The sequence below is a fragment of the Peromyscus leucopus genome, chromosome 19 (assembly GCF_004664715.2).
Source record: "Peromyscus leucopus breed LL Stock chromosome 19, UCI_PerLeu_2.1, whole genome shotgun sequence".
Classification (NCBI taxonomy): Eukaryota; Metazoa; Chordata; class Mammalia; order Rodentia; family Cricetidae; genus Peromyscus; species Peromyscus leucopus.
Window position 1 is genome coordinate 57,578,715 of NC_051079.1, and position 288,358 is coordinate 57,867,072.

General features: G+C 38.4%; 3 protein-coding genes across 6 annotated transcripts in view; all 3 read right to left on the minus strand.

Moving 5' to 3' along the window:
- Positions 1-10,649: 10,649 nt before the first annotated feature.
- On the minus strand, positions 10,650-158,854 carry Rab27b (RAB27B, member RAS oncogene family). Of its 4 annotated transcripts, none has more exons than XM_028864704.2 (7): positions 158,745-158,854; positions 158,527-158,601; positions 23,143-23,314; positions 21,586-21,671; positions 16,724-16,827; positions 14,410-14,533; positions 10,650-11,983 (listed from the first exon to the last, which is right to left on the minus strand). In XM_028864704.2, the coding sequence occupies exons 3-7, from the start codon at positions 23,293-23,295 to the stop codon at positions 11,794-11,796; spliced, it is 657 nt and encodes a 218-aa protein (XP_028720537.1). In that variant the 5' UTR covers positions 23,296-23,314; positions 158,527-158,601; positions 158,745-158,854; the 3' UTR covers positions 10,650-11,793. The 4 variants fall into 4 exon arrangements, with proteins under 4 accessions (XP_028720537.1, XP_037053091.1, XP_028720538.1 ...); XM_037197196.1 differs by having other exon boundaries at positions 158,734-158,843; XM_028864705.2 differs by lacking the exons at positions 158,527-158,601; positions 158,745-158,854 and adding an exon at positions 66,176-67,291.
- An 88,005-nt stretch (positions 158,855-246,859) lies between these two features.
- LOC114690159 (dynactin-associated protein) lies at positions 246,860-251,641 on the minus strand. Its single transcript, XM_028864651.2, has 3 exons — positions 251,369-251,641; positions 249,070-249,150; positions 246,860-248,361 (listed from the first exon to the last, which is right to left on the minus strand). The coding sequence occupies exons 1-3, from the start codon at positions 251,423-251,425 to the stop codon at positions 248,020-248,022; spliced, it is 480 nt and encodes a 159-aa protein (XP_028720484.1). The 5' UTR covers positions 251,426-251,641; the 3' UTR covers positions 246,860-248,019.
- Positions 251,642-275,709: 24,068 nt separating this feature from the next.
- The window catches only part of LOC119086224 (A-agglutinin anchorage subunit-like), a 19,816-nt gene continuing 7,167 nt past the window's right edge, over positions 275,710-288,358 (minus strand). Inside the window, exons 2-4 of the mRNA XM_037196921.1 lie at positions 286,123-286,258; positions 281,520-281,684; positions 275,710-276,551 (exon numbers count right to left, since the gene is read on the minus strand). Of these exons, the coding sequence (XP_037052816.1) occupies positions 276,054-276,551; positions 281,520-281,684; positions 286,123-286,258 (799 nt within the window). The 3' untranslated portion in view covers positions 275,710-276,053. The remainder of the gene's footprint in view (positions 276,552-281,519; positions 281,685-286,122; positions 286,259-288,358) is intronic.

A 288,358-nucleotide genomic window follows, 5' to 3' on the forward strand; every position in this document is an offset into this window, starting at 1 on the left:
GGAAAGGCACAAAGCTACACAGAGAAACCCTGTCTCGAAAAACCAAAAAAAAAAAAAAAAAAAAAAAAAAAAAAAAAAAAAAAAAAAAAAAAAAAAAAAAAAAAAGATAAGGTCCATGGAATCATGTGTTTCTGAAGAACATAAAAACTTCCATGATTCCATGAGAAATCTGAAATCCTTTGCAAGAGAGGAGGTTCACTCCCTAGAACAGACCCTAGGGGCTTGTCTGCAAGCCCTGGAAGAAACTCTCAGGAAACATGACAAGGGACCTAATAAGCAGAAGGGTAAGACCATACAGGTTGTAACATCTCCAAATGGCTCTCATACAATGTCTTATCCTGTTATCATCCATGAGAAGCCAGTAGATGATACACACTCTGAGCCATATATGACATATACACTACAACCTATTTCAACAAGGGACTTTAAAAATATAAAGGAAACAGTAGTTATATATGAGATACACTCCACATATGTAAGACAGATGTTAAATTCGTGGTCTACCTCACATAGAATCATTCCAGATGACTAGTATCAGTTAACTTCAGCTGTTTTAGAATATAGCCAGCAGTTACAGTGGAAAAGCTGGTTGAGAGAAGAGGCAAGAAATTTAGAACAGCAAGGTAAACTCAGAGATTTGTGATCTCCCAAGATCAAATACTTAGTGAGGGATGTTTTGCTGACAGGAATGTACAAGCCAATTATGATGAGTATACAATATACCTATGCCATACAGCAGCTCTAAATGCTTGGGGAAAAATTCCAGAACCTGGAAAACCAACTAAGGTATATACAAAGATATTTCAGGGACTGCATGAGCCCTTCACTGATTTTTTACAAAGGCTGAACACAGCTATAACAAAAGCTGTTTCAGATAAAGAATTAAGAAAAGTATTAACTGAGTACTTGGCATTTGACAATGCTAATACGGAATGCAAAAGAATACTTACACCATTAAAGGTCAGATTAGCTCCTTAGGAAGAATGGATTCAGTAAACTAATGGTGTTGAATCTCTTAACTACAGTAATGAGGTTTGGATAGGAGAGACAAATCCCAGAGGTGAAAGAAGGCCCCATGGTACCAAATGTTTTAATGTGGTACACCAGGTCATATAAGTAAAAACTGTACATGGGGTGCTCCTAGAGGTAATACTACTTCTAAAAATAGTCCAAACAGGAGACCCCAACCTCCTGGATTATGTAGAAGATGTGGCAAAGGCCAACATTGGACCAGCGAGTACATATCAAAAATAGATCTATGAGGCAACCCTTTACTGGTGGGAAACACCTCAGGGGGCCTCTTGCAGGCCCCCAAACCAAATGTGATACAAACATTTCCACCCACTGTGGAAGAAATTCCTCTCCAGGACAACTGAATAAACCAATGCCTAATGTAAAAACCGATACTACAATGGATGATAAAACAGCTCTGATAGATGAATCACAATTTCCAAAGAATACAATAAAACAAATATTTTGACAGGCTTCCATAAATAAAGACCAAAACTTAAAATTCAAATTAATGGCCTGGTTCTGGAGGGTCTGGTAGACATAGGTGTGGATGTGATTATAATTACACCCAAATCATGGCATCCAAATTGGCCTCTTCAAGAGGTAGATGTCCACCTTCTAGGGATTGGCACCCTATTTTAGATAAAACAGAGTTTGAGATGGGTTGAATGCATAGGGCCAGAAGGACAGAGAGGAAGGCTGAAGCCATATGTAGCAAATGTAGCTGTAAATCTTTGGGGCCAAGATCTGTTACAACAGTGGAATACCCAGATTAAAATTCCTACACTCTCAGAAAAAGGAATACAGACCAATGCATGTTTCTAGGAATAATATCATAGCATGCTATGAAAAACAGTCACCAACCATTCAGGCTGTACACAAACAGAGCACAACTGCTGTTGAACTCTCAGAAGTACCAACTGCCTTACCTTTAAAATGGCTAACTAATAAACCTGTCTGGGTTGGACAATGGCCTTTGACAAAAGAGAAGCTACAAGCTTTAGAACAGCTGGTTTAAGAGCAGTTAAATGCTCAACATATTAAAGAATCTACCAACCCTTTGAATTCTTCTGTATTGTTATTAAAAAAAAAGTTTGGTAATTAAAAAATGCTGACAGATCTGAGAGTTATTAATAAAGTAATTCAGCTGATGGGCTCCCCACAGACTGGGATGCCTCTTGCCCTCTCTGCTACCCAAAGAATGGCCTATAATATTTATCAACTTGAAAGACTGTTTCTTTACCATACCCTTACAAGAAAATGATAGAAAAAAATTTGCCTTCACAGTACCTAATTATAACAATTCCCAGCCAGTCAAGAGATATCAACAGAAGGTCCTCCCACAGGGAATGTTAAACAGCCCTACCTTGTGACAATACTTTGTACAAAAACCATTGGAGATATTTCATATAAAGTTTCCACAATCCATAATTTATCACTATATGGATGATATCCTATTAGCTGGTCCAAAGTTAGACACATTAGAAAGCATATTTAAAAGAATAAAAAAAAAGTTTTGCCTCACTGAGGACTGCAAATTGCTCCTGAAAAAAAATACAAAGAGGAGATTCTATTAATTACTTAGGATATAAGATAGAGCTACAAAAAATTAGACCCCAAAAGGTAAAACTAAGGAAAGATCAATTGAAGACTCTTAATGATTTTCAAAAGTTGTTAGGAAGCATTTCCAACTTACTGGGTATCAGGGGAATACCCAAAGATGGACAAAATTTGGCTAATACTCTAGAATAGTGGAAATTAGAGAGCCTGCCAGTACTGAAGATTTGGAACTACTGAACTGATCCATGTACTCCTGACAGGACCAGAAAAGTGGTGAAACCACATTAGAAAACTGACAATTTCTTAAGCATACATTTGTCACACAATCTAGCCATTCAATTGCTTAGTTTTTGCTGAAGGGACACTGAAGCTCTTTGTACCCAGGAAGGTTTTTATGTTATTTTAAATCACATCTTTATAGGAGCCAAAAGCTAAAATCAAAACAAACAATGCCCACTGGCAGATGAGTAAATAAAATGTGGCATACCTACATACTGGGCTGTCACCTGTGAAAGATCCAAGCCACCAACAATCAATTACATACCCCTAATAAAACCTCAAATATTATGCTAAGTAAAAGGAAGCTAGAGTAAAATAAAAATATACCATATGATTTTCTAGTAATAAATTGGTGCCTGTAGAGAAACAAGAATAGAAAATGGACAGAGAAACATCAAGAGGTCACTATCTTCATGATGGTAAATTTTCACAGGTACCCTCCATAATAAGTTAGGCAAATGTACAACTTAAATATGTATAATACATTGTATACATAGTTACTCCAATAAGACATTACACATGGAAAAGGGGAAAAGTATAAAGAAACAAGAAGAAAAGAGGAATGAGTGAAGGAAGGAGGGAGGGAGGGAAGAGGAAGAGGAAGAAAGAACAAGGAGAAGAAGAAGAGGAGGAGGAGGAAGAAGAATTAGCTGTAGGTAATTCTACATTTCACCCACTTGTGTTCTCAAGAAAGACTTACACATTTATTTTTACAAGGAATATTGTTGAATGTCTCTCGGTTGTCAGACCCAGTTCTAAATGCCAGAGATACAAGAGAATGTGGTAATAGGCACAGGGAAGAAGGAAAGAGTCAGGAAGAAAAAAATATAAATGTCTCTATTTACATTCCTAAAGTATCTAACAGGGTGGAGGTGTGGCTCAGTGGTAAAGCATTTGCCTGACATGCTTGAGGCACTGGGGTCCATCCCCAGAACTATACAGAGCATACATTCTTTATAAAGGGAAGATAATAAAGTCAGAGATGTCTGATGGATTGCAAAGAAAATATGAAGCTGCCTACAGGGACAAGCAGTTGCCAGGATAGCTTTACCCCTTTTAGATGGGGTGATATAGTAGTAACTATTCATGAGTGTTTAAACAGGGCAGTCATTTAAAATAAGAATGCTTCTCTTTGGAAGTATATTTAAGTAGAAACAGGAAGAACAGAAAGTGAGGGAAGCAGGCACTATTACTGGACCAGAAAAAGGTTCATGCTGATTCTCAGGCAGGCCTAGTAGTCTCCAAGGAACAAAAGTCTGGGTATGTCCATGGCCTAGGGACCAAACAATTAGTTCTATCATCTTCGTACACAAATCCCCTTCCACATTTATAGTCTTTTATATATTTTTTTTTCATGGAAACCATCTCATTTGTGTGTTGGGGAAAACCAAGGATTAAGCTCATTTAGGACAAGCTTAGTAGCCTGTATGGTTCCTCTCTTTCTTCAGTTTTCTCTGGAAGGGGCCGTAGGGGTGGGGTAAACTATGCCTAAATGGCTCCTTTAAGTGTGGCTTTATACGGCTCCAGTGGCCTCATGATATACTTCACTCGGAAGAAGAAAAAAAAAAGGCCTATGTTTCTGGGTGGGAGTAGGGTGGTCTGCATCTGTGTCCAGTGTGTTAAATGACAGGGCTCTTGATCTCTCTGTCTGGGTCACTTCCCGGGGTGAGTGCATGCACTGTGGAGTTTCTCTAGTGAATTGAACACACCGAGGAGGTCTGTTGCAACTTTACAGCTGTTGCTGCTTTTTTTGTTTGTTTGTTTTGTTCGGTTGTTTTGTCTTCAGACACTTAGTATAAAGGAGTCCCTCGTCTTTCAGAGACTTATGAAAATGGTCCAAAGCAAAGATGATTGCAAAAATGAGATTAGCATAACAAAACCACTCCAGGAAGCAGACTGGCTTAGTGAAATCATAATCAGTGTATTGGCCTCTAAACCTCGGTGTGTGCTGCTTTTGTGCATTTCCAACAGAATAGCAATGTCCATGTTTTCCTTTTGGTTAATTCTTTCTGCAGAAGCAGCAACACATGAAAGTAAATTTTTCCTTAGGATAGAGAACTGTGAATAATACAACATATCACAAATGCAGTTTAAACACAGTAGTCCCATAATTACAGAAAACAAATGTCAGGATTTTCTGGTTTTTCTCTCATATGGCACATATTATGCCTTAAAAAGTTCTATAAAACATTTGGAAAGCAAGACCTTAGAGATTTGTATTGACTGATCTAGGATGAGGCCAGAAGCAAAAGATTCTGCCTGTGCACTACTGCAATGCTGGGCAGCAAAGTCAAAATGGAGAGGCCAGGGATTTCCTAGCTTACACAGGGAGCCTTGTTGATCTTTAAATTAAACCTTCATCATTATCTTGGCAAAGCCTGTCTAAGCAGCATATGGAAAGAGACTGACTCTGGGAACAAAGCAACTTTGGCAAATGAACGTTGAAAGGGAAGGTGTGGTTTAGAATGGGCCTTGAACTGCCAGGCTTTTACCAAGTCTGTTATCAAAATGGAGTCCATTATGGTGCAGTATTTTGTTATGGATAAGGAACTCGGAAGTGCTTATGGACTAGAGAACACCTCAGCATGAGAACTCATTTCAATGAATGTATCATTCAAAACTATTAGAGAATATCAATTGAAAAGCTCAGCTTTTAAATAATGAATTAGGACATTTAGAGAGATGAATAAAAGTCACTGGGATGAATTCAAGTAATGTTTACCCCACTCTAAATGGATTCCGTTTTTAATGTTGCAAACGTTTCGTGCTGATTTATCTGTATCTAGTTCTCCACTCTTTGCGCATTCAACATCAGTGTACACACAAAGTTGATTTTAATATACAGAGTACTTGATAAAAACATGTTTTTATTTTAAAAGTGTGCAGGAACAATCACTAGTTACAGTTCTCAACAAACCCAGACACCACAAAATCACAGGGTGCTATGATTTCTGAAGCCACTGGAACTTTGATAGAACAAATAATGACCTAACAGTGTTTGTCAGAAACCACTGCCTGCTTGGAAGCACATTGAATAAGTCACACTCAAAGTCTTAAGTTATATTGAAAGCATTAGACAAAACTGAGATCCATACAGAAAGCAAACAAAACAAACATGCTCAGGTTAAAGAGATGGATAATATTCCTGGAATGGAAATTGTTGAGCTACCGTGAAACATTCAGTGTCATCAGAAAATCTACTGTTAGCACATAAAGGGAAGCAAGGTAATTTATTTTTCTTAAGTTCAAATACAAGAATCTTTTAAACATAAAATTAAATTTGTACATGGGATTTTAACCAACTTGTAATATCCTACATTGAATCCAACTGGTCCCCTTGAAAGAAGTACAAGATGACACATTAGTTGAAACAGAGCTCATATTTTTTTCCCCAAGAGTAAAGTACATAACACATTTTCAATAAAATGCAGTGACCTCAAGGTGACTGCCAATCCATTTAGCACTCTATTATAGTTACTGTGATGGTCCTGCTATGTATCTTATCATGACAAGTGGCCCAAGTTAGGAGTGAATTTATTTTTCTTAGTTTATGATAATGGTGTCTGTTTATGAAAGAGAACAGTTTCTTTTGTACATTTCTTTTGAACCTAACTGGAACCTCATGAATTACTCAATGTTTGTAAAGTTCTGTATGAAAGAAGCCACATACTCCTGAAGTTGTCATTTCTGGCTGTTTTTCTCTCTACAACAGATCCTCCTCCAAAAAGCATCTGGGGACAAGAATCACATAGAACAAAACGATAAGGATATATGACTGAGTCCCTTACTATATAGTGTTTGACATGAGGACAACAGTTACAGGTTAAATAGGGGATCTATTGAAGGCATGATGAGCTGGCTCCTGTAGGGTTTGCTAAAGACTAAGTTAGCTAAGAGGTGCCAGCCACAGTGCAGATGACCTCTTAGAAAGGAAAGGAGGCAGCAAAGCAAACTTAAGCCAGAGGTGATCCCTAAAAAGGTGACATCCTTTTAAATAGTTCCACCATTTCAGTATTAATGTCTTACCTTAGTTCTTTCTTATTTTTTTGTTAATGAACTTTTCACACATGAAATTACATAACACCTCAGCCATAAACTGTTGGTTCAAAGAAAGTGTCAATAAAGCATCTTTAGATGTTATTGCTTGAAAATAAAAACATTAATTAAGAATTTCAGACTCATATGTAGTAAATAAAATACTTTTAAGTAACCTAAATATTTGGTAGTCATACACGTAAGCACATACTTTTTTCTTAGCTTCGTTCTAAGGGCATAAACTCCACAAAGCAGATAAAAATAACAAGGAAACATTTCCACAGATCTAGTTTAAAAATGTTAAAACTTTTCCTTTTCTACCTAAGTCAACCTATGACCTTCTTCATGATCTCCTATATTGAAAGACCTGACCTAGCTAGCTTGTCATTCTTATTTTTTCCAAAGTTCTTTATCAATGACGTCATTGTGGTTGGACACTACTCAAGAATTCAATGACAATAATTTTTTATAAAATCTTCTCTAAACCCAGCAGTGTTTATCATTTCTATACTATGAGACAGGCAGCTCCATGCATTGAGATAACTCTGTTACTACCCAGTACCCATTGTCAGGTCTCAGATCTCTGTAGGCACGCCAGAAATGAGCCAACCTCACTGTGGTTAAGTATTGGGAAGAAAATATAATGGAGTGAATTCTTAGGCAACCATAGTGAGTTTCTTGGCATCTTGAAAATTTATAAAGCTTTCTTTAAAATATTCACACTTATAGGTCACTTTCAGTGTTGTAAAGCTTGGTAGTAGAAAATGAAAACCAGATTTTCTTTCACTTTGGCTAAACTTTGCTCCCCTGTCTTCTCCCTGCCCTTCTGTTGCCTGAAGACCAAACCCAAGTCCCCAGACATACTACTCAGGTGTCCTACATCTGAGCTTGTAATTCTCCAGACCTTTAAGGAGTTACTACATATCTTAGCAAGCCATAGACTCGGAATGTTACTTCTTTATAGTTTGAGTGTTGAACATAACTCTAAAATCCTCCATGGATGACAATTCGTCATCACACTTTTAAGTGTGATATATAGCAAGGAAGGCAATTTTTTCCTTTATTAAGAGAAAAGAGGTACAGAAGAGTGAATGGTCTCCTTCATAGGCGCTTTGGGGTGTTCACTTTGTCTAGGCACACACTGCATCACCACACAGAGCTGCCTCTAACTGGTACCCTAGTATACTAATGAGGAGGTACCCCAGCCTCATCAAATCTGTTGAGTCCCAATAGACTCAATCCAGAGCTTTAAATGTCTTTGGAATGAGATTGTTATTACAGATCTTTAATGTCACACTACAGCGCTTTATAGTCAAGTTCATTCTTTCTTTTCTTTCTTTCTTTCTTTCTTTCTTTCTTTCTTTCTTTCTTTCTTTCTTTCTTTTCCTTTCTTTCTTTCTTCTTCTTGATACAAAGGACAACAAAACAGATTTATACTCTTAACCATTCACCTTATCTATACAGGTTGGCAAACAATAACTGTACATTAGAACAAAGCCACCCACTGATGTATAGAATGTCTCATCTGGTTAAAAATTAACAGATAAAATACTTTAGAAAATGCTGGTTTTGGTGTCTTTTTTTTTTTTTACAGTAAATTGATAGCAAATTGACTAAAGTAGTAAATTATGAATTTTGAAACTACTACAGAGAGATCCAAGTTCATCTCCCAACAGGCTGCATTTTTTCCACTTAGTTGCAACTTGTTACAATATTCAGAATAAGATCAACAGCATGTTCTCTTCACTATTTTGCATATTTTTCAAAAGATAATTCTTGTATTCGATTAAAAATCGAATTACACCAATTTATAGTTAACTCTCAAATGTCTAATCTGTGACAGGCTAGGAGAAGGTAGCAATAATCTCCAGATACCGATGATGTTCTTGAATCCTTTGCTATCAGCTGGCTTTGCACTATAGTATTGTCTCTGTGAGACCTTTTGGAGACCTAAGATTAGAGAAAATGAGTTATGTGGTTGGAGACAAAACTGGTCACAGAGGTATTTGAGGCACTGAGTTTGGGCAATGTAAACATCAACCAGTGTAAACACTCTAGACTCGGGCTCTGTGTCAGAAAGAAGTATCATGTACATTATATACCTCTCAAAAAAACACAAGCATTTGGGAGGTAATTATTAAGAGGAAACAACTGAACATACATGTTGTAGTGGGATAAAAAATATGGAGCTCTTTAAAGCAGAATATTCATGGCACCAGTTCAATTTGAAGTTATATAATGAAATATGGAACTAGGATCTGGAAATCATAGGAGAATGAATTTCTAACAATAGTCAAATAGATTTCAAAGTCAGACATCAAAATTTATAGACAGAAATATTTCTAGACTAAGTGTTTATAAGTAGAATATTTTCATTTTTGGCAGCTTGAAATGTCAACCCTCCCAAGTTTATTATCCAGTACTTAATACTTGTTACTCTTATAGGCACATTTCCATATTTATAGGTATCATTGCCCTCCACTTCATGCTACAGTTACCAATGATGCTCTTAAAGCAGGTCCTGAAAAATTCTCATCTGACAATGAAAAATCTTGGCATAAGCAAATTAATCATGTAACTAGAACACAATGAGAAAAAAAATGGAAAGGTAAAATTCCTTCACTATTATATGACTCAGCCATTCCCTGTTACGGAAATACTGGCACATTTTGAATCAAAATCAGAAATACATTTATTGACCTCAAGATATTCACCAGATTTTACCATAGCTGTGATCATTTCTTTCTACTTTCTGTCCAGAAGACATATTACAAACACTGACTCACAGCTTTCTCTACCCATGGCACAGACTGAATCTGTCAAATGTTAATGTACTAGATATCATTAATGTAATTTTTGGCTGTATATACTGTACATACTTATTGGATAGTTTTTCTTGTATTAGTTATAAGCTTTTTTAATTTTAGACAAAAAGAGAGGAAATGTGGTTGTATTGTGTTCCCCAAAATATTGTGTACTCTAATAAATTTATCAAGAAGAACATCCCAGACAGTGGGAATACTAACCTAGAATAAATCATAGAAGTTGGAGGTCTTGGGCTATTAGCACTGAGAATTATACTAAGGGCAAATCCCTTACAAGCTTCCATATTGTGTTGATTTGTTGGTTTGTGGTACAGTTCTGGATTCAACTTATCTTAAAAACATTTTATGTAGACATGTCCTCAGATCTGTGTATATTTCTGAAATTGACTGGACACCAGATGGAAGATAGAAGGAAAAGGTTTAAAATGGCACTGGGATTTTACTTTGCAATGTTTATAATTTTTAAAGGAGACAAAGTATGCAAAAGTTTGAGATTGAAAATATTTTAAAGGATGAGAAAGTATGCTATCACCAACTGTAGGCTCAAAGAAAACAGAAAACTCAAAGCAATTTGTTTTCTTATTGGTAAAATTGACTGACAAGTTTAAATACCACTTTGATAAGATTGGGTTATATATATGTCAAATTAAGAGAATAAAAACTAATACAATATGACTTTTCATAATGATAAGAGTAAGTCAATGTGAATTCTGTGGTTAATTCCAGAAAGAAAAGTCAGCCTCAAGGAAAAATAAAACCACTGGCTACAATTTTGGTGAGATAAAACACAGATCCAGCCTTGTTATTTTCTCAAGTACATCTCAACTATAGTTATTTTTCCTCATGACAAAATAAAAATATTATAATAAAGAATGAGGCATCACCAATTTTTGGTTATTGATGGTGTGAAAATTCAGGGTGACCATAGTTACTGGTCCATAATTATTTTGAAGTTATTGATCCATGAACATACCTTGTTGTAACTGCTTCAACACAGAGATAAGTGTGGTATAGAGGGAAAATACAACTTAGAATTTCTAGTGCTTTTCTAAAATGAAGCAAAACCCACAATTAACCATCACTCTTTGTTTTCTATCATCAACAAATTTTATATTTGGAAACTTTAAGACTAAATCTTAAGTTTCTTGACTACATTTATAGGGTATATTCAATAAATATGGTTTATTTTTTCTTGTGATTCTTTATAAGAATTTGATAAAAAAAAATAAAAATAAAATGTGAACTTGGGCACTACCAGAAGCAATGCTAAAAGATTGAATTGTTTGAATTGGAGCTTCTAAAGCATTCTCAGTCTCAACTGATAATGCCAGCTTCCAATCTGCTTCAGTGAAATTTGGCTAAGTGACTCTCTCAGACTTATCTCAAAGATCCATTTAATTTTACCTGTTCAACTGCCATATTCCCATGTTTTATTTTCCTCTAGGAAATGTACCTTATACTTTTTCATCCATGATCCTATTCTTGTCTCCATGCCATTTATAAAAAAATATAAAAATGGCATTATTACACAATTTCCTACAAGAAGTCTGACATTCACCCACTCACAACCTTATCAGTGTAGCTTATTGGGTAAATCTAGTCATCCTTAATAAGCCACACAGAATTCTTTGTTATATGTCTATTTTTAGGAATATGTTTTTCCCAGTGCAAATATAGACTATGACTCATACTTCACATAAGTAGATATGAACAGAAATAATCTTTTAATATTCTTTTTAGTTAGCCTATTCATTTCTCCAGACTGATAGTAATATGTGCTTTCATTTAAAAGTCACTGATACTTCTTCTCTTATACACAACTTCTTAATAAAAATACAACCAAGCATCCATGATGGTGAGACCACCTTAGGAGAACTTTGATTTTTGTTTGGAAGGGACCCAGGTTAACAGTACAATTCTTTTAACATTATTGACTATCCTGGTTTATTAAAATAGATTGGGGAGGGAAGAGAAAGACATGCCATTGCTCATGATCTACTCAACAACAACTTTGTGGTTTGCATTATTTCAGGATGTAGTATTTGGGTGGGCTCTTTATCACTGGTTCCTAGGAGGAGTGTCTCTAGCAGGCACATTTCTTTTCTGCTGGCTTTTCCCCATCCAGCTTTCCAGAATTTCCACCATTGACAGTGTCCGGAACCTGTGTCTTCTCTACACATTGTTCCATTCTCTTCATTATTAAGTCCAGAAGGGTTTCCACAGACTTCTCTACATTCTGTCCTGTTGCAGCACTTGTTTCAAAGTATGGTATGCTAACATAAAAAAACAAAAAACAGATTTTTCAAATTGACCTGTAAAATTATATCTATGACTCATATATAACACATTCTTTTGAAGTGCGTATTCATCATAGAAAGATTAACTCTAGCTAATTAACAAATTTATTACTTCATGAGGTTATCATGTCTTATTACTATCCAAACTCTTTCATTGTTCAAGAATGCAATGTTACCATTAATAAATATAGTCACCAAATTGTGACATTGAACTTACTACATTCTTGAACAATGAAGATAATAATATTCTCATACAAAATCATTTTAAAGCAGACTTAGGGCTTATTTTTTAAAAGATTTGATTTTCATTTATGGGTGTATACACATGTACATGTGTATGTGTGTATGTATGTATGCGAGTTTGTGTATATGTGTGTGTGCATGTTGGTGTGTGCACACATATGCTGAAGAAAGCCAGAAGGTGTCAAGTCCCCTGGGGCTGGAGCTACAAGTGTTTATAAGTCACCTGACATGGATGCTGGGAACCAAACTCGTTCTTTAAAATAATGCCAAGTGCTCTTAATGACTAAGTTGTCTTTCCAGTGCAAGAGCTGAGGTTAATTAAGGACCAGGGAGTCTGCTATAAGATCCTGTCTCTCCTAGAAATGACAGGGAAGTTACACCCACGATACTTCAATAATATGGCTACCTAAGTAGAAGCTGGGCAATGATAACACTATTTGAAATGCCAGTGTGGATAGGGAAATTGTATGGGGCTCCACCCCTAGTTGATTAAGGGCTGCCAAGGGAGGAAGAACTAGTCTTCCCCAGAGAGGAGCACCCTAAATGGTTACCCAGTCCCAAATGGTTAATCCCACTGCCCCCAGTATTCACATAAGCAACACTAAATGAACTCAGTGGGTTGCATTTATATACAGGGAAATGATGTAATTACATTTTAATTTTTAAACTTTGTTCTTTGAGAATAAAGATATTGGTATAAATTTAAGTTGAGCACATAGGTTAACACAAAGAGAGGGACCTAGGGACCAGAGAACCACACAGCTGTTGCCGGAGCCTTCTCAAGAGGAGGCAGTCTCACACAAAATCTTAATGAGAAATGTTGTTTGAAGAAAGAGATCAGAAGAGATACAAAACACAACAAAGTGAAGGCCACATAATACACGGCTGGCAAAGAGATCTTAGTGTCAGTTTTTTTGCCACCAAGTTGGAAACCTTGTTTTCTGTTTCTTGGTTTTGTTTTGTTTTTTCACTAAATCAAAATTAATGAGTTGTTCTTCCATGCTGTCATGACCCCAGTGTATGGGAAACCATTAGAGAAGGTAGTCAGAAAGCTGCAGCCAAGGCATCATCACCACTTTAACACAATGGAGTAAAGAAACCAGTAGGAGAAATGCCTAGACCAGTGGTCAGCAGCTCCACTAACATTTTATGGTCAGCAGCATCCCTAACAGTGTACTTCCCTCTGGCCAATCACCTAGAAAATTGCTTTCAAAATGCTGCTTACGTTGGATATAATACTCACAGGAGGATAAGCTACATGTATTTGGAATTAACCGCATCGAGAAGATCTAAACTTGAAAGATCCAAATGAGCTCTTTCTTTCTGGCAGATGATAAAACTGCTTTAAGTTTAAAAGTCACTGACAAATTCTGCCATGAAGGCTAATCTGCAATTACATGGGCTGATTTTGTTTGAGTTTGTTTTCAGCTGCCAGTCAAGTCTACCCAGGAAGACAGCTGCATTATCCAGGCCAAATCAGATACTGTTCTTTGCTCACCTAAGTAACTGTTAAGTGAGAGGCAGTAAAGCACAGAGTTTATGAATATGAGGCTTGATGTAGATTCCTTGAACTAAATTTAAGCTTGGTTCTTTAATAGCTATTTAGCCTTCTACCAAGCACTTAATTATTCTGTGACTCAGTCCTTCTTATACAAAAGGTGGTGACTCCAGTGTCTCCTGCATATGACTATGAGAAGCTCAATGAGCTGAAGGCTAGCAACAATGGCCAATGCATGATAAAGACTCAATAAATGTTAGATGCCATTATTAATATGCTTTTTGAAGGGAGGTGTGTGTGTGTGTGTGTGTGTGTGTGTGTGTGTGTGTGTGTTATATGTATGTATGTGCAGGCTTGCTTACTTATGAGTGTCAGTCACTAAATCTGGAGCTCATTGATTTAGCTACACCGGGTGGCTAATGAACCTCATCTCCTCTCCCAGCACTGGGGTTACAGACACATTCTACCATAGCCAGCTAGTACATGGGTGCTAGAGATCCAAACTGAGGTCTCCACTCTACCCAGTGAGCCATCTCCCCAGCTGGAAAGAGTTTTTAATTCACTGCTGTTTCTGATCCAAGGGGATTCCTTCAGCTGTCTCCCTCATGTCCCTGCTTCTTCTCTGGACAAGGTCAGATGGTTCCCAGTGAGAGTGACTCACCCATACTTTTCAGCCAGCTCCCGAGCCTGCCGTTCATTGACTTCCCTTTGGTCCGGCAGGTCCGCCTTGTTGCCGATTAGTACTATGTCTGGGTTTTCACAGTAAGCATTTGCTTGCAGTTGGCCTTGGTAAGGAAGCAGAGGGAAGCAGTGAGTTAGTCACAAGCAAATGATGTTAAAGGACTGCTCATGCTCTAGATTCTTAACCCAGCTGTTCATCTGCAGCTTTGTTGCCTACTAATGCTGATCAGCCTGGTCATCTCTCCTCACAGTTTCATCTATAAAATGGAGATGCTGCCTCACAAATTACAGATAGTAATGCTGAAAGATAGGTACACAGGAAGTACCTGAACCGATACCTAAATATGCTCACCTATACCCAGGAGCTTGCCCTCTGACCTATGTGGCTTCTTGCCATTGGTTCCTCAGATAAGAATATCAGGCTTGATCTAAGCCTTTCACTTGGAGATGATAGAACATGATTTTCATGTATGTTCATTTGCTCCATTAGATGGTGGCTCTGTTCCCCTCTCCTGACATCAAAGTGATGACCTATGGAATGGACAGGGCTTGAAAAACAGGAAATTCATGCAAAAGACAAGCTTAAGATAAAATCCTTTCTCTTTCTTTAGGCAAGTGTGTGTGTGTGTGTGTGTGTGTGTGAGAGAGAGAGAGAGAGAGAGAGAGAGAGATACAGAGACAGAGAGAGACAGAGTACAGAGAGACAGAGACAGAGAGACAGAGACAGGGACAGAGACAGAGAGAAACAGGGAGAGACAGAGAGAGAGAATAAACTAAGGAATGAAGGAATGAAAGAAGGAAGAAGTAAGGGAAGGAAAGGAAAGGAGAGACCACTCCACCTGTGCCTTCCACCTCATTAAGACCTGTTATGTGTCATGTAGCCAAGACTGGAGGAAGCACACAAAGATTTATCCTGTAATATCAATGATCTGAGTGTTAGAAACCCAGAGGTTATTAGACATGGCAATTAATTATCCTAAATCCCAATAATATCTTCCTGGAGACCTGAGGGAGAGGACCATCTGCCTTGAAAAACGACAAACAAACCATTCTCTGAAAGAATCTAATAATCTTATTATTTCCTTGTCTCAACAGAATCTAATCATAGTACCAGAATTTGGATAAGGACATACAACATTCAAAGGAAATAAAGACAGATCTTAGGGTAAACATTAATTTGGAGAGGGAATTAAGAAAGTCAGGCTTTGTTGATATTTTCCCTATTGGCTGCAACTGGTTACTGAATTCACATTCAAAATACATATAAAATCTTACCTATTGCTACATTTAGTGCATCATTAATTTGCCTAGCTATATTTAGTGCATTATTAATTTTGTGTAATGTGTTTTATACATAGAAATGTAGTGACAGAGACCTAGATAGACATAGCAAGAGTCTGAACATACACAAAGTACCAGGAAAAGTGCAGAATATTGCATTGGAATAAATGTGTGAACCCTACTCTTCCTCAGCACATGCATTCTATGCTAGAAATAGTATGAGACACAGGTAAAAGCAAAAAAAATCTGTAACAATGTTGGGGCGTGGTAGCAGTGTCCAAATGAAACACGCATTGTTGAGGGGACACAGAGGGGTGACACGCACTGTAGGAGGTAGAGTGGCAGATCAGGAGAGCTCTCTCTAGAGAGAAATAAAGTCTAGGCAACATCTTGGGAAGGAAGGAAGCAACACAGGGTTGTCAACTGAAGAAGAGAAATCCAGGCAGAGGGGACAGGAAGGGCAAAGATGGTTAGGAAGAAGAGCGTCGTCACTATTCTGGAGTGTGGCTGAGGGTTAGTGGTTAGAGACTCACAAGGGGGGATGAGTCGGGCTTCACAGTGGGCCTGAATGTAGCGGAAGGACTTCCGCTTTTATTCTGAGCTAAGTATGAAGTCGTAGACTCTGATGGGTGGAGAGAAAGGAGCTCGGGAGGGAGGCTGGAGATTCCTATAGTTAGATTGTCTTCATGTTTGAACAACTCATTCATTTATTCTTGTGTATGTGCACAGATGTGTATATAGGTGTATGTGTACACTGGATATGCCTGCATTTAGAGATCAAAATTCAATACCATTCTATTCTTCAGGTATCATTTGTCTGCTTGTTTCTTGAGATGCCTCTCAGACCTTGTGGATCCAGTGGCTAGCCACGAAGCTCCAGGGAATCTCCTGTCTCCACTTCTCTAGTGCTGGGAGCAGAACTGCAGCCTACCACTATTGCCACAAGGCAAACAAGCAAACAGAGCGGCCAAGTCCCAAAGAAACTGTCCACACGTATGACTCAGCCCACTTACTCATCCAGTTCCTGACATTCAAGAAGCTCTGTTGACTGGTGAGGTCAAACATTAACAAGAAGCCCATGGCGTCTCTGAAAAAGGCGGTGGTGAGGCTCCGGAACCTGCCGACGAAGCACAGTGACTGTTTCTCAGTCCACAAACTCACAATCACAGGCCAAACAACAATGTGGCCCACACATACATGCTGTCTCTATAGCACATACATATCTTTCTAGATGGACATGTGAGACTAGACCAGAAGATTAGTAGGGCAGGGAGAGAAGATCTGCTTGCAAATTATTTTTTAAAGATCACTCTCAGGCTCTATGGTGCCATGGTGCTGATATAGGGTTCCATATAATCACAACTTGGTCTCTCTCTCTCTCTCTCTCTCTCTCTCTCTCTCTCTCTCTCTCTCTCTCTCTCTCTCTCTCTCTCTCTCTCTCTCTCTCCTGGCCTATGGCTTCTTCTGGGCCACAATTAAAATCTTAGCCCATTGATAGTGGACTTTACCTTAGAATTTTCAATTTTTCTTGTCTGTGGCCAGAAGAAAAGCAGGCACATGATCAGCCTGAGAATGAGAACCTCTGTGAGCATGCAAAGCAGGCTGCAGTTCAGAACTAGAAGAGTTGATGAACTCTTTGTAAAGCACCCTTTGGGGTAAGAGTCTCCCTCAGGTGGGTGTGTGAATCATGAGGAAGAGGAAGATGACGGGGGACTGAAGGAAGGACAAAGGAGAAACTTGGGTCATGGGGAAAGAAAGTGAGAATATTTATTCACAGTGTAGGATTCTGGAAGTATACTATTATACAAATGCTAAGACGCACACTCACTGATCCCCTCCCTTGCTCCTGCCCTGACTTCTTTAGTGAAGGTAAAGATAGGCTGAGACCCACAATGACATCAGCATGGGGTAGAACTGGAGAATGCACACAGGGACCAGGGAAGGGCTGGAGTTAACAATGGAACGTCAGAAAGGCACCCAGCTTTGAAATAGAGAAGTGCCACATTGGCTCTCCTCCATGGTTTCCTAATTTTTTGGTCTCTCATTTTAGTCCACTTGGTAGCTATTTCATGTTGGTTTTCCCTGAGTTCTATTCTGGACCCTTCTCATTTTATGCACACACCCTGGAAGATGCCATTTACTCCCTGGGCTTCGCTGTAGCCTATATGTTGAACAACCCAAGATAGCTAGACAGCTTTTTGCTGTCCGTTGAATTCATGCTTTAGAGATTTTCTCACATAGACAAAACTCAGGCATTTCTAGAATCACCCATCCCAAACTCAACTGTTCTCCTTCCTGTCTTCTTTTTCTGGCAAGGGTGGTCTCAGGCTGTCGGTGGCACAGCCCTTTTCCTCTTTCCCTCCCCACTGTCTGTGCATCATCCACACCTGCTTCTTCACTGGCTCTCCTCATTACACTACCTCCTGCTCCACTAGCTTCACACCCATGACGGCTCACCCCCAATTACCATCTTAGTAAGCTTCCCATGTCCAGTTTGGGGGAGTTCTCATTTCTTCCTGTTGATTTTGTGATTCTTTCACTAACAACATTTTAATGATGATGCATGGCTCTTGGGATAGCACTAAAGCCATCATATCTTTGCAGGATCCTCACCGGTCTATCATTAGGCTTCATCTCTTGCCTACTACCCACAGGCATGCTAATCTTCTCTTGGTTCTGAGAAAGTTCACTGTCCCCCCTGGGCTCCCTCACACGCTGGTTGTTCCGTGGGTTGCCTCACATTAGTCTTTCCTCTTCCTCTGCCTGTCCTTTAGCTGGATTACACTCCCTCATGCATTGTGTATGAGTGCAAACGTAATGCACCAGTGGAAACACTGCTTCCTCCTGGAGCCTTCTGGGAATAGCCTCTTCCTAGAGGGCTCACTTACCACCTTCTGTCTCCTGACAGTTGTCCTGGGGCCATGCTGAGATTGATTGTTTGCCCAATGTCTACACTCATCTGTAAGCTCCAAGGGAAAAGGAGCTGTGTTTCCAATTGAGAACACAGTCTGTTTTCATTACCCAGAACATGCTATTTATTTACAAAGTGCATTTGGATATTAAAGAAAATAAGAAAAAGATAGAGTACAGAAAAGGTTCGCTATTCTTACAGATTTTAAACAACATCAAAAGAGAATGGTTATTTGAAGCATTAGGGAAGAGATAAATCAATCATTGCTTTTGCACAGCATTTCTGAAACACAAAGGTGTAGATTATAAAAACCAAAAGCATTACTCATTTTGTTTCCATGTGGGTCTGTTTCTGCCTCTTCCTGGCAGCTCTTAGAGATCACAGGCATTCTGTAATAGTTCCCTCTGCAGAAAAGCTGTGCCCACAAAGCTGTTTCTTAATCATTGTACTGATGTGGCTGAGAAAAGTGATGTGTGTGTGTGTGTGTGTGTGTGTGTGTGTGTGTGTGTGTGTGAAGGACAAGCCTGTGTGTTGTTTTCCTCATTGCCCACAGCAAATGATGAAGTAGTTACAAAGCATGTTTATTGTGTCATCTGACTGAAGCAAAATTTTCCTCACTAAACAGCAGCACAGACAGACAGGACACTTGCTATGGAGCTGGCTAACATCCTGGATCAGTTGTCCTTTGTCACCCTTCCTTCCGTTACTTTGTGGAAGAAATGCAACTGATACCCAGTTACACATACTCCTTTCCCATCTCACCCTAGTCAGTGGTTCAGGTGGGAAAAGCTAAGACCATAAAAAGCAACAGACCCCAGAATCAGGCTCCTTATTGTTGTGTATTCCTAGAGCAGGCTCAAGGGTTAGATTCTTGATGTTCACATAGGATCATGTATTTTCCTGCTTTCCCATCATTGACTTTTTAATCAATGACCATTACCCTTACGTGGATTATATTGCCAGAAGCCCCAAGGCATAGGGCTGAGGTTTGTGGTATTGTTTATCTTGTTGCCTAGCTACACCTTATATCCACAGCATGCAAAATTCTCAAGGGATGAATAAGCCAAGAGCTACTAAGACAGCTCATCCCATTCCCCTACAGTGCAGCTGTATTAAGGGGACAGATGAGAGAAGTCGGCCATCATGCAAGGCTGACATATCGTGTGCAAGGACATATGGGAACCACATTTTTTCCCCGTATTGCTTCTTCAAAAATGAATTAAATTGGTCTATAAAACATACATCTTTGTGACAACAAAACTGACACATGAAAAGAGACTCTCATGAGGAGTGACTTCAGAAGAACCAGCAGTGTTGAAGGGTGTGTGTAAATGGAATGCACAGTCAAAAAAGCTAACAGAGAGGGCCCGCCACCTCTCCTGGCGTTTACACTCACTGAAAGCGAGAACATTTTGGATGCATTTCAAAAATATGGGTGTTTACAAGCATCAGCATTCTAAGACATATGATGCAGAATCGGGGGCAAGATGTCTCCTACATATCTTCGCTGTCACTCTGTCGCCACTTTTATTCAATCTGATAGTAGACAGTTTTATTAGATGTGGGTCTTTAACACTTGGAAATTGGGTCCCAAGGAAACATGTTTTCATTGAATAATGGAATATCACTGAAAGCTCTAAGCAATCCATGCTGCGATGTACTGTTTGCTATCTTGCATATGACAGCAGAAATGAGGTGGAAAGACTAGGAAGAATTCTGCCCTTATGCAGCTCACAGCTCTGTTGGGATAAGATGGCCACGAGTGAGTCAATAAAGGGCAGTGAGAGGTTTAAAAATAATAGAAAAGTTATCTTATTAAATGGTGACATAGCATCTATTGAGTAGTGTTTTAGTGGCAGAATATAGGTGTCACTGGAGTTCAAAAGAAAGTGGGGATTTGTTACTGGCTTCACTGGGGAGGTAGAATTTGAGCCAAGGCTGGAGAAAGAAGGTTAGGAAGGTGGGGAAGAGGTTCTAGGGCTGAAGCGATAGCTCAGTGGGCAATGTGCTCCTAGCACAGGCAGATCATTATGGATCCCCAGAACCCATGCAAAGCCAGGCACAGTACTGTGCATCTGTAATCTAGGTGCTCCTACAATGAGGTGAGAAGGAGAGACAGGAGGATCCCAGGATGCTCATGGGCCAGCTGGCCTGGCATGTGCACCAGCGAATAACAAGGCATGAGCCCCTATCTCAACATGGTAGAAGATGAAGAAGACCTACACACTCCTATACCCAAGGCTGTTCTCTGACCTTCCCACGCATGTCATGGCCCATGCACGCCCGCAGTCACACGTGGCCATGTATACACACATGTAGATGCGTACATCATACATAATATGTCTGAAAATGCAGGCACATCATACACAGAGCTTAATTAAAAAATATTCTAGCTATCAAGTAATGGTGCGAGCCAACTCTGAGTGAGAAAAGGCAGTTACCAAGCGTATAACAAAGAATATGGGTGGGAGACCAGAAAGACAGGGAGGGTGAAACATCTTCTCTTCAACGCTGTCTGTGATCAGCTCTTGCAACAATGCTAATTCTCAATCTTCACTGGAGTGTATCTGAGAAATTTCTCCTCACTAGGAAGTATGAAGATAGATTTATTGCCCTCTGATTGTTCGGATATGTGCTAGTTCTACAGTTCTAGTGTGAATAATGAACTAGAAACCACAGACTTTTATTTCCTGATACAAATGCCCATTAGTTGTTTTATTTTGTTTGTTTGTTTAGTTTGAGAAAAAAATGCTCTCATTTTGTTGCCCAAACTTGAAGCAATCCTCCTGTCTCAGACTCCTAGGCACTAGGGTTATAGGAATGTACTACCACACTGCGCATAGCTATCTATTTTGAAACTGGTAGAAAAGTTGGATACCATTTTTTTTGAGGTTCATTTACAACGTTCATCCTTCAACATTTTCTAAGTTATAGGTAGCTAGAAATAAAGTAATTTCCTGTTACCGCTCTTGTCCAGCAGTGTCCCAAAGCTGCAGGTGTACCTTAAATGCTTTCCCTGGAGACCCATCGGCTCCTTGTGTGCTGTAAACCTGAAAAACACAATCCTCCCAAGTTAATAACGCCTTGGATTTCATCAACATTGTAGTTCTCTGGGTTCACCCAGAGTGTTTTCGTTGATTACGATAATCAAAGTTCATAGTGCAGAATAAATATTTGCTTTATTTTCCCCCCAAGTATCACATATATCTCACTTTGAAATGTCAAGTGCAGTATGATTTTCAACACAGTTTAAGCATACTGCAAGCTTAAATTAGACACCTTCTGTCATTTCCTCATGGAAGCAGCAGACACCAGATCAGGATGAAAGCCCAGGTTCAAAAACCAACTTTTCATTTAAACTACTGAGTCTATTTTCTTTTTTTTACTTCGACAAATTGAGTCCATAATCCTTTCATATTTTATAGCTGTAGTAAACTTAAATGAAATTACAAATGGGAAAACCATTTTAAACAAAATTTGCTTTATAAGTACCTGGCTATCTTTTAGCAGAGTATTGACTTTCAAGATGACTTAGGTTAGAAAATGAACACAGAATTTCTCAGGGGGTTGAGTTAGGACACTTTGAACTCTGTCTTTTAGCCTCTTCTTTAGAGGGTCTTTGCAGATAATGTTCATGGCTTAGTGGAAATGTTTTATAGGCACATTTTTGCAATATTGCTGCCTAGATTGGTAGGCATTGCTAAGGGGAGAAGTCAGAAGAATCTTGGAGTTGCTGGAAGCAGAGCTGTCCACAATCTATTGGCTCTCAGTTAAGGTATAGGAAGCGATTCAACTTTCATACAGTGGCTTTCCACCAAGCATTTCCCTGTGACATCAACTGGAAGGCATAGTGATCTTGGCAGTCAAGAATACCATGGGTGGCAGGAAATCTGGCTAAGCTTATGTGCCTATGCTACATGCCTCACATGTCACAATATCCTCCTTCCTGTCATTAGTGTCTAGCATGGGAGAAGGAAATGGTGTTGTGATTCTCACTTAAGCTCCCTTATCATGGAAAATAGCATGGATGGGTCTCACATTCTGTTCATAACAAGCCAGTGATTGATGGCTGAGGCTACACAGAAATAAAAATGCAGCAAGAACTTATAAATCTTGTGTTCCAGCTATTTGCCAATCATACTTTTTAACCTCTTTGTTAGGAGTAAGGAAGTAAATCCTTCAATTTTCTAAGAAATTTACCTTGGACCAATGAATTAATACTTCTAGTACTTTAATAAGTCAAAATTTGAAAGATTCCTTAATAATTCACAGAAAACACATTATCCACAAATTCAACAACTCATTTATTTTAGTGTGCTTTTGAAGACAGATAGTGTCACTCAATATTTTTCTATCAAAATGTTACTGGTAGTTGAAAATGTAATAAATAACATTCTGAAGTTTTGAGTTTCATGTGACAAAAAAACCCAGACACTTTGAAGTGCAATAAACACAATTTCTCAGTTCTTATTTGATACAAGAGAATAAGTAGAAAGGTTAAGAGTATAGTTAAAAACTTACCACACGTTTTTCCCGAAAATCTATTCCCACTGTAGTGATGAATTTGGGATTGAATTTGTTGTCTGTGTATCTGTAAAGAAATGTTGTCTTCCCTACTCCCGAGTCTCCAAGGGCCAGGAGTTTAATCAGATAATCATAATCTCCATCAGTCATAGTGATAGTCTTGGGGAGCCTGCACAGGAGAAGAACAAATATGATGAAGCTGAAGCTGATTTCCTCTGTCTGCTATCAGAATGCAACATACACTTAATTAATGACATTAACACCAAATGCCTCTATTGTGCAGAAATCCTGAAATAACTTGGTCAAAGCAGCTTCAAGTATGAGGGTACGCCTGCCGTTTTATCACTTTTCATCAGGGTATATAATAGCAAGCATTTGTATAATAGACATTGGCACCACAATAATAGACCTTAAAAAGTCAAGGACTTTTGTTTCCAAAACAAGTCTCTCGAGTATTAGCAGTGTGGTGCTCGGGAGAGGAGGGAGACACAAGAAGGGAAACCCTGCTGGAAATGAAACAGCAAAGGCAGAAAGTGATTGCAACTACGTGAGAAATGAAGAAATTGGAAAGGTTTGCATCTGATAATGAAGGAGAAGCTGTCTATTATATCCATACACAATATTCCCCTTTAGTCTTAAGAATTTAACAGCTAGCCTGATGCCCCTGAAAACACTGATCTGAAATCCTGCAGCAACAACTGTTAGAAATCTTCCTTCCCCAAACAAGGAAGCCTCTGTTCTGAATCAGTCTGTGTTGAGTAGTACAGCACTGATTTCCAAGCCTTGAGAGAGAGGCAGAGCAATTGCAAGGCATAGTTTGGCTATTCCGGTAATATGCCTCCTGTCTGGGTGAAAACATCTCTCATCTTTCTTCCAGTGCACAGGCCCCTCCTCCCCTGAAGCTGTGATGTCTGTGACTGCAGACCAGCCCTAAGCTAATGCAAATGCATCTCCAGAGGTTATTCTAAGGCGACTCATCTGAATGGCACCCTGCTCTATGGTTGTGAAGTTCCTACCATGACTCAAGATTTGCTACAACTTTCTGATTCATAGGTCACAGGTGCAGTTTGAAGGTTTCTTGAGTCCCGCCCCCATCCCCCATGGTCCAGACAAATCTCTCTCACCTGCAGTCCCACAGCAACTGGGACCCAAGTAAACACACAGAGGCTTATATTATTTACAAATTGTATGGCCTATGGCAGGTGTCTTCCTAGTTAGTTCTTATAACTTAACCCATTTCTATTTATCTATAAATTGCCATGTGTCCATGGCTTACTGGTACTTTCACATCTTGCTTCTCCTAGTGGTACTGGCTTCTCTCTAAACTCTGCCTTTCTCCTTCCTGTCACTCTCCTTGGATTTCCCACCTGCCTCTAAGCTGCCTTACCATAGGCCAAAACAGCTTATTTATTAACCAATGTGAACAACGTATACTCACAGTACAGAAAGACAGCCCCTAGCACACAGGAATGTGATTGTTGTATCCTACTACAAAGGGGGAGGCCTTTGAAGACTTTGCTAACATGGAAAACATTGCTCTATTATGAGAAAAAAAAAAAGAAGATATTCCTATTTATGCAAACCCAGGAGCCAATTTATTTTTTAAAACAGTCTATTCTGCAGTGATTAAAATTACAGTTCAAAATCAGCCTATTTGATGAGCTAAAGCATTCTAGTGATTTTCCAAAAATATAAAAATGGCCTGGGGGTGTAAGTCTGTAACTCCAGTTGTTTGGGAGGCTGAGGCAGGAGGATCACAACTTTAATTTCCTCCTGGGCAACTTCACCTGATTGTGTTACAAAATATGAAAAGGGATAGGGACATAGTTTAGTACACGTCACATATGAGCATGCATGTGTGAGAAACTGGATTCCATTCAAATCACCACTAAGCAACTGAATAGAAGCAGATTTTTGTGTACATAAACTTAATCCAAAATGCTTTTACTTTGCTATTTTTAAGTAGTAGTCCAAGATGAAAGATTTTATGTCCTTGGGTAAAACACTTGATGAAGATAATGAGCTATTTATCAAATAATTAATAATCATTAAGTTGCTTTAGAGATTTGCATCTTTTAAATATAACTAATTCCTTAAATCTGAACTACATTTCTTCTGCTAAATAGGACTGAATTGATTAGGAATGTGTGTTTCTTTCATAAAAGAATCTTTTTTTTGAGATAGGATAATTCATATCATGTTGTCCTTACATATGCCTCTCATGTAATTTGCCTTCATCACTGAATAGAACTTGCTGAGTCTTCTGACTATAAAGACTTTTGATTTCTTTTTAAACTATCTATACAAAGTATGATTGTGGCTTAGGAAGCATGTGCACCCATCAGCAGCTAGCCTTCCTTAGTGAAAGGGCACAGACAACCAAGGACACCAGACTCTTGTTGGAGACTTCTGCTGTAGGAGACTGCCTATACTTACCAACTCCCAAACTTGATGGCTCTAAATCAGAGCTTTGTAGTTGAATCTGCTTCGGCTCTCAGTCTTGGAGCCACATTGGTACCCAAACAGAATGATGCTCCCTACTGGAGGCTTGCATTACCATCTCTCTATCTTCTCTCTAAGTATCATTTTATTAACAGCCTGTTCATTTTTCCCCCCTGGGAAAAGGAAAACTTAAATTTATTCTAAGATACAGGTGATGACTGCCACCGTCTTTCCCAGGTCTAAGCCATAGAGGGACTGAATACCTAAATAGAAAGTAAAGTTGGAAGGTACCATGGCTCCCCAGAAAAATGAAAAGGATGGAGTTAAAAGAGTGTATCAGCATAATCTAAATTTTATTCACAATTCCTATATTATTTCACTTTATTGTTGACAGTCATAAGAGAGACTAAATCTCAAACAAAATCCATCAGCATATGAGTATTGAACATAAAGATGAAACCTTTTAAAAGGATATAGTTCACAATGGAGCTTCTGGCAGAGCTTGGGTGCACTTAATAGGTGAGAATGAATGCAAGGGGATCTGGGGATGTAGCTCAACTGGTCCAGTGTTTGCCTGAGATGAATGGGTTCACTCTCAAGCCCTGCACAAAATTGGCTGCAATTGTACATGCTTGTAATCCCAGCACTGGGAAGGATAGAGTAGGAAGGATCACAAGTTCAAGAACATCTTGGGCTATGGAGTGAGTTTGGGGCCAGCCTGGGATATAAAAGACCCTGTCTCTAAAAAATAAAATGAATTTAAAATAAAATCTCACAAAAACCAAACAAGAAAATTACAACATAGATTTCCAGACTAGAACATGATTGACGAATGAATGGAATCAACATTGTGCTTGTCATCCAAAGCAGTGGCCTTTATGGACTATGGTATTCAGTGGATCTTAGAGAAAGATTAACTAGCATGCAATCTTACAGCACAGCAAGGATCCAGACTAGGTGAGAACCAGGGAACCACTGCATGGGAGCTTACTGCCCATTTATACTACGAAGCTCTTAACCACTTGCCAACTACATGACGTAACATGTGTTCCTGACTGGTAGCCAATGTATTCTTTGTTCATTGTATACATCCTGCCTGGGGCAATACCAGGGCTGCCTCCAAATCAAGATCTAATCCAGCGTGAGCAGTGCTGGCCACCAGGGAAGAGTTTCTCTATGGCCCACATTGCCTTTGCTCTATAAATGAAGAGGGTTGGACACACTGTGGCACTGGACACAAATACCATATACAATGACTACAAAGCCTGGCACTGTGGAAAACATTTACTTAGTGCTTCCAATGTGCTCTTTGACCTATTAAAATAAGAATTCGAAGGTTCCTTTTTAAGGTTCTCTTGAAAATATTAAAATTCTGTTTCTCTCATGTTTATTTACATATACATTTATACTTGTACCTCTAAAATTTATTTGGTTTGCTTCTCTTTTTATTACCACACTACTTCCTGAGTCCTAAAATGATTGATGTAGATTTTTTTTCCTATCAGGTAAACACAGCAACACAAAGAAAAATAAAGCCTTGGTAAGATCTCCTTTTCCAAGAATTGGGATAGAAATTTATCTGGAAAGGATCAAAAGCTGACATGTTTTAACAACATTGTTTTTCTGTACGAAAATGGGTAATCTTGCCATTTCTTGGTTCTACTGGTCTAAAAAAGGACAAAAAGCCAGAATTTCCAGATCACGTCTGATTCTTGGTCTTTATCACAGTGTCACAGCTATGCCACAGAGCCAGGGGAACAGAGAGTGACAGAAGATGGGGTGCTGTGCTCAGAGCCCTTCAAGGGACAGCAAGGGGAAAGAAGAGGAGGGAAAAGATCTCAAATGCGTCCCTCCCACAGCTTCTGCAGTGTCTGAAGGCCAGCAAGAAAAGCAAATAATTACCTGGACCTCAGTGTTCGGTTGTAAAGACACACCGGAGAGGACGATAGACTTGCAGGACAGACTACTGATTTCCAGCTGAGCCAAATGCCAAGACTTTTCCTCATTTACTATAATTAGAAACGGAGTGCTGGTAGATAAGACAGTCATCCCCCCTTGTCAAGGAAACATCTTTCCAACAAACAGACCGCTACAGAAAACCAAACCAATCGAAATGCAGAGTTGTGGAGCCCAATCCTGTTGGATATATGTACAAAAGGCTCCTGTACCTAAGGCTCAGGGAACATTGTAGAGAAGCAACATTGCAGAGGAGAGGACAAAAAGAGTGTAAGAGCCAAGGATCAGGGAGTTTGATGTGAGCCTGTGTCTTGTGGTAACATCAGAAGCTACACCCACAAAGTCTCACCAACATGACTCCCCAAATGTGAGCTGAACAAGGATAACACCAATGAATACACCAAATGTGAATGGAAAAGCCCACGAGGCTTCAACCTCTTTCATAAATTTGTATTGCATTCATATATGCATTTGTATATACATATATCCCTAACTATAGCCCAAGGAGTCCATATAATGTTACTTAAACATATGTTTTCAAGGCTGTTGGCACTGACATTTGGTGTACTCTTCCCTAAAGGGGATCACTAATTGCTGGATCCAGAGCCCAGGACAATGGTGCAACAAAAGTACTCCAAGAATATTTGTTGAGTAAATGAATATATTTGCATTCCTCCTATCTAAAGCAAAAATTTCATGACTAATTTTGTGAGTAATTGATAAAAATGGGTTACTTCTAAAATTCATCACATGGATTCCTGTATCTCTGTGAGACAGGCATTTAGATTAATGGTCATTGTGGTACTTTCCAGTTAGAGACCTCTGCCTTTGCTTCTCAAGTGCAAGAGTTAAAGAAATCTGAAGCTGGATCTTAGGGGCAAAGAGCACTTACTGCTTCTATCAGAGGACCAGAGTTTAGATCCCAAAACCCACATCAACAAGTTAACCAATTCCTGTAATTCCAACCCCAAGAGAGCTGTCACTGTTTCTGGCCTCTGGGAACACACATGAGCATGTACACACATGTATGCACACACACACACACACACACACACACACACACACACACACACACACACACACACAAAATCTTCACTTAAAAATGAGTCTAAAATTCCCTTTGGCTCTTAAAATCTTTTCATCTCCTATTTTTCTGTAGGGTTTCCTGAGACTCTAGGGGAGATGTTTGATGGAGACACCCCATTTAGAACTGAGTGTTCTTAGGTCTCTTTGCACATTATCTGGCCATGGCTCTCAGTATTTGTTCTCAGCCACTCCAGGAGGAAGCTTCCTTGATGATAATTCTTCCCTCAATTGAATATTTTTATCTTAAAAGAACTATTTCGAGATCCTTGGAAGATAAATTCTCAAAGTACTATATGTTTTAAAAATAAGAGTTGTGCTCACACAGAACCTATGAATTTGGCCTAAAACAAGCCGGGGCTTGGAGAAGAGGGATCCTTCAGGGAAGCATTTCTTTGTTCATCTAAAAGACATTCTCTGGTACCTCTTGTCTGCATAGTTCTGAGGACAAATCATTTAGCACGTACTCACTGGCACCTCTTGTTTGCACAGTGCTGAGAATAGGGAGTTGCAGTGACCAGAATCAGGGGTAATATATGGGTAAAATTACTGGCCAGTCCACCAAATAACAATCTCAAGAATGCTCTGACAAGCTGTGACCTTATGACTTGAACTTATTCAGCTAATCAAGAACAATTGAATACTCTCAAGGTGCTTTGGAGATTTAAAAACAGTAAGCAAATAAAGCATGTGTGATATCATTTACACTCAGTGTAGATCATTTCAAAATACTCTTTCTTCAGCAATCTATATTTGATTGGCTGTGTGGGGCTCCAGCAGATCTATGTTAGCTTGTGAAACTTTCCTAGACCATGCTTCACTTCCTGGATGATAGTCAAAGTGGGGTTCCAACTATCTGATCTTGAAGCATTCATTTCCAGAGCTACTTTGTGTCCAGAATGTCAGAGTCAAATTATGGATGGCTAAAATACTTGGCATCTAGCCCATGAATGAATGGAACAGAAATATGCTTCGAAGGAGAAGTCCCTTCTAAAAGCTACTTTTTATTTAGTGGATTCGTCGGCATTATTTTAATGCTAGAAAGGTTTATCACAATTCATTTTCATTTCAGATGAAAAACTACTTAGCATTAATGAATGTGAGCTTATACCAAAGGTTCAGACTAAACTATATGTCTCTGTCAACTTAAATGAGCCTTATTCTAACAGGAGTGAATTTTTCTATTTGAAAAATGAAAACAGATGTATTTTTTTATCTGAGATCAAGAGTTATAATTTAATAAACTAATAATTTATTGAGCTCCAAAACTTGGCTTATGCTTGCAATAAAGGCTAGAAATTCCAACAGAGAGGCTTTACAAGTACACATTTATATTGACATGTTATTATTTGTACATATTAAATTCATTTGTAAGTCAATTTTTTTTTTACTCTGTAAATTATTTTTTCTAAAGTACCCCTTTAGTTTGGTTTAGTTTTATAGTATTGTGTTGGTTAGGTGCCAATTTAAAACAAACTGGGCTGGAGTCATTCAAGAAGAGAAAACTGATTACGGAATTGCCTTTATTAGACTGTGGGCACATCTGTGGAGCACTTTCTTGATTAATGATTAATATTGAATGGCCCAACCCATTGTGGAAGATGTTACCCCTGTTCAGATGGTCCTAGATAGTATGAGGATGCAAGGTGAGCAAGCCATGGAGAGCAAACCAGTAAGCAGTGTTCCTCCATGGTCTCTGCATAAGTTCCTGCCTCCAGGTTCCAGCCTTGATCTCCTGCCCTGACTTCCCTACATGATGAGCTGTTACTTGGAAGTCTATGATAAAATAAACCCTTTCCTGCTCAAGCTGATTTCAGACACAGTGTTTATCAAAACAATAGAAAGGAAATGCTTTGAAATCATATACACTTACTTAGTTAGGGTTACTATTGCTATGAAGAGACACCATGGCCACAGGAACTCTTATAAAGGGAAGCATTTTATTGGGGCTGGCTTACAGTTCAGTGGTTTAGTTCATTATCATCATGGTGGGAAGCATGGCAGTGTGCAGGCGGGAATGGTGCTGGAGAGGTAGCTGAGAGTTCTACATCCAGATCAGCAGGCAGCAGGAAGAGACAGTGGGACACTTGGCCTGGCTTGAGCATCTGAAACCTCAAAGCCAAACTTCCAAGAAGGCCATACCTGCTCCAACAAGGCTACTCCTCCCAATATTGCCACTCCCCATGAGCCTCAGGGGGCCATTTTCATCCAAACCACCACACTATACATTCCAAAAAAATTAAATATGTATTTATTGAGTTTATTATTTAAATTTAAGAGATTATAAAGATACTGAAATCATCAGTAAGGTAAAGATGAAGGCAAAGATCAATTTGTTCATTTCTCAATATTTCATTTTAATTACACTTGGATCATTTTTTTTATCTTGCATTTTCACTCATTTTAACTTATAAGTAAAAGAAAATTGCCATTATTAGGTAGTTTTTATCTGATGTAATTTCTTATTCTGGACTATGAACAGATCTAGTAATAAAAAGGAAACTTGGTAGGGACATACACAAATGTGCATAAAATAATTATTCTTGGTAATTCCAAACTGGAAGCAAACCAAATGGTCCCCTATTGGGTGTGTACATGCAATGTGGTATGTCCATGATGGAAGGTTATTTAGTTCAGAAGAAGGGAATGGGGTATGTATACATGCCATTATCACACAGAAAACTTGAAAATCTTTGGTGAATGAAGCCACAAGCAAAAGGCTACATAGTTTACAATTTTGTTTGTGTGAAAGTTTCTGAAAAGATAAATTCATCGAGACAGTTTATCAGGAACTAGGGAAAGGAAAAACTGTGAGTGACAGCTATTGGGTATGAACTTTGGTGAAAATTTCCTGGATTTAGAAATTGACATTGGAATAACTTCATGAATATACTACAACCATTGAAGTGAATGCTTCAGACGCCTTATTCTGTTGTATATATCTCAACAAAACCATTTATTAGAAGCCCAGTAGGGTAAATGCTATTTTATTTTTCAAGTAATTGTTGGCCTAGCTAAATTTATGGATCTTTGCTTACAATGCAATAACTTGCTAGTAATTTCCATGCATATTCAAAGAAAAATGCACACACCAAACCCAATGCAAATGGTCTGCATAATGTGCACTCTCTATATGATTATCACAAATAAAATGGTTTCTTATTCATAAAAATAGTTTTTTTTTAATTTGGCAGGAACTTCACAAGCAATCTTCTGTGCAAGTATATGCTGGAGATCAGGACACCAGGTGAGAGTCTGAGAGAGAGATGATGGGTGTCTCACCGTGATGGAGTAACCCTGGAAGGCAACTTGATCTTGTGTGTTCCTAGTGAGTCTGACCATCAGTATCCTCTGGGGAGTTCAGATTCCAACTTCTACACCTCTCTGGGCTGATTAGAACCTCTGTAAGCTGACCCTGGAACACAGAGGTTAATACTCTGCTAAGGCAAGATGGAGCCACAGCCAAGATGGACCCATCTTTCCTTATCAGTGTGGTTCACCTTGAGTCATGTGTAGAAGTGACAGAAAAAGTTGAAACCCCATGATTTCTTCTGGCAGTTGAAAACCCATGACTCCTTCAAGCCACCCAGCCAGTGTAGAAAAACCACGGGAAAGAAAAAAGGAGTCTGTTTATCTAACTTGATCCTGTTATGGTCTAAAGCAATTTCCTCTAGTTGATTGTGAGCCTCCAGTCTTGGCACACAAGCAATGACTGATGACTTCTTCTGATGGGAACTATTGCTGCCATTCCCTTGACATGGGGCCCTGCGACACAGCATTGTTCTCAGATAGTCTACGCTTTGTTTCCATGGAAAACAAGAGCCAGCTCCTGAGACATCATAACCACTCATTCACAATACATGTACAGCAGATGTCACATAAACGTCTCAAATTAACAAAGCAAGCCTCCAGGACTTTTGAAACATCTAGAATATTGGCCCAGGAAAGCTTTTTTGGCTTGCTTGGTTAGTGGGCTGCACGGCTCATTTATTCTAAAGGAATATTTTAAGGGAAAAAAAAAAGGAAGAAAAAACTTTACTGGGTTCTTTAACCTTGGACTTCTGGTTGAGACAAGAAAAAAATTAAAAAGGAGTAAATCTCTTGGCAATCTACACAAGATCTATCCCATATATTTCTTTCAAGACTGTAAAATGCTAGTGGTAGTGTGAGAGGATTAATCATTGCAGAAGCAATAGGATGTATGTACAGAGCCACAGCCTCCCCAAGTCAATCTCATACCAGAAAATGGGATTCCCAACTTAGTGGCTCGCAAATTTGTCTGCTTTAAGAAAATCCTTCTGCCTCAGGCATAACACCCACCCTCACCCCTGCTGTGCCAGTAGATCTGAATTCTGGTAAGGAAATGCCACCCACTATGAACCAGATGATCCAACTTTCTTTGCTGCTGAGTAATAGCATACATGAAAAGATATTAAATTTATATTGTAAAGTGGAGCTTCTAAGAATATCATTAATCAAAAAAAAAGATACAGCTTCAAATTAAAGTTATCTTTTTGTTTTGAAATAGTTATTCCTTGGTGCTGAGGACTGAACTCTGGCTTCATGAATGCTGAGCAAGTGTTCCACCAGGGTGTCCTAAAATCAGTCATACATGCTTTAATTGACAAAAAATTGCATGAAATTATTATGTGCAACATATTTTGAAATATGTGCACATTGTGAAATGGCTAAATGGAATTAATATATATGCATTGACTCATGTAATTATCTTTATGTTTGTAATGAGAATATTTTAAATTCACTTTTGGCAACATTAAAGGTATAATACATTGTGAGGCTAGAGTGACAGTACAGTGGATAAAATCACTGGCTGCTCTTCCAGCACACCCAGGTTTAGTTCCTAGCACCCACATGGCGGCTCACAACTGTGTGTAATTCCAGTCCAAGGGATCGTTTGCCCTTTTCTGACCTCCTTGCACACAAGGCAAGCACATAGTACACAGATACGCATGCAGACAAAACACTCACACACATAAAATAGACATTTTAAAAAATATATAAAATATGTCATTATTAACCATAGAAACCATGCTAAGCAATAGTTTTCTTAAGCTTCTCTCTTAAAATGTTGTATACTGTGACCAAAATCTTCCCAGTCCCCACCTTCTACATGTCTGTTTATTAAAAGCCTTTACTAACTCTTCAAATATTAATGTAATAATGTTGAAAATTAGGCTCGTTTGCTAGCAGGCTGCTGCACTGAGGAAGTCATATAGACTTCTGCTTTGCTTAGTTATCTGCAAAAAGGCATCATAATCAAAATATCTACCACGAGCTCTGCCTCTGCAACGTGACACAGCCTAATGAGATAGCTTCTCTGGATTCATGGCAGATAGTTATGAAAATAAGATGAATGTTATGTTATTAAAATTTTCACATTCAAAAAAATAATTTTAGATAGCTCATGTAACCATGGCATTGTAAGAATAAGAAAGATAAAAATTCCCAGAATTATTAGGGAAGATAATATTTGCTGGTTATTGTTGTAGCTGATATTTCATAAGCATCTTGTGAGTAGTGAGTACTGGGGTGGAGAGAATCCATCCACAGGGACTGAAGTCACAGCATAGAAAACGATGATCTCACAGTGACTCCATACAGTCCGTAGATCTTAGGTTAGAGGAAATTTCCGGGTCTGGATTTTTATTTTTGCAACACCTACAGTCTAACGGTGATGAGTGACGAAGATTACTGCACACTCCTCTTGATCCTAACTTGGTGAGGAGAATCTTTGTGTCAGAGATTCTATTTGGAATGTATTCTACTTCAGAAAATTTAGCGCTCTGAGACTGATCGGAATCCAAAGGAGAGGAACACTCCTATGGAGGTGGGGGAGGGGCAGAATGTATGCTTTTTTTCAAGTAGGTGAGAGGACAGCTGGGGTTTGAGGAGGGAAGGGGGGGGAAAGCAAGTTGGAATGAGTCTTGGGGTGGGACGTGGCTCCAGTGTGGGAGACTCGGTTTGGATGTACAAAGTGTTCTGGTGGCTGGGGTGGATGAAGTTGGCTATCCAGAATGAAGGGTTGACTGGATTGCTTTAGCATGAGGCAGGCATTAGAGTGTCTATCTCTGGGTTTAGAAGTATGATTGGAGACATTTCTACCCACACAGTGAATTACTTAGTCCTTTGTTCTAAAGCAGTTGTGGGTATATAAAATACCTGCCTGAATATTCAGGCACTCTGATTTTTTTTTTCCACTCCCGTCTTCCCAAGAAATTGAGAGCCATAAGAATTTTGGAGTATGAGCCTAATATAATTAAGGTAATAGACCCAGAAAATCAATAATCAGTGCAGATTTGATAATGTTTTTAAACTAAAATAAAGTCAGCAAATACCTCAGAATAAAGGTGATATGGATATCCCCAAGAAAAGACATAAGCTGTGTTTTAGACAGTTGCTTTGACTTCTGCGTAAGAAAGCACAAGATGATTTCAGCCATTCAGGGCCCTGCTGGAGCTCTGACTGGAGACAGTTGCCTACTAATTACTAAGAACCATGTTACTAAGACCATGGTTTACTTCTTAGCAGTAACCCAATCAGCTAACCATCACTTAAATTCACCTAACACTTTCCTGTATACAACATCTGTAACACAGTTTTGGTCACCATTCAGCCCCGAGTTGCTCCTGGTGGACTAAACTGTCATTAGTGCCCAGAAACATAGCTCTGGTAGACTGTTCAGTTGGAACAAAGCATGAAGTAGTTTCATGGTTTCTCATTTAGAACCTGGCAGGATTCTGATGTTCTGACAAGACAGCATGATTCTCAGTGTTACAGCTACCACATTCTTTAACTTTGGGGCTGGTAAACAGTTTGTCGGCCAATGACAGTTTTGGCTGGCAGATGTTGTGAAATGTTTTAAGGTGAGTGTGGTACAGCTGTAACACCAATGTTCAGTGAGTGTCTATGACTTCCGGTTTAGTTGCAAATCCCTTAGCTTCTGCTTCATCCTCTCCTTTTCCCAGCATTACAAACTCCAAACAACAGCCACCCCTGAGGACCAAGACACTAACTCTTAGAAACAACTCCTGCAACAACCTGAGCTAGATAAACACTGGTCCCAAGACCCCTTCACCGGGAATTATTCTTCAGCTGTCAGAATCAAAACATCTGATGGTCTTCAAACAGCATGGCTCAGGGAGGGACACAGTATTCTGGCTTTCTAACTGAAAGTGGAATAGTGTTAATTTGCAGGGAAATAATGCACCCTGTTCATTTACAGATAATAGGGGCTAGCAACAGAAAACAGATCCTCTGTTTTCTTTGTATTTCAGGAAAAGGGAAGAAACAGGCAAAGTGAGAAAGACCTCATTCCCAATCAAGCCCTCCTGCACGGTGTCATTTCCTCCCTGGAAGGAAAGCATTTCCTGTCCTTGAGTTCTCTTTGGTGGTCTTTGTTTGGAACTCAGTCATTTCTTTCATCTTCTCAGGGTACGGGCCTGAAATAAACTCGAATTTCCTTCCATCAGTTCTCAATCCCAGAGTATTAGCTTTCACGTGGTGAGTAGCTGGGTGTGGGTCTAGAAAGAACACTCTGCTGAAATTACACTTATGAGAAGTTTCCTAGTGGAATAGTGAGTTGTATTTTTGCTTAATGCTTCCTAAAACTGAAAAAGTATGTTTAAGTTAGAAATACATTCTCTTCACTGCTCAGATATGTCACACTTCTTCTTGAAGAAAAATCCAAAATCAGAAAGAACAAAACCAGGAGCTACAGTTTAGCTAAATGGAAGAGTGTTATATAACAGTTCCTAAAGAAGTCGGGGCTGGAGAGATGGCTCAGTGGTTAAGAGCACTTGATGCTCTTTTCCAGATGACCCGAGTTTGGTTCAGTTTCCAGCACCACAGGGGTGCTCACAACTGCAATTCCAGGAGACCTGCAACCTTTTTCTTGCCACTGAATGCATCAGGCATGCACATAGTACACTTACATGCATCCAGGCAAAACACTCATAAATACAACATAAAATCAATTAAGTCTTTAATTAAAAAAAAAAAAAAAAAGAAGCTCTTATGGGCCTACAAGACAGTAAAGTGATTAAAAGTGCTTGTTGCCAAGCCTGATGACTTGATTTCAATCCCTAGTTCCCTTGAGGGTAAGCAGAGAACAGATTCCCTCAAGTTGTCCTCTGACCACACACACAGGCACACATACACACACACACACACACACACACACACACACAGACAGAGAGAGAGAGAGACAGAGAGAGAGAGAGAGAGAGAGAGAGAGAGAGAGAGAGAGAGAGAGAGAGAGAGACCAAGTCAAAGTGATTTTTTAAATAAGCTTTGTCTGTGTTCTGGAATTGATCCTTCTCATTTCCATAAAAGACTATAATTTCTGAGACCTTTAAGGAAAACAACAGATGAACTTAGCACTTTAAGCCAGACCCTGAAAGGTTAATGTTAATGGTGGGGAGCAATTGCCATAGGTTGTCACCAAGAGTGGACAGCACCCTACAGTGACACAGTCTATTTGACAGATGGTCTGCATCTCAGAGAAGTTCTTGGCTCTCAGCAGGAAGGGATCTTCCCATGCACTTTGCGTTTTCTTGAGGAAAAATACACTCTTCTTTTTCCTACCCTGCTTCATCAGTGTCTAGTAACCTTAACTGTCCGTGGGAAGTTCCTTCCAGACAAAAGCATGGTCTTGCTGCTGGAAATAGTCCCAGTAGATGATATTATCCCAAAGGAGACACTGTTGGCTTTGAAGACTGAAGACATATATATTAAATTTCAGAGATATAAATTTCAAGTGCATAGAATAGGAGACCAGAAATGTTACACATTTTTCTGTGTGTTTCTGTGGACACAATAAAGTGAACATAGCATCGTGTGTGACTAATGGAAACATTTTAAACTAAGCTTGCCACTGCCTTTCTTGGATAACTAGTCACTCAGCAGTTAGCTATCTAGTTTATATTAAAAATAAAAGGCTAACATTAAGAAAAAGTGGGGGCGTGGTAGTGCACACCTTAAAATCTTCAAACACCATCTGAAAGAGATGATTTTCTCTAGTGTCTAAGAGAGAAACTAGTTTTATAAATTCAATTGAAAATAAACTGTTTTGGTGAAAAATCACAAATGTTAGCAAACAATATACTGTATCTCACAGTAGATATGCGATTTTTTGTGAACAACACAAATGAATAAATTATAAGGGCTGGTGATGAAGATACAGGTAAAAAAAATTTTTTTCAAGCAAACAGCATAAACTGGGATAAGCAAGCCTTGACAGTAAAAGATGAACATGGTCCTTCGGCATGCAGATGCAAGCCCACCTACACATGCATGTGATTGCACACATGTTCAAGCATGCAAATCCATGAACACCTGAACTTGCACATGTGTGCACACAGCAGAGCACACTGAAACACTACCAGGCTTCTGACACAATTCCTAAAACCCAGTCTATTATTTATTTGATATTTTCTGTTGGGGAAGTTTGTGGAATAATTCAGAAATATACTTAACTTACAACTCAAATTTTATAAAATATAAACTGGAATTTTTTTCTATACCTATGATTCAAACCAGAAGAGTGAGATATCTTCTTTTTCTTGTTGATTTTTTTTTTTTTGAGACATGATCTACCTATGTAGCACAGACTAGGCTTACTATTATAACCCCTCTGCCTTAGCTCCCTGGGTGCGGGTGTTATGGTATTACAGGCATATGCCACCACGATCAGCTGAGATACGCTGTCTTTTGTTTGACAGGGCACGATGCAGGTCATTCCTAGGTCTCCTTATCTGGAATTAAAGCGGTATCATAAATGCACAGAGGAGGATAAACCTGACAGATGTTCGTGACAGGTGCAGTGACAGGTCGGGAAAACATCCCACCTTCCTGCTGAACTGAACCTAACCCGGTTGCCCACTTGGAGTTCAGCATCAGCTGAGATAGTGGGATGCTTCAAAGCAAAGATAACAAAAAGCTGCCCAGTGACACTTCCTTAAGGTTCTTTCTTATCCCTGCCTTTGATAAAAACTAGCATATTGAACAGTCATAGAATCTCTCTGCATAGAACATCAAAGTCTGAAAAGAAGAAATAAAAAAAAAAAAACAAGTAGAAAAGGGGGAGTTAGTTTTGAAACATTTAAAAACAATTGCTGTGAAGTGTTAATTGACAAAGCAGGCATGGTGGCTTGGGCCTGTAAACTCAGCAATCAGGTATCTAAGGCAAGAGGATTGCTATCACTTCAAAGCCAGCCTGAGCTAAATAGCAAGATCCATGTCAATCTGGCTTGCATTATGAAATATTGTCTCAAAAAAACCAAATGGAAAAAAAAATAAAAGAAAGAACATGAATTTAGCCCTGTATGTGTGTGGGGGGGGCGGGGGGGGGGAGGGAATGGGTGGAGTATGTGATCAGGACCAGATTCCACAATCCCTTCTAGCACAGCTCCATTCATAAAGCAAGGGCCTGGGGTTGGCGGAAGGCTCTGCTGTTGAAAGTGCTTGTTGCTCTTGCAAATGAGTTCTCAGAATTCTTGTTATGAGACTCATAACCACCCATAACTCCAGCTCCAGGGGCTCTAAAGCTCTCTTCTGGCCTCCTTGCACCCCCATGTATGCAGAACACTACACACACACATGCACACACACACACACACACACACACACGCACACACATACACACACACGGGGCAGGGCACCACACAGACACACAATACACATAAATAAAATAAATCTTCAAAAATAAATAAATAAAGCAAGGATGATATGCTACTAGATTCACTCACCTCACAAACATACACTGAACACCTACCATACAGAGAATATGCTGTTTATCTGGGGCCCAAATGAAATGATTTAAACATTCCTATCCACTGGTCTCTGCCCTCACCCACCTCAACAGCTAAAAGCTGCTAAACCTCACAAGCCATAGGTCACTCAGCACAGACCACGCATCTAGGTGTTCTGTTACCAGTGTCCACGTTCATTCTCAGAGGGGTCCTCATGGATGAAATGCATGGTCCTTGCAACCAACAAAAGCCTCTTAATTTGTTCTCTTCCCATTAAACTGAAAACAGACCAGAACCAAAATATCTGTGTGGCCTGTGATGTGACTTCAATAAGTTTCCTGCTAATTTTCTACACCTACTTTCCTAGGTTCCTTGAAGGAGATGAGTCCTAGCCTGTCTCATGGTCTTAATGCTCACAGTTACCCTATATTATGCTTAACATCTCTGCATTTTCATAGTTGTCTACTAATTATCATTCAGTTCTTAGCTTCAATAGTTCTTCCTCAGAGAGATCTAATGGACATCCATTTACATCTAAAACTATCTCTACACTCACTTGCTAAGGTTTTGTTCTGCTTCAGTTAGTACATAGTCCCAGTACCTAGCCAATAGCTTTCACCTTATTTTTCACTTCCCTTCGCATGTAGAGCTTGAATTCAGGGAGAAAAAAATCCCCATTTATTCTGTTTGCTTTTGGAGCCTAGACTAGAACAGGTGCTCAACTAATGTCTGGTGAACATATGTCCTGCTAATTCTGATTTGTATAATACATTTATGGGTCTTAGAAAGCTTCATCTCATACAGTAACTAAAACTGAAATTTCTGCATGAGAAAAAGTATCTTTTTCCCTCAAAGTGACCTTATGTATTAAACTCACAGAAGAAACCAATGTAACAACCCATCACAAGGCTTCCCTGTAGATGAATCCTCCACAATGAAGGACCCCGAGTGAGCACAGAGATTATAGTTTTGCTTCCTTAGTTTTCAGGACCTTACAATAAGTGTTGGGGATGGCAGGATGCTTGGAAGGTCTGCATGCTTCAGAGTAAAGTTATTAGAGTGTCTCACTCAAGAGAAACACTACCTCCAAAACTCTCTTCTATCTGTATGAAAAGCTGTTGACGAAGCGACCATTTATGTCAGACATCAAATTTTGATGGCCAATAATACAAGTAATCCACATTTCAAATGCGATCAAGAGTCTTGCTTCATGTGTACATGAATGGCAAGCATTTGAAGAAATCTTAATGAAACCCTTGTAAACTGTGGTACATATAATGGAGGAGTTGTTATGTTTTTTACATTGGACTTGATCCTTCAACAGATGATAAACTGATTTCTCTCTAAGGGACTGAATGCATGCACAGATTTCAACTACGTTGAATTGCTGTGACCCACATTACAAAGATCTTACAATAGGTTTGGCTCTTAATTCACATGATTTACGATCCAATCACCATGTATTTTTAAATGAAGTTAACTATGTGACAAAGGCTGGCTGAAAGAAATCTCTTATTTTTAAACCACATTCTCTACCCTTAGCACTTTCTTAAATCAGCCTCTGTGGACAGTTTTTGAATATACTGGAAGACCTGCCTTGCCCTTAGCATCTGTCCAGCCACTCAGCCTGAAGTCCTCATGAAATAGTTTGATTCGGTAAAGTCATTAAACTCACTGCCTCCCATAATCACCCAAGCAAGCCCTTTGAGGCAATAGGACTCAGTAGTGTTACTAGTAACAAGAGACACAAACTATCTGTTTACTAGGGAGGGCAAAACAGGAAAGTACTGGAATAGGGCAACTCGCATCAGTGAATTTCCCAGTGATAGAGTAGAAGAGAAACTGGCAATAATTAAGGATAAGGGTGGCCGGGCAGTTGTGGCGCACGCCTTTAATCCCAGCACTCGGGAGGCAGAGGCAGGCAGATCTCTGTGAGTTCGAGGCCAGTCTGGTCTACCAAGTGAGTTCCAGGAAAGGCGCAAAGCTACACAAAGAAACCCTGTCTCAAAAAAACCAAAAAAAAAAAAAAGGGTGATGGACAGATGGAAGGCCACCTAAGAAATTGTGAGAGGATTTCCAAAGTGATGCTCCCATCTCTCCTCCCACATAACTTTGTTTTAAGCTGACTGTAGGGCTCCGTTATGATAAATTCCAATTCTTTGTATCATAGCTGGTCTCAACCCTCCTTGTTGAGCTCTTCAGAGTCTGAACGGAATTATGAATAATCTTCTTTTCACTAGTGTAATCTGACTGAATCTATTACACTTTGCACCGATAGACAAGTCTAAAATGAGATGCCGTGAAATGATGGGGGGCAAAAGGGGACTATCAAAGTACTCAGCTAGAATTTATAAAAACACAAGCCTTACTGGGTTCCACAAGTAAAAGAAACCACAGGCAGAAAGCCACAGAGCAAAAACTACAAGAAACAAAAGCCAGCTGAAGAAAGAGGGGGGAAAGGAAATGAAAGCCTTGGGGTGGGGGTGGGTGATACTCAAAGGTCTGAGCTAGACAAAGGGTGGGCAGTTAAAAGTCCTGATGGGAATGATACATATCTCTCCAAGAGCCTGTGAGATCTAATCTTTTGACCAAAGGAAGGTGGAGCAACAAACACCAGTGTGAGGATGTACTGGAGGTTAAGGCACACTCGATCCTCACACTTTCTGAAAATGACAGAAGTTAGAGATTCAAAGTACCAAGAAGTCAACCTACTTTGCAGCTCTCTGCTCTCACGGTTTTTACAAATCCTTTGTTGCTGTCACAGCATTATTCTTTGGCTTCTGGGCTCACCCTCAATCCCTAATTACTAGAATCATTCAAATTGTGGTTTCATGTGTTCTGGTAAAAGCCAGTCCACAGTTTGCCACAGATTGCCAGGCATCCAACACATTTTCTGTTTGATGATGGTTCCTGGAGCCTCCACTGTATACCCATCTGGTGTTTTGGTGAATGTTGAGTTTTTTTTGTTTTGTTTTGTTTTTTAATTCAGTTGACCTCCTCAAGATGCTTTCCAGGTAAACAAAGACTGTTGAAATCAAAAGAAATCAGGATTGAATTTTGGCTTCACAGTCCCTGAACACTTGTGCCATCAATAACATGGTACTCCCTTTCCTAAATGACCCAGACCACAGCACAGGCTCACTTTTCAAAGACTGTATGAAAATAGTCCAATAAGTTGAATATGCATTTACTGAACATCAATTATTTGCAAGAGGATTTCAGAATTGCTGTAAATATGGAGACAAACAAACTCAGCTAAGTCAGTTTCTTCTTTTCTCTCTGAATTTATGACTCAAGTTCATTGGAAGACATCACTGTCAGGAAATGACCCTGAAACAGATATTCACACTGTGTTCTCTTTGCAGAAACTCCCATGGTTTTGTGGTTTGTATCTACACCACACATGTCAAAAGGAAAAAAAAAAAGAACACATCCGTAAAGGAAGAGAATGAAGATACTCGGAAAATGCAGGAACAAGATATCGATGCCTAGTGTTTTAATTTAGTTCTTTATTTCACTCTCACATCATGTTAAGGGTATGACATTCACAGTTTGAAGAGCATGGCAAAGTCAATTAGCATAAGAACCAATTTCCTTTCCCATAAACCATAACTTGTAACAATTATGTCCTTTCAACTCTTTGTCATTTATTAGCTTTACATGCTCAGGTGATCCAGGGCAGGTGAACCAACAAAGGTAAAATCCAGTTCCACCTCATAAAGCCTTAAACAGAAATAGAACACTTGAGTCAGAATTTGACTTGTTTGGTTTGGATGCTGATTCTTTCTAGAAGGCATCTTGTCCATCAGGCCTCAGCCGAGACAGAGAAACCACTGTGCTCACTCCCCGCATTAAAGGTTGGAGTCTGGGAATTCAGTTCAGAAAGGAGGAATTTCAAAATTACAACAGATTAAGATGTATTTTGTAAAGACTTTGGGTTCAGATTGTGGTTTGAATCATAGCTTGCCTAATTACCAGCTACTGGAACAATTTCTTCAGCCTGGGTCTTAGATCGCTTTGTAAATAGGGATGGGTAGGGAAAAACACCACCAGTGAAGTGAGACCCAGCAGATGGTGAGATGTTCAGTAGATATAGGTGAGTTCTTTGTATGAAATACTCCAACTATTTTTTTGCAATCTTTGTACTTTTTTGGTACAAAAATTGGTATAAATTTCACAACAGCAAATAATCATTAATAATCATTCCCATTTTATTTATTAGACTTAAATGAGGATTAATTAATACAGAACTCTCATGTTATTGAAGTGTACATCTCAGGAATACTTGCAGAATGTTCACGTCCTAGGAAGAAAACTTATTTTTGAGTGATTGCTAAAATATATTAGTAAAAATAGGTATGTGTTGTTTGTTAAAACTCACTGAACCAGAAACATAAAATGGATACGTTTATGTGTGTGTGTTGAATGTGTGTGCAGAGGTGTAAATTGCTTCTCAGTTAAAGACCCTCAGTGATTTTAAAAGAATTGTGCAAAATTCTAGCCTTCAGAGAGTCTGGTGAAATGGGTCTGGGGTGTGTGTGAAGAGTTGTAAACTACGCCAGGTGACCTAATGCAGTGGACAAAACAAAAAGGCAAGATAAAACAATGTGATTAGCAATTTAAGGACGTCAGATTTAGCAATTAAGGTTCAGAAAATCCAGTTATATTTAGATATTAGATAAAACGCCAATTAATTTGTAGTGTAAGTATGTCCCGATTGAATTGCATGGCCTATATTTCATTTGACAGCTCCAGATAGCTTGCTAATTCTTGTACAAAACAAGAGGAACAGAAAGCATCTGTGCCATCTAGGAATGACCACTTCTTTCTGGGTAATTAATCTGCATTTTGACTTCTGAACCACAGAAAATGTTACACATTTTAGAATGAATATTATTGTGAATTTAAGTAATTTCTAGCAGAAACTAAAATTTGATGTATGAAGACGAAACTAACACATGATACAAATCCCAGCATGGAATGGAGGGGACCTCGTAGGCTCACACTTAGATGAAGTGCTACTAGCAGTTAATGACTGCTGAGAGAGGGAGAATTAGTTTTCCCCAGTGATGGAGCCCCGTGATTGGTTATTCAATATCAAGTTGTCATCCCTAGAAACATATACTTCCTGGCAACACCTACTGGACTCAACAGATTGTATTCACATATTATTTGTTTATATGTATACATAACAACAACAATTAAAGAAGAGGAGGACATGAGCATGGGAGGAGAGGTCATAGAAAAAGTAGGAGTGGGAGGAGGAAATGATATAATTGTACATATATAACTACATTATTATATACATGTATATATATAATTTTTGAACTTACAATGTAATTACATCATTCCCCTCTTTCCTCTTCAAACCTTCCCATATACCCCATATACTTCTTTTCTTTCAAATTCAGGGCCTCTTTTTTCATTAATTGTTATTATGTGCATATGTATATGTGTATGTAATATATATGTATACATATATGTATATGTGCATGTAATGTATATACATACACATATAGTCCTAAATACAACCTCTTCAGTCTGTGTAATGTTACTTGTAGGCATGTTTTTCAGGACTGACCATTTGGTATTAGATAACCAATTGGAATACTCTTCTCTGGGAAAGACTATTTCTCTCACTCTTAGCACTCTTTAGTTGCTGGTAGATTTTTGCGTGTGTAAGTCTGAGGCCTTGTGGTCTTCCCACTGTCCACTTCAGTATGTCCATCTCTGTAACAGATGCAGACCAGTAGAGAAAACCACAACCAATCAAATTACAGGGTTATAATTCTATTTTAGCTAAATGGAAAAAGAAAAAAACTAACAGGAATGATTTAACTACTTGAATTTATTGTACTCTGATTTTGCAGTGTCGTGTGTAAACAGAATTAGTACTGATAATCACTTGTTGAGTTGCCAGAGTACAGCAGAAATTAATATTAACCACCTCTCATTGAATTGTTATCATGCTTGTCACTTTACATATATTAATTCATTTACTTCTCACAAGAATCAAGGGCAGTTTGCAAAGGACTGAAACTCAAAAAGGTAAGTGTTTTGCTTCAAGACCACACAGCTCAGGTCAGTCCTGGAATTCGAATCCAAGTCTGTCAGAGTCTCCAGCCTGTTCCTTTCAAATACAACTCGGCACACTACAACCTGCCAGAACACATGTTCCTTAAATGCCAGAATACTAGGCATGAAGTTCAATAAAGAGAGGAAAATGATCAACAAGTGGCTTCACATTCCAGCATCACTCTCTCACTGTGGAACATGACATGTAAGCAAATTAGCCCTCCCTCCCTCTCTCCCTCCCTCCCTCCTTCTTTCCCTCCCTTCTTTCTTTGTTCTTTCCTTTTTAAGCAAGTTCACAAGTATACACTGTGCACTGCCCATGCACCAGAAAAACTGCTCATAAACAGCATTTATGCAAATGTGACCAGATTTGATTGGGAGTTCACCTTTTAGAAAGTTCTCCCAATTTTCTTGGTAGGGAGACTGACCCTGGCTTATTCATTTGGACATGGCACAAAAAGAAATAATCTACAAGTTCGTTAATCATCCTTCAGAGTTGAAGGATTTCATACAAAAATGGCTAGTAGTTTTTTGTGGTATGATGCAATTTTAATAAATTATAGAGGATTTAATGACTGAGATTAAACTTCTACCCTGAGCCTACCTTAGCGAATTATTATTTTAAAACTGAGTCAATATTTGCCAGAGGAAAAAAAATGCCACATAGTTTATCAAACCATCATTATTTTCATAGCTTATCAAAAATAGGAACATGTTAGAGGTTGCTTAGTTTTCTGCTGTGAATAGTTCTATAAAGATTTCTCTCAAATCTACTGTCTGTACTCCATATTCTGAGGGTTTGTCTTCTACAGTGTATAATCTCTAGACTCCAAGGGTCTGTCTCCTACAGTGTATAATCCCACAGTTTGTTTTCATCTACAGAGTTGAGAGTTGTAGGACATGAGAAGAAAACATCACCTCTCAAATATGGCCATTGAAAACCAATACTGAAGGATTTTTCAAATTGATGTTGTAAACAGTGAACCCAAAGGCATTACTTTACCCAGAAGGGATCCATTGGCTCTCCAACGGCTGTCAGAATTCTGACAAGTAACACATCATGAATGGACACTTAGACAGGGGGCCAGCCTGTCACAGCCTTATCCAGCTGCTGTGAACCAAAGGAGAACACAGTAGGGTTGAGGCAACCTTGACTACCCCATGGTCAAGTTGTGAACTTTTCACCATTACAACCAGCACTTCAGATAAAGCAGTATCATGATTCTTAATTCAGGCCTTTTAACAACTGTGTCTGGAAAAAAAAGTTGTCAAGCCACACCCTTGAGGTTCTGTATGCCTAGCAGTGGTTCCACGTGTCAGAACAGCCATGATTACTCCACTTTTTCTGATCATTCCTTATCACACTGAACATTTTCTTTAAAAGAACAATGTTAAAAATATGAATAACATTCTTGTCTAAGGTTGTATGTAAAAATCAGTGAGTATTTTAGGAGTCCATGCAACTTTTAGCTCCTTCCACTTTCCACTGTATCATATTTTCTGTGTGATTCTTATATATTTGGTTCATTGGATATTTTTTAGAATGCCTTATATTCTGGTAAGGTACAGTCTGTACTGAACTAATGTCAGTTTCAATAAATTAAATTGTATTTCAATGTAATTGTATTGACTATATTTGATTGAATCAGGTTTTGTTCATTTTTGGGTAAAAAGTAGGGTGTTGGGTTGCTAATAAGTTTCATGACCATGATGGTTTGAAGTTTTCCCTCATTGTTATAAAGTCCTCATTCCCCATATTAAATAAGCCAAACAGATCAACATTCTGTTTTTACTTCAAGTCTTAAAGGCTTCTTATCCAAATATTAGAGAAAAATAGGTTTATCTATTTATGAACAACTTCCATGAATTTTCTCCATTTCATATTGCATTGATATGAAAGAATGTTTAATATATAAAAATCTAAAAATGGTTAATAATTCAAACATCTATTTTTATTATTGCCTAAAATAGTTGGTTTAATAATTACACTTGGGAAATCTGGGCAAATTAAGCTCAGAAATTTTGGCAATTCATCAAAAATACATGCAGGAAGATTTAAATGAATTAATAAGCCTTGGTTCTATCATATTTTCCTTAACTTTTCATATTATTTGAGCTTATGGTTTGTACTTTCCTACACATTGTGTCAGAGACTTCTTAGAATCGATGCTAGAATAAATAAATAAATATAAATAAAAATGAACTTTTATAAATAAAAATGGATAAGGGTTTTAAAAGGGGAAATTTCAAGTATACCTAGCCCCAGAATTAACAAGATATTTTTGATTAACATCAATTTCCTCAGTGGAGTATCTGTAGTGAGTTGGAAACTTCATCCTATCTTACTTTTCATGATAGCTGTGAGGACTCTACCCTACATGCCTACAGTGGTATTAGATGTTGGAAAAGAAGAGAGGGCACAGTGGTTAAGAGCACTGGCTGCTATTCAAGGGGACAAACAGGGGTTCAATTCCCAGTAACCATCTACAATAACTCCAATTCCAAGGAATCCAGTGCCTTCTTCTGGTCTCCATGGGCACCAGGAATGCAAGTGGTGTATGTACATGAATACAGGCAAAACACTCATACAAATTTTAAAAAAAGATGGAAAGGACTCCCACCCCATTCAAACATGCCTATGAATTATTTCTCCCAGGGCTCCTTAGATTGTATATATATATATATATATACTATATATATTGTATATATGTATACACTATATATATATATATAATGCTAAATAAATAATATGTGACAGAACTATATGTCTATGTCAGTGCTCCAGAGCTTTTGAACCTTGCAAAGAAAATGCCTTTTCATGACAAGAAAATAGTGTTAGTGCCACAGCCTCTCTTACTGTGGATAAGAGTCACAGCAAGTCCATTTCCATTTCATTTGCAAAACTACAATTAGAGGCATTGTTCTTTGTATGCTTAAAAATTACCTGGAATACAATAAAAAAAACTAGTTAAAAAAATGGTATTCTTTGTTTAATATGATAAGTATGGCCAACTGTGTGTGTCTTAACAGAGAGCTCAGAAGAGTTAAGGCTTTTGCCCACAAACACTAACCATTAAAATTTCCCCCATGAAACCATTTTTCTCTCTCTGCTTCTGGATGGTATGTCCATGCTTGATTTCCTTCTTCTTTTAGGCAGCTGACTGAATTTTTATTTCTAAATGTTTGCAAATCCCCTTACGGGAGGAAGCAAATGCAGTTGAGTCTTGGTACACAGGGTGGTCAGGTTCTATCAACACACATGTTGCTGTGAACCTCTGCTAAATCACTCTCTCCTTTGTGTTTCTGTTTAAAGATACCTCGTCTAATGTATATTATTGATTCACTTAGATTGGGCCTGGTTATGAGCTTTATATCCTATCCTGAAGTTTGATCACCATATGCATTTTCTCTCAAAGACACATTACTGCTTTCTTGAACATGAGACAGTATTTCACAACTGCTTGATGACTTCTTTAAACAGGAAAGCTATTGTCTCAAAACATCCAATTCTGGACTTATGTTCAATAGTCCTTGGAAGACATGACTTTGTGGTAGGAGAGCTAACACACAACAGGGCTGGCAGGATGGCTCAGTGGGTAAAGGCACTTGCTCTGTTATCTCGGGAACTGACTTAGATGCCTGGAAACCATAGAAATGTGAAAGAAGAAAATGGACTGCACAAAGTTATCCTCTGACCTCCACATGTGTACTGTGACATGGAAACCTATGTACACATACATGAATAAATAAATATATAAAGAGAGAGAGAGAGAGAGAGAGAGAGAGAGAGAGAAGAAAGAAGGAAGGAAGGAAAGAGAGAGAGAAAGAAAGAAAGAAAGAAAGAAAGAAAGAAAGAAAGAAAGAAAGAAAGAAAGAAAGAAAGAAGAAAGAGAGAAAAGAAAATGGAAAGACTGGATCACATCAGGTTGTTTAGCCTAAATGAGAATTTTTAAGTTAGAAAACTCAAATTTTTCTTCCCTTTGTGAAAGTCTAAAAAAGGCATCCCGAATATTGATTTAGGTGTTACAGATACATTTTCTTCAGTAGACAAAACTTAAAATAATCCCTTATTGATTGTTCATCAGCATATAGTCTCTGAAATTAACATTTTCCACTTAGCGACCAATTCCACCAACGTTTCAAAGGCCAGGTTAGCAAACAGAAGAGGACAAGTCAGAACAAGCTGGAGGCATGCACATTTTGCGAACCTTATGGGGACATGGGAAAGCCAGAGAATAGAGCAAATATGTGGATCCAAGGAAACAGCCAGAGTGAGCCTCAGGGGCCTAGGTCTCTGGGTGTTTCCCCAGTGAGCAACTCTATCTAGAACTCTTCAGAACATAACTATGAAAAACTAAAAGGAAAACAATACTAACCTATTTCACAATTTACTTTTTCTTATTTAAATGAGCATTTTGCATTTATAACAATTTTTTTTTTTTTTTTTGGTTTTTTGAGATGGGGTTTCTCTGTGTAGCTTTGTGCCTTTCCTGGAACTCACTTTGTAGACCAGGCTGGCCTCGAACTCACAGAGATCTGCCTGCCTCTGCCTCCCGAGTGCTGGGATTAAATTTTATCTTCCCAAACATACTCCCACCCTAAATGTAGACAATGTACCAGGCTATATGACCAGTCATTATGATGTTAAGCTTTCTAAGTGAAATTATAATGAGGTTTGGTCCAATTCCTTAAGATAAATATAACAATTTCTATTGTGAAATTATCTTTCTTATATGATGAAGAAAACATTAAACCTAGTACCAGTTCCCTTCTGGCTCCCACCAAATCCCACACTGATGCCAAATAAAGGTGAGAAGTGATAAAAGGTAGGTAAAGAGGCAAAAAGAATGATAAATGTGTTTGTATTATCAGCCCACTCCTTCAGATACAGCGATATAGATTCTCAGGAATTCTAAATGAAAACTAATATCTCACGGAATGAGTATTCACTGGTTTTTCTCCATTCTAGACTTTTCTCCAGCACAAACCAACATTCATGGATGATTCATTCAATTAATTTTTTTGATTATTGACATTCACAAACTACTGGTATTTTAACTCATGGTCATTGGCCATAGCTGATGGCTAATCCAGTATCTCCTGTACAAAGTTAGGTCCTAGAGATGATATACATGTATAAAACATAATTGCATAGCCTGATTTATATATGAACTTGCTTTGATTCCTACAGTTGTACCTTTTTAATCTTAGATCCCACCCTGATCAGTAGGGAACACCTGCATAATTTCCTTGGAGTTGAAACAAGATTCAGGAGACAAATGCATAAGTCTCAGGAAGTCCCTGAAACTTACCATATATGCAAGGCCCCATCTTCCTCCCGAAGGTTATACAAGCAATAAATATATACAAGGAGCTGCTTACAAGTTAATCAGATACTCATCCGTCATGCTGGAATGGACTTTTGGCGATACAGTTACTGCCGAGTTGTGCACATGCTGCAAGTAATATCTTGCCCATATTCCTATAAATAAGTTCACTGAACTAATTGTTTCACCAAGGTAGACTTTGGTAATAATGTTACTTTGGTTTGTTATGACTTTCCTATCTGGGGTGAAAACTCACTTACTCATGTTTCCCCAGGAACAGTGTAACACAACAAGCCATAGCACACTTATAGAATGTCTATCCTTCTCATTCTATGGCCTTTATCCTCCCTGCCTTGTGTGCAGAACATTGACCCAAACCTATCCAAACGAATGATCAGCATTCTGATGATAGCCTATTGTGGTGACTGGTCCAAATTTGTGCTTTTTTAAAATAAAATATTCTATACTTTGTAATCTGAAAGGAAGAAAAAAGTGACTAACTCCATTCAGCCAAACTTGAAGACGCGTTATAAAAAGATTCTGCATTAGCATTACATTTTATGAGGCTATAGTCTCCTTTGACTGCCTGGTACTTTAAAATATTAGAGTCAAGCAGACTGAACTAAAGATGAAGCTGTGTCCAGTTTCCCAGTAAGCCAGTTTACTCTGTTGTTGTTTTTTTTCATAATATTTTGACATTGATCTCCTGACTCTGCTGATATGTGGCAGGTCCACACTGAGGAGGTTTAATTGCACCCATTATTTAGATTGATTACCAGGTGCCATGCTAGTAGTTCAGTGTGTTTAATACCACCCCAGTCTCAAGAGAATAAGAAGAGAAAACAGAAGGCAAACATGAAGTATCATCCTTGACACTACTTTACAAAGAACCTCAAGGTAAGTTACTCTTACAATGAGTCAGAAGCAGCCAATATGTCCTCAGTAGTGGGGAGCCAACTAACACTAAAACAAAGAATGCATGTGGTTAAAAAATCTAGAGTTGTACGTTTTTCATGCCCAACAACCTTTAGTAAACATCAGCTCTATAGGGCACTACTCTATCTCTGTAACTTCTAAAACTTCAGTTACAAGGAGACATTTATTATTACCTCCAGTCAGGTGGTGTTTCTTGCTGATACAATAACCTGTGTCAACTACAGATAAACTTGAAGGACCAGTCTTGCCATTTTGGAAATGTAATTGCTCATTTTTTTTTTTAAAGAAGAATGTGTGAATTTAAATGTTTTCGTCTGAAACTAGCAAACCTGGGGCAAGATTATCAGTTGCAGCATCCTTTCAAAACAAGAGTAATGCTTTATTTAAATAAGCCTTTGGTTCTTGAGAGTGACGACAGGTATCTCCTCATAGCAATGGGTTTCTTATATTTTAGTCAGTGTTTGATTTTTACCAGTAAACAGAGGAAAAAGATGTCTGTCTATCATAGTGATAGGTACTTGAAGATGTCCTGACAAACTGGTTATGATTAATGATTATTTGAGACTATCTGTTTTAATTTTTCTTTTAGGCATATAACTTTACAAAAACCTTTTTCAAAAAATAGTCTTAAACTGCATGCCATAAAATGAGACTGTAAATTACATCTGTGTGTTTTACTGAGTGTCCTAGTAGTTTTACAAAGAAAATACCATAAAATCTGAGAATTTGAATAGTTATTAGATCCAGGCTTTCATTATGATACATTAACACAAGAAACTCCTTCGATATGCCCCATTTTTTCACATGTTCATGTGTGCCATGCACATGTGTTTGTGGTGTGTGTGCACATGTACTTTCAGGTATGGGCACCTGTTTACTTGTAGAGGCCAGAGGAAGGCTTCTTGTGTCCTGTCACTCTTGGTCATGTTCCTTTGAGACACTGTCCATTATTGAATCTGGAGTCCTATATTTTGGGCTAGGTTGGTGCTGGGATCCCAACTCCAGCCTCATGCTCGGAGAGTAAGTGTTGTTATCCACTGAGCCATCTCTCCAGCCCTTCAGTCATCCTTTCTCACAAACAGTGAAGTAAATACTGCTTCGTTGGTTTTTATAAATGTCACTGTCTTGAAAAAGTTTATTATCTGAGGATAAGGGGATTACATGCAGGAAAACAGGACCAAATGAATTTTAAGAAGAAAGAAGAACCCGGAACAGAGTTTCCCATGGAGAATCAATTAAGTTTGCTTTTGGGCTATTAATTAGATACCTAAGACACTTGATATTACTCAACAGTTCACAACATTGTCTAACATGTTCATGTAGCAATGCCAGATGTCATTTTGTTCACCATAATTAATAAGTTATGATTTTGCCATTAAGAAAAGGCAACTGTTACCTCTTGTAATGCCTCAATTTTAATCCCTCATTCTGTGGGAGGCGTCTGTTTGTCTAGGCTGGCAGCCTATAAATTGAATTGAAGAGTGCACTGACTTCTGTTTCTAAAGGAAACAAAGGGTAACAAACTTAGGTCAAAAATCACTCTCAGATTACTGTGAAACTTCCAAAGCACAGTCAGCCAAGAGCCTTTTTACGGTCACGTGTCTGAGGTTGCCCATTTGGTTTGCAACTATGGCCATGTTTGGAGAGCCTACTGTTACCTATCGGCCTACTTTTGTTTTAGTAGTTGACTCAGGTTGGCTCTGAAAAACATTCACCATTCTTGATAGAAAGCATGGGCTTCTTGGCAGTTACTATGACTTCAGCCTATGGGGTATAACTGCAGCATCTGCCAGCTCACTGATGAGTATTTACATATGCTCAGAATACTCGGGAGTACCTGGGACACTGGGAACTTATTGTCAGATATCTAGTCACATGTTTTAGACTGTAATGGTGGAAAAGTCTCAAAATCTAAGGCCAATTCCTTTTTTAAGGGACCGACTTGATGGCTTCTACTGGCATGAGAGCCAATGCCCTTTCTGTAAAGGTGAGCAGATGCTCAGAACATGGAGTCTAACTTGCGCATCCCTAGATCTGTTATGTAATAGAGGTCCGAATGAAAGCAGTTCTAGAAACTCCAGGTCTCTCTGGTACCATCCACATAAGCCACTCAGCTTCAAGTTCTTTTTCCCCAAACTGTTTTCACAGGTCTGTTTTTGACTTGGAATTCTTGCTACGCATAAACAAGAAACTATGCTTCCTGGGAAGAGTCAAGAAAGCCAAGCCAAAAGTGATTGTCAGTCTGTAATACAATGGTGTAACAGCAGTGCATGCTTTCACCCTTAAAAGCCAGGTCAAACAACGGTAACTCAAAGTGATTCATAAAATACTTGTATATTTTCCGAGAAGGGCTTCTTCCTTCCCTAGGAATAGCAATAGTATTTATTTATTTATATTTCCTTCCATGGGAATATTTACAGTAATAGTATTTATTTATTTATGTTTCCTTCCCTAGGAACAGCGTTTATGCCTTTCTCTTCACGTTTTTATACTATAAACAAGCCCGGAGACATTGTTTACAAAGAAGGGATTGGTGCTTGTAATACTGCTTTACACACATTCAAAACTAATCAGGAAAAATCACATTGATCTTACCAAAGAGAATATGAACTATTGATGAATTTACAGATGGGTAAAATTTAGAATATTTGAGTTGGATGACAGCTTAGTGAATAACATAAGCAACACAATGCACCAGGGGAGAAATAGGAATCAACATGGTTTTAATCATCCAAATCCATAGGTATCGATTACATGTCTCACCCAGATGTGAGTCATTTCAATATTTTCTTAGGATTTCGTTTTCTGTATATAATAATCAAAACATGTGGCCTGTTGGTAAATTGCTGGGAGATTTTATAAAAACACACTTGGTCACAGTTCTATGGTTTAAATAACAAATTCATAACAAAGAATTTGCATGCCTGGGTGAAGGACACCAAAAGGGACACAGAGAACATATCACCAAAAGGGACACAGAGAACATATAAGTCTAATAAGTAGGTACATAGTATATTCTCAACATTTTTGTTTAATAACCAAAAATACATATGGACAGTGAGCAGCAGCCAGCTGGTCATATATAGGATGCTTCCTAAGCTTTTGAAAATAAAGAACTAGAGAGAGATGGATACTTAACAGAGGTTTGAGAAGAGAAAGCCAGAGAGGGAGAGAGAGAGAAAGAGAGAGAGAGAAACTTCCCTAAATGTAGTGAATCACTTAATGTTTTTTCTACGTCAATCAATGAACAGTATTTTATGTATTACTAAAACCTATAAAATAATTATTACCTGAAAACCGTTCTTCAGTTCTTTCAGAACATCAAGATGTATTTTGTTATGCATTGACAGACTGATGTTATGTTTTAAATGTATTAAATTTAGTCATGGCAATGCCAAGACAAAGCTACTGAAGAAAATTAAGAAAGCTAATTTGGGCCGAAATGAACAATAACTTGGTATCAGTTATTAATCAAACCAAATGGACTTATTCAGTCACTTTAGAAATCTCTGAGGATTCCATGTGGTAGTGCATGTCCCAGTCAACTGAGTTATGACTCGTCCTATTTCACAAGGTGCTGGGAGACAGTGTCATTGAAGTGAGTCAGAGGGCAAGGGATGGATGATGTTATACTTGTAAACTAAGAGCTGCTGGTATATTTAATATGTTCTTCTAGTTTAGCAGTGATGATAAGCATATAGAATCATATATAATGTATTTTTCCTGTGTCTACCAGAGCTTAAATGGCATTATTAACCAAAACAGAGCACTGCTTATAGAAAGTAAATAATAGTTAACAACAACAATAATAATGATAATAATAATAACCACTTCAATAGGGTGGCTCATTCTCCCCACAATTCAAGGCCATTCTGAGAAATGATACTTGGTCTCAAGGATGTTAGTGGCCATCTCCTGCCATTATTTTTAATTTCTACCACTATGAATTCTTCTGAGAGATCTCTTTATCTTGATTGGTATTTTCCAGAATAGATCCAATTAAATAGCCATGGGCACCTCAAATGGATTCATGTCTGCTTTCCTTTCCCGGGTTGTTTCACTTTCTCTTTCCCAGATTTGAGCTTTGTTCACCATACATTATTCATCCACCAAATTCTTTATTAAAATCAAGGCAGCACCTTCATCTGTATAAGATTTCCCTTGTTTCCTGCCACAGCTTGCCAGGGCCCACTCTCTTTAATGTTTTCCTAATGTTTCCCTTCCCCAATTTTTGTAAGTAGAGAGTTATTTTGTTTTTTGTTTTTGTTTTGTTTTAATTTTTTTTTCGAGACAGGGTTTCTCTTTGTAGCTCTGGCTGTCCTGAAATTCTCTCTGTAGACCAGGCTGGCCTCAAACTCACAGAGATCCACCTGCCTCTGCCTCTGGAGAGCTGGGATTAAAGGTGTGCATCACCAAATTGAGATCTTTTCATTTGCGCTCCTAACCAACAACCTCTCTACACTTCAAAACTCTAAGGCTTTCTTCCTTCTTGTTACTATACTGCCTTCTGAGAACGAATTCACAGTTCATGGGGTTACAGGTATCTACTCACAGACTTTACCAGGCTCCATGTTATTTTATTTATTTATTTATTTATTTATTTATTTATTTATTTTTTTTTTTTATTTATTTATTTATTTATTTATTTATTTATTTATTTATTTATTTATTTATTTATTTATTTATGTTTTTGAAAACAGGGTTCCTCTATGTAGCCCTGGATCTCCTGAAACTTGCTCTGTAGGCCAGGCTGGCCTGGAACTCAAGGAGATGCCAGCCTCCAGAGTGCTGGGATTCGAGGTGTGCGCCAACCACCAGGCTCTTTGAGAGCAGAGACTTGGCCTATTCGTCTTTACAGGGAAAGCCGCAAACACAGTGTTGACCACACAGAAGGCATTTAAAGTGTTATTTAGGTCAACAAATTCAGAGGGAGTGAAGTCACATTGGAGACTGAATTGCAATTGTCAGGCTCCAGGTGGTGAAAAGCCAGGGCTTGGAGTGGCGGTGGTGGTTGAGGGGAGCAACCAGGCACTCTGAAGGAAGTTGATAGTTTCCGTGTAGTGAATTGTGTAGATGCCTTCAGTGTGCTCAGGGATTAGGAAATCACCGAACTTCTTGTGTTGTTCCTTTATTTGGGGATGCCTGTTGGGAAATGTCAGGGAATCCGAGGTTTAAGTGCAGCTGAGGAGGCCCTTGAATCAATAGACAGCCAGTTTCTTGTTGTTGAAAGCAGCTCTGAGGTAATTTTAACCCTCACGCTCCAATTTCTATGTCTTTTAAAAACACAATTTCTGAAAAAAGCGAAATGTTTCTACTGGTTACAAAATATTGTTCCACAAATGCTACATTTTAAGAATGTTTAGCCAGCATTCATGAGTTTTTAAATGTATTCTATTAATTTTATATTATTCTATTATTCTATTAATCTTAATTAGCAAACAAAGGAATGTGACTCATTGTGGCATTTCATACATGTTATCAGATTCCCTTCTAAATTGTCCCCTTCCCCGACTGGTCTCTCCATGCTACTTTGTGGTTCACTTGTTAAGATTTTAGGTGTAAGAATCAACTTCAGAGTGCCTTAAAGAGCTAAAGAGAAAAACAGATACAACACACGTTTGATAAAAGATTCCGTGCTTTCCTGAATCAAAGAAAGTTGTATTTTTGGAAGTAGCATAGTGAAGAATGCATATTCCCTGTAAGAAAAAAAAAAAAAACTTCATCTATTTGCCCCAATTTGTGTAAATATTAACATTAAAAAGAAATAAATGCATATGCTATGGATGTCCTCTAAGTCATTAATAGAAAGAATTATGATCTGTTTGGTTGTTGCAAGCTAGCTAGCATATTGAATATCTAGCTGTATTATATCTGAGGTATTCACAACTCATCAAGTTTTTACAAATAAGTGTATTGATGATTAAGGTAAAGGAGATGTCCAATGTCATGGAGGCAAAACAGTAGGTATTAATATAGGGAACTGAGCTCAGAGATATTTGAACTCAACATTTGAGTGGTCCTAGAATTTTCATTTTAAATTAGTTCTTCTTCTCAAAGTGGGAAGTCTTTATCCTGAACGTCTTCTAGATTGATTTTAAGGATCCACCTCAGTTCTACAGACCACTTAGGCCCTACCTCAAGATGGCGTTTCACTAAAGCAACCCTACTCTGGCCCCTTCTGAGAACTACTTCTGTGATCTCATGCACAGCTCTACTTAGAGGATAAAGAGGACTTGGCAAGGGTGAGTGCTTCGAGGAGTCACAGCCTTGAGGTGTATTCCACTAGAAGCACTGTTGGGAACCAGAGAGAATATTCTAGTGGTGTGAGAGTCACCTTCACAGCACCTCAGTTCTCATCCTGTAGCCTTTGGGGAACCACACCAGATTCAATGACACAGGAACCATGCAGCACAGGGTTTCTCAAGTCTGCAGAGAGGACCGCATCTCCAGGCTCTAGGACTCCACCCACTGAAGGAAGGGCCAAACATGGTGGACAAAAAACCTTTCGCCAGATCTCATTACAGATAGTTGTAAGCCACCATGTGGTTTCTGGGAATTGAACTCAGGACCTCTGGAAGAGCACTCAGTGCTCTTAACCACTGAGCCATCTCTCCAGGGCTCTTCCAGAGGTCCTGAGTTCAATTCCCAGCAACCACATGGTGGCTCACAACCATCAGTAATGAGATCTGGTGCCCTCTTCTGGCCTGCAGGCATACAGGCAGGCAGAACATTGTATACATAATAAATAAATAAATCTTATGAAAGAAAGAAAGAAAGAAATCTTTCGCTGTACTCTTGAACTCTTGTCATCTTCACAGAATGGATTCTCATGAAGTCTGGCAATTCCCGACACTGACTGTGACAGGGACAGCCTCCCAACTAAGGATAACAACAAGAGTGACTACGGAGTTACACATCTTCCTTTTGTCCACTTGGCTCTCCTGTTGGCTAAGTGGAAAACTGAAATCAAACAAGGAGATCTGAGGAGACGGTACAGGCTAATTTCAAAATGAGAAGCACCCAATATTATTTTAGGGAAACCCCAGGACAAAATGAATCTGTATGTGGCTTTCTCATGTGATATCTACTGAGTGGTTTTTATCAGCTAGCACTAGGTTCCAACTGAAGATTAAAAATTGGTCTTGTTTCTATGACTCACTATATATCTTCTTGTTTCATCTTGTTCTCTCTGTGTGTCTCTCTGTCTCTGTCTCTGTCTCTCTCTCATGCATGTGTGTGAATCTTTACATGGATTTTTTTTTTCTGTGCTGTCCCCAATGGAGCTCTAACATCACAACACTGACCAGCAGCATTCCAGAGTATACTATATTTTATTATCCCTAGGAAGTTTAAGATCAATGTCGGAGCGGAGAGGCCCAGGACTTGGGACTGGGGACAAGTTTCCATATAGTGAATTGTAGTCTAGTCAAAGTTTTACAAAATTAGCAAAAGGGGGGTATCATTCCTGCATTTGTAGCCTTTAGAGGAAAGCTTCAGAAAATTAGAAGTCTAGATCACCACCACATGCCTTTAATCCCAGTACTCGAGAGGCAGAGGCAGGTGGATCTCTGGAAGAAGAAGAAGAAGAAGAAGAAGAAGAAGAAGAAGAAAGAGAAGAAGAAAAAAAAAAAGAAGAAGAAGAAGAAGAAGAAAAGAAGAAGTCTAGATCAGTCCAAGGAAACACCCAAGTCAAGTCAAGAAATAGCTAGTCTAGATATTAGAAGTGGTTCTATTCTTTCTAAGCACCTAAGCACTAAGAGATGCTCATTTTAGTGGGACATGTTATAAGATATTTGAGCAAACTGTGTAAAGATGTGTCTCTGTTTTACTTCCCTTACCTAAGGTACCTGACTGGGTTAATAAAGAACTGAACAGCTAATAGCTAAGCAGGATAAAATAGGCAGGACTTCCATGCAAATATAGGAACTCTGGTTTATAATCTGGTGTATGGCAGATTTCCCCAGTGAGACAAGGAGCAAGTCAGATGTACAATGGAGGAAAGGTAAAGAGGCATATGGTAGAATGTAGATTAATAGAAACAAGTTAATTGAAGTTACAAGAGCTAGTTGGGAACAAGCATAAGCTAAAGGCTAAACTTTCATAAGTTCCATGTCATTATTTGGGGGCTGGTGGTCCAAAGAAAGTCCAACAAGAAAGACCTGTTACAGCGGCATGGTGGCACAGGCCTGTAATCCCAGGATCCAGAGGCTAAATCAGAAGGATTAAGAGTTCAAGGCCAGCCTGGGTGAATGCAGACCAAGAGGCTGTCAAGGAGAGTGAAAGACCCAGTTTTTCATTCCCTCTGTGAAAAGAAAAAGTCTGATTTCATTCTACACTTTATGTATTTGGACATGGCCATAAATATTTATCTACAACACGTCTTATTGATGAAAATAATATACTCCAAGTAATGAGTAAGTACTGAATCACTATTATAATAAGCTTCCTGGACCCTGATTACCTTGCCTAAGTTAGAGTGGAGACATAGGATATGAATCCACTTTTCTTTTTCTGGTGTGTCCCTCCATCCAATTTTAATAGTTTTATTTCTCTGAGCAAGTTGAAGCAGCAAAAGATTGTGTTGTCTCTGAGTCACTGCAACTGGAAATGAATGTATGTGCTACAGAGGGAGGCTAAAACAAAGACTTGTAGTTTAACCTACTAAAATGATTTCCCTTTATAGATTTCCTCTGTCTCCACTCCTTACAATCTTTTCCCATTATTTTTACCTTACCCATTCTCTATATCTTAAATAGGTAGATACAGAAAATGGAACTGGGAAAGGAAAGAGAGAAGGAAATAAACACAAAGCAAGATGTGTAGACTCCTCAGGTCCAGAGCTGTAGAGCAGAGCTATTTGAACAATCAAGATCATTAACAGGAGAAAGTCATGGTGTGGAGATGGACTGCCATGTCTTTTAGCAACACACACTGTCTAGTACTGGCAAAGTTTGCTTAATGACAGAGTAAACTTAACTGTTTGCTCGAAATCACCCAAGCATGTGCCTATATCTCCAATGAAACAGCTTTACCTACCGAAAGTAGTTTTGCACATTTGAACATTAAACAATTGTATAAGACAGGGCCAACCAAATTTACTTTGATCTGTTTCATTTCTCACAATTAAAATTTTCATGATCACTTCTTAAGTTTTTATCTATACTCCCTACCAATGATTCCACACATTATGTTCTCAGATACATGTGATCATGCTTTGAATTATAGCTGTAAGGCCGTTTGACTGCATTTAATGTAATTTCCTAGTGGAGGCCATACCTACAGCACCCGGCAAATAGTTCTTTTGTGTCGCCCTTCTTGGTCTTCTCCAGTCCCAGCAATGATTTCCCAAGGCGCAAGCCCACGCTCACCCGTGCTCCTTTCTGCCTCCTGCTTTCGACTCTCCACTCTCTTCTCTCAGGTTCTGGAACACATCATGCTCATTCCAGGCTAGAAATCCCCTAAGTGTTCTGGTTCTGCCTAGTTGACTCTTCTTCTGTTCTTTCCCTGACTAGCACCAAATATCTTTCAGGCTTCAACTGACTTTCTGTGTCTGCACAGAAACCTCCTCCACTCCCAGTATGACTTTTTCCCATTCAAAGAAATTCCTTGTGTTCATGAGGAATGTTAGCAGTTCTTCCTTTTCTTTTTGCACCCAATGCTTCCAAGAAAAGATTGTGGTCTTTTATTCAGAGATAAGAATGCAAAACCTACACAGGACACTTTGGTGCATAGGTCAGTGTGGGCAACATGGAGATGTGAAAGGAGGCCAGGGATGGAACCCAGTATTAGATCACGCATGCTAGAGGCTTAGGGTTCAGTCTCCAGCATCAGACTGGGAAGGGGAGGACAGAGAGATTAATTCCACTTTCTCACTTTCTCTCTCGTTGATTCAATGGTATAAAACACTCCCTCATTCACTGCTTTGTTCTGAAAAAAAAAGTTTAAAGACTTGATAGCTCTTTAGCACTTATCCAAGCTCACTCTTCCTTAAAGTACATTGAGAATTCACACAACACATTTGTAAGTATTTCTTTGTTCTACAAGCACATTTTAAAATTTATTTTATTAGAGTCTGCATATAGTTCCTAAGTTTTTCTGGTGCTCTCTAATTTCTATTTCTTTTAGGATTAGGTGAAAAGCTACTTTCAAAATTTCATATTAGTTTTTCTGAATATGTTATTTGGAGAAGTCTATCTGTTGTTAAGTTTTCCATGTGTTCACACTGCCATGCATGATCACACACTTCTCATCTCAGTCTTTATCTTAACAGCATCTGACAGCACTGACCATTCTGCAAAAACTCCTGTCTTGTGTTCATGATGACAGTGTCACCTGATAACTGTCCTGTCACTTGACCAGTGTTCTGATGCTTCCTTTATAAGATCCTTCAGTGTCAAATCAAGCCATAGATCAATTCTACAACCTAGATCTCAAGTCTTACCCTAGCTCTCTCCAGTTGATATCTTGAAGACCTTGCATCTACCTGTGTGTTGGCTTATTACTCCTAGATTTTAAAAAAGCCTAATTGGCTGTTTCCACCCAGAAGCCTCCCAAAATACTTCAGTTGGTAACCAAGTCTTTACCTCCCTCTTAAATCTTTTCCTTACCCATCTCTACCAGTCTCAAGAAACAGTGTTATCATCTACCCAAGTTGTTCTTTATGCACTCTAATGACCATTTTCAATTTTTCTTTCTATCATCCTTACCATTTACTTGGCTTATTATTAAGTCCAATCAGCTCTGCTTTTAAATGCTTTTCTGAATGGATCTGCTTTTGTCAGAGACTGCCGTTCCAATGCTCATCTACACTGTTGTCATCGCTGGTCAATTAGAGTAGCCTTTCATCTATCCTTTCTTCCATTGTGGTCAAATTACAATCACTGTCTTCAAGGAAGCCAGAGAGATGGCTTTTAAAAAGTTACCTTATTAGCTATATAATGCTTTCTTAACAAATGCATAGTAAGTTTTTGAAGAGATGAGCACAGGAAATATTCCAATTTTATCAGTTCACAATGCATAGTGCTCCCCTGCTTCGACAGGGGACTAATTTAAATGCCTTTAACATAGAAGCACCAGCTTTTATATACAATTACATAGTATTTACACACAATCTGCACAAGCATTACATATTTTAAATCTATACCTTAAACCATCTCTGGAATAGTCATAACCAATGTAGTGTGAAGGATGTGCAAATAGCTGTTACAGTAGATTGCTCAGGAAATTATGATGAGAAAGGTCATGTAAATGCTCCATACAGACACAATTTGGCTTCAAATATTTTTACTCAAAGATGGTTGAACGCATAGATAAAGAACTCACTCACAAAGAGAGACAACTGTAAGCATATATTAAACTATCACACTCTACATATATGTGCATCTGTATATATGCATAGCTATTATATTACAATAAAATACTTCTTTACCCAAGACTTCTCCTGACCAGTGTCATTATTTTTACTTATTACCATGCTTTCTTTAATAATATTAAACCCTATAGGATTATTAATTTGTTCACGTCTCTCTCCCCACCCTAGGATGTAATGAGAGCATAGCAGAGTCCTTCTGTCCTTTTAGCATCTCTTATCCATGGTGTTTAGAAGAACATTAATGTTTATAATGAGCTAGGGAAGGATTTGTTAGAGAATGTTTCACAGGCTATTTAGTATAGCTTTTTGTCATTCTACCCAGAGTGAGAACCCAAAGCCAACTATTTATTAGTACCTTCAAAACCCTCTCTGACCTGGCCCTGTTAGTGCCTCACCCAGAGAATGTGACTGGCAAATCCCAGCTCCCTGGGCATTCAGTCTGGACTCATCTCCAGAGGTTCACTCCCTCAGCTGCTCCAGATAGACAGTGAAATAGCTTCTCAGTAGGACTCGCCCTGGTTAGCCTGCTGCCTGGCACTCCCGCCCCCACCCCCACACTACCGAAACTTACAGGATAACTCTCTCCTGCCCTATACTCTATTTCTCTTTAGCACCTGGGAGTCACGTATCATAGAGGTAACCTGTTCATCTTGTCAGCTCTTCGTCCCCATGTAAGTAGTAAGACCTACAGAGTTAGGGATGTCTGCCTGTTTTGTCCATGTCTGTCTCCAGAGCCAATAATAGTGCTTGATGCTATTTAGAAATATTTGTTGGATAAATGAACAAGCAGCTGAACATATTACTTTCTCAAGATACTGAACGAGTTAAAATACTGAATTTATGAAAGATTTTTTTTACTCATTTATTAAACAGAAAGCCATTGCACATCAGTCCTTTGCTTATTTAAGGAGGGCTGAAGAGAGAAGCTCAACACTTGAGGGGCAGCAATAGTGGCTGAAAAGAGCCTGGAATCAGCCAAGTATATCAGTGCTAAGAACAGGTCCATCTAGTGATGTTGCCACTTTCTGCATCTGCAGACCATCCACGCCATACCTCATACACCTAACTGTGAAGAAAGCCAATCCTTTGGTAGGCATCTCTGCAAATAATTCATGGCAAACATCTGGTTTGTCCTGTCTCTTTTTATTGGAATTGTTCTCCTGAATCTCAGCATTACAAGTAATTGCTTCAGAGCTGAACTATTGGTTAACCAGCCTTGATGAATCAGCACAAGAAACTGGACTCATTGTGAGATGAGCTTTATGTGACTAGTCGGTGTGCCTTCCTGCTCTACTAGGCCAGCATTTCTCAACCTGTGGATCATGACCCCCTTGGGGATGAACAACCCTTTCCTCTCACAGGAGTCAGCTAAGACCATCGGAAAACACAGATATTTGCAGTATGATTCACAAAAGCAGCAAAATTACAGTTATGAAGTAGCAACAAAAATAATTTTATGGTTGGGGGGGTCACCACAACATGAGGAACTGTATTTAAGGGTCTCAGCATTAGAAAGGTTGAGAACCACTGCTGTAGGCTGAAAGCTAAAACTCCAACTTTCTAAGAATGAGGGAAATCAGCAGATGCCATCTCTGAACCACTTGGGACTTTAACATCCATGTTTCTAGAGGAATAGTTACGTAAATGAATGCCCAACCTGAAATGGGAAGACAGCAGTAGTATAATGTGGTACATCATGAGTTAAGAGGATCGCTTTCCCAGGGTTACCTTCCTTATCAGGTTAAACATGCCTGTTCTAGAAATGACCTATGAGGAGAGAGAGCTGTGGTTTGCTTGCATTTGACAGATTCTTTTTATTGCCACTTGGCAAAGATGAGAACAGGCTTATCCAGTTTCATCAGAAATGTTTTGTTTTCCATTCAAGAGCAATGATAGTAACAGAGCATGGGAGTTCATAGTCAGACCTTCATCAGAGAAGTCTCCTTAATGTTGGGGTATCTGGCAAGTGTACGCCTTGTGGAGGATCCATAGAAAATCCTGCTGTGGAATAGTGGTCTCGTGTGGGCAAGGAATTCCCTTTGGAAACCATGAAAACTTGCTATGGCAGGGTGGCACCGGAATAGCACTTCTCTCATTTTATAACTACAAACTGAACTTTACAGTAGCTTAAAAATCCAGTGTGCTTATGTACTTGCAATAATGCCAAGGTCCATCTTGACTACTTTTCAAAAGTTACAACCATTAACCCAGTGCGTTGTATGCAAATGCAAGTAAACATGACGAGGACTAAATATTGAGAACTGTGGGTATGAAGCAGACTCAAATCAAAACCCAGGTCTTTACCGGTAACCCTGAAACTACATGCAGTCCATTCAAACTGGAGTCCCACAGCCTTGGTTTTAGGTCATGTGGTAAAAAGCTGACAAACACATTACAGGTGTGCAGGCTTTAACCAGATGTAGCTTTTTCCTAGGAAGGCCATTACTGCTTACCTATCACCTGAGTCAATGGTTTCCAGAGACTTAGTAAGATAATGTTGCAGCGGGGAAAATCTTGGAAGTGGCTGTATTGAGACCACTGGCAACAACACTCACTTCCCACACTCGCTCCCTACATGCAAAACTTTGACCCGAATTCAAAAGTAATAGGGCGAACACTGGATCACAGAAAAGCACTCTTTACTTTCTGTGGCTGATTCATCTTAAGGAAGTGCTAAGACAAGTCCTGTCCCTTGCCTGGCCACCCTCCCTGGGTTCTTTCAGCATGCCATTCTTCTTGCTGATAATAATCGCCTTTTAAAAAAAATAAAATACAAATGGACCTGCCTCTGTCCAGTGTTTAGTTTGGGTTTGATTTTTGTTCTAATCAACTGTAGGATAGGCACACACCAAAGCAAAGGGGGGTAGATCGAGTTTGCGGGGGGGGGGGGCATCTGAGCAGGAGCAGCCCCCAAGTCTGGCTCCCTAGGCTTTCTGCAGGGAACAGATGGAAGACTGCAGGCGCTGGGGCCTGCGCCCTCCTCCGGGGTCCCCCTTCCCTGAAGCCCAGCGGCAGGCACCCAGAGTGGGTGGGACCGAATTCCAACCGACAGCCGCCCTTCCCCAACTCACCAGCCCGGGGGACAGCCACAGCGAGGGCGCTGGTGTCAGGTTTCAGGGCCGCTCCGGTCTTCCTGAGCTCCAGGACCCACCAGCAGCTACCGCACACCCGCAGCCTCACAGCGTCACTGTCATGGGCACGGCTCCCTGCGTCTGCTACCTGTGGATCCCGATCGGTGCAATGCCAGGCGGTCCCCAACCTCTGCCTGTCCGGACTACGAGTGGCAGGGCTGGTAGCACCACCCGGGAGTCCGCCTAGGCGGCTGGGATCAGGAAGGTTTGTGTGAGAAGAAGGCGTGTCTCTGAGTCCTAACGCGGATGTGCCTGGCTCACCTCGGGCCAGTCTTGCTGGTGACTCAACCGCTGCAATAAGAAACACACTGGGCTGCTGGTGGTGGGTTCTCCACGCTGTGGGGGTGCCTGTCCTAGCGGCCAGCTCATTTTCACGGACTTATTTTTTCTGGCTTTGCCCTGACATCTCTTTCAAAGAGCCTGGGGGCAATGTGGGAAGACCAGCTTTCATACACAGCTGGCCTCCACCCCAGGGGGTCGTGCAGCTTCCTAGGGCAAGGGCTTCCAGGTAGAGGCTGAAGAAAGCATCCCACTAGACTGGGAATGACAGGCATAGAAACTGCATTTCTGAAGTTAGGGCACAGACATAAGTGCACAATCAGTCTACACCACCAAAATCCTTACTTCCTAAAGCCACTTGGGGACTAATGGGTCACTGCTAAATAAAATAATAAACACAGCCACTGCACTAGTATTTGTTAAGTTCACAGTTTATGGCAAGTCCTATACTAAATAAACACTTTGGGTTTTCCCATTAAGTGAAGATCCTGTGTAGCCTTTGGGCATTACGTTTTGGACATACTCTGGCATCCCTAGAGTTACAGATTCATGGTCAAGGTAAGGATACAAGATTAAACACCTATAACAGCATTTGACGTATTCCTTCGCAAAGAAAATAGTTCCAAACCTGTTGCATGTGTTCACGTTAGTTAGGAAGATGATGACTTAAGTTTTAATTGTTTAACTCATTCCTGAGCCTATGCTTCATAATTTAAAAGATCTGCTAGGGAGCATTTCTTGTGAAAGGCCAAACCACAGCCTAGCACAAAGATGTACCTTCCTTGAAGACAAAAATAATAGTCAGGGCTACAGAATAATTCCTAGTCAGCTTAGGCTGCACATGAAACCTGTCTCAAAAAGAAAGAAAAATGGGTGGCGGGGCGTGGATGGGTGGGTGTGATTTGTAGAGTCAATGTGAATCCAGAGTGGAGAACAACCCCTGGCACTTTATTTTATAGAACTATTGGCTACACTCACAATATTAGTAGCACTTAATCTACCCCATCCTCCCAAAATACTAATTTGAAAAGCCTTTTAAAATATTTACTTATTTTATGTATATTAGTGTTGTGCCTACATGCATGCCTGTGCACCATGTGCATGTCTGGTGCTCTCGAGGGTTAGAAGAGGACATCAGCTCCCCCGGAAGTGGAGTCATGGATGGTTGTGAGGCACCAGGTGGGTGCTGGGATCCAAAGCCTGCTCAGGTCCTCAGAAAGAGTGACAGGTGCTCTTAAAAAACTGAGCCATCTTCTCAAGCTCCAATATCATTTGACTCATAAAAACTGTTTTGACTCTTCTAACAGAAAAAAAAAAAAAAACAACCTGTGAAGGTAATAATTTTAAAGGCTCTTTTGTCCCTGGGGTTTATATGGCACAAATTAAACTGATAAAATTTCTGTCTCATTCAACAAAGCGGCTCTGATATATATATACAGATATCATTGTAATTGGGAACCTTCTAGATAAAACGACAAATTCGACACTGTGTTTCATCCTCCTCAAGCTCCTTGAACACACACACACACACACACACACACACACACACACACACAAATCAATTTTGAACTTCTAAAATTACCTTTCTACCATAAAAGGAAATAAAAGAGACAAGACATCACCAGATAAAATAAATTGCAATGGATTCTTTTAAAGACGTTCAACCAGTTGGAGGCAGGTACTGACTTAGAGAAGCAGTTTGCCTGTCTACGGGCGGAGCTAATGACGTGGGGTTATCAGCTATTCTCCCCACAAACTCCAGCAGACTGAGACTTTATAAGGCAGAAACACTGGCACAGATTGGCGACAAGTGGAGTATGGGGCTTGATTAGAGACACGAACGCAGAATGCTTGGACCTGAAGTTCCCTCCCCACTGCCATGTAATCAACCAAGTTCCTTCATCTGCTTCTTCCAGCCTCTAGTCTTCAGGAGAATGAAAATAAAAGTCATGGGTGGCTTAACATGAGCTGAACACAGGCCCTTTGACTCTGCTTCTAGAGAGAGTGAACAATAAATAAATTAATCCTCAGCAAAGTAGAACAAAAAGCTACATAAAACATTGGAGGGGAAAAAAAAATGATCAGAGTCAATCCTAGCAAGTTCTAGAAGATTTTTTTTTCTGTGCAGAAAGAGATGGAAAAATAAATAAAAGGAAATAATGCTTTAAGAACTCCACAAATGAAGACAATGAACTTGTGGGATCAAAGGTTCCCTTTACATTTACTCATTAATCAAATACACATCATTCTGAGATAATAGTAACCCCCAAACATTTAAAATGTCTTCCAGAGCCATAAGGCAAATCATTCACGTAGGAAAAAAATCCGTGTTGAATTTCCCAAGAATAACAGCAAAAGTAGATATCTCTTTGAATGCCTTCACAGCTTAAAAATGAGTTTATTTTGAATCTAGAATTGTATGACCAAATTAAGTGTTAACCATGTAAATGATGACATTTTCATGTTTTTGAGCACTCAAAATAACTCATTCTTCTACATACCATTTGAAAAATAGCTTTCCAGAAGCAAGCCAATAAATCAAGAAGAGGAAGAGTAAAATCCAGAAAACTCAAGTGTAACATGGTAGAGAAATTAGAGTTCCTCAGAGGAGTTCTCATGAAGCGGGCCAGGGGAGGAGGAAGGCTTGAAGAAGGTCTGTCTCCAATCAAAACAGAGAAGGTGGTAGCATTGGTGTCTGCACATCAGGAAATTATCCACTGTGCTTGTCAGGACCCTTCTGTTCTCCAGAGCATCTCTCTAGAATTCTTTCTGAGCTCCCTGCACGTCGGGGAGCATTCAGTTGAGTTTTAGTCAAGGGTATGTGGCAAAAATGATAGACATCACTGCTAGATGACATCCACAGCATGGCTCCAGCCAGCCTATTCTTTTTTTTTTTTCTTGATAGTATTCAGATGCAATGAAAGGAGCTCTCTGAAATCCTACAAGATAGTAAAGATTCTTTCTCTTTTTTTGAGACAGTGTTTCTTTGTGTTACCTTGGCTATGCTAGAACTCACTCTGTAGAGCAGGCTGGCCTCAAGTTCAGAGATCTGCCTGTTCTGCCTCCCAAGTGCTAGGATTAAAGGCATGCAGCACCACTGCCCAGCAATAATAAAGCTTCTAAAGCAAGACAGTTATGACCCCAAGACATAGTAGGCAAAGAAATCCCAACTGGTACTTCTGAACTATGACATGAGCAAGAAGTGAATTCGGATAGTGTCATCAAGATTTTCAGGTTGTTACAGCAATTCAACTGCTCTGACTGTCACAATTGCAAAGACATTTGAAGGCAATTTTGAGTAATTTAGTATGTGTACAAAGTAACATACTAATATTTAAAAGTACATAACATTTAAAAGTATCTCACAAACTCCAGGAAAAAGCAAACCATTGTATAAGAAAGGAAATGCATGATAGAATACTGCTTCATTCTGGTGTGAATATAATCTATATGATAATATTCACAAATTACCCAAATTGCAATAAAATTATACATGGAAGGTGAGGAGAGGGAGAGACTGGGAATGTGTGTGTGTAAGAAAGCTAACTGCATCCTCAATTATGACCAAATAAAGTTAATGAGTATTGTGTAAGATGGCTGAATAATAATTACTGGGCTGACAAACCATTTAGAAGTATGAAAGAGCAACCAGAAAACATGACATTTACCACAGCATTGAGGTCAGGACTTAAGAGAAGATCTGTGGCTTATTTAACACCAATTTTTTTCTTTTCTATTTCATTATTTTCAAAAGATCTCTCTCTCTCTCTCTCTCTCTCTCTCTCTCTCTCTCTCTCTCTCTCTCTCTCTCTCTCTCTCTCTTCGGGTGTGTGTGTGTGTGTGTGTGTGTGTGTGTGTATACACAGGTGCCATCAGAGGTCAGAAGAGGGCATCAGAGCCCCCTGGAGCTTGAGTTACCAGTTGTTGTGAGCCACCCTAAGTGGAATCAAAGGGGGAATCACAACCTTGTTCTCCAGATGAGCAGGAAGTACTCTTAACTGCTGAGTCTGCACTCCAGCCCCCTTAAAGATTTGTCTTTACTTGATTAATTTTTTAATGAATTTATTTTTTGTCAATGTCATATAAATATGTAATTCTTTCTGGTCATGCTTTTCCCTCTGCTCCCATTTCCCCTCTTCCTGCTCTCATCCCCCAAGTCCTGATCTCATTTTTATGTCTTCTTGTTTTATATTACCTTAATAAAATACAACTTGGAATCCTAATCCTCCTACCACCACCTCCCTGATGAGGTGATCATGCATGTGTGATACAATGCTCAAGAAGAGATAGATAGACAGACAGACAGATAGATGATAGATAGATAGATAGATAGATAGATAGATAGATAGATAATAGATAGACAGACAGATAGATAGATACATAGAAAGACAGGCAGACAGATATATGATAGATTTAAACAACAAATGTGTTTGATAACTTCTCTCTTGTCTTTTGTGGAATGAGCTACAGGTTTTATGGTCACAATACTGACTTAGAGTCTTCCATATTCTCTTCACAATTTCTCCTGCTTTGACTCCACACTGTGGAACTTCAAAGTTTCCAGATAACTTCAATCCTGCAATGAACGACAGCAAAGGTGTGTGTTCCTGGGCAGGCAGAAGGGTGTGCCTCCATCTTCTTCTGATTGCTAGTTCATGTGGAGGCTTCCTAATCACAAATAAAAATCAGCTCCTCCCCAGTTGGAGGAAACTCCAGAGCATGACTAACCAGTCACAAGACCGGACTCCCAGGCCATGCGAGTTGTCTTACCTACTGCCAAGGATGTAACTTTAGGATATGTGTAAGCATAAGAAACTATTTTAGACATATTTTCTGCACTGGGCACACAGTTACAACTGTATCTGGACCATCCATGAGCTCTGACCTTACAGTAAAGTCTAATCTCATTTTGCCTCACCTTCTTAGAATGTGAAATGAGGAAACTTAATTTGGAGCTTACTGTAGTTTATGTTGAATTCCTTTTTTCCTATGTTAAAGGAAAATACTGTGCAGAAGGCTCAATATCATTGCCATCACCACTTGGAATCAACTTTCCATAACTAACTGTGGATGTTTTAGTATAGCCAGTCATGGTGGCATGTTCACAATGTAATATGTATTATATATTATATAATATACACACACATATATATGCATACTGACTTTTTTTTTTTTTCGAGATAGGGTTTCTCTGTGTAGCTTTGCGCCTTTCCTGGGACTCACGTGGTAGCCCAGGCTGGCCTCGAACTCACAGAGATCCGCCTGCCTCTGCCTCCCGAGTGCTGGGATTAAAGGCGTGCACCACCAACGCCCGGCCATACTGACTTTTTTAAACCTTTCCTTGAGACTGCCAATGTCAAGATAAAATTTTCCTTAAAACTTCTCTGTTTTAGAGTTAGAAATAAAAAATGAAATGTTTGCTAAGTCTCTTCTGTTTTTTTAATAACCATTAGTAAGCTTCTAACATTTAAATTATAACTCAATCTAAGCCAATCCTTCATTCATTTTGATACAAACATGAGCTTAAAATGCTACAACAAAAGCTTTTGAACTATCAGAAATGGTTCAGTTAGCCTCTAGCTCCATGATTCTGTGACTTTTGTGATTTGAGGCAGGCTCCTTACTCTCAGCTTGGTCCTGGGGTCCAGAAGGCATGTCCACCCTCTTGATGACCTCCAGGGCTCTTGCTGACACAGCTGGACCAGTCACTGCCCCACCCTCACTGTCACTTCAGAGAAGCTGTGTCAATGTCAATGTCACACTACATAAACATAGAAAATGTTGACATTCACAAATGTTTTACCATCTAACACACAACTAAACCATATTCAATAAACCGGCTGAAAATCACAGATTCTCCAATCCAACGAACATGAACATTTAAACAAATTTTAAAAAATTGTATAGATAACTTGATTTAGCTAGTGAATTAGTACTGATAATATCACAGAGGCTATGCACTTAAATATCTAATTCATGAAAATTAAAATGTACATTCTTATCTCATTGCCTAAGATTATAATCTTATTCATGGCAAAGTAAGAGTCTTCTTACTTGAACTTTTTGAGTAGCTCATTATAATGTATTTTCATCTATATAGAATTTTAAGAACTGAATTAAGGTTAGATGAATATTTCAATAATAGTAACATTTTTCTTGAGTGGGAAATCATTTTCGGGAGATGGTGTCCTGCAACCCAGTCTTGCTCAGAGCTGATATTCCTGCTTTTCCCTCACAAATGCTGGAATTACAGGTGTGCACCATTACTCCTGGTGAATTTTGTTTTAGTAAATACTATGTTGTTTAATGTTCTTACTAAAATTCTCTGTCTGAAGTGTCCTGTTTTGTGGTGCACTGGACACAGGCAGACTGCTGCTTCTTGTATTTTTCATACAAGATTTCTTGTTTTCAACGGTTTTGAGTTAATTTATAAGCATCCTCCTGAAATTCTTCAGTGACTATTTAAAGCTTGTTCAGCACAACTGATCTCTGAGAATTTACATTAATATTGGGCTCAGGACAGACATGGTGCAGCATTCCTGCATGAAAATAGTGTGACTAAAAACACTAAAGCTTGGCTCTCTGAGTCTCAACTATAGTTCATTAGCAGTAAATGCTCAAGTCCTTGGTCCAAAGGGTTTGTCTTATGATAATCTTGTCATCTACTTTTACTTTTAATTTTTCTTTCTTTTTGTCATTATTCTCTGAGTTGTTACAGAAAAACATTATTTTTCAGCAGTAAAATAGTAGGCATATCAAGCTGGATAATTCCATAGAATAATAAGTAAAGTGGGCTCTTTATAGAAGAGAAAAAACAAATACCCAGCCACCAGGGAACAGTGGTCACTATTAGCAGTCATCAGAATATGAAAATTAAAAGAACTAAGTGTGGTTATCGGCAGTGTCCAATAAGGTCAAGCATTGATGAGGACACAGAACAAGTGAAATATTCATCTACTAGTAGAAATGTAGGCTGGTGTGACTATTTTAGAAAACTGTAACCAACTAGATACACCCTATCTTAAATGCACAGTAACTACAACTTTGCAATAAGTTTGCCAAAACATCATTTATAACATCTGCCTCTTAACCGCAAATTTAAAAATTATCCTCATGTCCATTAAGAATATAATTAAGAATAATGTATATTCATGAAACAGAATGTTACTCCGCAGCAAGAATGAACCCCGAGTGCAACAACATTAGTGAATTGCATTGGCATGATTCTGAATAACTCAATTCAGGCACAATAAATATATTCTGTAGGATTTCATACATAAAAATGTTAAAGTCAGGCATATCTAATCCATAACATTACGAGTTAAGACAGTGGTTATCCTGTGGGGATGGAGACTGTGACTGAGAAGTGTCAAAGAAGTTTCTAATAATGCTTCCTTTCCTCATTCATATGCTAGTTATGTGTGTGTATTTCTTGCGTGCCTTTTATCCAGCCTTATGGTTTGTATACACTTGTGCATTTTTTTGTCCTTTTAATGAAAAATCATCTTAAAATGCAAGCTAACAACAAAATAAGATTCAAATGAGTTTTCTTTATTGTCTAAAATTCATTTTTCAGATCTTGGAATGTTTCTTTCATCTGTTTAATTGCTTTTTCTTGGCTTTCTTTGATTTCTTCCCATTTTTTTGTTCGTTTTTTCTTCCATTTCTTTAAGGGAGTTTTTTATTTCCTCTTTAATGGAGTTTTTCATTTCCTCTTTAAGGAAAGTTTTTATTTCCTCTTTGAGGGAATGTTTTATTTCTTCTTTAAGGGCCTCTATCATCTTCTTAAAGTCATTTTTAGGGTTGATTTCTTCTGTTTCTTCTGTCTTGGTATGTTCAGGTCTTGCAGGTATAGAATCACTAAGTTCTGATGTTGCCATATAGGTCTTTATGTTGTTGCCTGTATTTTTGCACTGGCGTCTACTCATCTCTTCCTCTGTGCGGTGCAAGTGGTGTCTGTGTCTGAGAGTGCCTCTCGTTCCAATTTTTAGTCTTGGTTCAGTAGGGGTTCTTGGTTAAATTGGTACTATTGGGCTCTTTCTTCAGGGGCAGCTGATTTCAGTCGGTGAAGTATATACTTATGATCCTGGTGATCTGGTTTAGTGGCTAGGTAGCGCCTTCTTCTGTGTTCCCAGTTCATGTTTTGTTCATTTGTCAACTCCTCAGCTGATCTTGTTTATTCAGACTTCAAACTGTAGGCATCTGAATCCTCTCCCAGATGGGTTTCAGCTGAGCGGGGTAGTCTCACCAACACCTCCAAGTTGTTGGGTTTCACAGGATCAGCAGCTGGGCCCTGGGTTGTCCTCAGACGGAGTGTTCAGATTTGTTCTGGTTCTGACCCACAGAGATAGCTTCTTCCCCAGGTGTTGGAGTTAGAGGCATCCCTGTTCCAAGCTGTGTCTGCTTGTCTCCGTCTCTGGGCCTGTCTACCTCTGTGGTCCACCGCCGCCAGGCCTGTATGTCCCTGTCAGCTGACGCTGGGTCTGTCTGCCTCTGCGGGTCACCATCGGGTCTGTATGTCTCTGTCGGCTGCCGCTGGGCCTGTATGTCCCTGTCGGCCGCCGCCGCTGGGCTGTCTACCTCTGCGGGCCGCCTCCACGGGCCTACCTGTGTCTGCTTGTCTCCGCAGCTGGGCCTGTCTACCTCTGCAGGCGGCCGCCGGGACCCAATTAAAAAATGGGCTAAAGAGCTAAACAGAGAATTCACAAAACAGAACTACAAATGGCTGAAAGACATTTAAAGAAATGCTCAACATCCTTAATCATCAGAGAAATGCAAATCAAAACGACTCTGAGATACCACCTTACACCTGTCAGAATGGCTATGGTCAAAAACACCAATGACAACCAATGTTGGAGAGGATGTGGAGCAAAGGGAACACTCCTCCACTGTTGGTGGGAATGTAAACTTGTACAACCACTGTGGAAATCAGTATGGAGGTTTCTCAGAAAATTAGGAATTGAACTACCTCAAGACCCAGCTATCCCACTCTTGGGCATATACCCAAGGAATGCTGATTCATACCATAAAGATACATGCTCAGCTATGTTCATAGCAGCACTATTTGTAATAGCCAGAACCTGGAAACAACCTAGATGCCCATCAACGGAAGAATGGATGAAAAAAATGTGGTACATATACACAATGGAGTACTACTCGGCAGAGAAAAACAATGAAAGCATGAAATTTGCAGGCAAATGGATGGAACTAGAAAAAATCATCCTGAGTGAGGTAACCCAAACCCAGAAAGACAGTCATGGTATATACTCACTCATAGGTGGATTCTAGATATAAAATAAAGAACAATCAGACCACAACCCACAGAACCATAGAGGCTATATATATAGCATGGAGGTCCCTAGGACGACTGTGGCATATAATAAATTTCAGTTTTACTCAATTATTGAAAAAAAAATAGCCAAATGAATGGAAACACATGAACTATGAACCAAAGGTTGAGGGGCCCCAGCTGGATCAGGCCCTCTGAATAGGTGAGACAGTTGATTGGCTTGATCAGTTGGGAGGCAACTAGGCAGTGGGACCAAGTCCTGTGCTCATTGCATGAGTTGGTTGTTTGAAAACTGGGGCTTATGCAGGGACACTTGGCTCAGTCTGGGAGGAAGGGACTGGACCTGCCTGGACTGAATATACCAGGCTGATTGCAGTCCTGGGGGAGGATTTGCCCTGGAGGAGGTGGGAATGGGGGGTAGGTTGGGGGTAAGGGGAGGGGGTGGGAGGGGGAGAATAGGGGAACCCATGGCTGATATGTAGAACTGAATGGTATTGTAAAATAAAATTATATATATATATATATATATATATATATATATATATATATATATATAATTCAAATGAGATGGAGGTGGAAAGGCATGAAGGACAAGATGAAGTGGAAGTTGGGCTAGTAGAGAGAATGCCTGCTCTAACAGTCACACTGCACACACACAACAGATGATTCAGTCACCCTGTCTGGGGTGAGACAAGCAAATGTGTTGCTCAAGAGAAGCCTTAATCTATTCACAGGATTAAGACTGAGGGGAAATTTCTTTCATGCTCGGAATGAGGCTTTGAGCTAGTCCTGAGCTATGACTTGAGGAACATCCATATAGTAAATACTTAAAGGGAGTTCCTGGGGCTGTTTCTCCAACTGCCATCGGCTCAGAAAGATCACATTAATAAATTATGGAGGAAAAGTAAGCAAGTAGTTCAATGGGAAACAAGCATTTGACAAACTGATGCTCATGAACTTTGATTTTATCAAGGAATTGATGTCAGAGTGAGGAACTTCTATGGTTATGTTCTGAGGCAAGAGGACTTTGAAAAACATCACCTCAAGATGGCTTGTGGAGTGGCCAGCATGTGTTCTTTGTTAAAGGAAGCCATGTGATCTGTAGGAGCCAGTGGAGGTAAGATAATGGCTGAGAGAGTGGAGCGGTCTGATGCATGTCTCCATCTTTACGGAGCCCCTTATTTCTGCTCAAGTTTCAACTCCTGTATTATTCTCCACAAGGAGATTTAGGTTGTCTCCTCCACAAGGGACACTAAATTTCTGCTTGCATTAACATAGTCCCCAAGAGAAAAACTGAAGTGGGTGTAACCCATACATATTTAACTGAGTAATATTGCTCCTGGGAGCAAAATTTATTTTCTGTACAATGATCTTATCTTGCTTCCATAGAAAACACAAATAATACACATAGTATACAGAGAACTAGATAGGAAAACCTGTAATATGGAAATGTCATTTGGAGACTAATATCTGCAGAGGCTTTATGTGGGATGGGAGAGGTGAGATAGAGTTGATTGAGGAAAAACTTGAGACTGGAGCAATGGCTCAGTGGTTACTAGCAAGTCCTGCTCTTCCAGAGAACCCGAGTTCAGGTCCCATTCATGTCCCACCCCAGTCACCTGCACATCCAGCTCCAAGGGATCTGAGGCTTTTTTCTGACCTCTGAGGGCAACTGCACACACTCGGCTTATGTTTACACACACACACACACACACACACACACACACACACACACACACATTAAAATAAATAACTCAGGAAAATGTTCACACACATTTAAACACTCAAACTCTATAAAATTCACTATTGTCCAATATGACTATTTGAAGGATACAGTCACAGGTCTAAGAGGGGTTATTCCAGTCAAGTGTTTAATGCATATTAAAAATATAGACTCATTTTTCAATATTAATGATGTCTCTTGATTGCTGTTAATGCTACTCCTATTTTGGAAGTTATAGTTTATTATATACTTAGCAAGTCTTGCCTTTTTCTTATCTTTAGTGAGGGAATGTGTAATACCAAATAAGCATATCCAATGAGTTATTTAAAAATATTTGTGCAGACATGTTTGTGTGTGTGTGTTCTCTTTTGTTTGAGACAAGCTCGGCATATCCCTGGCTGGCCTATAGTTCACTATGGAGACCATGCTGGCCTTGAACTCACAGAGATTCAGCTACCTCTGCCTCTGAAGCCTGGGACTAAAGGCATGTGCCACCACACCCAGCATGTATGTGTTCTTATGTGTGTGCACATATGCATGCCTGTGCACGTGTATGAATGTGTGTGTGTGTGCACCAGGCCTAGCTTTTTACCTCAGTGCTAGTTATCCAATGACAAACACTCTACCCTCTACCAACTGAGCCATCTCTCCAGCCCATAATTTTTTTTTTTTTTAGTAAAAAGAAGAGAAAGAAAGAAAAAATGAGTGAGTGAGTCTACTCTAGGCTACTGAGTTAGTGACATGAGATATAATCACTGTTGGAATTTAGTAATTTTAGAATAATGTTTTCATGTTCTAAGTAATAGAAGAATGCAACACACACACACACACACACACACACACACAAAGAAAAACCCTCAGAAATCTTACTTCTTGGCTTATCTTTTTGTCCCTGAATTTTTTTTTTTTTTTTTTTTTTTTTTTTGGTTTTTCGAGACAGGGTTTCTCTGTGTAGCTTTGCGCCTTTCCTGGAACTCACTTGGTAGCCCAGGCTGGCCTCGAACTCACAGAGATCCGCCTGGCTCTGCCTCCCGAGTGCTGGGATTAAAGGCGTGCGCCACATTTTAAACATTATAATCTTAATGTTCAAACACGTACTAAGTAATAAAGAAGTAGTTTCAAGAATACTTTTACTAAAGAAATACAGTTTATAAATCTGGAGCATGACTCGTTCTTGCTACAGTGAAAGACTTGAGTGTAGTTCTAACAGAATAGTTGCTGCATAACCCATAGGCCCAAAACACATGCCATCTGGCCCTCTGCAGACTGCTATCCTAATAATAGAGAGTTTGGTTCAACAAGGAATTTTTCACTCATTTGGTACAGATCCCATGCATTGAGATGTGATTATAATAGAATATTTAAATGAAAATATACTTGTGATGCCTATTAAAGCAGGTAGTTAAAGCAGTATGCACAGTCGGAGTCACTTTCTGTGGAATAGATCCTTCTACACCCAGGACTGCGCTAGATTTCAGAGTTGAGGAACTCGACTGTCAAAATGTAACAAGTCTAATTCCATGCCTGACTCCACCATGCTCCATTGTTCAGAAACAAGCCTGACTCTGGTTCCTTACCTCATTTTCTTAACTTTTTTTTTTTGACAGATCTCTCTCTCTCTCTCTCTCTTTTTTTTCCTACCAAAAACACTGACTTGAGAGAATGAATGCAGCAATACTCATCCCTGCCGGCTATTTCATTGCAAACCTGGGCCCTTGAAGGTTTAATTCTGATGTTCAGTGCTTAGCGAGGCACGCTACATTGTCGTCTTTTGACCGCTGCCTGCACTAGGTAACAGGAGGCATTGCACAAAGTCCCCTCTCAGTTCTTTATTCCTCAATGAAGTGAAGCAAGCTTCCTCAGTATTGGGCATGCTCTATGCTCAGTGACACCCAAGTGCTGTGGGGCCCCAAGGAAGAAGCACAGCCCAGAGCAAAGTAGTGACTTCCCTGCTGTGACACCCGGTCTCCTCTCTGAATTCTGCCAACCTAGGAGTGCCACCGCCACAGGCTAGGGTGGCAGAGGGTTCTTTTTTGGTACTCACGCCTATCTGGAGTATGCTGAATAAATATTGTTTAAATCGGTAGTTTTAATCACCATTACTTTGAGGTCTTACGTAACTCTGTGTGTGTGTGTGTGTGTGTGTGTGTGTGTGTGTGTGTGTGAGTTTGTGTGTGTTTTCTATGAACTTGTGCCATGTATGTGCACATAAATATGTGTGTGCACACATGTAGAGGCCAGAGGTCAATGTTGGATGTCTTCTTTCATCTTTTTCAATCCTATTTTTTTGAGACAAGTTTTCTCAGTGAACCTGAGAACTCACCAGGGAGCAGCCTGCTTCTAGCCTCTCAGTACTGGGGTTTCAGATACATGCCTCCATGCTGGCGTTTTTATATGAGCATTGGGGGATCTATTCCAATATTAATTACTAATATTAATCCCAGATCACATATTATGTATCAGCCATTAAATATATCTGCAAAGGGTTAAAGTGGCCTTAATAAATGACTTTTGCTGGTGATGTTCTTATTTCTTATGGTTTAAGAGTAAAGTGGAGAAGGCTTTAGCTTTTTATATAAAGAAAACAAGATACACCAGCGTGCACATGCACATTCTCTCTTTCTCTCTCTCTTTTCCCTTCCTTCCAAGGAATACCACACATGAGAAGTGTTGACAATTACATGAGCAGAAAGAGTTCTATGGAAACACCACTTTGAGAAATGCTACATCTGTTTTTGCAATTAAAATTCACAATGAGCACTAAAACACTAGAATAAACCTCTTCATCCCAATTAGCCTATCTTATCCATAGTCATTTGGCTATACAAATTCTTTATATATGAAACATTTATTCCAGGTAGCATTTATTTCACACCAACTATGTAAAATAATGAGAAATACACACATACCAGCAATTACAAAGATTATTTAATAGTACAATTCATATAAAAGCTGTGATTCCTGGCCTCAAGAAGTTTATTTCTGTTCTTCATTTCTTAATTATTTGTTGAACAAACTTCATGATGTCCTTGGCCTGACTTTCAGAAATATGTTAGGTCAGATTATTTCCCACTGTTTCCCCTTTTACATCAAAGGTATAATAGTAACACATGTAAGTTTACATGCCTCAAATACACGTTAATAGATGGTTTCGTTAAATATTTAAGAAACACAGCATTCCCTGAGATTAATTTTGGTCAAATGCACCAGGAGCATAATAAATATCAAGCCCACAGTGGAGCCTGAAAATTAATTTTACCAACAATGAGGAGGAGATGCATAAGGGATTGTAAACGATCAAGACATACCTTTAGGGATGACAGGCATGTTCACTGTCCTGATTCTGATGAAGGCTTCAGTAGAACATACTCACATCAAAGCCTATCCCATTGTGCACGGTAATAATGTGTGGCCTACTACACACTATTTGTACTTCAATATGACTGTCAGCAGAGGAATACAGGCACTGATCAGCCTTGTAAAGACGTCATCATCTTTTGACTCACTCCTCTCCTCCTCAGCATTCTCTGTGGGACTTGTTCTCTGTGTAACTGACGATGTTACTCCTTCTATCATGGCACATTTTCAGTAAGGTTTTAAATCAATTGTTCTTGAACCTTCACCTTATTTCAATGCTGAAGGGCTCAAAAGTTAGAATAATAAATTTATGATTGTTTAATTAATTAATTAGCCAAAATATCTTCCTAAGCTTAATAAAATCAGTACAATTGAGAATATTAGAGTACATACAAGAATGGGTATGTTCCTCAATAAGCAATTAATTAAAGACAGCTCATTTTCCAATAAATTAATCTTGACATGTCATTTATCTAATAAAACTTTGCTCAATTTTTAAATGATGAAGTTAATAATTAATTTACAGTCACTTGTATGCACTTAAGTAGTTCCAACCAGCCTTGCTCCCAAATGTTTGTCTTTGACTAACACACCAGCTAAGCTTTTCCTGAAATATTGCTCTATAATAAGTCACCCCCAGATTCCAAGGCTTAACGCAGTATGTACTCTCTTGCTCAGCAATCTGTGGTTGGCTCCTGCTCATTGGCTTGGGTTGTGGAATGTGCTCAGGGCTTCAGGTTCAAGTTGAGTTAGTTCCATGAGTCTTTCATTCTCCTGAAACCAGATATTCTCTGAGGCATGTGATCTGCTCCACAGCTCTTATAATTGGGACATAAGCTACAGGATCAAGAGCATTTTTGTACAATTTCTATTGGTGGATTTGAGAGGCAACAGATAAACTGAATAACAGACAATGGCTCTTGAGGCTAATGCTCGGTATGGTATGGTAACTTGTCCATCTATTGGTCAAATCAGGTCAAAGCGCTGGTCAAAGCATTGGTCAAAGCATTGGTCAAAGCAGGTCCTGTGACTCATCAACAACAGAGATAGCACAGGGAGTGTGATAAGAAGAAACTAAATGCTTCCTAAATTACTATATAAAATATCATCATGCTTTCTAGAAATTGGAAAGCAAAACACACAGAAAATGAGTTAATAATGCTAATTCTATGAAGCTGCTTTATAGTTGGGAAATGTTTGCCCCAAAGAATCTGTCATGTGCTGTAGCTGTATGCTTGATTTCCTTCTGTTAAATAATTGAGTTCGCAGATAGATACTTATTGATTATGATGATTTTCTGTTGCTGCAGTTGATAATATTTCTGCTATTTTAGTGAAGTGGAGGTATTTAAATGTGTGCATCATCTTAAACCAGAATGTTTGTAAGTCTTATGTGCATTATAGACACAACAGTCATTTTCTATTTTGAATGTTAGGAAAGTCAATTGATTTTGTTTGGTCAATAAAAGCAATGACATGACCAACCACCAAGGAATTTTAAACCTATCCATTAGTATGTATGTATTTGAATGCATGGGAACATGGCATGATTTTAACTGTGAGTGGCAAACATTTCTATGTTCTCTGACATCTTTACTCCTCTGTAAATGAAACTGACACCTTCTTGGCCTCTCAAGTATTGTTTGACAGAGGGATCAGTTTGGCTAGTAACATGTGACCAAGATGGTGTAAAATGCTTTCATGAGAAACTTCATTTACCGGGAGGTACACACTCTATCTCAGTGGTGTTGTCACTCAAGTAGAAAAGGTCCCCCATTAGCTCCTGTGTTTGAACAGTTGGTCCCCCACTGGTGGCACTGTTTTGGAAGGTTGTAGAATGTTTTGGGGCATGAGGCCTAGCTGGCAGATAGGGGCATAAGATTGGAGCTGGAATGTTCCCGACTCCACTTACAGTTGAGCTCTTTCTCTGACTCCTGATCCGTTGAGATATGCACTTGTCACACGGCCTGCTGCCGATGCCATAACAGAGCCAACCGAGTCAGTGCACCTTGAACCATGAGACAGAATAACCCCTTAATCCCTTGCATGTCTTCTGTCAAACACCATGACACAGTATACAGTGATTGCAGAAGGGTGGGCTGACCTGGAGATGCCATGGACCAGGAAGTGGCAGCCTGGTATGTTGGCTTGGATGTGAGTGACCGCTGCCTTGGGGGTGTGGCTGGATCTACCTGAGTGGAACTGAAACAGCTGAGATACAGGATCACTTGTTACCACAATGACTGAGTCTCTCTAGGTGATGACAATGTAGATTGTTAAGCAGAAAACGATGAACAAAATTTAAATATTTAAAGTTTTATATATATATAAATTCTGTTAATCACAATGGAAACTTCTCGGGCTTTTGGCTGGCTTTTATCAAGACCTAGCACATAATATGTACAAAACTAACTTCCATTTTGCAAGATAAAAACAGACTGAGGACAAGATAAAGACCTGAAGTACTAAACCAAGTGCCATACATTCCTATATTAAGGGATAGATTGTATCTCAGTAAGACAAGTTTATTTTCTGGGTTCTTTTTTCTCATTTGCTCAGACATGATGACTTTATTTCATTTTCAAAATTAACCTGGAGTCAAGTATACACTGAGGCAGAAAGAGCCAGGCCTCCAGCCTCAATGAGTGTTCAAGAACAAAGCCATAGAACATCATAAAGAGACATTACCGGGGTATTTCAACTTCACAGAAGTTTAATTACCTATTTACAATCAGCATTAACAAATGGGCCTTTTCCCCACAGGTGATAGCAGAATGATTTTACCTCAGAGTTAACAAATAAACCGGTCCTGTCAAAGGCTGGGGTCTTAATGATGTGAGTCAAGTTGTTACAGTCCCTCCTACAGTGCCCCAAGTGCTTGGGGAGGTTTTACTCTTAGACCCTGCCCCTTTAAGACCCTGGTCACTCTGGTGGTCAGATCCCACACATGAGGAAATCAGACCAAGGCTAGATTTAAAAATCTTCCTTTCATTTGCTCCTGTAGCATTCACCCCATCTTCATTCCAAATAGGTCCTCAAGTATGAATTTCTTTTCATTAAAAAAAAAAATGTATTTAAAATACCACAGCTTTACCTCTTCTAATTTTGGTGTTGCAAGTTTTGGTAAATGTATATAGCCACCAACTCACCACCATCACCAAGATAAAGAGCACTTTGATCGGTCCACAAGATTCTTGTATGTTCCCTTGCTCTCCCCCCCCCCGCCTTGTTCCTATAGTTTTGTCTTTTCAAAACGATCAAATGAACAGATTAGCACAATATGCATTTTGCTAATATAATTTCTTTCAATAATTTTCTTGTGTGAATATAATCTTTAATCCATGCCCTGTCATTTCTCAAAGTGTATTTTCTTCCTTCTTAAACATTAGGTGTGTATCTTCACTTCACTTTCTACAATTCATGTCTCTCGTGCCCTAATTCTTAATGAAAATTCTCCACATGAACTCATGGCCTGAAACATTGCTAGAGCTGTTTCATTTCCACTGTGGCATATCTGCTCTCCCTCCTGTTACTTGGTGTGTTCTGGTACTCCTACATTCCTAGTTTCAGATCTGGGCTGGACTTACTGGTCTCTGAAAAGCAAAGTTCCTAACAAACCTTGTGTTGAACCCATCCTCTAAGATCATAGTTGTTTTGTGTTTGTTTTCTTACCCAGCAGACTGTGCAGAGTCCTTGAAGTGAGATAAGAAAAGGGTTATATGTGGAGGCTCATAATGAGAACTGAAAAAGTCCTATAAAGAAGTGTTGGGAGAAGAGCAGTGACCTGCCTTAGAGGCTGTGTCCAACTTGATTGGCTGGTGCAATGGAAGAGTGGGAAGTTATACTCTTGATTAATGAGTATGGGAAATGGAACATTTGTTTTCTGCAGATAGTATGTTTAATTGGTATGAATGTGGAAGAGTAGACTACTGTGGGGATTGTACCTTCCCATTGACTCACTGATCATAAGAGCCATTTCTGGAGACTTCTCTTTTGCCCTAGAGTTAGTAACACAGGGAGAATGCTCAGCCCCTAAATAAGCAGATTTGGGGGAGGGGCTGTTAAATTAATGCTATCCTGTTGTAAACATTGCAAAAGAGGAATTTAGTCACCCTTTTTCAAGTGAGTGCCTGTGTGTGTGTGTGTGTGTGTGTGTGTGTGTGTGTGTGTGTGTGTGTGTGTGTGTCCTTTTTGAAGCAAGAGTCCTGAAAGTGAGGCTGGCCTTGTACTCCTGATACTCAAGCCTACACGTCTCAAGTCCTAGGATTATAAGTATGAAGGGGAAATGTCTTTTGAGATCCCAAAGAGGCAGTAGAATTCTTAACTTAAGCAAGTGTCATGACTTGGAATTAGCTGTCTGTTACTCTCTGAGAACCCCAGAAGACTCATACTGTTTCCCGGTAGAAGTGCCCCAAATGAAGCACACATCTTTTATACAAAGAAAAGTCTTTGTTTGAGTAGAAAGTTTTTCCTAAAAGATGAGAACCACAGTAACTTTTAGTAAATATTAACTAGGCAAGTTGAGAAGCAACGGGAGTGGAGAATTTTTATTTGCGAAATCAAAGAAAACTGGGTTAGAAAGGTGGCTCCGTGATTAAGAGCACTGACTGTTCTTCCAGCAGATCTGATTTGATTCTTACCATCCACACGGTGGCTCTCAATTGTCGGCTACTCCAGTTCCAGAAAAGCCAACATCCTTTCCCAACCTCCATGGGCACCAAGCACACATGGTGCAGAGACAGACATGTAGCCAAAACACCCGTACGCACACCACAGAAAATGAAAGCAACAACCAGAAAAAAAAAAACAGTCCAATAGAATCAACACAATTTGCTTTGTTTGTGATTTAAAACAAAAAAAAAAAAAAAAAAAAAAAAAACAGCTTCAATAACCACTGTTGACTCCCGAGTAACTCCTTTCTTTTTTGACAGGAGTGGTACACATGCATCTTTTTTTTCAGGGCCCAGGTGAATGCAGCCTCACATCCTAAAACTTCCTATATGCCCAAGTCACACTGGAAGTTAGAAACATTTCAACTTATTGATTATGAAAATAAATAAATTGACATCAGTGCTACACAATGATTCTGATCATTTTCATTCTCATAATTCCTGTAACAATAACCTTTGAAGCATAAATGTAAGCTTTTAAAATGTGAGTGAAAAGGAAATTATGTTGGATTTTTTTATTTTTTCACTTTAATATTCATGTCTGTATATACTTGAAATCAAGGTGAAGAACAGAACAGGGAGATAAAAAGAGATTGGTCATCTAATTATCTTGTAGTGCAAACCACAAGCTATATAACAGAAAATCAAGTCTTCCAGGCATCATCTTACTAAGAGCACAGAATAGCTATGTTCATCAGATGATGTATCCAGCAGCCAGTTTAGAGTCCTTGACCCAAGCCTGAGCACATTATCTGTGCTGGCTGTCAACATATTTCAAAAACTGCCACTCTCTAAAGAGCATAGAGTGGTGAGCATCAGAACGAAAAATGAAATTGAGAAGTGCTTTCGTCTCTGAAGGAAATCCCACAGCTCATAAGCCAATCAAGTGAACTGAATATGACATTCATTTTCATCACAATGAGCTGTGATGAAACATTTGAATAAGATGTTCATCCCCAGAGTGGCTTGGCAAAATGAATACACGGTGGCACATGCCCCAGTCCTCTGTATTTATTGGAGATGTGTTCTGTTCTGAGACCCCTGTAGATACTTCCAGTAGCATGAAATTGACTTTTGCATAAACTTCCCCAATATGTATGTCTATACCTATGTAAAGACTTTAACAAATCAAAATAATAAGAAAATATCCTTTAAAAATATCTCACTCTCTCTCCACACACACATAATCAAACCAACACAAATATGATTTCCTGTTTTGTTTTCTTAAGACTGTTCTGCATTCTGTCAAAATTATCATTATTTATATATTATGTTAACCTTTTATTTAAAGACTTCAAATCTTTTGTGAGAAAAAGGAAATTTTAAGCAGTTTGAAAGTTTGGTTTTAAACTTTCACTCTCTGAAAGAAGTGGCGATGTCCAATCCAAACATAATCCCTGGGAACTGAGAGCTGTCCATTGGTTACTGTGAGCACTGGTTGCTTTTCTACAGGACATGGAATTGGGTCACAGCACCCACATGGTGGCTCACAACTGTCTGTAACTCCCGTTTCAGAGAATCTAACACTTCCTGACCTCTAATGCACCAGGTACCCACATAGTACACATACATGCATGCTAGCAAATACCCACATACATAAAATAAAAGTAAAAAAGTGTCCTCCTTGGAGATTTTGAATCAGATACTAATGATTCTTTGATTATTAATATTTCCTATGCATACTCAGGATAGGAAATTGTTGATAGGAAAAATTTTCAAATTTTGTGTTTGTCAGTGATTTTTTTCATACACCTGATTGAGCTTATAAAATTAAGTTAGCAGCTTTCATTTTGGCCATTTGAAATAAAAAAAAATTACTGGGAAAATTTTAAAGTGGTTTTTAAAATTAATCACAGTACGAAATTAATCTTGAAAGCAAAATAAAAATGTTCTATAGTAAAAGTTATTTGAAACAACAATTTTTGTTCCTAGACTTCTCAATTTAATATTTTTAGAACACAGTTGTCTCTGAGTCAGTTTGAGAGTGATAAGCACATCATTTCCACAGAGCAATTCCTACCTATTTAATCCATGCATTTAGGGTCCTAAATTATAATTTCTAAGGAAGTAAACAAATGTGTCTCTGAAACAATATTACTCTATAACATGAAATCCAATTTCTCTAAACCTCATTTTCAGTTTAGGAACTTTTACTTCATAAAACTAAAATTATTTGGTGAATGGGGAAGTTAACCCTTGAGATGAGAATCAGACTCTATTAACAATTAATAACAATTATCTACTCTTCCAATTGAAGAAAATACCTAAAGAAATGCTTACCTCCACAATCACATACACATATATGTGCACATATCTGCACACATACACACACATCTTTATTTTCAGCATATTTCATGCAATTAAACTCACCAACTAATTATATTAATATTTTTCAAGTCTATATCACTGAGTAGATTATCATATCATCATATTTTAAAAGATAGGTCTTGAACTATGTGGTGATGTTTTGGTTTTTTTATTTTTTTAATTTATTTATTAAATTTAATTTTACATATCAGCCATGGATTCCCTTGTTTCCCCCCTCCCACCCAGCCACTCCTGCCTTCCCCCCAGCCCACCTCCCATTCCCATCTCCTCCAGGGCAAAGACTCCCCCGAGGATTGAGTTCAACCTGGTAGATTCAGTCCAGGCAGGTCCAGTCCCCTCCTCCCAGGCTGAGCCAAGTGATGTTTTGTAGTACTCTAATAAACTTTGGCTAAAGATCAGAGGACAGTGCCAGCCACTAGATTAAACACAGAGGTCAGGCAGTGGTGACACACCCCTTTAATCCTAGCACTCAGAAGGCAGAGATCCGTGTATGTATCTCTGTGAGTTCAAGGCCACACTAGGCTACATGAGATTGATCCAGTCTAGGAAAGAAACAGAGCCAGGCAGTGCTGGCACACACCTTTAACCCCAGTACTTGGGAAGCACACACACCTTTAACTACAGCACTAGGAAGGTTGAGATAGGAAGTGAAATGGCTGGGCAGAGAAAGGCATATAAGGCATGAGGAGACAGGAACTAGAAACCTTTTGGCTGAGGACTCAGAGGCATTCAGTTAGAGGATTCATGGAGTTGGCAAGGTGAGATGTGGCTGTGGTTTGTTCCTTTGTTTCCTCTGATCTTTCAGCATCTACCCCAATATCTGGTTCTGGGTTTTTATTATAAGACCATTTAGGATTCGTGCAACAGAACTACATGGAGGAAGGGTCAACAGTGCTCATAGATTCTCTAAGTAAATGACAGGATTCATTGCCATTGATTGCTGTGAACACTGTGCTGTACTTTGGAGTTACACCTGTGTATTGTCAAGTTGACAGTGAGAATTGACCATCATCTCCTGTCACAGCACGATGACATTTTGTGTCTTTGCAGTACCGATGATTGATGATTGAACCTAGAGCCCCCTGCAGTCTAGGCAAACTCTCTATCTTAATTTACAGCTCAACAGGATTTAGAATTGCCATGGAAACACACCTCTAGGTATGTGTGTGAGGGTGTTTCCAGATGTGATATGTTTAACCCAGGAGGGAAGACTCACACTGAATGTGGACAATACCATCCTGTGGTTAGAGCTCCAGACTGAATAAAAATAAAAAAGAGCAGGTAAACCTGACAGCTACCACCTCCCTTCTCCTTCCCAACTTAAATGCAACGTGACCAGCTGCCTCAATGCCCCTGCTTTCAAAACTTCCCTGCCAGGATAGACTGTGCCCTCAAACTGTGAGCCAATACAAACCTTTCTTTCCTAATCTGTCTTTGCCAAATATTTAGGCACAGAGGTGAGAAAAGTAACTCATCTACTACCCCTGAGTTAGATCTAAGACGTTTTGTTTGTCAGGAGCTCACTAAGTTGCCTTGGTTGCCCTTGAAATTACTGAATAGCCCAGGGTGGCCTTAACTTTCAATCCAAATCCGGGAACCTCCTGAGACTACAGGCTTCCACTATAGAGTCCATGCAGCAAATTCTTAAGCCCACTGTGTGTGTCAACTCTAAACATAAAGGAATACATTATTTATGCACAGAAAAAGACAACTGTAAAATCTCTAATAGTAAACAGTGATTATTGCAAAACAAATGAATTGTAAAATTTATAGCTGGGAGCTATAAATGTTTCAACCGTGATTCCAGCTTTTCTGCAACTAAATATCACTGTGAATCCCACTCATCAGTTTTCTCTGGTTTATCTCTCTGACATTTGATGCTCCCTTTCCTTGCCTGGAACAGAACCTGCAGCAGAAGATGAAGGAGGCTTGTGGAGAGTGCCTAATGATCCTGGGGGGACCACTGTCTTCTAGTTGAAGCTGCAAGAAGGAGGCTCAGCATGCCCTTGGATTGAAGGCTCTCTTTGTACCTTCTCCTTCAGCTTGGTCACAGCCAATAACAATCAAAACCGAACAAATAAAGAACAAAACTATTCATCCACAATGCTTCACACACACACACAACACACACACACACACACACACACACACACACACATACACACATGAAATCTCCCATATGTCCTTCATCCAGGAACCCCGTTCAAGTTTGGCTAGCTATGCCAATTCTATATTTACGTGTGCTAAGATTCACTTTCCATATAGGATGAAGCGTTGAATTTGGTTAATATGTCTTACTTTACTTTAGAGAAATAATCGGCCTTCTTCCTTTGACTCTTACAACCTTGACGGTTTTCTAGGCTTTCCCTTCTCACTCTGTCAGTTGTCTCCCAGTTTGAGTCTATCCGATGTTTCTTCACGATTTACTGGCTGCCTCGTCACCATCTACTTTAACTAGCGTGGGAATGTCATGGGGAATCTTGTTAAAGCCCAGGTTCTGATTCAATTAGACTCTAGTGAGGTCCATGTGTCTCCATTTTTAACAGGCCCCCGGGCCATCCATGGTGCTGAGCTCATTTAAAATAGGAGCAGCTCATGGGACACCAAATAAGAAGAGGGAGATATAATTAGGACTGATGGCTTACTGTGACAGGGAGTGTTGATTGTCAGCTTGACAAGATCTAGAATCGAGTGAGAGAGAAGCCTATTAGCATGTCTGTAGGGGATTGTCTTGATTTTATAAATTGAGATGGGAATACCCACCTACTGTGGGTGGAATCTCTTCCTAGGTATAGGATCCTGGACTGTCTAAGAGTGGAAAATGTGGACTGAGCGCTACCACCCAAGCACTCATTGCTCATTTCTGACTAGAATTTAGTGTCACCAGCTGCCATTGCCGTGACTTCTTTGTTATAATCAACCAGGACCTGAAACTATGAGATCAGGACACCCCTTCCTCCCTTTAGCTGGTTTTTTGTCCGAACATTCTGTCACAGCGACAGGAAAGGTAGCTAAGATACCCATCTCCCCCACCATCATCGTCAGGACCTCAGTCCTTCATGGCTGTTGAATACAATCACTCCCAAAGAGCCAAACCTCTTCCAATTATGGACTTTAGCCCCAGAAAGCCCAAACTTAAGGAACTTATTGATTTCCTGGTTACTGTATTCTACTCTAATCACAATGACCTGCTTGGTTTCCTTTCTTTGATCAACATTTACACCCCTTCTTTCTTTGATAGACTTTCTCCTGAGCTTTACATAGCCCACTCCTTCCCTGTTCTTCAGAACTCCGAACCCATTTCTCCAGAGGATCTCTTGATTGCCTACCTAAAACAGCACTTTTAAGCTTACCTTAAAGCCTGCTGCCTGCTATCTGGCTTCCATGGTAACAGAGAATACTATGTCAGCTGCCAAAAGAGGGACACAATTAATCATTTTACCTAGCTGCGACACCTATGAACCACAACAATGACCAGCATGGTAAGATATGCCTAAAGCTGTAGTAAGTGGTACTTGTGTGTTGGTGGTAACAAACAGCTGTATAAGAGGACGTAAGGCTCACTTGATAGTATGGAAATCATTCCTGGTATTAGAAACTTCACCAACTTCCTGTGGCCAGTGAAATCATAGCACTTAGAGGAGACTCTACTAGCACCACTTTGTTAGATCAGCATAATTCCCAAGTACATCCTAAATCTTACTCTCTTACCCACAATAAGCATAATTATAACCCTTCATCAAAGAAGCTTTTCTATAGCAAATGGAGATCATTAGAGAAAACCACATCCAAACACAATGCAGAAATCCTGGGATCGTGGGGATCCCATCCCCAATAGATATATCTACATCTTATCTCCTGCATCTATAATTCCAAAAACATTGTGGAAAGGGGATGCAAAGATTCTAAGAACCAGAATACTAGGCAATCTGCTTTCACAGCTATCTTTCAGAAATTGCTGTGTTAATACGATCTGAAAAGTGGTAATAACCATAGGCATATTAACAAGGAAGGGGGAAATCTCACTGGGTCATCCTTCTGGATAAGGAACTACAGACAACTGTTGCTGCTGAGAGATGGAGAGTTAGCATTTCCCAGGGATGAGCCCCCTCATTGATTGCTCAATAAAAAGTTGTCAGCCCTCAAACCATGTGTACACAAATAAAAACTTACTCAGAAAGTTGTAATTATATACTTGTGTATATATACATGTACAGATATGTAACAATAATAATCAGGGAAGAAGAGGTTATTAATGTGAGAGTTGGAGGTTATAGGGGATGTTGGAAGAAAGGGCCTTGGGAAGGGCTAGAAAAAGGAAAGGAAAAGAAAAGGGAGAAAGGATATAATTATATTCAGTTACAAATGGAAATAAAATAAAAATAAAGCAGCACTTTCTCCAATCCTTATATGCCTCTGTCGCATACCTTTGTGTTCCTCATAAACATCATTGCTATATGAAGTCATGCTGCCTATTTGCTCACTGTATTGTCCCTTTCACCCTGGACATACACGCTCATAAGGGAAAGAATACCCTTTTAGTTTTACTTGGCTTCATTAGCTCCAGTGTTAGAGATAACATAAATATTCAATAAATATTAACTGCATGAATGAATGAATGACATGTTAAGCAAAAGACCAAGAATGAGGAATTGATAAGGCTATCTTTCCTCACTGCTACCAATATCCTTCAAGCATTCGTATCAGTTTTTCAAATTGTCTTGTGTCCCATCAACATGAATGCAGTGACATTGGGCAGTGCACAGTCCTTGATCCATTCTCTTGTTATGCCAGGAACCTACTTAAAAATCTCCAAAAGTGATCATAGCCCAGCAAGTACCTCTCTCTCTATCCTAGGAATTCCTTCTGCTTGACTTGGGTTCCAGACGGTAAATCGAGACCATATATTGAAACTCTCTTTTGTCTTATATAAAAATGAAAATATAAATATAGAAATAAGAAAACTACTGTATCAGTTGAGGAAAGTAGGGAAGCACAAACACCAAACAACTAGAAATTTATTAATTTATCTTTTCATAAGAGTACAGAGGTGATGAGTTTGGCCAGAAAGGGAAGAAAGTTCACATACATTTAGCCAAAACAAAAAGGACCCAATTTGGGCATAACAATAGTCTTTAACTGGTCCCAGAAAAAAAAAATGAATGAAGAATCACTACATAAAAGATAAAATAGCAAAGCCTGAGCCAAAAAGCAAAGTCCAACAGTAAGAGGGGAACAACATCCCAGTGTCCACAGATCCAGTCTTCCAAAGCAAAGGAATAAGACAAGTTCCAGCTTATCCAGATGGGTATTGTCTTGCTCACCTTCACTATTGCTGTAAAAGAAATACATTTCCTGTAATGATTATCCAGGAACAACAAAGAAGATTCTGAGAGCTTAGAGAGCTCTTGTATTCCGTGACTCTTGAATATCGTTGACCCTTGGCTTTATACCTGTGGTCAGTCTACCAAGGGAAGTGGAGGTTTTACAGCTTGCTGAATCTCGTGTCACGTATTTTCCTCAACAGGAGCCTAGGGACATCTTATCCTTAATACACCTGACCCTTGTAGTCTGAGAAGAGGCCATTCCCCTTTACTTTAGCTTCCAAGGCTCAGTTCAGAGATCATCCTCACTTCCACACAAAAGACAGCTGGGAGGATGATTTGAAGCAGGGAGAACAAGACGTGACCTTTGTTACTGGGGACTGAGCTTGCATCTTCTACAGGGTTGGACCACCATCAGAGACTCCAAATTCTAAGGAGGTAATCTACAAAGAAACAAACGTGAGTTCTTTTCCAGAGGGCTTGGTGATGGCTTGAGCCTTGGCTGGTTGTCACAACTGGGTGGTAGAAGTTGTGCTAGTGATGTCTAGTGAATAAAGATGGTGGAGCTACTGCTAAGAACTACAAAATAAACTGGTCAGACTTCCAAAGAATTATATGACTCAAAAATGTCAGTCTTTTGGGCTGAGAACTCCTGCTTCAAGGTCAACAGTCTCAGATACAGTAGTTAGACTAGCTATTATGTGTGTAGGCACCACAGATAAGGTGGTAACCAAGCATATATTGAAGAGAGTGGCAGACTATATTTTCAGTGCTAATTATTTCTGTAAATTAGTTTTATGATTAATTTTTGAAAGTTTTGAAAATCAATTTTATTATTTTGAAAACCAAACCAAAATGAATTACAGAGCAAATTTAAAAAATAAAACTGCTCCATGAGACAAACATTTAGTTTTTTTAAAAGTTAGTGGTCTAGATATGACCCAAGAATTGCTAGCTTGCCATTGCAGGCTCAGTACTTTATCTATTATGTATGAGGTGAAATAACAACATAATGAACTCTGAGCAGCTATGAAGATAGGAGGCAGTAAAAGTGAACAGTATGCTGAGCAATAATCAGAGAAAATGACCATAACCAGAAAGTGTCTCTGTAAGCAAGAGCTGAATTTAAACAACATCATATAATCTATGGCATCATTTCAAATGTCTAATGCAGAACATTTCAACAGAAGGGTGGACAAAAGTAAAAATAGACAAATTTCAGAAGAAGAATTGTAAACAGAAAGACATGAGTAATTGTAATGAACAATTATTGTGACAAATTAACTTAATAGTAATTAAAATGGGAAGTCTTTATTAATGAGATAAATATGCGGTATAGATGAGTTAAAAGGCAGGCATGGAGCATTCTAATGCTTTCTTAGAAAACAAACTTTCTCTGTCATCTCAAAATCTATCAAGTTTCAAGCATATACAGTTTATCATGTATGATTCTACAACTAGTATTTACACCTAGAAGTATCTTGAGGAAATGACTAAGTGGATATGGAATACATATGATTTTGTTCAATATAATATAACTTCTAATGGCAAATCATTTGGAAAAAAAAAACAAAGTTCATTCACAAAAGTTTCAACAGATAGTACTACCAGTCATAACATAGTGTTATACGACTGCCAAAGATGGTGAGAGAATACACTATTGAAGGGAAGCTAGGTTACGGCATTTTCTTGTATACAATAAAAGTCTAAGAACTAGGAATATAATTCAGTGGCAGAGAATGGAATTAGCATACATGAGAGCCTGGGTTTTATCTCCAACACCTCAAAAAACAAAGCAAGGAAAACATGCTCAGTAGTTCATATTCTAATTATTTGTCCAGGTTATCTTTTACTACTGGGATAGTAGTTATTCTACTCAAAAATAACACTCAACAATTTTCCCTGTTTATATTGCAAGAACATATTATTTTCTTAGAAAAAAAACAAGGAATAATAGCTGTGTATAATGATAAAAAATGTTACTTTCATGCATAAATTCAAGATAACAATATATATTTAATGATAATATATCCACATATTATACTCTGGGTGATTATATGTAGTATTTTACATAAAATTGGACTTTATAATCTGTGAAGTTAACACACATGTCTGTCTACACACTGCCATGCTTCCCACCATGATGATAATGGACTCAGCCTCTGAAACTGTAAGCTAGCTAAAATTAAATGTTTTCCTTTATAAGAGGAAATGGTCATGATGTCTCTTCACAGCAACAGAAGCCCTAACTAATACAGCAAGGTTTAGGGATAAACTATATTAACACCAAATGGCTATTTCCTGCTGATAGAGGGCACTGGTAATTTTATGGGAACGCAAAGAAAATTTTAGGATTATGGTCAAGTCCTGGCTGGAGTAGTCTGTGAGGCTGAATTCTCTGAGCGAGTTGCCTTGAAGGTGATTTTAGATGTTGGATCATCTGGGCCATGGTGTCATTGGAGATCTTTCAGGGGGTCTTGGCTGGTCAAACCATATTAGCCTGGAACATGGAATTGGGGGTAATAAGACTTTCTGTTCCTAGGCCATGGGAACTGCCATTTATTAGATGATTTCTTACTTTCTTTGGGGTGAGAGCTGTGTTTTCACATGTCCAAAAGCAGTAGTTTGGATGGTTGTGCTGCTGCTGCTGCTGCTGCTGCTGTTCCTCTTTGACCTGGTTCACCTCCTGTTGCTGTGATAAACACCATGACTAAAAAGCAGCTTAGAGAAAGGGGTTTATTTTGTTTATACTTCCGAGACATAGTCATATTGTGCTTGAAGGCCATGCATGGAAGCTGAACCACCCATTCTGAATTAAATGAATTTTCTCTGTCTGGACTCATATATTCTCTGATGGTGGAAATCAAGGCAGGAACTTAAGCAGGGTAGGAACTTGAAACAGAAACCATGAAGGAATGCTGTTTCCTGGCTTTCTCTTTGCCAGCTTTCTTATATAGCCCAGGCCACATGCCTAGGGAAAGTACTAATCACAGTGGGTGGGACTCTCCTATGTCAATCACCATCAAGTCACTTCCTCGTAGACAGGGACATAGGCCAATCTGACACAAGCACGTTTTCGGTTGAGGTTTTTCTCTTCCCTGGTGACTAGGTTGTGTCAAGTTGATAGTTGGAACTAACCAACACAAACCTATTATGTTTGAAGGTCATGTGCTGAACCACCTATACTGAGTTAAATGTATTTTCTCTATCTGGACTCCTAATAGAAGAGACTCATGTTCTCTGATGGTGGCAGATAGCAAAACCTTAGAAGAACCTGGGTGTGGTAATATTGTGTCCCCCAATATATGGTGCACCTTGATAAAATTATCTGGGGTCAGAGGACAGAACAGTTGCTAGATAGACATAGAGGCCAGAAAATAGTGGCACACACACACCTTTAATCCTAGCATTCTGGAAGCAGAGATCCATCTGGATCTCTGTGAATTCAAAGCCACACTGGAAATAGCCAGGCATAGTGACACACGCCTTTAATCCCAAGAAGTGATGGCAGGAAGCAGAAAGGCGTGAAAACCAGGAACTACAGTCTGTTAAGCTTTTAGGCTTTTGAGCAGCAGTTCAGCTGAGATCCATTCAGATGAGGACACAGAGGCTTCCAGTTTGAGGAAACAGGATCAGCTGAGGAACTGGCAAGGTGAGGATGTGGCTTGTTCTGTTTCTCTGATCTTTCAGCATTCACCCCAATACCTGACTCTGGGTTTGTTTTTATTAATAAGACCTTTTAAGATTTGTGCTACACCTGGGTTCTCATCTGAGCTCTGCCAGGCATAACTAAATCTTGTCCCCTACATCTTCACACTTTCATTTTATCATGGGGAAAACAGAAAAGCTGAACAACACAGAAGCTAAAGTCCTTTAAGACTCAAGTCCCTGCAATTTCATAGCAAGATCCAGGGGCACACTTTAACCCTGGTCCAGGAAGGTTTTCTCATAAAATCTCACAGGCTTTGTGGAAGGTGGCCCCTGTGTTTAGGTATGTCTAAGATGAAAGATTATTTTCCATGTCTGAAGTTCTCAGGAAATAGGAAATAAGCCCAAAACAGAGGGGAGACAAATGAGCTCAATGGGCAACATTGAGAGGGAGTAGAGACACAAATCACAGCTCGTTGTTAGACTGCAGAACAGACCAGTACCACCAAGGTGCTTATTATCAATGCTCAACTTCATCCCAGTCAATTGAGTTAGAGTTTCCCAGAGTAGGCCTGACACCAAGTAAATAAGAAGAAAAACAATAAATCTCCTAGGTATTCCCATTGTGCAGCCAGTATTGAGATTCCCCAAGACAAGATGGCAGTGAGAGACACTTGAGGATATTAAGGAACTAAATCAATTCAGAAATGTCATTATGTAAATAAGATGCTTTCAAAATCTATAAAAATTAGCAATGTTAACTACCCTTGGCTTGCAAAGAAACCAAAACCACTCCTTCACTGAATCTACTGGAAAGCCAAGCTTTGAAATCACTGGGCTGGAAATCACTGTGCAATACTTTAATATCTGGTCCTTATTAGATTGCAGACATAGGTCATTGGTAAATTTGTTTAGAGAGTTATTTGTTTAGTCTGTCTCCGTAAATGGGAAAAAGCTGAACTCTGATGCAGCTATTCTGAAGAAATAATTCATACAATGTTCTTACATTTTAATAAAACTATAGATCCCTATGAACAATTTCAAACTTTTAAAAGTCTGCACATATAAATGGACAGTGAAATGCCTGCTTAACTCATTTGCATATGCTTTAATAAAGCTGAGAATGTCTATTCTCAATGTTGAAAGAATTAGAGGCCTTAGTTTCATTGTAAGTCAATAGTGAGATGTGGGTGGGTAAGATGTCTACATCCCAGAATCTGAAGCGAGACAAAGAATGCAATGATTACTCTTGCTTTCTGACCTCTTGGAGAATCATCCGTTTTTCCACCCTGATACAAAATTGACTATTTCTTGTCATAGCTGGTATTATAGCTATCACATGGCTATGTCTTCTTTTCTTCAGATCACTCTAAAGCTGACTTCCACTCTGCTGTTAAGATGGGAAATTTGGGAAGCTGATGGCAGGGAGAAAACCAGGCTGAGGCACTGATATGAGGAATAAAATGTCTCATGTTGGACACTAATGTTTGTACTTCTGTGAGAGACCAAAGCAGTTCAAACAGCAACACGTATGAATAGAAGCCAGCCATGTAATTCGATGTAATAAAGTTAACATCATTTGTGTACCATGTGACAGGCACACTTGTTTCTCCTCACAGTTTTCATTATTGCATGGGACAAAAAAGGAGCTCTAGACAAATACATTTGGGGACTGTGACATTCTGGCCATCACTCTTTGTACTCTGTAGTGGGAGCATTTTCTAACCTGAGCTTCTTGAGGGAACTAGGGAGGAAGCTGCTCCCCAGACTCTGGGGCTCCTCTTCTCAATCGGTGCAGGCGGGTTGTGTGGCTCCAGTGGTCGACAGTACCTCAGAGGATGGTTGGCAAAGGGGCCTAACCTGAGCTTCTCATTGCCATGAGAAATAGTTTGAGAGATTTCCTCCTTTCCAAAGAAGCTAGGAAGATTTTTATGTGAACTCTCATTAGAGATAACAGAGACAGCTACTCCAAAAGACAGCTTTTCCATACCAGGTGGATCCAAGACAAGACCTCTATCAATGACCATTCTATCTTTAGCTTGCAGCTTTCCTACATGTAAGGCTCAAATTGCATTTTTTGTTTCTTTTTGGATCCTAAAGAATTTTTACTGTGTAATAGCTTCTATGAAAGTGGCTGGCATTTCACTGTGCCTACTTAATTATGGGTAAAAGTCATGCCTTTTAATACAGTTACTGGAGCTCATTTTGATTATTCTCAACTTTTTATTTAATGAAAACACGATCTTATGGAAATGTCATTGATAATGGCACTCAGAAAATATATGCAAATGTGTTCATTTGGGGCTGAAAGTTCATAGGATACTCTTAAAGAGGCTGTGTGTGCAATGGTAACTAACATGTATACAATATTCTCTGGATTTCAAGCCTGTAATAAGCACTTTGTACATGTTAATTAGGTTAATTTTCATTGCCAGCTGAAGCAAGTATTCATTTTTCATCTCTGTGCAGATAGAAAAACTGAAGCAGAGAAACCAGTCTCACTTCTCACACAGATAGTAAGCAACAAAGTGTGGGTTCTAACCCAGGAAGGCTGACTGCAGCCTCCAATCTCCGTCCTTCCTCTGCCAATGGGCCTTTACACTGAAACGTGAATCTGGATCCTGGTCCCATGACTGCACATTGTTATGTGAACTATGGGGATTACAATGGGATTTTGGACTATAAGCCTTGCATTCCTTTTACACAGCCATGACAGCTTATAAAGTTTGAGTCATTGACTTGTGCTGTCTTCTGAATCCATCACAAATCTCTGGGAGTATTTTTAGTTCAAAGTATGATACAAGGAAGACTTTGTTTCTTCACGACACTTTCTGATGTCATTTAAAATATTTCACCAAATCCTAATATGTGCAAACTCAAAGGGACAGACCTTCTAGACGTGATAACTTGAGAAAAAAATTAGTGAGAAATAGAACACTGCACTCTGTGCTGACCAGCACAATGCCTGAGGACCTCTTTCTCCATGACTTGCCCACAATCCTCTCTCATTCCCCATAGCATCTTAGTAAGTTAAAATCAGATATAGAGATATTTGTTGGAAAATAAGAAAAAAAAAGAGTTTGAATAAATACATCTGAAACTGGTGTCTGAGAAAGACTGTGTTCAGACACGTTATCTATACATACATAACTGACTGAAAACATTTTTAGTACTTTCCTGTCACGTATAAATCAATGATTGGAGCAATAATGCCTAAACAACTTTACGATAATTTGCTCACTTATAATTTGAAATGAAGTCATTGTTACTTATGCAATCCACATAATAATTTAGAAAATATTGATCATTTTGAAAGCCAATCATTGTTTGACTAATTTTATGGTTGGGTAAAAAAGAGTTAACATAGTGTAAAATAAAGCCACTGTTAAGAATATAAGAATGATGGGGAGTGGGTTGGGGGAGGACTGGGGTTGGGGGGAAGGAGGAGCAGGGATCTGTGGTTAGTATGTAAGATGAATAGAAAATTTCATCGTCATCATCATAAAGAAAAAAGAATATAGGAATGAAAGGTCCTGCCTAGATCATGATAGGTATAGTGATATCTCATACACAAAAATGGGAAAATTTGGTCGTGCTCTTCAAGGGGACTCAAGCACCAACAGCAGCCCACAACCATGTGTAACTACAGTGCCTAGGGATCTGATACCCACTTCTATTTCTGTAGGCAATGCATGTACATGGGGCATAGACACACATGCAGGCAAAACATCTTTCTGTACAATAAGAATAAATATTTTAATTGAAATTTTTCATAGCCCTGACTCAATTTCTTTACAGTTTTTAAAATGCAATATTGGAATAAAATATTTTTTTCTTCCAAATGGTTAAAATCTTCCTTACTGGGACAACCATCAGAAACAAAATTGAGAAAAAAAATATTGACTAGGTATAGGTAAAAGGAATTAGAACCATGAATTAGACAGAATCTGTGAATTTCCTAGTTCACAGTTCAAGCGTCCTGTCTTAATGCATTGTACAATGCACACCATTTACCCAGGACACTCTACCTTTAGTTCCCAGTTCCATGATATGCAAGCTTGGAGCCAGGGGGCACACTGTTTATTCTATGCTATAACTCCCTAAGCCTAATCTCAAGAAGAGACTAAGCCTCCTTAACTAGGTTCTGTGACTGGTTCCTTTAAACCCAATACTCAGGAGAACGAAGCCAGAGGATCACTGCAAGTTTGAGGCCAGCTTGGGATACACAGTGAGACCCTGTCTCAAAATTCAAACCTGTACAATAAAGAACAGCTCCTTCCCCAATGACACCATTGGGAGAATCACAAATGTAAGATCTCTTATAAAGTCTATTTCTTTTATTTCCTCCTCACCTTTTCATTATAAGGAAATTTTAAGAACTGATTAGGTTAGGATTTTGCATTTATGAAAGATTAAAGGTCAGACCTGAAAGAAGAGGATGTTGTAGACAGCCCCAGTGTTGTTAGAACAATGGGGTTATGATGAAAGGCCAGAAGATTAATGAGCTGTTCTTTCTTTTTCTGTTCCCCACCCCCTAATTTTATTTGACTGTTGAGGAAGAAGGTCAACGGTAAAATCAGCAGACATCCAACACGTCAGAATATCCGTGTTCCTAAATATCAACTGCATCACCACACTTCAGCACCATGTGCAAATTCTGAAGCTAATACTAACTTCCTGGAGTCTTCAGACCTCTCTAAGCTTGTACGTCCTCCAGTGCAATTTCTCTACTTTGACCTTGTTAAATGTGCCCTTTAAAATTTAGTTCAGCATGATTCTTGTCATTGGTTCATTTTCCTGGACTATCTGGGAAAACAAAGCAAAGAATATCACAGGAAAAGTTATTTCCAAAATATAGAAGCTCATATACTCTAGGAGTACAGGCCAAACTCTCAAAAATTTGTCTTTTCTTGGATCCTGGACTAGACACTTCTGGATAGCAGCAGGGGACTGGGTAGCTTCATATAATTCTGGACCAACATTGCTGTAATGAGCTCTTTTACAGGAACTTTAAACAAATTTAAGCTGTTTTAGAAAAAATCAATGTCAACAGGTCATTTAGCATGAATTATTAACACTTCAGGCCATCAGTTAGATACAAACTTAATTATAATTATCTTACCAGAGACAGACAAATTGTCGGGAGATTTTTAACCAGTTAATGTTTTCTTGTGATGTCTTATGCAGCTCTTTATAGACTTTCTCTATGTTTTATTATGTCCCCTGAAGTTTGATATCTACGTTGCTATTGCTTGGGTTTTACTCACCCCGTCATATATGTAAACACTAAATCAAAATATATGTCTACAAAACAAGAAATAAGGCCTTCTCCCTAAATAGGAAGTATTATGACCCTCCCCACCTCTTCTTGGTCAAGTACAATTTAGATGTTCTCATGGAACCATTAGGTTGTTGTCCCTGATTATTATTTAACTAGACCCCCAGGCCCTTTTGGAAATAAAAATAATGCTATTATAATCAAGGAATTACACTTTGAGGACTCAAGACCTGATGCAAAAAGCTTAATGTCAGCCAAGCAACCAAGCACAATTCCAGAATATCTTGTGCTCTCTGGGGAGACGAACATGCAAGAACTGGAGGGTACATTGTGACTGCAAGGCAGGAAACTGATTATCCCTGGGATCAACTGATGATAGCCGAGTCATGACTGAGACAGAGGTATTGTAACTGATGCATAGCGTCTTTGCAAGAAGCTCTGGTCTAAAGTTCTCCAGCCCCCTGCATTTGTTAAACACAGTTTCCTTCCAAGGCAGAGTTTTGATGCCACCCAGAGAAAGCAAAAAAAGAAATATGCACCTGCATATGCATCTCTGTGTATATTTGTGTGTACGTACATGTGGGGGTTAGGGAGCGATACCCACAGCAGACAGAAGAGGGCATCTCTCTACCTGGAGTTATAGGCTGTTGTGAGCCATACAACATGAATGTGGTGGTAACTGAATTTGGGTCCTCTGGCTCAGCAAGCACTCTTAACCGTCTCTCCAGCCCCCAAAGAAGGAAGTTCTTATTTTTACATTCAAAATGCAAAATTTAAAGGAAGATGTTCATGAGACACGCTTAGATCGTTCAAGAGAGAAGTCTTTTGGCTCATTTTTGCCCACTTTAATATCAAATATTTCTTTTGCATCCTTTTCAATCCATCTTCAATATTTAGGCCAAATTCTAGGATTTCACAGTTCATTATTTCTACTCTCTCTTAAAGTGTTAAGCTTCCTTGTACAGGATGAATAGAGCAAAGAAAGTAAATTTTAGTCAACTTCATATTAACAAATGTATTTGAGCATAGCAGAACAATGTTAATTTCTGTTGATATAGAGATGTGCTTAAACAGTGTCATTTAGGATAAAAATACTTTGTGATAAACTCTAAGGCCACTTTATTACAGGCCAATAGCTTATTTAATTTAATTTACTTATGAGCACACTTCCTCCATTTGTGTTTAATAAACCTTGATTACCTCATTTGTGGATGAATATGTTTCAGAGATTATAGAAAAAAATAAACAGTTAACTGAGAAAATAGATCTCACAACTTTAAAATCTCTCAAACTTTTGTTGTAATAAATGTCCTGTAATAATTTAATGGGAATTCATGTGACTATTTAAAGTCTATTCTTACTTACTTCTACTAAATGTGGTGTGGATGTGAGATATGTACAGAGAGTTAAATATAATGAAGTATTGGAAGGTCTTATCTAGTGCCAATTGGATGTTCCAGCATTAGGTAGAAATGGAAGTTGGGGCTTGATGACTTATAGTGGATTTTGTCCAACCTCACTGAGAGTTACTTCTCTTTGTGGCCTCCATATTTGCAACTGGCAGTTATAAAAGATCTCTTATCCAGAGGCTCAATCTTAGATGCCAGATGCAGTTCATTTTAAGTTTGAACTTCAGTAGCTTGCCCATAACTGTGCACAAGCATCTATTGCATTTTCCCATCCCATTAGGTAGCATATACAATAATACATTTCATGTGTTGAAACAACTTGTGTTTATTGAAGACCTTCCCTGTTCCTGGCACTGCTGTGGGCTCTGAGTGTTTTAGCAGAAAACAAAGTACATAAGCCCCAAGTCTTTATGGAGCTATAGTCTGATGGCAGACAAGAGTCATAAGCAAAATTATATGCTGTAGATAATCTATGTGTAAGGGAGGATTACCAAGGAGAGTTTAAAAGGGAGGGGGCAGTCATTTGGGGGTGTCCTTTTCATCTGTAGTGCTGGGCATCAACCCTGGCAACTTAGACATGCTAGGCAAACATTCTACCTTTGAGCTACATCCCCAGCCCTAGAGAAATAAAGAATGTAAGGGTAGTTAAGCAAGTCCTCGCCATTAAAGTTGTATTAAAAAAAGATCTGAGACAGCAAAGATCATTCTGGTCATAAGAGTAAGTACAATGGCCCTGAGGCCATATTGAAGGTCACTGTGTCTGGAAGAATGGGCCAAGAGTGAGGGGAAAGAATGCCTTTAGGACTCGGAGATGCCATCTGATGGTTTCCTGGAGGAGTAGCATGATGTCGTATGACATGACACATGTCTTAAGATGACATTGACATTTTATTGAGAATGTGAAAAACAAAAGGAGGCAAAATCCAATTATGATAGAAATTTGATAAAATCTGAAATTTGGAAGCTCTGGTTTCTTGGCTCGCTTATGTAGCTGAAATAAAATAGGTCTCTATAACGCAGTCTCCACCACACTCCAGAGTCTGTGTTGTTTGCCACAATTAATCATGAGTTCCAGCTGCAGAAATTTTATCTCTGAAATCAGATGAAATTGGCACACTGTGATCAACTCCTCAGGGGTAAACTTCCCTCACTCCTTGTCAGTGAATCTGCCCTTTCTCCTCTCTTTCCTTTATTTTCAAACAGGTACAAACAGATTTGGATGTTCTTGGCTCTTCTACTTGTCATGAGCAATTGATTCAAGGTGAGGTATAATATAAGCTGGCTCTGTGGGCACCTACGCAGTTGTGTTTGTGTCTGGGAGTCCAGAGTCTGTCTAGTATTGTGAGACATGAGAATGTCAACGTGGGGCATGTTTTGGCATCTGTGCTCTTCTATAGAGTGTGATGTGGTAAAATCTACTCTGTGCACAGAGGGGAACAAGGAAAAAAGAGGAGAGAGCAGATAGACTTGCTTCCATGGCATTTCCCTGACCTAGCTCCCTTGATTTCCACTAGACACGTTAGTACTGTTAAAATCAGTTGCATTTTGTTTTCCATAAGCTGAAGTTAGTAAGAATTAAAAACAACCAAATGCTCTCTAAAGTAAATGCTTGGCATGACAACCAGGGACCCAAAAGTAAAATAATCACTGTTCATGGTACTACACATAGAGCCACACGAACACACAGGCTGTATGTATGATTGGCATTTTAAAGCTGAAATGAAAATATCTACTAATTTGCTCACCACTACGAAAACTACAAAAATCACAGCAGGGGGGTGATAAAAACACATACTTCATACTCTAAAAGAATTGAGATAGTGGTAATCATGGGCTAGCTAGTTCCATGTGACCCCAAAGCATTTAAAAAGTTATGGGAGTCTATAGAAGCTATCCTAAGAAATTCAAAATGGCTGCCATAGTGTCCACTGTCTGTCACTCAGTTCTTACAGGCTCCACTGTCAGTGTTTACTCATGGAATCGAGGTGAACACTCCATATTCTCCCTATTTAAAATGTTGAATCACTATTTGCTATCACGCATTTCTGAAGCTATGCAAGAGTCAGCATTGTTTGTGTTCAAGTATTCAGGGTATGGAGGCACAGCCAATGTTTGACAATCACATTTAAAGAAGATTTTCAATTTTAATAACAATTTTGAAAATTATTAGAGAGGTATTTACAGAATTTTGATTATATTTTACGACAATCAATAACAAATATGTGTCAGGGTACAATGAAGCCACTCCTGTGTTGTTTTATACCACAAGAGAAATAAACAAGAGAGGAAGAGAAGGCTCTAAGAATTTACACCACATTAAATTGTTCCAAAAGAGCATCTTCTTTGGATAATGACTAATTTGAAATGTCTCCTCATTTAAGCCTCTTGTGGAGACTGAGGAACCCCCTCTTCCAGTTTTCTGTTTTATGGCTACACTAATAAACCTTCCCATCTGTGTAATAACATGTTAAATATCTTCTCTAAGTCAAGTTTCAATCTGCTTTGGCGAACGAAACAGGAAAATGGCATGCCTGGTTGGCTTCATAATTATTATATTCTCATAATCTTTCTGTACATCAAATAATAACTATACCTTGGGCATTACTATTTTTAGAATAATGAATATTCCAACAGTAACAAATTTACATAATGGATGGTAAATTGGCATAATGGAATGGTAAATTTTGATATGTGTGTTAGTCAAGAGCAAGTAATTTTTCTCATTAACTTTCTGAAACCTACCTCTTATACTTGAGAACGAAATGTCACTATAATTAATAAATTCCTAGCATTTTACATTTTAAACTCATCACTTTTTAATTCATTAAATTTTTTTAAAATCTTAGTTGGCACATAGTTCTAAAGAATTGGTATCTGTTTGGGTTATTTTCATGATTGTAGCATTTAATTTTATGTGATAACAGAAATTTCTCAGGAAGATAAAATATTACAGGGCAGTCCTCCCAGTAATTTCTTTTTATTCCTGAATAAACAAATGTATATCCCAGTGGCCTGATAAAGACAGTTGGCTAGAGAGCAACTGCTCACAATGAGGAAGAACTTTACCAGCTACTATGTGCTTTGCAATTCTGGGTTTAGTGTGGCCCCTCCCACAGGGAAAGGTCCATGGGAGGAGACAGATCCCAAATGGATCAACGCTGGGGAAGGGCAATGTCCAAATCGGTCATCCTAAGCAAAGGCTCACAAACTAGTCCAAGCTGACTCTGCAAATACTAGGTAATTAGGGTCCTAATGGTGGGAAAGAGAGATCATCATGGAAAGATTGGTGTGACGTCCTTACAGTGTTATGATCACTAGACCCTGAATTTTGAGTCACAAAGGATAGAGAATGGTCCAATTCAGAGTTTTGTCAGGAATAAAGGCTGGCTGAGCCCAGGACGAAAGACAAAGATAGACTTCATTCTGTCCTTCCAGACCTTCTGTCCTCACCTACTTATCAGGGAAAACTGACACTTAGAACTCAAGCAAAGGCCACCTGGGAGGTGTTTTGGCCATAGATGCTAACACCAGACACAAAGACTGCATTGTAAAACTTTCAGACAGGCAGCCAGCTGGGACGAGTTGCTGCAGTATTTCCACTTCCTGTTTGGTGAGTATACAGGAGTGGCAGGTGTCGCACAACTTGGCCCCTTACTGGACCTTAGCGGTCAGAGGTAATTGACAGGCAGTGAAGGTACAACCAGCATCTACTCACCCTTTGGGTGGAAGAATTCCACCTCATGGATGCCCAGCATGACTCCAGTGACTTGGAAATTTTCTCCCAACCTTGCAAGTCAGGGTATAATGTAACCATGTAGAGGGATATTAGGTTGTGTCCCTGCTATCATGCAGAAAATAAATACACTACTCCCATTTCTAAACAGTTTCCAGAGGCAACTAAGGTTCAGTGCTGAGCAGAACACATAGCATTCTTCAGAATTCTGCACTTCTGATGTCAAGGTTATGCGGTATAGAGCAGTGGTTCTCAACCTATTGGTTGCAACCCCTTTGGGGGTCGAGTGACTCTTTCACAGAGGTTGCCTATCAGACAGCTTACAGATCAGATATCTGCATTACAATTCAGCAAAATTAGCAAAATCACAGTTATGAAGTAGCAACAAAATAATTTTATGATTGGGAGTCCCCACAACATGAGGAACTGTATTAAAGGGTCACAGCATCAGGAAGATTGAGAACCACTGGTAAAGAGTGTAGCTTAGCATGTGGAATAAGGCCCATGATACTATGTAAACAAAACCTCTAGATGGTTTTTACTTTTCTCTGTAGGGATGACTAGAAGGAAAAATTTCAGAGGAAAAAGAATTATCTAAAATAGTGGATATTGACTTCAAGGGGGCCAGTTGACTCTTGACAAAGGATTTACATGTACAGAAAGAAAACAGAAAGATTTTCTAGAATAATAGCATCATGGCGAACAAAGTAGAGAGGTGGGAATATGCGTTGAACACATAGGGACCTTGTGAAAACCATTTTTATTGGAAAGACAATGAACAAATGAAAAAAAACTGAGGGCCATAGAACCTGTGCTAGATGGGAATGAGATAGCCTGGTATAAAAGATCATAATTATTTGTAGCTTCAACTTGTTCATGTACTAAAAACTATACAGGACTAAGCATGTTGCCTGGTACAAAGCAGCTTAATGAAAATAGAGTGAAGCAATGCAAAGCTCCATGCTACCCAGTTGATGTCTACTAGCACTGTCTTCTTTAGAGGTTCACAGAGTTATTTAAACTGCCTGAATATCAGAGTCAAATCTGAATCCAGAACGCCAAGATGCAAAGACTAACTGCCTTTCTCCACGCCACCATGCTCTTCCTGGGAAAGTGTGAAGTTTATATGCTCCTAGAAAGTTGAGGAACAGTGAGGGATATTGGAAAGAAAAATTGGAGGCTGGCCAATGTGTTAGCCTTATTTCCTGGCGCATGATAAAATATCCTAGCAAAAAAATCTTAATGGAGAAAGGTTCTATTTGGCTGACAATTCCAGGTTACAGTCTATCATTACAGTTCAGTCTAGCTAGCAGGAACTGGAAGCAGATGTCAAATACTATACTCAGTGAAAAAACAGAGAGCAATGAATTAATGCAGGCTAGTGTTCAGCTTCCTGTCTCCTTTTTGTTCATTCCCCAACCCCGCCCATGGAATGTTGGCACGTATATTCAGGGTGAGTCATTAACCTAATTAAGAAAAATCACTCACAGGTATGTACACAAGGCAACCTGATGCAGACGATGCCTCGCTGAGACTCCCTTCTCAGGTAATTTTATATTGTGTCACAGCAGCTATCAAAAGTAGCCATCAACCCCACCTCTAGTCATCTTGACACAAACACATCACTTTAAGCCTTAACCCCTTGAGCCTTATCCCCAGTCTCATGTTTACCTCATAATATAAAATACATTCCAGTTTAAAAGTCCTCACAGATTTTAAGATTTCAGGACTTTAAAAGTCCCAAGTCTTTTAATGGTAAGTTCCTATAAATATAAAATTTAAAAACTGAGTTATATACTAGTATCAAAATGGAAGACTCGGGCATAGCAAGAGGTGAGCTAACTAAAACTCCTAGTTCATTGGTAAAAACATCAAATTGTGCAGATCGATGGCCAGCATCTGGGACTCATAGTGAGATCAGATGGGCTCTAAAGGACTTGGGCAGGCCCACTCCTCCAGATCTGCCACTTGCAGCATAGACAACTTCTCTCATAGGCTTAGACCATTTCTCTCCCTGCCTGTCACCCTCCTTGGTAGGAGATCCATGGTCCTGACATCTCTACTATTATGGGATCTCTAGTGCAGCTGGGATTCACCTTCAAAGCTTCACATAGTGACCTCTCAGTCCTCTCTCCCTGCAGGTACTCTAGCCCTACCACAGTGTCTCTCTTGACCCTTTTAACCTTGCATCTTTTTTTTCCTTCAAATCTAGTACAACATGGATGCCACTGTCAAGTTATGCCAGTTGCTGGAGATGCAGCCCAGGTCCCTTGGAACCACATATGTATCAACTTCTGTGTCCTGACCCTGAAAAAATACTTCACTATTGTCCCAGTGTGAGTACCAACTTTCTAAATAGTAATAATCTTACTACAGATGTTTTGTTGTTTGTATTTTCTTTGTCCAAAATTTTGAGCTTGCACATACACCTTCCCCACAACAAACAAATCAGTTCATTATTTTTAAATTAAATTTTACTAAAGTTCCCAGGACACAGGGAGAATGCAGCCAAATTCTTGACCAATGTATCATAGAAAGGGCCCTTATTCCAATTCATGGTAAAACAGTTCTTTGTTTTCTTCTGAAACCTTATGATCTAGTCCTCTGTCTGCCGCATTTCTCTCAGAATTCTTGACTGAAAGAATGCTGCTGAGGTATTCTAAGGTATCACTGGAGTATCCCACTGTGCTCTGCTTACAACATCCAATAGCTTTTCTAGCTCAGTTACAAACTCCCCCGTATTTCTTCTATAAAACAGTTTAAAGGCCTTAGAAGCCCGTGGTCAGGTTTATCACAGTGGTAACCCTAGTTATACATACAGATCTGTGTCTTAATTTCCTTTCCTATTACTGTGATACAATACTGTGGATATTGCTCTGTATAAATAAAATGCTGATTGACCAGTAGCCAGGCAGGAAGTATAGGTGGGACAAGCAGAGAGGAAAATGCTGGGATGTGAAAAGCTGAGCCAGAGAGACGCTGCCAGCTGTCGAAGTGAGAAGATGTTAAGATACTGGTAAGCCACAAGCCACATGGCAACCTATAGATGAATAGGAATGGGTTAATTTAAGATATAAGAACTAGATAAGAAGAAGCCTGCTGCAGCCATACAGTTTGTAAGCAATATAAGTCTCTGTGTGTTTACTTGGTTGGGTCTGAGCAACTGGGGGACTGGTGGGTGAAAGAGATTTGTTGGGTGAGAGAGATTTGTTCTGACTGTGGGCCAGGCACGACCAGGAAAATTCTAGCTAAAATACCTCAACAAAGGAAACTCAAGGGAGAACTGCGTTTATTTGGTTTGAAATTCTAGTTTAGAAAGCACTGAGAATACAGGCTCCTCAGTTACCTACTATTTTTGTTTCAGAAAGTAAGGGGAGGAGAGTGACAGGGATAGAAAATTTGAACTCCATTTGAATCTAGATCCTAACTTGTCTTAATTTCCTTTCCAGTGTTTAAAATAAAATTCCCTGAGAAAAGCAACTTAAGGGAGAAAGTGTTTATTTGGCTCATCCTTCCGGGCTATAGTCCATCACGGCAGGGGAGGCAAGGCAGCAGGAACTTGAAGCAGCCAGTCGTATTACATTCACAGTCAAGAGCAGAGAGAAACGAATGAATCCGTGCCAGCCGGCCATCAGATCATTTCTTCTTGTCATTGAGACCATGGCTTGTCCATGAAATGGTGCCTCCCACACTAATGGTGGGGTGGGTCTTCCTGACTCAATGCACCAAACTGAAAAACGCCCTTATGGGCATGTTCATGGGCCAATCTGATTTGGAGGAGCCTGCATTGAGATGCTCTTCCCAGGCAATTCTGCATTATGTCAGAACAACAACCAAAACTAACCATCATAAGTAAGATGGTTCACTTTGCAGAAAAGTGATAAAAGTGGCTTTAAGGATGTTAAATAGGAAGGTCAGAATGGGAATCATTGATGGCAGGATGATGCCCAAATGCTAAGCCTAGAAGGAAATAGAAAGAAGAATGCTTACCAAATCCAGGGAACCTGATCAACCTTAAATTGTTTTCTAAGACAAAAACAATATATAGACCATTAATTCTGAAAATATTATAGCACATGGGCAGCTCTGTGAACTTCACATATCACAAAGACTTCTGTGGAAATTTGTCTTTATAGACATTTTCCTTGTCTGATAGCATTGATATGTATTTATGGGTTGTTTGTCTGTTTGTTTTTTTAACTAGAGTTAACAAACAACAGTAAGAGCTACACCAAGTACCAAAAAAAAAAAAGAGAGAGAGACTGGAGCAGGAGGATGCTATTCTATCATATCCAAAAATCAACTAAAAACCCAAATGTTTCTTAATGAAATTCATGAAGGAGCTAGGTTTTGATTATATTATGAAAGAATTAAGAAAACACACTTGGCAATTTTAACCTATGTTTAAGAAGGTCAAGAAATTAAATAAAGAGCAAACAAACAGAAGTTAATATCTAATGTTAAATGTAGTGAGCCTTCACTTCAGTCAAGAGCACAGACAGTAGACGGCCTGAGTGTACAAACTGCACGCTTACTTGTTTCTTTTATTCAAATACTTCTAGCAATGTAACTTATTTCCACACTGCTTCATATCTCTCTCCCAAATCCTTCCAGATTTCATTTGCAAACCTTCCACTGCATTCGAGTACAGTCGGCACAGGCTCACAGCATTCGGGTATGCTGAGCTGCCGAGGCGCCGCCATTGTTCTTTATTCTGAAAGAGCCAGTTTTCCTGTCTCATTCATCACCTGCTGCATCCCGGTACCCAAGTGACCAGCATCCTGCTTGTTTTTGAGTGAATGGATTCTCTTTTCCTTTCTCACAATTCATCACGTACCGTTCTTGTCTTACTTAACGAAGTGCAAATTGTTCAGTGTGGCAATAATTTAATTCACTTTGTAAAATCATGGTAAATAGAAGACTTCTTTCATTTTCCTCCAAATACATAAAAATAAAGGACATATCCATGCACCCCATTTCTATGAACACCCTTATATTATTATGATTAGATGAGTTTAGGCTGCATGTTGCCTTTGTGTGACTAAATTAGAAGCAAAGAGGAATCCTTGTATTGTGGATAGGAAGATGAACAAACCTCCAAAGATGGCAATAGTCCAAGAAACAGAGACATAATTTGACAGTCACAGAACAAAACTTAAGTGACCCATAAAATATCTGTACGTGGTACCATGGCAACATCGCGCCAGATTATCATCCATGCTGATAAAGAAATTTGTTCATTGTTGGTTTTATATTCTTCCCCAAACATCCATGACTCATTTCTTCTGGATTGTTCCTACTGTGATTCATTCAACAACAATGGATGGAATTTTTAGGAAACAAGGTAAGAAACCACTCAGGGAGGGGTTACTGGCCTCTGTTGATACCCAAACTCAGAGTATGATAATAGTCATCCAAGGCTCAGGCCTCTCCTTTTATCTGTAGTCATGGCACAAGGATTCTTTTTTTTTTTTTAATTTTACAATTTAATTTAATTTTACATATCAGCCACAGATTCCCTTGTTCTCCCCCTCCCCCCTCCTGCCTTCCTCCCAGCCCAACCCCCATTCCCATCTTGAGGCCTCAGAGTACATGCAACTCATTTCTTTGGGATGGAATATACAAGTGTGTGTAAGAAAGGACATGTCTCTGCTTTTGACCAGAGCTTGCAGTCTGTGCAGACTATTTGTCTACCAGTGGTGATGGTGGTATAAGTAAGGAGGACTAGGTCACTAGGCTTTCTTTCCTGGTGGGTGACATAATCAGCAACTTCCTTCTGTCATGAAAATACTGAATGGACAGTTGTGGCTGCTCTTTCTGTTCCCCAAAAAGACTGTAGTCAAGCAGATGCAATTTGTAAACAAATAGGACTTATACCAAGGAATTTACAGATATTGCATGTTCTTTTTGTGTGACATATGGCCTGTTTTCTAATTAAGCCGTTCATAAATCTTTGAGTAATTTACTTAAGTAAAAACATTAGCTCTAGCATTTTTTCCCATGAAAGCTCATTTACAGAGATGTCAGAATACCCATCATAATGCCCCTCCATGTCTGGCCACTGTAAGCACATTGTTGATAAGCTGCAGCAGGTACAAGGTGTCCCACAAGTGAACCATGTACTGGAGATGAGCCCCAAGAGCATCAAGGAAGAGGTTGAGGAACCTTAGAAATTGACTAGGTGTCCAGGAGAGGCATTGTGAGTATTTCCAGAAGGGGAAACACCATAAGATCTGGGAGCTGTGGTCGGATAGATAGTATGGAGGAATTGCAGGTAGTTCCACCAGGGCTATACAGATGAAGGTGAAGAAACACTTAAGGATTAAATTTCAGGAAATGTTGCACATCAAATTTAATTTATGGTAACAAATATTTGTGGAGTCAAAATCAACGTGGTACACATAGCTTCGTGGTAGCCTGAAGGCCAGGATTCAGAATTTGGCAATGATAGTAATAGGAAGAGCTGTGGGGTAATGAAAGGACAAAGCCATTGCCTGGTGGCAGTTAAGCTATTGAAAAAAATCCCTGGACAAATTTTCATTGGCAATAAGATGCTGAGGATGAAAATTAAGCCAAGAAACTCAACCTGTGTCCTAGAAAGGAAATGAATGGAATATTGTTAATTTGGCATCAATTCCAGATTCAAGATACAAGTCTCAAAGGCAAGGACTCCATTCTGTCACGCAGCTAATGGGAGAGAGGATGAGGAGGACTTTACAGACAGGATTTCAGCGCTAACTTATTTTTGTACTGAGATCACTGCCTCTTCTAGGTAGTGCTCAGGCAAAAAGAAAGAGGCAGAAATTGACCCAAGGTATATCTGGGTGCAAAACAGAATGGCTTGCTCCAAGCTCAAGTTATTTAAAGAAGCAATGGAAAAGACAGAGGCAATTGTCCTTCCAAGATACAAGAGCAGTGACTGGAAGCTCACAAAAGTTCCATGTTGCCTTTTTTGCTCCCTCAGTCACTCATAGAACAGATACTTGTTATACACGCCCCACATTTCAGAGGTGCAGTTCTGGACTCCGTGGATGGAGCACAGAGCAGAGTAGGAGACTGACAAAATGGGAGGTTGACAATTGCAGATCTGTATCAGCTCCTCCAGATGGAATGAAGTTCCATAAGGAGAAATAAAGACAAGAGAACAGGGAAGGATAAGGAAGACAGGCATGCTGTTTGGTGTCTTAAAGAACTGAATGGTGCTTCTTTCTTATAGAAAAACCAGACATGAATATTCTCTCTCTTCAGTTGTTAACTACAAGACCTAGTCGATTCTCTGAAATGCAAGAATAGTCATAGTCAGCATCTTATGTTTTCACCTACATCTTTAATAAGGTGAGGATAATTGAGTGTTTGCCATAGTGAAGAATAGCTAGGAGAGCCAGCCTCATACTCTCTCAAGCTTCCTGTGTTTGGGTTCTGATTCCACACTGGTTCGGCTTCTTGTAATCAGAGTTTGTTAATGTTTCTGGCTCTATTTCCTTACCTGCAAAAGGGAAAAATACTGTTATTTCCATGTCAAACTGTTAGCAGAATGAGTGAGATGATATATCCTTAGGGTCTCTTTCAATTTCTGACACACTGAATAGATACTAACTAATGTATTTATTTTTTAATCTACTTTAATATGTTTTCAAAAACTTTTCTCATCATAAAAGTGAAGCTTTTAGAGATCATAATTATTTGTAAGTAGAAACATTCCTTTGTCTTTTTCCCTGTAGTATTAGCTTGGGGAGGAGACAGAGCAAGAATTGTGGATGATACTACAAATTGGCAGGAATGTCTTGTTTATTGTAGCTATTCACTCTCATCCAGATTCTTAAAGTTATCTCTGGTTATTATGTAAAAGAAATAACAGGAGAAAAAACTGTACATTATATTTTTCTATGATTTAGAATTTAAATTCATGAACATTGTCTAGCTCTGAGAAGTGGAATGCATATTGTCTTGTTTGTCTATCTTCTGATAGAACATGATTTGTTATGGCAAAGAAGTTTCCTTATTTATGTGTTTTATTAACATCTAAGATAAAGACTGTAAGGGTTAAATATTTGGAAAATAAGATTGCAGGGATTCAAGTTGCCTGAATGAGAACCTACACATAAGACAAAGCCATAGGAACCACACTAGTTACCTTGTATCACAGGATGGGACTGGTCTCAGCACCATAGCAAAGGCCTTTCCTATGCCACTATTCAGTTTCAGTCAGATCATTCATTTTGGGAAAGTCAGACTAACGTTCCTTCTAACCTTCTTCCAGCTACCTTTTCTGTGGCCACAGCCCTGCCATGAATGTATCATGTCATTCGTGAAGCTGAGCTTTGATTTCACAGTTTGATCCAAAAGCATCCTTGGAGAGAATGGACATGAATAAGAGGAAAAATATGATCCCTCTGTTTATCTGACTCATTGAAACACTGATTTTCTTTAGTGTTTTACAAAATCAAACTTCAGAGCCCTTATCTGCTTGATTCAGTTAAGTTTAGGAAAGAAGAATGATATGGTCTTTGGCAGAATCCAAAGCCAAAGGGTATTGGTAAAGATGAATTTAAATTGGTGATATAGGGATAACAATATATATTAAACTTCCTCAAAACGCTAAGACGACACTGATTTGAAATCGTGCATGAATAAAGTAATTAAGTACAAATTCATGAAAAGAACAGTGAGTGAAATTTTAAAGAAAAGTGATATTATTCTTCCAGACAGTAAAGGAGAAGTTGTAAGAAGGACAAAGATGACAAATGAAAGCATTAAGGGTAAATAAGGCAGATAGCACAGGCAATACTTACCATGTTAATACCCAAAACACACCCTCGATGAAACCTTATTAGGTGAGTTTAGGAATAATAAGTATGCCATATAGAATGAACTATGTAATATATTGATAATAAAATAAAATTATTGTTTTATGTTATTTTGTAATAATTTTTTAAATGACTGGATTTGGAGTAAGGATTTTAATTTTCTCAATTCAGTATAATTAATTCAAAGCAACTGATTTCTTATGCTCATACTGGGTTGTTTGAAATTTGGATGCCTGCGACTATTAAAATGAAAGATTTCACATTTTGATTCAAATAGCTGTATGGAAATGCGGGGGTCATCAATATGGATAAGCCTAGAAGCCAATGCAGAATTAAAGGCTGAGCCACCAGAACATTCTCTGTTCTCCAGCAGAGGAGGAGAGCTCTAATTCCCAGGCTTCATTTGCACATGCTGTTATTCACAGATGAATAGAGTGTGCCACTTTGTTAGTCACCCCCTGGGTCCATCACACGTAAGCAGAGAGAGGAAATGGTCCAAGAACCATTGGCATCTAATCCACGATACATTATGTCACTAAATATCTGGCATGGCAGTTGGCTAAACCTCACCACTCAGTTGCCAAATGTCATTTAACAAAGTGGTCCCCATCCAGGACCTCTATGTGACTGTACTGATAATATTATCACTGGAGGTGAGGAGACACATTCCCCAAGGAAACTCATCATTAGAAATAAACATGGCAGCCCACCAGAGAGCATAAACAACATGAAGAAATCAAAGGGAGGCTTTTTAAATTGTCTGTGTGGGTTTGTGTGTGCGTGAATGAGTGTGCACGCTGCAGAAAATCTTTTCTCCATCAAGCAATAGAGACAGGTTGTATTTCCTCTTAACTGCCAAACCTAGAGATGAGTCTTTCTCAACACCATGAACAAAACAAGTATTTATTCTTGCCAGCGTTGTGTAGATGAGTGTGCAGGGTTACCTGAGTTCTATTTTTTCTAGCTATTTTGGTAAAGATTTATCTTCCACCCGGCTTCTTTCTTTACTGGTAAAAATATTCCTTCTCTTTGTTGAACATCAAATGTGATATTTTAAAGAGAGACAGTTGCTTTGATGAACTTGTATCTTTTATCTTAAAAGGTCTTGTTAGAGAAGTCAACCTCTCCTTCCCCTTCCTACTTCCCTTTCTCCCTTATCTCTGTTCATCTCTCTATCTTTTACACATACACACACACAACACACACACACATACACACACCTCTACTAACATCTCTTGTGTATTGGGCTTATTGCAGACTTCTCTTGCAAGCTCCCAATTCAGATCAGTTGTTAGGTACTTCAGAATGAAATGTAGCCAATCCTGGGCTCTTCATCTCTTGCATTTGAACATGTCTACTGTGCTCAATTTCTCTATGAATATCACAGACACAAATCCAGGCATGTATACAGCCTACACATGAGTGGTTATGTGCTCCTACATGTCTGCCTCGACTTTTGAACACATTTTATTAAAACCCACACTGTCCCAAATATATAGAATTTTATAGTTAAATATATAGGGTTGTTTCGCTATAGCCATTGTACTTCAACAAAACTGTTAAAAATTTCATCATGTTGATCTTTATCTACAAGTTTTGGCTGATCTGATTGTTAAAGCCGTTTCCTGGAATGCCCACTTTCTGGAGAATAACACTAGCCATGCACTGATCTTTCTCATTGAGTTGTATGTCCTCTCTAATTCATGCTTTATCACCCTGCAGCATTCACTAAACAATCAAAGTCTTCTGATCCTATGTCCAGCCACACATAAAGGTCATTCATGTTAACAACATAAAGGACCCAAGAAGGTGTCCTTGTTCCCAAAATTACTTTATATAATAAGTCACCCAATTGTCATTAGAATCCAGTGAAAAACTTTAATTTTGGGTCAAGTGATGATGACATTCATATGAAATAAGAGGTGGAGAAAAGTTTGATAAAGATTGTAAAGGGAGGAGCCTGACCTATCAGCTAATGGAAGGCCACCAATAAAACAAGATGCCACAGGAAAGGAAACACTGATTGATCCATGAAACACAGCTGAGAATCCACAAATTAATCCTGGAATACAGAACACAGCCCATGAATAAGGTGTATTCAGTTCAGTGAAGAGTGGGTTATTAAATCAATACTGTTGTGTAAGCGACTATTTAACAAGAAGAAAATAAAATTGAATCTGACTTATATTATAACCAAATAAATGCCACATCAATTAGAGGCATGTAAAGCATGATCAAACAGAAGCTCACAGCTATGTTTTTTACAAAGGTTACCAAAAATACATTGGAAACACACACAGCATTTCAACAAATGACATCAGGGAAACTGGATGCCCCCTTGTAGAAGAATGAAGACAGACCCATGTCTCTTACTCTTTGCAAGAATTAGTTTAAAATGGATCAAAGACCTTGATGTAAAATTTGAAACAGCTAGATTAAAAACATAGGTTAAAAAAAGAAAAACTTCAAGACACTGGCACAGGCAAGGACAGGCTCTTGACTCTGTGGCCTGTTACTCCTGTTTGAAATTGCTACAGTTTTACAAACACTCATAGAAAGCAAGTTTCTACTTCTGTAACATTCTCCATTATCTGACTGTATTTTTCCTAGATATTTCCTGGGTTTCCTCTTTAACTACCTCATCAATTTCTACTCATCCCTCTAGTGTGAGTTTATGTTTGGTCTCCTTCCAGACCTCCTCCAGTCTCACTCTCTACTCCATGCTGGCTCTCATACGTGCTGTGTCTTTTTTCTTCAAAATTCTACTAGCTTGATATTCTTGAAAAGGAGAATATTCTTTTGTCATAACATCCCTTAACATTATTTATTGTTTCCACTAACTCCCAACTCCCACATATGTTCCCTGAACTAACTTCAGGTAACTTCTATAGAGTAAAAGACTCCTTTGCAATCTAATTACTTCTTGGAGATAAAGCTGATCCCCTGGTAGCCTCACAAAGTTACATATAATAATAGCCAAAACTCCACAAGTAGGTGACTCTCTGTATAGTCTTGATTGAGCTGAGGAACAAGAAAAAGAAGCAATCTCTGTTATTACCCATTACAGACAGATCAGGAGAAATAATATTAAATACAAAAATGAGTGATTATTAACTAAGGTTAAAAATGATGATCAACAAGCTTCATGGACTGTGTATTATTATGAGTCATTACCTAAATTATATAGCTATAGTTGAGTTTTGTTTATGAATATGTTGATTAAGAAATCTCTTGCTGTAGTATTTTAGTTGTATGCTGTTTCTAAGAGTCACTAAACAGTTAACCGTCTATTGATGGTTCGTCATAAAATACAGAGAGTTGAATTATAGCAATTGAAATGCACTTATAGTCACTCCCTTATCAGAAAACTTTACCAGGACTTACAATCATTTCAGCTGGAATAGCTGGGTCACTCCTGAAAAATCAATATGACCTCCACGTATGGGCATAAGCCAGTGGATAAACCTTGGCGATGTAGAGTTATTTGACCTTCCAGGTTATTTACCTAAGAAGAAACCTGCTTGGGGAGTATTAGAGCAAACATACCAGAAAGTAAAGGTAGAACATAGCCTATGGTCTGTCTCCTGTAAGCAGCATGTTACAAATTCAAGCCTGAACAGGAAGAATGCTCTGGTTCCTTGGCTTGTTTAAAAAAAAAAAAAAAATCTTTGTAATAGACTAAATTTTTTCCACTTTTCTGTATTGGAGAGTTCAAATTTGTGTTAATTCACAAATTAAGTGAATTAGATTTTATTCCAAATTTCCTAGTCGGCCGTGGCAAAATGCGTTTATTCTTGAGATTTGGCACAATTACAGGAAAGGCCAAAAATGAACCAGGCACAAACTCCCTCAGAAGAAGCCATTAGGAAAGTCACATTATGGCACATTAGTGACGATCTACTTCCATGTTTTATATTAAAAACTCCCTAAGCAGTCCTTGCTTCTTCATTTCAGAATGAGTAACTGAAATGACATTTAAAACTAACAGGCTGAGCTTGTTATCTCTGGGGAACTGGCACACAAACTACTAGAGGAGTCACACAACCTGAACCAGCTAGCTACAGACTCCTTACTGTTGATTTCTAACACTCCCCTCACCGAGCTTAAGTCTTAAGGCATATTTCACAGATGTATAAACACAGGTGAAGCACAACTAAATGTTGTGGAATATTCCTTTATGCTCTATGAAATTGTCTCACTGTGATTGGTTTAATAAAGAGCTGAATATCTGTTAGCTAGGCAGGAGGAGGTTAAGAAAGACTTCTGGGGACAGAGAGCTCTGGAAAGAAGAAAGGCAGAGTGGCCAAGCTGGATACAGAGGGAGCAAATCATTCAGAAGGAGAGGTAAAAGCCACGAGTCAGGTGGCACATTAAGATCAACAGAAATGGGTTAATTTAAGTTATAAGAGCTAGTGGGACAAGCTTAAGCCATAGGCAGAGCTTTTATAATTAATAGCACATCTCTGTGTCATTTTTGTGTGTGTGTGTGTGTGAGCTGGCAGCGCAAAATCTGTCCACAACTAAAATGCAAAGGATCTATATTATAGACATCAGCCCTGAGAGGTATTTTAGCACTTATTTTCATTATATATGGGTAGGGACTATGCCAACAATGCAAACAGTTTAATTTCCACTTTCAAATCTTAGGGCAGTTGATGGAAAACCTAGGAATGGAACTCAGTTCTAAACCCTCTGCTGGTGGGCTTTGCTTAACCTGCTTGCTTTTTACCTAATCTTCTGGACAGCTTCCACAGCTTAAACATATGTGGCCAGCATTCTCCATTCCATGTTAGCAGTAAACTTGCTTATAATATCTTATGTTATTTTGCATTGTCTTTCTGTTGGTTTTGCTCTTGATAATGCCCAAAGAGTCTGCCACAAAAATAGCGAAGGAGTGAAATGGAACAAAGCCATATATTAGGCTGCAAGTATTCAGCAAATCAGAAACTGAACTCCAAGCAGCCTTAGGCTTACTGAGGTTCAATTTGTAATTATAGAAGTGTGGCTATGGAGCACCACTTTGTAGAAAGTGCCATGAGAAATATGTTAGGTTTCTAAGTTAAGCAAATGGTTTCAGGAAATCATTGTTCCCTTTAGAAAAAAAAAAAAAAAAAACAAAAAAAAAAAAAAAAAAACATGATTTTAGTATAGTAAATACTAGGGAACTAAGAAATTATTCTGCACCTAAATTGGTTCAATTTATTTGATGACTTTTCCTAATATATTTTTATCTGAAAATTCTTTGTAGGAAGGACTAACACATGCTTCTGACCGAACTAGATTTTGGCAAATGAAGCATCAGTAAGTTTCCTTATCATAGTGAGCAAGGGCTATGGGCCAGTATCTGGTCTTCCAATAATCCACTTTATGAAAAAGAATTCACAAAGTGTTTCCTGGAGATAGACAAAGGCATGTCGCTTAACTTCTTGAGCTTACAGTCCTGTTGTAAGATAGACAACTAACCAAAACCACAAGGCAGTGAGTAACTCAGGCCCCAGTGTTCCCGCATGGATCACAGGAAGGCATTAGGGCTGTAGAGAGCTCAACTGGAGCAAGGTATGTTGGCAATTAGACAATGAAGGATGTGATGGAATGTGGCCTGCACAAGATGATCAGTATGTTTGTTTAGCAGATGAAGGACACCCTTGGCTGGGGAAAAGCATAAGCAATAATAGCTTGAAGGCAAAATGAAAGTAATATGCTGTTCACAGAAGACGGAACTCCAGCAGGGCTGAGAGTGGTATTATGATGCAGGGTGTAAGAAAGAAGCCTTGCCATGCAGGATACACACAGAACATAGAACTCCTGTGGCAGTCCCAGCGCTGCCTTGGATCTGCCTCTCACTCCTAACATTGTACACAACCTAAGCAGGAAACAGGCATTTCAAAATGTCTAATTACAGAATCGAATGAATGCTCATGTCTACAAGAAGCACGGGGGGGGGGGGGGAGACACAAATTGAGGATTGTTTCTCACTTGCTTGGTGACACCTTGGGCTTGTAAAGGACCCAGATAGCACACATCACTTAGACAAAGGGTAGAGTTTAAACAAGCCCTCCCTCTGAAGGAGACAAATGTGAGATGTGTTTTGAAGGAGCAGTCAAGAAGCCTAGGCATGACTGACTGGGGAAACAATGAAAAGGGGAGAGTAGAAGATAATGACTGAGTTTCAACCGAATCAAAGCACCGTTAATAAGAGAGGTTCTGAGAGGTCATGAGCTTTGCAGTGAGACTCGGTGTTGAGATGTGATGGCAGATTCCAAGTGGGGATATTCTGTCCCCCAGGAGGGTGGCACAGGGAAAGCAGGGATAGTTTTAAATCCTCCTTAGCCATCTCAGAGCATTTTCCAATTGAGATGTGCATATGGCAAATATCACCCTCATTTGACAGAGGAGAAAAGTGAGTAGCAAAAATATCAGATGTTTGCTTTTAATACACACACACATAAATACACATTCACATACACACATAAATGAACACATATATACAACAGGCATACATGAGCACACATAACAAGTACACATGTACAAATACACAAAAAAACACACATGATGGGCACATGCACACAAATACTACACACACACACATACACACACACACACACACACACACACAACAGAGAGAGATCAGAGCATATTGAAGATTTAAAGCTTCATGCTGATTTCACACTCAGCGCTCAAGTACTGACTGTGTGCCTGACCTTTCCTGGGGTCCACAATCCAATGAAGCATCAAGGAAGGAAAAGCAGGAAGTCAAGAACTGACAGCCAGGGAAATGGAAGACAGAGGATTCAGTAATCAAGCCATACCCAAAATAAATCCTATCTACTGCTCGATGGACACCTACTCAGCACAAGACAGGGAAGAGGTGATAGAAAGGAAGTGTTCATGTAAGGAGAAGGTGTGCTAACAAAGACGAGTGTCTAATTAGAGATAATAAATACCAGAAACAGACAGGAAATGAGAGCATATAAGTCTTCCCTACTCAGTATCTAGGATAAATTAGTTGTAGGATATCCCAACTCCAAGAACACCCAAGTCAGTCCTACCAAATGTTAGTCACATAAAAACTTACATACATCTCCCTGTATGTTTTAAATCATCTAGCAAAATGCAAATGTTGTTTAAATAGTTTTTATCCTGTGTTGCTTATGGATTTGTGGTGAGGAAGAAGAAAATCTGTACACATTCAGTACCAATGTGATTGTTTTTATATTTTCAAGCCCTGCTTGATTGATTCCATGGATACGTAACTCAAGAGAGAAAGCTAACTGTGTGTCTCACCCTCATGCAAACCCAAAATGAAAACTAGTCTCAATTATTCTTTTCATTAGTCCAGCCTGTATATAACTTCTGGGATGAGATCCTTGCTGGAGTCCAAAACTGAGTGTCAAGCTTTGTGCTAAAAATGGTTACATAGTTAAGAAACAAACAGTGTATTGAAATTTAGAGGAAAAAACTGTACAGCCATACATCAGATACATTAGAATGACAGAGATGCTAGCCCTATTTCTCCCTTGAATTTCCTAAGCATAGAGTCAAGGCCACGATACTTTTGTTGTCCTCTAAGGCTGGACAAAGCATATTAAGCCTGGTCAGTGGTGTTATTTGCTGTCCTTGAAACATGTGTTGATAATCTCCAGCAGCTGGCCCCCCCCCCCCCCCCCCCCCCACCCCCACCTCCTGCCACACTAAGCTTTGCTCAGCTGTCACTTCAGGTAAGAGCATGGCCAAGAAGGCAGAAGCTTCCTCTAAAAGGTATCTAATAGCACCTCCTTAAGTTGGCCTGCCCTGAACACTTTTACTCTCAAATGACCTCTCTTTCCTGCATTCTAGAAGTTCTTCGTTTTGTAAGGAGATTGTCAATATTGGTTAAAAAAAAAAAAATCACATTTATTAATATACATTATCATAGTTTAAACATCACACAGCATGAGACAAATGGGATTCTCTCTTCTGATTCCTCTCTATTACCCTCACTTACTCTTTTTTGACTATATCATTTAGCCTTTTAAGGTCCCTGAAAGTAAGGACCAAGTTTTCAATTGCGTAATAGTCAACAAAACACTGAGGTTAGATACTCAGTGAATATTTCATAAGCGGATGAATGCATTAGTCAGAAAATATACATTTAGGAGCTGGAGAGACGATGGCTTAGCAGTGAAGAGCACTTAATTACTTTAGCAAAGAACCCAAGTTTGTTTCCCAGCCCCCACATCAAGTAGCTCTGAAAAGCCAGCACCTCTAGTTCCAGGGTATCTGCTGACCTCCTTCTGAATTCCTAGGGCACTTGCACTCCCACATATGCAGGCCTACAGTGACATGCACGCTCACTCGCGCACGCGCGCGCGCGCGCGCACACACACACACACACACACACACGATCAAAAAATGAGTTAAAAACCAAGCATTTGAAGTAGAAGGGTGTTCTTTAGTTCACACCTTTGTTCATCCATACCTGACCAAACAGTGACACACATGGCTCCAGGTGTTAGGAATGGTAGTATGAACAGAACAGTAAAAATCTCTATCCACACACCACGCAAAATTGAGAAAAGGGGACTCACAAATGTAGTAAAAGAGTCAAATTCTTATGGGAGAGTGATAAGCCCTAAAGAGAATAGTTTGCTAGTGAAGCCGGGTGGTGGGGGTGCTGGGGTAGGAAGGAGGAAGGTATGCAGTTTAAAAATAAGTGATTAGGGAGAAGATGAAGCATGGATCCATTGCCAAGGAAAGCATCAAGATTCTTTTTTTTTTTTTTTTTTTTTTTTTTTTGGTTTTTTGAGACAGGGTTTCTCTGTGTAGCTTTGCGCCTTTCCTGGAGCTCACTTGGTAGCCCAGGCTGGCCTCGAACTCACAGAGATCCGCCTGACTCTGCCTCCCGAGTGCTGGGATTAAAGGCATGCACCACCAACGCCCGGCAGAAAGCATCAAGATTCTTAAAAGCTTTTTCTTTTGGGAAAAAAAAAGTCTGTGAATTAATAATTTTTTTGTTGTAGTTCAAATAGAACAAAATTTAAGGACAAGACAGTGTTCTGATGCTAGAAAAGTATTTGTATAACAAGAACAGATAAAAGTGTAGGATTTCTCCCACAAACTCTAGGAGCAAAACAACAATTTCAAATTCACGGCATTTATTTGAGTGAAAATATTTATCTTTAGAGAACAAAATTGATCTCACCTCTCTAAGTGGAAAACAAAGGCCTGAATCTTAAACAGCCTTAGGTGTCAAGCTCAGCTGGAAAAAAAATAACTAGGTGCAAAATGAGCTTCTGACTGCTTTGGTAACAGTTGGAGCAGAAATCCTTATTTACTTCCCAAGTTAGAATCTCCAGGAGATATAACTTGCAGGGAGAAAGAAGGAAATCAAAGACTACAAATTATCCCCATTATGATGTTAGATCCACAAGCACATTTTCTTGATAGTCAACATATAATAAAGAGAAAGAACGCATCTCAATGGAAATGGCAACTTCCTGGACATTTCCTGCCCATTCAAGGCGGGTCTTGTTATATATTGTCTAAAAACCATCCTTCCTTTTTATAGGGTTGCTATTCAATTGCTCTCATCAGTTTCATACTTCCTCTTCCTTGTAGGATGAATGAAGCCTTTCAGTTAAAGCTTCAAAGGACTCCTTCAGACATGAATGGCATTGTCATCCCTGCCTGGCCATAGTCTCCTTTTAGGTTCAGTTTAAATTTTACTTCCTATACGTTGTTACTCGGTGATCCATCATATGTCTCCCCTTCCTTTGTTTCTAGCACTGCCATGTCTAACTTCCACTCATTTTTGCCTGAAAAGACAGAGAGCCTCCTAACTGGTCTCTTGTTCTATATTCGAACTCTGCAGTATATTCTCTATATAAGAACCAAACTTTTACTCTCAAAGTATATGATAAATCATATTATTCCTTACACAAACTCTTCCTGTAGCTTTCCATCTCATACTGAAACTTGAGGTTCATTCTACCACCTAACGCCCCACCTCTACCTACAACAGAAGCCGTTCCTTCCCCTCTGACTTTCTAGTGCCTATGCTGCTCACCCACCTCCTTGGTCTTGAGTAATTTTTCCTAGTTTCACATCCTTTAGTCGTCACATCTTAGCTCACATCTCAGATCTTCATAAAAGCTCTTCCACCAGCCTGCATCACATACCATGTTTCTTCATCTTTGTAAACCATATTATACGTTTTTTTCATAACACATATCATCTTGAAATACACACTTGAGTGGTTGGCCAAATCAACTGTGTGTAGATAAAGGGCCATAACTGAATCAGCAGTAATTATCCCCCAGTGTCTGGGAGGCCAGCCTATAAAGAGTAGTAGGTAATTAAATCTTCCTTTAATGAATAAAATAACACTCATTTTCTCTCCTTTGACTTTGATATGCATTTTACCCAGCATTTCGAGTTATCCTTCTATTTACCTACCTCTAACTAGACATGTTGCAGAACACTGTGTCACACCTTAGGATGAGCAAGGAATCTGTAGTTTGTAAGTGAATCATCACTACTGTGACTCACAACAGGCTTACGGACCAACTGCTGTGTATAAACACCAGCAATTCTCACAGGGAGGACACCCATGCTTAAAATAGGAAAGAAACATTTTTTTTTGTTGTTTTATCTCTCTTAAAAACAAGATGTCAGAAATTGGTGCTAAGGCTATGATTAATTATAGGATTTCAAAGCTATATAAGCATCTTTGAAGTTTTATGATGCCTTCACCTTGTGTGGATGAGGCACCAAGACCTGAGCCAGACATGAAACACAAAGTCAGTGAGTGGCCACTAAGTAACAAGACATCCAGCCTCCTGCTTGCTGCTAGGGCCTTTGTTCCTTGGCCTTGAACACATTAGGATCAGCTTTGTACACAATAGGATCACTGTCCAGTGCCATTATTTTAGAAAGATCTTAGAAGAAGTTGTTTGTCAAAGGAGACAGAATTGAGGACAATTGTTCAATTCGCTGCAGAATCTCTTGGCTCCTTCCGTTTGGGGTTTGTTTTTTTTTGTTGTTGTTGTTTTGTTTTTTCTGGTTTTCTTTGTTACTTGCAAATGGAAAAAGATGTTTCAGTCAACATCCCTCCTCCACATTCTAAGACCGATGGCGCTCTGACGGCTTTGACTCAACTAGGCTGTTTACTGTTACTGGCTTTTCCAGAAATTCAAACTGAAGGTAGAATGAATGAATCCTGTGTCCTGAGTATATATTTGAGTAGTAAGACACGTGCAGGATGGTCTGACAGTCCACTCAGCAGATCTGTGTTAGCAGTACTCTCCTTAGCTCAGAGAAGGTTAATTGCCAAAGAGCCTGATGACCACATCTCTCTCAAGATGGTGTCGACTCCATTGCTATGAAAGGAGGAATTCTAGAGGCTTACAAACCAACCACAGTGGGACACCAGAGAAACTGTTTCTGGAGATGAAAGCCCTCCTTCAGGTGAAAGATTCAAGTGACTTGTCCATTTGTTTTCAATTTAAAACAACTTCACACTTTAGCCTAGGTTTGTCTGAAACTCACTACGTAGCCTTGAACTCCCAGCGATTCTCCTGCCACAGTCCTCCAAGTGTGAGGATTCCAGGTGTGAACCAGCACAACTGGCTTTGAAAGATGTCTGGGTTTTTATTTTGAGATAAGGTCACATGTGTTCCAGCTGATCTTAAACTTGCTATGGTTTAAGACTTGAGGATGACATTGAACTTCTGACCATTCTGCATCACCTCAGAGGAGGTGGAGTACAGCTGTGCCTGCACCAATAATCCAAGTATACAGAGCACAGTGCTAAGGTCCAAACTCAGGACTTCGTGCATGAAGATGAACACTCTACCAACTGAGTCACACACACCCCCATTCCTAAAGCACATATTTAAATGAATGTAAATATCACTTCCAAAGGGCTGGCAGAGCAATTTATTCTGTGTGGAAGGTGTCCTATTTTCAGCCTTTTCTCTCACAGCACAGTCAATACTTCACAGAGAAAATGGTAACAATGCTATTATATTCATACTGCTAACACAGTTTATGGATTTTTAAAAACCAAGAAGACACATCCAAAGATGATCACTCCTAAATAGGGCTCCCTTTGCTTGGTCTAATTTTTCAAGTGACAATAGAAAAGTCTATAATGGCAATCAGATCTGCTGGTATAAATACTTCTAAACACCAAATGTATGAGTGCGTGTATATGTAAATCAGAATTAATTTATAAAATAATTATTTAAGAATTTCTTTACAAAATAGTAAAACTGGTAGATATGACTAAGTGAAATAAGCGTGCATTGAAATAAATATTATAGCCGGGCCGTGGTGGCGCACGCCTTAATCCAGCACTCAGAGAGCCTGCGATCTCTGTAGTTCGAGCAGCCTGGCTACCAATGAGTTCCAGAAAAGGCCAAATCTACACAGAAAACCCTGTCTCAAAAAACCAAAAAAAAAAAAAAAAAAAAAAAAAGAAATAAATATTATATATAAGTTACAAAGAATTGGCTTAACTGATACACTATCTTATGTCTTTTTTTTTTAACTGTTCATTACACTGAATTCATTGTGACAGCTTAACAGGAATATTTTTGTCAGGTACAAACCTATGTAAAATAAATGCTAAATAATTAATGAAATTTATTATAAATAATTAATTGATCTGGGAATACTATAGTCAGTGTTAGAACACTTGCCCAACATGTACAAGGGTTCGATTCCTAGTGCCCTCAAACAAAATAACCATTTTTCCAAGGATATTTTAGCACTGGGACAAATACCATGGGTATACTACTTGATTTAAGTCTCACTACAAACATACCCACAGATGAGGAAGAACACCAGAGGAATTTTAAGAATATGCCCAAAGTGAACCATTTAGTAAGGATAAGAGCTTGCAAGTTAGACTTTGAGTCAGAAGATAAAAGCCAACTAGGGACACAAAACAGAAAAGAGACAGAAACCCCAGGGTATGTGAGTGTAAGCCAGAGCTGGCATGGTTCATTCCTGGGGAGATGGGGTGGCCGCTCCAGATTGCTTGATGCAGCTTCGGCCTCTGCTCTGTTCCCAGTACATTCCCAGTCTTTCTAGCTGCCTGGAGGCTGACAGAAACTTCTAGTCTGCCTATTCTTTGAGTCAATTGCCTATCCTACCACTGGTTTCTTTTAAGATTAAAAACAACAAACAAATACAGGGCATTGAAACGCCTGAGCTGGAACTGACCTGAATGCCCTCTCCCTATGGACTAGCTTTCATGGCACCAGAAGGCACCATGCAAGCTTCCAGAGGAAGGAAGCAACCAACAGTCCTACCCAGCTCTGATACCTATGAATTACATCAGCAACTGGCAGAGCAGGATAGTTCCGAGGGTGCAGTAGTGGCATTCATACCTTGCTGGTAACTATCATTTCTGTAATTGGACTTAAGAACCACTCAGCAAGAGGGAAACCATGCCTGGTGCTTGCAACCTGATTAACTACTCAGTGAAATCATGGTTGTTAGAAGAAAATCTACAACCACTAATTTACTAAACCAGCATAATCCCTGACAAAAATCCATAAAGATTTGTTCTATACCTGTCTTAGTTAAATTCTATTGCTGAGACAAAACTCCATGACCCAAGAGCAAGTTGGAGAGGGAAGGGTTTGTTTGGCTTACACTTCCACCTTGCTGTTCATCACTGAAGGAAGTCAGAACAGGAACTCAAACAGGGTAGGGTCCTGGAAGCAGGAGCTGATGCAGAGGCCATGGAGGGGTGCTGCTTATTGGCTTGGTTCATATGGCTTGCTCAAGGCTTTCTTATAGAACCCAGGACCACCAGCCCAGGGATGGCACCACCCACCATGGGCTGGGTCCTCCCTCATTGATCACTAAATGAGAAAATGCCTTACAGCTGGATCTCATGGAGGCCTTTCCTCAACTGAGGATCCTTCCTCTCTGATGATTAGCTTGTGTCAAGTTGACGCACAAAACCAGCCAGTACAATACCCATAGATAAGGGTAGTCTTCCCCCTCATCAAGGGTAAAGACTTCTCTTTGCAAAAGATAGAGACCACTACAGAAAACCACAACCTATCAAAATACATTGCCGTGGAGCCCAGTTCCAACGGATGCATCAACAAAACAATCCCACATGTAAGACTTAGAGCATTTTGGAAGAGGAGACCAAAAGTCTGTAACAGCCAGAGAATCGAGGAATCTCACCATAAAGTCTCATTAACATGACTGTCCAACGTGAGCTCAACAAGGTTGACACCAGTGGAAACTCCAAAGTTGAAGCCCACTAGGCCTCAATCCTACTCAAAAAACTAAGCAACTGAGGCAAGCTGAGAGCAGGAGAGGTGTTCTATTCCCCATGGAAGAGCATACCAATTGGTTGCTGTCCAGTGCCAAACAGTCAGCCCTGAAAACGTACACACAAGTAACATTATACAGACTGAACAGGTTATATTTAGGAATATATGTATATATGTATTTATCTTCACACACACACATACATATATGCATGCAATATAACAATTGATTAAAAAAGACAATGAATTTGAAAGAGAGTGCAAAGGATATAACGGAGGGTTTAGAGGCAGGAATGAGAAGAAAGAAATGTTGTAATTATATTATAATCTCAAAAGAAAACCCCCCTTTTTTCCCTGTTGCTTTCCTAGGACTTTCATCCACATTGCCCACTCACCACCTGATCAGGTGGCTACACACGTTTGTCTTTGATTTAATTTCCTTGGCATGACTCAACTTGGGCAAAATGGACATTTCCTTACTTGATGGCCAGGACCTCAATTGTGTCTGTACAATAAGAAGCACCCCAGGAACTATTAAAATGTAGACAAGCCTGGGCCCCAAGCACAGCAATTAAGTTGTATTCTCGTGGGGGTGGGCCTCCCTCATTCACTCTTCTAGAGGCTCCCAGAAGGGAGGATTCTAGTGAGCTGCCACAGCTCAGGTTGAGCTCCTCCGGAAGTCTGAATAAACCTCATCTCCTGTCCAGCCACTTGGTAGGTTTCCCACTGCTTCAATTTACACGTGAAGTTAGGACAAGCAGTCTCCCCAGTATGTTGTGGAGCGGCGATGGAATTGTTGCAACCAAAATAACATCTGTGCTGAAAGAACCTTGTCCTTCTAACTTCACAAATTGGATCCAAGAACATGAGCCACCGAGGACCCCTCAACCAGTGCAAACTGTTGCTTTGCAGCCCCAGAAAAGTAATAATCAGATACACATCCATTTCGGGAACCATGTCCCTGGCTCATATTCCCTAGCATTTCTCTTTGTCGTTTCCTCGGCTGCTTCCTCACAGCCTAATAAAGGTGTGTTCAGTGCCCTATTAATCTTCCTCCTGTTTCTTGTTTCCTTTCACACGTTTCTCTAGCAGCCACGTAGGTTTAAGCATGTCAGGGATAACTTATATAATCGGAGAGAAATGCTGTCCACATATAGATTTCTGGTCTCCCACCACACATCTTATTTGGCCTTGTCTCTGGGGTCTATGGTTACTTTCCCATATTCTGATGACTCTTGAACTCATCAGACTTCAAAATGAACTCTATTATTTCATGTTCTCCAAAGTCTTGAGACTCTCAAATCTCCAGTCACTTTCCCGAACCACTTTGCATGTCCAAGTATCTAACTGTCTGTGATGAGTCCCCGCCAAAGAGTGACATAGTCACCTCAACATCAATGAGTCTAAGACAAACTGATCACTTCATTCATCCCTCATGCCACATTCTCAGTTACCAGTACCACCTGCCAATCTGATGATCCAAACTAGGGCTCCGGCTTCTCCCTGCATTTTCTTTCCTTATCACTGATTTCCCCCCTCTTTTATCTTTCTCTCCTACCTCTCTCTTCAGACAATTGTTATTGTGTCTAAGTTTCTAGAAGGGCATTTCACAAAGCAAGAGTGTACACCAGCCAGAGCATGCACATGTGCCCGGGCATAGACACACACACACACACACAAAACTTGTCTGATTGCCTAGAGCTCTGTCTCTATTATGCTCCTACTCATTCATGATCTCCTTCTCCACTCATAACTGTCCCCACCCTGTGACAGGGGCTCAGTTCTCCAAAAGGTCTATGCTACTTGCAGTACCTCTTGAACTCGTCTTGTGACCTGCACCTTTGACCTGTTGTTTGGCTATTCCCTATCCATTACCCATGAGTCATTTCTGTTACATCTTCTTCCAAGGAATTGTGTCTGTTCTCTCTACCTTCCCGGGATCTTTCTTGCTTTCAGAATATCCTGTGCAGCTCTCTATTACTTTGTTTATTATGCTGTATTGTAATGAATCCTCACCTCATTTTATAATGTGAGCCCATTGAATTCAGTGAGCATACTTGTATCCTCAGTAGCTAGACAGAGCCTGGCCCTCAATGAGACATTATTGAATTATAAACGAATTCCCCCACTGCATTCAGCATGCCTTGCCTCCACCGTACTTATTATTTTCCATTGTATTTGCTGTATCCTTCCTCTGTCTCTCCAATTAGGCTATTAAATCCAGAGAGCTGTCAAAGAGTATGTTTTATGTGTTTTTGCTTTTTCACTGTTAACTATGTGCCCTGCCTGAGAATAGGTGCTCTGTCAATGACAGTTAAAAGGAAAGGAGGGGATGAACAAGGAAGGCCTCCGTCCAATTTAAACATCCAGTACAAGTTGAACACTTTAAACATGAAAAGCTCCAGTAAAGTTAGCATGCTCTCCTTTCAGTCCCAACTCAAACAAGTCAAACAATAGCAGGGTCCTACAGTTCAAAGAGGAAGTTCTACTGTAACAAAGTAGAAAGTAAATAGGATGGGCCAGGCAGGGGTGCCGCACGCCTTTAATCCCAGCACCCGGAAGGCAGAGCAGGCGGATCTCTGTGAGTTCGAGGCCAGCCTAGCTTACAAAGTGAGTTCCAGGACAGGCTCCAAAGCTACACAGAAAAATCCTGTCTCCAAAAAAGCAGAAAAAGGAAAACAAAAAATATTCTAAAAGGATCTTCATTTCATTAACTAAAAATTGAAGGAAATAGTTCCCTTTAGGTAGGTGAATGGATGGTCATGCTAGACCAGGCCCATTGAAGAAAGGCTGATCTTCCATTATGTGTAAATGTAACCTGAGACATTTGCTTTTTTTTGTTTTAAACTCAGACATGGTTACATGGAAAGAATAACATTCTTTAGACAAAAACCTCAAAAACAAATGATCAGGGATTTGAGAATCATATCTTCAAAAATGTGTAGGTATACATTTTAAAAATTGATATATTTTAAAGCCCAAAACAGTAAGAGTAAAATTAATAAGGAATATTAATTAGTTCTAAGGCACAGATATCTTTATGAAAGCTTCAAGTGGAGAAAAGTGGATATTTTATAGTACTTCTGCACAGCATTATGAATATTTAGAAAAATACTTATTTTCTTCTGTATCATTATTTCTTACACACAAGTAAATCATAAGAATTTTAGCTGTCTCTGCACCCTCTTGCTCTTACTCACTAGGTGGTTACTTTCTATTTCTTTCTTTCTTTCTTTCTTTCTTTCTTTCTTTCTTTCTTTCTTTCTTCCTTTCTTTCTTTCTTTACTTTTCTTTTGTTTGTTTTGTTTGTTTGTTTGTTTTTGTTTTTTGAGACAGTTTCTCTGTGTAGCTTGGCTGCCTTGGAACTCACTCTGTAGACCAGGCTGGCCTTGAACTCACAGAGATCCCTGTGTCTGTCTCCTGAGTGCTGGAATGGAATTAAAGATGTGCACCACCACTGCCTGGCCACTCTCTATTTTTCGTGGAACATGTTCCTTTTAGAAATAAAGCATGCTTTTTAGTTCTTTGCTGTTATTTGGTGATGGGGAAACGGTGATTTGGTGGCCTTCTCTCTTGACTCTGATGGTGTGTCTCAGGAGGTGGGTGACTTGTATTCTGAACCGGTGGCTGGCAGTACCTATCACAAGGAATTAGGGAATGGGAGCCAAAGCCCCTCTGGTTGGCCACACTCCAGCAAGTCTTTGAGGTCATAAGGAAGAATAGGAACACAAGCTGGGAGGAACTCATGAGCTCTTTTTGGGACTGGATGCTTTGGGTGAAGTTGAGCTGCTGTGTCCAAAACCATGAACTCTGCCCACTTGGGTCAGAAACGCTTAGGAGGCTTGTTAAAATGCATTTTGTGTCAGGAGGGCATGGTTCAGTCCCTAAAGCATGTTTTTGCAACCAAGAAGATCTAGTCTGTGTTTGACCCCCGTAACCCATATAAGTAAGTGGCTTGATGTTACACACTTGTATTCTCAGCACTGGAGCGAGACAGACAAGATCTCTGGGGCCATCTAGTCAGGGAGTCTAGAGTCTAGGCTAATTAGTGAGTTCCAGGCAATGAGAGACCCTCTCCCAAAGGAGGTAAATATTGTTACTGAGGATAACACCCAAGGCTGTCTTCTGGTCTCCATACTCCTGTGCACACATGTACATGTCAATGTGCATCTGCACACACATATATTTTAAATGTTGTTTCACTCTTATTCTATGTGATGGGTGTTTTGCCTCTGTATGTCTGTGCAGCACATGTATGCTGTGACGCTGGGGGCCAGAAGTATGTCTGATCCCCTAGTGAAGTTGTAGATGGTTGTGAGCTGCCATGTAGGTGCTGGGATTGAACCCAGGTCCTCTGGAAGGTACTCAATGCTTTAACTGAGCCAGTTCAGAAACAAGGATTGCAAGGGAAATGCAGCTCACTGAGTTCACTCATTCATCCTTTAGACTTTCCTTAAGAGACTCTAGAAGATAACCCCTCTGTGTTTATATTTTTTAATGACATAATCCTTCAAGAAATATGTTAATCCTTAGGAAGATTCAGCTGATTCTGTGGATACAAAACAATATTATAATTTTAAATGGGATTAGAACAGTCTCAGAGAAAGCTTCAGTGAAAACAATATAAAATGCTCAAACTGGAAATTCTGATTTCACAGTCTAATAACCAGCATTGTTTCCAAAAGCCAGGCATGTTTTGTAATGTCTCAAATATAGGGGAGGCAAAGCTTTAGATGCAGAAAGGAAAAGTAATTGAAATCATAGGCACTCAACAATCCAGTACATGGTGATGTGAATTAAGGGTCAGATCTACAATCAGTGTCATAAACAATAAGCTTTAAGTCCTTGCTTGCTCAAGACTATGGGACCAGAAAGGGGCTATCCTCTGCTGAATTTCCCAATCCTACTTGTAAAGCACATTTTACAAACAAGGTAGCTCCCTAGTCTTCCCAAAGTAGACCATGGTCTGATCACCCTCTCTAAAGCTGCCCCAGGCTCTACAAGCTGACACACATGTAGATTTTACAGGGCTGCAGAGCACACTTTCAAGGAGACAGACCTATCACTGGTGTCCTGGGACACAGCCCACATCTACAGAGGAATGCGAATGTTACACAACCGGAAACTCTTTGGTCTCGATATTCGAGCTGGCAGCCTTCTCCTTGTGGTTGGGTTCTTGGGCTTTGCTGTGTTCTCTGTCACCCTCTAGCAACACAGAAAATGTGGGAGCCAGACTGCTTGACACCCACCATTCAGCTGTCTCCAGGACACCTGTTCATCAGATTCCTTGCTTTGTACTCAGAAGATGCAAATAAATTTAGCAGCAGAAACAGTATATTATATACACAAATGGAATAAATCTGTTGTATGAACAGCACATGAATTCTTACTGAAAACATGAACTATTCAAGTGACCTTGTACTTAGTATTTATATCACAGATCCCACCTTCCTCTTTTTTTTTAACTTAGAGACTTAAGTAATTGTATTTTCATATGCTTTTGGACTTTCATCAAGCAGAGGATGAAATCACGTCCAGATACTTTAACAAAGAGACAGGCTGCATTTATGATATTAGCCACAAAACTGTTCACTACCATTAAGGTTTACAGAAAGGCCTCTCATGTAAGTGTCCTGGGAAACAGTGCTCCAAGAGACACCCATCTTCCTCTAGTTACAATCTTCCTCTAGTTCATCTTTACAAGCAAGCTCCTTGAAAGTATTTTCTCCTGATCATTTGTCAAAAAAAAAAAAAAAAAAAAAAAAAAAAAAAAGCAAGGACAAGGAACAAACAAAAAGACTGCCTTGGGTTTTTTCTTTCCTTTCAAGCTTTGCATATTCAAGTGCTCACTGGCCAGTGGCAATCTGTGCTCACCGTGATAGGGTATGCACTTTGGTTTGCAGCAGGAGACTTCAGACTAGCACCAAGCCCTCAAGACTGATTTTGCCAGAAGGAAGAATGTCAGAATTCTCTGAGTTTGTTTTCACAAGTAGTTCAACTCTAGAATAAGTCTTCGAAAACTGCACGTGGAGTTTTCATCTACTGTCACCTTCTGCCTGTAGGTTCAAGAACCTAGCCATGAAGCCAGGAGGGAGTCACTGTTCATCAACACCAGCTCTTGCACAGCTCTGTCCAGCAGCATATTGCACACCAATGGAAAAGTTCTTAGCATCTTGTTCTGGGAACACTATGGCTCACATGCTACTTTGTATATGTGTACATTTAAAGCTAGTATGTGCTTAGCAGTATCCATACCATACTAACTTTTGTGTCAATAAAAGGGGAAAGTATAGATGATTCTTTGCCTACATCAACATGAAGAAACAGTAAGGAAAAGAACTGGTAGGCTTCAGGACTAGGGTGGGCAAGTGAGGTGGAGAGGGCGGAGCTGGCAGATTGGCAGAGGGAAATAGATAAGACTTCTTGGCCTTTTATGTGTTGTTTAATTTTGGAATCACCCATTCAGAATCTTTAATAGTCCCATAGGATGGTATTATGTCCTTTAGTAAGTATTTGTCTTACCTTTGAAAGTAATTTTGACACCATACAGTTCTTAGGTTTATATGCCAAGGTCCTTTATCCCATATCCACAACCTACAAAATAAGCTTTTACTTATAAAGTAGACCACAGTTAGATGGTTGCTATTACCCAAAAGGCTAGGTAAGATTTATTAAAACAAAGACCAATTTTTAATCTTCTCTTCATTCTTTATCAGTTTCTTGGCCCTTTTCCCCCATTAATAAAACCGAAGCAGAGAAAAGAGAATCTCTTCCTCCATTTCACTCTTCATATTGCCAATCAGTAAGAAAAAAGTGAATGTCATTTAGCAAGTGCTTACAACATAAAACCTGTTGCCCAGGCTTTGAGTTTTATAGTTGAGAAGAGTCCGTGGTTCAGGACACTTAAGTGACTTGCCCAAATTTCCAGTATTCATGCCTAATTCTGCCTGATTACAAAGATCATATTATGGCCCCATGGGGCCAATTTAGCTACTCTGGAGACCTGACTGCACTTGAGAGACTGTGATGTGCTTCCTGGAGATGTTCAGTCATCAAGCTGTGCAACTCAGGCAGGTGTCCTCTGAATGAAAAATTGGTGAGATGTTCCTCATTTCCTCTCCTGTTCTAACATCCACATGAATTATGTCATGTGGCTGCCTGTAATGAAAAGTGTGGGTTAGAAAAATGACCGGACTGCAAAATGTTTTTCCGATGTAGAGATGGAAAGAACACCATGCCATTTCCTCACCAACTCTGAGGTCCTAGAATTCTTCCTATTTAGATGTCAGAGTTTGGAGATGTTTCATTTTCCAGGGACTAGGTGATAAAGAGGCTAGCTTGTTGTTCAAATCTTAGATGGTCTTTTAATAAAATCCCAGAACCAGATATCAGGGTGAAAGCTGAAAGATCAGAGAAGCAGAACAGCCAGCCACTAGTTCTTACCTCTACGAAATCCTCAGCCTGAAGAGAGTGAGTTCCTGTTTCCTCATGCCTTATATACCTTTCTCTGCCCTGTCATATTACTTCTTGGGATTAAAGGCGTGTGCTTCCCAAGCAAAGGCATGAGATCTCAAGGGCTGGGATTAAAGGTGTGTGCTACCACTGCCTGGCTCTGTTTCTCTTCTATACTGGATCGATCTTATGTAGCCCAGTATGGCCTTGAACTCAAAGAGATCCAGACAAGTGATCTCTGCCTCCCAAGTCATAGTATTAAAAAGGTATGTGCCACCACTGCCTGACCTCTGTGTCTTATCTAGTGGCTGGCTCTATCCTCTGATCCTCAGGCAAGCTTTATTAGGGCACACAATGTATCACCATACTAGCTGGAGTTACCTGTTAGAGGACAAGGTCTTACTACCACTGCCTTGTGAAGAATCACTTGCATAATTGCAATTTTCTAGGAGCAGCTGTGGGATAAATTAACCTTTTTTTAAAAAAAGCAATTTAAAACATTTTACTATGGGAAAAAGACCTGTATGAAAATGAAAAGTCAAATTTCAGAATAGGAAAATATATTTCCAATACATTTATCTTACATTTTACAAATGTTTCATATATATATATAATATGGAGAGAATGCTTAGACATCTATGTGGGAAAAATTATTTAAATAAGCATAGCTTGAAAGAAGATGTAAACATGACAGATGTGTCCCCATGAATTATGCCAGCAGTAGCTGATTGTCAGGAGGAATGAAAATGGAAGTCACCATGTGCTTGCCAGCAAATCTGCATTCAGAAGCATCAGTCACATCAAGGCACCAAGGCACTAGAGTCTTTGTGTGTGTCTGTTAGGGAAAGTGAGACCCAGAGAGGACTATGGAAAACCTGCAGCATTTGCTTCATATAAAGATGATCGCACTCTTACCCTGTAGCTTCCTCATTCTGTTTTGGGGCATTCACCAAGAGAAATACTAACATGTCTATACAAAGACTGGAGAGTGAAATATTGTAGCAACTTTTTCATATCAACCTAAAGAAAACAGCAACAAACTTTCTATACCCACATCAACAGGACAATGGACAAAAGAGTTTGTTTATTTATGTGGTGGAATACTGTTAGGAAGTTGAGAGAAACCAAAGCAAAACTTGCACTGTCAATATGTGCAAGGACTTACGTGGATCTCAAAAACATTTCATTCAGCTACCGAGTGAAAGTAGCCAAACATAAAAATGACAAGTATTGTATTCCATAATGCATATGTGTATGGAATTCTAGAATGGGGCAAATTGTGCTACAGTGACCAACAGCATATCAGTGGCAGACTAAGGCCAGGGTTAACTGGAAAAGAATGTTATAGAAGATTGAAACTATTTGGTCTTGACCAGAGCTGTGGTTACACTCAGATATGCATTCCTCAACACTCTTTGGGTTGCACACTTAAAGTAGATGGCTTATTTTATATGATCTATGCCACAGCAAAATTACCTTGCTAAAGGGTTCTCATTCAGATCCAGGTCTACTTCAGAGCTTGCAAAAGGTGCCGACTGAATGGATATCCTTGTGAATGAAAGAGGACTCAAAGTGCATGGTGTAAAGTATATGCAATGCCTGAGGTGTGGTAGGTGATCAATAAATATTAATTGCATCTTTTCCATTCTAGTTCTTCTTATCTATAAAGTATTGGCAGTACCCTTAAAGGCAGATGCCTATGAAATAAATATCAAAAAATTGGAGCTAAAGAACAAGCTTGAGTCAGTGGTTAATCATCTAAGTGCCATCAAAGGAGTCTGGCACAGCGTATATGCTATTTCCTCTCTTGTGGTCTATTGGTATTGTCTACCAAAATCCTAGTATCTCTTTTTTATTGTATGATTTGGTATTTGGTATGCAATTTATATACTGGTCATTACAGATTTAAGAACACATTTTCATTTTTCATCTTTGTCACAGATTTCTGGAAAGCAGAAACTATAGCCATACCTCTTTTGTGTAGGGGTTTATATACAGTCGAGTTCAATAAGACCTGAACATATTGTTCATAATTATAATGCTAGTCTTCAAAAATCTTTTCTATTCAATATCAATAAAATAATCTAATCACATTAGTTTAAAATAAAAAGTTCACTTATCTAAGAAAATCAATGATTTTTTTCTTAATAGGTTCGTACATCTACAGCCATTCATTTATTTACTTGTTGAGTCTCCAAGACTAGAGGGACCCAACTCTGGTTAAGGGCATCTACCCAAGGGTTGAGCATCATTAAGCACTGTTGACAATGCTCATTTCATACGTCTTTGTTGTTAGTAATCCTCCAATAAGGGACAAAACTGTCTGGGGTGGTCTTTCAAACTCTTGATTGACAGCTGACAGAGATTTCCCTGTGTCTGGCTGCCTTGAATGGAGAGCTGTCAACCAAATAGCCCACTTCGGTGACTTGCTATGCTATCCTCACGGCACCCAGCTGCTGTGAACACATCACAAAGACCTTGAGGAAACTGTTCTCTGACTACAAGGAACACAGCAAGGGCAGATGCTGCTGAAGTCACAGACTTCTGCTTCAGGGGGCTTGCTCCAGTCAAAACTGCTGCAGCCTGTATCCACACCAGAAATTGTTACTTCAGTCATGATTTCGACATGACCCTTCCTGCAGGTACTACAAACAACCTTGCTTGTAGTTACTCTGGACCTTGTCATAGTCCTTAACAATGTCAGGAAGGAGGAAAACCGCCATCTGCCATAGTTTGTGATGAATAGAAATGAGGTTGTAGCCATGCGAAACTTGTGATTGGTTTTTATGAAGGGTTCGTGGTCAACTGGAAGCTGTACATACTCAGAGCTGTGATTTGTGGAGTTACAGTCCACACAAAGGCATGGACCACCCTCTTCTGGCAGTCTAAACAGGCTATTAGCTATGACTTCTGTGTTAGTTTGGTAGTTCTCTTGTAACTACCTCTTGGTATTGCAACATAAGCCCCAATAAAGACTTTTGTCATATTTTTTTTTTTAAATCTATGATCTTTTATAACAAATAGAGCAGGCTAAGCTGATTATACAAAGAGCAGACAAAGTCCTGGGCTTCCAACTGCAATGACAGTGACAATGAGGCATCAGCTGAAGAATAAGCAGAGTCACCAGGAACTGGGGACCTAATACTCAAAATTTAGCATTGCAACACCCAAAGGCTGTTAAGAATTTCAGACCCGCAAGAAAACATATGCACCCCCCCCCCAAACCAAAACTCCATCATAAAACACTAGGACATGGCTGAAGAGTCTCAGAGAATGACTGAGGGCAGAACCTGAGACTGGACAGAAGGTAGAAGCATTGTGAAGGTGAGAGATGGCAGAAAAGATAAGACCCCATGCAGAGCCAAGAGCGGGAGCAGCTGCTACAAATACTGCAAGCCCCGGGCAGCAGAAGAATCATGGGAGAACCAGCAAGGGTAGAGTCTCCGGTTCCATCCTCAGCACTTAGAAGCAGGGCTCTAGTCACTAAGTGTTGGCACCCTAAGCCCAGGGCAATAAGCACCTGAGCACTTTCAGCAATTAGCCTCTGGCGTTGAAAACTTAAGAGTCATAAGCCGCTAATTCTCAAGGCTTAGTTCTTAATGCTTCTGGGTTTGGATGCTCTGGGTGAGCCTCTGGGGCTGTCAGCACTAAAGGAGCTGTTACTTGTTTATCTGTGATTTCTATCTAGATAGAGCTAAAGAACCCCAACTACCCATTTGTAATGCCCCAATAAACATATATTGACCATCTATCCTTGCCAGACACTGTGTTAAATTGTGAAAATACAGATTATTATGTGTGCACATTCTAGAAAAGATCTCCAAATTGGCAAAAAAAAAAAAAGATATCCATAGCACATGGATAAACATATCACAAAAAGCATGTTGAACAATCCCAAGATAATGTACCAAAAGAGTAAAAAAAAATAAAACTATGGTAATTCTTCTCACTACTTTCATAAACTTCTCAAATTCAGTATCATTTGAACATCTGAACACAGATATCCTATAACTGATACTGCCAATAAAGGTTGAGCTATTTGGTCAATAAAGTTGTTACTATTTTCTCAGGCAAGGGTAGAAACCCACTTTTTCTGATTGTATACCTAGGTACCCATAGCTTCACTCACATCAATAAATCAATCCAAGACACGTTCCTTATTGACAGCACAGAAATTACCTTGCATAAGCCAGTCTCTAGGGTCAGCAAAGGACAATGAAACTATGAGATCATTAGAAGGTGACCTTAGAGGAAAGTCAAAGTGACTAGCTTAGCATCTTTCTCATACAAATGGAAACATTTGGGGCAATTATGAGTGAGAAGATACCCACTATTTAGACTATATCTATTTATTTCCTTGATCTCAATGCAAGAATATAACCCCTGTCAATCTTTTCTCTTTTTTGGCCAGAAAGAACCTTTAATAATCTTTGAAAAACAGTGTTTTCAATTCAATAAAGTTTTTGATTCCTATTAAGTTTCTGCAGATGAGTATACAGCTCTTTCAGGAAAAACAGAGTACAGTAGGTATGGTGTTGCATGCCTGTAACCCTATAGCTTGGGAAACTGAGGCAAGGGAGTCACAAATTTCAAGTTAGGGCTACATAGCCAAATGATATCTTACAAGCAAACAACAAACGAAATAACCAGAAAGTGTAACTGAAGAAATTTTTATATTGCATTCAATTTTTATTAATTTAACTTTATAATTTTACAGTTAAATAGGAACAAATTGGACATTGTGGGTCTAGATATAAATACACTTAGTTTAACTCACTTTTTAATTAATTAGAGGTCTAGAAAATATATAAATTTGTAGAATGTTGTAATTTAGATCTATTCGAGTCTGCTTCATGTTGCTGCAATAAACACTATGAACTAAAACAATTTTAGGAGGTAAAGGTTTGTTTTAGCTTACAGATTATTTATTCTGTTTATCAGGAGAAGCCGGGGCAGGAACTCAAGGCAGGAACCTAGAGGCAAAGAAAATGGAGGAGACTGCTTACTGGCTTGCTTTCAGGCGTACAATTAGCTGCTACCTTTCTTAAACAGTCAAGGCTTGCTTGCCTAGGGATGGTACTACCCACAGTAGGCAATCCAGAAAATGTTGCACAGGCCAATCTGATGGAGAAAATTCCTCAGTTGAGATTCCTTCTTCCCAAACAACTCAGTTTGTGTCAAGTTGACAAAAACTTTCTAGCACAGAAGCAAACAATATTTTGCCTAGTGAAAGAGCCTCAATAATTTATGACCTGGTAGACATTAGCCAGTTTTAAAATCTAACAGTAATTTTTTAATCACACTTTTATTAAATTGTCAAATTTAATATGCTTCCTCAAATTTTTCTTAACAAATTATGTCTGATTCCTTTGTTAATTAAGGTGTATAGAATTACTTATATATGTGTAGATTTATATTTTGCTGGTAGTCATTTTTGCAAATATTTAAGTAGTTCTGGAGGCTAGCCTGCAGAGCACCTAAAATTCAACCATAAAATTATTATTGAAATAAACTGAGAAATCACAAAAATTTCTTCTTTAACTTGAGAAAACAGAAAAATCTTGGAAATAATTAGTGTATGTACATGCGTACATGTGGTAGAAGCATGTGTGTGTGTATGCATGTGTATGATTTCACATTTACAAGTATTTTCAACAGTGTTACAAGAACTGCAGAGGAATCCTTGTTAAATAGATGCTCACTGCTGTGGATATCACTCTATATAAATAAAACACTGATGGCCAGTGACCAGACAGGAAGTATAGGCGGGACAAGGAGAGAGGAGAATTGGAGAAACAGGAAGAAGGAGGGAGAGACACTGCTAGCCACCGCCAGGACAAGCAGCATGTAAAGACGCCGGTAAGCCACCAGCCACGTGGCAAGATATAGATTTATAAAAATGGGTTAATTTCAGATATAAGAACAATTAGCAAGAAGCCTGCCATGGCCATACAGTTTATAAGTAATATAAGCGTCTGAGTGATTATTTTATACTTGGATTGTGGGACTGTGGGGCTTGGTGGAACCTGGAGAGAAGCCCTCCAGCAACAGCTCATTTTTCCTTAAGCTGTCCATAAAGTAAACGCTAATACAAACACTTAAGAATTAGATGCTCTCTGAGGCAGCCTTTCAGAAGGCCCTGAGAGTTTCTCAAGACCTTCTATAATGTGTTATCGCTCTTGAGAAAATATTGGCCAGTTGATTCTTGGAAAACCTGCTAAAGAATGATGCTCTCTTCTGTTCTGATGGTCTTGGCTGTGGTAATACATTAGTCATGACCAAGCAGTCTTTCAAGCCATTATTTGTTTCTTTGTTCATACCTCAAGGTTCTGCTGTGAGCCAAACTGGTATTTTCAGTTAAACAACAACAACAACAAAAACCAGACATGAATACCCAGAAAATACAGTACCAAGTCCTCTCCAAGGATTAGCAGTGGGACAGGCTTCCAAACTGGCATGACCTGGGCAATTTGCTGGTGGACCATCAGAACAGTGATGATTCTGTGGGATGCTTTTCCCATCATAACCATACTACATGAAAGCAGACTGCTGACCCTAGATCCACACCAATGACCATGAACTAACAAGTCTTGAATGAACCCATGAGGAAAACTGAAATGTAGTTACCTGTCTAGAACAGTGTGGGCTAACTTTTCACTTTCTGTGCTTCAGAAACCAGGTACAATTTCTTCTTACATTATGTTTAATTCTTTTCCTAGTAGACTGCAGTTTTGTAAACTGAAGTTAACAAAAGTATTCTAAATGGTGTGTAGTCCCACCGACTCCCTTTTTTTTTTATTTTGAATCAAATATTTTCAGTCTACTTATTTTCCATGGTAATAAGTTATCTGCTTAGTGTAAGTAAGACTCAGCCCATTTATAGCAGGACATAACTGAATAAACAATATATTAACATATTAACTGAGTCTAAACTTGGAATGTCATTTATTAGAACTCTCTCTCTCTCTCTCTCTCTCTGTCTGTGTGTGTGTGTGTGTGTGTGTGTGTGTGTGTGAGTGTTATGTACATCTGTGTGTGGGGTGTGCACTCCTGTCCACACATGCAGGCCAGAGGGGGATATTAGATGTTCTACTCTGTCACTCTCTACCCTACTCCCCTGAACCTGGAGTTAAGCTTGTATCCAGCAAGCCCCTTTCCGTAATTCTCATATCCTTATCCAGTACTTGGGTTATAGACATTGATCAGCCATGCCTGGGGTTTTTGCATGTGTGGTAGAGATCTGAACTTAGGTCTCCATGCTTGTGGAGCAAGTAGTCTTACCCAATAAGCAATCTCTCCAGCCCCTTGAGAATAATTCCTATCCAATCAAGTATAGCAGTTCATGATTTAAGAACATATATAGAACTGTCAAAGTTTTCCAGGAAACAACTGGCTGAGCACTTATTTCCCAAACACAGGACCAAGTAAGGAGGTAACATCAGGTATGCTGAGTACTTTAGCAAATTTAGGACATCTTATAAAGAAGAGTTCATCAAAATGTAAAGATAATACAAATGAAACATAGAAGAGAGAAATGTTTTGGGATTGGCTGTCTAGTCTTAGAATAGAGGAATAAGCGAATTAGAAGTCTAAGCCAGCATTTCTCATGAAAACATTCAGCTAGAAGTGAGTTTCATGGCCTCAGTGGTTCCTAGTTTCTTTAAAACCCTAGAATGGAAAAGCCAAGGAGAACCACATAATTAATGAGTTCTTTTGATGCATCTATAAAAGTAATGAGATTTAATCTACCTTCCAATAAGATACCGCTCATGAAACAGGCAGTTGGCTAGCACACAGGCTTAGTTGATCATCCCTTCCTCAAGCCATGGAACAAGATGATGAGCAGAAATAATGTTCAATAAAATATGCAAAGGTCACTCAAGATTGTTCAAGGGAATGGCTTATTTCATCTCATTATTTATTTATTAATTATTATTATTATTTATTATTTATTTATTACTTATTAAAAGTTCCAAATTTAATGATGTTACCTGTTAATTTGCAGTTAACTTACAGAGTTTTTGTCTCATAGAAATAAAAGTAAGTTTTACCTTTGGGAACAGATAGCCCCAAAGGACACTTCCTGTTAAGACATAGTGTAATACTTGTGTTTATAAATGTTAGCATAAACTAGTTTTTCAAGTGGGTTCTAAACATCTTCTGTTATTTTTTAACAAATGAGTTAAGGAGAATCTTTTACATTCATTCATCTTATATTTCTCTGAGAGTTACAACTTTTGTTTTAGAAATTGTATTTCAATAAAATTATATGCCAGTATAATAGCAGTTTGGGAGTCACAAGACATGGCTTTTCTTTCCAAATCTGGGATATATATATATATGGAGAGAGACAGAGACAGAGACAGAGAGACAGAGAGAGAAAACTTGGGACTCTAAACTGGAAATGTTGGGGTTTTCAAAACTCCCTTTCAAACATCAATTTAAGTATTTTAAAACTGAAAAGTTGATTCCATTAGCATAGGAAGAATGTTATTGAAAGAAATAAACCTTCATGATCCAAAACACACAGTGTTTCCATGCAGCATTTGATCTGGTCTAACTCATGAAGTACCACAGAAGTGATTACTCTGCCGAAAGCGATTGCTGTTTAATTGAGCCATTTGTACTTCAGATAGATGGCTGCTGATATCCACATAGAAAGATACAAGATTCATGTCTTTTCTAGCATTTTCTTCTTGTTAAGACATACCATTGGGTCATTCTTTATCCAGCAGCATATTCAACACTCAGATGAGGACTCTCCCCATTCCTCTTGGACTGACAAAGTGCCACAGAGCTACAGAGAATGTCAATGAAGTTTGAACTTACATACAATGGCAAGTCCTAAATAAGTAAGCATTTCAAAGATGACCATTGGAGTGGTCTTAGGGACATAAGAAGTTCTGTATTCTAAGCTTATTTTGGACAGTTTATATAAGAAGTAAGAGGCAAGACAAAAATGGAAGTAACATAGGCACAAGCACAAATTTAAAATACTCATGATGCCAGACACTCTGAGATTCTTTCAGTAATAGATTTGACTGGTGCTCATATTATTGGAAGATTTTCTTTATCAAGAAAAAAGTATAGGGCAATTAAGTTTTAGTGTTGTATAGCACAGTATCATGAGTGCAGTATATAACAATTCATACACACACACACACACACACACACACACACACACACAAACACACACACTAGCAGTTCTAGGGATGGAATCTAGGTTCTCACACATCCTAGGCAAGGACTTTACCACTGAGCTACACCAAGGCACTGCTGTGTCTCTTGTAAAAAGTGTGGAGAGAGTTTCAATTGTTCCCAACAACAACAAATGGTAGCTGGTTAAAGAACCAGATATACTGATTACTTGATTTCTCACTGCACACTCTATACATACATCAAACTATCACATTGTACACTATAAACATGCCCAATAATGTGTCACTTAAAAATTACAGAAAGGTGGAAAAAAGACAGCTTAGTTGTTAGAGCATGTGCACTTTTGCGAGGACCTGAGTTCAATTCCCAGCACCCAACAGCCTTCCATAAACCTGTGATTCCACCTCCAGGGAACCCAACACCTTCTTTGGGCCTTTTCTTCTTCATCTTAAAATCCAACTATGGATTATATTTAACCTTGAAAATGAGGATTTGCTTACGAGCTGTTATAGTCACCACAGTAGATCCAGGAGACATTTGGCATTACATCAGAATCATGAGTGGGGAAATGTTGAGTTGTCCCTGCAGGAATCTAGTTTTCTCTCTGAACCTCTAAACAGTACACTGGTGTAGGAGAAAAAAAAATGTGTTTTAGAAATGAGCCCAATGAGACACATGGATTCCTGTGGGGCTTTATTGTGGTCAGATGGGGTTTGGTAGCCATTTTGTGACTGCTATTAAAGACTGCTCAGTTTGGACTGTGCCATCTGGTAGAACTCTACATGACTCATGCTTAGAGGACAAAGAGGCATGTTCTTGTTGTGGTTAAATGGTTTTAATTGCATACATTGATCTTCTCATCTGTTGGGACTTGTTTTGTGCTGTAACCTCCTCCTTTCTGATTGTTTATGCAGAATACTTGCCCATGCTCAGAAGAATGTTTTGTTGGCTGTGGGCCTCACACACATTTAAGACAACTGACATTGTTCAAAACATAAATGTCATTAATTCTTGCCCCCAAATGGGAAGGGTTTGTGCTCAAAATTTTCATTAATATTTTGGATTTGTCCTTTATTCTTGTTTTATGTACTCTTTTATGCATTTTAGGGTATATTCTGAATACTTGTAAACTCCAGATAGATAGATTTTACTGGTGAATGGTACCTTTTACCATTATTTGATAAAAAAAACTTTTAAATCTTAATTCTATTGTCTGCCATGAATTTCACTTGTTACAAATATTCTTGCTGCATTATTCATTTAGAAGTGCCTGGTAGATATTTAAATATATTGACAATCCCTTGTTTAATGATGTTAATTTTTTTTCTAAAATCTTCATTGCCAAATGAAACATCTCTAAGTACAAAATAAAATGGGCAGTATTTTAATAGCAAGAATAATGTATTTTATGCCAAACCCAAGATTTTAAAACAATTCTCAGAGAAAAGCACATCAACTTCACTATGAAAACAAAGCTTTATAGAAACAAAAAGAAAGCAAGGACTAAATAGAGTATACAAATAAAGTAGAACATGGGAGGAACCTACTGTGTCTGCTAACAAGCAATGCTTAATACCCAAAGGTCGGTGATGGAGGACTGTGTGTTTGTTAGGCACGGTCTGAGTCGGCACTTGTATTTCAGCTTTGGGAATTCATTTCTTTTCCTTTTATTCAAAATATCCTTGGAGATGAAGTAGTAATCCCAGATACTATCTTTTAGGTAAAAAAGGAACTAAATACACAAGGTCACCTAAACCAATGGAAAATAGTGATGCAAACAATAAGCAGAAAAGTCACTAAAGGTTCATGTCCCTCCTTCCATTTACTACATAGCATTGACTAAATATTCTGCATAGAATTTGAACTTTCACTCCTAGAAATTTGTCTTTATAAGAGGTTCTCCAAGCAGAAAATTTCATTTCTCATAAGCTTATTAGCTTTGCATAAAGGTAAATACAAAATTTTCCTTCTTGCTTATTTGTTTCTTGATTTATTCCAATGAGGATGCCAAAGTCTCCTGTAAATTCCTGTCACCCCTCTATGGGCTACAACAGCAAATGGCTTGAACTAGGCAGTTGTTATGTAGGCAAGCTCAACCTCACAGATTTTTTTATGCCACTGTGTCTTAAGGGTATTTCTTTCAAAGAAGTGTATAAGAGGAACATCTTTTGAAAATTTCTTATTAGGTATGTGTATGTAAATACAGTGCTGTTGAAGGCCAGGGGGTCAGATGCCTTGGAACTGCATTACGGTCAGTTGTGAGCCTTCAGACATGGGCACTGAGATTTGAACTCCCATCCTCTGCAGGAGCTGCATATATTCTTCTCCACTGCCATCTCTCCAGCCAGGGATTCTCTTTTAAATACAAGATGAGTAATCCATATATAGTATTATACTCACTGATATGGTGAATTTTTTATTTCCACTTATGAAATTTCTACCAGTTTGTTTTTGCTACTTGCCTGCTGGGCATGGGTTACTCATCTTTTTAAAAAATTTCCTTTCTGTTGTTTACTGACTAATTTATTTGTTTTTGTATGTATAGGTGCGTGTCGCTGGATGAGTTTACGCACACAACATGCACACAGGAATTGGAGTTAGGTCAGTTGTGAGCTGCCTGATGTGTGTGTTTGGGAATCCAAATCTGGTGCTTGGAAAGAACGGTTAAATGCCCTTAACCACTGTGACATCTCTCTGGAACCTTCTTTCACTTTTATAGAGACAAAACTTATACCATTTGCACTTGAACTGAAATCTGAAAGGACTAATGGAGTTACCTGTTTCTCTAACAATGCTATAAGTTGGATTCATCCCTCACTTCCCCATCTTATCAGATTCCTATATTTACTTCCACCTTGTTTTACAGTAATACCAGTACTCTGTCTTCATGTTGTACCACTGTCTAGTTCTAGTGTGTTTAGGCTGTGGCCTCCTTCCTCCCTACTTTGATTAGGGGTATGTATGTTCATCAGTTTTAAGGAGTCTTTGGACCAAGAAACTATAGACCTTTTGCCCCCAAAATTTGACTTCTCTGTATTTCTCTCTACTATGTCCTCCTGGAATTGTTTTTTTTTTTTTTTAATTTTATTTATTTTTATTTTATGAACATTAGTGTTTTGCCTACATCTATCTGTGTGAGGGTGTCTGGTGCCCTGGAACTGGAGTTACAGACAGTTGTGACCTGTCATGTGGGTGGTGGCAATTTAACCTCAGTCCTTTCGAAGAGCAATCAGTGCCATCCAGCTCTACAACTCTTGAGCATATACCCAAAGGACTCTATTTCCTACTATAGAGATAACTGCTCCTTCATGTACATAGGTGCTCTGTTTGCAATAGACAGAAAATGGAAACAGCTAGATGTCTGTCAACTGATGAGTGGATAATGGTAATGTTATACATTTACACACTGAAGTAGGTTAAGTTGTTAAGAAAGTTGAAATTACAGTATTTGGAGACGAAAGGGTGAAGCTAGAAACACTGAGTGAAGTAACATTTGTTGATGTTAGCTTTGAATCTTTGGATATGATTGTTCCATTTGGAATGGCCACTGAAGTTAGGAAATTAGTAAGGAACCCCCCTGGGGGTACGTTCAAGTTGGGGGGGGGGGGGATAGAACACAGTGGTTTAAGAGGGTTAAACGAGAGTGGTGGAAGGGGAAGGATGAATGGAGAGGACGACGGGAGGGAAAGATAGAGGAAGGAATACGGTGATAGATAACCAACACTAAAGATATTCCAAATGTATAGAAGCTGTTGGTTTTCTTGCTTAATGACTAGGTTTCCCTTGTTATCACCTCCTTTCCATCAGAAGGGCTTCCTCCAGTAAGTTTTCCTTTGGGTAACTTGAATCCTTACTTTCTCTAAAACATACATTCGCATAAAGGTAATCAGTGCTGAGACACACGGAGAAAAGGAAAAATGGGCATTTCTGAATAAACACATAGGGTAAAAGTTCTGAGCCCATTTCCAGGTTTTGAAAACCCACCAATCCCTCCCTGAGCTTGAAATCCCAGAAAACTTTCTCTAGAGCCCGCCTCCCGCTCAGTTCTTTTGCCAAGCAGAGGCAGTCACTCTCTTGTGTCTCTCCCACTAAATCTCCTGTGTGACATTGTGTGGTGTGATTTTGTGGTATTCCTTAGCCTGAATGCCTTTCCCTTCAGAGCTGTAATACTTGCACTGGGGACACCACTCTCCTCAAAGATGCGTCACTTCCATTGTGGAAACCCTTCCCTTCAGAGCTGTAACACTTAACAATACGTTGTAGCAAACGCCTTACATGTATCCTATGCCTATATCTGTGTAAGTCAGAGATATGACTGACAAACGTCATTTTTGTCTGATGCCACATCTGCTTCTCAAACCATGTCCAGAATTCTTATCATGATCCTGTGTCTTAAACACATCATTCTGCCCAAGGATTCTCTTTTCCTAAGGAGACCACTGAGCCCTATATTCCTGGGGCTTCCACCACTGGCTGAGAGAGACTCTTGCATTGTTCCCTAAATCTAAGTCTCATTTCTCTAACAAATTGCTGAAGACAGTTAAAAATAAGAGCCAATACATCGCTCCTAACTATTCTCTCTCTATCTCCCACAATGCTCCGCTCATCTTTGTAAGTCTGCAGTAACTCTATGCTTTTAACTTTGATGTGATTTTGAGTGACCTGGAGTCCTTAGAGCACGCAGGGCCTAGCACTAGCAGAGAATTGTGGTGGGTCCTATACCCGGCGGGTGGGAAATGAACAGCACCTGTGTCCTGGACCCCCTTGCTCCCTTACCTAATCACACACTAGTTTTTCAGCAGCCACCTTGTATTGGCCATTTGTCCTGACTTTCCTGATGCTTCAAACTATGAAGTGTTTTCATAAATGCTGTTGCTAAGTCATACCTTTTCAACCAGCCTGATGTTTTGGATACTCATCCATAAGCATCTAAAAATCCATATGTTGTCTTAGTCAGTATAATTTTTATCATACTTATTGATTTTTGGCATCCAATTCCTGACTAAGAAACAACCCCCCCCCATTTTTATATATCTCACTAGTAAAACCATAGTTTGAAAATCAAATTATTTTTTTTTTTGTTTTGGGTTTTTTTTGTTGTTGTTGTTGTTGTTTTTCGAGACAGGGTTTCTCTGTGTAGCTTTGGGCCTTTCCTGGATCTCACTCTGTAGACCAGGCTGGCCTCGAAGTCACAAAGATCCACCTGCCTCTGCCCCCCACGTGCTGGGATTAAAGGCGTGTGCCACCACCGCCTGACCAAATTAAAAAATTTTAAAGCATATCTACTAAAGAGCATATGTTTTCACGGTTGTATTAAGAGTCTACAAGCAGCCACCTTCTTCTATACTCTACCTTTATCTTCATGTCAAAATATTTATATGAGTAAATCCAGTAATATTTTATAACTGACTTTATTACTTATGACATTTAACAGTTACAAGAAAACTAAAGTTTTGGTTATGCTGAAAGAAATCATAATTATTATGACATGGTTGTTTCAAAGTTGTAATTTCTTGGTATTTCAAATAGATGGAATTGAATGTGATCTAAAATATAAGGAAAAAAGAATTACTTACCCTAATAGATGCATGCCACTGAAGGTGGCGTGAAAAGTGATAGGGAATTAAGAATTCTCTCCATTGGATGCCTATCTATCAACTGTCTGTCAATTATTTACCTCAAGATTTTAGCACTTTCTTAATATCATACTTTTTATTATTCAATATTTAGCAATATCTTTAAGATTATATTTATTTATTTATTTATTTATTTATTTATTTGTGTATATGTGTGTGTTGTGTGTGTGTGTGTGTGCGTGTGTGTAGTATGCGGGTAGGTGTTTGTGTGTGAATGAGGTGCCTGCACAGGCAAGAAAGAGGGAGTCAGATCCCTGGAGTAGGAGTTACAGGGAACGGTAAACCACCAGAAGTGGATGCTGGGAAGAGAACTTGGGTCCTCTGGAAGAGCAGAAAGAACTCTAACTTACTGAGCCATCTCTCCAGCTCTTATTCAACTTTTAAAATATTCAGCAATAGCTGCTGTTTTCTGGATTGTATTATATATGAAAATCCTGGGCTTCCAGAGCCCACTCTTCTTCCCATAATGTTTGTATTTGAAATAAGCATAAATATGTAAACAAGTGGTAATTGCTGATTATCATAAAATTCAATCCCAATAGGTAATGTTACAAAAAAGAAAGAAAGAACAGAAGAAGACTGAAGAGATGATGTCACACTTCTGGAACACACAACTCTCCACACTCCAGAACTGCAGCTGGGTCTTAAATGAATGTCTTAGGACTTTAAACTTAAATTTCTGTTCTGCTTCTCTCATTAGTTAAAGTGTTACTCAGAACTCCTTGATGTACCACACCCTACACCCCCACAGGATGCAGCCCTTTCATAGTTCTGCACAAGGTTTTAATCCAAATTGATTAATTTATCAGTGGCTGTCACTTTGAATAGTTTCATAATTAAATCTAGACCCGTCAGAGTCTTGCATGCATGAGGGGACACACACACACACACACACACACACACACACACACATACACACACTCACACACACTCACACACACACCATTCCTCTTTTTATCCTAACCTTTTTCAACTTAAAAAAATTAAATTTACATCCTAATTTTTTTTTAAAAAAAATACCTTTGTCTGCATCTAGCACATTCCATCCCAGTTTGACTTTCAATGAGATTACATTTCTGAAATATTTGCTGCTGTGCTTAACTGTATCATTTAGAGGTGATGGGTGAAAAAGTTTAAATTATGACACCCTAATTTCCCACTTAAAAATTAACTCTAGAAGAATGTGAATTAGGGTAGACAGAGAAGGGTGGAATCTGGGACAAGTTGGGAGGAGAAATATGACCAAAATATATTATATGAAAAAAATTTAAATTAACTCAAGCAGTTGGTTTGGTATATAAATGTGGCTATTTGTGTACATATGAATATCTTAAGTGCACAGCAAGATGATGAAATCCCAAGTATTTAGATGTGAATAGCTCCAGTACTCAATGAACTTCTTCACCATGAACTTTCATCAGCAACTTGAATCTGAGCTCTGTGCTATACATTGTGATGTGCCAGGCTCAGCCGTATTGAATTTCTCAAATTGTGTTTGATGGGCAGAGCCAAGTATGGGTATTCAGTTTAGCCATAGGCTATGAGTCTAATCTACTGGGTATATTCATCTCAGAGCACTTTTCCCTAGAAAAATAGCATCATAATTAACACTGGCCAACCAGTGTTTATGGTTTTAAAGAAGACCAGAAAAATCCATGTCAATGCAACCTTTTTAAATGTTTGAGATTATAATGTAACTATATAATTTCATCCTTCCCTTTCCTCCCTCTAAACACTCCCTTATACCCTTCCTTGTTCTCCTTCAAATTCATAGTCTTCTTTTCCATTATTTGTACACAGACACACACACACACACACAGAGTCCTACATGAATATTTGTGTATTCCTATATACACAAATATACCCTGCTCAGTCTGTATAATGTTGTGTGTGTGAGTGTGAGTGTGAGTGTGAGTGTGTGTGTGTGTGTGTGTGTGTGTGTGTGTGTGTGTGTGTTTAGGGGATGACCATTTGGTATTAGGTAATCAACTTGTATGTCTCAGCATTCCTTAGCTGTCTGGAGTTCTTTGTGTAGGGTTGAGACCTCATCAGCTCTCTCTATCTATTGTTGTCCCTGTTCAGCTCATGTTCAGACAGTCATGTCAGTGAGACTTTGTGAGTGTGGCTTCTGTCATTCCTCAGAGACACCAACTCACAGCAGGTCCCTATTCCCGTGCTCCTTACAGTCTCTCCACCCCTCTTCCTCAATGTTTTTTGAGCATTAATTGCAGGAGTTATTTATCAGTTGCTCCTTGGCTCCACAGCTCTGCATTTTTATTGGTTATATTTTATGGAAGATTCACAAGTAGTGTTGTCTCTTTCCAATGCTGGTGGGAATGTATAGTCACTATTTTTCTCCTTGTTGTACGAAATACTTGAAAAGGTAACTTAAGAAGAGATGGGTTAAGTCTTAGTTCACAGTTTGAAGAGACAGCCCATCCTCCGGGAAAGTCACAGCAGCAGTAGCATGAGGCAGCTGGTCACATTCTATCCACAATCAGGGTCAGAGAGAGGTGAATGTTGAAACTCAGGTTCTCTTTCTTCTTTCTGGTTAGTCTAAGACTTCAGCCCAAGTGAGAATGTAATAGTGACAGCCATGTCCACATGTGAAGCACAAAGAGGAAATCAAAGCAATATTCTGAATTAGCCTGCTTATAAACAAATGCATAGCACACATTTTATACTTTTGTTGATTTTATTCTCAATGGCTGGATTTCATATATTTCAAAAGCTTTCTGCAGTGTGTCCAGTTCCTCTTTCTCCTCTTCTTCCTCTGTTGTCTTCATCTTTATTATCTCCTTTTTGTTTCTCGTGTTTATGAAGCAGTATTTTCTTATGCAGCTCCCACTGGCCTAGAACTCCCTATTGTAGCCCAGGCTAGACTTGAGCCTGTAATCCTCCTGCTTCGGCCTCCCAAGTATTGGGATTGCAGGAGTGGGCCACTAGGCACTGCTCAAACTCTTTCTTTATAGGAAATAGTCCGCTCTGGAAGTGACAAAACCTTGGTTCTCAAAGCTAGGTAAATAATAACTTTCTCTTTTTGTTATATGGCAACAGAGTGAGTAGTACTGTCCTTCCCGGCTCATGCCTGCGTGAACACGAAGCCACCACCGAGCTCCCAGTGGCTTCCCTTTCAGGGTTTTATTTAATAAGAGAAAGCATAATTGGCTTGCAAAAGGGAAATCTCAAGTTACACGAAATTTTAGCCTGTCCTGGCTTATGTAGGGCAACCGCTCCTTAAAAATTCACGTGTGAGTTGTGATTTTCTTTCTGCATGAATCTAGCAGGGCGGTTTCTCACTTCTTAAAATTTCCTTCTTTATCCATTCAGTGAACACCGCCTCCTCCCATCCCCAGATTCCCATTAGAAGTTTATCCTGTTGGACTTCATTTTTGTGTGGCTAATCCTGGGAGCCATGGTGTCTAAGCAAAGGACAGGTGCTGAGTCAGTTGTAATAGCCGAGCAGTTTAAAGATGGTCCCCTTCACTACCAGGGATTTAATGATGTAAAAACCACATAAAAATGCATACTGGGGAAATGTTCTTTTAGGGGGGAATCAAGTTCGCTATTTGATGAACCTCTTTTAAATAAAAAGTGAGTCAGAAATGTCCACCTGACCATTATCCTTGGAATCTAGAGAATATTGTTTCACCTAAATCTCAGTCAGTAGGCCTCTCGAGGTCTCAGAGGTTTCTCCTCTAAGCACTCACCAGATGAATGTTGGTTTTACACTGTAACAAGTTGGTTTTCGTCTGTATATATCACTCTTCAGTTTAAGCTCCACTTGTCTGCCAGCAATTCCAGACTTCCTCCGAGCTTTGCACTCATCGTGTGCAGCTAGTCAGGTTCTCCTGGTGGACCTCAGTTAAGGACTGAAGTTCAGAAGGAGTTGTTTACTGGGAAGAGTAGCCAATGCTGAATAACCTCTATGTTCTTGGGATACCTTTCCACACATTAAATCCACATACAACCAATTTATTTTTCAATGATTTCTGGTAAGACACAGATAATGATACATGTCTTAGTGTTCGATTTCTGTGAAGAGACACCACGACTATGGCATCTCTTAGAATGAAAACATTTTTACAGTTTCAGAGGTTCAGTCCATTATCATCGTATGAGGAGCATGGCAGCGTGCAGGCAGATATGGTGCTGGAGGAGTAGCTGAGATTCCTGTCTTCCAGGCAACAGGAAAATGGTCTGTGTTACACAGAGAGAAGCTTAAGCAAAAGAGACCCCAAAGCCCGCCCCCACAGTGACACACTTCCTCCAACAAGGCCACGCCTCCTAATAGTGCCACTCCCTATGAGCTTATGGGGATCAATTACATATAAGCTACCACAATATGTTTCCCATAAAACCGGCAAATAAGCATGTGTGCAAACTATATGCTGGGCAGGAGTTTTCCAACCTAAGCTTTAATTCAAAGAATCGAGTCATCTGTCCTGAGTTGAAAGATAGAAAAACTTCTTAAAGTGTAGGAAACATCACACAAAGTTTACAGGCTTATGTACCACAGCTATGCCAACAACTGAAAAGTAAAATTAAAATCTATCCTGGGCCCAGAAATCAGTGAAAGGTGATTACTATATCTAACCTGATCTTTCTTTCTCCAGAAGTTGTCAATGAAATGATTTTCTCTGCTTACGAAATACTGCGTAGGGATATTGATATTTGCTTTTTGTATATTCGTGGCATACTAAAGACACTGCAAATTAATCATTACTACTACTTTTAACTTCATTTAAAATAATATATGCGCTATATGATAGATATTAGATATTCAAAACATAAAAAGTATGAAACAGTCCAGTAAAACATAGCTAACCCCACAGTCTCTGTCTCTCCTTGTCTCTCAGTGTTTTAGGAGAACCACAGACACACGTTCAAAGGTTTCATCACTGAACACATTCTCATTCCGGGCATTTCAATGTAGCAGATATTTGCCATCTAAATACAAAACTTCTTGATCCACTCAAAGGATTTTCTAAGTTCCTCAATAATTGCTTTCAGTGAACTTAGGACACTGATATCTTGCACTGCATCTTGATTATTTTCTTTCCATGGGTTTATCTTACAACCATGAACTGTTAATAAACTCGGTATTATAAACATCTCCGAATGGATATACTTACTACAACTGGCAGCAGACACACACGTCTAAATGGATTACCGAGGAACTCAACATGCCTAACAATCTAACCATGCCTTAAAGTTTTCAATGGCTGGAATTAGTACTGAGGCCCTGGAAGGTATCTTCAATGGACTTGTAAATTATTTGAAGAAGAAAATCCCACTTTTCCTCATAAAACTGTGTTCCTTTGGATTTTCTAGTAGTAAACAATTCCCTCAACACACATGTCCACATGTTGTTGCATAGAAGAGAATCTTAGGCTGCTAATTTTTCATATGCTTCTGTGTGCAGTCTCCTAAATGTACCATGGAGCTCACGTGTCGTGACAGAGAACATGGGTTGCTCTTCTGAGCCTTTGCTCTGGGGGATGAATGTCTCCTCAGCTTTCTGAAAGTCCATTCTATGATAAGAGTATGGAGCTGTAGACAAAGGAAACGGGAAGAGACCCTTACACTGCACCAGAGACAGTGATGAGAAAACAGTGCTGTAAGCTTTGAAAACAGAAGCAGAAACCAAGCCAAGCAGTCCGCAGCCCTGAGCTACATCACTCTCCTCTCTGAACTGTGTGCGAACCCAGCCTTTCTAGCAAACTGCAGCCTTCAGGAAGGAACACAGTCACTCCAAAGTGGAGTTTCAGGCCCATCACTTGCGGTTTCTGTCACCCTCTGTTGCTCTTCATGAATGAAACATGCAGATGCCACCGCACATCGGTTCCTTCAGTGAGGAGGAAAAGGGGTCAAGGGACACACAGCGCAGCCAGTGCGTTAGAGATCTGACGCCGGGTACTTACACCTCCAAATGCTTCCAGATCACAGCCTCGGGGAATAGCTAGCCCATTTCTTTACGGCACTGTTGCTTCCATCGGCTGTGGGAATTAGCATAAAATAATAGAGTAACCCGTTAGAGCTGGGCAGCTCTGCAGAGCATCAGATTACGTGAACACTTAAAGGCACGCGGACATCGTACAAAAGCTGGGGGATAAATAGCTCATCTATACCTTCTCTATACCTTCTCGTCTGCAAAAGGGAGGCAGTCTGAGCCCCGGTGCCCGCTGCTCTCTTCTTGTGTAACAGCTAAACCGGCTCAGTCCTTCTGACAGGGTGAGAAGCACGCCTGCAGACAGTGTCTGGGCGGTCCTAGTGCCTGCTCAGGTTAGAAGGCTAGCAAACTCCACAGGGCCTCCTTGCCCTGTCTTCCAGGGGCTGCCACAAAGAGGTTTTTAAGGAGGTCACCTGGTGAAGCCGCAGCAACATTGTCTATGGAGAGATGCCAAGTAAACAATAGTTTGCTAATGTCGTCCAGACTATGCGGTGGAGAAGAAAAGGGTTGGAGATTAAGAAAGTGTGCTGTCAGCGTTCAATGTTCAAGGCAGGCGGCCTTCAGACAGGAAACCAGTTTGCACCAACACCGTGATTATTGAAATGCATTTATTTTGTGGGTTTCTTTTTAAAGCCCATATTTAAATTGTGAAGGGAACAACACAGGAGTGGTTTTTGTTTTGTTTTGTTTTGTTTTGTTTTTTCCTGTTTACAAACTCTCGGAGGTTCTAATAATTGAAACCTAGCCTAGCCTGTTAAAAATACAAAAGAAAACCAACGCAAATCAAATGGAGACTTGCGGGGAGGTTATTCTTTAAAGGGGGTGGGGAAAACCGCAAGCCTCCACTTCATGCCATTTGGTCTTCCTCTATTCATTCCCCCACCTTTTCCTACGCTGACTTCCCACCCACGGTGTTGGTGTTTACACTTCCTTTGACTCGGCTGTCATTTAGCAGCACTACACCATTTGCAAAAGAATCTATTCTGTTTACTTTGCAAAGTAACTCAGCACATGGTGGGCGCTCAGTAAATACCTGAGAAAAGAGTGAAGCAGACAGAGTGAAAAGTTACTGTGCATGATACACCCACTGATGCCAATTTCTGAGCTGGTGAAATTCAATGTACTGTTATCTCTCTAAGCAACTATTTCCTTTCGGGTACCATTCTGGGGACACATTTGCCTCTAGGGAGCTCATAATCTATTTTTTATTTAATTTAATTTTTAAAAGATGTGATTTTATGTATGTCTGTGTATTTATGTGTATGTATGTGTGTATGTGTGTGTTTGTATGAATGTCACATGGGTGAAGGTGCCCGCAGTGGCCAGAGGAGGGCGTCAAGACCCTTGCAATCAGAATTCAGACAGTTGAAAACAGCCTCATGTGGATGCTGGGGACTGAACTCGAGTCCTCTGCAAGAGCAGCAAGTCCTCATAACTGCTGATCCATCTCTTTAGCCACATCATAATTTAAATTAGAAAATTAATATGTGTACATAATTACAAAAAATCACACATATGTAAATATTTGCCTTAAGATAATGGGTATCATAAGTCATGTGTTTTGATGCTTTGGGAAGATTAGATTTCTTTTTAGACAGTATTTCCTGTTAAGAGATTGAGTACAGGGAGCAGGTTAGTACAGATGGGACTAGAATCTGAGAAGTCAAGTTCATTGATATTTTTCTAACAAAAGTACCTGAAAATAGCAAAATTGGCAGAGGGAAGTAGAAAGGTAGGTGTGGGTTGCAGGCCTTGGCCACAGCCTAGCATTGGCAAGTGGTCAGGAGGAGGGTGTCCACACCTAACAGAGCTCATTGCCTCTGCCAAAAGAAGAGACGTCTTCCAACTCATGTCCAGGCAAGCAGGTTGTGCCCATGGCGTTTGACAACTAGTAAGAAGACATATTAGGCCGTTAGTACATACGCCAGAGAAGAAGAGACGCCAGGGTGCAGCTAGGAAAATTCAAGGCAAGAGTCTCACTATGAAGAACTCAGGAGTTCTCCATTATGAAGATCTGAGATCTACCAAGCCTAAGAATCAAGGAGGGAGAATGATTATTTTAATAATCTAAGGACTTGAAAACTATCAACAACTGGATTGATCTCAAGTCTCAGTAGGTCAAAGAGCTTTAGCTGCTTGGGGGAGGAAATGTAAACACAAAGGTTCTGTAGGTCACTGCAGAGTCAGGTTAGCCTGAAGCATAGTTCGGGCTCAGTGAATGATTGCTTGGTTGAGCCCTGTAGGACTGACTTGCTTCTCTATTATGCTTCTTTGTGCATCTTCCCAATCTATCATGTTTTTGAAAAAAAAAATATTACCTGCTGGGAATGTCCCCTTAAGAGTTGCTTGTAAGTAGGAAACCATACACAACTTGGTTAGAGCCAGGGAAGTAGCTATATAGCAAGTGAGGGGCCGAGGCTTGGCAATCATCTACAGCCACTTATTTCTATGAATGTTCGAGAGTCTTGGTAGGAATGATGTAATCTGTAAAGGCTAGGCCCTAGAGATAACTGGCATGTATCTGTGCAATAAGGACAGGTAAGGGTAAGAAAAGTAGGGTGCTTAGAGAATCTTCTATTGAAGAACCCTCTTGTGGGGTACAAAATATAATTAAGAAAAAAAAGATCTTAAAACTTTCAAAAACAAAAAAAGTACAGTGTTCTAAAAACAAAACAAAACAAAAATCCAAGAAACAAAAACAATAAGGGAAAAAAAAACACACAAAGCAGGGAGGTCAGAGAGATTTCTCACTCTCCTTTTGTCATTTTTGGACACACAAGTAGTCAATAGTCTGCAGCCCAGGAGAGACACAACAACCAGGACCAATCCCTGCTTGCACCTTGATCTGCTGTGGAATCATCCTCTGTTACTGTGAATATGTATTACTCTCATTGGTTAATAAAAAAAACTGACAGGCCGTTAGCCAGGCAGGAAGTATAAGTGGGAGAGCCAGACACAGAGGACCCTCGGAGGAAGAGGGCAGAGTCAGGAAGAAGTCAGCCAGCTGCAGAGGAAGCCGGACATACAGAAAATAAAGTAACAAGCCATGAGCCACATGACAAAGGATAGATAAGAAATATGGGTTAATTTGAGTGTAAGAGTTAGCTAGTAACAAGCCTGAGCTATACACTGAGCATTTGTAAATAATATTAAGCCTCTGTGTGGTAATTTGGAAGTGACTCCTGGGACAGAGAAACTCTGCCTACAATGGCACCCAGTGTAGGGAAACTCCATCCACATAAAACCTGAGAGAGCTTTTAAAAAGGTTCTAAAATAGAGCCAAGAGCAACTTCCTAGTCTTGTACTTCTCATACAGGTCACAATACAGAGAGGCATCTCCCAGCTGCCACCTGTATGCTTGAGCCACCAGAGTGAGCTGAGCCAATGTGCTGTGTGGCAGGTTTGAGGTTTTGCTCATGCAGACAAAAAAGGTTACAGATACACAGTAAGGACAGATTTAGAGAAAGAGAGCCTCTAAACAAATCACAGTGTGTTTGAAAATGCAGATAGACTCAGGAGAGAGAAGAGAAAGAATATACACAGTCTCAAATTTAAAAATATAGTTTTAAAATAATAAAATAAAGTCCTTAAAAAGGGAGTAAGTAATATAAAAGAAATAAGCTACATAAAGATGGGAAATACACAGAGAGTTTAGATCATGTATGTTATTGTGTTGTCTTTGAATTATTTGGCTGTTAAGAGACATTGGATTATGGAAACTGCTGGATTAAACCAACCTATATATTTTAAAAACATCTTGACTTCAAAATTTAAGTCAAAAGATAAGTTGCTTTGGGGGCAAGTTTATCCTTTTGTTTCCACAGAAAATGAGGGGCTATGGATTCATTCCAGGTTAAGGAAAATTAGGTTTGAATGAGGATGATCCCTTGAAAATCCTGGCTACAAACATAAATAATAATAATAATAAAAAAAACCTACAAGGCATGTCATATATATTTTACCTGCTCAAACTTATAAAAAGAAATGATGTTTAACTGACTTACATGCATTGCACAATCTATACTTGTACTAAAATGTTACCTTTTAAAGTTTATATACTGTCAGAACAAAGGGGCCAGACACCAATGAAAATGATGGCCCGGATGATGCAGCATCTAAAACAGCTTTCTAGGCTGCTGACAGATAATCCAGCCTCACAAAATACTATAACTAAGAGTTAACAATTATCCTGATTTTTTTCAAGTTTCCCTCAAAGATTACCCAAGCCCCTAATCAACAGGAAGTAATCTAGAAAACTATAGCACATCCCCCCCAAAATAAATTATGGATATTTGTTATCATTTAGTGGGGTTTGTTTACAAGTCGTTATTGGTAATGGTCAGAAAAAAGCTAAACAAAGGAAATTAGATTTAGGAAATCTCATTCTAAAAAGAAAAGGGGAGATATAAAAATGGTAGGATAAAAGGGGAGATTATTGAATCTACTTTAATCCAAAAATGCAATTATTAATATTTTATATTAGTATGGATTTTGGTTTATTGTTACAAATTTAAACTTAATTTTGGTATACTATATGTATATTTATACTCTTGTTTGGAGTATTGTGTTTATGCAGCTCATTAAAAATGTATAATTAAGACATACAATATGACAAAATTAAGTTTAAATTTGTATCCATAAACCAAAATCCATACCAATGAAATATTTAAGATTAATAGTTGTTTTTTGGATTAAAGTTGATTCAACAATCTATCTTCTTATCCTATCTCTTCTATATTATATCCCCATTTTTCCTTTAGAAAGAGATCTTTGAACTTAACTCCAGTTTTTTTTTTACTATTACCAATAACAACTTGTAACCAACCCCCTTAAATGATAATAAACATCTATAACCCCCTCCAAAAAAGAAATAAAGATTAATAGTCATCTATAATAATCAAACTTATAGTCATATTAAGTATGATTTCAAGGTCATACACAGATATATTTAGGTAGAGAGATGGTTTTCAAACACTTCAAAGACCTACAGAATATGGCATTTAATATGTTTAATAATATAAGGCTTTTCATAACTGTGAGACACGTCAGCACCAATCTACTTCAGAGAAGACAATGGGCATCAAAAAAAAAAAAAAAAAAACTCCATATGGAGTTTGATTTCTTTGTGGCATAAGCTCGGCATTAGAGTAAGAAACTGCCCTTGCCTCAATTGCTGACATTATACTGTCCAAACTGGACCAACGGGCCACAAGAAAGGTGACTGTCAAACTTTGCCAAAACAAGGTAGAACACCTGAAATATGCAGGTACTGCTTACCTCCTCCATAGTGTGTGGGGCTCTCAGAGCTGTAAGTTTCACTGTCTAGAAGAATCCCTGTTACCTGACCAGGCCCTGAATTGTAGCAACATTCATGTAGTGATAATCTCCTCAAGAAAGAGGGAAGGATGTGTTGCTATCACATCTCTTGGGATCAGCTAGCCAAAAGCCAGTGGTGGCTGTGAAAACAGAGTGCTGTGGAGCCATTTTGACTTTTCGGTTGACTGAGAGGTCAAGGGCATGGTAAGGAATACAAATTTCTGGATGAACAGGTGATGGCTTAGCCCCATGGTTGTTGGTTGCAGGAGGACGCATTTGCTCACATATGCTAGTGAACTAGGGCAGTCAATTGTTTTTCATAAATGAGAGTAAAATGAACTCATCACCAGCTTTGCATTTATAGACCCAGATTTAGATGGAGGGCCTTTGTGTGCCCCAATTGACTTGAATTAATACTAATTGTTTTCTAGGATTTATGTGATAATCCACTGTGAATTATGTTTTAACGCATAGCACAGAGCATTGTTAATTAATATGGAACTCTAGTATGAAAATTAGTACACCTTTACTTTTATAAAATGAACCTACTAAATTTGATGGCATCAAAGTTAAACATCATTGCCCTGTAAACTGTATAGGCAGCAGTAACTTTCAAAGGTCTTGGACTTTGAATCTCTTGCATCTTGAATCACAATTTCCTCATAAGTATGACCTAGCAGTGAAACCTCAGATGAGAGTTAGTTAAGAGCTAGATGGATTTATGCAGAGCATAGATATTCTTTCCATTAGTGGATCAAGGAATGATTCCATAAATTGTGATTTTTTTTAATATTATAAACGTGAAACTCTACCTTGTGAAAGCATGTAAAATATAAATTATATGCTTTCTCTATTTCTATACTAAGGGCAATTTGTTTCTTAAAACAAATAAGTATGTTGTATTCTTCATAGTCTAAGGAGCATGACAACATGCTTAGAATAAGACAGTCAACCATCATAACTTATCTAAGAATAAGGTACAAGATAAATTTAAATTATATTGAAAAGTACTTTCTACCAGCCCAACTAGTAGTCATAAATTTGAGCAATTAGTTGCTGATGCTGCAGTTTGGTGTCATTTGTGTTAAAAGTGAAAACACTTCTTTTTTTCTTTTCTTTTATTTTTTTTCAGCTAGAGATTTCTCTTTTAAAGAAATTCCAGAACATTGATATTGCCATACCATGCACTACACTCTAGTTCCTAAACCCCTAACTTATTTCTCATCCTTTCTGCAGAACGTTCTTCCTAATGTGCAGCCATGCTGAAGGTCAGCATATAATCTCCAGCGTGCCCATGTCTTCCTGCATGCTCTATCAGACTTGTATACAAACCAGGTTTCAGTACTGCATTCCCCAAAAAATCTGTTTTGTTAGATGGACTGTCTCTGTGATTATAGAATTCAATGCAGTGGCATTGATACAGATAAAATGTCAGTGCAGAACATATTTACCATTTCTAAAACAAACACATATAATGTTCTTCAATAACTGGATAAATTGTGTATGATGAGATGTTATTGAAAATTCAGGAGTAGGTAAAAACATTCTAGACAATTAAAGTCAAACTTTATTAAAATATAGGATTCTGTATTCAGATAACTCTTCAAAGGTTAATATCCTTTCTCCATTTCCAAGAACTAAAACTAGAGTCATAGACCCTTGCTGATATCTGTAAACACTAAAAGGAAGGACTTAGCCTTACAGAAAAAGTTGTCAAATGAGTAGTAAGTTGCAGGAAAATTTTTAGGTAATATTTTAGTGTTGGAACAATAAAAACTATTTCTATGAAAACCATTAATATTTTTATTAAATTACTAGGCTTATATTCTGACCATAATCCATTCTCTTATTTTGTTTTGTTATGATACAATTTGAATACCCTTTCTTGTGAACTAAATTAATTATTTATAATATGATTATCACTTATTTGTGGGGTAACTCTCATTCCTTCACAAGAAGTTTGAGCAGAGATTCTTGGAAAGATCTTAGGTGATATTTCTGTTTTATAGTGTATCTGGTGTTCATGCAATTAGAAAAGATACAATGATCATAATTAATAAACCGATTTTCAAGTTTACATTGAGCTGCTTGGACATTTGAGAGGTAACAGGTTGCCCCAGTATCTAGGTATGTTTATGGTTTGAAGAGCTAACTCACAGAATATCAGGATATCGGGTGAGGCAAAATGCCCACAGTTGACATATCATGCTAGTCAGAGGTGCCAATATATCTGATAGTACTGAAAGTTGATAAGGGAGGGAGGAGCTCATGGGTGCACACACCTGCCCACTCAACATGTGCTTGTGAGATAATTACTAGGCATTGAGCAGTAGGCACTAGTTCACCATGATAGAGAACAAAGTTATGGGTAATTACTTCCTCATGCTCAGAGTTGGCTGGGAGAGACAGATATTCTTCAAACTTCACTGTGAAATTTCAATCACAAATTGAGATAAAGGCTACAAAATGAAGACAAGTGAATCTTGAAGCCACAAACCCATCTATATTGGTATGACAAAGAATATGCTCCTTAAGAAATGACATTTGAACTGACGTTTAAAAATAAGGAATTAATTACACAAAAAAGAGGAAAGACAAAGAACCAGCTTTCTGAAACAGAAACTTTCAAACATTTTTGTCATATATATGTATGTGTGTATACATATGTGTATATATATGTGTGTGTGTATATATACATATATATTGTATGAACATTGTAATATCTATTACAATGCTCATATATATACATATGTATTTATATATGACAAAGTTTCCTCCAATAATACTAATTCTTATTTTCTATAACTTATACTAATCTTTAACATTTAATTTATTTCATTATATATATAATTACATCATTCCATCCCCTCTCTCTTCCCCCTCTAACCCCTCTCATGCCCCTTTCCCTGATCTACTCTCAAATTCATGGCCTCTTTTTCCTTACTTATTATTTTTATACAGTGCACACACAAATATATATGAAACCTGATGAGTCTGTTTAGTGTTTCACGTATGTATATGTTTTTAGGGCCAAGCCTTTGGTTATTGGATAACCAATTAGAGGGCTCATCCTTGGTAAAGACTAATTCTCCCTCTCTCAGTAGTTATAAATTGCCTGCAGTGCTTCATCTGGGGGAGGGGGCACCATAAGATTTTCCTTATCCATTTTGGAATGTTAACTGGTGTTGTCATTATTCAACTCTTGTTCAGGAAGTCACAGTGTTTCAATCTCATGAGTTTATCATCCCTGTCGTATCTAGAAGACACAACCGCACACCAGAATTCCTGGTCCTCTGGCTCTTACAGTCTTTCCACTCCCTCTTTCATGATGTTCACCGAGCCTTAGGTGTAGGGATTGTGGTATAGATACATCAATTAGGGTTGGACATTTTATGGTCAGCTGTTCCCTGCATTTTGATCATTGGTGGCTTTCAATGATGGTCTCCCTCTTCTGCAAAAAGAAGCTCCTTTGATGAGATGTGAGAGCTACACTTACCTGTAGGTAAAAGGGTAAGTATTTAGAATGCAGTTAGGAAGTATACTGGGTTAGGAAAGTGGCAGTAGTAGGCTCTCCTCTAAGAACCATGACTAGCTGTGGGTGATTGTCTAAGTTTATGATACCAGGCATAATTTCCCTCCTATTGAATGGGCTTTAAGTCCAATTAGACAGCTGTTGGTCACCACCAACATGAGTGTGCCACCACTGCAGCTTTAGGGATTTCTTGCTGCGCTGGTCATTGTTGTGGTCCATAAGTGTCACGGAGTAAGAATATTGACTGTTTTTCTCCTTGGCCACTTGGCACAGTACCTTCTGGTACTATGCATGTTAGTCCCCAGGGAGGAAGTTTTCAGGACAGACACAGCTGTAATCCTCTGAGTCCTGTGTTTGAAGCACATGATGTCTTCAGCCTTAGGGACTTACCTTCAAATGTCTGAGAGGCAACCAAGTGCAACAGCAATAGCCAATATTGCTTTGGGAGTCTCTTGCACTCATGAACTAACAACTTGAAAGGGGTTTCTTATGCCTTATATAAAGGGTTTGTTAGAGGGTATATGGCCCTACAGGAGGCATTATGACCCCAAGTAATATAACTTCACTTAACATAAACATTGTTATCTACATAAATTTAATTTTAGGTAAAATTACTCCCTATGGATTTTTCAAATACCTTTAGTGTTATTTTTCTTCCCTGCCCATCTCCCCTTCTGCATTGTCCTCCCTTTACATACTCTCCCATTTTCCCCATTTCTCACCAATTTCAATTTTTAAAATTCTGGTTGTATGATTTGAATCATTTTAAATTTAAAATATATTAAATTTTAATGTCTAGTTTCAAGAGTAAAATCCCTTAAACTATATACAACTCATATGCATATACACTTGTAATGAAAATTACATACATGTGACACACATACCCATATGTAGTATCTCATAGGAACCAGACAATACATCCAGAGATCTTTTATAGTACTCACTGAATATAACTCAAATAACAAAAACAAAACAAGTTTCTTAAGTTAAATCTAGGGTAATGAGGAATAACCCTGAGTACAGAATTTGTAGCCAGAAAGGATGAGATCACCCCAGAATGGATGTTCAGATCTCTGAAAACTTATATCTGGTTATTAGCAATCTGTAGAAGGCATCTTGGAGCTGGGTGGTGATGTGAAGTATTTCACTATTTTTTTGGACAGGAAAAAGACCTCTATGTAAGAGAGACCCAGTACCAAGTTAAAAAAAAAAACTCAACATAGTGGGAAAAGTTATGACTGAATGTGCAGAATTGAGGGAAAATATTTAGAGAAAAGTAAAATTGCTGAAGTGATACATCAATCTATTAACTTAATAATGGATGAGCCATAGATGAAGAGAGAACTTACTATTTTATACATTAAAAAAAACTAGAGTCTAACAGAAAACTCAGGAGCTTAAAAATAAGAGAGACTTTAATAAATATGAAGAGCATAATATGAAAGGCATGCGACATAATATTCCAAATGAAAGATTCTAAAGAGCAGAGATGTAACTTTTATGCTGACTTGTCAAAGCTTAGACAGACAGACAGACAAAAGAATCTGCAATCTGAAAATACAACATGCATTAAAATGACAACAGTAATAATTATGGTGATATTTTATTTATTTACACACAGGAAGTAGCTCTCTTTTGGAGAGGTAGGACCACCGCGAGAAGAAGGGTAAGGCTAATAGCAAGCCATCGCAGAAGCTGGGCAGTGGTGGTGCACACCTTTAATCCCAGCACTTGGTAGGCAGAGCTAGGTAGATCTCTGTGTGTTCAAGGATACAGCCAGCATTGGAGACACACGCCTTTAATCTCAATACCAACCATAGAAGACCTGGAGGTCTGTATAGACAGGCAGTGATGAGGCAGTCATGTGGTTGGGTTTACAACCAATGAGAAGGCAGAACAGAAAGTCTTTATAAAGACAAACACACAGGAAGTAGCTATCTTTTGGAGAGGTAGGACCACCGCAAGAAGAAGGGTAAGGTTTTTAGCTCTTAGCTATTGCTCTGACCTCTTGGTTTTTTTCTTTGCATTGGTTCTGTGTTTCTTATTGAATAAGACGGTTACTTCTACAAATAATGAAAACCCAAGGCAAGATTTGTTATAGTGAAACCACTTAATATCAGAGGCAAAAAGAATTCCTCAGTGGGAAGGGAATGGATTGGTCATTTACAAAGAAGTTGAGAATGAATCCCTAGATGGTATCCATGGAAACTAAATGACAGCAGGGTCGATTAATACTTGAGCACCCCACTAAAGTATCTTTTAAGAAGAGTCAAAGACTTAAAGACAAAGAAAATGTGAGCACTCAGCACAAAGAAAACTCAAAAGGCAATTTCTGAAGAACTGCAAACAACAGTAATTAACAGAGAACACCAAGAAGACAATAATACATGATAAGTGAGGTATTTATTTTGTTTTTCTGTTTTATATATAGAAGAAAGAGTTTTGGGGTTGCTTATGCTTACAGAGGGTCAGAGTCCATGATGATGGAATGGAGGCAAGAAGTGGCAGGAACGAGATGCAAAGAACAAAGTTGAGGGCTCACATCATCTTTGTTTGTTTCATTTTATTTTACTATCTTTTCAGACAATATATTCTGATCACTCTTTCATCTCCTCCCAGATCCTCCAGGCCTCCCCATCCCACCCCCAACTCCATGCCCTTTCTCTCTCTCTCTCTTTAGAAAACAAACAGGCAAACAAACAAACTAGAATAAAATTTTTAAAAATACAATAAATACAAACAAACATACACATACAAAACTATAAATATAAAAAAAGAAAGCCAAAAATATACAGATAAAAATCAAAGATAAGTAAGAAAAAGAATGCTCAAACAAATCAATATGAGACAAAACATCTACAAAAAGAAAACCATTTTTTGTTGGCCATCTATTGCTGTTGTGGGGCCTGCCCTTAAGTGTGGTTGATATATCCAAATGAGATTACATTAGAAAAAAACTAATTTTCCTTTGAAAGTAGATGCCAATAGCTTCTTGGTGAAGGGTGGGAGCCCATCCCTACTTATGCTTCTCACTGCTGGGACCCCATCTGGCTTGAACTTGTGCAGACCCTATTCATGCTACCACAGCCCTATGAGATAATATGTGCATCAGTCCTGTGTGTCTGGCAGTTTCCTTGGTATCATCCTCTGATTCTTATAATCCTTCTGCTTCTACTTCCACATAGAGTTCTACCTGAACTCTGAGAGGAGGGGTTAAGGAAGTTAATTCTAATCAAGCTGTCAGTCCAAGCATAGAAAATACATCAAAGCTTGATTTGTATATCCAGAGAAGAGATTAAATAATTTAATAATATGGAAGTGGGAGGGTAACTATGCAGGTCAAAATTCTCTTTAGATATTTTCTCATTTGAAAGGATTAGCTATCATTTAGGCTTATTCAGATTTTTAAATAAAATACACATAAAAAATTTTGAGTGTAGCTACTGAAACTACAAAGTACACAATGTATCTAAAGATTCAAATAGATGCATTTCAACCATCTAGTTCAAACAAATGGAGAGAAATAACTAAATTTAGATAAACATACATAGTCAAAATGCTGTTGGTTAGAAATAAATAGTGGTCCAAAAGATTTAAGAGAGAGTGTATTAATACACAGAGGAGGAAATATTTCAAAATCGCCACTTTAAAGTCAATTGAGTAGAAACTACTTTTTAAAAAAGACAAAACTGTATGTTGGTTATTATTAGTCTCTGCCCCTCTTACCCTGAGAACAAGAAGCACACATCCATGGCCACCTTCTTCAGTGAATTAGACTCTTTGAATACATGTGGCTTAATGTTAATCATTTAGGTGTCAATAAAACTGTAAAAACTGGAGAGACACAAAGGCAGAGATTAAACATAGCAAGAAGCACTGTGGGAAGCCATGGGAAGTCAAGTTGGAAACCTGAAAATGAAACTATTTCTAGAGAAATACAGTTTCCATAACAGGCTCAAAAGAAGCAGAAAATAGAATATATTAATTCTGGGATTATGAAAGTGTAAAATAAATACCCTCAACCCAATAATCCTACAGGAGAGCAGTAGTCTAGAGGAATACAGGAAAGTGCTCACATCAAACATTTGAATAATAATTTGAAATGTTCAAATGGCCATGAAAAAGAGAGCAGTTAAATATTTACATGAAGAACAATATATGGTCATAAAATATATAATTATAATCTATACACAACTAAAAATGTAAATCTGGGAGATTAATAAAGGCAGAATTGAACAATTTCTCACTTTCATGCATATGAACATGTGATAAAATTATAACTGAAAATGCAAAAAGTATATAATTAAATCAGTAATTAATTTTGAAATGAGGTAGTAAAACATGGCATAAATTTCTATTAGTGATAATCTAGTTATTGGTCTTATGAATATCTATCATATTAGTATGCTTTAAATACAAAATATTATTATATTAATCTTTTTTATAACAAATAATAACTGTCCTGTTAAGAGAAAGGAAGGAGGTAAATTACCATTCCATGCAGAGGAAGAAACGCAAAGATTTAAAAATGGCCAGGTTGAGAAGGAACATGGAATGAGTGAGAAACAGAAAAAGTTGCTGAAGTCATGATGTGACAGAAGGAAGGACAAAGTGGCAAATATGGCTAGGAAGAGCTGTGCTAGGTGGTTTTATGTCAACTTGACACAAGCCAGAATCACTCGGGAAGAGGAACTGTCAACTGAGAAAATACGACCATGAGTCTGGCCTGTAAACAAGTTGATAAGGCATTTTCTCAACTAGTGACTGATGTCAAAGGTCTCAGTCCATTCTGGGTGGTACCACCCTGGGCAGTTGGTCCAGGGTGCTATAAGAAAGCATGCTGAGCATGCTACGAGGAGCAAGCCAGTAACAGCACCTCTTCATGGCTTTTGCTTCAGTTCCTGCTTCCAGGTTCTTGCCTTGAGTACCTGCCCTAATTTCCTTTGATGATGGGCTGTGTTGTAGAAGGGTAAGTGAAATAAACCCTTTCCTACCCATGTTGCTTATGGTCACTTTTTTAATCACAGCAGCAGAAACCCTAAGAGCCAATGTCAGCACTAAGGTAGTCATGTTTTAATTTGTTCACACTTGACCTTGCGTCTCTTAGCAAGTGCTGGTTAGTTATGCTACAATGGCAGATTTTTCAAGGGTCAGAGCTAACACCATCTTGATGCCACATTGAGAATTTATTCATCAGTATGTCTTTCTAATTTCTCATAAAGGTTTACTGAGTTTCAAATCAGGAACCACGTTTTAATACACCATCTAGATGTTTTACCTCATCAGACTTCTTTCGCTACAACATTTCACATACAGAAGAATTCATAATACAAAAAGAAATATGAGGCAGTCATTGCAGAATACATGAAAATACTAATTTATCCTAAGGAAAAAAATAAAGTCCACAACTGAACACACACACAGTCATATACACATTCACACAAACACATAAGGGGCAGTCATATACACTCCACACAAAATGGAGATGATCACTTTAAAGCCTGCCATTAGGGACATTATTTAAAATGATTTTAATACTGTTAGAGTGTACTAATTTGTAACATATATTCTTCAAATAAATGAATCATCAAAGAACATACTTCAGTGACAAAAGCAGCTTGCCATCTGTTTGTGTCAATAAAGCTTTATTCAAACACAGCTATGTTCATTGGTTTGTATTGGTCTGCTCAATAAAGTTGATCATAAATAAGTGTTGTACATAAAGCTATTTGGCCCTTTGGAAAAAAGCAAAGGGGAAAAGGGGAAGGAAAGAAGGGAGGGAGGGAGGGAGGGAGGGAGGAAGGAAGGAAGGAAGGAAGGAAGGAAGGAAGGAAGGAAGGAAGGAAGGAAGGAAGGAAGGAAGGAAGGAAGGAGGGAAGAAACCACTACTGGCTTAAAGATAAATTTTTATTGGGCATATTGAGATTTCTGCTATAATTTTATATATTGTATTTTTGTTTATATAATGTATTGTTGTTTTGTTCCATTCTGAAAATCAACACTTATTTATATTTCCGATTATATTATGTTTTATGAGCATATCACAAATAAGGTACTCCTTATTATCTTGACTTCTACTTTTTTGCTATAAATACCGTCCTGACTCAGAGATTTATGTAACTCATCGGAAACTGAAATCAGCACCTCAAAGTACAAGTCCTGTTTAAAGTTATGGTCACATTTCCCTCTGAAAGATATCATTCATCATACATCTACTTGGCTCTTCAGGGCCAGACCTCTGGGAAGCATGTTCACACCCCATGCCATCCAACTACTCTAAGCACCAACATTCACCATTTGCTACTAGAAGTGACTAAGTCTCTCTTATTTACAAAGTTTATTTCGGCCTATCTTGATTTTGGCTGATCTTGATTGACCTTTCTCTTGCCTTTGACTTTTCTTCTGGCCTTCTTTGTCTTTGGATTACAAGGCATATAATTTTTCTTTGCTCTATCTGCTCCTAGCTGCTCTTCTTTCAATATCTTCTGAAAGAAAATCTCCAAAGAAGATGCCAAGTTATCACTTGCCTACATTCTTCATAATACCCTGCCCCATCCCTAACTTCATTCTGGCATGTTTTCCCTCTAGACTAGCCTGAAGTAGCATACATCTGGTCTGCTTCTCACTGACATATCTCCATTAGAGTTTTCTTTACATCGTATACTTGACAATATATTTTATTTCTAGAAAGTTTTAATCATATTAATTGCATGCTCATATTTCTTTTGTTGGTATTTAGTACTCTTAATAATTAACCACAGTTTCTATATCTGACTTTAATTTCCTTTCCTAGGCTGTTTGCTGAATTTGAGTTTTAGGTTAGGACTGAACTGTTTCCATAATTCATCTCTGCCTGTGCCTGGCATATGAAATATTTTCTACATACTAATTTCTGCAAATATTTTACCTATTTGTATGATACTATATTACCAACTCCTCATTTTACTGTGGCTTCCTACAAGGCAAAGAAATTACTGAATAAACAACTAAAATGATAAATGGATCAGTATCCCAGTCAAGGATAGAAATGTAGGGTACCCTATGATTTATCTAGCATAGGCTTTTTTTTTTTTTTTTTTTTTTTTTTTTTTTTTTTTTTTTTTTTTTTTGGTTTTTCGAGACAGGATTTCTCTGTGTAGCTTTGTGACTTTCCTGGAAGTCACTTTGGAGACCAGGCTGGCCTCGAACTCACAGAGATCCACCTGCCTCTGCCTCCCAAGTGCTGGGATTAAAGGTGTGCGCCACCACCACCTGGCGGCATTTTTTTAAGAAAAAAGAATTTTCAGATTATCCTCTAATAATATTTCATATCATGTTCATATCATACATGCTACAATTATTTATAAACCAAATAAAATGTCCTCATTGGATAACACCCATACCTCAGAACAAATCACAGTTCCATGTCAATATGTGCATTATCCAGACTTGATGGTTTCCCTTTAATTTGATCTCATAAGGATGGTTCCTGCTGATCTGCTTCACTGAGTAGGTTTTGTGGAATATAGTCCTTGTGAATGTCAGTCACTTTACTGATTGAGAAACAGTGTGGCTTTCCTGCTCCATTGTGGTTCACTACAATAGACACAAACTTGATGGATTCTGATTTGTTACATTGCAAATATTAAGGACTCTTGGCTGCAAAGATGACTTCAGTGTGTTTAAGAGGACTGCTATCATGCCTGAGGATGTGAGATTGATCCCAGGGACTTATATGGTAGAAGGAAAGAACCAACTCCTTCAAGTTAACCTCTGATCTTTCCTAATAGATACTCACATATACAAATAAATAAATGAAAAAAAAATTAAAGATACTTTACTGACCATATTCCAAGTAATAGAGGGGCAAGAAAAGTATAGTGTTTATCGTTGCTGTTCTGGCTCTGTTGGCCCAGGTACACTTGGGGGTAGGGGCTAAGAAGATGCAGAATCAATGACACAGACTCTGGGAGTTGCAAGCAAGCTCATTTATTAAACAAAGGGCTGAGGTTTATATATGTGGGTTTAGGTCTACTCCTAGCTGCTGTGGTGTTTCTTGTTGGCTCTAGGCTGCATGTCATCATTTTTGGGTTTGGAGCTTATGGGTCAAGTTTCCTCTGGCCGGAGTGCTCTCTACATGTCACAGCTCTTTGTTTGCTTAATGTGTGGTCCAGTGCTTTCAGCCTTACCCGCCTCCATTTATAATTTAAATTATCTACAAAATTTAATCTACTCAGCCAATAACAAGCTATTCATCACAAAGTAAAATGACACTGACAGGTGTGTATCTTTTTTTCCTTTCTTGCTGAGAACCATTCTAATTTAGAGACATTTGTAAGCTGTGGAGGAAAAACAAATGTTCTGCATAGTATTTTTTTCAAGGGCCCTTCATTTTCCAGTTGTATGACCTTGGTAAGCTGTTTCACGTCTCTGGTCTTCCATTTCTCCACTAGTCAGGTAAAGGGGTTTGCTGTAATTTTGGATACAGTTTGACTGTGCCATCCAAGGTTCATAGTCTGGAAGCTCGGGTGACATCATGTATTGAGGTAGTGGGACAATTAAGAGATAGGGTCTAGGTAAAATAATTGGCTCATGGTGGATCACCCTTGGAAATGATTAATGAAGGTATTTTAGTACTAGATTAGTTTTTGGAACATTGGGTTGTTATAGTTAACACAATCTTCATTCCTCTCCAGTCTCTAATTTCCCGTCTTGTGTAGTGTCTTCTGCATGTGCTCCACCATTGTAATGGCATCTATAAAGAGTCTCTTGTAAGTGCCATGCTGGCACTGGTACAATTTACTTGAACCTACTAAACAGTAAGCCAAGTAAAGCATTTTTTTTCTTTATAACTTACTCAGATTCGGCTATTTAGTTATAGGAATACAAACTGGACTAATGTGGCCTAAGTTACGTTCTACTTAAGACCTTTGCCTTCTCTGAGTGTTTGGATTACATTACAACCACCACATACTTGAAATGGAGGGCCATACCTCATGTAGATATGCAAAGATACTGTCAACAATCTTACGTTATACTTAGTGGTTGCCACTGGAAATTTTTATGATGGGAGATATCCCAGGATGCCCTCTTTCTCATCCCAAATTGAACCCTCATGGCCAGGGCCTTAGATGGCATATGCTAAGAATGAAAATCAGCATCCTAAAGAACTGAATCTTAGAAGTATTGGACTGGAAAGGAATTCTTTAAGATGAAAACAAATGCTATTTTCTCTTCTGAAGTAATCAGGAGTGACAGTCTTCTGCAACTCCCTGGTCAGAAGCATGAATTAATGGATGCATAAAGCTCTTTCTGCTTCTGCTATGTAGTCAGCAGGGTGCACCCATTTCCTGTGAGTGTTCATTTAATCTTTATTTTTATGGTAATGCTTACAATAATGAGATTTCAGCAACTTTTTTGAGATCCACAATGTGTCATCTGCTCTGTAGTAGTTATCAGCCCAGGGCAGCACATTTTGCAGGTTTCTGCTCACTACAGATTGATTTAACTTATTTTCCTTATGTATCCAATAATCCTGACTGGGCACTACAGTTTCTACTACAGTTTCCTCATTCAAAAATATGCAATGGTTATGTTATAATATTTTTATGTTAAATAATAACATAATTATGGAATTAATTTAGATCAATTTATTTTAGCATAGTTTTAAAATTTTGCTTACATTATTTATTTATTTATTTATTCCTCCATGTGTGTATATTCATGTGAGTGTGCATGTGTGTGTATGCAGTAGAGATCAGAGGACAAGGTGTGAGAGGAGGTTCTCTCCTTCTAACATGTGGGTCCTGGGGATCTAACGCAGATACTGAGAGCAAACTCTTTTACCTGCTGAGCCCTCTCACCAGCCTGATGTCTTTTATTTTAAAGTCAAGCAAACTGAAAACTATGGAAATTTAAGAGCTAAAGATCATCCTATTAGCCAGAGTCTTCTGAAGAGTTAGAGCCCGAGGAAAGGCTTTAATCTTTATTGGGAGAGAAATGCCAGGTTGATGGGAGCAGAGAAAAATGGTGGATTCTGTTGCTGTTAAAACCAATCCAGGATAGACGTATGTTTCATTAGAGTTCAGATATCAATGTCTACTTATCTTACCTGAACAAGGAAATCAGTTCTTGAGCTCATAAATGAGGTTCAAAGTGACCATACCCTGTTAATGAGATCAATGTCTATCGCATTCAAAACAATCAAAATTCTATCATAAGAGCAAATTAAAAGAAAGCACATAAAATCCACCAGCTCTCATGCACTATCATTTTGCATATTTTTTTTGTTTGAGTGTACAAATCCCCATGTTTTAAACAAAATCCTCTCAGGAAAGTACTGTAAACTTACCCCCTAGAAGGCTAGAGGAAAGGGCTATAAGGATGGCTAAGTAAATAAAGCCCTTATTTACAAGCAGGGGCACCCAAGTTCAATTGCTAGAACACAGGTAAACAAGCCAAGCTTGATGGCATGAGGGAGCTTGTAATCCCAGCTCCACAGCTGCAGAGATAGGAAGATCCCTGGGCCAGTCAGCCAAGCTTAATTGGTGAATTTCTAGACCAATGAGAGACCCTTTTTTCCAGGCAGTGGATGGCCTTCAAGAGGATGACACTCGGGGTTGCCTTCCTGCCTCCACACAGGTACATGTATGTCACATAAGCACATAAACATTTAAAGAGAGGGTAGGGGGAGCAGCCTGAAGTGAATGGAAGGCAAAAAAATCAGGGGAAGCCCTGGTGTCTGGATGAACTTCTCTATGGCTTAATTTACAGCTGGTAACCTGCCTTGAGTGGATGATCATCACAGCTACTAGAAGTACCTTATCCACTGGTCTGTAACTCTCCAGTTACTTTTTCTTTTTTCTGGCAGTGTTCCTTTGTTTTCCACTGAAAATGACATGGATTTTATGACACTGATATAGCCTGTGAAACGTGGTTTTAAAGTCACTAGCTAAAGTGGTGTAATATAATGGCAGGTGAGTATGAAGGCGGGGGGCGGGGGGGGGGGTCCAGAGACAGCATGTTTTAGCAGGATCTGCTTCTAGGTCCTATTCCTTATGTATTCCCAAGAAATATCAGAAAACTATTTCTTCCTTATTTATATTTGTATTATATTTGTAATATTTTAAGCACGCAGAAATGTTTCTTGTTGAATGGTGCATTTATTTCAACATGGGAAACACCTACAGGCTGAAGGAATCTAAGAAGTGTGTGTGGAACTGGGTGACAGGGTGGAGAGGATGACAGGGTAGACAGGGAGACAGGGGGACAGAGTGACAGGGTGGACAGGGTGACAGGGGGACAGGGTGGACAGGGTGGCATTGTGACAGGGTGGACAGGAGGACAGAGTGACAGGGTAACAGACAGGGGGACAGGGTAGACAGGGTGGCATTGTGACAGGGTGGACAGGACAGAGTGACAGGGTGACAGGGCTGGGACATGGCTTTAGTATTGGCTTTAGTTAGGTAAGTGTGACAGGCCCCAAATCACTCACATCAGATAGTGTGGAAATACAAGGTGGACTTGACCACTTTGATGACTAAATAATGTATCTATAAACCATTAATAACAAAGGAGATGAAAGTGTTATATAAAGTGAAAATTCATAATAAGAAAAATATGTAAAATTCCCACATGAATTTCTGACTAGAAAACAGCAAATGTTAGAGAACTGCAGAAGTCTGTACATCTTTATGAAAGACGGTGAAGAGAGATGCTCTGCAGTGAAAGAATCAGACATCACAGGGACAATAATTGCCATTTTACAAAGACATGATGGTGGCCATGGGCATCACCACCAAAAGGACTCCATAGCATTAACAAATTGATATGAAAAAAATTGTTGGATGTCGTTATCATACTAGTTGTCAAGCCACATTATAAAACAAGAATAATTTCAAAAAGGATGGCACTGGTAAGGAATTCAAACATTTCATCATGGAACCATTAGGTACAAACAGAAATGTGTGCACAAATTATGCTTTAAAATAAAGGTAGGCTTTATAACCCTTAGTGGGGGTTGGAGTATAGGTCAGTAGAGCATGATTTTAGCACCTATGAGACCCAGTACCGATGAATGAATAAATAGTGAATGGATGAATGAGTGAATGAGTAATACAATTGAGCATGATTCTGCATATTTATAATACTAACACTTAACAAGAAGAGGAAGGAACACAGACAATTTTAGGGCAGCCTGGGCTACACAGAAACAGGTAGACAGACAGACAGACAGTACTTAGATGGCAGATAATCAGTGAAATGACACAGAGTATTTAACACATCATATTGACACCTTCAGCCATCTGCTTGAGACAGAAATGTCAAGCTTTTATATCACACCATGCTCAAAGTAAATAAACATGTATTAAACATGTGAAAAAATAAATGAATGAATACAAACTGTTAGGGAACATTCCTATAACACAAGTTTTCTAAACTATTAAACACAGAAGTTGAAAGATTGATACAGAAACATTTTGTAATTACAGGAAAATAAACAAACAATGCATTAAAGCTTGGTGAACATAACTAACAGGAAAATAATAATAGAGAAAATAAAAAGTTATCCAATAGAAAAATGGCAAAACTAGATGAAAAACAAATTTCTAAATAGAGATGTAATGAAATAACTGAAAAGATGCTTATCCTGCTCACAAATACAGGACATTCCAGCATGAATTAACTAGCCTTTGGCGATGGTAATGTCAAGGATGTGAAAGTTGAGCCCATTCTTAAGTAGTAAAACACAGAAAGTCACTCACAGGCGTAGTTTATGCATTGCACCTAGTGACAACCTCTGAAGTATCCACAGAGATTTTTTATGTTTTCTCCCAAACGAAAACAACCCCTTGCATCTGAAAAGGTATTACTATCCTTGCATCTCTTAACTAATACCATTTTTTTGCCCACTCTGTTAATTTATATAAAAGAAATTATATCCTCATGTTTTGTATCTGTCCCCTTGGCACAGCCCTGCTTTGACTCCTTATTTATTGTAGTTTACAGTTTTTCAGGCTCTGACCTCTTATGATCATATCAGCATCCTATGCCCTGCTGATTTCATTGACAAGATTCCTTTGGGAGTTATAGATAAGGTACAATAAAGGACACTATTACGTATCTCTTGATGACTGGACATAAATTACACATTTGTTATGTGTTCACCTAGAAGGCAAGACACTAGCTGAGAGAATTTTCATGAGAAGATGTTGTCAAACTTTTCAAAAATGGCTTCGTGAATCCCTGTCTTCTAATGATGATACAGATATAGATGAGAGACATACAGATAAAGATATTCTATATTTTAGTTAACACTTGTTAATATCAGTCTTTGTGTTTAAGGTCCTTTTAATATTCTTTATTTGTGAATATCTGTCATAGTCCTTTACTCATTTTTCTATTGGACTTCGGGGATTTCTTCATTTTACTTTTATTTGTTAAATATGTGTGTTATAAGTATCTACTCTCACCCAGTAGATTGTTTTTTATTTTTCTTTTGTTTTCTATCTTCTATGCAACCAGGCTGTCCCTACCCTTAGTCTCTAAAGTCTTATCACTTGACTTTCCTACTTGACTGTAGTTCAATCATTTTTTCTCTTCTGGCTCTTACTTTGGGTATTCTAAGAATTCTCCAAGTTGACAAAGTTGATAAAGATGCTATGATGTCTCGTCTGATTTTGAAAAGCAATAAAAAATGTAAAAGATTGGCAAAATGCCAGATGTATCAAGATGTAGTTTAGATACTATTATCAGTATAATTTTACCATGTAAATTAGTGCTTTCTTATGACAGTGCAGGAAAGGGATGCTTCAGTTCACTTAGCATTATAATGATCAACTGTGTGATATCTGTGGAAGAAATGTGCTGCCCCTTGACACCAGAACTCATGACTATAGTTAAGTAGACACACACAGAAGACATAGGTGAAGTCATAAAAATTCATACTTCAGTTTGTCCTTAGATTAGTGTCTATTATTGTGACACGTGAGAAGACATATTCACCACTGTGTAGAATACGAAAGGGGCTGTAAAAGATGCAGTCAGCCTCAGTGTTGCACTAAAAATGCCTTGTGGCCTCAACTGACATGGGCTGGCATGCCCATGTCCCATACCATTTTAAACACTTTACACCATACATTTTTTATCTTCCTCGTTTACTTGGATTAGAAACAGAAATGTGATTTAAAAAAACACAATTTTTCTTAAAAATAAGATGATTTTCTTATTTTATTTCTTAGAAATAAGGTGTCCTGTTTCCCTTATTATTGAAGATGTTTCCTTTAAAGTTCACAGGTTTACAAGTTCTAGGAGATTCTAAAGTTTCATGCTATCCATCACTCAAAAACAGCCACATCATGTTGAGAGCCTGGGCTTCCTGTAGGACAATCTGCCAAGTCACCAGCCATAAGGTACCATGTAATTACGTCACCATGCAATCATCTGCTTCTGTTTCTTTTTATTTTGATCAAACAAAATATGAAAACTATAATCAATATTTTAAAATAAGTGAAGAAAGCTAGGAAAGTAGTTTCATTCTCTGTCAATTTCATTTTTATAATTACTCCTATATGACTCCTATGTATAGCACAATGACTATAAAGAGTCAAGAAGTTAAAGGTGTTTGGAGGATTATGGAAAATAGGTTTCTTTATTATCCTAAGGGTTCTGAAAGACATTGTATTAATTTGTCTAATTCGTTTTGCATAATATGTATTGCACATATCTTCCTTTTTAAAAGAACTCCTCTCTACTCTTTGAGCATTTATTATTAAAATAGTTCCTAATTGTTCTCCATCTCTTCAGTCTACAGCTGAACTACCCTGTGTATTTCTAGTCATGTCTTACTGCATTTGTATTTTGTACTTACATTTGATATTATTTTCCTCGACTTATTAACTGTCAATGAATTCCCATTCTTGGAATGAAAAAATGCAAAATATCTTACTTAATCTAGCATCTGAGGTCTTTTAGACCAGCTGAACCTATTTCCCTAATACTCATACCTTAATAACTACTTGTCTTTGCACATTAAGCATGCATATTAGCATGTCTCTACTTTGGGCCTATATGCAAATTATTTTCTCTATTTGGAAATGCTGTTTTTCCCTTCTTTAACTAGCCACAAAGCCAGCCTGTCAAAGCTAACTTTTGAATACCATGACATTTTATCACTCATTCTTGTCCATATACAAGAGTTCCCATGGAGAACATGAGTTTTCTTCTGCATTCAATGTCTATCAAATTTTGCCACACAGCCATCCCACCATTCATTTAGTGAGGATTAAGAATCTTCTCCACCTGGGAAGGTAACTCAGTGGTAACACTTGCCTAGCATGCTTGAGGACTCAGACTCAAACTCCAAAATTGGAAAAGAAACCCACTAAAAGTGAAAGCCCATTTTAAAATTTATTCTGAATAATAATGGACTAAATTCTTATTCTTGTGTTTACAACAGTTCTATAAAGACAGAGATAAACAAATATATCATTTCAGATGACAATTAGCAGTATGAAAACTACAGAAAATAAGAATGAGGAGATGCAAGAATGATGTATTGCTTTATTAAATGGTGATCAGGTGAGTATTTCTCAGTGAAGTAGCAGCTGAAGGATGAATATAGTATTTAAAGTAGCTTTGACCTCCATTGAAGAGTCTCTGCATACTTCTAGAAGGGAGAATATAACTGAATGCAAACCTCTAGAAGAACATTTGGTTTTCTAGAAATCACCAACATTTCTTTAAAATATGCTTCTATGTTCTAGATTTATGTAAAGGAGACTAGTCCTTAAAAGTTTAAATGAATTAGTATTAGTGGATTTTCTCACAGATGGAGTTCACAGTGCTGGGTTGAACTGCAGCAACAGATCAGAGGGCCTTGCACGATTGCTGCAAAGAGCGGCAGGATTTACAGGGATGTGTAAGTGCATAAGTAGACAAACTCTGGCTCTTCCTCTGGCTGCTCTTATGAAAACCTTATTCCAATTTTGGAGTCCAAAATAAATGAATGTGTATAGTCTTTCTTTTGCACTGGGTGCCAAAGCCCAGTAATAGAACTGTTGGAGAATAGTCTTATTGTACAGTGTGAAGATGTGTCTTTGCCAGGGAGCCTTCTGAATAACAAGCTAGATGGCAAATAGCTAAGCAGGGGATATAGGCAGGACTTCCAGGCAAAGAGGACTCTGGGAAGAAGAGAGGTAGGGAAGCAAGCCAGATATGGAATGATTAAGAGACACACATGAGATAGAGGTAAAAGTCCTGTGTAGAACATAGATTAATAAAAATATGGGTTAATTTAAGTTATAAGAGATAGTTAGGAATAAGCCTAAGCTATAGACCAAGATTTCATAATTATTAAGTCTCTGTGTCATTATTTGGCAGCTGGTTTGCAGGACAGAGAAAGACTCAATACATATGGTGCCCAACATGTTGGCTAGTAAACCCACATAGGTCCTGAGAATGTAGTCTCTTGGGTAGGCTCAGGATGGAACAGAGGCATGGTACTTTTAAAAGGCCCTGCTACATAACAGAGCACTTGATCAGCCTTCATGCTAGATAGAAATGCCTGCCACATCATGGACACAGCAGCTTCCCAGAGCTGGGACAGTAAACGCACCTGTATGAGGGTAGGCCCTCAGGGAACCAAGGGTGTGGAGCCAGACACCAGAGCCACACAATGACTGGCCATTTAAGATTTGTCTTGCAGTCAGAGAAGGCTGCGGGCATTCAGTAAAGCAGTCCAGACCAAGATAATCTTGGAACAGATATAGTAAAAAAATGGGTATAGACAGCCATAGAAAAAATAGTTTAAAAATAATAAAGTCTTCAAAGAGAGAGTAAAGTAATATAAAAAATAAGATTTGCAAAGATGGGAAATACAGTGTCTGAATCCTGTATGGTCTTTGTTGACTTAAATTTTTTAAATGCTAATGTAAAAAAACAATAGCTACTGAGAGACATTAGATTATGAAGACTGATAAATTAAACTAACCTATATATTTTAAGAATATCTTAACTTTAAAATGGAAATAAAAAATATATTTGTTGGGGGAAAGGTTATGCCTCTATTTCCACAGGAAACAAAAAAATATGTTTCTCTTTAAAATTAATGAAGATCACATTTGATTGGGGAAGAACTCCTGAAAATCTTGGCTATAGACATTAAAAAAAAAAAGAAGCCAAGAAGACTACAGGACAGGTGACATATATGCTGACCCCTCTACATGGAAACAGCTCTGAGACTGGAAGAGACATGATAAATCTTGTTGGCTACAGAGTCCTCATGACATTATTTCATGTCATTCTTTCATGACCTAGATAGAAGTTTGGTTATACAGTCCAAGAAAACTTAAAAGTTAACAGATGCCTTTTATCTGCTCAAACATAAAACAAAAAAAAAAAATCTTTAACTGCCTTGTGCACAGTGCACATTCCATACTTGTGTTAATACAGATGTATATGTTACCTTTAAAAGCCTGTGTGTTTTCAGAAAGAAAAAGGACCAAGAACCAATGAAGATGAGTAGCCCATGTGATCCAGCCTCTCAGAATGCCTTTGTTGCAGTTTCTTCAAAATTCTGTATCCAGAACAACTTCAAAGCTGCTAGTTGAGATGGTACAGCCTCACAGACTATCTAGCCAGGACTTCAGGAGCTCTACCGTTTCCCATCACATAGAGACTGCTTCCTGTTGTCTGAGGTTGATGGCATCTTTAGGAGACCCTGAAAAAATTGGGATAATGATCAAATCTTGGGAGAGCAGGAAACAGTCTAGATAACATGACACTCACATTACCAAGAGGTTGGGTGGGTGGGTTTTGGTCATTCAATGGATTATGGATATTTATCATTGTTTAGGGGGATTTATTACAAGTTGCTATTGGTCATGATCAGGAAAAAAGCTGAACAAAGGAGATTAGATTCAGGGATCTCTTTCTGAAGGGAAAAAGTGAGGATATGGAAATGATAGGATAAAAGGGTAGATTATTAAATCTACATTTAGACTAAAAAGCAACCACTAGTCTCAAATATTTTACATTGGTATGGATTTTTGTATATTGATACAAATTTAAGGTTATTTTTGATACAACATATTGTATATATGCTTCTACTCTTGTTTAAAGTATTGTACCTATGCAGCTCATTTAAAAATGTAATGTAAACTTCTAACTCTTAAAAGCTACTATTATAACCATTTAGGATAATTGAGAAAAGCAGGCTAGTAGTTAGTCATCTATAACAAACTTATAGTCATATTAGGTTTATTGTCAAGGTCATACAGACATAGAGTTTAGATACATAGATGGTCTTCAAACACTTCAGAGACCTATAGGATGTCTATAGGATGTGGCATTTAAGACTTTTTTTTTTTTTTTTCGAGACAGGGTTTCTCTGTGTAGCTTTGCGCCTTTCCTGGAACTCTCTTGGTAGCCCAGGCTGGCCTCGAACTCACAGAGATCCGCCTGGCTCTGCCTCCCGAGTGCTGGGATTAAAGGCGTGCGCCACCACCGCCCGGCATTTAAGACGTTTTAATAACATAAGGCTTTTCATGACAGCAAGATACATCTGCTCCTGGCAGCATCATTCTATTTAAAAGGGGGGGAGTGATGGGCATTGAGGAACCTCCATAAGGAGTTTACTTTCATTGTGGCAAAGTTAGCTACTAGGCAACAAACTGTCCTCACCTTGACTGCTAATTGTATGATGTCCAAATTGGACAAGTAGGGTACAAAAGAAAGTGACTGCTGAACTTTGCCAAGACAAGGTAGGACAGTCCTTCAAAATTCCTGCTTTACAGAAATGTGTGTTAAATATTCTAGGCCTATAGGTCAAAGATGGATGCCCCAATGTTGCAGAGGAACCTTGGGTGACTGTCTAGGCAGCCAGCTGACTCTGTCACTTCTATCGTCTTCAAAGTTGCTTGTTCTATACTTCTTGTTTAGTCAAGTAATATTAAATCCTTCTTGGGTGAGTCTTTGTTGGGTTTAAAGACTAGATAGTTACAATTTTTCAGTTTTCCTTGTTACTAAATTAAAAAAAAAAGAAACTCACATAAAAGATGTAAAGTTTATAAGATTGAGAAATATAAAAGCTTAAGTTGTTTATCTAAGAAGATGTTTTAAGGTCTAAAAGGATATTTTTAGAATGACAATACAAGTTATGATAGAAAATGGTTTAGGCATAAATCTTTAAACTCAAGATAAGATAGATAAGAGAGTAATTTCTCCAAGTAGACTGGACATTGTGGATGTGATTCTTACTTGATAATTGTTCTTACTGTATATAATTTTACTGTATTAGATTTAAAACCTTTCCTTTTATTTAGACAAAAAGTAGGAAATGTAGGCTACTTGTACACTGTGTGAAAATGTTCTGCTGTGATTGTTGTTAAAAAAAAAAGCTAAACAGCCAATAGATGGGCAGGAGGTATAGGTGGGATTTCCAGGAAGAGGGAGGAAGTAGGAGGACATAATTAAGGAGGAGAGGAGATGCCAACAAGTCATGGGGGTTGGAGGGATTGGAAACACAGTATAAAAGGTAAAAAGCCATAAGGCGAAATGTAGATTAATAAAAAAAAATATGGGTTAATTTAAGTTATAAGAGCTAGTGGGACAAGCCTAACCTAAGGCCAAGCTTTCATAATTAATAAGTCTTCATCTCATTATTTGGGAGCTGGTGGCCCAAAGGAAAGTCTCACTACATAGAACAGTCCAGTACTGTTGGCAACACTGAAAGAGCAAAAGGACTGAAGTCAAGTCTGAATGTCACGTGTCTTCTTTTGCAGCATCCTTCTTAGGGTGATGGAGAGAACCAAGGCATCTTCCAACCACAGAACAGGAATATCTCAAAATCTGGCAGGAACCAAATCTTAATACTACAAAGGCAAGGATCCACATAAAGATGTTCAGCACTGCTAATAATTATGAAATAAACAAGAAAGCTAAAGTGTGGAGAGAGTCAGTAGAGTGTTTTAACATGGTTTCTTAGTTTATGTTTGACATAAATTCAGTACTGCTGTGGATATCTTTCTGTATAAATAAAACACTGATTGGTCAGTGGCCAGGCAGGAAGTATAGGTAGGACAAGGAGAGAGGAGAATTCTGGGAAGTGAAAGTGGAGTGGGGGAGACACTGCCAGCCGCCGCCATGACAAGCAGCATGTGAAGACACCGGTAAGCCACGAGCCACATGGCAAGGTATAGATTTATGGAAATGGATTAATTTAAGCTATAAGAACAGTTAGCAAGAAGCCTGCCACGGCCATACAGTTTGTAAGCAATATAAGTCTCTGTGTTTACTTGGTTGGGTCTGAGTGGCTGTGGGACTGGCAGGTGACAAAGATTTTTCCTGATTGTGAGCAAGGCAGGAAAACTCTAGTTACACAGTACTGTTCATTTGACTTTAGCACACATGTGACAAAATGGAAGGCATTTATTTTTATATTTAAATTTTTTTCTGGTATATTCCTCTATATGGAGGCTACCTTCCAAGTAAAGCCTAAAATGGTTCAATTTAGCTTCCAAAGAGAATTCTTCATGTGATTTCTCATGAAACTTGAGACTGCTTTCTATAGGACCAAGATGTCTGAAAGTCACCCATTTCCAAAATTGCATCATTAGAAGTCATTCAAATGAGATTCTGAAGCAATTTGAGAGAATTTTTAGAAATCGGAGAATTGAGACTTTTTTTTAGTATCTCCTATATTTTTCCTTGTTTCTTTCACTTTGCTATTGAGTCATCAGACTTGCTCACATCCTGAATTAATTCCTTTTCATTCCTCTTCTGTGCTGAAGCAATCTGTATAATTGTGAGCATGTCATTATTCATTTTTCAGCTGACTGAAACTCAGTTTGGGACCCAGTTGCTAGCCCGCATGTACTCCGAGTTCTCAGCTGGAGGAGTTCTAACTGGTATATGATGTTGTAATTACGATTTACAGCTCCCGATTCTGCAGCATGTTGCTTAGCTACTAAGGCATCCTCCTTACACTGTGATCTATACTTACATTTAGCAAAATTTCTTTTCCACAAAAGCTATCATCTGGATGCCCTTTATTGAAACTCTCAACTTTGTGTATAAAAGTGCCTAATTTTTATCACATTATATCCTAAAAAAGTGAAACTAATCCATGGAGAAAGGTGTCTAACCATCACAAGAACTCTGATTTCATAAGTATATGTCTTCTCCATGCCTGATACTGAGCAGTGATATACAGTGTTTCCCATACAGCGATACATGCACAGGCTTGAGCTCATTCTCAGGAGTAAATCATTTTTGGAATATGTTCATAATGTAATGATCAGAGATGACTGCTTTGTTTTTAACAACTGACCCATAAAAATTCCTCTCAAATGAAGCAATATGTATAACATTTAATGTTTTTGTTTCTATTGTAAACGCTAAAATATTTATTATCTTTCTGTTCCCCCATAATCTGATCAAAAACTTTCAGATAGAAGAGAAATTCATATTTTTTTTTTGTAATTCATTTTGTGTTGAATAGTCATAAAGAAGACTAAAACTTAATGGGAAAATAAAATGTTATTAAATCATATAAAACGTATGTTGCTATATCAGTAAGGGGTTGGTTGTATGAATTGGAGCCACAGCAGTGTCAGGAAATTCATATCAAGAAAAGATTACATAAGGACAAGTGAGGTTACAAAACTTCAGAGAATAGAGAAATATAAAATTTTATTTGAATGCAGTCGAATTATGTCAAATAACAATATTACAATATGAACATATTACAATGGTATGACATAATTTCACATAGAGGAAGATGTCCAGAAATGGGGATGGTGAGGTGGCTCAGCTATAAAGAAGCTGGCGAGGCATGCCTGAGGACCAGAGCTCAATCCCCAGAGCCTGCATCAAGGTAGAAGAAAACTGGGTCCATACAGGTGTCTGACCTCTGTACATGTGTTGGAGCATGTGTAAAACTAAGGAATTGATTTAGTTTTTAGAAATTTACAATTTCTTTCCATTTTATTTATTTAAAAATTTTAGACAGCAGATTTTGATATTTTCACTCTCCCAACTCCTCCCAGATCTTCTCTACCTCCCTACTCACTCAACTGTGTTCTCTCTGTCTCTCTCTCTCTCTCTCTCTCTCTCTCTCTCTTTCTCTCTCTCTCTCTGTCTGTCTCTCTGTCTCCATATGTATATGTATTATATATAGAGAGAGATCTTTAAAAAATCGAAAATGAAATGAAAACGAACAAGAAAATGACCAACAAGACAAAAAAAAAAGACAAAACAAAAAATCTATTAAAAAAAAAAAACAGCAAAAAATTCACAAAAAAGACACGGAGTTCATTTTATTTTGGTCATGAAGCCTTGCCCTGGAGTGTGGTTGATATATTCAGCAACACTTCACAGGAGAAAACCAGTGGGTATCAATGGCAAACAGCTTCTTAGTTAGAGGTGGGACCCCATATCGACTTTTCCTTCTCAGGGATAGGACCCCATCTGGCTCGAACCTGTTACAGGTCTTATCAATGCTATCACAGTCTCTGTAAGTTCATATGTAACTCAGTCCAGTTGTGTCTAGAAGACAGTTTCCTTACACTGGTCAAGAACCTGAGACTAGATAGGTCATGGAGCTAGGAAAAACTTAATAGTATTATATTATTCTGTCAAAGGAACATAGCAATAAGGTTTAGTGTGTGTGTGTGTGTGTGTGTGTGTGTGTGTGTGTGTGTGTGTGTGTTGTCTATATGCATTTATATGCACCATGTGTGTACAGTGCCTACAGTGTCAAAAAGAGGGTGTCAGAGCCACTGGAAATGGAGTTACAGAGATTTATGAGCCAGCATATGGGTGCTAGGAATTGAACCAGGGTTCTCTGAAAGAGCAGCCAGTGCTCTCAACTGCTAAGATATCTTCCAAGCAAAGTTAGAGTTAAAAAAAAAAAAAAAACTGAGCAGGGAGGGTTAAAAATGATCTATGTATGTAATTTGAAGATTGAATACTCAGATAGTGAGATGAGCTCAATGGATGGAACAGTTTGATAATCTGAAATATTAAAATTTTTGCATTTAAGACATAGTTGAAAATAAACTAACATGAAAATTGAAAATGAAAAAGTGCTGTGCACTAAAGCTGCACATTAATTTGTCTGGACATTGGGAATGGCACAGATTATTAGATACTTGAAGATGTCTTCTAATAATCTCAATGTGCTACAAATGTGAAGAGTTTTTATGGTGAAAAAAACAGATTTTTATAATTTAATAATATAGTAATAAAAAGAAACCCAGCTCATACTGTCAAATACTTGAAACAGTGAAAATAGGCTACTATCTTATACCTTCATTAAATTTACTATGCTACATCTATGTTCTTTCATTTGTATGGTAACATTACTTGCAGGGAAATTTTCTGTGATTTTGTGCATCCAACAGTGTAGTTCAGCATAAATCAAGAGAAATGCAAATACTGAAATATATATATTTGACTGATATCCATAAAAATAAACTATTGTCTATTCTTTGTCTATTTGTGTTGCATAGATGTTATTTCCAGTATCTTAGGTACCCCTGCATTCTATACTTCTTGAGTAATCAGATTAGGATAATTGAGAATTGTAGCTAATACTCTAGGGTACACAAGCCAAAATATTTCTTTATAGGCCCCTTTTGGGATGAATGACTCCATTTTCTAACAAGTCCTCCTTGAGATGGTCCCTCATAGCCTGTCTTTATAGCTGATTCCTACTTTACCCCCAACAGTAAGTGATTAAAAGAGTTGTAAATTGACCCAGAATGACTAAGCCAACTCTGTAAGAAAAGTAGAGCCAAATTTGGAACTGCAGTGATTGAAGAGGCAGGCTGGTGGTAGTAGTTCCTGGAAGCTAGAACAAGATCATTTAGGAGTTGGGTTTGGTTATTGTCCAATATGTGATAAAAGGCAAAAGGATGTAAGCATTAAGAGTCAGGGAGTTCCAGGAATCAGGAGAGAAAGGGAAGCCCCTGCTTTGGTCTCCTCAATGGTTTTCCATTGTTTTCAGGGCTGCTACATTTCCATAGAATCCATCCTCATTGTTGCCATGGCTCTTTCATCAGCTGATTGGACTACTTACTTCAGCTGGTGTGAATGGATTCATTTTACTTGGAATGAAAAAAGGTTTCTACATCCTCTGACCTCAAGGAACTTCTAATTAAAATTTCCAGAAAGCTTTCATCAATATTTAATAGGGGAAAGCACTAACAAAAAGAGGCAATCTGTCATGGAGACAGGAAGAGCATCCTACAGTAGACATTCTTGCTAAGTCTATCACCCTTACTACAAGATTTGAGTTTTTTGTTTGTTTGGTTTTTGTTTTTTATGAATATTGTGGTTTATTTATTAACATGCTAATTAAAGAAAATTCTTTTTATAAAGAAGGGGCTTGAACTTAAAATTCATTATTTATTTGATACATGATTGTGTGGAGCAACTTAAACAGATATATATCTAATGCTGTTTCATTCTTAATTAAATTAGAGCGATGCTTTATTAGTCCAACAAAAGTATTGTTTATCTTGAAATTCATGAATGAAACTCTACAGATCATTAGATGTCCTATTATATGAGTTGTGTAGATATACTTACTCTCTCCTTTCCTAAAGAGAACATCAGATTCTTAAAGGATGTCATAGTCCAAAATAGAGTTAATAAACATTAATATAAAGAATTGTCATCAATATCAAAGAAAAAATTAGACATGAGAAACTATCAGTATAGTACATAGGGTCAGGGATGTGTGTTTGTATATTGTTCTTTCCTTTATAATTTATTCAAGCCTCTCACCTATTTGAGACTTATTTTCCTGATTATGTTACAATTATGCTGAGGGAAAAGACTCATAGTTCTTTGTATGACTTTTATTTACTTAAGTAGGAAAGCATTAAATATTTATGAACAGATTGCTAAAGAAGCAAATCCTGCTGTGTGCATTATTTTCACTATGAAATAATCCTTTTTTCTCATTTTTTAACTTCAATGGGTTTTTACAATGCTAAGGATAAGCCCAGAACCTCACCTATGCTAAGCAAATACTTCTCCACAGAGTTCATTTCCATTCCTCATCTTTTAATATTTTAGATATGAGGTAAGAGATTAATTTCAATTTAGAACCAAACATGTCTTGCTGTGTCTATTCATTAATAATTTGTTATTGTAATATTTAAAAATACTTGAATTCTGAAAAGGACAAAAATTTTTGCTCAATTTTTCCCACAATCCACTTCACTCCTCTTCCAAGAAATAGAAATTCTAGAGAACTGAAAAATTCTCAACAGCTAGTCTCTTTTGATCATCATGTGATTGTATATCAGTTTATATGATTAAATTTGCCTGGATGTGTTTCAAATACTCATGTGCTAGGAGCTTTGTCCCCCAACATAATGGTATGAAGGTGGTGGGGCGTTCAAAAGGTCATTACATTATAGAGGCATCACATTTGGATAGGATTAATGTCACCCCTAAAGGACACAAGTGGTTCCCACTAGAGTGTGTTATCACAGAGTGGTCTGCCCAAACCTGCAGTCTGCAGTCTGTTTTCTCTCTTACTCATTTGTTACCTGTTTCTTTCATGTGATGTCGTCTACTATGCTGTGTCATAACCAGGGCTTTCTCCAGTTCTTATGCTATTGGGGCTTTTCAGCCAGTGAAGTTCTGTATCAAAAATCACCCCCACAAAATCAGACAGAGACAACTGCCTTCCCCATTGAATCCCAAAGACTTTTCTTTGAGGTATTTATCTCAGAAATATTGCTGTTATTCTGTCATCATTTATATGTCTTTACAATCCTGCTGCCTCTGACCTGCTTCCTTGTCAGTTTGGACCTTCCCTGCTACTGCATCCCTATTTGGTTGCTATGCAACCAGTCCTGGGAGGCATTTCTACTGTGCCTGTGCTTTCCTTCAGATAGATGATCTTTTTAATGTGTTTTTATTGAGCCACAACTTGAATCTAATGCTTTTAATGTTCTCAGCTGTGGCTCTGAATCTTGAGGCTGACAAACCATTACAGGACACAGCTCTGATATTTTATTTCCTATCTGATTGATTCTCCAGGAACCCTTCTTTTGGACATTTCCCTTGGTTTGCCTCCTTTCCTGTTCAATTTTTGTCATGGTTTTCACTGTCAACCAGTGAAGACTTCTTAAATTTACATACTATCATTGTGGGATAACCATCTTCAGTGATGGTTATCACTGAAATAGCTGTGTTTACAAATCATATGCAGTTGCTCGACCTTTGCTTTAGTTTTACATTCTATTCTAAAAGTTTTGTAGACCTGTTATCAAATGTCACTAATAAAATTATGGTCATGAGTAAACTTTTCCCCCTAAAGATCCATGAACTAGCTATAAAATGTGTGCAGTCACCTGAGAAAAGGCTCTAAACCAGTGGTTCTCAACATTCCTATTGCTGAAACACTTTAATATAATTCCTCATGTTGTGGTGACCCCCAAGCATAAAATGATTTAGTTGCTACTTCATAACTGTAACTTTGCTACTGCTATAAGTAATGTAAATATCTGTATTTTCCTGATGGTTTTAGGTGACCCCTGTGAAAGAGTCATTTGACCCCCAAAAGGGCCCCAACCTACAGGTTGAGAACCACTACTCTTATTATTTTTGTAATTTTAAAAATGTATTTCTTCATACAACAAAGATAAACCCAGAAATCAGCACCTAGACCTATAATCACTCCAAATCCAGATACCTACATGCCAGTGCAAATACAGTCATCAAATAACAGCTAGGACAATATGTCACCACCAGAACCTGGTCATGTCACTACAGCCAGCCTTGGGTATTCCAACAGCAGAAGCATAAGAGAACAACCTTAAAAAACAAAATTTATGAAGTTGGCAGGGGCCCTTAAGAGGAAATGGAAAAATCCTTTAAAGAAACTGAGAAAAAAACAGTAAAAAAAATAGAGAAAATAAATAAATCCCTTAAATATGACAAGAAAGCCAAGAATAAACAAACAAATAGTTGAAGGAAATAAATAAAACCTGAAAATGGAATTAGAAGCAATAAAAAAAAAACACAAAATGAGGGAATTCTGAAAAAGGAAAATCTGGGGAAGTAAACGAACTACAGACACAAGCATCACCAGCAGAATACAAGAGATAGAAGAGAGAATCTCAGGAATTGAAGATAGAAGAAATAGATACATCAGTCAAAGCAAATGTTAATCTAAAAAAATTACTGACACAAAACACCCAGGAAACCTGAGACACTATGAAATGACCAAGCATAAAAATAATAGGAATAAAAGAAGGAGAAGATTCCAATCTCAATAGCCCAGAAAATATTTTTTTGTTGTTGTTTTTCTTTATGTTGTTGTTTGTATTTTGAGAGAGGGTTTCTCTATATAGCTTTGAGCCTTTCCTGGAACTCACTCTGTAGCCCAGGCTGGCCTCAAAATCACAGAGATCTGCCTGCCTCTGCCTTCCAAGTGCTGGGATTAAAGGCATGCATCACCACTGCCTGTCCACCAGAAAATATTTTTAATAAATTCCTAGATGAAAAATTTCCTAACCTAAAGGAAGACATGCCTATAAATGTAGAAGAAGCTCACAGAACACCAAATAGATTGAACCAGAAAAGATAATCCCCTTACCACATATTAATCAAAGCACTAAACACACAGAACTAAGGAAGAATATTAAAAACTACAAGGGAAAAAGGCCAAGTAACACATAAAGGCAGACCTATCAAAATATTCACAACTTCTCAATGGAAACTCTAAAAACCACAAGGGCCTGGAAAGACATCTTGCAGACTCTAAGGGATGACAGATGTCAGTCTAGACTACTATAACCAACAAAACTCTCAGTCACCATAGATATTCCATGACAAAGTCAAATTTAAACTATATCTTTCTACAAATCCTGCCCTAAAGAAGGTACTAAAAGCAAAACTCTGCACCCAAGGAACTTAGCTGCACTCATGAAAACACAGGCAGCAGATAATCTCACACCAGAAAATACCAAAAGCAAACCACACACATGCACACACACACACATACACACACACACACACACACACACACACACACACACACACACACACCAACAACAACAACTACAAAATGACAAGAAATAGCAATTATTGTCATTAAGATCTCTTGGTATCGGTGAACTCAATTCCCCAATAAAAAGGCAGAGACTAACAGAATGGATGTGAAAACAGGATCCATCTGTCTGTTGCATAAAACAAACACACCTCAATTTCAGAGATAGACATTACCTCAGAGTAAAAGATTGGAAAAAGGTTTTCCAAGAAAATGTCACCAAGAAGCAAGCTAGTGTAGCTATCCTGATATATAAGGAAATAGATTTCAAACCAAAATTAATCAAAAGAGATGGGAAAGGACACTTTATACTCAAAGGAAAAGTCCACCAAGATCACATGCAATTCTCAACATCTATACCATAAATGCAAGGGCACCCACATTTGTAAAAGAAACATTGCTAAAGCATAAATCACACATTGACCCTCACACATTGATAGCGGGAGACTTCAACACCCCATCTTGCCAATGAACAGGTCATCCAAACCAAAACTGATTAGAGAAATAATGAGCTACAGACATTATGAACCAAATGGATCTAACACATATCTACAGAACACTTACCCCAAACACAAAAGAATATACCTTTTCTTATCACCTCACAGAACATTCTGCATAATTGACCACATACTTGATCACAGAGCAAGTCTCAACAGATACAAGAAAATTGAAATAACCCCCTGAATACTCTCAGACCACAATGGATTAAAGCTGAATTTTAACAACAACAGAAACAATGGAAAGCCTACAAATTCATGGAAACTGAACAACTGTATACTGAATGACTATTAAGTCAAGGCATAAACAGAAAGAAGTTAAAGACTTATAGAATTCAATGAAAATGAATGCACAACATACCCAAACTTATAGGACACAATGAAAGTGGTGATAAGAGGAAAGTTCAGAACATTAAGTGACTTCATAAAGAAATTGGAGCTGAGTGGTGTGGCAGACACCTTTAATCCCAGTACTCAAGAGGCAGAGGCAGGTGGATCTCTGTGAGTTCGAGGCCAGCCTGGTCTACAAAGGCTTTTTCTGAAACCCTGTCTCAGAAAAAAAAAATGGAGAGATCTCATACTTAACAGCACATCTGAAAGTTCTAGAACAAAATGAAGCAATGAAGCAAACATACCTAAGAGGAGTGGATGTCAGGAAATAATTAAACTGAGGGCTGCAATCAATAAAATAGAAACAAAGAGAGCAATACAAAAAAAAATCAATGAAACAGTTTGTTCTTTGAGAAAATTAGCAAGATACACAAACACTTATCCAAAATTACTAAAAGACAGAGAGAAAATATTAAAATTAACAAAATCAGAAACAAAAAGGGGATATAACAACAGACACCCAAGAAATACAAAGAAGTACTAGGTCATATTTCAAAAACCTGTACTCCACAAAACTGGAAAATCTAAAAGAAATGGACAAATTTCTTGATAGATACCACCTACCAAAGAGAATGAAGCAGTCATTAAAAGTCTCCCAATCCCGCCCCCCCTCAAAAAAACCCCCCAGGATCAGATGGTTTTAATACAGAATTCTACCAGACTTTCAAAGAAGAGCTAATGCCAATATTACTCAAGTTATTTCACAAAATAGAAAAAGAAGGAACATTACCAAATTAATCTTATGAGTTTATAGTCACCCTCATACTCAAACCACACAATCATTAAACAAAGAAAGAGAATTACAGACTAATATCCATCATGAACATTGATGCAAAAATACTCAGTAAAATCCTGGCAAACCAAATCCAAGAACACATCAAAAAGATTATCCATCATGATCAAGTAGGCTTCATCCCAGAGATGCAGAGATAGTTTAACATACTAAAATCTATCAATGCAATTCACCATATAACAAACTGAAAGAAGAAAATCACATGATCATCTCATTAGATACTGGAAAGCTTTTGACAAAATCCAACACCCCTTCATGATAAAAGTCTTGGAGAAATCAGGGATACAAGGGACATACCTAAGCATAATAAAGGCATTTTACAGCAAACCTATAGCCAATATCAAATTAAATGCAGAGAAACTCAAAGCAATTCCACTAAAATCAGGAACAGGATTAGTTGTCCACTATCTCTCATCTTTTCAATGAAGTACTTGAAGTTCTAGCTAGAGCAATAAGACAACTAAAGGATATCAATGGGATTCAAATTGGAAATAAAATAAAATTAAAAGTATTGCTATTAGCAGACAAAATGGTAGTATACATAAGCAACCCCCAAAATTTTACCAGGGAACTCCTACAGCTGATAAACCCTTTCAGCAAAGTAGCTGAATAGAACATTAACTCAAAAAAAAAATCACTAGCCCTCTTATATAAAAATGATGAAGGAGATGAGAAAGAAATCAGGGAAATAACACCCTTCACAACAGCTGCAAACAATATAAAATATCTTGGGTTAACTCTAAGCAAGTGAAAGATCAGTGTGATAGAAATTTCATGCCTTTGAAGAAGGAAATTGAAGAAGATATCAGAAGATGGAAAGATCTCTCATGCTCATGAATCAGTAGGATCAACTCAATAAAAATAGCTATCTTACCAAAAGCTGCAGCATAAATTCTAATTTGTCTTATTAATAAAAACCCAGAGTCAGACGTCAGTGTGAAAGCTGAAAAATCAGAGAAGCAGAACAGCTAGCCACTAGTTCTTAACTCTACAAAATCCTCAGTCAAAAGAGACCTGAGGTCCTGTCTCCTCCCACCTTATATTCCTCTCTCAACCCAACCATATCACTTGTGTCTCCACCTCCCTAGTGCTGGAATTAAAGGCATGAGGTGCTAAGGGCTGGGATCAAAGGTGTGTGCCACCAATGCCTGGCCTCTATGGTTAACTAGTAGCTTAGCTCCAAACTCAGATTCTCATATTTGTGCAGCAAGCACTTGTTTGTGCTCATGGAGCCACTTCCTTAGCACCGCAAAAAGCATTTAAAAATACATTCTTATTATAATTGATATAGTAATCACACATTTATGTGATTATAGTACAGCATTTCACTACATACACATAATACACAATGGCATATCACCTGTCAACTTGAAAACATGTACACACTAATTAGGATTTAATATTAATTTACTAAGGGAGAATATAAATCATTTTAGCATTTAGTGTTTCTATTTTGGGGCTGCCAAGATGGGTTAGCACTATAGGGCACTTGCTACCAAGCTGAAAGATCCGAGTTTGATCACGAAGATAAAAACACCCACAAGAAGTTTTTCTCTGAACTACACACTCACAGTGTGGTGTATGTGTATGCACACATCCACAGATCCACATGCACAAACACAAAAAGAAATACATATTTTTAAATTCATCTGAAAATATATTCTTTGCGAGTTTTACATGTATAGTTCTAAACACTAACATTTAAAAGTAAACTTTTTGCCAATCATTAATTTTTTATTAGAGACATGTACTCTGTGATGTAAATGTGTCTTAGCCATACTTGGTGGCACAGGCCTTGAACCCAGCACTCCAGAAGCAGAGACAGGTGGATCTCAATGAGTTTGAGACCAGCCAGACTAGTGTGAATAGTGAGTTCCAGGAAGCACATAGCTACATGGTGAGACCCTGTCTTAAAACAAAGCAAACAACAACAACACCCCCCCCCAAAAAAAAAGGAAAGAAAAGAAGAAAAGAGAAAAGGGAACGTGTCTTCTTGTGTTGAGTTCTTAGCGTTGTACCATAGAGTCTGGGAAGCACAGTATGCTATTGAGAGTATCAGGCCATAGTATTTTCACAGTTAGAAAAGGCATTACAAGCCAAGTGGTTGGCACACTCCTTAATTCCAGCACCCAGGTGGCCATAGTAGACTACTGATAATCCAAGCCCTTGCAAGATAGAGACAGAAACCTAGAGCAACATAGCTAGATCTACTAGCCAAATAAGCAAGTTCTAGGGTCAGCAAGAGAGACTGGTTTAGCAAATAAAGTGAAAAACAAACAAGAAAGATACTCAGGCCCAGACCCAAGCAGGAGCCAAATTTGGGAGCTCTCTTCAGTGAGTGTCCCAGTTCCCCCCCGCCCATGACACCACTCTCGAGGCCCAGGACCACAAGTCCTATAGAAATGTTCTCCATTCAGAAATACCTAAACAGAACAGAGAACACAGAATTGAAAAGAACAGTTATGAACATGATCCAAGGAGGCAAGGAATACAAGGAATAAACAGCCACAGACCTGAATGAATTTAAGAAAGACAGAAATAAACTGAAGTCCACAAACAGCTGAATAAAATGAAGACAATACAGGACTTGAAAACTGAATTCAATAAAAATATAAAAACACTGAAGAAAACTAAAGCTGAAATGAAGAAATAACTGGAAAAATTCAAAACCTAATTAGAAAACTGGGGCAAAGGGAAAAGCCTTATGTGTAGATCAAGTAGAAGACAGAACATCCGGAAATGAGGATAAGGTAGACGAATTGGGCCACCCAATGAAAGAAAGTGATACTTTTTTTTTAAAGTACACAAAAGAAAGATGCAAGCATTTCAGAATACCATGAAAATGTCTGTGAAGTACTTGCAAGAAGAATCCCAAGACAATAGCATTGACCAGATCTTCAACAAGATCATACAATAAAACTTCCCCCAAATTGAGGAAAGATAGACCCATATGACATAAGAAGCATACAAAACACCAAATAGGACTAGAAAAGGAACTCCCATGCACATGGCAGCTGAAACACTAAATATAGAGAACAAAATAAGGGTATTGAGGGCTGAAAGAGAAAAACCACAATGCGCATAAAGAGAAAACCCATCAGACTAACTGTTGATTTCTCAGTGGAAACTTTAAAAGCCAGAAGAGCTTAGAACAATGAACTCCAAGTTCTAAAAGACCACAGATGACAACCCACACTACTTTATCCAACAAAAGTATTTGTCATGGTTGAAAGAGGAAAAGAAAACTTTCCATAATATATACAGGCTAAAAGAACTCATACCCACCAAACCAGCACTAGAGAGAACACTCAAAGCAACACTTCAGATTGAATGGCAAACTTGGGAGACTATAGAAGCATGACAAATAAAGCTATAATTACTGAAACAAAAAACAGAATTAAAAACATAAACATCAAAAAAATGACCAAGTCAACATACACCTCTCAATAATAACTTTAAATAGTAATGGCACCAATTCTCCAATCAATCAAAAGATACCGGTTAGCTGAATGTATCTGGAAACATCCTTTGTTGTCTACAAGTACCTTGGAGTGAAAGGCTAAAAAATGTATTCCAACCAAATGATACCAGGAAACAAGCAGGCATTCCTATCTTAATATGCATCAAAACAGACTTCAAACCAAAATTAATTTGAAGAGATCAGGAAGGATACTTCATTCTGCTTAAAATAACAACCAAAAAAAACCAATTATTGTTAACATCATTGTGCCAGATTTAAAGCTGTATTACAGATCTATATTAATAAAAAAATCATGGTACTGGCCCAAATACAGACATGTAGACCAATAACATAAAATAGAGAATCAAGTGTGAATGCCCCAAACAACTGCCCCCCTGATATTTGACAAAGATGTCAAAAATATATATTGGAGGAAAGATGGTGTCTTAGTTATGGTTTCTACTGCTGTGATGAAACACCATGACCAAAAAGTAAGTTGTGGAAGAAAGTGTTTATTAGCCTTACACTGCCATATTGCTGTTCATCACTGAAGGAAGTCAGGAAAAGAACTCAAATCCTTCCAGGGCAAGAACTCAAATCCTTCCTGGAGGCAGCAGCTAATGCAGAGGCCATGGAGGGGTGCTGCTAAGGCCTGCATCCCCTGGTTTGCCCAGTCTGCTTTCCTATAGAACCCAGGACCACCAGCCCAGGGATGGCACCATGCACCACAGGCTGTGCATTCCCCATTGATCACTAATTGAGAAAATGCCTTACATCTGGATCTCATGGAGGCATTTCCTCAACCGAGGCTCCTTCCTCTCTGAAGACTCTAGCTTGTCAAGTTGACACACAAACCAACCAGTCCAACTGACCCCTTGTCAGCTTGACACACAAACACAACACTGTTAAGCCACAACCCTTCCTTTCTTATTTATCCTCAAGATCTCACATTAAAATCATAAATAATTTTAAAAATCTCACAGTCTTTACAACTTCAAACACATTACAATTGCAATCTCTTTAAAATACCCAATCTCTTCTAAAAGTTTAAGTCTTTCATTTGTGGGCTCCTTTAAAAACCAAAATTATACCTTCTTTAAGAGGGAAGAAGCAGGGTACCATCACAATCCGAATCAAGCAAAACCAAACTGCAACAGTATAAATAACTCAATGTCCAATTATCTGGGATACACTCATGATCTTCTGGACTCCTCCAAAAAGCTTGGGCCACTTCTCCAGCTCTGCCCCCTACAGCATACACAGCTTGTGTTCTAGGCTCCGGCTGGCGACTGGCTCTATTGCTTCTGTTCTTGGTGGTCATCCCATGGTACTGGCGTCTCCAAAATGCTGAGGTCTTCTGCTGCAACTGGGCTGCACTTTCACCAAGAGCCTCTCATAGACTCTCCTCATGGGGCCAATCCTCAACTTCTTTGCAGGACCTCTCAGTCCTGGGCCTTCAACTGCCAATGAGGCTTCACTTTCACCAATGGCCTCTCCTGGCCTCTCACAGTGCCAAGCCTCAGCTGCTCTCTAGGACTTCTTCATGACTTCAAAACCAATACCACCTGGGTGACACATACCATATTACCAAGTCCTGCTGCCAACACGAGGTACAACCATGGCTGCCTCTGGAACACAGCTTCTCTATGCCCTCAGAAAACACTTCACAGATTTCACCTCAACGATGCTGGTTTTTTCTTGACCACCACTAATTTCTTAGCTCCAGCTGACCAGCATCAATTGTCCCAGTAACACAAAGGTTTCACTTTAGCAGTTCTGGTATCTTGTTAATCACAGCTGATTCTCAGGCCCCAGCTAATCAGAGCCACAGGATCTTAATTCAAAATAACAAATGGCCCTGATAGAGTCTTTAAACTTACCTCTGGAACTTCAGGAGCCAGGCCTCCATCTTTTATACTGTTTTCAACATTCTTATCTTCCAAGCTCCCACAGAATATCCTGTTGAGCTCTTAACATTCCAATGGCTTTTTTAACCCAAAGTTCCAAAGTCCTTCCACAATGCACCAAAAACAACCAAGTTAAAATGGGCTATTGATCTGAACAGAGAGTTATCAAAAGAAGAAATAAAATGGTTAAAAAAATATCTCTAGAATGCTTCACATCCTTAGCAATTACAGAAAAACAAATAAAAAACACTTTGAGATTTCATCTTCCTGCAGTCAGCGTGACTAAAAGAAAAACTGACATCAAATGTTGGCCAGGATCACACCCTAACCAAGAAGCTATATGCAATTAACACCTGCTGGTAAAGCAAAATCAGTTTTCTCCAATGGAGTGTCACTGGGTATGTTAACCATGCTCCAGGGCAGGCTCTATACATAGGAGTAGTTGACCAACACAAAACAAAACTCAATGGTATTTTTGTGTCTTGCTTTGATCTGGCAAGTTTATCTTATTGATCTTTAATGTGTTTGTTTTAATTTCCATTTTTGTATTTGTGTGGGGGGTTGTTTCTTGTTTCTTGGGGTATTATTTTTTTCAGAGAGAGGGGTTGGGACATACAGTTGGGTGGGTAGGGAAGTGGGGAGAACCTGTGAGGAGTAAGGGGAGAGGAAAACATGATCAAAATATATTGTATAAAAATTAACAACAAAAGAATCAAACTATAGATCAGTATCCTCAATCCATGTGTATCTTGCTCTTCTCCATAAACTCAACACTTAGGGAACACACCCTTTTATTCCTTTTGTGGAATGAATACCAACTTAGATATTGTGAGAAGCAATGATGAGACTAAATCTATGCTCACAATGGACAAGAAGTCCACTGTAGGAAGTAGACACTAACTAGCCTTTAAATACAAGTTAAATGAATCTGGGGTAGGTCACAAAGAGTCATGGGAGCAGAGGTTGATAGTAAACAGAGAAAAGAATGTACAATGTGGAGAGAACAAAGAGATTTATGATGAGAATGGAAAGAATACTAAGATAATGGAGAAAGGGTGAGAAGAAGATGTCAATTTAATGTTGAGAAAATACAAACAATGAAAATTTATACCTGGATCAGTAGAAAAGAACAGAGGATCTAGATACAGAAACAGACAAATTTGCATAACATGTTTTTAACAAAGGCACAAAATCAATTCAACAGTACAAGAGAAAGTTGATACCTACAGACAAAGCACCCCTAAAAAATATTAGTAGACAAATCTCACACTTTACACACACACACAAAAATGCAAAATGGATCATAGAATTAAATAGGAAATATGAAATTCTAATATATTTGGGGAATAATCATTGTTCCAATATTTAGGATGTAAGGTTGGACAGAGTTTTTATACATGACACCAAATACTTGATCCAGTAAGGGAAAAATTGTCAAATGTGACTTCATCTATTAACTATTTTTTTTTTTTTGCTCTATGAAAGCATATGTGAAGAAAATGAAAAGTATAAATTATAGAATGAGAGGAAAGATCTGCAACAGCATGCGCAACAAAGACACAGCATCCAGATCATCAAATTCTCAAAAACTCATGGCGAACATTTCGGTCACTGGGATTAGAAAAAGCAGTAATCATAAGAGTGGATGTTTCCCTGAAGTAACCAGTTACACAGAACATCAGGATATGAAATTATGATCCACATTATTAGTTATTAGTAACATGCAGCTAACACGACAGCAAAGAACTTCCTGCATACTGATGAGATGAGAAGATAAAAAGCAGAGACATCTAATGTATCACAGATGCAGAGAAACTGGGCTCACTCTTGAAACTGTTTAGAAAGTTAGGGAGCTGAAATTACTTTGTGGCCTACTCATTGCTGTGTTAAGCAGTAGCACTAGAAATCGAAACAGATCTTCATGTATACACCTGTCTTTAAACCTTCCCGATTTCTCTGCTGAAGTATCAGAACGTGTTCATTTGTTTTTCAACGGGAAGTAGTTAAAAAAGGGGTGTCTATCTGCTGGGAAATGCTACCTAGCAAGTGACAGAGATGACAACCGTAGATCTCCAGGGAATTATGCTGCATAAAAATAACCATTCCCCACAATATCTATATCACATTATTTTGTTTATATAAACTTCCTTCACCTCGATTTCCAAAATGACTCATTTGTTCATCTTACAAAGATGTGTTCGAAGAAGTTCTGTCCTTGCTCCTGTTTGTAACTAAAGTGCACTTTTAAATTTTATTATGTATATGGGTTTTCTGCTTGAATGTACGCCTGCATACCTCACGGGGCGCACGGAGGACAAAACAGGACTTTGAATCCCCTGGGGCTGGCGTTACAGACAGTTGTGAGGCACCACGTGGAAACTGGGAATCGAACCTGAGTCCTCTTACAATAGCAGCCGGCGCTCTTAACTTCTGAGCTAGATCTCCAGCCCCCAAAATACAGTTTCATAGATTGAGATTAGGTTTTGTAAATATTAATGGTTGGTTTTAAGAAAACATAGGAAAGGTGTCTTGAAGAGTTCGGTTATATTTTTAAAGAATTGGGTTCCTCCCCCCAAAACCCATCTAAAATGAAAACTACGAGTCTCCCGGTCATAGCCTTTTCAGCTGTGCAGCCGGAGGCGCACAAGCTGAATGGAAGCACCACAGAGACATCTACTGGCAGATGTCTATTGCTTTTCTTCTGGCCTGGCCTTTCCTGTATTGTGTCCTTAGGAACTGTAACTGAACAGCCCTATTCAGCTTTGCGTAGAAATGCTGTATAATACAGCCATGTAGACAATTACATTGCCCAGTAGCCTGGGACCATTAATTGGAAGTCTGGAGGGACTGGTGTGCTCACAGACCAATCTTCCCATCACACGCTCTCCACTCCACTGGTTTTATAGCACTCTGACAGGCCTGCTGGAACAGTGCCATCCCTGTTAAACACAGCCAGCAAGGCAGAGGGTGATCAAAAACAAGGAAATTCACAAATAGAGCCCACATAGAGAAACCAGGATGCCTTTCCAGTGTCCTCAAAGATGACATCCTATAGTTTGGTTAAGTAGGCAATAACTATGAAAATGGTGGAGAGCTTGAAGTCCTTGCTCAAGGGCATTTTCTTGGAGTCATATCCAAACCTGACAGCCTAATATTCCAGAAGAGGAAAGATGAGGTATTAAGTCTTTACAGCTACTTGGCTCTGCTACGGAGAGGCTGAACACATAGACAGGAAGGTACAGTAGCTTTGATGGCTTTTTCCCAGCTACAGCTCAGGGCTATGCACGGCCATTTCTACTATTGTTGGGGGGTGGGGTTTGTTTTTGGCTGCTCTTCCATATTTTTATGCTTCACAGGCATCTTTGAAGGCCTGGTTGTTTTATATTTCACTACCAATACTGTAAGTAAAACACGGTCAATGACAACAATTGACAGGACAAGATGGCGGTGTGATGCTTTATTGGATTTTCATTCCATGAGAGGATAAATGTAGAATCTATGAGGTGATCTATGCTTCTGAAATTGTCAGAAAGAGATCTAGGTGGTTGATACAGAGTTATGTTCTATCCCTGGGACTCTCCCATCTCTTCTTCTAGAATCAAAAGTTTATGCTAGAACTGAAGGCAAGAGACATTGTCTCACTAAGTTCTACTTACACGTCTTCATTAGTATATGAGAGAGCTACATGGACATTGATCTATAAAGATAAATGAAGGTTTGCACAAAATGGCACCTCTCCTTTGGTTTATAAAAATTGATTTTAAAATTGATCACACTGCCTTAAGCATTAGCATGAAGTGGGATTTTTATTGTGTTTGATGATTGGAAAAACCCAGCCCCCATATATCCTATTATTTCCTAGGAACAAAACATACCAAAAGATGCTCTCTAATGTTGCAGTGTTCGTATGAATACACAGATATGAATATACACACTCAAACCTATATATGAAATACTATGTTGCTTGTCACCCAGTGGTAACTTTATTCCTAAAATCATCGTGTCAAGCTATTTCCACCACCGCAAGTTAGCGGGTGCGCCATCCTTTCCAAACGCATTCTGTGTGCAGTGAGGTATAACTTCTATCCTTTGTAACCTCTTGATTCAAAGCAGTAACCAGAGGGTGTGACCTTCCCTTTTGGTCTTTACTCTCTGTCTGGTGGGAACTTCTTTATTGTTTGATGTTCTTCTCTCTGTATTCCCTAAAGACAGTATCTGGGTAGTCTTCTCATAACTCTTCAATTCATTCTCCTCTACTTAGATGGAATCATTCAGTAAGTAACACATAGAGGGTTACTGCATTGCAGGACCTCCACAGCATAGGGGATGGATATGAATAAAAAGAAATAGACATGCAATCCACCATTTTGAAACTTATAGTTAATGAGATGTTTCTTTCTGGGTTACAGGGATGTATGGAAAAAATCAGGAAGCAGCAGGTGAGAGGGAAGGAGCCTCTTCCTCAAAGTTGGTGACAAGCAAACACTGGAACGATTCTTCCAGTCACATGCTACAGATTTACACCTTTGTTTAAAATCTCATCTCAGGGAACTCCTGATGGGAGAGCATTTTCTTTCTGACTTCCCCAAATTCCTGCCAATAAAATTTTACTTGTAGAATTACTGGGGGCTTTGGCCTTTCATTCAAAATGCTGGAAGTAATACTTTTTTTTAAAGATTTATTTATTTATTTATTATGTATACAGAAGAGGGTGCCAGATCTCATTACAGATGGTTGTGAGCCACCATGTGGGTGTGCTGGGAATTGAACTCAGGACCTCTGGAAGAGCAGTCAGTGCTCTTAACCTCTGAGCCATCTCTTGAGCCCCTGGAAGTGATACTTTCTAGAATAACTAGAAAATGGGGAAACATGAAAGGAAATGATACAGAAAAGAAGATGCCATGTCTTTCAAGTAAACGGACAAGGAAAGGAGCAGAATCCCTGGATGTTTTCTTTTTAATAGACATTTATTTTTAATATGTACTCTCACAGAAATGCCTCTTTCAAAGCAGTCCACTAACTCCAAGTCTTGGTACCTATTCTAAAAACAAAATGTAATGTTCAAGAAATTGGTCTAAGTCTAAAATACAACACTCTCCTTTTTACTATAGTTTCCATTTAATTACTACTGAGGTCGTGTGTCTTACCCTCTAATCATAGTTACGGCTTCTAATTTTCTTCCAACAGAAGTAAGCTCATGTCTGTTGACAATTTCTGTTTTTGGATACTTAGAAATAGCAACCACACATTTGTCCAAAGGTAAAAGACCTCGCAACTGTTCTAAAGACACTGTACAGCAGATTTCACCACAGTTATTTCCTTAAGTTTATACTGACGTAAATTCTGTCAGAGATGAATCTGAGACAAAGCCTTAGGTCCAAACGATATGAAAAAGAGCTTTTCATGTTGAAAAGAGAAAATCTGGAAATTTAAAGACAAAAAGGGAGGCACACACACTCATGTGATTTCTAAACAAGCATTGTCTTTTGCTTTCATTGAAAAATAAAAGCTGCCCCTGGGTATGACCAATGAGTCTTTGAGGACATTCTGGGGCTTGTGTCATCCTCCATGTTCATTAGAATTAAGCACACAGTTGATTGGATTAAGCATGCCTCCAGCCAAATAAGGCTTTAAATAACCTGTATGATCATGGTAGACTGTGTGCCATAGTTCTCCATGGCTGATTCTAGAGCCTTGGTGAAAGTGAGCACAAACAGAACCCTACAAATACAATCATTGCTGCTTGTCAATCACCTATGGACAAAACTTTAGGCTTGCCTGTGAGGGAGTTTCTAGAGTAGATTATCTGAGTTGTAACAAGCCACCCTGAGAAGCAACATCTTAGACAGAATAAAAAGGAGAAAATGAGCCAAATTCCAGCATTCATCTCTCTGCTTTTTGACAAAGATGAAGGGGGACCAGTTCTCCTCTCCTCCAAAGCCATGCTTTCCCCAACTGACCTCTCAATCCATGAGCCAAAAGGAACACTTCCTTGGTTAACTGGATTTGGTTGGGTATTTCACTGAACCAATGAGAAAAGAAATGAATGTGCTTAGGAATGGGGCCAGCACTGTGATAATGCTGCCCATGTGGTTCTAAGTAAGCCTTGGAACTGACCTCCCCTCACGCCTCCTATCTGATCTGATCCTTTTTAGTCTTTAGAACCAAAAGGAATTATTCCACTGGGAGAGAAATATGGAAGACTTCGGAACTGTGCACTACAAAAAAAAAACCTCTCAGCTGCTGTAAGCAGAGCTTAACGAGCTATCTGGTGAGAGTTCAGAAGACCAGAATGCCAAGAGAAATGCATGTAGTTCAGGTCTGGACCATGAGGTTTCAGAGGGGAAGGCCTCGGGAGGAATCATGATCATCCACGTTACACTCTGGTGAATTATCTGTCTGCATTCTGCCTGAATCCTGAGAACTTGGGTGAGAATGATGTAACAAATGATGAGATAACTTGTTTAGTGTGAGAATCTCAAGACAAGACAGCATTCAGCCTGAATCAGGGCTACTACTCACTGCTCAGACCCCGCTTTACAGTGAGAGAGCAACAGAAAAAACAAAAAGATGTGAAAATGTGTAATTTTGTGGAGATTGGGAAGTTTAAAGTCATAGATAAAGGCTGAATATAGTGGTGCAAGCCTTTAATCCCAGCACTTGGGAGGCAGAGGCAAGAAGATTTCTGTAGGTTTGAGGTCAGCTTGGTCTATATAGGGAGTTCCAGGATAGCCAGGACTACCTAAAAAGATCCCCTCTCAAAACAATAACAACAATAATAATAAAGTTAGAGATAAGGCAAGTGCTGAGAAAGCAAATATAATTCCTTTATAAATTAGCATTGTTGTATCTGTCTCTGCCTCTCTCTGTCCTGTATCTGTCTTTACTATCTCTCTCTGTTTCTCTCTCTCTCTCTCTCTCTCTCTCTCTCTCTCTCTCTCTCTCTCTCTCTCTCTGTGTGTGTGTGTGTGTGTGTGTGTGTGTGTGTAAAGCAATAATAAAGAAGAGATCATGGAGTTAAAAGAAAATGGGGGAACCTGGGAGGAATTGGAAGATGAGAGTGTAGAGTGAAATTATCAAAAATAAAATTTAAAAAGATTAGCACCTTTAAAGAAAAACCTATGTACTGGGACACTGAAAAGTTCCTTGTGGGCAAGACTCCAGACTCCATACATCCACTGAAGGCATCATATTTTAAAAGGAAAGTTCCTAAACTAATAATGCCCCTGAAGGGGTTCTCTGATAGAAAGCAACTGTCTAGGGAGGGATGTCCCAGAATCAGCCTGGAAGGCACACAAACTTCAATGCAACTGTGGTCCAAGAGGAACAGCCTACATTATGAGCTGGAAGCAGAACTTGTCTTTGCAGTCACAAAAAACTAAAAAGTAAGGAGGTTTATGGGGACTTCTGCCAATGTTCCAGAAGGCTGCAGAGGTTAGGCAGTGTGTGACGGGGTAAGATTCCCTGCAAGGAGATCCTGATGGGTCCCTGCCCAAAGTCTACATAGTAATAGATACGCCAAGATGTTGGGGATGCTAGGACTATGATATACCCATGGAGAAAAGCTTTATTTATGAAGTCTAAAGGTGGTTCAAGAGAGAGACTGTGTGTAATAGTTGTGTGACACATGCTTCCTAGCTTGAGGTGCTAGCTTTCCCAAAGCTCTTTGGAGTTCAGATGATTCCATCATGAACCCTCAATGCTGTATATTGGCTGTGGGATTTAATGTTTGCCTTATGAGATTGAGATCTTACTTTGATTTAGTCTTTCTTTGCTCTGTTCCCATTTCTCCCTTTTGGAATAGGAGTGTTTACTCTGTGCCTTTGTATAATGGAAGCATGCACCTTAGTTTTTCATGTTACAAAAGCTCATAGTTAAGAAATTATTTGAGTCTTAGAAGAGACTCTCCAGCCAGGCGGTGGTGGTGCACACCTTTAATCCCAGCACTTGGGAGGCAGAGGCAGGCAGATCTCTGTGAGTTTGAGGCCAGCCTGGGCTACAGAGTGAGTTCCAGGACAGGCTCCAAAGCTACACAGAGAAACTCTGTCTCTAAAAACCGAGAGAGAGAGAGACTCCACTTAATCTTTTGAAGGGTGTTGTAACTGCTCAAAAGAATGGAAATATTTGAAGTTGAACTAAATGTGTTTTGCATGAGATGACCATGAGCCCATGGGGAAATATATGGAGGATTATGGCTTTACAGTAATAGATTTGGCATCAGGCTGCTAATAGGTAGATTCGTGATGTTTCATATAGATTGTCAACCTGACAGGATCTAGAATGACCTAGGAGACACAGCTCTGGGTATATTTCTGAGGAACTATTTAAGTTAGGTTGAATCTGGACCATCTCCCCTGAATCTGGAGTAGCACCATTCCATGGACTGTGGTTTAAAACTGATTAAAAGGTTAAGTACCAGCCTTGAGCTGTCTGTTCCCTGACCCTATGTCTAAGCTCCTGCTGTCACACCTTCCTGCTGTGAGGCTCTGCTGGTCCAGGGTTGCAGTCTACCGCAGCCTGGCAGCTGTCTCTAAGCTGGGCAATGTGGAGGACTCCCTCCTCGCCAGCAAGACTTCCTTCCTGCTCTCTGTCTGCCCATATCTGGAGAATGTCTCTGGGCCCTGAGGACAGACCTTATCTGAAAGCTGTCTCTAGGCCGGGCTACCTGATCTATCTCTAGCATGACCCTTGGCACAGTTTCCTGAGAGAAGCCTTTCTCCCCTGCTGCACAAACGGTAACTAAGACTTGTACTAGGAGCTTTGCTATAGGACCCTGCTGCCACGTATGAAGCCTTATGATAGGAGCGTGCCACTTAATTCGAATTAAGGTTTGTCCCCAGGTTTCCCAATCCTATATAGTCTCTATACTCTAGAATCAAGTTGAGCTGATTCACCAAAGTCGTATCCCAGAGGGCTATCTCCGACGTACCCACAACCGCCAGAACCCTGTTCCCAGCTTCTGATCCCTCTACCCTTGTGTACCAATGCAGCCAATGATCCCCATGAAGAAGCAGGCACCTTCCCACCATGATGGACTATTTAGTCAGACTATGAGCCAAAGTAAAGCTTTCTTTCCTTAAGTGGCTTAGGTCAGGTATTTTCTCACAACACTGAGAAAAGTAGCTAATATGCTTCCAAAGATAAAGGTAGTCAACAAATAAGAAAGCAGGACTTGCTTAAACGGAAAGATTGTGGGACAAGGACTTTGCTTGAAGACCAGTACCCCTTGTTAATTGCAATGTGACCTTGGGCATATCAATTAAAAACTTTAGTCTTAGTTTTCTTATAAGATGAAATGGAGGAAATTTGAATCTCTCCTTCAGAATAAATTAAATAAGTGAGTCTTTATTTCCCTTATTATTTTTGAGAGAGGGTTTCTTTAGGTTTCCCCGGCTGTCCTGGAACTCACTGGACTCAACAACCTGGAGCTTGTTGATAATCCTGAAAAGTAGTCATGTATTCAACTATTCTCTGGCAAGATTTTTTTCCTTCCTGCATAAATGCTGTTAAGTGAAACTGGAGGCCTATCCAACTACAAACCAACACGGGTGAAACAGAACCTTAAAAGTTAAGTGCCATGGCTGGGAAATTAATGCTCTTGTCTTAAGCCACCAAATGCCAGTCCCGGGAAGTGGAAATTTTCCACAGAGGAGCAAAGACTATTTCACCCTTGGCTAGCCATGGATGGGGGCCAATCTGTGATCTCTTTCAACACGTTAGCTGGGAAGATGAAGTAGGCTCATGTTGATGTGACAGCCCAGAGACCACATGAACAAACACAAGCAGCCACAGTAGTATTTCTGAAGCCAGGGTTCCCTGGAGAATGTGGAAGTGAACCATCTGTGCCAGAAAAGGGAGAAACAAAATGGCTTTTCTAGCTGTTTGCTAATCAACAATTACAAGCGTAGAGTTCTTGTGGAAAATGATTATAAATTGTCTTAATCAAAACAATTAAAATCAAATACACTATCCCACCAACTTTTAATGGAATATGTTTCAAAAACTAGGTCCTACAAAGCATTGGGTAATGAGTGTGAAAGAAATCTTAATTCTGGTTCTATTCCTACCTGATCTCAAGAGCTATCAACTTTTAATATCAGCCAGAGTCCATGAGATAGCCTTTGTGGTCTCTGATTTTTCTTTTTCTACTTCTGTTAATAGTTCAGATATAAATACTAAAGACTGATTTTATCAGAGTACAAAGTGAAAACCGATGGGTGAAAAATATCTTCTCTAATTGTCTTTCCTATGATTACTGAGGACCTTCATCTTGCTCCTTTGAAGCACGCATTTGTGTCTAACTGCCTCCCACTGGCCTAACCTCTGACCCCTATGAAACTGTGAAGAGCACACAGGCCTTGCTTGGCTCCACATCATTGTTTTCTTCTGTTTGTTGAATCTGATTGTTTTAGATTTTCATGTTGTTATAGGTCCTGCCTCTGTTTACTCTCCTGTGGAGGTGAAACATTATGAGCAGAGGATCCAGCAGCTTATCTTCTGATGTTTAAAACTAAAGCAACTTCAATGTAAATGTTATTTTTCAACATGCTAACATGCTGTGATATTCAACGATCACCTAATGAGAATGGGTTTGCAGCTACAGACCTACATAAGCAATGAAAGTCTTGTCCTTTCAAATTGGTTTGTAGAAAGTAAAGCAAATCTTATCATAAATCACTTTGTATTTCTCTCTTGGAAAATCTGGTCACATCTCCATTGTCTCCAAGACCAACTAGATAGCATGAAATGGATAAGAAAGACTATTGAAAGGGCCAAAAGACAAGACATCTCTGATGTTATAGGTTACTATTTAAATTACCACCCGTAATCTCAACAGTTTTCTCAAGCCCTGGGCTTAAGAGATGGCTTAGTGGTTAAAAGTACTTGCTACTCCTGCAGAGGACCTAGGTTTGGTACCCAGCACCTATACAACAGCCCCAAAACACATGTATCTCCTGTTTCAGGGAATCTAATTCCCTCTTCTGGCTTCCATGGTAACCAGACACTCAAATATACATACCTATGCAAACGTACAGACAAATATTCATACACACAAAACAAAAGTAAATAAACTTTACTAAGAGTTTCCCTAGCCCCATGTCCATTGATTCTGATCCTCTAGGATGGGGTTCTACCTAGAATCAACATCCGCTATACGCATTCTGGATCACTGTCTGCAGGTGGCCTCAGACCTCAGAGTGAGAAATGATGCAATAGGTGATGCAATCTTTAAGCTATTGAAAAATATGTATCCTGGAAGGACAGAAAGGAGCGGAGAGAATTGCACCTCAAGACAGAATCGGCTACCCAACTCCAATGAGAAGAAATAAATTGAAAGAAAAGGGAGCATGGATGTGAGGGACACCAAAGTTTAAGAATTTTAGACTAACACCTTCCTAGTCTTCTGAATTCCTCTGTTCTGCTTACTACTGAGTTGTTCAATATACATGATAACTCTTCAGTGGGTGAGAGTGAGCAGGCTGGATCCAGACTGCCTGGAATAGAATGTTGTGTGCAAAATTTCAGTGTTCATATAATTCAAGCAATCGCTTTTATTTAACGTTATTCTTCAAAGAGGAAATATTTCTGTTATTTTAAGCTCTTCAACTTTTTCTTCTTTTGTACTTTATTTTTAAGAGCCTTTTATTCTGAACTACTTTTAGATTTCTAGAAATATCAAAAAATAGTATAAAGGATTTCCAAACATTCCTCACTCAGCTTGAAGGAGAAAAGGGACATCCATGGAAAAATTCTTGATTTTCAAGTCAGATCTTGAGTGAAAAAATAGTGTACGAGAGGTGAAGGAGGGCACTTGGACTTGGGAATCCACTGCTGGTCGCAATGACGTTAGTGCTGTGTTTAGCCTTCATTACAGAAGCTTCTTTCTCTCTGCAGCAGGCAGCGTTTCGGCACAGAGACTCTCGGCTGGTCAAAGTGGGAAGCATAAGTGATTGTTGAGTGTTCAGTACTAAATGGGGCATCTGCATCACCCTCTTCCAAGGCTCAGAGAACATCACAGAAGAGGGAGCACAATGAATGTAAGATCCACAAGTCGGGAGGAAGTGCCCCTAAGCTGTCTTCTGGACGAGGCATAACCATTGCATACTTGAACTCAGTGCAGCTGGGGTTACTTGTACACGATCTCCACTATCAGATCGTTCGCCGTTCATAGTGTATGAGAAAGGGGCTCACATGTTTCCACTCCTCACTGAGAAATTCCAGGCAGCTAATGGGTGCTAGGAAGAAAGCGTCCTGTTCCCAATCCCCCAGTGGTGAATGAAATGGTCAAAGAATAAAAATGAAAACCTAAAAGCCTAACATGGTGGTACCTACCTTTAAACCTAGCACTCGGGAGTCAGAATCCGTCAGATCTCGGTGCTCGGGGTCAGCCTGATCTACATGGCAAGTTCCAGGGTAAAAGCAGATTCAAAACCTTATAATGATTTAGAGTTGTGTGCTGTAATTTAAGAAAAGCAACAAAGAATGGCAAGACAATGTTATGTTTTGTGATTGTGTGTGCAAGCTTTTGTTAAATTTTGTGCTAATTCTCATAAACACAAAGTTATTGAAAAGTTATGGAGAAAGTATTGAGAAGGTTACTCATTCCTTTTCAGAAACAATTATGTCTATACGGTTATGCCTTAGTTGTATACATTTCTTGCCTTTCCATTTTCCAAAAAATTACAAGATTTTGAAACATCAACTTAAATCCAAGTGTTACATTAAATTGTTATGTTCTTCTTTTATCATCCTTAATTTTGTGATGAACTTTGAAAAATTATATAAGAAAAAAATAAGTGAAATCCACAATGACATTCACAATTGTAGCTGACAATTTTGAATGGTTTACTATTAAAAGCACAGTTAGGATCTAGGGTTTGTTAAACCCCACTTTAAAATTAAGAACATGGATGCAGATGGGAGATAAGTAATTCTCCCAAGACTGGCATGGAAAATAGAAAAGAGATTACTTCAAGCATAGGCTCTCTGGCTTCAGACCCAACAGTATATGCTACCACATTAGCAGGCTGTCTGCCTCTCACATCTATATTAGAACCCATAAAATTCAATGCCATATTATTGCTTTTTTACTAACTCCACAGACTAATATCATAGGGAAAAACAAACATGTTGTTCTTTAACTTGTGTTATCTGAGTTTCATGCTGTACAGTAGATTGGAAACACTAATAATTATGTAAGCAAAGGTAAATTATATTTGTTCTGATTCTTACTGGAAAATTATAGCATATCTATGGTAAAGTAACTAGTCTGATGTTTTGTGTCAATGAAGTTTTTGTATATTCATTGTATTATACTGAAAAGTCATAACTTTATTTTTGAATGACTTACTGAAAACAGTAGCAAAATCTCTACCTGATGTTGAGAAATGTCATAGGATTGGATGATTGGTATCAGGAGTGGGGTATTAGTTAAGGTTCTTAGCTACAGGCAACAGAAACTGACTATGATCATCATAAGCAGAAATAAAATTTACCGGTAGTATATCAGGAGCTGAAAGAATTGATGATCAGTGGCCAGAACCAGGCTGATAAATACAGCAGATTATAGGAGTAGAAAGGATATCACTTTTAGGAAGACGACTCTGCATGGCCTCTTTCTCTAAGCTACCATCTCCAGGCATGATCATCATTATAGAGATGATTGTCCCCTCTTTCCTTTTATCTTTTTCTAAAATTCAGAATCCCAAGTCAGATATTAAAGTGAATGGGTATTGATCAGCTAGCAGTTATTTGGCCGGTGAAATCCAGACTTCTTCAGTGGCAGTCCCCAGAATTAGGAAAGGAGCTTAGTTTTCTGCCAACTGATGATGAAAATACCAACCTTGTATGATAGGTCACACTTATGGAATCTTTTATTTCCATGTATAATTCTGTATTGATGTTTTAGAGATTAAAAACTCATAGTCATGCTATTATTTTTGTGTCTTATGAAAAATATCTGTCATGGAAATAGCATTTCAGAATCCAGAACATCTTGGTGTTTTCTAGTTCAGTCACACATGTAGCATGATAAACTAATTTATAACTGAATGAAATTGATATTCATTTATTTTTTGTTGTAAATAATAAAAGTAAGAGTGTGAGTGTGGGTTGTAGACAAACATGGATTTGAATCCATTCAGCCTGTCCTACTTATGCAGACTCTAATAGATTACCTTTTCACTGTGTAAAATAGGAAAACTGCCAGTATTAACATTTGTGGGATTAATTATGATAATGAACTTAACTCATGGAAATAGGTCTGGATAAATGATAAGCAGCCCAGTTTCTGTGAATCCTCACTATCATCATTTTCATCACCAATATCATCATGCTAGTGAGACATCCATATCCAACAAGCAAATCTATTCCACCTTCCCAGAGCTAGATATTACCAAGTCTTTGCCCACTAAAGCAAATAGAAGACCAGATTTTTAACACACATGAGCTCTTGTATTTCCAGCTGTGCTTATCTGCTCACATCCTTGGCAAAGATGTTTTTTCATCAACTTAGTACTTCACAGTATCAATTCCTCAATCTGTGGTATTGGCTAGTAAACACATATGTATTCTATATTGAGATAGAAAAACTGATCATTAAAAAGGCATTCATCAGGTAATAGCAGAAGATAAACAAGTATCATGTTCCTGAACCTCAGGAAGAGAAAAATATTATGAAATTACCACTATGAAATATATACTAAAATATGCTGTTAAAATATTTATTTGTAATAAATTACATGCTCACTATGAAATTTTGTAAGAATGTATACCTTTTCAACTCTTCTATATTTCATAGTACTATCGGCTCATTTCTGAATAACATAATTCAAAGTTTTGGTTAACGAAACTATAGTTTCTGGAGTTTAAATTCATTCTGAAAACTTCAATTTTTCAATAAAATAGAATGATTGTAAGCTATTTAAGCAAACTATTTAATGTATTTAATACAAATGTATTTAATAAATTAAAAGCTATTTAATGTATTTCTGGGCTAACTAAAGTGGGTTATTTAATATAATGGTAAACAATTTAAAAATCTGATGACTCTACTTTGTTTTAATGTACAAAGCCTGAAATCAAAATATCTATTCCCTACTTTGACAAATAATAAAACGCACCAAGCTTCATACAACTTTAATTTTTTTGTTCACAATAAATAAGCCACTAGATGGCGATACACAACTGCCAATTTTTTTCTAACACTGGCTTTATAGCAGGTCAAAAAGGTAATTCAGGAATTGCAATGACTGATGGAGCAATTGTCCTAGGCAGACACATGTAGTCACCAAATCCCCCAAAAAGACGTGTGAAGTACTTGGGGGGCAACTGTCTGTTCCATAAGTTCTATGTACAGGCCAAGTAGCTAGATCTTAACACAAATAGTAAAAGTATAAATGAGCCTTGAGATTAAACTTGACTAATTTGAATTCCACTTAGAATCCACTATCTGACTAAAGTCCGGACTGTTTCCCTACTTGTGAAGAATTCAAAGTTTACTGAACAAAAATGACAAAAGAAAGTGAAACAGAATTCCGAGAATACCATTTTACATGTTCTGAACAATAATTATAACTACTCTTATTTTTAATATTTATTTGTGTGTGCTCATGTGTCTGTGTCTGTGCATGTGAATGCCTGTATGTATGTGTGGTGTATATGTGTGTGCACATGCATGCTCACTAGCATTCTACAGCATATCTGAGCAGGTCAGAGAACAACTTTTGAGAGTCAGTTGTCTCCTTCCACCATGTGGGTCCCAGGTATGGAAGCCAGACTTGCTGGTAGCACCCTTACCAGCTGATGCATTTCACCACCTCCAAAGTCTTGGGGGCTAGGGAGTGAAGATGATGTAAGACATGTGCCTTTCTTTGATGTTTTCTGTCACTGAAATCAGAAATAAAATTAGAAATACAGTATACTAACACAAAACTGAAACATCCCATCTCAGGCCATGGCCACGGTGTTTGTGATATCCTTTAATGATATTCCACTGGCTCGCTGGAAGCTGATGTATTTTCAGCCACAACAGGCATTGTCAAAGACCCAATGCCCTTCAGGTAGTGCCATTTATCGCCTTGCCCTTGCTCACCATGCTCCGCTGGCCTAGCATTAAGTGTGATCACTTGTCTATCACTTCCTAGGCTCTCAGTACTGGGGTTATACTGCATGCTGGGATACCTGCTTAAGAAATCAATGATGGGCCAAACACAGCCTATCATGGATGAGGTTGGCTGATAGTCATCATGCCTTTCTTGACAGCCAACTCCCTCCTTGCCAATTATAATTTAAATTTCTAAAAACATAGTAGGTCCATTAAATTCCCTCACTTGAATTCAAAACGGAATAGGCAATTAGCTGATAAAGTGCTTTGAATTTAGACCTATGTTGTGACTATATTGCGTTCACTGTCCTTCTAGCTAATGTGTAAAGTGATATATATTTAAGGTAGAGATTGAAGGAAAACGCAAAAATATGCCAAGAAGCACACAGCAGTCAACCACAGTCTACCAGCCAGTGGTAAGTGCTGTTAACATTTGGTGAATTCTTCGGTTTGTTCTGATGGGCAGTTTGCATATTCTGTCATTTACTCATGCATGTTCAATTCCAGTTTGAATTAACCTGAGCTTTCTGGGGGTACAATCATCAGAAGATTTTTAAAATTCACTTTTCTATTGAAAAATATCAAAGGCTGGTGAGGTGGCTCAGGGTTGAAAAATGCTGTAACTCTTTCATGGAACCTGAGTCCAGTATACAGTATCCTCACAACTACTTGTAACTCCATCTTCAGGGGATCTGATGCCCTCTTCCGGCCATTGTAGGCACCCCCACCCACCCACACACATTCTCTCTCACACACACATATTCATACATATATATGTTTAATACTTGCAAACCTCCTTTGTAGCTGAAAGGTTTTCTGTGTCCCTGCCTGCCAAAGGCAGTCAGGACAAATCTCTCCCACTCAAGTCCCCCAAGTAAACACACAGAGGCTTATATTAATTATAACTACATGGCCATGGTTCAAGCATTTAGCTGGCTAGCTCTATATCTTAAATTAGCCCATAACTATTAATCTATGTATTGCCACATGTTCCATGGCTTTACCTGTGTCTCATTACATGTTGCTTCTTGGGAGGCTCGCTGGCGTCTCCCCCAGCCTTCTCCCCCAGCCTTCTTCCTGTCTCTCTCTTTGAATTTCCTGCCTGCCTCTAAGCTGCCTTGCCATAGGCCAAACGGCTTTATCAACCAATCAGAGCAACACATATGCGCAGTGTACAGAAAGACATTTCCCCCATCACTTCCCCTTTTCTGTTTAAACAAAAGTAAGGATATGGGGGGCACGAGTGGGAGAGATTTGTCCTGACAGCCTCCAGCAGGCCCAGACACAGAAAAACTTTCAGCTACACTCCTTCCACACTCTTTATATGTGGAAACTTATTTCAAGAAATGGCTGACAACTCAGACCCAAGAGCGTTTGGTGGTACCTCCCAAAGCACTGTAAAAAGTCAGGAAGGACTTTTTCAACCACTCATCTCCAGCAGGTCCTCCCCCTGACCCTTGCTCTGGGAGTGACTTCTGGACAGCCCGTCCCTACCCGTAGGAACAAAAGTGCTCAGGCCAGGTTCCTTCCCTGAACAAACCCAAAGCATGAACCATCCTCACTGTTCTAGTTTCATTCCTATTACTGTGATAAAATACGCTCACAAAAAACAACTTGCATGAAAAAGAAAAAGGGTTTATTCAGCTTACGATTCCAGGTTACAGTCCACTGTTATGTGAGCCACAGAGTGCTCAAGATGACTCGCACTTCCACAGCCAAGAGCAGAGACAAGCAGACTCACCCAAGCTGCCTGATGGTTTGGTTGCTACTTAGCTAGCTTTTCCTATTTGTTTTACACTGTTTAGGAACCCTGTCCACAATGGGCTGCATCTTCCCTCATGAATGATCAAGAGTATTCTCTATAGACAAGCCCCCAACAAACCTGTCTAGATAATTCCTCAACTGAAGGTCTTTTCTCAGGTGACTTTTGGTTGTAAATAGTTGATAATTAAAGACTAACCACACATTCATCCTCACTTTTTTATGAATGTCAGTCACTTCTCTATGGTGTGGATTTTGTTTTAACTTGGTTGTCTCCTTTCTCAGGTATACACAGGGAAAACTGACAGATGTTCTATGTAAACATCTGGCAAGTGAGAAGAGATGTATTTCTATCCAGTGCTCTTTTCAGAAGTTTCTTAGTGCACTTCCATGAGGCTAAGAAGCATGAAGGAGCAGCCTTCCTTCCTTCCTGTTGGGAGGGGAAGGAAAATCCTATTCATAGTCTACCTTAAACATTCACGGCTCTGGGATTCCAGGCATCCCTAAGCCTACTTCGCTTTTAGGATTCAGGAGCAGGACATGGAGCAGTTGCCACAGGACTGCTTGGGGCACTTCACTCTGCAGCATAACCTAGCATGCTGCTAACTAACCCTCCTTGATGCTCTGCAGCATCAACAGCTTAGAGTCTAGTTCATGTTGGCTGCACCAAACTTTCATGCTTTAATAAACACACGAAACATCGGGAAGAGTGTCATTCAGCATCCCTATAAATATGTTTAGCATTTTTTTTTAGTCAAAAGTCACATCTTTGACTCCACATCAAAGCTCCAGACATTCATATTTAATTGCATATTTGACATTCTTCCTAGAACTTCTCAAAAATATTTTACACTCAATCAGTTCAAGATAGAGTTTCTTCCAAACATAGTAAGTTCCACTCCATTCTCTGATGGCAAGCCTCTTCTTTAGCTGGTGAAGTTGACCAAATCAGCGCATTTCTAAGATTGGGGCCTCCATCCAAAGACCCAGCATCTTCTACTTGGTTTACTTCAGTGGTACTGTTTGATGATATATACTTCCAACACTTTTCCTGCTCTGTCTTTACACCCAGACTTATCTTTGCAAAATGCACATATTAGCTTATTACCACACTATGTAAAGTGGCTCAGTGATGTTTTATTACTCTTTATAACCTAAACTTATTAAAAGTAGAACTGAAAGTCTATGACTCAATTTATAAGAGCATCCAGCTCTTCCTGTGATGGTTTGACACTGTATTGACAAGTTCTTTGGCATCATTCCACTGAAGCCTGAGCATTGAGCCTCTCCCCTTGAATCTGAGCCAAAATTAATGGCAGATATATCAATAAAATGGGAAAAAATGGTGCTAAAAACCCTTGAGACCAGGTCATATAAGGTAAGATGTATTGAAATTCTTGGCAAGTGTCATGCACTTATAACTTAAGTCCTACCACACTATGGAGAAATCTTTGTAAATTAATTTATGAACATACACTATTCAGTAGCAGTAGAAACCAGGCCTGAGATAAAATTTAATGAAAACCTAGATATTTGGTGCATGGCCATCTTTATTTCATAGCTGCTATATATTACTCCAAAATCCACAGAAGTAAATTTCTAGCTGTGGAATTTAATAAATGTACTTTACTAAGCAATGGAGAGCTGAAGATGAATTAAAGCATATTGTATCCATTGTTGGAACCACATTTTTTTTTTGCTGTTCCTTTGTGACTACATTTTCTTGCAAAACTCTTAGGGTGACAACACTGTTCCTTCATACAGTTACACTATGAATTATTATAATTATTACAGTTATATATAATTTTATTAATGGCTACCCTTTGATGGTCATTTTTGTAGTATTTGATCTTTGTCCTTTTAGTCACCACTCACCTGGAAATTCTTATATGAAATCTTTTTGCATCTTTCAGATCATTTCCATAGGAAAAAATTCTTAGAAATGTAATGATTGGGTCATAGAATATTATTCCTTTTAAACTTTTGCTATTTATTTATTTACATATTTGGTGTTCTCTCTCTCTCTCTCTCTCTCTCTCTCTCTCTCTCTCTCTCTCTCTGTGTGTGTGTGTGTGTGTGTGTGTGTGTGTGTGTGTGTGTGTGTGTGTGTATGCCATAGTGCAGATGTGGAAGTCAGAGGACAATCCAAAGAAGTTGGCTATCTCCTTCTTGTGAGTTCCAGGGTTCAGCTAAAGTTTCAGCATTGGTGGCAAGCATCTGAGCCATCTCCAAGCGCAGACTATTAGCACTTTAAAGCTTTCAAGATATTCAGTGTGACATTGTTGAAGTTCATTTTATCTTCTGAGTGAGTAGTTTTCATTAAGCGTTTGCCTTATTTATATTTTAATCTCATGGACTTGTGTTGGTAGGTTTCAGTTTAAAACTAAAGGACAGAATTTAACTTCTTTGCAAATAAATCAATGGCTTGGGTAATATTGAATGGATGTGTCTAATTGCTGAGAAGATAGGTTTGATTTTATAAACTGTACAACTTGGTAGAATTATCTTCTTAGGATGAAGGGCCTACATTATTCTTTTATAAAGCAAAGGTTAGAAGTATTACTAAGGAGCATTTCCAGTACATAATAATAATCTCAGCAAATGGCTATTGAACTTTCCTTTACATGTTATTGAGTAGTTTACATTTTTCTATCACAGCAAGTACTTTAGATCTTTTGTCTCTTACCCTCTAATAGAAATATTGATCATAGCAGTTTCTCAAGATGCAATGGCCTATTATGAAGATTCATGAAGAGAATAAAAGAATACTATCAAGAAATCCATTGTTGAACTTTGACTTGGCCACTTGGGTGTTAGTCTCTTGAAGATGCTGCTGTGTAGCTCTAAGATGGCAACATTTAGTTTCAGAAGAATTTTTCTCACCTTCTGATGGGATACCAGTTGCTAGTGTCAGACCCACTGAAGCTCTACAATGAGCATGCTTGAGACACCTGTTAGAAGTGAGGCTACAACTGTGAACAGATTTCCAGTGGAAGCACTAGCTCCTCTGCGATAAGCATGGTGGGTATGTAGCACAGGAAGAATAAAATTTTCAGGAGCTTGTTGGAATTCTACAGGGACGTTTGTACACTAAGTCCTAGACTCTTCCAAGAGGTATGCCAAGAAACATTGAAAATTTCCCTGGATTCATACCTGTGCCTTTTGAAAGAATCATCTTTGGACACTGGATAATTATGAATTATTAATTGATACTAGTCAGAATAACCACAAATTATTCCATTTCATATCTAATTAAATAAATTTATGTTTGCTGTCACTGTCACACATTCTGCATTTCCCCTCTGGCTCCTAGGAAATCTAGAGCAAGATGAAGGAGAGAAGATGAACTGGAGGACATGCTGTGGCTTCCTTTACTTTTGGGTCCTGCAACCACAAATAAAAATTGAGGTAAAAAAAGATACGATCACAGTTTCTAACTGGGTTACTCTATTTTGGTAACAATAATCTGTGAGATCAATGTTAGGTATTTTTTAGCAATGAGACAGATGTCTCAACAGACTATTGTTATGTGTAGTATATGTTATTCATCCTCCTATATATATTCTATAAGCTAGTCATACTAGAAAAGCAAATAGGAATCCAAGAGTATTTTGGAACTAAGAAAGAACATGAGTCATTTCAGCCTTTCTCCTTATTGATGAGGAAGTGATGTTCAACACATGTTATATGACAGCTCTAAGGGGCATTTATATTAAGATATACAGGTAACAGAGCCATAATATTTGTTCTTTGATTTCAAATATCAATTGGTTAGGTATTATGGATAAAAGTCTCATTTTTCCAAAGTATTAATATTTATTGAAATAATTTTTACATTGTTTTGTGGCTGTGTGATGACAAATCACCAACTTTTATCCTTTCCTATAAAGAAACAGCACATACCAAATTTTATTATGTTAATGATCAATATAATGTGAAATTTCAGTGTATTAAAGATTAATCATATTAAAAACACCCTTATAGCTATATATAATTCACATAACATGAAGTTAGCCCATTTAAAGAATACACATATGCTTAGCTGTTGTTAGTATATTCATAGGCTTAAGCAACCATCACCAAAATCAACTTTGGGATATTTTCATCACTCTATGAAGAAGTCCTCAACTTATTAGCAGTTACTGTCCATCTTCTCCACCCATCCAACTTCTAAACAACCATTAGTCAACATTAGGTCAAATAGAATTGCCTATTTTGGAAAATTAATATAAATAGAGTAAAAAATTCATTTCTCCTATTTTTAATGGCCTAATTAAAATTTAGTGGCTATTTTTAATTAGCTTAGTATTTTGAGGTTCATCTATTATCAAACACCGAGTATAATTTTATTCTTTTTGTTGCTAAGTAACACTGTTGCCTTCTAACATTCCATTCTATGTGTATTGCTTAATACCTTTATTTCCTGTTTAAGCATTTCATACATATATACAAAGTTCTATGATCATATTCACCCTCACTTTTCTCTTCCACCTCTCCTTGTATCTTCCCAACATGTCTCCCTTTCAACTTCATATACATATATATATATATATATACATATATACACAAACACATATAGGATATATATATATCCTACTTTGTCCAATTTGTATTTCCTATATGTGTTTATGGGCATGAAGGGTATCTCCTGGACCATAGGCAACTTCCAGTGGGCACAATCCCAAAGAAAAATGACTGTCTTTTTCTACACATGAACTACCATTATTTTCTCATGTCGGGTTGAGGCCTCATAAGCCATTTTCCCACCTGTGCTGAAGTCTTGACTGGCTTGATCAGTTATAGGTCTTCATAATAGCTAGGAAATGGAATCAACCTAGAAGTCCATCAACTGAAAAAAAAATTGATTAAAAATGCTATATAACGGAATACTATTTAGCCCTAAAGAAAAATGGAATTACAAAATTTTCAGGAAAATAGATGACTTAGAACATATAATATTTAAAAAGGTCACACAATCTCAGAAAGAGAAAAATGCATGTTCTCCTGCATATGCATGTCTAGCCAATGATATGTGTAAACAAATGTGCATGTGTGTATAGTGCAGCATGTAGAAAAGAGAAAAACAAAGGCTGCATATTAGAGGGTGAGGAAGGACTGAATGCAGGAAGGGAACCTGCATTGGGAAAGAAGGTCTGAAGCTAATTGATTCTTTAGTATTAATGATGTCATGGATTTTTCATTTCTCGTGGTGGTTAAATGTATTTAAATATATATTTGATAGTGAAGTATAAAATCCAATGTGACACTCCACAGCTTCTATCCTGAGCAGTCACTCTATTTTATAGAAGTTCATTGAGTTGTATAGTCTTTAGGGTTGTTTAATTTTGGCATGTAATTGTTTTGCAATTTATTTTATAGTAAATTTTAAAATAAAAATTATTTTAAAAGCAAACAAAATGAAAAGTGTATGAAAAAGCCATGTGGAAATCCACTATCTTACAACCCAGTTAAAAAGAATTAGCTTCTAAATATGTTTATGTTGATATGCATAGATTTAGGCTGCTCCCAACCTTGGTAAGGGAAGCTTCCTTTTGCTGTGGGCAGCAGTTAGTACAGAGATTCATAACTACTCTGAGTACTGGAAATAAGTGACATTGAGTTCTCAGTTCTTTATGGTACATCTTTATGGCCTCCCTATCCAAGGCTGAGGGGACACTGCAGATGAGGGTGTGAAAGCAATGTAAGAGCTGGAAGATGGGGAGTTCCCTGAAACGCTGTTGGGACATATGACGTAGCTGTTGGGCTCATTTATTTCCGTTTTGAATTTTATTTATTCATTCATCAGTTGATGGACATTTGGGTTGTTTCCATTTGGAGCTATTATGAAAAAATTGTTTGGAACAATCATAAGGGTTTGCGGCGATATATGCTTTTATTTCACCTGAATATGAAAATAGACAGGTTGTATGTTAACTCTTCAGCCTTTTAAGCAAATGTTAGATTATTTTACATAACATCTGCACCAATTTCTAATCCTGTCAGCAATATGTGAGGCTTCTGACGACTATGTTGTCTTTTAATGAATGAACAAAATTGACCTGTGAGAGTGTGTTTATTAGGTCTTGTAATGAATTGAGTATCTTCAACTTGTAATACAAAAAGATATTGGAATTCTCTTAGTTCATCAAGAAAAAGATTGCACTGTCTCCAAATTCCTAAATTGCTATCAAGGAGCAGTTTAGATGCTCAATCAACCCAACTTAGATGGGAGAGAATCATGAAAACTTTCACCTGTTTCCATTTGCAACTTCTTTTTTTTGTTTGTTTGTTTGTTTGTTTGTTTTGTTTTGTTTTTTTGAGACAGGGTTTCTCTGTGTAGCTTTGTGCCTCTCCTGGAACTCACTTGGTAGCCCAGGCTGACCTCGAACTTACAGAGATGCACCTGGCTCTGCCTCCCTAGTATCCATTTGCAACTTCTATTTAGCAGTTTTGCTTAAATACGAATATAAAACCTATATTTGTGTTGATTACCATTACCATTTGGACCATGGTGGTGATATCAAATTATTCATGAAAAAAAATGTAATTTTCTTTGAAGTTAAAACTAGAATAGAAATCAGGTCCAGTGCAGACAGTATTCCTATTCATAGGTCCCAATTTCCAAGCAGATCCTTGTGGCACTCTGTAAAAGGACTTAATCAAGTGTCATTATTACTTTATACCATTTAAAGAGGAAAATCAAGAAGACCATCCTATGGGCCAAGACATTATAAACCAATCTAAAAGGAGGTATCTGTGTATATTGTAGATGAATATGAAAATTATAAGTTCATTTATCTAAAGAGATTACCTGTTCATGAGTCCTAATGAGGGATCCCATTTGGTGAGCATTTGGCTAATAACTCAACAGCTGTGGAACATTATTGCTTATCCTAATTATTTCCAAGGAGATGTGATCTATATTCCACTAATATAAATGCAGGCAAAGGAACAAATCTTGACGTTTCTAACTATTCAAAATCAACCACAGAATGTAGAAAGACAATGTTTACCTGTGGGCCACCTGCATTCCCAACATAACACTATGTCTATGTCATCAATGGCAAGAAAGACTGAAGAATGAAAACAATTAGATGGATAATTAAAGGAAAAGCAATCATCACCCCCTCTTCCTTTATCCTCTTTATCTCTTCAATTATCAGAAAATTAACATGGAATATATTTTCTTTTAAAAATGAACTGTATGAGTAATTGCTTTAATTTCCTGCTTCCTTTTTGTAGAAAATCCTATTACATGAGAATTCAATGGGGAAGACTACTTTTTAACTATTCAGAAGAGTTAATTTAAAGATTTGATAAAGTATCCATCTTCCCATGTGTATAGAAATCTCTTCCCATTTCTATGGAATCATTTGGGACCAGAAGTACCACCCTCTTAAGATGCAAATACTTATTTGTTTATGCTTTTTAGCCAAAAACGAAATGAAAATTTATAATAGTCTTGCATACTCTTGAAAATAGATTATATACTACATGATTTCATGGTGCTTTTAGCATGATCTCGGATAAACTAAATGATGCCATGATTATCTTTTGGGAGATTCATGCTGAAATATTAAGAGGTAAAGTGTGACAATATCTATAGGTTATTTTACAAGTTTTCAGCTTCCCCACAAAAATGACTGAACATGAATAAACGCAGTAAGTTAATGACAATGGAGAATTTGTCATTAACTTCTATGTTAATGACAAGAGAAAAACAATAGTATTTGGTTTCCTGCTAGGTCCATGGATTATACTCATTTCTGATACCAGGGAGCATTGGAAACCATCCTACTACAGTAAATCAGAATTCATGAATAATTGGAATTCTTGCTGGGTGTGGTAGTACTCACCTATATCTCAGCACTTGGTAGGGAGAGAGAGGTAGAAGGATCAGGAGTTTAAAGCCAGCTTTAGCAACACAGTGAGTTGTTTAGCAACACAGTTTAGCAACACAGGAGACCATCCTGGGCTACATAAGACTGTATTACAAAAAATAAAAAATAAAACTCACACCAAACAACTAGAAAAATTCAAAAACCCCCAAATATTCCATGTGAAAACTGAAAAACTGAGAGAAAAATAATGCACTATTTGTAAAAAAAAAAATGGCCCCAAATAAACATCTGATCACTGCAGTTGGTGTTATAAAGCCCTTAAAATCCTATGTTTGGACACTGATTACTTGAACTTCCAATCTAAATCAATCAACCAGTCAGCCAGCCAATTAAAAGATATTTATTAAGAAGTAGAAATGACTAATTGGTAATTCAGTGGATAATGACAAAATATTATAGTTGTTGAAAGAGGTGAAATTCACAGTGGAGTGGATATTATTTCACATGTGTCGATGCACACACAGTAGCATTTAAAGCAGAATTTAAAGGATAGATTTTTTTCAAGCAACAGGAGTGTGTTTTCCCATTCCTTTTCCAGATTACAGTTTATTTCACAAATTATAAACTTAGACTAAAAATAGAAGATGGAAAGCATGAGGTCCTCAGGACACATAGTCCTCTCCTCGGTGGGGGCAGGGGGACTTTGCCTCTCCAAGGCTCACTCAGGCGTGACTTTACCAACCACCCAGCTGTGTTTCATGAGTCCCAAAGCTGCCTGTTGGTCCCTCTGCATGTCTGCAGATTCACATTGAAGGGCTGGCAGTAGATGGATGGTCAACAATGAACTCATTGGTCTTTTTGGCATTTTTATTTGTTTGTCTTCCAATACTTTGTCATCCGGATATTTTATCCTTTTTTTTTCTTTCTTTTTTCTTTTTGTTTCAAACTTACAGATCTTTTGCTCCTATATTATTGCTTATGGTTTTATTTTTATGAATTCTCTGTATATGTGTATGAGTGTGTCTAAGTATAGACATGTTTCTTGTGCTTTTTCTTTGACTCTTTTTTCCTGTTTTTTTTGCTTTTACTATTATTGTTTATTTGTTTTTATTTTATTTATTATTATAATTAATATTATGATAATTATTTTCAAAGCCTGTTTGTGTTCTAATGAGAGAGAGAGAAGGAGGGAAGGAGGGAGGGGGGGGGGGGGGGGGAGGAGAGGAGAGAGAGAGAGAGAGAGAGAGCTGTGTATTTGGAGAGAGGAGAGAGAGAGAAGGACTGTGTATTTGGGGAAGTAGGGAGGGTCAGAAGGATTTGGGGGGTTAGGATTAGGAAATCCTAATAAGAATATATTGTGTGAAAAAAAAAATCTACTTTCAATTTAAAAAAAGAAGGAAATCAGTATAACCCAGAATGCTGCTTTCCTGTGGTGCCACACAACTCAGGGATCTTTAATGGACTTTCTAGGGCTTTAAAACTGGGGAGGTAAGCCATCTGAAGAGTAACATAATGTGGAAATAATTTGTGAAGGATACATAATGGCTCTATTCATATCTAATGTTTTCATGCCCAAGGCAAGCTCTAGCTGAATAACAATGGGCTAGTCCCTACACCAATCCATCAGGGTGCTCAGCCAGGATCACCAGACATCCCAGATTGATTCAGAAACATTTGAATTCTTTTATGAACTGTCATCAACCATCAGTGAGTCAAGTTAATTAGTAGAATCTCAGGGTCCATATCCAAGATGGACGAGTGTCTTTTTTATCTACATAATGCTGTATAATTGATTTCTCATGGCTTTCATGTTAAGCATCATTAACTCATGACATTCAAGGAGAAATCCTTTAGGTAAAATATTACATACAACTGTGAGCATTCTATGGAGATAATTACACAGGTAGCTATTCACAAGACAATTTGTCATGGCAACACTGAGGCTGACCTAAGATTGGACTTGGTTGTTAAGAAAATTATTTTAATGGGAGGATAGTGATATAAGATAATAAAGAACATAATAGTTTTATGCAAACTAAAGGTCTAGATTTACAATGTTTTCATTGAGTAATCAAATAAAAGTAATCATTAAGTAATTATGAATGATAATCTTCAGGCAACAAATTATGATGATGTATTGTTGAACGATCTAATTTATGGGCGAGAAAATAGATATATTCATAGTTTCAAATGATAAAAGCTAATTATTACATTGGGAAGCAGAATGTTAGCACATTTACTTAACTGAAAACTGGAGTTCAGCTTTGTAAGTGCACTGGCCTGTTTGAACGTCTCAAATACGCCAAATCACGTCCTATGCTATAACTTTTGCCTGGAGCTAGCTAGCTCTGCCTGAAACTCTGTTCTCCACATCGCTGGGCCTTTTTGTCTTATGGATGTTGGCTTCAGCATCACCATCTCAGGGAAGTGGTTTCCGACCCCCACCACTCAATCCAAAATCTTCCACAAGAGTGTCTTTTATTTTCTATGTCACATATTGTTTATTTCCTTCCCAGAACTTGTCACAACCCAAAATACATTGTTTTTTTTTTTCATTATTTTTTCCTGCTTGCTTGTGCTTTATCATTTTTTCATTGTCTGTCATTTCTAACATTCCTCAGTCTCTATGTTTTCCTGGTGCACTGTTAAAACTTCAGCATTCAGGAGTGCACTGCGGAGGTGAATGCCCCCTGGATATTGGCCACAAGAAAGTGCATATGCCAGTCTGGCTTTTCTTCTCAAATCTCGTCTTATCTGAAAGAAGCCTGACTACGTTAAGGTAGACTAGTTAGGCATCTGCCTTCAAGTTATACAAGCTTCCATCTCATGAAGCCGCAGGGGCAAGGGTACTTAAGTTAGCAGAGTGGAAGCATAGTAACTACAGCAATTCTGACATAGCAACTGGTCCCAAGATCAGGGACCCACAGCCATATACATGGCTCAGCAGCACCAAGAACTTGCCACCACAGATGTTCAGGGTCCTGACCCCCAAATGGTGCACATTATCTCTGCCATAAAAGTGTGGAAGAACAGCCTTGTCTCTTTTTGAAGATCTTGACTCAGCATGATACAGGATGCTTTTGCTTTTTATCCTAGAAGTGCCTGTTACAGATCAGTAGTCATAAACATGAACACATCACTTTCCAGAGAGCTTTTGAACCAGCAGTTTGCTTATAAATAATTAGTAGCCACACACATGGAGACATGCCATGATAGAGTTATTTATGCATGCCATGTGAGTGTATTGGAATAAAGTAAATGAGTAAAGATGAATTGACTTTAGAGTTAGGCCATGAAACACAAAGAATTTACCAGGAAGATCTGAAATTGGTAGTGAGAAAAATGCTAACTGTAGTATTATAGAGTTTCAAAGTACAATGTTTCCAGACTAAACAACATTATCTTTACATCTCTAAATAATACAATTAATACATGTATTAAAACTTCTACTGTTCACCACTGGAAAACTGATTCTCAGGGAAACTTTCCAAAGAGGCTATAGCATTAATTATAGAATGTGAATGCGAAAGGCATGAAGTAGATTCATTTTTTTTAAATTGAACTCATTGTGCAATGCCAAAGCCTATATTTAGGATAATGAAAATGTATTTGAATAGTACTTATTCTACATGTTGCATAGTCATTTATGAAATATACACCAGTGCAAGTAAATACACTCAGTTCATTATTAAATGTTAATTACATCGAGACAGATTTTTTTTTCAGTACTAGTCCACAGGGTGGGGGACAATGCAAACAGTTTATTCTAACTGACAAAATAATGTATTTTCTACTGCTTTCATAGAAATTGATCTACAAATGTAAAAAAAAAAAAAAAAAAAAAAAAAAAAACCCTTAATTTTCAGTGGCCTACTAGGCATAAGAAGAGGTAAGATGTCTTGGTAGCTTCTGAATAATGAGCAATAATCATTCAACACCAAACTATATGCATTGTAGTAAGGGTAAAAAAAATAAAATCGATAAGGTAATGGAAAATAAACTAACTTAAGACCTAAATAATACTCCACTTTGTGACAAAGCTATGCGACTCACAGTGTGGTGGTGCTTTACACTGACTTAGCAGCAAAGAATAAATCACATGACTAAGCAGCAGGTAATCAATCACATGGAAAAAGCTGAGTGGCCTAAAAGGAGGTAGAGAATTCAAAGGAAGGAAAAGCGGAACAAAAAAAATGCTGACTTGACAGGTCAGAAATACTTTATAGAGAAAGAGAAATCAGCAGAAAAGTATATTGCAAAGACTGAGTAGACAGAAGGAACATTAAGGACTAGGAAGGGAGCCATGTTAGGGTGAAGAGTGTCCCACGGAGGGACCCCTGTACTTGGAAGAATGGTGTCAATGCTGCGTTGGAAGGACTGATAAAAGTGCATTAGTTTCCCTCTTCTGACTTTTATTTGAAAACGTACCCTCCCCTATACAACAAAAAGCCAGATGTGTCAGTCACAGAGAGATGTGGAGATGAAGGGAGAAGACCCAGACAGCAGTGTGGCTGGAGGGGCAGAAAAAGAGAGGTAGAATACATCTTTGATTGGTTGAGGAACCAAAGGATTCTTGTGTATGTGGGTGATAGATATCAATTCAACATATTATGAAGTAAATAAGACTATTTATAACTTGTTTGTTTAAAATAATCAATCCATTCTTTCTTACATAGTGATACAACTTCTAATGAACAATAACTATATTCTCGAAGAAAAAAGTGATGAGTGATGCTGTTTTTGAAAATATCTTTAATACCCACAAAATGAAAAAAAGTTGAAGTTTTGCATCACCTTTGTATTTGCAAAACTTTTATGGTGTCTGGATGAGGCAAACATTAGCCAAATCTGGCTCTCACAGATAATGGAGTTGAGAAAAGGAAATGAACCATAAATCATCATGATGATTTCAGATATCTCTTTACAGGTATTTGTCTACAATTATAGATATCCCAAAACTCTACAAGTCATACTTTTAAAAATTTAGTCTCAACATAAAATCAGAAAATTTTTAATAAGTTTCATAGCACTAAATTAAAATGCATTGTACTTTCTTACATTTTAATACATTTATTAATCATTAATGGTTTTAGAACTGGATACCTAAGTCATTCAGAAAATATTGGGCTTCTGAATTCTGCTGATCTATTAAACTTTGCAATATTTTATTATAGATTAATTATCAAAGCATGTGATTACTATCACCACCCATCTCATCAAAACACCCTTTGCCTTGTGAGAAAGCATCTAGAATAGAGGTTTCAAGTTTTTGGAAATTCTAAATTCCATGTAACATTTCATTTTTTGAGAAGTTCGTGAATATTTGCCATTATTCTTCTCATTATTCATTTTTGAAAAATAGGCTTCCAAATATCCAAATCTGGACAATCACTGTATGTAATGCAATCATAAAATACAGCTCATTTGGTTCTATTCAGTGTATAATTCAAACACTCGTCCAAGTTCTTTACCTCAAGGGCTTTATGTGTGTCCCACTTCATTTTACAGAATATTGAACAGTCGTAGTTTATCTGCAGGTTTCAGTCCTTGCCCTTGTCCTTGAGGTAGGTGGTGCTCCATTTATCTGCTTTTTCTTGCCAGAGTGGGCTAGCAGTAAAGGGTCACCTTAATCCTGAGTAAAAAATCTTCAGAAGCAGGAAAACCTGGAGTGAAAGCAAGTTAACGATCTGCACATCTATAAACTTAAGGCAGCCTCAATAAACAAGTGTTTTGTGTGTGTTTCTTTTCTTTTTCATTAATTTGTTTTTCTTAGGAATCATGTTAACTTCAGAAAAACGAATATTTTTATGAGAGTATAATATAGAATATAACTTGCATGCTCTATTTTTTTTGGGGGGGGGGGTTTCGAGACAGGGTTTTTTCTGTGTAGCTTTGCGCCTTTCCTGGAGCTCACTTGGTAGCCCAGGCTGGCCTCGAACTCACAGAGATCCGCCTGGCTCTGCCTCCCGAGTGCTGGGATTAAAGGCGTGCGCCACCAACGCCTGGCTCTATTTTTGATATAGTAATTTTAGTATATGTTTTCTATATTTGAGATAATTACTAGTAAAAGTAAATTATATTTTGGGCAAGTTTAGTTAAATTTTACATTATAATTACTCCTTTTCTGTGTTAGTATAAATAGACATTTTAAGGCGTTAACTATCATCATCATTCTTTGTAGAAGTGAAATTCATCACACAATGAAGCAGACACTTTAAAAATTATACTTGACAAGTTCAAATTTCTCAAACATGAGTGGAATTATAAGAAGCAACAAAATGTAACTTTTTGCAAACATGGAAAAAGGATTCTTAAAATTCCTCACTCATGTCATATAACAGACATAAATGCAACAGACCTTCCTCTTTTAACAGTTAATTGTTGCCTTTTGACTAAACTACGAGGTCTTACTTAGTTGAAGAACTTATGCTTCCCCATATCATAGCTGATGCTCTGTGTGTCAGCTCATAGCCCCCTTGTGGATGCTTGATTACACTTTTTCTCATCCCTAAGGGCATTGAACATCTATTTTTTACTTTCTTCTGCTGGCCTAGAACCTTATTACTCTCCTTCATGAATGACTGTAGGCAGATCTTTTTAGATCTTGGATCTAATTAATATATTCAGACACTAATCTCTGAAAGACAGATACACGAGAGGGCTGGATTCTACACAGGAGAAATAGGAGCTAGCATTTAATACCTAAAATGATCACTGGGTAGCTAGCTTAATACCCAAGAGAGATATTCAAATTTTCAAAGTCTGCAGAGATTAAAAAAAAATCAGATGGGAAACTTTTCCAGAACCCTTCACTAAAGATACACCCTTCTGATGACACTTCCTCTCTATTGTGTCTTGAAGTACTTCTGTGGCTTTTTTGCACGCTTTCTTTTCTCTTGCTAATACCCTTCTTATCATTATCTCCACACTACTGCTCTATAGGATGTGTATGACATGTTTTTGTCATGCAATATTGTGATGTCACTTAAAAGCATCATAAGATACAATGTTGCATGGGTCATTGGTATAGTTTTTGATACCTTGAATAGTGGACAAAAAGGAAATAGGACTCAATATTGTAAGGTCTTTATTAAATGATTAGGGGAGTACATGAATTTTACATACAAAACATATATAAGAAAATGAAGTCTGAAGAATCACATGCCAAAATATTGATAGTACTTGCCTTTGAGCTGCGGTAATTTAAAAAAAAATCATTTCCTATTTTTAGTCAGTTATTTTCTGTGAACAAGATTTATTTTCAAGTTGAAAAAAATATAAATATATAGAAGTATAAAACACAAAATACACTTGACTTTATCTTTGTCAGTCCCAACTAAGGAATCAAAACTATCTTTCACTTTACAGCTCACAGGAGTATTGAAACTGGTTAAAAAAAAATGTGTGTTCTCCAAGAAACAAGCAAACAAATATCCTCAGGAAAGGCCTCCACTCTCATTAGTCCCTGTATACCAGTTACAGACATATCTTTTACAGAGCAGTGAGTATATTATCATTTGCTCCCATAAAACAGAAGGGCTGTGCCAGGGTCATGATTCCTAGTTGTCAGTGGGAGGTTAGACAACAGTTCTTTTCATCTTCAAGCAAAAACATGCCTCTGTGATAGGATTGCCAAGCAGGATATTCATCTTTAAAGAAGAACTTGCTCAATCAGTAGGCTTCCTCCAATCATCTCAGCGATGATTCAGGCTTACTGTAGATAATGGTTGAGACATCAAGGCACATCATTTAGTGAGAGCTGCTTTGTGTTGTCAGAAGCTCTGGGCCTCTGGCAAGACTCAATGCAGAAGAGACAGGAGCATCCCCAGAGAAAGCTTATCATTTGGGAACAACTAAGGAGTCTAGTAGGGAGTGGCACTGGGCACAGCCTGACTGGGAGTTTCTCATCTTCCTTAAGAATGCATCTTAGGGTCAGATGGATACTGTCTCTATCATGGGTTTTCCCACATGACCTGGTTTTTCCTGCCCTGGTTGATTTTGAGCTGTCCAAAGATTTAGTGTGTTCGGGTGCTACTTCCTAATTGTAACAAAACAGCTTTCGTGTTGAGGGTTCTACTTCCTAATTGTAACAAAACAGCTTTCGTGTTGAAAGACATGAAGCAACTGATTTTATTTTGTTAACTGCTGAAGAGGAAAAGAGAAGCAACATGCTGTTGCATCTTCACTAAAATCACAGGTAAATAACTCAGAGGAAGTAGACAAATGGGAGTTTCACCAACTTGAAATGAAATTCAAGGGTTAGTGAAATAACTTCTTAACTGTAGGAAGCAAATTACAGTTTAGGAAGGCAGTGACCATATATGGTATGTAACTAAAGGAGAGAATGCAGGGAGAAAGAGAATGACTTCATGCTGACACACCAATGACTTTTCTCTGAGACAATTTGTGACAATAGGTTGGAAGGCACCCCTAGGGAAAGCAGTAAGTATGTTACTTCAAATGCTCAGACTTTAGTTGTGTGGTTTAAGATGTAATGTTAAAAAAAATAATGGCTGCTTTAATAAATCAAACTATCTCAATTTGAACAAAGCTTACATTTCTAGAGCTAGTACTATATTTTCTATGTTTAGAGCTCTTCAATTCTCTTCAACACTAGTCACAAGTGTTTGATTTGGTTACTTCTCTTATTCAGAAGGGTGACATTTTCCCTCACTTTGGGTGTTTACCATAAGCCAGTATTGCTCATGTATTGCTTTGGAAATTCCTGTATTCTATATTAATATTCAGTTACAACTGGTGAGTCTAAAACCTGTTCACACATACTAGAGACTGGACCAGTAAGAAAGTTATTGAAGTGGTTATATATTCTTCAGAGCCTGGTAACTGCTGGCATAATACATATATACAAGTTAAGCCACATAAAGATGGAAATTAACCAAAGAATCTGGATACTGCATATTATTACATTGTCTTTGGGATTTTTAACTGCAGAGAGACATTTAATTGTAGGGGCTACTAAATTAAACCAACACATATATTTTAAAGGTATCTTGACTTCAAAATATATGTCTAAGAATATGTTGCTTTGGAAAAGATGTTCTGCTTTTCTTTCCACCAAAGATGAGAAGCTGTGGATTCCTTCCAGGTTAATATGGTTCCATCAAGGAAGACCCCCTGAGGAATCTCCAGATTGATTCAACATCCAGAACAGCTTCAAGGCAACTGGCTCAAGGATACAGCCTCACAGACTACTCTAGTCATGACTTGACAATATTCCTAAAATTTTCTTTGTGTGCCCATAAGACTCCCAGTGCCCCCAATCAGCAGGAAGTAGCCTACAAAAATTGTGACCACTTTCCCCCAAAATAGATTATGGATGTTTGTCTTTGTTTAGGGATTGGTTACAAATAGTTATTGGTCAAAGTCAATCCTTTCTAAAAGAAGGGTTGGTATGATATAGAAATGTATGATATAGAAATGATAGGATAAAAGGGTTGACTATTACATCTATATTAAATCTATTTTAATTTAAAAAACAACTGTTAATCTCAAAATATTTTACATTGGTATGGATTTGGGTTTATTAATACAAATTTAAGGTCAATTTTGTTATACTATATGTATATTTCTACTCTTGTTTAAGGTATTATGTTTATGCAACTCATTTAAAATTGTAATACATAATTAATAAATACAAATTAATAGTCATCTATAATAATCAAACTTACAGCCATGTTAGTTAAGTTTCCTAGGTATACACAGATATATTTCAAATAGATAGATAATCTTCTAACATTTCAAAGACGTACAGAATATGACATTTAAAATGTTTTAAGAACTTAGACTTTTCTGGACAATGAGACATGTCTGCTTCTAGGAATACCAATCTACCTCAAAGAGGATGATTGGGCATCAGAGAAACTCATTATGGAGTTTGCTTACAATATGTAAAAGGCTAGACATTTGGGCAAGAATCTGTTCTTGCCTGGACTGCTTGACAGTGTGTTGCATAAACTAGACATACAGGACCCATAGGAAAATGACTACTGAACTTTGCCAAATCAAGGTCAGATGGTCCTCAGGTTCCAGCTTCACAAAAGAAACTGCCAGACATTCTACAAGACACAGAGGAAAGCAACTGATAAACTTTGCCCATAGGCGAGACAACCCTTCAAATTTCCTACTTCACTAAAAAGTCTGCTAGAGACTCTAGGCCTGTAGACTGAAAATGAGTACCCCAATGTTGCAGAGGAACTTTAGGTGATTGTCCAGGCAGCCAGCTGTCTCTGTCATTTCTATAATTTTTGAAGTTTCTTACAATGCACTTCCTGTTTACTTAGATATTATATCCTTCTGGGGTCTTTGATAGAGTTGAGACTAGATAGTTATAGCTTTCCTTAATTATGATCAACAGTAAATTAGATATAAAACTTTAGGCTCACATAGATAGGATAGATGATAAATTATTTTCTTTAATTTTGCCAAATACAAATAGACTAGATATTATAACTATAATTCTTGCTTGATAACTTTGTTATATACAATTTTACTGTGTTAAAGTTAAAACCATCCTTTTTGATTAGACAGAAAAGGGGCTGTGCTGTGGGATGTCTTTCTGTACAGTGAATGTATGTTCTTCCCATTGGTTAATAAATAAGCTGTTTTGGCCTATGGCAAGGCAGCTTAGAGGCAGGTGGGAAATCCAAGCAGAGATACAGGAAAGAGAAAGGCAGGATGGGAGAGATGCCAGCACACCGCCCAAAGAGCATCAAGATGCCAGGAGACTGATAACACCACAGCCACATGGCAACATATAGATTAATAAAAATGGATTAATTTAAGATGAAAGAGCTAGCTAGCAAGAAACTTGAGCCATAGGCCTTACAGTTTGTAATTATTAATAAACTTCTGTGTGTTTGCTTGGAACCAAGCAGCTGCAAGAGAAGGCAGAACACAGGAAAACTCCCCACTAAATTTATATATTCTTCAGAGCCTGGTAACTGCTGATGCAATGCATATGATATATTACTATTTTTCTAACCATTTTACCCCAAAATTGGTCAATGGCTTTTATTTTTCTCTCTGTGCATTACCACATTCAATGAAAAGGGAGGCAGTTCAGTCACAGAAAACAGAAAGTGCATGTGTCATGCTTTGTACATTTAACACGTGCATGTGTTGGTGTGCTTTATACATTTAACATGTGCATGGTCATATTTATTTAGTACATTTTACATGTGCACATGTCATGTTAGTATATTTAACATATAGCTCACCTCAGCTAAGCTGAAGATTACTTATTTCCTGACATTAATTTCGAGTTTAATTTCACTGTGTTGTTCAGGGTAAACATGCATTTATTTTTTTTTTCTTTTTAAGAATATAAAATCACAGATTCATAACAAAAATCTCTTCAAACTATTTTCTTGAAAAATATTTGATTTTATCAGTCTACAATGTCTTTCCATCTAATTTTGAACTACAAGGAGTATAGCAAATGGGCTTTACCTGTGTATTTAGATTTAATTTCTGTTGCTATCACTGGTAGTTTAATCATCAAGATTAAATTTTGAGTGTTTTGAATTAGATCTATAGTGCTTCCATAAATCTTCTCCTTGGTCTGCCTGTTAGGCAGATAAGGAAATAGAGACTACCTGGATTTTTCCTTTGAGAACTGAGCGTAAGATGATGATAATGAATTTAAAAGGCTAGAAATCTCCTCTGCCCACATTTCGGGGTATGAAAGATGTTCATTGCCTTAGGCAGACCAGGTCTGGTTGACCAACTTTAGAAGATGAGGAAAAAGTTGGATAAAGCCTCTAAAGTCAGACATCAGGACAAGGATGAAATACACAATCAAAAGTCTACAGAGCACTGCTAAACCTACTATTTCTGTATTTTCTGTCAACCAAAAAGAAGAAAAGTTGGGGTCTACAGTGCACAACCAATAAACAAAAGCACACACATACACACACACACACACACACACACACACACACACGCACTCACACTGCACACACACACACACACACACACACTCACACACACACACACACACACACACACGAGTACCTTTCCGATTCCCATCTACAACTTTAATAAAATGATAAACTACCAGTGATGGCAGCAGAGGTTAGAGAAAGGCATCTGATCCCCTGGAGATGGAGTTGCAGAGGGTTGTGAGCTGCCTAGTGTGAGTGCTGGAAACTGAATGGGTCCTGTGGAAGAGCAGTCCATTCTCTTTAATTGCAGTACCATCACTACGGCTCCTTGGTCTTGCCATTCTTAAACTTTTCCATGTAGGGAGTAGTTGGAGTGCTTCTCTCTTTTACAAATGTGTTATTATGAATAGCTTCGCATGTGTCTACCTGCAACCTTAATTATTCATTATAAGTTTTAAGAGAAGACAGACTATATTAAAGGCTGTGAGCACTGAAATAGGTCTTGAGAAATGTGACTTTTTAGACAATGGAAAATATTATTAGTGATTGTTTCTGGTACTAAAACTAATTCTTTGTGCATCCATATATTTCTTTGAATTGTTTAATTTTTCTTTGCATGATGGACATGTTTGACTTCTATTAGAAGAATCATTTAAACAAGAAAGCAAGTTCCTAAACAATCTTAAGGCCCACCTCAACTGCTGCCCCTTCCAGAGAGCCTTGATCTATTTTCCCAGAAAAGAACATCTGCAAATGCAGAGATCAGGACTCTGATCCCTCACACACTGGGTTCTTTTGTTTTCCATTACAAATGACAGTAACTTGAGGATAGACATTTTAAAATGTTCTCTTATTTCTCCACTCATTTTAACATAATGAATATGTAAGCAGAGCTTTCAAACCAAAATAGTAAAGCAACAGTATCAAAACACATTTCCTCTACTTCATAAAACATACATTAAAAATTGTAAATTTTAACTACATGTTTATATTGTTGAGCGCCAGAGCTTATTGTTCTTCTTTCACCCCTCCCAGCCTCTAGTAGTTGCTGTTCTGTATTGAAACCAATTATTCTTATAGCATCCTCATGAGAACATGCCATGTTTGTTTAAAAAAAAAACAGTAATGACAAAGAGATGGGCATTTAAATCACCTTGATTTGATCAGTGCACATTGTATACATGTGTATCCCTCATACACATGTGCACTTATTAAATGTTAATTAAAATGTGATGACAGCTGTGATGGACTAGCCCTGTAATCTCAGCATTTAGAAGGTTAAGAAAAGAGGATAGTGAGTTCAAGGCCAACCCTGGACTACAGAGGTTGATGCTATTTTAAACATAATTTTAAAACTTAAAAAAAATGTTTGGGATTTGGTGTGATGAATCATACATGTAATCTTAGCAAACGTAAGAGAGTTGCTATGAGTTCAAGGCCAATATGGGCTCTACAGTGAATCTGAAGCCAGCCCAGGCTACAGAATGAGACTTGGTCTTGAAAAAAAAATCAACAAGAAAAAAATTTTGAGGACATAGAAATACTAACTGCCCACTCATCTGTAATATATTATACATATGAATAGGAATATCACATGGTGTCACATAAGTGTGTATATTTTAGGTAATAATATTTGAAGAAACAGTCCATGGGGAACGGTTGGTACCTCACCATAGTTTAGTAGTTTTCAAGGAACTTGCCTAGTACTTCACACCCTACTCTGTAGCAGATGAGCCTTCTTGCAAATGGTGCAGAGTGGCAGAGCAAGGCATCATTGTCCTTAAGACTGGTGTCTACTAGAGCTATTCTTATACATATACAGGCTAGGTGTGGCTGTGTTCCAATCATCACCATCTATTGGCAACCAGAACCATGTAGGAAATAAGGTCTCCCAATCCAATTGTCCTTATTCCTCTGAATTCTTACTGCCTTAGAAACTTCTTGGGAGTTCCAGCAGCACCTAATGCCGGTGACTATCCCATTCTGCATAACAGAGTCTTGCAGCTTTTCCATCAGTGATGATTTGTATTCCTCATATTCCATCATTGTTTTCGAGACTGCTAATCTCCTGTAATTCACAGTGGCTTAGAAGACTATTCTTTGAAATTTTTACTCACTCTGATGCATAATGTAGGGATTAATAGCTTGCCTATAGATGACAAGCTAGGAGTCAAAAGACACTCCACCTTCCGCAAAGGAAGACTGACCTAGTTAGGAGTCATGGGAAAATGAGATCAATATGGGGTGCGGGCAGTGAGAGGTATCCAGGAAGGGTCTGAGTCACGATTAAATTTAAGGGGGAAAGGACATTTAAAAAAAATCATCCTCTCATAAAAGAGCCAGGATAAACAGTGACATTAGGAGAAGCAGTCTAAATAACAAAACAGGGTCAATGTAATACTCTACTAGAAATCACATCCCTAAGCTTTCCCCTGCCTGGAGGACTGTTTTGGGCTATGACACTGAAGGGCACTCTGAAACGCAAATACACTGGTTTGTCTTCAAGTCAGGCTTAATGGGAGCTCAGGAGAGACCACCTTGATGTAGGTTATCGGGGGGGAGGTGAGCCTAGGGCAGAGAAATAGCTGTTGTCCCTGGAAAACACCTGCTCCCCAAGCAGGGAGATTCAAAGCAGAAAAGTGATTCTCGAAGAAGGTATCAATGAAAGAAGCACTGCATTTTTGTCTCAGAGGAACCCTGAGACAAACTATCAGTAATCCAGGTACTTCAAATGAAAACTGATTTAACAATGCCTGACAAATGGTAAAGCCCATAATGGACAGAATCATTTTTTATACAAAACTATTAAACTATATAATCTGCACAACTATATTATAACTCCTTATACATGTAGTCCTTACAACTATATAAGCAATATGCTACTATTATTGCCTTTTAACTAATGGGCAACCCACATTGGACCTTGAGGAACTCACAATTAATGCATGGAACTTGTTTTGATAGTCTATTTTTTTTTTTTTTTGTCCCCAGAACCCATGTTTCTAATCAGAGTGGATGAAGCATCACTCTTCTATAGTAAAAATATACTAGCACCAATTCCTAGTGGTTCTCCCAACTCATAAAAGAAAATAAATAATAATAATTCCAGCTTTCCTTGGGACGACTGCAGACTGCCCCCCATGCCTGTGACACTGGATTACCTTCAGAACAACTTTAGAAACAAACTCAGTGCCCAAGTTTATACACAAAGATGCTGATGACTAGGAAGGTTAAGAGATCCCCTGCTGAGGGGCATGCAACTGGGAAGTAGAAAAGAAAGACTCCTATCTTCAGGGAGGGACTGTTGTTGGTCACCAGTGAAGGTGAGCTTCCTGGAGACATGAATCCTCAGCCAGTGAGGTTGCCACCTAAAGTCAGCTCATCCTATCATTGTAAATGACTCATGATTATTAGACATCCTCATAATTTTGTAACTGTCAGATGTTTATTCAAGAATTATAAATAAAACCTGGGGATCATGAAGAGATTAGAGACAGAGAAAAATGCTTGCATATTCTTCTTAATGTCCTAATTTAATTACTGTCAGATTCTTGGTTGTCCCCAATATTCATTGATCCTTGTTTTCTACATAAGTACAACCCATATTGTTAGACAGAGACATCCATACATGCTCTTAGTTCTTTTGTGGCAACCAAACATGATCAAATGTCTAATTTCTGGAAACGGAAAATAATAGAATTGTATGCAAATTTGAGGAGGATTTGCTCTATGGAGTAGGTAACTTCCTTTATTCAGGATCAATTTTCAATTATGATAAACTTTACATTACAGACTGACAGAAGTGTCTTTGAGTCAGGAATTTGGAAGCAATGATTTGTAGTTTCTTGTTCCATTTATAAGAGAAGTGATGTCTCTGTCTAGGTCAGACACAAATCTAGCCACAAATATACCTGATATCACAGAACCTGTGCACATAATGTTCTGACAAATCAAACTAAACTTCAGAGTACATGTATACTCACAGAAAAGACATGACACACTTTCCAGAATGATTTTAGCTTCTTCTCTCTGTTGTTATACCATGTATTTATTTAACATGTTTACTTAGTTTGTTTTATGTTTTGAGGTCTTTCACAGACATTGAAAATTCATCTTGTTTGATTTGCACAAAGGTAATATGAAGAAGAAAATGCACACAAAATAGACGTAAACAGAAAATTATAAAAAGTTGTCAGCTGTTTAAATATTGAACATTGTGTAAATAATTTTTAAATGCATTGCTGCCACTAGAGATCAGTGGGTAAGTGTTGAAGTGATAAATACCAGAAAGTATGATGACTTGATGACTTTAGTATGTGTTGAGTTAATCTCTGAAACCAGCCAAGCTTTAGATAAGGTGGTAGATACGCTAAATTACTTGCCTACTAAATGTGCACACCTCATCCAGTATTGTCTAACATTTTAAAAATGTTGTCAGGTTAGATACTTTAACACATAAAGATAATTCCCACAACTCTGTGGACTAGTTAATAATTTATTAAATCATTAAAACCTAAAGCAAAAGAAAAAAATCAAAAATCCATTCCAATTTCCTTTTTATTAAGCACAGAAACCTGATCATTTCAGATAATCTGAATCAGGATCCCCTCCACGACAATATTTAACCCAGAAAGTTAGTTTTCCAGCCATGATGTTACTTCTACCCTAAGAAGGCAAGCTTCCATATTGCGGCAACCTGGATCAATATTAAGCATATGATAGAAGTCTCATAACAGCTTCATATTACTCAAAATGCCTTAGAGAATACAGAACATTTTGTATTATCTTTTATTGGCAATGAATTTAAAACTTAAAGGTATCTTTATCATATCACAAAGCAAATTTTAAACTATACATAGAAGTACACTCCAATCTAGCAAAATTAAACTTTCCTATATCAATGTACAAAAGAAATAAATTCTTAAAACCATCTGAAGAAAATGGCATGTATAATTATTTCCTTACATTTTTTAATTCTTACATAGAGTATGTGTTAAAAGTTTTTAATTCATATATCTCTCTTCATTCTTCTATTATACCAGAAAGTAATTATGTAGTACATATAATAATTCTTCAAAGACTTGGCTTTTATGTTTACCCTGAGAAGTAATAAAAAGTAGCCTATAGTTAACAAAATTGAAGGAATGATAGCATATCAACTACTTTTGCAAACCTCTTTCTCTACAAGATTCTAAAGTCTACTCTAAATTAACTGGGCTATTATCTCAGCAAACAAACCTAGAATTATATGTAACTCACCCATTTTTTTATTTGTAATCTGCATCTTTGGCTAACAGCATTCCTTGTCAATTCAGTCTGGTTTTGTAGGGTTAGCAATCAGAGGGTAGGGAGGCAGCTTACTTTACCACATGAATTCTTTTCTTATGCTTCAAGTATTAGTCACTCAGAACATGGGTACCATTGAACAAATGATAATGTGGAAGCACAGAGCAACTTAATGGTTCAAATTTTTCTAGGTAGAGGCTTAAAATAGCTGTAGAGATCAAGCAACATATGAAACTTGAGGATGATAGCAAGAGTGCTCACTAGAAAGTGTGGTGTAAGTGCATGTAAATATATCCCTTGTCTCCATCTGAAGTCTTGCTCAGTGCATCTTTGCTTTTAATTTTATTTTATCCCTTGTATTCTCATTTTCTGTTCTAATACATATGTATTCACCCTTGTTCTACATCCAATCTTTAACTGAAACGTTCATTGTTTATTTCTCATTGATTGTTAGTTTTTCTGAATTCCCCAATATGAAGATCCTTCTGTACAGGTCAATGGGCATTTATTAATTTTTAAAAGTCACTTTAATGAACAGCTGAGCTGTTCCTCTCACTAGTGGCATGGGAATGCTTAAAAAAAAAAGTCAAATATGAGAGACTAGAAAGGAGTTCCAGGGGCTAGATGGTAGATAGTGGCTAGAGAATTAGTAAGCAGGAACCTACATTGAGCAGGGTCCATGCAGCAACCTCTATTCCTGTTGGAGTTCTCATTGCAGTATATCTCTGCTGGATAGTGTTCATGGTTCTATAAGTTGCTGTGCATAATTTTGGAGAAGAAAAAAATATGCCTCGATCTCACATGTGAACCCTGCAAGCAAGAGCAACTGGCTTGTCAAGCTATGCCCACCTGTGCAGGATTAGCATAAATGTTATGGGAGTAACCAACTATTTTCTGATTAGATCAAAGTGCTGCTCTGTAAGATAGTAATTGTGGAAAAAAAATGTATTCAGTGCCATTAACTGGGCCCAAACCCATGGCTTCCTAGGTCATAGGCTCCTGGTGTGGGGGTGGGGCTAATAATATTATTCTACTAAATTGCCACAGTAATTAACTGTCCCCTAAATTCTTATCTTTATACCCATAGATTAGTGCATCTATTAACTTTCATCCAAGTGTCTTCTTGCAATAGATGTTAATTAACACCGATCAACTGGTCAAAGACTGTGGAGCGTTCTCAACCCTAAATGGGACATTCATCTCACACCTTCTGCCCAAGGCTCAGGGATCTTTGTGCAAGAGCAGGCAGAAAGCTTCTAAGAGCCAGACATGGTTGGTAACTTCAAAAAAAAAAAAACACCGTTTTCAATACACAATAGAGCAGTCCCACAGTAGCTAAGGTGGCAGCATGCAAAGGAACTTTATGAACTCCAGCCTGACAAAACAGTTCAGCATAAGCAGGAGAAGGCAGATAGGAAGTACCATCACCAGTCGAGGAGCTACTGGCATTTGACAGCTTCCGGGAGATGAAGAATCAACGTTCTTTAGTGATGTAACTCTGGTAGAATGACCCTATTCCAAGGCAAGCCCCAATCCCAAGACAAGCACAAGCCAGGCTCAATGAGGAAAGAAGAAAAAAATAAAGAAAGAAAGAAATAACCTGAAAGTTGGTTCAGAAGGGATGGGAGGATGGAAAGGGTCATTCTTGGAAGAGTTTGGAAATGAAGAATCTGTTCAAAATACATTGTATTAAATTCTCAAAAACATTGATAAAAATAATGCCAAAAAGGTTGGTGGTACAAAAGAGACAATGAAACATTCTTTGTATTAGCCTACGTGAGTCCCTCAGAGTCTACTGAAGTTTTGTTTTTCCAATCACTTAACATGGTGAGTGCATCATTCACGGCCAAGACATGCTAAGACAGGGGGCTAGGTTGCTGAGATATCAAAGATAACATTCAGAGATGGCATGCAAGAGTTAAGGTTTATTGAAACTTGCAAATAGGGAAGCAAGAACAACAAAAACTCAGGCAGAGAACACCAACAAAACTCCTAAGACTCAATGCTACAGGTCAGACAAACAGCACCTCCATCTTTCATAATACCTAACAATACATGTCCTCTACTTGATGTTACCGTCCCTGGATATCCAGGGCCACTAGGTAGACCTGGATCCCCTGTCCCCTCCATGATACTCCTTTGCCACCCCTAACTGTCTCAAGGAGAGAAGTTGGAAAGTAAGAATTTATAAGCACTAACATGATGACCTTAGCTGGCTTTATCCTTGCATGACCAGCATGCCAAGGAGTGACACAAATTCAAAAAAAAAAAAATGTTCTCTTCTATAGAAAAACAGTTCTATATCATGCAAGAGAGGAAGGCAGTGACCATCTAGCCAACTCTTACCCAAATTTCCTAGCCTTAGTCCTTTTTCATTGTTCCCTGACATGGTAAAAGTCTCAGAATGAGAGAACTTCTAGAAGATGGTAGTAACTGTTGAAGCCCTACCTATCTCAGGTATTACATAATCAGTACAAGACTATCACCACATGGAAAGCAGCATAGATTAGTAGAGAACTGGTTCTAACAAAGCCACGTGCTTTGAGACATCATGGCAGGGTTCAGAATCTTAAATATGTCCCCTTTCAGTGGGGAAATTGATCTGGCTTGAGGGCTGAGATTTCACACTATCTGATAATCTTCAATTTCAACCTCATGTTCTATGGTGGTATTAGTCATCACTGTAGTAGGTGTGGGTGAGTTGGTAGGTGAGCCCGTAGTAGTTACAGTAGAAGATGGAGTGGTCTCAGTTCCAGGTGGAGGTGTTGAGGTCAGAGACGGTGTAGAAGCAGAGGTGCAGGGATCCTGACAGGACCCTCCATCTGTGTGAATGACGATGGTGGTATTGTTGGGGTTGCCAAGGGGGCCAAAATAAAAGGCCAGAGCTGTAATGGCTGTGGCAACTAGACAAGCCAACAGACACATTAGAAATATTTTCCAGAGTGAACATGGGTTTTCTGGAGGCTGAAAAGCATTATGAGAGTGGTTATTTCTGCAGTTACAAAATAGTAACAGATAACAGATTTCAACTAGAATAAGACTAACGTATTTACATTATTCTAAAGACTATTATGAAGCCACAAATCCCCCAGCACACACATACACACACACACACACACACACACACACACACACACACACACACACACCATGCCTACAATCCTGTGAGGACAATAAAATCCCTCAGTGATCCCTTTTGTATTACAGCAATAAGTTTTAATATTAAATAACTTGACTTAGAAATCATCATATTATCAGGGACACACTTCTCAAAGTAGATAACGTTTTCTAATTGGTAGAGACAAGTATAAAAATAAAGACATGCAGAGATAGTTGTCTTTGGAGGGTGGAAAACTCAAGGGGGCTTTTTGTTTAATTTTGCTCATTGTTTATTGTTTCTAAATTTTTATTAAATATTAACAATTGTGATTAAAATTACTTATTAAATATATTTTAGATGTCAGGCATAAATACAAGGGATCTCATTGAAATATGCAAACAGAGAGAATAAATTGATTTTGATCTATAGGACCTTAAAGACACACAATCTAGTGCTACCACTTTGTAGGAGTCCTTATGTCCCAGGAGCCTCAGAGAGAAGGGCTTGACTATCCTATTTCATGTTATTCTTAGGAACAATAGATACATCTAGCCACCTCCCTCGGATCTTACCGGATGCAGCTCACATGTCACATGGTGTGATCTACAGCCACAGTGTGTTCCTTCAGTTGAACAGTATGGATTTCTTAATAACTATACAGAAAGAGACAGAAAGTCATTAACAATCAGATAGACAAGTCTTAAACTTTAAGAATAAGGAAAGTTTATGTGATCTGGGAACATAAATATATATAAAAACAAACACAAAATAATATGAAAATAACATGACATAAGTAAAGAACTAGGTAAATTCTATGGGTGTCATGATGGCTTAGTGATATGACACAGATGTGTGAGCATTTCACACCAGATGATCAATGAAAGAAAATAAGTTGATTGTATCAATAGATGCCCCAGTACCATTGAACAAATGTGAACATCCTGTCCTGACAAAAGGAGGCAAGCAAGATTACTCTACATGAACTAAAATTGAAGGAATAGTTCCTAAATGTGACAGGAAAATGTTTACCTCAAAATAATGACCAGTATGCTTTAACAGCAAAACCTGAGAGCCATCCCATTACAGGAAGGAGAAGTGGATAATGTTTTCCTGAAAGTTCTACTCAGTGCATACAGATAAAGAAAAAGGAAAGACAAAACCGCCAACATTTGCAGGATGATCTGTTAACAGAATCTTGAATAATCAACCATATAATCTATTTAAAATAACAACTCACTTTGTTCATTGGTTGTAAATGTATAAAGAAATATACATAAGAGCCTTTGCTTTTTTGGTGGTGGGTGCATGTGTACTATTCATAGTAGTAATGAAGTATATAAAATGTGTGCGAATTCACACACACACAAAAAAAAACGTAAGTGTTTATTGAGGAAAAATGGGCAACCTTAATAAGTGTCCTCTTAGAAAAAGTGTTAGTAGTACTACAATCTGTCAGTTCCCTGAAATATAATTAATATTTATTCATTAATATATGGTTAATAAAATTATATTTTTTGAAGGAAATGCTTTAGTTGTTTGTTAAATTCCATGTGATAAAATAAACTAGAAGGATTAGATTAAATTCAATTTGAAACTAAAACAGCAGAAACTTTAGGTAGGATTATGAGGTTTTTTTTTAATTGAATGATTTTTCTAAGGTTCCCAAGATAAACAATACATGATTGTCTAAAACGAGGCTCCCTTGTCTCAAGTTTAAGCACCACAAGAGGGTTCATGCTACCTGAAACCTCAGAGTGCTGAAAATATGATAAATTCTAATCTCTCCCTCTCTTCCTTCCTCCCTCCCTCCCTCCTTTCTTTTTTCTTTCTTTCTTTCTCTTTTTCTTTCTTTCTTTCGTTTTTGTTATCATGGAAGTTTGTCTTATTGTTTACTTGGCATGACTAAATACATAATGGAGTGAACTACATCAAGATTTTCATTGTGATTGTGAGCAAAAACTATAAATCATATTCAGCAGCATATGGGGACATAACCAAACTCTTAACATACGAGGTTAAAGCCATACTGTCATGCAGCATTCTTGGAATCTGGGGAAAATATAAATTAAGTTTATGATAGCCTAGTTTTGAAAAATAAACTGCTCTCCTCTGCAATATCAACTTACAAAACAATTATTGAGAAAATTCTAACTTTGCTGTTATTTTGCATACAAATTCTAGTTGATAAAAGTCATTTCCTTGTGTCAGAGACACAAACGTTGAACTTAAAAGTAGTTTGTTTTTCTTATAAAAAAAAGTATATGTGAGAAAAAGAATTCAGTTTCTAACTCTGAATAGCAACATGTACTGATAAACATTTCAACTTCTCCATTTGTAAAGTGAAGGCATTAGTTTGAGTATGGAACGACACCATTCAGATTTGTTTTCATGAGTCTAAGAAAAGTTGATTTGCAGAATAGTAGAGTAATAATATATTTTCAACCAAGTTCCCCCCTCCATGAGACATTTTCTGTAATTGTTACTTTCATTATAAATAGACCACATTTATGTGGAAAAAGATCAACAATAAGTACTTTTAATGGACTAATTTGTGTAGAGATGAAAAAATGCTTTAATATTTGCTAGCAAGATGACCCTTCCAATCATCTAACAAAGTTGTTTTTTTTTGTGGTTTTCTGTTTTTGCTTTTCATTTTTCATATGTTTTGATATAAATACTAAAATACAGCACCAAGAGTAATTCCTAGATTCTCGGGAATATAAAAACACAGTCTGGCATACTGAACAAATCCATGATAATGGCAACCAGATTGACTCTGCAAACATAGAGTTCAAAAGCCCCCTCAAGATTATATGTTGAAACTAAGAATCTTAGACAGGAGAGTTATTAAGAGTTACCTGTAGTACTTACCTGCTCCCCTGAACTTTGCTCAACATTCATGGTATACTGCTGCTGCTTTCTACCCATTCGGGGTGCTGATCTCAGATGCAACTCCAACCAGCGCTGTGCCAATTGTGTGGATTAGAATGAAATGCTGAACCTCTGCTAAGTTAATAACAGTGCCTTTAGTCAATGTGACTTCTATAAACTAATAGTTATTTGTCTTCTTGGAAAAGGTCAAAAAGTCACAACACAACTAGACAAAGGAAAAATAGAGGCACTGGCTGCCTTTAAAGCACCATGGAGGAGATGTTCTCTTATATGTGAATGACTTTAGGGTGCTGGGAATATATAAGCTCTTGCTCCCTTGGTTTCACGCAATTTCTCACAGTTTAGGAATCCTGTGAGGCTTCTGAACATGCCTCAAAGCCACTCCCTGATTATTCATATTGAGGAATCCTATACCTAAGCAAACAGAAGGATTAGAGTGTTGACTAACTTCAAAGTGTCTAGTGATAAGACAGACTGAGATTTTGGGTTTGAAATAAACTTAAGTTTCACAATAAATACAACTGTCCTCATTTTTAACATAGGAACAATCTTACATTGGTAACTTGTGTGCATTCCCTATCATGAGACAGTTTGATCATAGTGGTCACTCACTTGAAATAAACAGTTTCCCTCTAGGTTGAAGATTGTGACCTCACAAAGTTAGATAGAATTAAATACTTTCAAAGTCTTGTAATAGCAAAGGGAAATATAAATGGGTTACCAATGTTAAACACAATTATAAAATTTGGAGCAAATGTAACTTAGAAAACTTTGTCAATGAACAATAAAAATCATTATCTTTTATCCTTAAAAAAGATAAATATAAATGGATAATGGAAAGCATCCACTGTGTTACTGAAATTGGTGACTGTTGAGATAGACAAGGAAAATAACATTGGCATGATTTTTAGCTAAAGGTAAATATCAGAGACAAAGCATTTCAGGAACTCTAAGTGCTATAAATTAAGGATGTTATAAAGCCAATGCCATCAGCTTCTTGGGACACTGTCTTCCTTTAGGCTATTCAGTGATATTCCTGGTTTTCCATGACTCTTGATCTTCTGGAACAGAAAGAACTCAGAGAAAGAAATTGTATCTTTGGTTATTTTGCACATTTCACAAGAGAAAGTGGACATGACACATTATGCAAAGCTGAGGTCATGTTTGCTATGAACTTCAGAGTTGACATTCTCTGTCCCACTGGTAGGATAAAATTGTAGTAGAGAACAAAGAAAACTGACTTTAAAGACCCTGTGAGCCTCAAGTTTCTAAGAGAGCACTCATTTTTTAGCAAGTCACATGCATCTCCAAAACATCAATAGTCCTACACTCATGCTCTAACTCAAGAGCCATTAGGGAATAGATGGAATACTATCCCAATAATAGTAATCTTTGGAATACAAATGTATCTTCAATATACTTACTCAGTTCCTGTGGACATGATCCTGAAGTGAAATGTCTTGGTTATATAGAATTTCTATTTTAGATTGTCAAGGATTCTCTATACTATTTTCCAAAATAACTGTATTAATTAATTGATTAATTCACATTCCCACAGTGCATGGTTTCCTTTTCTCTTTGTTACCTTTTCATTTACATGCTAGTCTTTTGTGCTTGTGTTAAGAACTGCCTATCTCGGATCTTGGTCCATTTTTTTAAAGTGGCAATATTTGTTTTCTTATTATAAATTACTGGGTCCTTGCATATTTTGCATACACTACAAATGTTCTCTCTGTGTGTGGGTTGTCAGTTCACTGTGTTGGTTGTTTTCTCTGCTGGGCAGGCAAACACACCCATATCCATCTGTTTTTGTCTTGGGGTCATAGCCAAGAAAATCCACAACCCAATGCTATGTCACTTTCCCCTGTTCTCTTACAATATTTTCTCAGTTTCACATCTTACATTTCCATGTCTTCAACCTGATTTTAGATGGATCATATACACTAGGTGTGACAAGGGTAGAATTCTGTGAATCTGCTTATAGTATCAGTTTTCCTAACACCGTGAGTGGAAGAGACTTTCCTTTCCCCATTGTGTGTTCTTGACACATTGTCAAAAAAAATCAATTAACAATAAATATGTAGATTTCACTCTAACTTTCTGCATTTATTTTAGCATGTCCATTTGTCAATATTCATTTTAGATTTACTTCATTACCTGTGTGTGTGCATGCACTTACATGTGGGTGCCCACAGAGGCCAGAAGAGAGTGTCTTACCTCCTGTAACTGGATTTGCAGACAGTTGTGAACTGCCATGTGGGTGCTGGGCAAGAGCAGAAAGCTGTCCTAACCACTGAGACATGTCTCTATCCCCTATCAGTGTATTGGTTTTTAATTCCTTGTAGTTTTATTCTAATAAATTTATACTAGATTTTGAAGTCAACATAACATGGCTTCTGGATTTGTGGTGTTTGCATGGGATTATTTGAGCTTTCATTTGTTTCTTTCTTATTTTTAAGATTTTTTTTGGTTCCATAAAATATAGGATTATTAATTTTCCTTTCTGTGAAAAGTAATATAGATTTTTTCTTTTTTCTTTGAGTATATGTGTGGTATACATGTGCCCTTGGCCTCAGAGGAACATATAGAAGCCAGAGTAGCATCAGGGTTCCTCCTCTTTCACTTTCCATCTTATGTTTTGAGACAGGATCTCTCATTCAACTCATCATTTTGGCTACATTGGCTGGCAAGCAAGCCTCTAGGATCTGCCTCTCTTTGCCTATGTCTGTGCTGGAATTACAGATGTTCTCCACCATGCCAATCCTTTCACATAAATGCTGGGGATCCAAACTTGGGTCCTCCTCACATTTGCAAAGCAAACACTATGCTCACCGAGCCATGTCTCCAGCCCATGGTATTTAAATTTTGATATGGAATTCTTTGAATCCATAGCTCAAACTGTGTAACATAAATTTATAATACAAACTTTTTTTTACCCATGAGCATAGGATCTCTTTCCCTCTTTGTATTTGTGTACCTATTATTTTTGGTAGGACTTTGGTACTAAAACTTCCATTTTCAAGAGCTGATGGGATAGTAAAAGATAAAATATGAAGTAAACTGCTTCACCTACTTGTTGTTTGGCAAAATCATAATTTGTTTTTGAAGTTAGCATTGGTGTTTGGCTTGTGACAGTATATATCACTCTCCATATACCTCTCCATATAGCAGCTTCAGTGAATTCGAATCTAGAGTCTTAGCCCCTCATTTTACAAAAGATGCTGAGAATGTTGAACCTTGATGCCTCCTGATAGGAAACAGAGTCTACATTGCAGGACCAGTCACACATTAGTCCTTGTGCACCCTTGAGCATATGTGAAACTCTCTCTTAGTTTTCTGATTCATCAACGATACCAGTTCTTGTCAATCCTTTAATCTAAACTTGAACCTTCGCCCTTGTGGTCTGTCCTAAGCTCTCATGCCTTAAGTCACTTTGGTTAGTTCTTCAGACTTGTTCTTCACCTTCTGGGAATCAGAGACTGGAGAACCGCTCCTCAGAGAAGAAAGCAGAGAGCAGACACCCCTCTTTTCTTAATTTTTTCAGTTTCTTACTTACATACATTGTATTGTAATCACATTTCCACCCATTACCTTTTATATTTCCACCCACCATGGCTGAACCTCTTCCTGCAGAGAGTCCTCCTCCTACTTTGGTGTCTTTGTTGTGTCTGTATTGAGGTCTCATGTAGATGGCCACAACTGCTGTATGCTAATTATGGCAATGACATTTTATAGCACTTTTCTCCATTCTCCAGCTCATATAGTCTTTTCACTCCCCATTCTACTATGTCTCTTGGCCTCAGAGTTGGTGACATAGATGTCATGTTTAGGGATGAATACTCAGCAGTCATTTGTGCTCTGCATTTGATAAGGAATAAGTCTCTGCTTTGACCACTTCCCACTGCTAAGAGAGACTTCTCCAACTAAGGCTGACAGCTACACCAATCTAAACATAAGGCATAAACATAAGATTTATAAGGAAGTTTAACTACATGTCCATATAGGAAAATATTAGTAAGTTCTCCTAACAGGTCAATGGCCTTGTTAGCCATGGGCTTTTGACCAGGTTTGCAGTATGCGTGCATTCCCTCCCATGAAGCTGGCCTCAAATCCAATCAGAAAGTGGCTTTTATTGCTGGAACAGCCATGCCCCTGTTACATCGGTGGACCTGTACCTGTTTGTGAGTTTGTTTGTCTGTTTCCTGAATTGTTGAATACTCTTGAGATCAGTTGTAGGCCCCAAGGTATTAAAGCACAGTGTTCACTCAGCATCTGGGTTTCCAGTGATGTTTCACTTAGTCTCCAGGTAAACACAAACAACAAGAAGTGGAAATCATTGCTCAGAACCCTTGGAAGGCTTTAAGAGACTGTTATGAATTTCACAGTAAGTATCCTTAAAATTTTATATTTACGCCACAATCATAGATCCAGCTCCTAATCTCAGAAATGTCTACTCTACAGAGTGATTTTAACAGCACTGTTAGTAAATACATGAATTGTGTCCCTTATGAAAATTGGGTCTGGGTACCATTTTCACTGCTTGATTTGATAAAATCATAAGAGAAGATCAAATTCTGACTCTCTTCCACTGTTACTCTGACTTGCTAATAAAATTTCCAATAGGGAAAAAAAAGAAATTTTGAGTAAGTTTTCTCAAAGATCAGAGAAGTGAGGAAACCACTGGCAAATCAAATACTTGAAGTGAAACACCTGAGAATAAATACAAGTATGTTCAAAAGCATTAGTATTCTGGTATTGAGTAGAGTACCCATGCTTGCTAATATGTATGTGTATTTATACTATAAAGTACAACACACGGTCCCATACTTACCATGGCTCAATTTAGGACCTAGCATTGAGATTACAGGCATGGCAAGCACTTCCTGAAGTGAGCCATCCCCCATCCCCTAAAAAGTAGTCTTAAAAATATCTTTTTTTTTAATTTAATTTAATTTTATTTTACAATACTATTCAGTTCTACATAATAGCCACAGATTCCCTTGTTCTCTCCCTTCCTGGCCCCTTCCCCTTCCCCCCAGCCCAACCCCCATTCCCACCTCCTCCAGATCAAGGTCTCCCCCAGGACTGGGATCGACCTGATAGACTCAGTCCAGGCAGGTCCAGTCCTCTCCTCCCAGATTGAGCCAAGCATCCCTGCATAAGTCCCAGGTTTTAAACAGCTAACTCATGCAATGAGCCCAGGACCTGGTACTACTGCCTAGATGCTTCCCAAACAGATCAAGCCAATCGACTGTCTCACCTATTCAGAGGGCCTGATCCAGTTGGGGGCCCCTCAGCCTTTGGTTCATAGTTCATGTGTTTCCATTCATTTGGTTATTTGTTAAAAATATCTTTAACTTGTATTTATAGTTACTTTATCCATTGTGTTTTACGAAGTATTCTATGTCATTCAGTGGTTCTCTATGAAAACATCCATCTATTAAGCTAGTAAGAACAACACTTCCTTGTTGGGAACTGGTGAGAACACAAGCTATAAACAAATTATAAGATTAAAAAACTTTAATCCCAGCACTCGGGAGGCAGAGGCAGGTGGATCTCTTGGTCCAGGGCCAGCCTGGTCTACAGAGCGAACTCCAGGACAGGCACCAAAACTACACAGAGAAACCCTGTCTCAGAAAACCAAAAAAAAAAAAAAGATAAAAAACTAAATCTCAATGAAATTAAGAAATTTTTAGGATACAAAACCAATAGTTGATACAGCCTACTCTAAATCAAACACCCATGTAAAAACAGAAAATCAACCCATTTCACATGAGCATTAACAAATACATCACAGAGGGGCAGATCTCCCCATTTAAATAAGTTATCTGGTAGTATATCCTCTTTTAAACAATGCTACAGCCACTGTATACAAATTCAAGAAGCACTATGTATGTATGTATACACGGGAGCAGATTAATCAACTTACTATCTTAAGACATTTATAACTATGTATTGGGTTGTGAAAATTCAACTGCATATATCTCTTTACAATTAGAAAGGTAATAAGGTAAATGTTATAAAAATTTTGAGAAATTAAACTTATATACAATTGAAGTTATATATCCTTTCCAGACATTTTTCAATGCATATGTAAGGGCTTTTTACCTTTTGCTTGACTGCTATTGCTTTTTGGCTGCATAGTAGTCTTATATAAAAATTAACATCATTTATTTAACCATGCTTTCATTTGTAAGTATATAAATTATCTAAAATCAGAATTAACTAGATTAAAAGCTATTGATAAATATGTCCAAATAAATAAAAGTATGACAGGTAACATAGTTATTTACCATCTATCAATGTTATAGACATTGTACTTTGTATTCTAGTCCCCTTTAAACTTTGTCAGGCTTTGCTTAGCCAATTAGATCATGTAAAAATCCATGTCAGTCTGTATATCTGTCTCTGTTTCTCTCTCTCTCTCTCTCTCTCTCTCTCTCTCTCTCTCTCTCTCTCTCTCTCTCTCTCTCTCTCCCTCTGTGTGTGTGCACTTACATGCATGTGAAGAATTTCCTTTTTTTTCCACACTAAAAATGAATGCAGTTATGGGCAGGCTTCTGGGAATCCAGTGCCTGTGGTGTGACACCTTGCACAGCCTTGGTACAGTGGGAAGGGGCTTGGACCTGCCTAGGCTCAGTGAGCTGGGCTCTGCTGACTCCCCTTGGAAGACCTCGATTTGGGGATGTGGGGATGCGGGGTGGCTTGGAAAAGAGGTTTGGGGGTGGGAGGAGGTAGGAGGGGGGTCTGTGGATAGCATGAGGAGTGAGTAGAAAATTTCTTAATAAAGAAAAATAAAATAAAATTAAAAAATGAATGCAGTTAGGATAATATTAATCAATACTCACAATGTAGTCATATATGCTTATTCAAAATAATTTTTATTATTTGTTTTCAAATTTTTATTTTTTGTCAGTGTAGCTCTTGTGGTATAACAGTCTTTTTAATGAACACTTTATTAATATATATCAAGAAACTAACAATCTTGAATCTAAATACATTTAAGTACTTTTCATTAGTTATTTCCCCAAATAATTTTAGACTTACAAAAGTTGTAAATAGTTGAAAAGTTAGACATTTTTACCTGATACTGATATTTTAATTTTCATCAATTAATTCATCAGCACATTTTAAATGAATTTCTGTTCATTCTTCAGTGTTCTTCAGAACATTTATTGCATGATGTTTGCATGCCTGCCAACTCACAATCATTTTTCACTGTGCATTGTTTTGTTTAGGTCCTTATTAGTAATTTACTCTAATTGTAAGAAAATGTACTTATTCAAAACATAGGAATTGAATGTTTTGATTACTATTCCATGAAGATGTCAACCTTTTTACATTGAGTCTTAGGAAATGCTGAAACTTACACATTTATTATGTGGTTATAGAGTTGATTGACATGTGAATTAACCCTGCTATTTATTCTTCATAGTAATGACCCATATCTGTGTCAAACAGTATGGGCACTTGACTTTTGACAGATGTCCTGTACTTCAACATTGTCTTTTTCTGCAACAGTTTCCCCACCCTAATTACCATCTGTATTTCCACATTTTTATCCTTTGACTCTTAGTTTTCTCTCTATGGAAACTCTGTTACTAGGTTAGGCATGCTGTAGGACTTCCACAAGTCCCTATAATTCACAACATCAGTTCTTCAAGGGTGTGTTCTCTGTTTATTATAAAATGAATTTCCTGGGTGGTTTGTATTTAACCTCATAGTTTATTAGAGCCTGATTAATATGGGATTGCCAACTGATAAATTATTGCCTTGGGCTTAGAAAATTCCATAAATGTATAGTTTATGATAATTTTAAAGAGTCTTCCACTTGTTTGAGATTTTGTAACAACTAGTAGAATTGGAGTAGATGAGGAAATTACTGCAGGTAAATAGTAGGTGTGGTTTTTATATCCGAAAATTCTAGCCACCCCACAAAAAGCTTCATTAACAGTGAAGCATTCAAATCTCCCAATTCTGATATCTTTATAGTTTTTAATCCTCCACCTGTTATGTGCTTATCACTGATAGAAACTAATTAGCAGCAAATAGAGACTGAAGTCCCACATGACTGTAGCTGTTGTTTCCACAGTGTATGGCTAAATTTTAAAATACCTTATTCAGAGTGACACAAGCGGCCAATCTTCCCGCAGGAATATGAGCTAAGGAAGGAATGAGGATAACTTCATTACTATGATATAGTCTATCAATTCATAAAAATTAGCAACAAAAAATACAATGAATGAGAAAACAATTTTGTGTCTAATGCCTATTACAACAAATAGAAACCACTAGTATTAAACTCCAATATACGCATACAAGACAGTGTCCTCTGACCCCCAGATTTCCAAATCCCTCTTTTATCATCCCTGTAGTTATCTTAATAGATTCCATATCTTTGTAGCTTTGGAAATAAGTAATAAAAGTAACAGAAGTATGCTTATGGACTTGCTTTTACATCGTTATTGTTGTTAGTATGACAGCAATTTTAAAATAAATGATGCAGAACTACACAGGCCCTGCACTTGCCATTTCAGCAGCTGTGAACCCACGTGAACCCTGATCAGTCAATTCAGTGGGCCATGTTCTCCTGGTGGCCCCCATCCCCTCTGACTCCTACAGTCTTTCTTCCTCCTCTTCCATGGGGATCCCTAAGCTTCTAGGGGAGCAACCTCTGTACCAGGTCCTCTGAGTACATGTTATTATGGCTGTTAGCTTGGTGGTTTTGTGGGACTCCTGAAAGTGGGAGCAGCTGTATCTCTGACTCCTTTGCCTGCTCTTGAGACTCTGGATTTGAGGGTTTTCACCTTGTCTTTCTGTATCTTATTTTGTCCTGTTTAGTTGTTGTTTCTTGGAGGCCTGCTCTTTTCTGAAGAGGAAATGGAGAGGGAGTGGATCTGGGGGAGAGGGAACGGGCCCCCCCCCGCAAATGGAGGGAGGGGAAATTGTGGTTGGGTTGTGATGTATTTATTGTATGAGGAAAGAATCTATTTTAAAAAAAGATAAGATAAATAATGCATCTATGAACATCTGGTACACACTTCCTGATGCTTTTCACTGGCATATTCCATGGGATTAAGCTTCTATTTTATAAGGTATATACATTGCAAACCTGCTGTAAAATTTCAAATAGTTTCCTATTTGCACATTCTTCATGCCTAAGAACACCCACCACTCTAGATCACTACCTTTATTTCATACTTTCAGAGTTAAAAATATTTTCCAGTCTAGAGAGTATAAAATATTTCAACATGGTGAGAAATTTCTATCCCCCTCATAATAAAAAAGCTACATGTGTTAGGATGAGATGTTCATGGGCTATCTATATTTTATCTATATTTTCATAAGACATGAGACAGAAGTTCTCAACAACCAAGAAGCTTAGGAAATGCCCTGATGAAAACAGCACTACTTCTGAGAAATGAAACTGTTAGTGTCATTCAGTGAATTATCACATTCTGGAAAAACTAGGAATTTGTTTGTAGTTATTTTCCCACTCTAGCTAATTTTTTCCCAGCTTGAGAGTTCGTTCTTAGTTTAATTTTTCTGTGCCAGAAATAGGGAACTCTCAGAATAGTAAACACAACAGAAAGTAAAAACAATAGTGTGCAGGCTTGGTAAAATGGTCATGAAGAATGGTCACAAAAAGAGACAGGAATGGAAAAAAAGTTTTGTGATGGAAGACACAACCACACAAAAAGAGAGAGAATAAATTATCTAAACAGGAGCGAAATTTCCCTGCCAATGGTGTAAAGATGAAAAATTGTGACGTTGAGAAATGTGGTGAGGATAAGGTTGCAAGTGAAAGTCATGGCGTAGGGTCCTCGTTAGCACAGCAGGTGGCATCTCAGTCATAACTGCCATGGATTGCAGATCAAATGAAGTGAGTTAGATCTAGTCCAAGCATCCAGAGAATCATCACTGGACTCTCTATACTCATCCTACAGCTCTGAACTTCAGTGTCCATTGCTAATATCCCCAAAGTAGCATCTTTCTTATCGCCATCTATCTAGACTGTGAAACATCTAGAGTGACAGTTGAATTTATTTTTGCTTTAACTCTTTATTGTTTACATGCATTGTTCTCCTTCCACTTTACAGCATTTAATTTTATGTACTGGCCATTCCAAGCATAATTTTAGAACTCAACCAACATCAACCAAAGGATACAATGTTTCTTTCAGTGGTGCTTGCCATGATGAGTTACTTCCCTTTAAATCTGGGTCTTTTTTCTGTGCCCTTTTAAACACCCCTAAACTCCCAATGACTCTTTCCAGCTATCTTCTCTCTTTTTCTTCCCCAATCTATTTTCTACATTGCCTGTAAGGTAGTGACTTTAAATTCAGGTTTTTGAGACATTTCATGAGATAGAAGATAATAAACAAACACAAAAGGGTGATGTGCTGGGTAACTCACCCTATGACCACAAGTGAGAGTCCCTGAAGCTTGGAGAAATAACTTAAGAATCCACCTGCTAAATGTTGTGATCCAAAACAATGGCTTTCCTGTTAATATATTTCCCTTTTTCCTATCCTCATGGTCCACTTCAAATCAGGAAATCCTTGCTTTTTAACCATGTCATGCTCTCCCTGTTCTTAGCTAATGAGGAAAGCACTTATCTCAGGACCACTGCTAAAAGTGGGTTTCATGTTGCATTCGTTCTCCACTGTAAAATTTAGTAGTTTGAAATGAATGGATTTGCCTGGGGATACAGAACAATAATAAAGTGCTTGTCTAGCATGTGTGAGATATCTGGTACCATTAAAATTCCTTGGTACCATTTTTTAAAAAATAGTATGCCAGCAAGAAGACTCAGTGGAAAGGCTCACCTCTACAAACCTGGAGACCCAAGTTTGATACTTGGAACTTACATGTGGGGAGGAGAGAATGGTCTCCAGCAATTTCTTATCCTTTGACCTTCACACATACACCTGGACACATGTGTACACACCGACCTGCACACATGCAAACACACAAACACAAGCACACACTGGCATACACACAGCATAAATAGATAAATGTTAAAAATACAGTGTTGTCTTTCATTACTGTAAATCAGAAGTCAAATGTTCTCTCGCGGAGCTAGAGTCAGAGTGTTGGCCTATGTGCTTCCTGGTAGAGGTTTTGCTGGATAATCCACTTCCTTGTCTTCTTTATCTTCTAGAGACTATCTGCATTCCGTGCCTGGTGGCTCTTTCTCATATTCCTCTAACCTTACTTCTACCATAGACTACTTATTCCTCGACCCTCCTTTTGGGATAACATTCAGTCCATAGAGTCATTTAAACTAATTTCCACATCTTCATAGGAATATATCAATTGTATAAAAAGGGATTGACTGTGGCAGCTCCACACATGAACATGTACTTTGATCACACTCACATGATACTTCTTTGTCTTCTGTCCCCATCCTCCTTCCATATACCTGTCTCGATTTTATATTCATGTCTTTTCTCCCCCCATATTCCACATATGAAAGGAAACAGGTAATTCTTTGTGCAACTTACAGTACAATCTTCATTTCCATCCATTTTCCTGCGAAAAGCATAATTTCACTTTTTTGATGCCTAAATAAAAACTCTGCTTTGCACACACACACACACACACACACACACACCAGTTTCTTCATCTGTTCTCTCCTATCATGGTCTTTATAAGTCATCTTTGAAATTGTCTTCTCCTCCTGCCACATTTCCCTTTGCAATCATGGTACTTAGCACAGAGCTCGGCATATAGCAATTATCCCAACCACATCAATGGAATAAGATGAACAGTGAAATAATCTACCTTAAAAGATAATGCTAAGTACAGCATCTTGGTAGCATCAGTATCCCATTAGTGTTTGATGGATAATCTTATTCATCACAAAGGCTGAGATTCTTTGTAGGGTAGAAAAGTTTTCTTTATATACTACCAGGACAATTGTTAAATAGACTCCTCTTTGCTTACTTGTTCTTAATACTTAGAACACATTATCTTGTTTTTATATTTATTATACAGTGATTTATCACCCACCACATAAGGTTTCTGTTGTAGTCTACAGAATGTAATTAGAAGATTTAGAAAAAAAAATTTTAAGAAGGAAATGTTCAGGTGGAATTAGGAACCCACCATAAATTAAAGAGGCACACCAGTGAAAATTATAAGTAAACATTTCTTCAAAGTGTCCACCTTTAAATTTTTAGCTAAATCCAATAAAGGAAAATCAAATAAACCACTATGAAATGTGAGACAAGGATGATGTGACCTGTGTCAGTTAATAAGGCTTGACTTCTCAGGTGGCTCACTCTGAGCCTGTGTTAATAATTATTGAAGTCAATGCCAATGTTTCAAAGTTCAAAGCAGCCTCTTTATGAAGCCCTTCTACCATTGTCCATTTTGCTGACAATGAAATCTGCACAGGTTCTACACAGTGGGATTGCTGCTGCATTCCAAATTCGTCTCCTTTTAGCCAGCGACTCTGTCTGGCCACACAAGCCTGTGCCAGGATGATCAAACCCTCAACATTTCTCTTGTGTGTTTTCTGTGTCTGGAAAACACTTCCTTGATATTCTAAATTTTCAACCTTATTAGCCTCACCTGAGATACAATGACTATCACTGCTTTACACAGAGGTTACAAAACAGTCTCTTCCCAGACTCAGATTTGCACACCCAGGAAAAGTGACTCCAATTCTTGCACTCCCCAGAAGCAGCAGACACCTCCTTACAGGATTGCAACATTTGTGTTCTTGACTTGAATCGTCATGGGCTAGCCATGAGTCAATGGCTTTGTCTTCCCTGGTGAGTGCAGTCACTTTACCTTTCTATTCCCAGCTGCTTTCTTTGTAAAGGGAGCTTTCCTTTGGGAACTTTGCTGAGTAGAAGAAATTGCTGTGGAGGGATGGGAAGAGGAAGACTTACCACAAACAGTCTTTCTCATTCTGCACTCTACTCTGGACCTTATGTCTCTGCCTTTCAGGATGGCGTTATAGAGGCCTGGTTCATCTAAGCCCTGTGGGCATCTCTCTTGCCCTCTGGAAGGTAAGATGAGAAGTTGCAGGAACTGCAGGGGACTATAACCACAAGAGGGACCTGGCATCCAAGTGCCTAGGACAAATGGACATGGGTTGCCCTTGTTAGGTTGCCCTGGAGCTGACACCCAGATACCACAAGTACTCTAGGCTGGGTTTCTGAGGCCTTTTGGCTGCCATCAGAGTGACTGAGAGGAGTTTGCAACAGTCCTGGGATTATAGTTACAGCTTGTCATACAAGACAGTTCTGGAGCCTAAACCTGGGAGACACCTGGATGGTCAGTACAGCATGTGAGCAGCCAATAGGCAGCTACTTGTAGCAGAGGATACCTAGCCATGGCTGGTGATGCTGATAGGGTTCTGTCATCTAGAAAAGCAAAGTCTAGAGATTTAGCGCCAGGGCACTTGGGGAAAATAAGTAAATGTGTGCCGATAGGCTACAGAAAGTTAGAGAAATCAATTAAATGATATGTGCAAGATCCTTCAACATGTGGCTGGTTGATCTAAATTCATTTATGGTCAGGTTTTTTCCCCTCTCCCATTGTTCAAAGTGTTTATTTCCTTATTGCATAAATCCTGGCAACAGTATCCATGGACTATCCTTCCTTTCTCTACACAACTCCTTTACTTGGCTACCCAGACCAATATTTTTGTTAGCCCTCCTAAGTTAGAAAGACTAGCTGCTCTAGCTTATCTCTCACCCTTCAATTTCTATAGTGCCAGTTGGCCTTCTCGCCAGCTCTAATCTCAGGCCTTAAGTAAGCTTATCTATCCTGTGGTGATAAACACCATAAGTGCACTAATGACTTTTGAATTTCTGTCTGAAGCCAGGATTGTATTCCAGACCTCAGACACCTGTGTTGCTATACTCAATGATGTCACTCAGATATCCATCATGCATCTCAAACTTACGTAAGTCAATAGATAAGTTCCTTATTCTATTTTTCAAATCCTTCCACATTCCACAATATTGATTCATCTCTGTTGTGGATGACCTGCACCCAAAATCCGACACAGACACTGTGTGTGACTAATAAAGCCACACAAACACAATGAGACTGTGACAGGAATTATGACTCAATTAATCAGACTTTCGGCAGAGAGAAGAGAAGTGTAGAAGGAAGCTCTGGCAGTTACTAGAAAGAGCAGGGTAAGAGGTGCTGGATTTATTGGGAACAGAGCGTACGTAGAGAGAAGCAGTTTCTGTAAGCAGGTGTGACTTCCATGACTTAATGACCCTGCTGGTGACGAAAGAGGAGGCAGTTGAGACTCACTGTTAAGTAGTCAGATGTCATCCATAAGACAGAAGCTGTCTTCCATCCAACGTCCCCAAAGGAACTGGTTTCTTGGGTGTAGTCCTAAAGTCATTACCCATTTCAGTAAATGGCAATGCTATTCTTTCCAGCTGCATTACGCAAAGCACGTGAGATTGTCTTCTCCACATACCTCACTCACAATGCATCCAAGCAAATGCCCATGTCTCCATCATCAACTCTACTACCTGCTACTACCTACTGCTTCCATCCTAGTTCAAACATCAACCATCCTCTTCTGCGCTAGTTCAGTTCTCCCCTAACTAGACTCCCTGCTGTTACTCTTGCGCCTTTAAAATCCATTTGCTACAGAACAGAATCATTATTCCCATGGAAGCTAGTACTCCTAACGATGTGGGAACCCCCCCCCCTACACTCTGCCCTCCCTCAATCACCTTCTCCTTTAATCTTCGTAACCAGCCCTTTAGCTGCTTCGCTGAAGCTCTGCTGGCCCTTGGACCAACCTGTGGGTCATTCTAAGTACAAATCCCTTACCACGATACCACAGATTTTTCCTCTATTTAAGTTGCTGCTTTATTTTTTTTCTCATGGTCATATATAAAATTTCACCCCTGGTAACCTTACAGTCCTTCTTTTTATTTATCTTCATTTTCTACATAACACTTGTCTTTAACTGAAAATAGATAGACTTCTTTTATTTGTGTTTTTATTATGTCTTTTCACTACTAGACACCATAGATCATGGAGATATGGCCCACAACAATATCTACTAAGTAATAAGCACGAGTGATTGCTTAATGAATGGGTAATGAATGAAATATTACCATTTGAGGGGTTGACTAGGATCAATACCTTATGTACAAAGAATTCAATGGCACTCATAGTCTAAAATATCCTAAACAACTCCCATTCATTGACTGCTAAATATATTCACATCTTGGAACCTGAAAAGAAAGAAACATAAGTATTGCTGTAGCCTGCATCCCTCTTTTTAAATTTTTCTTTTTTTTCTTATTCTCATCCAGAATTTGTAAAGAGGAAGTATGTTCTGTGTTGCTAATTCCTCCCCAACCTCTGTTCTATGACTGACTTACCCACATAATGTCCCTCTCAACACTTCTGTTATCTTTGTAATGATTCCCTCATTGTCAAATCATGATGTTTTGGTTTGGTTTGGTATTTGTTTGTTCACTTGTATTTTCATATGCGTACCTGCCCTCTCCCTTAACTTCTCAATCCTGAGGCCTCTTCTCTTCTCATGGCATTCCACCTTTGGCTGCAATACACCACAGTCTCTCCCATACTTTCCTTCTTCCGAGTTCCTTCACTGTCCCTTTCATATGATTGTCCTCTTACTAAAACAGTAGGATGCATGCTTTGATCAAAAATATTCATTGCCCTCTTCAAATAGCAAATGTCAGAAGGGAGAGAAGGCAGAAGTAGAAAGAGAGACATGGAGGAGCGAAAGAAGAAGAAGGGAGAAAAAAGGAGAAAAATATGGACAGAGAAGAGCACAGAACTCAAACAGTGGGAACACAGGTAAGGCTGAGCTAAACTGACTTAGTATCAAAGTAACAAAGGTGCTAAGACCTAGCCATCATTCTGCCTTCATATACATGAGAAAGGGGACAGGGAGCCAGCTCCATAGGAAACAATGCTTGCTGTACAGGTGTGAGGACCTGAGTGTGGATTCCAGAGATCTGAATAAAAGCCAGATGAGCCTGAGTACCTATAATCCCAGTACTGCAAGAATCTTACAGGCCACCTTGCCTGGTGTATGAAACAGAAAAACAAGAGAGACTATGTCTCAAACAAGGTAGAAGGGAGTTCCTCTGACCTCCACACATGAACCACAATGCATGTATGCCCCAAAACCACACATATGAATGCATAATCACAAACATCATACACACAATACATACATACAACACACACACACACACACGCATGCACGCATGCACGCATGCACACACACACACACATACATACACACACATGTACACAAAGAAAAAAATCTTTGCTTGTCTAGAATCAGTCATGGATGTGTAGAGGCTCATGGACCCCCATCTTTTTCTGGTGAATATTGAGAGATTCTGGTAGGGGCGGGGCAGGGTCATAGTCTTTGCGTGTATACCCACTGGTGAGTTCACTGGGCTCCAGTGAACAATTCCTAGAGTCATGCTGAGGGCCCTGGTTAAACTCATTGGGTCACAAAACAAAACACATGACTGTGGGTGTGGGACAGGACTTGCAGGGAGGAGGAGAGGGTGGCGGGGTGGGGAAGATAAAGGAGAGAGGACAGTGAGAGTAACTGTGTGCAAAATTATCAAAAAACAATGTTAATTAATAAAAAGTAGAAAACTTTAAATAAACTTTATAGAGAGACACACAAGAAAACAGGGATGTTGAGAGATCTCCCATGTCACTGTGTTTTGTTTTTGAATAATGATAATAAAATCCACATCTTCAGATGTAACAACCAGGATTATCTTTACTGTAAACACAGTTGATTCAGAATTTCCCTCTCTGGGAGCAGAGGAGCAGGCCGTGACATGCATTGTAGCAACAGCGGAAGGGACTCATGATTGTGGCTCCCCACTGTGCTAACATGGATATGAACAAAATTTGGAGGCTTATGGGTTACTGTAGACACACCCCTGATGGTGCTTATTGGAAGTAGGCTTTGGGAACCATCTTGAGCCAGCACAGCAGTATTTCTCAACCTTCCTAATGCTGAGACACTTTAATACAGTTCCTCATGTTGTGGTGACCCCCTCAACCATAAAATTATTTCATTGCTGCTTCCTAACTGTAGTTTTCCTACTGTCAATAAATTATAATGTAATCTTATATTCCAGATACATGATATGCACCCAGGAGCCACTACCGTATAGTTAAAAGATTTGAAACAATCCATCACAAGGACACCAGAGGTCAGACTTGTGCTATTGGACCAGACAAGTGCCACAAGACATTTGGGGTGCATCCTGGTCTCCTAAGAAAGGCCAAGAGACCATGGAGACAAGAGAAATAATAAAGAGAAGGCTAAGAAGTCTTCGGGAAAACAGGACCATACACAAAAGAAGTAATATCATCAAAAAGCACATTTAAGCAAAGCCTATTTCCTGAATGATTGAAATGCCAATTCAGCAGAAGTAAATTTCCTAACACATAGTTTGTATAAAAGCAAGGGAGAGGGCAGGGTCCACTCTGGACATGGCACTGTTTTTTAGCCTGGGTATTCCTAAACGATTCATGGGCATTTCTTTCTCTGTTCTGGATATTATCGGTTCAGGATCAGGGCATATTTGGTAAGTGGTAAGGACCTGCTTTGTGGTTCATGGACAGCTCTGTAGTGTAGATGATGGAAAGTGGGTGTTTGTTGTTTCTTTTCTCATTAGCAAGGGCACTAATCTCCCTCAAGGGTGCTCTGCCTTCATAAACTCCTCACTACCTGGGGGTCTCACATTCTAACACCATCACGAGTTATTAGACTTCAACATATAGATAATGTGTGGACATACACAATTCAGCCTATAGTGGGGAAGGTCAAGGGAATTTTTATGGCATCAGACAAAAAACATGCTGGAAAAAAATAACTTCAAAAGACGTGTATGGTTATATTTTCATGAGTTGGTAACTTGGCACACTGGCTTTAAGCTGATCAAATTGAAGCAAGAAATGACTACGACCTGTTTGTAGATCCGGGAACATGGTCACTGGCTGAACAAGGGGTGGTATAGGAAAGGACATGATTCATTCTGGGTCAAAAATAGATTAACACAGCAGGCTACCGTTACAGCAAACAGAGCTGTATCAACCATCTTGAATAAAACAAGGGCAGACAACAAGAAAATTTCTGCAAAGTTCAGGATTTGTCTTGATTTCTGTAGAAAAATAGAACTGACAGAATGTGCAGCCAATTATAAGAAAGTTTATTTGATCAGGTCACACAGCCGGAAGCCAGGTAATTTCTCAGCAGGCTGGGGAACCCCGGGAAATCTGCAGCTGCTCAGTCTAGGAAACTGAACACCCCATAAACAGAGGGGACAACGATGCACCCCTGCTGGAGGCTGAAGACCTCAGAGTCCTCTAAAGTGTCACTAGATCAAGTCGACATGCAAAGATGAAGGACTCGAGTCTGAGTTCCATGGAGAGTGGTAGCAGGACAAACCTCATCCACTCAAGAGGGGCCCATGTATGAGCAGCAAACCTGCCCTTTCTTCCACTTTCTGATCCATCCAGGCCCCTATTCTACTTGCTGGTACTGCCTACATCAGCTTTGGTCTTCCCCATTCAATCAACTCACCCACATGCAGAAACCACTACAGAAACACCTTCACATACCCTCCACACCCGGAAGTGTGTGTTACCTGCTGTCTAAGAAATTGTCAAGGTGATCAAGGTGATAACCAAGAACAACCAGCACTGGATGCCAAGTGTCAGAAGTTCAGATCCGAACTCCAATACTGCTATTTACTACTGGAATAGGTAAATTATTTTAAAAGTTGGTTCCCTCAACATTAAAGAATCATGCTAACAGTGGTATTTTTTTTTAATTGGGGGGAATATGAGCCTCATCACAATTCTTTGACTGCACTGGGCATTTCAAAGGTCTAAGTTTAGTTGGGCACAGAAACTGGCCCAGGATGAAATGTTATCTTTATTTGGAAGTATTTTTCTGCACTCATTTTCTAGATGAGAAGTTTAATGTTAGTTTAGAGAAATAAATATATTTCCTGGTGAGAAGCTTTACATTCTGAGGAAAGAATTGGTACTAGTCAAACAGTGTAATCCTAAATCATTCTATTAGACATCTACCTTCATTTCATGTGGTCCATCCTTGCATTTCCCAGGGATGCTGGTAGAAGCCAGACACTGGACTGACACATTCTGGTGACATTTTACCTTTCTCTGCCAAATGGCTGAGAAGTCATCTCAACCTAATGAATGGAAAGGAATTTGAATTCAAAGGTCAAGATTAAGTGTGATGGTAAATTTGAAAGAAAAAAATGAAAAGGTGTCATTCAAAGGCAATCAGACTATTGCCAGCATATTAGGTCAGATGAGAGAGCCAGAAAACCATGCCAAGGTACCTACAGAAGAGAGAGAGGCAGTGACGTAGAGGAAAACAGAAGCTAAATATGAAGAGCAAAGCCTAGGTGTGGCCCCAGAGCCGAGTCCAGTTGAGAGGATTTGGCTACTATTCTCGGTCTTTGATGTCTATGTTCCATTTACGTAGGAAGCTCTGTACTTTGTGCTAAAGCAGTCATGTTGAGAAGTGTGAATGACAACCCATAAAAACCAGATGAAGTTCCCCCTGTGGCACTAACTGCCACAAGCAAGTTCTATCCTGTATTGTGACCAAGAGGGGGAAAGATAGTTATCTGTGATGCATCCACAGTTCCAAACACGTATATGCCAAAATCTGAGAGTAAGTGTCAAGAAACCAAGATCTATAAAGAGTAATCAATGTGTGGAAAGTATCATAGGGAAAGTGTGGGAGATGTTCCAGAAGAGTGAGCACAAGCTGAGACTCATGAGTATTATTACCAGGGAACAGGAATAACAGACTTGTAAGCACATTTATCCTTGGGATTTTCAGAAGATTTTAAGTGGAAAAAAAATAAGTAAGCCTGAGAAAAATTTTGTGGAAAAGTCAGCCTTCCCTATCATAAAGTTATAAATATACATTTGTTTTTTAAGTCCAAATACATTCTTTTTCCTTGCTGCCTTCCACCTAATAATTTTAGTGTCAATTCATGATTCTTACCTGAGTTAATTATTTCAATAGGACTGTGAAATATTTTCCAATTTTCCTCCACATTTATTCTAGAAATATTGTCTGCAAAAAAAAATTGTCTTTTGTCAAATGGAGGTAAATTTTAGGTTCTACTGGAAAGGTAGATTAAATCCATGGTTAAGTGGTAACTTAATTTCAAAATTTTTGGAAATAAGAATTCCTTCAGTAGAACACACCAATAAGATGAGTCTTAAGGACACTCTGCTGTATGCATAGATCAGTGTCTTACTCAGCTATAATTAGAGAACCTTCCTCTTGTAGTAGATGGAAAGTAGTACAGAGACTTACAACTAGACAGCTTTTCAGAGAGTGAGAAACTATGGAGCCATCAATTCTAATTGGAATGTCTTCATTTATCCTATTCCCTCGGGGCTCAGGGAACTGTGTGGAAGACGAGGCAGAAAGATTGTAAGAGCCAGAGGGATGGATGACTCCAAAAACCAGTATCACCCAGACACAGTGGAACTTATGTGCATATGACCTCACAGAGTGCAGAAGTATGCACAAGACCTGCACAGGTACAAGCTAGAAGGGGTCCCAGCGCACTGCAAGGGAGAAGCAGACATTAGCTCCTGTACCTACCCAAGAAGCTGTCTCCAATTGATAGCCTCTTGCAATGGAAAAAAAAATCACAGGGTATAAAAACAACATGTAAGTGCAGGTAGGCCTAATGCCTGGCAGTAAAAGGCAAACACAAAACAAACTCAATGGTGTTTTTACAGATGTTTTGGTATCATAATGCTTTGTTTTGGTCTATTTTATCTTACTGATTTTTTTGCTTGTATACTAGATTTTTTTATTTTTTTTTTCATGTGTGTGGATTTTGGTGTGTGTGTGTGTGTGTGTGTGTGTGTGTGTGTGTGTGTGTGTGTGTGTTTCTGGTTTGTTTGCTTTTTTATTTGCCTGTTTAATTTCTAAAGAGAAAGACAGCATGTATTTGGGTAGATGGGGGAAGTGGAGAGGATCTGGGAGATGTGGGAGGGAAACAGTCATCACAAAATATTGTATGAATTTCCAATAAAAAGAATTCCTTTAGCATAACAGAAGTGCTTTGTTACTTGCCATGAAAGCTGAAAAAAAATAACATCTCAATTAAATTCTTGTCAAAATTAAGGGTATAGTTTAATGGGTTTGTAAACCTACTTAATCTAGCCAGCAGCATTTGCCATATTTGGAAGGGTTTTGGTCATCACAACAGGGACTAGACACTTTTGACACCTAAAGAGAGGAGGATAAAGATGCTGCTAAACATGTTAACTCTGGGACTGAGCTGTCGTCAGAGACTGGATCCCAAGTACTACACAAACATAGAAGAAAACTAGCACTTTACAGTTTAGAATCTGGCAAACATGGTCTTAACCAAATGATTGGGTCTGATAAAAAACCAGTGACTTTCTTTGTGTGGAGACATATGTCCCTCCAATGTGACATGGTAAGATGGCACTCTTCTCACAAGCTCATAGGACCAGATTTAGTAAAAGAAAATATAAGAAACTGAGAGTCATTCTACATAACAACAAACTGCCAATGTCATAATCACAAAAGACAGAAAAGCATCATAGGCCAAGTGACATTAAGAACGAAGGAGAGAGGCAAGCACTTACATCTTATTTATGAAGTCAGTTTGCACTTAATGTCAAAAGTGATGATGACATCCTCCTCAGGGGTGACTTTGCCAGACTCCATGACCCAACAGAACCAGGCTAGGAGTCGCATACTGACAAGTGCCTGTAGTACTGGTGTTAACTTATTTTTTACTTCATCCGGTTTAGGGGATCTCCCAAAGTGAGACTGCAAGATGCTTCAGGGCTCATCCATTCTAATCTTGTTTTCTTTCTTTCTTTTTTTCAGATCAGAAAGCTAAGATCTTAAGACTGCTTTGAATGATGGGCACAGAACATGTTCTTACAATAATAAGCTTATTAATGAGAGTTGTTTGAATGAAAAAGAAGCAAAGTCACCAGACAGCATTGGAACAGGCCCTGAGGTCAGCTTGTTCAATCTCACTGTGAACTCTTCTGTTTTAGGGCCTGCAAGATGCCTTGACAGGTAAAGCATGCTCAGTGTGCAAGCCTGACTATCTTAATTTGGATTCATCACCCACGTCATCACAGTCTAGAGCCAAATCCACAAAGCTACTCTCTGACTTCCACATGTGTGCTCTGCCAGGCACAGCTTAAGCAAAATGCATGCACGCATGCAGAGAGAGAGAGAGAGAGAGAGAGAGAGAGAGAGAGAGAGAGAGAGAGAGAGAGAGAGATAGTTTTTAATCTTCTGTTTAGAGCCACAAAGGCAGGTGAACTACATGTCTAGGTTTCATTTTGTTTTCACTTTGATGACTGTCATTATAAAAGCTCATATTTATATGTTTAAGAAAAGGTTTGTATTTGTATTTTCAACCCATTTAATCTAGCTAGCAACATTCTGGCAATGATTGAAGGTATTTTAGGTCATCATAACAGGAGGCAGGTGCTGCCAATTCCTAATGAGTAGGAGGCATAGAAGCTGTTGGACATGCTCCACTACATCTGACAGTTGCCTGCAGAATTATTCAGCATGAAAAGGCAATCAACAGGGTTAAGATTGAGAACGTTCTAGGTATGGTGCTCCTGTCTTCACACCCACTACTTGTTCATTTTCAAATCTTTGACACTTACTCCATCTTCCATTTTAATGTAAATTTCAATTGCTGGAACTGTGTTCTTTTACCAAAATGGTATCATCTCATCCTAGTTGGAGCACCTATTATTAAAATGATAAAAATATGGAGGGACTGGGAGGTGAGCAGATTGGGGTGCATGATTTGAAATTCCCATATATGTGTTTATATGTATAGAAAAAGAGAGATAGACTGACGTATGATAGATAATTATGTCAATAGTGTCAATCATAACATCAGAGAGGAAGGGAAGCACAGTATAAATTATTACCCAAAGTAATGTAGTTACTGAAATGTCATTACTTCTAGGCAAATATAAATAAAATAGCACATTTATCAATATCACCAATGACTATCCCCTTGTGTCCAAAGTATAAGATTAAATTATTTAATATTTACATAAAATCTTAAAATTTTAGTTATTTTTTCTTTAAAACATACCTTTACCATTTAATAAATGAAGCATGCCCTTTTTAATCATAGATGCACCAATTAAATAAATTTTTGCTCATAGTCTTCTTTACATATGGGCTTTTCTTGCATGCTGAGAACATAATTCCACTTTTCAATATTTTAATGATAATTTTTATCACTCCAGACAATGTCATTATTAGTCTTTGACCTTTGGGTCTATGACTTTCAAATTTTCATAGGCATTGCAAGCATCTGCTACATTTTTGTTACATTATAAATTGTGAGTTCCAACCAAAGACCTTGATTTAGTAATTTGGCGGCACCATTACTTGTAACATAAATGTTAAAGGAATGTTGAAATTATGAATGAACAGTCTGAATGGGTGTGTTTTTCACTTACTCTATTACAACTCTGTACCCCATCAGTGCTGTCAGACACAGGGCCAAGACATATCATTTAACTGAGTGGCTTACAAAGTTGAAGAAAGTCCGTTATTTCTTTTAAAATACAGATTCAGAAACTCAGGTGTATTATAATACAATTTATTAGAAGGTATTTACAATGTGGAGAAAAATGAAGAAACCACAAATTTCAACATAGAGGAAACAGTTACTTTAGATTTTTACATTTTTATAAATAAATTTGTCTAAATCTCCTCTGTATAAAAACTTCTATTTTATGCAGATAATTTATGCACAGGGAAATGCAGTGTTATGAGCATAAGCAATACATACTAAAATCGAAGTGCCTGACTTTGTTAAATTTTAGATGAAGCTTTGTAATGAGCTCCTAAGTGAACCATTTGGATCATTTTCCCATACAAAATTATTCTATTGGAGCTACAGAATCAAGTTCTGATTCTTATAACTGAAAAGTTCAGTCATATTAAAAATTTTGGCACTTTTAGAAATTCTATGTTGGTTTTGTGAAAATTGGGATAATTGTTGCATTCATAGTGGTCCAAATTACTATTCTTCAAGTTGCATCCTATTGAGTTCAGCTGGTATGGAAGAGATAACTGCAATTCATGTTTGGAGAAAAGTCAGTGTGGAAGTAACTGTAGGGTGATGGATATTAGTGATAACTAAAAGTGTACTTGATGGGCAAGAAGCTATTTCTATGACTGACAGTAATTCTGTTAAGTCTAAAGTGGTGTTTGTTGCAGGCTCCCATGACTAGATGGAGATTATAACTTAGTGAAGGAGAGTAAAGAGTACTGTTATTATAGGATAAGCAGAAGTTACCATTGCAGGTTAAACGGAAGTACTATAGTAGTAGTTGTCAATTCAGTTGAACAAAGGTTCCATTGAAATGATGGAGAAAGCCATGATAGTTTTGATTGTCAGCTGTGTCTACTTGTAGTAACATCTAGCGCTATTGAAGCTTCCGCTATTAGAGGGCTTATTAAGGTGGTGGCATCTTGGTTCAAGCAACTGTTGCAATTGTGAGTCAGGAACTTCAGATGGAGCAGCAGTGGTGTGCATGACCTCTTCTGTGCTGGGTTATATGTTGGTTTCTGTAACACTGGTGGTGGATATAGTTTCACTTGAAGCTGTAGATAATGTGGTTAAATGCTGGGTTGAATCCATGGTTTTGGCTGACATTTCAGTGGGTGCTCCAGAGGTTGTGGTCTGGGTTGAAGCAGCTATACTCATGGATCCAGATGAAGTTATGGCCGTGGCCGTTGTGGCACTAGTTTCAGTGGATGCTGCAGAGGTTGTTGGCTGGGTTGAAGTGGATGTCCTTGCTGGCTCAGTAGAAGTTGTTGTGGCTGTTGTTTCAGGGGATGTCGTGGTGGTTGTAGACCCTGTGGAAGTGGTGACTATGTTTTGAGCAGTAGTAGAGGTTGTTCCAGGAGTAACTGTAGATGCTTCAGTGTTGGAGGGTAACTGGATAACAATGGGGGAATTGTTTCTATTCACCAGGCTCAGTGTGAGTACCCCAATTGCTGTTGTTAGCACAGAGGCTAATAGACTAGCCAGGAACACTTTCCACAGGGACTAGTCACCACAACTATTTCCAGCCACCTATGAAAAGTATAAATTAGAGTATTAGTAATAAAAGAAAATGCTTGATTTATCATCTTTTCTATTTCTTTTAACTTACTGCATTAACATTGTTTGGATCACTAAATATCTGAACTTTTGACTTTGAAATCCTGATTATAACCAGGTTGGAAGAAATTCCCCAATGTTAGAAAAAAGACAAACCTATTAATATCTCTTTTCTCATTATATTTTCTTTTGATTTAAAAAAAAATGGACTTTAGATTATATAGCAACTTTAGATTTACAACAAAACTGATGAGAAAATACATAGATACTCTACATACATTTTGTAACCAAGGAGCCCAAACTCCCCAGTTGTCAACAGCTCCTACCATAGTATGCTTTGTTACAACTAATGAACCCATACTGATATACACTTAGCACCCAGAGTCCACATTTTACTTGAAGGTAAATAAAAAAATTTAGTGTGTGTGTGTGTGTGTGTGTACATATAAACTCATGTCATATATAGGAGAGTGGGAGGTATAATACTATGGTATTGTAAAGAGTCGTTTCACTGTCTTAAAATTCTCTATGCTCTAGTAATCTCCATCCTTTATATACTTTTGTCTTATCATGTGAACAACAAAAAATACATTCAATGAGACATTTTCTTTGTCTCCTCTGGATGTTGACATTTCCCCCAAACTGCCTTTAGGAATTCTGTGCTGTGACCACTGTGTCTTCCCTTACAGTTATTGGTCCGATTGTTCCATAATGACTTTCAGCTTGACCAGCTACTTCATGAGTCCACATTTCACAGTCTCCCTCCTTATCCTCCTTCTGCTGCATTATTTCCAAAAGAACCTCTGACATGTCCCAGTTTTTGTCACCTCTGTGACAAATCAATCTCCCTGCTCTCTCTGGAGCTGGTCCACTAGCACCTAGAAAGAGTAACATTAGTCCTAACGTGCTGTCACCATCCTCAGGATCTCATGCTTTGTTCTATCATCCTGTTGTATGTCTCGGATTAAGCTATTGCCTCAATATTTTAAAACTTTCTCAGCCCCTCTCTCTTCCAGTCTATAACGTCCATCCATCCACCCTCATGCATGTATCATCCTTTCTCATTCCCATTCAAGACTTTCATTTCTTCCTGCTGCATCCGAAAACCGCCAAATGAAAACTTTGCAGACGTCTACTGATGAAGTCTATGAAGTCCCAACTCCCCATCCTTCTTGACGGCTGCCAGGGGAATATGTCTGCTCCTGAGAGTGACTACCTCTCCTTTGTGTGCCACTCTCCCCAGCCTTTACAGCAACTTTCTGTTCCGATTACCCTCTCTTCCTCATAGATTGAATACTTGCCAGTTTTCTCAGTTTCTAATGTTCCAATCTGCCCCATTTTACACATACACAAAAAAAAATCCCTTCTGATGCCAAAACCTTCCTAGCTATTTTTCCCCTTCTCTGAAAAAATGAAAGTCCCCAGTATTTGTCTACGTGCAGTAGACAAATTCTTCAACCCAATGCAATGTGGCATCAGTTCCCATCATGCCGCTGAAAATGTCATCAATGACAATCACAAACTAAGATCTTGCTGACATGTTCAGGCCCTCTTCTGATTTAAGCTCTTGGCAACAACTGCCTTTTGGGAACTATTCCTTCTTTTTTTTTCTTGGCATATCTCTTTCATTTGCTTCTGTGATATTCCAGTCTCTTTGATTTCTTCCTAATTCCCCAGAATCTTCCCAATTTCTTTTGAAGGCTCATTATTTATGCTCAGTCTTGACTGTTAATGCTCCCATGTTCCATCTTGTCCAGTGTTACTTTGGAGTCAGCAATCTTCTTTACATATGTATTTTCAGTTTCTATCACAGTTACTACAATCTGCCACTGGTGTGAAAGTACTCGTTCTGTATGCAGTATAAAATGAAGGACACTATATTTCACTGAAACTTTATTTCCAGGTCAAATGGTAGGCAATAAAGGGCCAATCTTCCACCCTTCAATCTGTCCCATCATTTCCATGGTTTACACACATAACTGAATGACTTTCAAGGTCGTCTCCACTTCAGGTCTATCCTCCAATCTTCAAATGAATACAGATACCACTCCTTTGATGTCTCAAATATACCTTCAATTCATACATAATATTTCTCTGTCTCATCAAATATTGCCCATCCCAGTCATTCAGTTCCACTAGCTAGAATGGGGCTGGGGGGGAGTCATCCCTGAAGTATACAAGCCCTTTGCTAAGGCCCCTTAACTCACTATGCCCTATTCCAGCATTGTCCACTTTCTCCCATCCCTTCTGACATCCTCTAGTCCTAGTTTCCTTCCACTATGCCTTGAGCTTGAGCAACATCCTTGGATTACATGGGCCTCTGCTCTGTTTCCTCGATGCACTTACTTGTAAATTAGGACATTGGCACAGGCAAGTTTATCAGATGAGTGTGCTATGTTTGTTCTTTACCTATCATTGATAAAAAAAAAAAACTTTTGCTGTCCTCCATCTACCATACATAATGTCAAATAGTAACCCTACTACAGGGTGCAGGGACCACTGGCACTTAATTTTGCTCTAATACTTAATACTAGTCAATGGAGATGCTAGTCATTAGGAAAAGAATAATATAGTGTAGAGACTTAGAAAATTATTCTTAGGATACCCAGTTCTCTAAGGAATGCTGATTGTCAGGTAATGTATTAAATTAGAGTAGTAATCCTTTATAACTTTCTGTTTTTCAATATGTAGATGGCTACCTAGGCCCTAGTAAGACCAGAAGGACACAGTCATCATTTTATTCTCAAGATTAACATTTGGAGTTACACAATAAAAAGGACTTCCTCAAGAGTTTGTGTTTATGGTCATAAGTTCTCCTTCATGGCCCATGACCTCTCTAGCCACGGGTAATTGGCTATGTTTATAATAACAGGTATTAATTGCCTCCTATTGAGAGGCATTCAATTCCAATTAGACAGATGTTGATTATCCGAAGATAAAAATGCCACTATTGTATCACTAGAGATATTTTCAAGGGAGAAAATCAAACAATAGTCTTACCCAGTTGTAAATTCTATGAACCACAACAATGCCTGTCCCAGAACAATATCACCTTCCAATACTATGAGAGCTAGTACTAAGGGAGAAGGCTTCTAGATCAGTTCTAATTGGCTTTCTCCAAATCCAGTGTCTAAAGAAATGTGATATTGTCAGCCATAGAGTCTTGTCTTCAAGTTCTGGGAGGCAGCCAAGGAAATGGCAGTAGCTTATTCTGTTTGAGGAGTTTCTTGGACCCCCTTAAAACAAATTTATATAAAATCATCTTGTTGTAAATATTAGAAATAACATCCATAAAATCACTAGTTCTCAAGGCAGTATAATTTGGGGTTGGAAACGGAAGTTTGAAGATCAAAAGTTATTTCTTATCACTTGGTTGACAATAAGCCCCTTAAGGAATAGAATCTAAAACTTATAGTCTCCAGAGAGATGGAATGAGACTTAAATTCAAGATGTAAACCATGGTGTTTTCTGGGAAAAAAAATTTGTGGCACCAAAAGAGCTGAAGCAAGATGAGAGCTAGAGACAGGGCAATCAAAGCCAAGGCAAGCCTGAGAAAAGCCGTGTGACTGGAGTTTTAAAAGCCTGAAGAAGGGGAAGTAACAGTGAAGCCATGCACATCTCGCAGGGGTCCAGAACACTGCCTTATAGAAATTTCAAAGGATTCCTTTAGTGAAATATACTACAAGTTAGAAAAGAATGAAAATCCCTTCTTGTGTTTTGGCTCCTTCTAGCAAAGATGATGAGCTCTTTAAAATCTTATTTTCCTTGGCTTTAAATGGTACATGAAGGGCTAAAGTCAGTCAATGTCATTACTGATAGCACATCAGATTCACATGGGGTGTTTGTTTTGTTTTTTTGTTTGTTTGTTTGTTTGTTTTGTTGCACTAACTCCAACCTACAGTTTTGACTTCATTAAGATAAGGTTAATGTCAGCTCTTGGCATGTTTTACAGTCCTCAGGTAAATCCACTGTGCAGTCAGGATTAAAAAACAGCAGATTAGAAGTTACTAAGAACTCTTTCAATTCTATAATTGCTATGGATTACTTAAGTGGTACAAAGAGAATATATCCATCAAATTGTATTCGTTATTTCACCCTGCCCCAGACATAATATAAATGGTTGACATTTTTACCAACAACCAAGATATTAGGCTCAAAGTCTATGTTCTGGTTCAAATAGCAAGATTATGTAGGGAAAAGAAGAAATGTCAGACTGGGGAACCGGCCAAATTGTCAAACACCAGTCAATTATAGTCAAGATCCTCTTTCTCAGGATGAGTACTTAGAGATAGAATTGTGATTTAAAAGTAATTTAGCCAATTGAACATGGGGTCAAGAACCAAAAAGCTGAGATTGACTTCCAAAGGTATTGGATACACTCCAAATAATACTTTGTATTTTAAGTAAAGCTCTCATGCACCAAGGTCAGAATTCAGAGATCCAAATAGATGGTCACACATAGCTTTAGGAGGTCCATAAGAAAACAGTGTAAGAAAATCAAGCAGTCACCCATAGAGTAGGATCCATGAAGGTTAACATGACAATTTCCTTACCAAAGCCTAAACAGCAAATTAAACACTTTGTTGCTTCCTTGCTCACTCCCCAACTGTATACTTGGAGCATATATTTATATTTCGTATTGTATTTTCTCTGATTTTTATTTAGTTTATTTGTCTATAGTGAACATTTGATTTCAATACTAAAACATTAGTTCTGTGAAAATAGATCATCAAATAGCAATCTTTCAAAGCATTGATTCACAGTGACTTTTGTAATCATACTGAATATACAGCAAATATACAATATGTACATAGACAATTTCCTAACCATATTATGTGGGAAAAAAACAGACTCAGTGGATATCATTGTACAACATATCCTAACCTGGCCAAAAGCAACAACAGCAGACCTTACCTGTGTGTTGCATGGTTCTGAGGATTGACATTCAGAACGTGCAAGGATTCCTGGGCTCACCATGACTCTAGACAAGTTAGAAGATGCATTTCCAGTTACATCATTTGAAAATAGACACCAACATGCATGACTTTGAGCTTCCTGGCCATTTGTACAAGTGCTTGACTACAAAGATGAAACACAAGTGAGCAAAAATGCCATGGCTACAATTCTATAATTAAACACTCCTATCAAAAACAAATGAAGTGTGACCTTAGAAAGTAATAAATATCTTCTTACTCTCTGAGAACAAAAACTCTAGATAGACTATTACTTACTATACTTAATCTGATTTCGAGGAATGTGTATCATCCATCTTCCTCCTTATATTACGTGAGTGTTAAATATGTTCATGTTGCAACTACCTTGGCAGGTAGAACATCTATACTCTTTCACAGCTAATCAGGTATAGCCTGTTCAGGTCCTTTTGGAAGAAGAATGTTGAAGCAAAAGGAGTTACAGGATTTGTTATAACAATACAAGAGCAACCTCGTGAGCCCAGACCTTACAGTGTTAAGGGCACTGTCCTTCCCATTGTGCCAGACTATGAATAGTATGCTATTGTGATATGAATGCTGTGGAATAACGCTTTTGTACACTGGTTTAATAAAATGCTAATTGGCCAGTAGCAGGACAGGAAGTATAGGCGGGATAAGCAGACAAGGAGAATTCTGAGAAGAGGAAGACTGAGTCAGGAAATGCCAGCCCACCATCCAGGGAGCATCATGTAATGGCACACAGGTAAAGCCAAAGAACACATGGCAATGTAGAGATGAACAGAAATGGGCTGAGTTTAAGTGTAAGAGCTAGTCAGTAGTAAGCCTGAGCTAATGGATGAGCAGTTTTAATTAATATAAGCCTCTGTGTGTTTACTGGGGTCTGAGTAGCTGTGGACTGGGTGGGACACAGGAAAACTTCCAACTACATAAGCTGACACACTATATATGGTAGTTATTATTCTTCACTCATCAAAAATTTTCAGGATAACTCCTTCACGCAATTGACACCAAACAGAAGAGTTTATTGTGTTTATGATATGTATTTGCTATACATTCCATAGATATGTAAACAGAAAAAAATCATCACAACAACAAAAGTTTTTATTCTCAAGAAATGTACTTGCTAATGGAGACCAAGAAAATTCAAAGATAATGAATAGTCACTATAACTGTAAAATGTTGAAAAGGAAGGGTAGATGGGAATTTTAAATGAATGGGTTTGTGGACAAAAGCTTTCAGGCAGTGAGTTTTCTTAAAATGTGGACTGAAGAGTGGAGAAGAAGGCAAAGTGAATGTGAAAATAAAATAGATTCATGGATGTTGGGCAAACGTTTTTGTTGCAACTCAAAAACACAGTAGTGGCTGTAATCATAGTATTTGGGAGACTGAAAGTGGAGGATTACCGTGAATCTGAAGGAAGCCTGAACTGAAGAATAAGACTGTTTTTTTTTTTTTAAAAAAAAAAAAAAAAAAAAAAAAAAAAAAAACCAATATGAGCCTGGGAAGGTGAGTTAGTATGTAAGAACACTTTGCCTGCAATCATGAAGACACAAATTTAAAACTCAAACAACCACTGAAAAAGTTGGGCATGGTCTTTTGTCTGTAACCCCAGCAATGGGAGGAGAGATAGGTTGATCTGAAGTGCTCATTGATTAGCCAGTGTAGCCAACTGGTGAGCTTCTCATTCAGTGAAGAATCTGTTTCAAGATAATTAAGTGGAGAGCAAAAGAGAAGATTGCCAAGTGTCCTGCTCTGATCTCCATGGGAATACATATGGACATGCATGCCAGCATATTCTTGTAGGCACCATATAATACATGCACACAAACACACACACACACCCCAAAATATAGAAATTTATATATGTGAATTATCTGAGACTCTTCATCTCATAGGAAATTATATTTACTTCTTCACTAGGACTGTTATCTGACCTCACTCTATTTCAATAATCAACTATTGGGGTGACTGAATGAGATAGTATAAAGTGATACAAAGAATGAATGTCTAGCATAGTGTGCATTCATTCACTGTTAACTGCCATTATTCTTGTGGGATTAATGATTTTATTACTATGTGTATTACTAGTAATTGTTTTATATCACATTGATTTAATTACCCATTACTAAATAGATAAAGAAGTAACAGCCAACCGACTGGTAAGCACCATTAAAAATTTCAAACTACAAAAAAATAAAAATAAAAACTTTCAGATTAGATTTGTATGAAGCCACTGACACGTTAAAAACTATCACAAAAAGTACAAAATTTTCATCAATTATTGACAATATATAATATTCTCTGTACAAAAACTAATTACTTAGGTATTTCTGTAAATACAAAATCAAAGAACTAAGACAACAGCTCTATGTTTAATGAGGAAAATCTCGCTATTATTAACTAGGTACATTTGAGGAGGATAAGGACTTACTTGACCAAAATATACCTGGTTCTGTTGCATTGGTTTCATTTAGTCTGGCTGTGGTTGACAAAGTCAACTAATTTAATACACACTGCAGGCAATGTAAAATCAATTCAGTGGGTTATTTTCTTTCTCAGAACTTTTTGGCCCTTTTTGTATGATAGCCCTTTCAAAAGAGGTGACAGATAAGTCCACACTACAGTGACACATCTCTAATCTGGACTCAGCTATGCAAAGACCATTTTACTGAGTTAAGTTGTTCTGGTTCTTAGTAAAGGTGCTGTCTACAAAATTGGAGTAGCTAAAGAATATGGGTATAGTTTAATCATATAATTGGCATTAATTAGCAATAACCAGAGGCAATTATCATGTACTACTTGTAACTGGCAGAGGAAATTCTTTAGGCATCTCCTAACTCTGTAAGGACTGACTTAAGGCCTGTAATCCTAACTGAAAATAACACAAGGTCCACCTTCTTTATTGTTTATTATCTGTCAGCAACTTTTAAGCTACAGCATTTGAATTTGGTCTTATAAAATTATTGAAGGCAATAATTAATGTCTATAATAAAATGTAACAGTTACTCTCCAGATACACACTATAAGAAGAATGTGAGGCAATATGTATAAAAAACATTCAAATGTGTTCTCATCTACAGAAATCAAGACAATGAATCCAGATTAATGTGTATATAATATAACGAATATAGCTAAGGAGCCATTGTATTCACATCAGGACATTTGGACATCTTGAAAAAGGAAAAAATATTTTGTGTATGCAGGAATGAAAAGTCTTCCAGTGGTTCTTTTTTTTTCTCAGTAAACACTGATTGAAAAGCAGAACTTCCACCTCTGATTTATATCATAAATGATTCATGCAGGGTGATTGCCACAGCTCCTCGTGGTCATGGCAATATTTCTTCACACTCTTTTCACCTATTCTTTAGGCAGGAAATTTTAACTTTTCATTTTTTGTTTTCAAAATAGGCCCTTCTTTGTTCTGATACCAAAGACTATCTAATCAGATACAAACATACATACAAGCATTTGTGAAAACCATGCACTACTGGTTTAGTTCTTGGTATGAAAATATTTAAGGGTAAATAATGTTATTTTATATGAAACAGCTATGTTTATATTTCTTTCTCAATAATATGTAATATTAATATCTGGCTTTCCACCATTTGGGAAGATAAGTATGTGCTAATGAGTAAGTTCAATCTTTCTCAAATGTACCTAGTGGATTATGTTTAATTTTCTTCCTTAAACATTGAGCTGTTATCATCAATTCACTAATTTCATACTTATTGAAATACCTAACTTACGTAATCATGGAGGTTTTTCCCAATGGTATTCTATTTTATCAATATTTAATGAAAATTACACATCTTTTGTATTTTAGTAACAGTTCCTGGTGGATCAAAGTCTAGTCTCAAAGTTTTGTGTGTTTCACTGTTTGCAGTCTCACAGGCCTACAGATCAAACATAAAACCTCAAACATTAAGTTGCAAAAATAAAATTACAAATGATGTCATTGAGACTTTATGTTCAGATGACAGTGAGAGTTAACCAGATTAACTTATGTATCACAGCCATTGGGACATTCTTACCACTTTGCAATTATAAATACTTAAAACAATGTCTAATATGGAATTTAAAAGATACATCACTAAAAAAAGGAGCAGGGCAGCTAATAAAGGATGACTTCCTTTTGGAGAGACATACAGTGATAAGATCTTGACTACATAATAGCAAAGAAATGTCAGGTTGTTAACATTGAAAATAAGATTTTAATGTAGGCAAAATATCAAAATAGAGAGGCAATACTCACTGACTGTTTTCCAGGGTGTTCCATATTCACTACATATTTTCCATGCTTCCTGTCCATTCTTGAGCTGCAAATATTGCACAGCTTAACTCCAAGAATATTTTCCACAGACCATTGTCCTTTATATCTGCAGCCAGGAGAAATAATAAAAGCACACCGTGGAAGTCACTAGGATGCATCTATGCAGGCGTGGATTAAAGTAACTAATACGTAATTATTCATTAGAATGGGATCCACCTTAGAGGAGGAAATGAGGTGTTAATTATAGACAGACAAAAGGTTCATACTCCCTCAGCACTGTTGTGAATCTGCTCACAACACTCATGACAGAAAATCTTTGAACGTTTTCCATATTATTTTTGTTGGCCTTCTCATTCAGGTACTTGCCTTCTATTTCAGGATCAATGGAAAGCCAAGACCAAACTTCTGATGTGAAAGTCACCATCACTTTTCTAGGATGAAGCACGGATGCTTTCAGATCACTATTTACACCATCTCTTATGTATATGGGGACAGCTACCTTTTCAGTTTTTCCATTTATGTCTGGATACCAATCTGTCAGTTACTCAGCCAATTTACATGTTAAAATGTATTTGTATCAATTCCCTGTGCTGTAATGCCAAATGAATAATGAAATGTTAAAAGGCTTTAGAGCGATTTGTTACTGTTGTTAAATGTTTTAGATTGGGACATGCAAAAGAGCTCAGCAGATAAAGGTGAAAGCCTGGGGACCTGAGATCGTCCTTGGAATAAAGGTAAAAAGAAAAGAGAGCCAAGTCCACAGTTGCATGCTAGTCTCCACATCCGTATCATGGCACCCCTGCCCCTCCACACACACACACCACACATGCATGCACATACAAACCTAGTTTGTCTTCAATTTGAAAAAGCATTAAATCTTTTCTTGGCTTATTCACTCAACAAGTCATAATAGTGTTTGGAAGGCATACCATGTATTTTTCTAAGGCAATAATTTATGTAGCAAACAAGATGGACCTCATCCTGCCCTTTCTGTACAACCTTGCATCCTGGTTTCTTTGTTTGTTTGTTTTCAAAACATTTGATTCGCTGGAATGTTCCTTGTGAGCACATTCAGTATCTTTAGGAGTGTTAGTGGAGCAGCTAAAGTAACATAGCTTCATACCTCAGAACAGAAAGAACACATGAAACCATAGAAGATTTGAAAAAGTGAAAGAAATCCTTCTAAGAGCAAATAAAGGCACTGACAACTTGCTAGAATATAGATGAACACTGAGGGCATTATGCAAGTGAAATCATTCAGTCTCTGAGAAAAAAAAAACACTATTAGATTCTCAAATTCATGTGAGTACTTAGATCATTAGAAACATAACATGAAATGTGTTTCAAGGGGCTAGGAGAAGAGGGGAGTGAAGGCGTCTTACTTCATGGATATAAAGGATAAAAAGTCCTGGCAATGGTGACAGTGGCCCATTAGGAATGCACTTAGTACCACTAAACCATTCACTTAGAAATGGCTGAGACAGTAAATTATATATGTATATTCTAATAAAAGTTGAAACTCAAAAAGATGACTCAACAATTTCTAAAGATTTTTTATTATTTTTATTGTGTGTGTATGTACGTGTGTGTGTGTCCACATGAGTGCACATGCACACAGAGCCAGAAGGAGACATCAGACCCCTGGAGTTGGTGTTACAAGCTGCCTGATATCAGCCATCTCTGCAGTCCAACTTACTCATTTTGAAGCATTACCCAGTGGTTGAAGATTCTATAATCTGAATCATGACTTTTTTTTTAGAAAATTAAAATGGCACGGTATTAAAAATGACACACAATTAACATATTTTCTCTAGCACAGTATTATAATTTTATTCTGCACTAACATTTATTATTGAACTGGAAAACATGAGGGAAAAAACTCTATCCCTTTTCACGGCACCCTCATACTAAATTGCGGTGTAAAGAATGAAATTCACACAATCTCTAATTGACAGAGTTTTTAAGATTCAAAAAGTTTGGAAAATTTAAACATTGTGTATGTGTGTCTGTGTGTCTGTCTGTCTGTGTATCTGTGTGTGTGTGTTTGTATGCACTCACGTGCATGTTTGTATAGGTGTGCATTCCATGCAGAGGTGTGAATGTGGAGGTACAAGGTTGATATCAGGTGTCCCTTTTAATCCCTTTCTACCTTAATTTAAAAACAAGTAGGATCTCTAGCTCAACCTCGAGCACACTTCACCAAGATTAGCTAGCTGACTAGCAAGCCCTAGGGACCCTCCTGTCATCTCCCCAGCTGTGTGGTCACAGGCATACACTGCTGTGCCCAGCTTTTTCATATGTGCGCTGGCCATTGGAATTCAGGTCATATGACTGCAGAGCAAGCATTTGACTTTCTGAGCCATCTCTCCAGTCCCTAAACAGTTTTGTAGTTCTTTTGTTTTTTGTTTTTTAAGAGTAATTGAAAACTAAAACAACAGATTATAGTTAAATATTCCAGGTTAAAAAATCTGACTTTTCTTAATCTTACAAAGGCTATTTGTTCAGTATGAAAGTTAGTAATTCATTACATG

Coding starts and splice junctions, on each gene's coding strand:
- Rab27b (XM_028864704.2), bottom strand. CDS start 23,295: ATGACTGATGGAGATTATGATTATCTGATTAAACTCCTGGCCCTTGGA. Junction 21,672..23,142: donor ATTTTCGGGAAAAACGTGTG/GTAAGTTTTTAA, acceptor TGTGTTTTTCAG/GTTTACAGCACACAAGGAGC. Junction 16,828..21,585: donor GACACTGCTGGACAAGAGCG/GTAACAGGAAAT, acceptor CTTCGTCGGCAG/GTTCCGGAGCCTCACCACCG.
- LOC114690159 (XM_028864651.2), bottom strand. CDS start 251,425: ATGGGTAGAAAGCAGCAGCAGTATACCATGAATGTTGAGCAAAGTTCA. Junction 249,151..251,368: donor AGCAAAGTTCAGGGGAGCAG/GTAAGTACTACA, acceptor CTTTCTGTATAG/TTATTAAGAAATCCATACTG. Junction 248,362..249,069: donor TGACATGTGAGCTGCATCCG/GTAAGATCCGAG, acceptor AATGCTTTTCAG/CCTCCAGAAAACCCATGTTC.